The sequence below is a fragment of the Mytilus galloprovincialis genome, chromosome 1, assembly GCF_965363235.1.
Source record: "Mytilus galloprovincialis chromosome 1, xbMytGall1.hap1.1, whole genome shotgun sequence".
In the NCBI taxonomy this organism is placed as follows: Eukaryota; Metazoa; Mollusca; class Bivalvia; order Mytilida; family Mytilidae; genus Mytilus; species Mytilus galloprovincialis.
In genome coordinates this window covers 129333833-129622190 of record NC_134838.1, presented here as the reverse complement: position 1 = coordinate 129622190, position 288358 = coordinate 129333833, and the positions used below count along the sequence as shown (strand labels likewise).

Below are 288358 nucleotides of genomic sequence, written 5' to 3'. Positions count from 1 at the left end.
CGCCTATCACATCTGATCAGTTAGTTGCGTCCGTTGTTATCTATTTTTTAAGTGTTCCAGTCCTTGCTTTGCGCATACAATGTTTAAAATTTTCTTATATTAGCCTTTTGTTGCCTTTGTCTTTTTACCTTTAGTGTTAACAATTTACTTAGTTCAAATCGTCCATTTGGTATTTTTATGGGTTTCCATTTCTTTTAATATCAACAATGCGATGTCAAGGGGTTATACAAGTATCCCTATCAAAATAGCTCCTTTGAAATTAACCTGAGTGATAAAAAAATTAAAAAAACTGAGGTAGCAATACACAATTGATGTTTAGATTACATATAGGTCTCCTTGAATTTTTCAAATATGACATTTATTGTGCATTAATATTGAATTTAGAAAGCCTTCACAGTTGATATTGTGAATACCAAGAATTTTTTTAATTTATATTTTATAAGCCATTTCTTGTTTAACGGTCCGTATTTTCACATCCTGTCTCGCCAATAGATCCAGAAATCATTGAAGTGTTTTCCAATAAAATTACGATTTTCGAAAGTTTCAATTCATCATGACTATTGCTGTCGCGTGTTCATCCTTATATATGATAAGTTGTACGGCTCGTGTCACCCTGCACATAAAAATAACTGCAAAATGATAGTAATGATATACTTTCGTTAATTTGTTTCTTCCGGAATTTTGACCAGCAGATTAAATCTGCATTTTTTCAATGTCCTGGTTTGAAATCGGCGTCTCGGAAAATGGTACAAAAACAACCAATGGCAATTGATTGAGGTTAACTATATAAACTTACTCGCACCGTTTAGCTTCAAAAGGCCTCGACATGACGAAATGTTAGAACATTACCAGAAACAATATCATTGCACTAGACAGCCTTTCCAACAAACGAAAAATTGCATTAGTGATACTCGAGGCTTATCAAAGAAAATTGCCAAAACCTAATACAAACGTAAGGTAATGTTAAACCAAGTAGTACAGAATGAAGTGCCACAATCCCTACAAGAATCAAGTGTTTGCATAAAAAAGCATTTGAGATAATTTTGTTAAATTTGAGATATTATCAAAATGATTTATACTGGAATAAAAACTAATGGTGTGTTTAAATACAAATAGCTTTATTCACTTTTTGCTTTTTCTTTTTTCTGAATTGAACGTAACTTAAAGTCTTGTATGCGTCTGGCGTCTGGCGTACGAAATAAAAAGTCTTGTTTTTTTAGGTTTGATTCATATAAAACAAAAAAGTACAGGCCATCTGCATGCTTAAGAGATATGTGAACTACTAAAAGTATTTAGTGATGTATGCTATAAAAAGTCCTTTGTTTTTCACATTTCAAATTTCCAATTACACTTCGTTTTTAGAGAATTTTTATTCACCAGAAGTGTTTTTCAAAGTGATATTGCATGCATTTGAATTTTAGCTAAGCTTGTCAGAATACTATCAGATAAATACTTCATGTAGACAATTAACAGAACCATTGTATTTTGTTCTTCAATGCATTGCATTAATCTAATTTTAAATCATAATACAATTTCTTGCAGATAATAGTTGAGCTATTATTTTATAAGAAAACATGGCAAAGGTGTTTAGATGTTTATTCAACATTTAAGTAATATATCAAACTATTGTTGTTTCAAATATAAGGCAACACTTATAACAGGGCATATATGTTAGTTCATGCAAAACTACCAACAAACATTTTCTCGAAACAGACTTATATTTGAAAAATTTAGAAGAAACCAATTAAAGATAACGTCATAATTAGATTTCGACCAATCACTTGCTAAGAACAGATACTTCACAAGTGAGGACAAATATTTTTCTCCCACTACTCACGAAATGTGAAAATGGCACAAATATTAGATGAATACTAGTATAAGGTCAGGAATATGAAAGTAGTTATCCATTTGTTTGGTGTGTTTAAGGTTTTGATCTTGCTATTTGGTAAGGAAATTTCCATTCTGAGTTTTTCTCGGATTTTGTTATTTTTGTGATTTTATCTTGCGCTAGCTGGCAAAGTCAAAATAAAGAATTTACCTGCACCATACTGCTTTATGACCATTTCGAAATTTAAAGTTAAAAGCAAGGTCTGTGTTAATCTTTAGCCGTACAATATAAATAGAAATTTAATTCCTTTAATTGTCGACATTGTTTTTTTACTTCGGCAGCGCATTAAAAGTTGTTTTGAACATTTAATTCAGTACATTAAAACCATAAACATATATGTATAGTTTTAACCTCTTTATACGACTAAAACAAAGAAGTTATGTAGTGCTTCAGTTGTTGTTTTATTCATTTATTTATTGTAAAAGATCTTAAGTTATGATAAGATAAAATCTTATTAAATAATGTGTGTTTACATCTTTAATATTATTGGTATTCTAGCTGACGTATGCTATATAAGACACAATTGGACACTAACATTTTGTTTGATTCGAATCAATTCTTGCAACTGTAAAAAAAAATCGTTCGCTAGCTTTTTTTTTTATAGATATTTTGATTTTATTATTTCATGTTGGTGTCAAAGGAAATCAATATTTGGTTATAATTTTACGATTTGGATGTAAGCGTGTTCATAAAACTGAGGTTTGTCGAATAGTATATTAATTTTACCCTATGTGTTTGGTCTTGATTCTATCGTAAAGGAATGAAAATCAAGGAGACAAGAGCTTATATATAATAGGAAAACAAATATACCTCTGAAAATAAAATAAAAAAAAAACCACATTGCTTTTGATGATTTTCTCATTCGAAAGACATATTACCTTATGCTGATTAAGCATGATAGAACTTTCCTTGTCGCTCTTTAAGTGCAATGAATGTGAAACCAAATTCCTAGAAATTCATATTAATGAATTGCATGAATAAGTCATGTTATGAAAACTGGACAAATATTTTAAACACAAATTTGAATTACAAAAGCCCTCAAATTTTGCATTTTTTCACTGTGTAAAGATTGGCAATGAACTCATAGAACTAAAGAATATATATGATGTAGCATTATTGCTTGCTTGCTATATATGAAAATGAAGTTAAAAAAGACAAATATGTAAACCCATTAAAATAAAGCGTGCGCCAAACACAAAATTTATAAAGGAATATATACAATCAAAAGTTTATCTGTTTATTAATATACTTTTAAATATTTAAACATAATTGTTGATTCTGGAAAAAAAAAAAGAACGGTGGATCCTTATGTTCTCAAGCCCTTTTAAGGTTTAATATATAAACCCAACAATTGTAGTCCTATTATGTATGCCACATTTGAAGTATAATATGCCTCCCCTTCCGGAGCATTTTTGACCACTCTCGATATTTAACGGAGCTCGATATGCTAAGTGTTTAGTTTTCTACGTTTTGTTTGGTAGACTGTTGTTTGTCTTTGATCGTTTTCTCTTTTTTTGCCATGGCGTTGTCAGTTGAACATTCCTTTGATAGGATCTGTCCCTCTTACTGTCAGATATTTTGGCAAACTATGTATAATAAGTATTCTCAATAATAGATGCAATCGAAAAGATTATTCAACTGTTAATGGTATGGTTATTGTGCGCTCTTTATTTGAAATCTTTGAAACTTGTGTAAGAAATAAACATGATTCTGCACTTTGTATTATTGGTTAACATAGACTAGGTTATAAAAATTATAACACAAATGCAGCAACTTATTCTTAAGGGCGTAAACGATAGATACATCAACAAATCAGAATGATTCGAATAATAGATTGAATTCCGACAATGTTAAGTTGTATTCTGGTTTTTTTGTTTCAGTTTGCTTGTATGATCGAGAGGAATATCTAAAACTTGAAAATGTGTCCGGTTTTATTCAAATCACAAGCGAGGTCCAACATATTGTAAATATGGTAAATACTTTTTTTTTAGATATTCTTACGGTAGATAAATTAATATTTTTGATCGAATAAGAAAAAAGACTTCACTTGACAATTTTGGAAAGTATTCTGGTTCTTTGGAAACTTAATTTAAGGACTAAATATACTCAATTACAGTAAACATCCTTGCACTATACCATTGTGAAGCATGGGGATTTGGAAATGTTAAATACTTGGAAAATTCATTTGAAATTCTGGAAACTTATTATGTATGTTAAATCGTCGCTCCAAACAAAGCATTTATTAACGTAGTGCTTGAACGATATCTTTCAAAAATTGATTTCAATGTCAGATAAGTATCGAACCTAATTCAAATTCTACAGATCACGGACAGTAAATAGAGTTTTATTATGTATTAAGTAGTATTATACCTAGATCAGGCAAATTTAGTCCGTTCTGTTTGGCTTTATCATATCGAACATATTTAAACAATTGTCGTTTTTCTTTTAATATGATAGTAACTAGGAACACAGTTTGGTACCATTTTCAGATTTACATAGCAGAACCAATTCGTATCTTTATTTCAAATGTTAATATGAACACATAATTATATTTGTTTTAATGAAATATAAAAAAAAGAAGATGTGGTATGATTGCCAATGGGACAACTCTCCATAAGAAATCCGGCTTGTAATGATAGAGCATATAGGTCAATCATGGTATTATTTTGAGGTTACGGATTTTGTTACTTAAATTTTTAAAGGTCAAAACTAAGAAAACCTTTCTAAATTCACAAGGAAGCGGATTAATATAAGCTATATATAGCTTGTTTCCGAATCCTGTTATTATTGTGTATTTTGTATGATTATAAATTTCTATTGATGATGAATGAATATGTTTAAACTAAATTCACAAAAATCATGAATGATAGTGTTGGTTTTGTTAGTTAAGAACTGTGAATCTGAATTTTACTGGTTACATCTGAATGAAGATTGTTATTTATGATTTGTATTGTAAAAAAAAATTCCCTTGCATTATCACGGAAAATCTTTTGTACCTTTGTCCAATCACTTTTATGCTGTTTTCTTTGCATCGTCACCATAACATCGTTTTGTAACTATATCTAATTGTATTCATTATGTTTTGTATAGTCTCTTTGCTATTGTTTCAACAATGGTGTAATCGGATAAAAACGCAATTTATGTATTTAACACTCATCTCGTCGGGATATGTATTGTAAGTTATATGTAATCACGTAAATGTACCTCCAGGTGTGTATCGTTAAAAGTCTGAGATAAACATCTTGCGTGACCTTTTTCTACTGAGGGCTCATACACTCTTCTAGTTCATTTACTGTTCATAAATAATCAAGCGTAAAAATACTGATTATATCATTTGAATTGTAAATATAAAATGATAGAGGAATTTATATCATCGTTACTATTTTGTCATAAACTAACATTAATATGTTATATTTATGTTTACATACACGGCCAAATGGGAAACAATTAGAGTATTATATTGTTTATTTGGTTAGGAAAATGAAAAGGGAATTTTCATTGTTACGTGTCACACATTAATCATCTTTCGGGCATGACATTTATCTAAGATCCACCCCCACCAAAATAAAAATGGATTGAGTGTGAATACTAGACTTAGTGATGAAGAAAATAAAATTGAAATTATAGAACAATCGATTTTACGGGAAGTTGGAGGGTAAATGGAGAACTTGTATGGAATTAAAAGAACAGAACGCTTGATGCTTAAAAAAATAACCAGAATGAAGAATGTCTGTTAATTATTTTATCGACGATTGTTGCACAACATTGATACCAAATTTGAATAATAGATTGTCTGTTTGTTTGTTTTGCTTACACATAGGTTTTGAAATAATGGAATTCCATGCGACTGTCATACAAATGAGATGTTTGGCTAGCTTTAAAATCCACCATTTTCTACACGATGAATATGACATTTGTTTTCCATTCGTTTGATGTGCATGAGCTATTTTTCCATTTGATAAAGGACTTTCTGTTTTGAGTTTACCTCGGAGTTCGGTTAGTTTGCTGATTTACATACAAATAGTAATTACATGGAATATTACGCATACAATCTTGCCAATTTAATATTCTAATGAATAAACGTATATATGCGATAGTTATCGATTTTCATATATATAATTCGTATCTGAGTTGTGGTACTGTTATGTTGTCGAACTATCAGTCAAATACCGTACATTTTCACTTTCTATTTTCCGCAAATCCAATTTTACTTTTACAACCACAGTTGCCGTACTATCTATGATCATTCGGCTACCGTAAATATGCTTTTTTATCTTCTTCTGAAGAAGTTATGTTATAAGGGAAGAAAATATGTCATATGCTTGAACTGTTTTGATGATAATCTCTGCCAAGTTTTAAAGTTTCGTTTTCGTTTGAGTTCATATCTTTTTCAATCTCCTAGTGGTTTTTTTCTCTCGATAAATGGCTTTCCCCTCATTTTGACGCGAACGGCTCATGAAGCCAAAGAAGTTAGTTTTGTGTACATATGATATGTTTTTTAACTGTTTTATATGTTTCTGATTTTCTATTCGATATTTAGGTGAATAATCTGGACTATTATATTGTTATATTTTTTATTTGTACCTCCAACCTAGGATTTTTATATTCATTCCATTCCCCACATGAACAAATATTCGACAATTTTAAATATGCTTTTTAACACTTATGATTTTATAGATGTTCATTTAATGTTTTGCTTCTTTTTTTTTGTTAGCTTTGCTAGAGCGGAAAGTATAAAAACAAGTGACTTTTCATCATTTGATCAGAAAAGATGATACCACAATATTTTCTACTTGTATTTTGGCTTTTATCACTTACAACAATATCAATTGGTCAAAGTAAGTGTTTATCAAACATAACATATTTTTAGACGCCAGTAGGGTATTGATCATCATAAAACATCAGAAACTAATGAAGGCGAGAAAATCAAAGTGACACACAAAAATTGATGGAATTGCATGTACTAAAACACAAACATCTTCTTGTATAAACTAGTTGCGTGCTTCCTGGTATTTATGTTTTCCCAACATGCAAATCTTTGTTGCTGTAGGGCTATGCATATATAGGAAAACAAAAAATAGTGGTCTAAATGTGCCACATTTGATTTCTTTTACCAATTTACTTGTACGGCTTATCAAATCAAGAACATGTAATGTTTTTTTTTTCTAATTCTAGCATTACAAACCATTTCAAATCTGAAATCGTTTATACCTGTACTCGACTGTATTGATTTTTACTCGACCAGTCTGAATTGGTCTGAAATTTACTTTAAAATACTCGACCGTAGTCTGAACGTGTATTCGACCTTTACTCGACCCGTACTTAATCATTTTATACGAGTCTTAACCATGTTCGACCTATTCTAAACCATGTTCGATCTAGTCTGAACCATGTTCGACCTAGTCTGAACCATGTTCGACCTAGTCTGAAACATGTTCGACACAGTCTGAATCATGTTCGTCCTAGTCTGAATCATACTGGATCTGGTCAAGACTATACGCAACCAAGTCTGAACCAGCCTAGACCTATTTTTTGTATCTATATATAAATCATTTCATCAATTTAGGGTCTGTTTTAACAACAGATTTTCCCCCTGGCTAGTTTATAAATGAGTATGTTAAAAAGGCGGAGTTTATAAAACAGCTTGAATAACAAATATTATTCCACACGCATCTTAAACAATTGTTGTTTTTTTTATTTTGCCGAGCACTGAAGTAGCGACCTGTAAAATCAAAATGTTTAAAATCTTCACAATAAGAGTTCTCATAATTTCCAATATGTTTTCATTGGCGCACATTTATCTTTTGCCAAAAAGATGTTTAAAAATCAATCAAAATACAGTCAGTCTTCTTAATTGTCAGGGCATTGCCTCAATATAAGTAAATGTCAATATCCAGATGTCCTTTTCTTCACACAACTTATCATAAACAGAAAACATCAGTTGAAATCGCCTACGTAAAAAAGGCGACCATGCCTGATGATGTCACATAAAAAGTACACAACTTTCTTCAAATCTTTGAAAAAGAAGGATAAAAATCATTAGAGAAACAGATTCCACCACTATAATTCGTGTATTATGATATTTCTCCATTATTGACAGTTAAATTTTAACTATTTCAAAGCTCGGCAAAGCCTCGCGCCTTAAATATTAAATTTTTAATGTTTAGAGTGGAGAAATATCGTAACACACTTGTTGCAGTTGTGGAATCTATATATCCCATATTGAGAAATTTTGTTCTACACATAGTTTTTGAAATTCGTACTTTCATATTTGGAAAATAAAATAAAACTCGTAAATATATACGAATGATCCGAGTTAGAAGTTTACAAAATACAAGACGATTTCAGAAAATCAGAAAAAAATATCCAAGTTAGAAGTTTACAAAATACTAGATGTTCTCTGAAAATCAGAAATGAGGCTAGAAATAGAAAATAACTTTACCAATCCTATTTTTAGGTCCCAAAAAACTTTGTGTTTATCGATAGTCACGATACACAGAACAAGAAGATTTTGATAGATTTTTAAAGATCGCTTTAGAGATTAACAGTTAAAATATTTTAAAATCATAATTAAAACAAAGCATCGAAATATTCGTTTACTTAATCGTCGATGTCTAACAAGAAAAGAAACCGCTTTAGATTATTTTCCTGGTTTCCACAACAGAAATATGATATTTCAATTGCCCACAAGAAACTCATTAGTCAAAACAAATTATTCAACAAATTAAAAACCAATTGATTTCAAAACAATTGAAAGTCTTTCCACCCTAAAAGATTTATTTTGATACAAACATTATAAAAGTTGGTTTAATATGTTATTCCCTAGTCAAATGATAGCTGATTGGACGCTGATTTCAAAAATAAATGATTACTAGATTTTTTTTTCAATAATTGAGATAATTTGATACTTCCGGTTTGAAAAATGACACTCCCAGTATAATTTGATAGTTTTCTTGACACTGATTCCTAAAACGTATGGGTTTATATACTTGTTCATGACACAAATTATATTCTTCTGGTTTGCACAAGGTCACTTCCGGTTGTTCTTTTCCAAGGTCATATGGCTTTCAACCCAATGCAAAAATTCCAATTGCTCTATTATATATACAAATGAAAAAAAGCAAAATTCCTTATCTAGAACGTCAAAGTTATCTATTATCTTGAGCTCTATTTGAAGGTCATAAACCAAGGACCTCAAATCAAAAGACATTTGTTCTTTATCATATATGTTGAATGAGTTATATCATCAATCGTGTAATTTTAAATATAAAAGAGGAGAAAACTCAAATTTAATGTCAGCACACCCTTTTTCAACAAATATGTTTGTGTCATTTCGGAACTAACAATTTAGTAAAAATATATAGTTGGTAAATACGGCTTTTTTAAAGAAGTGAAATAAGCTAAAAACTATATTTAGAATATGACATTTTTTGATGGACCAAGGATCTTAAATAAAACGACCTTAGGTCTCTATCACTTCTGGTTTACCAGTAAGAGATGGATGTCACTTATAGCATGTGCATAAAAGGGCTCAGGTATAGTCTCCGGATAGCTTTCGTCAAAATAAAACGTAACATCCTGAGGATATAATGAGCATTTTGAAAAATAAATTGGTCGATTTCTTTTACGGTTGCGAAGGATATTTCAGAACAAGAAAAATAATGTTCTGAAAGATAACCCTTACACAGACAAGTGTTCTGTTTAACAGGACCAGTTTTAAAAGCATATAGACTGTATGATAGTATATAGAAAAAAACTAAGAGACATCTTGTGAAACAAAAATACAACGCAAGAGAAAAATTTGGCAGAAAAAAAAAATAATAATCCAGATAAAACCAATAGGTCTTCCCACAACAAAAATAAATCATCTTTTTCTAACTAACAAGTTAATCCCTGATGTCATATTAACATCCTGACCTAACACTTAGCTGAAGATGAGATAGAGCAGATTGTGCAGACGAGAAATCATTGTCAATTTAGGAAAAATCTTGGTATCACCCTTTCGGATATGTGTAATATAATTACTTACATAGATATGCTTTTATAAGTGTCCTTTCCATTTGTTTATTACTCGCTTTCGATCATTGGTTTTAATTTCAAAATATAATATGTTGTCTTTTATTGATTAATCTACACGAGAGGATGACATAAACACAATTGTTAAAACATATGATTAAGAGAATGCAATCCTAGTTTTTAAATATAGATTACTTATTAAGGAATAACAGTACTGTAGTTGAAGAGTTGCCACCGTCAATTGTCGATTTGATAATCTCAAATGCAGTTTTACTGGCGAAGCGTACTCATTTTTAATATACTTTATATTATAATATGAGATAGAAAAAGAAGATGAGGTGTTTTAACACTCCAGACATTTCGAGGTTTTAACAGTTTTAATGCACTTTGAAAAATCATCTGATATATATATATTGGTCTTTTTCAATTATATCCACATATTGATATAATGTATTTTTTATAGCTCCTGATATTCCAATAATCACTGGTCCGACGTTTATACTTGATGGTAACTCTGTGACGTTAACATGTACATCAACTGGTGGCAATCCTGCACCCACAGTTTATTGGTACCGTGTTAATAAGTTGTTAGATACTTCATATAACACTACTAATGGAGTTACAACAAACACATATAACTTTGTTGCCAACGGAAGTCATCACATTGCTGTATTTGAATGTCGGGTTAATAGTTCAGAATTAGAGAGCTATCTGAGCGCAACATGGTACTTCCAAGTTTACAGTATGTACCCATATCTTGTAGGGATAACATGTACTTAATTAAAATTTATTAAGCACTTAAAATAGATTCATCAAACATAGATGGTAATAAAACGTACACTGTAATTCTAAGAAAAAATATTTCAATATGAAAGGAGATCAAAGTGAATATATTTATGCACCAGAATAAAGTTCAGCAGAATATTCAAACACACCTTTCTATTATAAAGCATCATATTGTCATACACATACTGTTATTTAAAAAATAGATATGTTAACCTAACAGAAACTATGTTATTTTAACAGAAATTATGTTCCTTCAACAGAAATTGTGTTCTTTCAATAGGAATTATATTATTTCAAAAGAAACTAATAATGTTAGAAACTATGTTATTGTAACAACATATGTGTATGTAAATAATTAGACACAAAGATAAGTGTTTTTTTTTTAAAACTCACTAGAAATTACAAATTTCAAATTGAATATAAAATAATGCGTTTAACTTCTTACAGTCGAACCAAGTCAACCGACGTTGACTGGACCTCAAACTCTTTTAACTGGCAATACCTATCAGTGGACGTGTATAAGCACAGGAGGGAATCCTTCGCCAACAATGACTCTAAGGATCGGTAACATTCAGTTAAGTACTGGCATCACGCAAACATCAGTACTGCAGTCTGATAGTACCCATACTGTTACCGCATCACTGTCATGGAATCCAAGTATAAGTAACAATGGTCAGACACTTTATTGCGATGTTCAACATCCTCAGACACGTGGTAGTAACCTCCAGACAGCCAGTCTTCAGTTAACTGTGAATGGTACGCTTACAAATTACGGCAATAGTAGTATACCACGGTTCAATAATCATAAATCGGTTTAACTGAAATAAATACAGGGTCACACCCCAAAACTGAGGGAAACATATCAACTATAAGGGAAAACAACAGACAAAAAACCCACTGAACTGCTACAAAAACAAACGCAAACATTCATAGAAACGAAATATATTATACAAACTGCCATAATTCTGACTTTGTATATGACATTTTAAGATAAACGGTTGTTTAACCTGGTTGTATTGCTAGCCAAACCTCCCGCTTATATGCCAATGCTATATTTACCGTTCAAATTACAACATTACGTGACAGGAATACAGTACAAATAAATGCAAGAACACTTAATACAGACAAATACATAAATAAATATTACAATATCAAATTTCAACAAATAATCCACAGAATAACAAAGAACACCTAAAATTAATGTATGACAGAAGAATATGATTATGAAATGGGCATCATACGACATATCAACGCCACTAAAAAAGTTACTTCACAGGAAAATTTCTAAAAATAAAATATGATATTTGGATCAGGTTTGTTATGTTGTTATTCGATGTTTATTTTTGAACCAGTACAAGAATATTAATATAGAATTGATTTAGAAATGGTGTCATTATTTTGTTTCTTACCATGTCTTTTTATTTTGCTATCTGATTCAAATAGTGTAAAAACAAATCAATTCTGTGTCAATACTTGCTTTAAACTTAAATCATATACATGGACGTGGTGATCAATTATCTTCAATTAAACACACAAAGAATAATAAATAGAATTAAAACCACAAACAATAAGACACAAAACAATATCTTACTAAAATTACATATGAAAATTCAGAACGAGATAAAGAATGGGGTATGTATAAATACCGAGTCACGTCTAACAACAATGCAAATTCACACTAAGCAAAACAGTCATATTCGGGAATAGGTCATGTTCAATACTCAGGCTATCAAACGACAAATATGTTCAACCACTATATAAGACGTGTCAAAATGTCGTTAGTTAGTTTAGACTCAGATACAACGTATAGATCAACGAATTCTTTATAGCGTCCAAAAAATTTACGGAATGGCATTTTAATCTATACTCCTTTACTACTTACTTATACTTTTCTGTGTAAGACCAATACTCCTGTATATGATATCCGTATAGTGTGCACTTGCACGAGCATAGAGAAGATGAAATTGGCAGGTTTGTCATCTGTGTGAATATTGGCGAAACGATCAAGTTATGAAGCAGTTCTTTTAATATCAGTATAATCCTGAATTTTAAGTTCACTTGAAATATGGGATATAATTACTGGCTGAGTAATGGCAGTTGGGCGATATCTTATGTCCTTATTGATCATAGCACTTACCGATGAGAAGAGTTGAGCAGTTGGGCGATATCTGATGTCCTTATTGATCATTACACTTACCAATTAGAAGGGTTGAGCAGTTGGGTGATATCTTATGTCCTTATCACTAGTTTTTTAGTGATGGCACATCATTACTATATCGGAAAGTAAAATTAAAGAATTTCGATATTTGTAATATTTTTGTTTTATTTACAGATTTTTAAATACAGAATGATAATGAGCACTGTTGTCTTTTAAATAATGACTGTTTAGTTTGATTTTCAGACACACTACCGATGAATACTGACGACCACTGTCGTATTTCATATTTTAAAGGTTACTGTCATTTGCCAACCCTTTATCAGTGAAAGCATTTTTTTATTTCGCATTGTATGATTTTCCTACCCTTTATAAGTCTAACAAAATCAAACGTTAGACTTTATCTCCCAACGGATAGAATGGAAAATAATTGATTAATTCAATATTTATTTTATTTATTTGCAGACCCGTTATCTGTGAATGCGCCTCAGACACAGTATCAACAGAATGTGGGTAACTTAGTTGTAATGAACTGTATAATAACTGGAACAGCCACTTCTATCACGTGGTACTTTAACAACCAAGTCATTAATATTGATTCTTCTTCGAAATATTCCAACGGCAATACCATCAACCCATCATTGACTATATCAAATGTGGCGTTGTCTGATGCGGGATTATATATCTGTCAGGCAACCAATGGATTAACCACAGTCAACTCCTTAACGATCACATTAACAGTTCTAGGTAATTCTTAATATTTATTGCAACAAATTTATTGATATCTTTCAGTTATAAATTTTTAGATATTGTTTCAATACTTTTTTATAAGACGATTAATCGTGTTTATACTTGTTTAGTACGATGGCAATTATTTCATGCAAATGCAGGACGAAAATTATTTACCCTGAATCCGTTGAAGTGGATTGTTTTAAGTTAAGTCTAGTAAGATATGATTTATTTATTTAATTAAAAATTAGTGAGCAACTGGAATTCAGAAGCTGCAAGTATTGTTAGATTCATACTTTCTTTCTTCAAAATTTTGTTACAATTTGAGTGTGCTTGGTATCAATCGGAAAACATACATATAACTTGTAAAGCTGCACTAAAAGAAGTATTGCAATAAGATATTGGCCAACGATCGAATGTCTACTTCTATAGTTGTTTACTGAATATTTGTTTCAAATGCATATTAAAATAAAAAAAAAACATAGCTCATGAAAAGACTACAAATATATATTTTCCTTTTGATTGTACACGTTGGATAGAATATATCAGTTTTGAGCTAGGATTAATATAGAATTTGACGATTGCAGATATACCAAGTGTTAATATACAACAATCGTTATATAATGTCAACTATGGTGGTTCTGTTATGCTAGTTTGTTCAGTCACAGCAAATCCAGTTCATACAACTGTTTACTGGCGAAAAATAAAGAATGGCGTAACCACAGATATAAATGTAGCTAACAGTAACAATAAGTACAGTGGTTCCACAGTCAATAACCCGTCTCTACAGATAAATAACGCTGATCTTAACGATGAGGCAAATTATGCTTGCTTTGCTTCCAATAGTGTTGGTACCGGACAAAGTTCACAAACGTTTCTAGATGTCATCGGAGGTAAATTACATAATTATGCATAAATGAAATAGTATGTGTTTTTGTGGACAGATGGATCATTGTCGCGGTTTAAAAAAAATTGCAACTAAGTTAGAATTCTAACATACAACCCCAGATGTGCAATTACCCATTATACTCGTATCTTTTCAAACCAATTGGAGTATCTTATTATGTTCGACAAATACTTAAATATTTGATCTTATTCATTGTCTTCACACCACAGTCATAGGTTTAGGGAGAAGTTATCGTTCCTGCACATGATAACATCTGTCACATTATCCATGTAAAAGAAATAGAAATATGATTGCTTGTGGTTGTTTTCTGTTATTAAAAAAACGTTTTTTGATTAATACATTACGTCCTGTCTTAGTATTTTATAGCTTACTTTGTGGTTTATTTTGATTGTAGTTTTCACATTGGCAATCATTCTGCGTCACGTTTCATTTATACCAATTATTATTGTAAATCTGTGTAAATGTTAAAGGTTAAACGAAAATTTTAAAGAATTATGTTGACGGTAATACCTATTTTAACTCATTTACAAGGAAATGGATTCATAATGGGAATTTAGATTAAAAAAAAAGAGAGATACCGACTGTAATAGATAATTTTCGGGTGCATGCAAAGTGTCAAATATATACGTATATATCTCATCGTGTTCGACATATGTAAATAAAAATGAAAGTGATATATTTTTTTTCAGGCTTACTAACTGTAACCATTCCACAATCATCCTACATCGTTTTGATTGGTCAACAGGTAACCGTGTCTTGTACTGTTACTGGATCTCCTACTCAGACTAACGTGTTCTGGAGAAAAGTGGTCAATGGTGTTCAAACTAACGTAGATTTAAATGGTAACAGTAGATTTACTGGAGGAACCACCTCAAGTCCATCGTTGACAATATCCAACACTCAGAGATCAGATGAGGGAATATACGTGTGCTATGCTACAAACATTGTTGGTACATCAAACAGTCAGAATACGTTCCTGGACGTTACTGGAGGTATGTAGATTTTAACGTGATGAACACAAAGTAAGATGTGTTATGATTCCCGATGAGATAACTATCTAAAAGAGTTCACCTGGACCCAGTTGTTCAACTCTCGATTAAATTTTAACCAAGGGTTAAAAATCATAACCCTTGGTTATTTTCTGTTGTTTATCCTGTGGTTAAATTAAACCCTCTGTTAAATCCTTGGTTAAAGTATATATATTTAACCCACCTTTAGGGGTTGGGTTAAATATTTAACCAAGGGTTGACATTTTCAAAACAACTTTTTTTCAATATTCTAAATTATTATGTAAGAAAAACGAGAGAATTTCGGGGAGAAAGTAATCTCAACAACTTAATAGACTCTTTCCTATTACCAGTATATACATTCTTTTTGTAACTTTTTTCAGTTTAATCAGTTTATCTTTAACTTCTTTGGGATTTCAGGATTGAATTTTATTTGAGGATTATGTCTATTGTTCAGAATGTATCAAGTGGATAAAATGTTCTATCCGCTGGATAAGTTTAGCCAATACTTTAAGGCTGGTTAAGTTTTTGTCATTGGTTAAACACGGCATTGAGATTGATTTACAATGGGTTTTTTTTTAAATTCATATTTTCAAGTTTCAGATAACTTCATTGTTTATAATCCACCTAAATATATTTCATAAATGGTATTTTTAACACCATGACAATTTGATATCGGTGTAAATTTCACCCCCTCCCCCACCCCCTTGAAAAAATCTTCACTTTACTTCCGAATCGTATATCGGACACAATAAACACTCACTTGTGCCAAGTTGTGGTGTTTTATTTTGGTAAACATGAAGTCAACAACTCATAATACATATAATGATATACATGTCAATTTATAAATCCGTGTCATCTTTATTGACATTGAAGCAGTGTCCGGCTTCCACGGGCACGGACGCTGTTCTTTAATTTGCACATTGAAATTAAGAAAACGATACTTTATAAACATATATAGTGGTAGTGGTTCATAACAATTGCACGCATTTAATATACAGGTACAAGTTATATCTAGAGTTGTACATATTCGTATTATTATGAATCCATAGTTTCAATGTAATTACACGTTGCCATGCGTTCTATCAGGTTCGCGTTAATGTGAGGTATACAAAAGTCTTCAACTATGTACCCAGAACCTGTTTTGATCTAAGGTAAAGATTTAAAACAAATATATAAATCTAATTTCTAAAAAAACTATGATATATCACTTTGTCATTGTTGCTTTTGATTATACTTATAACACTTATTTTTCAATTTAGTACGTATTTTGATACCAAATATGTAGATAGTAGTAGCAGCTCTAATTAATATTAATTCTCTATTGCTTTTGTATATTTCCCCTATTAAAACAGATTTACTGACACCTTTTTTATTAAAACTTATTGCTATAATTGACTTTTACTTGCATAAAAGGGAGCCAATGATTATTTCCCATAATATACGAGTATAAGTGAATATGAAAAATAAGATGAGGTACACAACTCTCCACACGAGACCAAACCACACATAAATTAACAGATTTATGTCACCATACGTTCTTCAAGGATGAGCAAAGTCCATACCAAATAGTCAGCTATAAAAGGGCCCAAAATATCAAATGTAAAATAAGAAAACTAACGGCGTTGTTGACGCCTACGCCCGAAACAGCATACCTATGTCTCACTTTTTGACTCTACCAAGGCGAGACAATAAAAAAATCATGCATCATTGATTCCTGTTGAATACACATGTAATTGCAGTATTTCATGCATATTCAGGACAAAAACAAAATATGCCAAGTCTTCAAGAATTATAAGCACAAAATAAAAACTGGCTCTTTTGAAAGAGGCTGTGTTGAATAAGGCAGGAATCTTGCCTTGCAACAGGCTCACGATCATTCAGACCACAAGGAGACATTTCAATGATTCTTTAAAGTGCAGATATAGTGACATTCGTCTGCATGAGGCATTTATTTGCAGACCCGTTATCTGTGAATGCGCCTCAGACACAGTATCAACAGAATGTGGGTAACTTAGTTGTAATGAACTGTGTAATAACTGGAACAGCCACTTCTATCACGTGGTACTTTAACAACCAAGTCATTAATATTGATTCTTCTTCGAAATATTCCAACGGCAATACCATCAACCCATCATTGACTATATCAAACGTGGCGTTGTCTGATGCGGGATTATATATCTGTCAGGCAACTAATGGATTAACCACAGTCAACTCCCTAACGATCACATTAACAGTTCTAGGTAATTCTTAATATTTATTGCAACAAATTTATTGATATCTTTCAGTTATAAATTTTTAGATATTGTTTCAATACTTTTTTATAAGACGATTAATCGTGTTTATACTTGTTTAGTACGATGGCAATTATTTCATGCAAATGCAGGACTAAAATTATTTACCCTGAATCCGTTGAAGCGGATTGTTTTAAGTTAAGTCTAGTAAGATATGATTTATTTATTTAATTAAAAATTAGTGAGCAACTGGAATTCAGAAGCTGAAAAAGTACTGTTAGATTCATACTTTCTTTCTTCAAAATTTTGTTACAATTTGTGTGTGCTTGGTATCAATCGGAAAACATACATATAACTTGTAAAGCTGCACTAAAAGAAGTATTGCAATAAGATATTGGCCAACGATCGAATGTCTACTTCTATAGTTGTTTACTGAATATTAGTTTCAAATGCATATTAAAATAAAAAAAAAACCTAGCTCATGAAAAGACTACAAATATATATTTTCCTTTTGATTGTACACGTTGGATAGAATATATCAGTTTTGAGCTAGGATTACATAAATATAATTTAATTTTGGATGTAACACGTCTTCTGATTGGCTGCATTATTTTGTTATGAGCCCATAGACATAATTTAGTCATTAGACCGTGACGTCATCAACGTTTTTTCATGGTTTTCTACGGTTTAAAAATGGAATTTAGAATTAAATTATAAGAAATTACTGTAATATTTTTTCTGTCTATTCGAAATAACATGAAAAATGTGGTGCACACTGTTAAATAACCCGCTACGCGCGTTATTCAGTGTGCACCAAATTTTTAATGTTATTTCTTCATAGACAGAAAAAATATTACAGTCATTCCTTAAATAGATTTTGACAATTGCAGATATACCAAGTGTTAATATACAACAATCGTTATATAATGTCAACTATGGTAGTTCTGTTATGCTGGTTTGTTCAGTCACAGCAAATCCAGTTCATACAACTGTTTACTGGCGAAAAATAAAGAATGGCGTAACCACAGATATAAATGTAGTTAACAGTAACAACAAGTACAGTGGTTCCACAGTCAATAACCCGTCTCTACAGATAAATAACGCTGATCTTAACGATGAGGCAAATTATGCTTGCTTTGCTTCCAATAGTGTTGGTACCGGACAAAGTTCACAAACGTTTCTAGATGTCATCGGAGGTAAATGACATAATTATGCATTTATGAAATAGTATATCTCTTTGTGGACAGCTGGATCATTGTCGCGGTTTTAAAAAATTGCAACTAAGTTAGAATTCTAACATACAACCCCAGATGTGCAAATTACCCATAATACTCGTATCTTTAGTATCTTATTATGTTCGACAAATACTTGTGAATATTTGATCTTATTCCGTGTTTTCACACCACAGTCATAGGTTTAGGGAGAAGTTATCTTCCTGCACATGATAACATCTGTCACATTATCCATGTAAAAGAAATAGAAATATGATTGCTTGTGATTGTTTTCTGTTATTAAAATAACTTTTTTTGATTAATACATTACGTCCTGTCTTAGTCTTTTATAACTTACTTTATGGTTTATTTTTATTGTAGTTTTCACATTGGCAATCATTCTGCGTCACGTTTAATTTATACCAATTGTTATTTTAAATCTGTGTAAATGTTAAAGGTTAAACGAAAATTTTTTTAAAGATTTATTTTGACGGTAATACCCATTTTAACTCATTAACAAGGAAATGGATTCATACTGGGAATTTAGATAAAAAAAAAGAGAGATACCGACTGTAATACATAATTTTCGGGTGCATGCAAAGTCTCAAATATATACGTATATATATATATCTCATCGTGTTCGACATATGTAAATAAAAATGAAAGTGATATATTGTTTTCAGGCATACTAACTGTAACCATTCCACAATCATCCTACAGCGTTTTGATTGGTCAACAGGTAACCGTATCTTGTACTGTTACCGGACCTCCTACTCAGACTAACGTGTTCTGGAGAAAAGTGGTCAATGGTGTTCAAACTAACGTAGATATAAATGGTAACAGTAGATTTACTGGAGGAACCACCTCAAGTCCATCGTTGACAATATCCAACACTCAGAGATCAGATGAGGGAATATACGTTTGCTATGCTACAAACATTGTTGGTACATCAAACAGTCAGAATACGTTCCTAGACGTTACTGGAGGTATGTAGATTTTAACGTGATGAACACAAAGTAAGATGTGTTATGATTCCCGACGAGATAACTATCTAAAAGAGTTCACCTGAGTGGAAATCAGCAATTAATCAAAACCCTTTAGTCTTAACATTGGAAATACCTATTCGTATAGGTGACCATAAAAAGCCCCATCATGAAAAATGTCCATCAATTCAACCGAGACGGCGTATTGTATAAAAAAAACCAAACGAGAGCAAATTAACTAGGGACAGGTAATAGCTGTAGTTTATTTTCCGCTTTTTATTTTAATTTTACTTCGATATTTTTATCAATGATATTTAAAACTCTAGATATTTTATATTGATTTTGTAGCTACAATCTACAGGCAGTTTAACCTTTTATTGTTATATAAGAACAAAACTACGGCAGATGATTTTGTTTTGAAAAAAGTAATTTTAGATTTATCAACATTATTATCTAAAATCCTTATTCTTTGTAAGGTGTCACCGCCATGACAATTAGAGGGAGTTTTTCAAACTGAAGTTAAAAACTCAATAAAATGAGGATGAACACTTACCGCAAATAACTAATGATATAACTAGTGTGATCCTCGAAGTGAACGACCAGAGTATCAATTTTAGAACCTATTCCAAATCTAAGAAGTATTGCGTCAACCAATATGTACCTACACAATGTATATACAATGTCTTTTAGTAAATAATGGAATAACCAGTATGTTGCCACCATTCAATTGAGAAAGTCATTAGGGAAGTAAGGTAGTGAGGCAAACATATGTGGTCGAATATTTGATGTTAGTACTGTACTGAACTTCTTTTATCGATTTGAACTGTTGTCACACACTGGTGACATTGCCCATGATTGTTTTCTTTACGTTGCAATTGATTGAACAGATTGCATTGCGATGTTTTAATTTTAATTGTTGCGAAGACACATATAAACATTTTCTTTTGTAGGGGTCCCAATAGTACAAATTAGCTTTCTTAGCTACAAAGTAAATTTTGGTAGTTCGATAACTCTTGGATGTTCAGTCGTTTCAAACCCTGCCCACCTACAAGTTTACTGGAGGAAGACTTTAGGTGGAACAACATCAAATATCGACGTCACCAATAGTGGTGGGAAATATTCTGGTTCCACGCTTTTCATTTCATCTCTAACTATCAACAATGCTGCATTAAGTGATGAAGCAAACTACACGTGTTATGCTACAAACATTGTAGGAACTGGACAGAGTGCAACTACCTCATTAGATGTTGTCGGTGGTAAGTATTACATATTGCTCTTTTGTCTAATCCGCCTTCAACACGAATAAATAAAGGTCACAGTGGTATACCACTATTCGAAATTCATACATCGATTGAGAAAAAAAAATAAAATGAAGGAAACACATCAAATATAAGAAAAGAACTACGACACAACAGAAACAAAACATTAAAATAAAATACACACATAAACAAACTATTTATAACAATGGCAATTTTCCTCACTTGGTACAGGACATTTTAACAAAAAATGGTGGTTTGAACCTGGGGTTTGTGGCATGCAAAACCTCCCGCTTTTATGACAATGTTAAATATAACATTAAAATGACAACATTACATGACAGGACTCCAAAATTAAAACATGGGAGAACATATAAGACAGAGAAATACACTAATAATAGCAAACAAAAGGAACCAGTATAAAATTTTAAACGCCAGACATGCGTTTCGTCCATACAAAACTAACCAATGACGCTCAGATGAAAAAAGTTCGAAAGCCAAAACAAGAGCACTGAGGACCAAACGTTCCAAAAAGTTGTGACCAATACAAACGAGTTGGAGAAAGAACTTATCAAAACCATCAATAAATATCTAACACCCGAAGACATCATTCTCATAGAATTGGTGAACCACGCACCCACGCACAAGGGAAGGCAATGAAAACGGCTGAGTTAACAACATGTTTCAGCCTCCTAGACAAATAATTGTCTAGATGACTATATAAAAATATACATGATAAAACCGAAGTGGTGACTAATTACTACAGAATAAAAATGGATACATGACATAAAACAACCTAAACAAGAACATACAGTACACAGCCGAGTTAGCAGAAGCCATCAACACACAAAGTGACGTCACATCAGAATTTCTAAAAAGCTTTCCCAAAATTAAGATAGAATTAGGATAGAATTCAAGATTAGATTTGTAAGGCTGATATAACATTTATTAGTATCAATGAAAATTATAATCCTATAATGTGACTAAGTGGCTGTTTCGTATAATACTTTAACAAAAGTGTTAAATTTAACTGTCTGTTATAGATTCAAGGTTTGCTGTATTGGCCTCGAGACCCGTAGGACGGAGAGTCTATACAACTGACCGAGAATCTATACTAGTGCCAATTCAGAAACAACTAGTTCATAACCCTTTTATTAAATGATTATCAGAAAATAAAAAAAAAAAACGGAAGTGAACGTCCCGTATTAGATATCGGGTTTTTCCCCCACTTTTTTCTGTATTGGCCCTTTTTTTCCATTTCAAAACTTTAAGACGTTTCAAAACATTGCACGTCATTGAACCATTTCAGTAATTTAGCATGACTTAATGATACTCGTACCCGATATATGTGCATTGCATTGTCAAAATTAGCCCATATGTATGCAGCGGAAGTATTTTACTTTCAAATAAATAACTAAAAGTTTACATTTTAACAATTTTATAAAACTGCTATATGTTGGGGCCAAAAAGGGTTCTTACTGGACCTTCTTCTTTGTATTTGTTTGACTTTATAACATATTTGATAAGATTTGTAAGACTTAAACATGTGTTACTATGTTTTGACAATTAGAGTTTATGAGTACATGTACACATACAATAACTATGTTGCATTTTGCAACTATTCAAATGCCTGGTATTTCTTAATTATAAGAAATTTGATGGAAAAGGTATAATATGCAGATTTCACTACACAAAGGCAGTCATGCACACACTCATTTATAAATATATGGAACTTCTACATATCAGTCAATGATATTTATTGCGAGGACACTGCATCGTTACGAGTATTAATATCAGTACATATTAAATAACTTTTTAAAAATACCTACAATACAAGTGCAGTAAAAAAGACCATTATTGAAAAATGAAAACATTAAATTTAAGTTGATATTGATATTTCGAAAAACAGATGTTTTTATCAACATGATTATATTGATGTAGAATGAATCAAATCAATCTATTCTGATATCAATCTCCAAAACCCCAAAATACTTGTTTTTAAATTAAGAAAATTTAAAAATTACATTATTTAACTTTTTACAAAAGAGACTGCATATAAATGCTTGTAAACAGGATAGTAATGTTTGATATGAACTGGTAAAATTTCTAAAATTTCACAGGTACTATATGTTATGCTTTAACAAGAGTGACTTCGTAGAAATACATTCCCAATAAACAGGAATGACCTATTTGAACTGATGTTATTTATAAATTTGACGACGTTTGAGAAATTAGAATAGATGCTGCGTATTTATACATCCGAAATATATAGCACTGATAGACATGTACTGATACAATTTTTAAAGTTCAAGTTTTGATGATGCGTAATTAAACGTGCGATTCAAACTGGTATAATTCTAGATCTTCAGTAAGAAATTACCACAGAAACGATCGGTGTAGCATTAAAACACAAAGAAAAGCATTGCACGATCTAAACTACACATTTTCATTGGTGATAATGTTTTTAATTTTCTTATCCAAAATCTTTCCCGAGTGATGATGTCCCCCCAAGCCCATTCAGTGTTATGGTCTGTGTTGTTTATAATTAGTCGATTATGTTCTGCCTCAGTGCGGCCAGTGGAACTCAAATACTATTGACTGCAGTTCAGTCAAACTTAGATTTAACCTCAAACTAATTGCAACATAAAATGTTTTAGTTCAAATCTATAGCATTAAGCCCTTAATATATAGGTCTTAAAGGCTTTTGCGGTGCATCGAGAGTTCCTGACTTCCCTTCATGCTTCAATACCAACTTCTTCATAGGGCATGTTAGAATAGCGATAGGTAAATGCCAAGCGAAAAAAGGGTTTCGTCAGGTGGGATAGGGTTCAAGGATTCAGTTTCATGAAGATAGGGTGTGATATATTGCTTGTTTGATGATTTGTATTCTTAAAGTAATTGTAATTAAAAGTCAATAAATTCTGATATTTTTTTCTATTTGTAATATTCCAACTTTATGCATCATATATCATGTAGTGTGTTAAAACGGTAGATAAAAATTGACAAGAATCGGAAACACCTGTCCACCTTAAGCTATAACGTTGTCTAGTCTAATTGGTTGAGTAATCTTGCGTGCCGGACTAAGTGCAAGTTGATTCGGTGCAACGATATCTCAATAGCATGATTTCGAACATCGTACAGGGAAAAACAAAAATAAGTTTCTCCAAATTAATGTTTGCTACCGCAAATATACAGATCTAACATTGTTTGGCTGTTTTTTAGATAATTTATATATATGTGTCTGTAGATTTTAGCGAAAATATTATTTTTATCGTATTGTTTTTTTAATCAGATTTTTGTTCTCTTTCTTCATCGGGTTTTTTCTTGTTTTGTATCAAGATTTTGTATTTTATTTTTAGAGTTTTGGCTTGTTTTGCAATATTAGAGCCTAGATTGGTATTTTTCATATTTTGTTTTAATATGTTTTTTCGTATTGACCTTTTTGTTTTATTGTAGACAAGTTTGTTGTATTTTTTTATTTCAGTATTTCATCTTTGTTTTACCTACCATGCTGAATGTACAGCGCCTGATAGTTTATTTCTTTTTCATATATGGCGCTTTGTTAAAGTTCATTATTATTATTAGGTCTTTCCACTTTTCACGGAAAGACCTTTTGTTTTTCTTCTGATTATTTTTTTTTCTTCTGCCGTCTGAGATGCTTTTTTGTCTTACAACATATCGAATGGATTTTTTGGCCAATGATGTTGTACAGTAATGGGGGTTTCAAAACTCACCCTGTGTGACCAAACACTTATTCTTATAGGAGTTATCTCCCCACGTCCCCTTTTTCTTGTTATCGCTATATTTCTAAAACCGTAAAAGATTTTAGCAAACTGTTTTCACCAAATTGTTCGTCTACTCTTGAGAATGATTTGGTTTATTTGATTTCAGTGATCGGAAGACATCTTATGGGAGTTATTTCCCTTTGAAAATTTAAGATAGGCGATTTGTTGGATCAATTCATATGTTATAAGTCGTAGAGGCCTACAGTCTTTTGATATGAAGTCCTTGGTCCATTTGAAGGAAATTGAGGTCAAGGTCAAAGGTCAAGGTCATGTTATAAATTTTTGATTTTGCTTGTTATCGTTATTCAAAAGAAACTGTTACAGTAAATGATATGATTTGTTTGCCAAATTGCTGTTTACAAAAAGGCGCAACTTCAATCTATTCAGTCGAAGTGTTTTGGTTAACCCTTATAGGAGTTTTCTCCCCTTATGTATTTGAAATCAGTATTTCTCCACAACCATACAAATGATTGACCTGGGGTCTTTTGATTTGAGATCACTGACCTATGACCTTGAAATTGAGGTCAAGGTTAAAGGTCAATTTTACATTCTAGATTTTTTTTACCTTTGCTAAAAATTATTTCAAGTCTTCTGAATATACCTATTTTAGTCTTATTTTTTATATCAATTTGAAGAACCAAATAACATCAACAAGGAGTGACATTTTCTAACATCGTTTTTAACCGGATTTTTGTGACAAAAATGTCGGTTATTGATTTGGGGATGTACGGCGGGCGGCCGGGCGGCCGGGCGGTCGGGCGGTCGGGCGGTCGGGCGGGCGGGCGGGCGGGCGGCAATCAAATGTTGTCCGTGCATTAACTCATGAACCGTTCAACCAAAGCTTTTAAAATTTTAATATGTTATTACTGACAACTATACAAAGGTCAAGTTCAATAATGGCGATTTTGACTTTTACCGTTCAGGAGTTATGGTTCTTGAAAGGCGGCAATCAAATGTTGTCCGTGCATTAACTCATGAACCGTTCAACCAAAGCTTTTAAAATTTTAATATGTTATTACTGACAACTATATGGAGGTCAAGTTAAATAATGGCGATTTTGACTTTTACCGTTCAGGAGTTATGGTTCTTGAAAGATTGAAAAATGGAGTTTTCAGTCGTGTCCGTGCATTTACTCGTGAACTGTTCTACCAAAGTTTCCCAAATTTTAATATGTTGTTACTGATGACAGAATGGAGGTCAAGTTCAATAATGACGATTTTGACTTTTACCGTTCAGGAGTTATGGTTCTTGAAAGATTGAAAAATGGAGTTTCCAGTCGTGTCCGTGCATTTATGCATGAACTGTTCTACCAAAGCTTCCAAAATTTTAATATGCTGTTACTGATGACAAAATGGAGGTCAAGTACAATAATGACGATTTTGACTTTTACCGTTCAGGAGTTATGGTTCTTGAAAGATTGAAAAATGGTGTTTCCCGTCGTGTCCGTGCATTTTCTCATGAACCATTCAACCAAAGCTTTTGAAATTTTAATATGTTGTTACTGATGACAAAATAGAGGTCAAGTTCCATAATGACGATTTTGACTTTTACTGTTCAGGAGTTATGGTTCTTGAAAGATTGTAAAATGGCGTTTGTTGCATTTACTCATGAACCATTCAATCTAAGCTTTTCAAATATTATTATTTCAAAATGTTGATACTGATGACAAAATGGAGGTCAAATTTGATATTGATGATTTTCACTTTCACCATTCATCAGTAATGGTTCTTGTGATATTGCCAGGACACAAATAAATGTAAATAAATCCGGTTTGCTGTCGTTGTGACAGCCTCTTGTCTAAATTTCATTCTTATTATCGAGGTGGAAAGACCTTCAATTGTTCTCTGAAGAATTGGTTTATAATATTGTTCTTACATCTCTTCTGAAAAAAAATCCACATGTTTGTTATCAGTAAAACTCTGAAACTACAAGTCCAATCGACCCCAAACTTTGCAGTCAGCAGGGCATACATGTACTAAAGGTTCATAAAACAACGTGGTGTCGATATCTCTCAAGACTTTTCCTAGAGAAAAAAAATTGCAATGCCGTAAAAATTGCTTGCTAGGTCCATAAATCTCAGTGAAATGCTACAATAAAATGTCCGCTCCTAGATTGAAATACTTATCGGTGTTACAAACTGGTGCTGAAAAATGTACATTATCAGAAAATAATCCTTAAATGTGTTTTAAAGTTACACCGAATCAATTAAATCCAAAACATGCACTGCTGGTGAACTGTGATCAAAATGTCAATTTCCTACAATGACAAAAGAAATTACATTGTGTACATTCCGTCTCTGTACATGTTGTCTGTTCAACGTCCCGACCTAAAGAGAAATAAAAGTTTCCGTTATTATAAACCCAAGTCACGTGGTGTCTCCTCAATCTGGCGCGCGCGCTGGACCTAAAATAAAATAAAAACTTTCCAAACTAAACATGAAACTTCCCCGGAATAATATAGACCCCTTACAGAAACAAACAAACAAACAAACACACAAACACACACACACACACACACACACACACACACACACACACACACACACACACACACACACACACACACACACACACACACAATCATGTTTGAAAGGGGGAAAGACCGTTTACAATTGCTTTTTAAAAGCAATTGATTTATATTTATTATTATTATTATTATTATTATTATTATCTCACCGTTTTGAACGCACGCCAATGAAAATGATATTTTTTTTTAGACTTACTCACTGTTTCCGTTCCACAGTCATCCTACAGTGTTTTGATTGGTCAACAAGTAACCATACTTTGCATTGTTACTGGAACTCCTACTCAGACTAACGTGTTCTGGAGAAAAGTGATCAATGGTGTTCAAACTAGCGTAGATATAAATGGTAACAACAGATATTCTGGAGGTACCACATCAAGTCCATCATTGACCATAACCAACACTCAGAGATCGGATGAGGGAATATACTTGTGTTATGCTACAAACATTGTTGGTACATCAAACGGTCAAAATACTTTCTTAGACGTTACGGGGGGTAAGTACAACCGAGTTGAACATGTTTTTGATAGTCAACTGAAGTTTGATATTTGTTAACTGGTTTATCAACCATTCATTTCTACAGAAATTTATTTCCAGAATCCTTTGAAACACAATATGATGGAATATGAAAAGGCTTGCATGTTATTATAAAATTTATATTTCTGGTTACTTTTGAGAATCCCAACTGGGTAGGGCTTTTCACATTTTACCCCTACCATAAAAATGTATGGTTATTACATACTTTGCCCTTGTATAGAAATTTCTCACATTTCACAAAAGCTTTACCAAAACAAGTACTTAATCCGCACCTTAAACAAAAACTAAGCTTTTCGTGGTTTGGTCTGCTCCTTTTTTACTTTAGGCATATATGAAACTCTTAAATTTAGGACAATCAACATAAAAGCAAACGTCAGTAAAGCAGTGGAGTCATATCTGCGTGTGCAGACAAAATCTAGATACAAATTCATAGGTCTAATGTGTTCAAATGCAACCAAGTCGTTGTTTTCCTGTTCCTTTCCAATTTATGCTTTTTTTTCTAAAGAATATCGGTTTTTTTTATCAGAAAAAAAATATCTATATGACACTGGATTTTGTGCACTAAACTTATAAACGAGGTGTTTTTGTGATATCGAACATAAAAGTAGTCACTAGACTATTGCAATCAACCTTCAATACAGTAAAATATAGTTTTCCTATTGTTAAAAACGGAAGAGTTCCTTCACAAATATTTCTAAAGTTTCTATTTCACATAGCTTCTCTCAAACTGCATGTCTTTTGATGTTGAAAGCATGAAACATAAAATTGAGGATGGAAATGGGGAATGTGCCAAAGAGACAAAAACCCGACCATAGAGCAGACAACAGCAGAAGGTCACCAACAGGTCTTCAATGCAACGAGAAATTCTCGCACCCGAAGGCGTCCTTCAGCTGGTCCCTAAACAAATATATACTGGTTCAGGGATAATGAACCCCATACTAAACTCCAAATTGTACACAAGAAATTAAAGTTAAAATAATACAAGACTAATAAAGGCCAGAGGCTCCTGACTTGGGACAGGCGCAAACATGCGGCGGGGTTAAACATGTTTGTGAGATCTCAACCCTCCCCCTATAACTCTAGCCAATGCAGAAAAGTAAACGCATAACAATACGCACATTAAAATTCAATTCAAGAGAAGTCCGAGTCTAATGTCAGAAGATGTAACCAAAGAAAATATACAAAATGACAATAATACATAAATAACATCAGACTACTAGCAGTTAACTGACATGCCAGCTCCATCAAACAAAAGTTTGCATCTGCCCGTCACAGTTTTCAGGGATGGGATATTATTCGCGTCAATAAATTTCCAAGTTTTGTTAACTTCATTGAAAATCTCCCGGCAATTTGTTTTCTTTTAAATTCAACTACAACTAAAAATGTGCTCACTCATTTATATAACAAATCATATATAGGCATGCATTATTTGTCAATATAGTCAATGCTGTTTGTGAATGGAATGCTTTCATGCGTAAATGGCATGCTGTGAATTATCTTAAAAATCAACATAAGTATGTTAAAGTACACCTGATTATTTACTTCCTTCCAACCTTTGATGAAACGTGTACTATTCACTTCTTACTTCTGCAGCTCAGAAGCCTTACCGTATTCTCTACTTCATGTAAAGCTAAAATGCTTTAATTTGTAAAATGACGGGCTGAAAAAGCCTACAACATCAACCTATGTATGTTAGAGTAGATCAAATTATTAACTTCTTCCCGACCTTTGCCGGAATGTGTAGTTTTCACTTCTTACTTCTGCCGCTTAGACGCCTTACCTCCTTTTCCAATATAGCTGCAATGTTTCAATTTGTAAATGACGTGCGATACGATGCATAGAAAATTAACCCTACAATGTGAGAGTAGATATGATTATTTACTTCCTACAAGACCAAGCCTGGAACCGGTACTGCTACTTTTCATTTCAGCGGTAACACTGCCGAACACTGCATACTTTAACTATAGTTTATAAAATTCAGCTGTCTTTTAGAGAAGTTATATCTTTTCTTTGGCATCAAACAAGAATATCAGATTATTATCACAAATCACGGAGCATTTTTATGCGTAAATAAATTTTCATCTACCCATCTCTACAGTATTATTACAGAATGCTAATCTATTTTAAGAATAATACAATATATTTTATGTTTGTTAATATCAAATATGAAAAGAGAGCAATACCGGATGCATCCTCAGTCAAACGAAGGTAAATAATGCGATATATACTTACATAAATTGTCTAGGCACATTGTAGATATTTTCACGCTTGTTCTTTTCTTTATCACAACAAATCTGCTGAACAAGGTTATAATAAAGAGTTGACACTACACTATATTACTTGCCAATGATGCATTAGAAGTAGGTATTGCATTGAGTAATTGACTTGTATCGTATGTCCTCATGTTTTGTTGGTCACCGACTTATACATTCAAATACTTCATTTAGAAACAGTTTAGAAACAAACAACTTTCCGTTTTTTTTCATGAGAAGGTTGTTTTCTAAATATTACAAAATTTTATTTCTGGATAACTTATTTTCTATATGATACGTGCAGTACAAATATGGGATTAAACAATTGCAGATATACCAACTGTTACAATACAACAGCAGAACTACAACGTCAACTTTGGTAATTCTACTGTTCTGGTTTGTTCCGTCATAGCTAATCCAACTCATACAACCGTTTACTGGCGAAAGATAAAGAATGGCGTTACCACAGATATAAATGTAGCTAACAGTAACAACAAGTATAGTGGTTCCACAGTCAATAACCCGTCTCTACAAATAAATAACGTTGATCTTAATGACGACGGACATTATGTTTGCTTTGCTTCCAATAGTATTGGTACCGGACAGAGTACGTCAGCTTTCCTCGATGTCTTTGGAGGTAAATTACCAATGCATTCATGAAATAGTACATATGTCTTTGTGTTTTAGACCATTTTCAAAAATAAATCATATATTAATTTGGAAATCAATGTACAGTATGAAGATTTTCATTTACCGACAATATTCATACATTTTTAAAATAAGTTTGGTAGTGTATATGTATAAACGGCAAATAATAGAAGAATATAATTGTTTTTACATTTTGAACCACTAGTAACTTTAATTTATATTTTTTTATTTGTCAGATATTCCCGTGGTTACTATACATTCCAACGTTTATTCGGTATTGCTACGCAGTTCAGTCACAATACAATGTACAGTTTCCTCTAACCCATCCCATACCTCTGTCACGTGGCAAAGAACCGTTAACGGTGTACTCACTACAATAACAGTTGATGGATCCAGGATGATTGGTAGCACTGTCGAAACACCATCTCTTACTATCAGTAATGCTGTAGCTGGTGATGAAGGAAATTATATCTGTACTGCAACAAATGTTGTTGGAACCGGAAGCAGTCAACAGACATTACTAGTTGTCACAGGGAGTAAGGACTTATGTGTGTTTTGTTGTGTTGTGTATGCGTTTTTGTATGTATTTGTCATCAATGCAAATATCTGTTCTTGTTTAATCATCTTATATCATTTGTAGTTTTGTTTAATCAGAGAAGATTATTCGAAACTCAATATATTTCTTTTTCAGACATTCCTACAGTTACTGTTGGTCAGAATCAGTACTCTGGTACCTTCGGTCAAACTCTATCAATTGTATGTACAGTACAAGCTAATCCAATAGAAACAAGTGTTTACTGGAGAAAACTGGTAAACGGGCAAATGACAAATATAGATATGAACAATGTGCGGTATACAGGTTCGACTGTAGGTTCACCATCACTAACCATCACTGCCTTGGAGTTGTCTGATGAAGGATACTATCAATGTTATGCTCAGAATAGTGTGGGCACTGGCAGCAGTCAACAGACATTTTTAGATGTGATTGGAAGTAAGTACACACAGTAAGATATTGTTGTGTCATGTTAACTATATATGTATTTCATTTAACACTATCAGTATTATGTAGAGATTCCTAATATGTGAGTGTTATTTCCTGGAGTTTAATTGTATAAGTTAATTCCTATGTATATCTGCTCGTTTTATTTTGAAACGGGTATTTTTATGCCTCAATTACAGCAAAAGTTATCTGAGTTACCATATGGCGTTTAACGAAAGCAAACTATACAATCGATAGTCCAAGCTTTTTAAAAACCTCTTCATTCCTATAAACAAAAAAAACACACACACTATTTGACAAGAGTTGAACGTCTTTGTGTTTACCTAAAAAATATGACAAGACTTACATTACTCTATACTGTGGATTCATTATTATTTGTTGGCTCCCATTTGAAGATCCTTTATCTAAATGAAAGTATACGGGTATATATGTGCATAAAGCTTTTCATATGAATAGTTATATCACTAAAACATAACACTTGAAATTTGGTATATAGTTTCATCGTGATATGCACATTATGAATGGTTAAACAATGTATAATGTATGTATATATATATATATATATATATATATATATATATATATATATATATATATATATATATATATATATACAACTCGTCTAAACATCAACCCAACAATGTTAGATCTGTAAATTTGCTTTCGCAAATTTTTTGTTCTTCCCTCGCCGGGATTCGAACCCATGCTACTGTGATATCGTGACACCAAATCGCCTGCACTGCAGCCGTCCCGCTAGACCACACGACCACCTGGTATATATATGCATCTGAGACAGAATAAAATAAAACACTAGAATACATTTAGATGAATGCATACGGTCACTAACTCGAATCATGTTAAGAAAAAAATATGAACTAATATATCAGGGATACTTAGTGCAATGCTGTACACTAAGTAAATTGTTAACAGCAATAAAGTGCAATAAATAAAGGCAACAGTAGTATACCGCTGTTCAAAACTCATAAATCTATGGACAAAAAACAAATTCGGAGTAACAAACTAAAACTGAGGGAAACGCATTAAATATTAGAGGAGAACAACGACACAACATTAAAATGTAACACACACAGCAACGGACTAAGTATTAGACAACATCCGATGAGAATAACCAATATAAAATCAAACCAAATACATGAATTTGGGATAGAAAAGTACCGTGAAACGTCTTATAGTAATGTGAATTCACACTTAAAAATAGGAGAAAACAAGCGACACAACGGAAACACAACGTAAAAATGTTACACACACAGAAACGAGCTATGATATAACAATGGCCATTTTCCTGACTTGGTACAGGACATTTTTAAAGAAACAAATGTTGGGTTGAACCTAGTTTTGTGGCATGCCAAACCTCGCACTTTGATGGCACCGTTAAATATAACATTAAAATGACAACATAATAATACAGGACTACAATACAAATAAATAGCAGAATGTATTAGGCATAGACACACATGAATAATAGATAACAAAAGGCATCAGGTTTAAAATTCATTACGTCAAAAACGCGCCTCGTCCAAACAAGACTTACCAGTGACGCCCAGATTATAAAAAAAATGAAATAAAAGTAGCTTAAACATATATAAAAAATATATTAAAAAACCCGGAGGAATTAATAAGGCAGGCCAATGGGTGAGATGACAAGGAGCACTTCGTTTATCAGCGATCCTACTTTTCAAAGAAAATATATATATTCAATTTGAAATTATGTTATATTCTCATCAGATATACCTGTTGTTACAACGCCTACAACATCTTATACAATAACTATTGGTGATTCTGTTACGTTAACATGTAACGTGACAGCTAACCCACAACACAGCAGCGTATACTGGCAGTACATATCTAGTGGTTCATCTACAAGTGTGAACATTGGTGGAAGGTTTAGCGGATCATCCATCAGCTCCCCATCCCTGACAATATCAAATGCACAGTTATCAGATCAGGGCACTTATGTTTGCTATGCTACAAACAGCGTTGGAACAGGACAGAGTACTCAAGTTGTAATGGTTGTTACTGGCAGTATGTATAATATTATTCAACATTATCGTTTTTTAATTGCTTACGTCCATAAAAAATGAGTGACATTCACGCCTAAAAATAGTTCGAATGCATCTTTCTAGAAACGTTTTATTTTCTCTCTATATAATGAAAAGGACTTAATGTGTAGTATATAGTAATGCCCGCGTCACACTGTCCCGATTTTTATATACGATGGACACCCGAATGCGAAAATTGTAAGTTCGTACGAAGTTGGTCCCGATCTCGTTAAAATACCAAAAAGTGACCGAAGCAAGTACGATGAATAACGAGGTCTATACGATGGTGCCGAAATTATATACGATAGCAAAAGATGGACATACGAAGGTTAACCGCAGACGGGTATTTAAGCTTCATATCTCAGCCGAAGCCTACACGATGGATCACGAAGGCTACACGATGGATTACGAAGGCTACACGATGGATTACGATGATGGCGCGATGGCCATACGATGTCTAAAAGATACGAACAGAATTTCGACAACATATCGTTTCTGTACAAGTCTGCCATGCAAGGCGGGAAATCGATCTTTTTGTCTAATTCTTAAAAAACTTAGTTTATTATCCCCTCGCCTACTACATGTAAGTTGCGTGTAGATAAAATTGTTATGGACACTCTAACCAAAATGCTCAAAACTTGGTATGGTGTTACTCGTTAAGAATATCTTAAGCATTATTGACTTTAAAGTTCAAAGGTCAAGGTCACAGTGGCAGTTGTAATACAAGGCAATATCACCCTTGTGGACACTCTAAAACCAATATGCTTCAAAAGATTTTAACCACATTTGGTATATTGTTCCTCCTTGTAATAATCTGACATTTTTTACGTTCAAGGCCAAAGGTCAAGGTCATGCAGATGGACTTGTTTTTTCTCCTTGAAATAGCATAATACACAGGAAATTGGTTGCTCATTTTTTTACCTGCTGGTTCTAAAGACAATATTAAAGGTATTTCCAGTTACTGAATGTTTTGGTTGATTTCTAAAAAAATAGTTTATGTATCAAATATGCCGCGATATTCAATTTACCATTTGCTGCATGTGTCATGTACAAATAAAGTGTCCATATTTGTCCCCATTATGTTACATATGAGGGGATGCCACGCTCGGCATTGCCTTGTTTGAACTGTAAAATGTGTGCACTAGTCTGAATAATCACCCATAATTATGCCCATGTTTACTGATCTATCTTAAAGGTAAGGTAATGGGTTCGTTGATCCCTTTTATTCAAAAAGAGCTCTTTCCAGGAGAATATCATAATAATATAGACAAAAGGAAGGATGTGGGGAAAGCAACAAGTAAACATTCGTGTGACAACAACTCAGACGATACATGAAAAATCAGAATAATGAAAAAAAAGTTGGTTTCCCTATATACGTGTACCTGCAGTGTTGGTGTACGAGGCGCGTTTATGATTTTCATTATGTTAATTGATATGAAAAATTGACAAATAATAATATTTTACTTGTAAAAGTAAATCCTGAGCCTGTAATAGCTGCTCTTTTTGTTCCATTTGAATTAATAGAAACAATGCTGTCGCCTTTCTTGTTCTCATAGATTCATATGATATGAGCTCCATGTTTTGTGAACGTCTTTCTTAACTGTCGTATTAGACTGACCAGTTCATATCAGTTCATATCGCGCATGGCACTTTAAATGTATCTTAGCGCGAATATTCACTTACATTTAGCTGGATTTATTGCCGTCGTAGTTCCATCTTGTCGTCTTCGTACTTTTATTCGATGGCAACACGACGGGATTACGAGGTCTTCACGAAGTCGTGTTGCCATCGTAAGACCTTCGGGTATCTTCGTGATTCATTCGTGTAGACATCGTAATGTCAAAACTGCCCGATGGAAACGATGGAAACACGAATGCAATACGATGTGCAAAGATGCATTCCCGGTGACATTACGATGGTGAGGATGGTGATACGAACTCAATACGAACCCTCAACATCGGACGCACCTTCGGGGATTTTTTAACATGTTAAAAAATTTAGAACCCTTCCCGAAGTTGTCCCCGAAGGCTAGAAAAAGTGGCCGATTGTTCTACGATGGTTAAAGATGGCACTACGAATAGCCCGATCTGGATACGATCAGTCCCGATTTTGAAAATTTCCATTATCGTGTTGCCATCGGCGTAAAAATCGGGACAGTGTGACGCGGGCATAACGATTTTTTAAGCGTTAAAAGTTCAAGAGGATCTAATAGACAACAATGTTAGAAAATAATCAAAGTGCGATTTTCATCATTTGAATTATTAACGATAAAGCACAATTTGAAAATCATCGTACGAATTTTGTAGTTTGATAGAGCTTTTATTTGACGACATCTACAGCTTTACGACAGACTATTTCAAGTGGTGCTGCGGACTGAAATTGAATAATTAAAAGTGTTTGATATAATTTATAACAGAGAATGACTGAATTAAAAAAAATAGATCTTATAACTTCTTAAGAATTATCCGAATATGGTTAATGTTACTTGACGAGTATACAGTTTCACAGTATTCCTGTAATCCCTATTTCACAAAAATTAATTATTTTATTATGCGTTATGCATCATATAGAAATAAACAAAATGAAGAAAGATAGATATCTAAAATTGCATTTGCCTCAATATCTTCTACAATGTAGCTTGCATTGTCCTGTAATATATACAAAGAAAAAGTAAAATATCAATATTGGTTATTTCAGATGTTCCTAATGTAAGCTTCACTCAGACATCTTTTACTGGTAACTATGGAGATACAATTACGCTTGGTTGTACTGTTTCTGCTAATCCCGGTGTTACCTCGGTTTATTGGCAGAAAGTTTCAGGAAGTATAACTTCCACTGTAGACATGTCAAACTCCAGATATACTGGATCATCTGTCAGTACACCATCCCTAACCATAACTAACCTCAACAGTAACGATGATGGGAATTATATATGTCTAGCAGCTAATTCTATAGGAACTGGTCAGAGTATACAAGGACCTTTAACGGTTATTGGAAGTGAGTATATATTCAAATAAAAAGTCATCAATTCAGTTCTTGTATTTCAATATGAGCCTTAGAAACTCCAGAGAACGTTACAAAAGTCAAAATAACTTAGATGTTGGCAAGCAAATATGAAACTATACATCCCTCAATGATGGAAAACACCCATAACACTCATATATAAAGGACCTATTCGTGACAAAATATGAAATAGTGTTAAAATAGAGAAACGGGACGAAAGATACAAGAGGGACAGTCAAACTCATTAATTGAAATTAAACTCCTTCCTTGAGCGTCTGGCGCAAATGCAAAATTTCAAATCTGGTATTTATGATGAGTTTATTTGTATTTTGTATTCATGTGATTTTGTTTTATATTTTTTAAATTAATGTTTATTCAGACGTCCCTGTAGTTACACTACGGCAATCAACATATTCAACAAACATTGGAAATACAATTACACTAGCTTGTGTAGTATCTGCAAACCCAGCACACACTGCTGTTTACTGGACACGGCAGAACAACAATGGTAACACAGACACTCTGAACCCTGCTTCTTCCACAAAGTATTCCGGATCAACTATACAGTCACCGTCATTGACTATCAACAACGTAGACACGTCTGATGAAGGCAATTATATATGTCATGCAACTAATGCTGTTGGCATAGGTCAAAGTTCACAGACATTCTTAGATGTTACCGGAAGTAAGTATACATAGGTGTAGGTTGGTCCTCTCCGTAAAACATTCGGTATGCCTTCGGAATATAAAAAATATTGTCAAAAGTTCAATAACGGTCGGGATACAGACTTACACAGGTGTTGGTGTGGCAAAAACATAGACTTATATCAAAGAAGTAAAGCCCAAGTCCATTGTTAAATGAGCAATATGACTTCACACATATAGCATTTGAATGACTTAATCTCTTCTGAATATTTCCATTTTTCTAGACCATAGTTAATAAAACTATGTCGACGCAAAATTAAGGCAATTTTCATGTTCTGGTTCAATCATACCACGTCTATCAGAAGCTTTTCAGTTAGTTCGACAGAGATATGTACAACGTATGACAAGTAGTATGCATGTTAGTAGTATTAGATATAGTAGGGCAACTACATCAAAATAAGCAAATATTGTAGAAACTGTTTAAAATGTGTAAACTCTATGTGTGTTTGTTTTAGATGCACCTACATCCATTGCCATTATTCCCAGTCCAATAACTGTAAATGAAGGCCAGACTGTAACAGCTATATGTACGGCTCAAGGCAGTCCAACGATAACATATACCTGGTTTAAGGACAATACCAATTCACAGTTGTCCACAGGTTCTATTCTTCAGATCACATCCTCGACAAGGACAGATGCTGGAACGTACCTATGTAGGGCTTCCAACGCCTATGGCAATGCTGACGCAGCGGTAACTTTAGATGTTCAGTGTAAGTATCGTCTCATTCGTTTGTTTACTTATCGAAAACAAATATCTAAACAACTGTCATTTTGGTACTTGAACAATTATGTTGTTGATACGAGTATATAATATTAGTAAGTGCTGGTTTGTTAAAATATATTTTCTCTTTGTTAAATGGCATTGTAAACGATTAAACGTTAATCCATTTACGTTTATCCTAATATTAGTTGAATAAGAAAGGTGACAGATACCAGAGGGACAGTCAAATTCAAAAACACTTTGAAATAACTGGCTTATCATTTAAGTTGCTGTAGAGAAATTTATCAAAATTTCAAAATATGGAAACAATATCATATACAAATCCCCGATTAGTCATGTTTTTATTTGATATGCCATGCGGCCGTTTTCTTCATCAAAGAAACTTTAAATTCATCAAAATCAAGACAAAATTAGAATCAAATATTAAGTTAATGAGCACCAAATCAAAAACAAATCTATCTATGTTGTCAAATACGGCTAACGATAAGGAATGAACAAGATAATTCAACATCTAATTAACAGTTACTTCAACGACAATTGAAAAATCTTTCATATTATGTTATAAGCCTGATATTATTTATGAAGTTTGAAGCCACTGCTGGTGGAATATGTTTTCAGGTAGGTATCACCAGTCCAGTAGTCAGCGATTTGCTATTGACATATAATAAAATGACACCAATTCTTACAGGATTTTAACAAGATTCTTTTTATAACTGAATTATTAAACATATTTATCCTCACAACAACCATAGTTGTACTATTTCTCGAATAAACGAAACTAGCCTAGGATTTTTGTCCCGGCTAATAAGGCTGCTAATTATATCATTATTGTTTTACGTCCATTTTTCATTGAGGTTCTGCAAAAGGGATTCACTAATTTAACAACTTCCATACTGTCTCCATTTTTCTGAAGATGACACAGTCAAGTAATAAACAAAAATGATGTACTTGCTTCGGAAGTTACATAAAACACTTGAAAATATACATTTATGCATTCTTTTAAACCATTGTTCCGTAACTAAAATTGCAATTTTAATTCCCGGTACAACACTTTGAAAAATAGTGAAATAGTAACTTTTGGAGTTGCAAAAATTCGATGGAAGTAATTAATAAATTGCAGTCTTATATTGATTTTTTGAATTTGTTCAAAGTTTTGATTGTCTATCATATGTAATACCATTGTGTCTCATTATCTCATTACAAAATACAAAATAACACACGCACCCATATATATCTTTTGCACGAAGCTTAATACTACAATTTATGACATTTCATTTTCTATTGTAAACATCCATTTTTAATGGTGAAGTTCCTTTGTCGCCATTTTTAACTGTTAATATATCTCAACTAGTTTGATTCTCGTTTGAGTATATATGTAACAATGTTTTTTTTATGATTTTTGAAATCAATTTTATCATTGGCACAAGGACATCGTCATTTTTTGCTGCTTGACTACTACAGTACGATACACATTTTTGTTACACACTGCTTAAAACTGGAGGGGTCTTTACTCTCTTGTTTTTTTCCTCTGTTAGAATGATACCTTCATGTCTGAAATTGTATAATTTATCCTACGAATACATCATTGTATTCCTATGATCGTTTTATTTTAAAGTATTCAAGTGTCACGGCAAAATTTAGAAAAGGGAGTAACCTAAACGCAAAATTTGTAATTTTAGGATTGTCTGTAATAAAGCATTTTTGAAGTTTATACACAGTAAAACATAATCGTTTGTATTATCTAAAAAGCCATCAATAGGTGTTACAAGTCGTCCATTCAAATATAGTCTTTGCACATAAGTTACGACATGGCCTGTTATTATATAAACTGAATTCACGGGAAACGGTCTGATACATAATATCTTTGTTTTCCTGATTTTCTTCTCCATTGAACTTGTAACCTCAGGCTAAAATCTGGTAGAACAACAATTAAAACAAAATATATTTGGAGAACATTATGTATTATTAGATATAAGAATATTTGGTATGAGCGACAATGAGACAACCCTCCATCCAAGTCACAATTTGTAAAAGAAAAACTATTATAGGTTAAAGTAATTAGGGCTTCAACACGGAGCCTTGGCTCATACTAAACAGCAAGCTATGAAGGCACCCAACAAAATGCAAACTAGTAAATAAGGTTGTTTGTTTTCTTGTTTGAATTGTTTTAAATTGTCATAAAAGGGCCTTTTATAGCTGACTATACGGTATGGGCTTTGTTCATTGTTGAAGGCCGTACGGTGACCTATAGTTGTTAATTCTGTGTCATTGTGGTCTCTAGTGGACAGTTGTCTCATTGGCAATCATATCACATCTTTTTTTTTAAGAGTAAAGGTATATTTATTTAATTTAGAAATTTGTCCAAAATAACAACAACTTAACTTATTGAAAGTTTATTGATTTGTTCGCATATGTGTTATATGTATTTACAACACATCCGTCTCAAGGATTTGAAGGACAAGCTGTTAATATGTACGTTTGTGTCCCCAGATGTACCAGATGTTACTACCACACAATCGTCTCACGCATTTCAAGAACAGACTGTTACGATACGGTGTTCCTACATTTTTAATATGTACTTTTGTCTCCACAGATGAGCCAGATGTAACTACCAGACAGCCGGTTCAAATAGTTGAAGAACAGACTGTTACAAAAATGTTTGCACCTGTCCTAAGTCAGGAATCTGATGTACAGTAGTTGTCGTTTGTTTATGTAATATATACGTGTTTCTCGTTTCTCGTTTTGTTTATATAGATTAGACCGTTGGTTTTCCCGTTTGAATGGTTTTACACTAGTAATTTTTGGGCCCTTTATAGCTTGTTGTTCGGTGTGAGCCAAGGCTCCGTGTTGAAGGCCGTACTTTAACCTATAATGGTTTACTTTTTAAATTGTTATTTGTATGGAGAGTTGTCTCATTGGCACTCACACCACATCTTCCTATATCTGTTACAATACAATGTTCCTACGTTTTTAAAATGTACATTTGCCTCTACAGATTTGCCAGATGTTACTACTACACAACCGTCTCAAGCATTTCAAGAACAGACTGTTACGATACGGTGTTCCTACGTTTTTAATATGTACGTTTGTCTCCACAGATGTGCCAGTTGTAACTATCACACAGCCGTCTCAAAGGATTGAAGGACAGGCTGTTACAATACAGTGTTCCTACGTTTCGAATCCTGCAGCTACTAATATTATATGGAGTAAAGAAAACCAAGGTATTACAGTTGATGGTGACAAATACGTCGGCGGCAGCTTGTCCAATCCTAGCCTTACAATTACTGATCTGGCTGCTTCTGACGAGGGTTCATACAGATGTTCAGTAGTGAACTCCGTGGGACAAGAATATTCATCATCCGTCACTCTTTCCGTTGATACACCAAGTAAGTCACATGTTGTTTGAATTAGGATAAAATATTACTAGATATTTTAAATTTGTATTAATATGTTTTAAATGTTCTTGGAATAGTCTTAAAAAGTATCGACATGATATTCAATTGTATTAAGTATTCTACCTTTTTTGGGGTACGTTCTCGACTGTCTGAATAGGGATTACATTGTCTCGTCACATTCCCGATATTCCAGTATGTAGGTTTGTCTCAACCCATCCTCAACAGACTTAGATGTGTCTACGTATGTCGAAACGTTCAAAAAGTTGCCCTCAACTTCTCACGATATAATTTTCAAATTTCTGTATCCTTGTATATCTTGTATATATTGTTAAGTTAGTATCAAGTTAATTAATACTTGTTTTGTATGTGTTTGTGTGTGTATGTCTGCTTTTAGTTTTGTTTATTTCTATGATATAAGTTTAACATACACTTTTACTCTTGTAGTTTCGGGACCTGCTGCATCATTGAGTGACTCGTCGACATTGTCTTTTGGAGAAATAGTCGCAATCGTCTTATCCATTCTTATTTTGCTACTGTTATTCATTATTGTATGCTGTTGTTGCAAAGGTTAAGTTTTGTATATGAACAATCACACTTGATTTAAATTAAAACCATACACCATAGAGCGTGCCTGGACGCAGCCATATATACGGAAGTATTTATTTCAGTCTGGACGAAGCATATACTTGTTATTGCTGCTCGTTTGAACTATGAACATGTAACCTAGAACATTGTAAATGAGGACTGATCGGTTTGATTAATTGCTATTTTTTTCTGCTACCTTGTCAAAAATGCAACTCTGCATTCGGAGTCGTACAGAAAAAATTAGATACATAAATAAATAGGATTGTATTTGTTATTACAAAACAATATCACTATAGACCATGTGAGTTAATGATCGGCCAGTTGATTAAAACACAAATCTAACAAATTCAGTATTCATAGATTTCCTTTTTTTTTTTATCTTTTATTTGTTTTTCAATAGTCAGGAGTTAACATACATGTACCCCTTCACTACCACCTGACAAGGGTATCAAGGGGTTACATATTATAGAAAAAAAATCAGTTAACAATTTTTATCATTGACAAATTGATTTTTACAATTATAATATTTAAGGTTACATATAAATTTTATTTGGTAATATTTTCTCGCTCTCTGACTTTCTCTCATACAATACAAATGCTCTTCACACATTTGTTATGCTACAATATGTATCTTGACTTACATTTTAAAAAAATATATTTTAAATCCAAAAACAAAATCCAAAAAAAAATTAAAAGCTCAAGGATAAATTTTTGCTCATAATATATATAAAAATAAAAATAAAATTTCTCATTTATATGTAACAATAATTAGTTAAATATTACATGTAAAGGAGACCAAAATTGTTCACACACTTGGACTCTGTTATTTTTCTCTGCATAGATTTCCTATATTGATAACTATATGGCGCCACTATTTAGAAATCTTTAAACTGCTATATGATTCTTTCACACAATATATGTTGTCATAGACATGTTAAATATTATGATGATGTCTACCTAAATGACACAACAACCCTACTTTAAACAGACACCAGATATCTATAAGTCAAAAAACGACAGCAGTAGACAATAATCTTATAAATACAAGATGTCGAAAACCTGTCAATTATCCCGAGTGTAGATTTTATTGACAATAACAGATAAGTTCTAATCATTATTTGCATTTATTTATTTGTAAATTTAGGTTACTGTGTTCCCTTATGTGGTGGAAAGAAAGTTAAAGTTACTCCACAAGAAGATCATAAGAGAAAGGAGAAACAAATGTACTACAAAGATCCATATGAATCGGTTTTCTATCTTCATAAATTAAAAATACCAAAATTTTACGAGATTCCGTAAGTTAAGTATTATTTTTATCAAAGAATGTAACACATATCAACATTTTCGTTTTTTTATTACTGTTTTTTAACAGCGAAACTGGGAATAGCAAAAAAACTGCAAAAGGAGCAGTAGTTCTCAGAAACGTTAGGACATCTTTCGGCTAGCAACTATGAAAACAAAAACATAGCGTATGATAGAGACTTGCTGATCACAAGGAAACTATAAAACCAAAAGTTCCAAATGGTGAAGTTGAAATCATCCCTTCGTTAATTTTTACGGACACCATCACGAGTTGGTTGACCGTTATGGAATTACCGTTTCACAGATGATATCGGATATGTTCCGTATGTCGTAACTACAATTTCCTTCCCTTTTAATGCGTCTTCTTTGTCTTTGGCATCAACAGTGAATAGGTTTGTGATTATGTTAGTTTATGAAGAACCACTAGCGTTAGCTATAGACGAATGATATTTGATATGCAATTGTATCAGCATACTCATTACCATTGTGAGTATTTGGCCTTGCCTCTCAGTAATGGTCTATTGACTTTGAAACATTTTCTTGGTTGATATGCATTAGTTTGTGATAAGTTTGTTTATGGGCAACAAATAGTGGTATATCAATTATGTTTGGTAAATAGTTGTTTTAAATTAAGGCAATAGTAGTATACCGGTGTTCAAATGTGATAATTTGATTGAGGAAAAACAAATCCGGGTTACAAAACAAAAAAGGGACTTACATTGGCACATATCACCTTGTGTTTTTTTACCCTGTCCGTCCCCTCAGTCACATTGTATTGAATTTAAATTTAAAACTTTTGTTTAGTTCACATGTTTCATTTTGTGATTATGTCAGTGTAATGGAAACAACTATTGCTAGGCCACTGATATTTGGTATGCAGTTTTATAAGTATGGTATATGATTTTGCACTGTATTTTCATGCATTGTCCATCGAATGAATATTTTGCATAACTTACATGCTTAAGTATTGTTATTTTAAATTAATCACTTGCATTTAACTAACAAAATAACAAAAAAGGACATATCTCAGTAATATTAAATTTATTAATTGTACTTTTCCGACGCGCTTTGCTTGATTTGCGCATCCTTTCTTTTCTGATATACAGTATCCATCTTACCTTTACTCGAGGTTGTTACTTGAACTCGAATCTAATATTTCAGATGAGCATAAAAGTCTCAGTAAAAGAGTTGATAAATGTCGGTTTTGTTATATTTCAGGAAAAAATCCGATGACTACGATATTACCAAGTACATTTTCCTTACGCCTGGAGATGATAAACAACTGTAAGTAGGATATTCCATTTCTTTCTTATGAATTTCAGTGTATTTTTACTTTCATTTGTTTATTTGTTGTTGTTTTGTTTGTATATGTATATCATAAAACTTATTTAACTTTCTATTATAAGACTTGTAGTATTATAGTACTCATTGTGTTGTTACAGTTTGACACTAGATCGTGCCAAAGACAACACGTCTGAATCAACTACTGGAACACGTCAACAATACTATCTGCACGATGTTGAGTATACAAATGATAAGGAATTAAAGCCAAAACGACAAAAGGACAGAGGAAGAAAACATTACGAACGTTTTCACGATGAAGAATTGCGTGATAACGAAATATTTGTAGGAGATAGGAGAGAAATTGTGAGAAGTTAGAGAGACCCAGGGACTCGAGATCCAGAGATTCAGTTTGTATTAAAGTCCTCAGTTGATACTGATTGCGAACAATGCAAAATACAAACAGAGACTAGTTGTAATATGTAATATGCCTTATCACCTTTATGCTGGACTTTGTGTCAATATTGAACTTTGGGAGGAGGAATACATTTCTTAAAACTGTAAGAGTCCATTACGGAAGCAGGTGTGAGTGGAAACAAGTGATGGTAGGAAAATGAGTGACTCATCCTTTGATTTTTTATGTATGCCCTCTGGTTAACTGTTGCTACTTCATAACCTTATCAACTCTAAAAAAAGGAAACTGTACTAGTTTAAATAACAGTGTTTTCGGGAGGGATGTACAAGTACGCAGGCAAATTTAATTATGTGACCTTTGTCAAAATTTATAATTATTATTTCAATCATTATCAATAAATATTCATTCAAATTTGAAACATAATACCAGCTTAGATCGGTCAGTGCTGTTTTTTGTAATGCATTTTCAAGCATTTATTATTATTAACATCATAATTATCGTCGGCTTTGAAATTTTAGAGCTGTACACGTTTATTTTCCATATTACTTTTCTATTTGTAGCATTTATTTGCAGTCTCTGTTTTGAAATCTATATAACCTACATCTTTTTTTTAAATGTGCATGCGTTCGGTTTTAATTGTGTTGTGTAAAGAGTAGAAAATCCAAACTTGACAACTTTCAAGATTTAAGCAGAATATGATCTATTTTACATCATTATCATACTGATAAAGGATTTAGGCTATCCGAAATATTTAAATATTGTACATGTTTTTTTTGTTATGTTTTTTTTTTGTGATGTTGTACCTTTTTTGACTTGTTATGTATTATATTTTTTAGTGTACTGTATCATAAATATATGACCCATCGCACGGTACGATTTATCACTGGCTATTATTTAGTCAATTTATATGTAGAGTCTAGGTGGTCGAGTGATCTTACACGTTGGGCACAGTGTAATGCGATTTGGTACCACAATATCTCAGTGGGATGAGTTCGAATCCTGGCCAGTGAAAAACAAAAACTTAACATTGTTTTGCTGTTTTATAGTTGAATTATATGTATATATAGTGTCTAGAATTATATGTATATATAGTGTCTAAGTTGTCAAGTAGTCTAGCGCGTGGGACATAGGGCAAGGCGATTTGGTGCCACGATATCTCTTACGATATCTGCATAGCGAACAAAGAAATTATGTCGTAAAAATTTAAGAGAAGTTATAGTATAAATAAAGGCAACAGTAGTATACCGATGTTCAAAACTCATAAATCGATAGAAAAAAAAACAAATCCGGGTCACAAACCAAACCCAAGGGAAGCGCATTAAGTACAAGAGGAGAATGACGACACAACCTTAAAATGTAACACGCACAGAATAAAAGCAAGTCCTACTGACACAGTTCTTTTGTTTGTTGTTAAAAAACAACCTAAAGAGTTTGGACATATATTCAGTTTCCAACTTTTTAAATGCTGATTTAATCAAGGGTGTGAATGTTCTTATTAACAATTAGGGCAAACTGGTATATAAGGTAAAAAATAAAAACTTTGATCAGAGTCTCGATGAAATTTATCATACTCTTCTAACTTATTTTTGACACTTCGAAAGTAATTTGCTCCCCAATTTTCAAAGGCCTGATTTGAACAATGTTTTACCAGGTTTTGTATTCTACCAAGTGTACTAGTAGGTAGAATATATAGTTTAGTAACGGAACAATAGCAATGAGACGATATAAATCTTTTCGGTAATGAGTTGTTTGCAGCTTCGAAAGCCAGTACATGCTTGTAAAAGGGTACATAAATGTTTATGTTTGTTACCGAAGAGATTCGAGAAACTGGGCTATTATGGTTGTTGTTAGGAGTAAAATGATCTTTGAAATGTTGCATACGCATATCAACTATGTTCATAGGCGAATTAAAAAAAAATAATGATTTCTTGTCAGCTTTTTCGCGTATTAATCATTTAGAGCAGACAGTAGGGAGTGAGTCGGGGATGATGTTATGACATTCCTTCCAATTAATAATTGACGGGGAACTGGGGGCATAAATGTAATCGGAATTACTGCAATTTTAATGAATGTCGGTATTGTCCCTGATACTAATATTTGTAGATTGTTATTATATATGTATTTCTTTGCCAATAAACACATTACAAACCAAAAATATTTGTAGACAGTTCGCTGTAATTAAACACATATTTCCGTGTATATTTGTTTGTAATTGTTACAAATAAGAGGGAGTTCAGTATTATCAAATTAGCCAGAAATTTGTTCTTTTAGATAATGATCATAACAAGAACGACAATATTTACAAAATCAAACCCTTTATTGAAATATTTATTTTAAAATCATGTTGTTTTATGTTCTTCAGTGCAATCAATTTTGGGAAACAGTTTAGAAGAACATTAAGCCATTAAAATTTGCACAATTTATACTTAGAACTGTATTATAGAATTGTGTTGCATTCCTCCAAAAGTTGATGTAATTCATTAACAGGCAAAGAACAGAGCTTGGTTAATTGATAATGCATACCTTTTTTTTTTAATAAAAATTAGGTCCGATATATTTGTATTCTTATGAAATTTTCTTTTATTGCGATTTATTCTACGTCCATGATCCGGGTTCTAACCAACTGTTTTAGAAACTATATCCAAAATGTTAACAGAATCTGTTCTAGATATATTACCAATTCCGATGATTTTGTCATTAAGACAGAGATGATAGACTGTTTTTAATTCTTTAATCCAAATTCATTCAATTATTTTTTTTTTTTGTACAAATTTTGAATGAAATTCCCCAGGCTGCTTATTAACTATTGCTCAAGGTAGGAGTGTTAAATATTCAAAAAAGGATGATTGTGCTTCTTGATTGATGATACTTTTGAATGTATGGGATCTTTTAGAACGACTAAGGTGTTCTTGTGTGCGTTTAGATAAATATCTCCAAGTTTCACCTACGTACTGAAAACCGCATCCCGGTTTTTTTCATGTGATGTGTAGATATATAAAATTGTAGGTTTTTCAAGTGATATCAGTTTCAAAATTTAAAGGAAAATGAGCGCCCTTGTTGTTGGTGGAAAGACGGGGACATGTAAGTCATGATATTGGCATGACACTTATTGATATATGGCTTACCACGATTTTTGTTATCAAAATTGTTAGCGATTGTATTATTTTTTAGATAATCGATTTTGAAGATTGAGACGTGAAGATATCCTTTGGACGAGTTTAGTATTTTAAGTAATTTTAAATTTGGAAGTTAATCTGTAAGTTATGATTTTTCTAAATAGCAGCCCAACAATGTCAGATCTGTCAATTTGCAGAAGCAAATATTTGTTCTTCCTTGACCTTGATTCGAAATCGTGCTACTGATATATTGTGGTGCCAAATCGCCTTGTACTATGCGCGGCGCGCTAGACCACTCGACCAACTAAGCTTGACAACAATAAAGCTTTCGGTGGCCGGGTATTAGCTTTCCTCGTCAGTTTTAGCTAGCTTCGTAACACAGTACACAACATGTAAGGCATGCAAAATGGAATACTAAAGATCGGCTGAATTATCGTAGAAAATCTTACAAATTAATGAAGGATGCATTCAAAGAAATCATTATATTATAAATATAAAAAAGAAGATGTAGTATGATTGCCAATCAGACACCTATCCACAAGAGACCAAAATGACACAGACATTAACAACTATAGGTCACCGTACGGCCTTGAAAAATGAACAAAGCCCATACCGCATAGTCAGCTATAAAAGGCCTCGAAATGAGAAACGAAAACTATTCAAACGGGAAAACTAACGGCCTAATTTATATCCAAAAAAAAAATGAACGAAAACCAAAAATGTAACAAAGGACAACCACTTATTTTCAGGCTCCTGACTTGGGACAGGCACATACATAAATAATGTGGGGGGTTAAACATGTTAGCAGAATCCCCCTAACCTGGGACAGTGGTATAACAGTACAACATACGAACGAACTCTACAATCAGTTGAAAAGGCCTAACACATCAGATGGACAAAAAAAAAACAAGTGTACATGGCCGGGTACTTGTACACCCAGGCAACAAAAAGACACTAGGAACAGGTCTGAGAGTACTCGAAGTTATATGACAGCTATGTCAAAGCCACGTACAACTAATAAAAAAATCATGCATCTAAGACTAAACTATTATAATTACGTCTGAAGCAGTGAAAACTCTACCATGGGTATATATGTATGATCTATCCATTATTCGCTCATTTCATCATGATAGTATTTCTCATATTGTTGTTTACTAGAGCTTTTGTTTTTGGTGTTTTATGAATACAATAATTAGTTGGTTTGTTATCGTCCGCTCTATATCTTTGTTTCTAATGTTAATGTTGTGTTATTACTAAATTCAAAGACCATTGTTTACGCAAATGTTAATATTTATTCATATAAATATCTTTAATTAAAAAAAACATGTCTGTATCTTATTTATTGTATAAATAGAAATAGTATTCCTGAATTATTACTACGGGAGATTGAAGTGTCTGAAATTATATTTTGGGTACAGTATACAACATGTATGTGAGATATTGTCTACTTTTACGTTTTGAATTTTTGCAGTCTAGTTCAGTGCAGTCGTTTTCGCCACGAAAACGAAATCAGATTTGGGAAAAACAATAAAGAGGGAAACAATGGAACAACAGAAACACTGCACTACAACAAAAACAAACACCAAAATACATGAAAACGCACTGTCTGAGAACATGTCATTTTTCTGACTTACTACTGGAAATTGTAAGACAATTGGTAAGTTGCACCTGGTATATGACTAGCCAAACCTCCCGCTTAAATGGCAATGTTTGAAATACCTCTAAGTAGCAACATTACATACAGTGAAATAATATCGATTATCTTCTTTATACGAACTGTTGCTGGTAACATCATAAACTTGTTTGTTTCTTATAATATAATTATATAATTACTTAAATCATTTTATATGTCGATTTGTACGTTATCATTAGAACGGTGTAGTTAAATGTCAAACTGAGTGTACATACTCCTTGTCATTTACTCAACATACTCAAGTGTATATATATTTCCATTCCGAAAATACATTTCGAAGGTTTTTATTGTGTATTTACTTCCTCAGTTGCTGTCGGCGTTGGACTTTCTCTGTAATCTTAATTAACGACCATAGGACACTTAATTTGGTTTGATTGAAAGCGAGTCTTGCCATTGAAGATACACTTCTAAAAAGGAATTTGTAGATAGTTAGTTTATATAAATACATGCTGGTTTAAACATCGGCAATATGTAGTTATGTTTTTTCCAATGCGGATTTTAGTGTATATATTACTTAAGTTTGTAAACATTTTTTTTAACATTGAAACTACATGATTTACTAATTGCTTTCTCTATTTTCGTAAAAGTGAATACAAATCATAACATAGAAGCATAATCAAGTAGAAGAGGAGATTCTGGAGAAAAAATATACACTTTGAAATACAAGGACAATGATAGAACATGTGTTTGTTACTAAATCATTACAATGAATATGTAATCATGATTATCTTTTATCTATTATCTTCAGTTTATTTAAAAATCAAATAAGTGTGTTCAGTTTTTAACATTTTTACGAATGTTGTTGAAATTGAACACGTATTTAAAATTAAAAAAAAAGAATTCTCCGAAGAAAAAACTAGAGGCTCTAAAGAGCCTGTGTCGCTCACCTTGGTCTATGTGAATATTAAACAATGGACACAGATGGATTCATGACAAAATTGTGTTTTGGTGATGGTGATGTGTTTGTAGATCTTACTTTACTAAACATGCTTGCTGCTTACAATTATCTCTATCTTTAACAGTACTTTCTGTGGAAAATGTTATTGAAAATCTTCAAATTTTAAGAAAATTGTTAAAAATTGACTATGAAGGGCAATAACTCCTTAGGAGGTCAATTGACTATTTTGGTCATACTGACTTATTTTTAGTTCTTACTTTGCTGTACCTTATTGCTGTTTACAGTTTATCTCTATCTATAATAATATTCAAGATAATAACAAAAAAAACAGCAAAATTTCCTCAAAATTACCAATTCAGGGGCAGCAACCTTACAACCGATTATCCGATTCAACTGAAAATTCCAGGGCAGATAGATCGTGACCTGATCAACAATTTTACCTTCTGTCAGATTTGCTCTTAATGCTTTGGTTTTTGAGTTATAAGCTAAAAACTGCATTTTACCCCAGTGTTCTATTTTTAGCCGTGGCGGCCATCTTGGTTTGTTGGCCGAGTTACCGGACACATGTTTTTAACTAGATACCCCAATGATGATTATGGCTAAGTTTGGTTAAATTTGGCCCAGTAGTTTCAGAGAAGATTTTTCTAAATGATTATAAAGATTTACGAAAAATGTTTAAAAATTTACCATAAAGGGCAATAACTCCTACAGTGGTCAACTGACCATTTTGGTCATGTTAACTTATTTGTAGATCTTACTTTGCTGAACATTATTGCTGTTTACAGTTTATCTCTATCTATAATAATATTCAAAATAATAACCAAAAACAGCAAAATTTCCTTAAAATTACCATTTCAGGGGCAGCAACCCAACAACGGAATGTCCGATTCATCTGAAAATTTCAGGGCAGATAGATCTTGACCTGATGAACAATTTTACCCCCATGTCAGATTTGCTCTAAATGCTTTTGTTTTTGAGTTATAAGCCAAAAACTGCATTTTACCCCTATGTTCTTTTTTTAGCCATGGCGGCCATCTTGGTTGGTTGGGCGGGGTATCGGACACATTTTTTTAACTAGATACTCCAATGATGATTATGGCAAAGTTTGGTTAACTTTGGCCCAGTAGTTTCAGAGGAGAAGATTTTTCTAAAAGATTACTAAGATTTACGAAAAATGTTAAAAATTGACTATTAAGGGCAATAACTCCTAAAGTGGTCAACTGACCATTTTGGTCATGTTGACTTATTTGTAGATCTTACTTTGCTGAACATTATTGCTGTTTACAGTTTATCTCTTTCTATAATAATATACAAGATAATAACCAAAAATAGCAAAATTTCCTTAAAATTACCATTTCAGGGGCAGCAACCCAACAACGGAATATCCGATTCATCTGAAAATTTCAGGGCAGATAGATCTTGACCTGATGAACAATTTTATCCCGTCAGATTTGCTCTAAATGCTTTGGTTTTTGAGTTATAAGCCAAAAACTGAATTTTACCCCTATGTTCTATTTTTAGCCATGGCGGCCATCTTGGTTAGTTGGCCGGGTCACCGGACACATTTTTAAAACTAGATACCCCAATGATGATTGTGGCCAGGTTTGGTTAAATTTGGCCCAGTAGTTTCAGAGGAGAAGATTTTTGTAAAAGTTAACGCAGGACGACGACGGACGACGACGACGGACGACGGACGCCGGACGCCAAGTGATGAGAAAAGCTCACTTGGCCTTTCGGCTAGGTGAGCTAAAAAGTCGGTCACTGAAAATATGTTATGTCAGAAATATACAAGTATAAACGATAAATTGGAGTCACCGTTGACCATTAAGAATTAGACAACGGTGATACAGTTTTAAATTTTTGTTTGGTTTAAAGTTCTTTGTAAAATCAGAACATGTTGATTTTCCTGCGCTTGTATTTCCTATCATGATTTCCTTGATAGAGAGTTGCTGCTCACAAGCAAGCTATTAAAGCATGAGTTCCAAATGGTGAAGTTGCAAACATCCCTTCGTAAATTTTACGGACGCCATCACCAGTTGGATTACTATTATGGAATAACCGTTTCACAGATGATATCAGATATGTTTCTTACGTCGTAACTTCAATCCCCTTCCTTTTTCATGAATGTGACCTACCAAATCAGAATATTTACCGGATTTGTAATAACATGAGCAACACGATGGGTTCCACAAATGGAGCCGAATCTGCCTACCCTTCAGGAGCACCTGATATAACTCTTTATCTATCACTGTTGGATGTTGTTTCTTGTGTACTATTATTGTTTGTTTGTCTTTTTCTGTTTTAGCCATGCTGTAGTCAGTTTATTTTTTAACTATGATTTTGATTGTCCATCTGGTATCTTTAGCCCCTCTGTTGTAATATCTCCTCTAGAACTACAAATTAAAAAAAAAACAGACACGATTTCCTGTGCTTCATTTTTATACTTTTTCGTATTTGACATATCAGTACCAGAATCTATTACAAACGAACAATTCTACTGTTGCAATTATCACATTCCTCCACCTTAGTGTCAAAATACCAGCATCACCTACATATGAGATATATACATTAATCATGAGCTTGCAGCTGCTACTATATCCAAGTTTATAATATAAAATTTCACATCCAATTCATCAAAAAGCATATTACTTTGACTTATAAACATGTAAAGCAATTCGATCAAAAAAATCAATAATCGATAATACAAACACATCGATCATATAATTGATAAACAAGATTATGGGATCACGGTATATTAAGCCGTAGCATTGTTGTACATCTTATTTAATTTTATTATACTGACATAACAATGAGAAAAAGATACTTTTTTATATGAAACCTTGTTATTATAGATAATAACATTTACAGGGTACCTTGCCGTCAAATCTACAACACTAGGATAATTAGTAATAGCCTTAGTGCAATTTCAACTGTTTAAGTAAAAACCCACCTTTCACTTGTTCTCGTACTATAAACAATAAACAACACGTAAAACGTATTTTGTAAAACATATTCCGTACTCCATGTTCTTCCTACAACAAAATTATTTTAATTTACCTATGCTCATTATTTTCTTTAACGGCATTTCAACCCGCTGCATTTGTTTGCACCTGTCCTAGGTCACGAACCTAATGTTTAGGGGTTATCGTGTGTTCGTGTCGCTCATAAGTGTTTTTTTATATAGATCGTTGGTTTACCTATTTGAAGAACAATTTATTGTTAAACTAAACTATTTTTCTATATCACCCTACAAAAACAAAGGGATAATATAGATCAATCCTTCATGATGACTGAACTACGTTTAAAACACATTTTCCAATCCATAAAAAAGGCACCGAAATAATATGCAGAATCTATTAAGACTTCCTGATTTAAATATATTCATAAACAAATGAGCTAAAGGTTGATTAAAATACAAACTAGTGTTTGAAAAATGTGAATATTGCATCCAATTTGAAATTTGAATGTATTAAACTGGTATAAAGAGTTTATTGTTTAGATTGATGTGATGACATGGACACAGTAATGTTTTATTATGTATAAAATTAAATAATGTGACTTGTAGAAATATCCTGTTTGGCATGTTCAAATCATTATTGTAACAAACAAGGCGAAAGAGACTTGGCACATTCAAACTCGTAAGTTATCCAACAATTTTTTTTCTCTGAAAATACTGTTTTCATATTTTAAATTTAAAGAAACTTTCTAAAAAGGCAATAAAAAGATAGCTAAACTTGAAATAGATACTGCTATTATTATGCAATAATTATATTAAAAAAAATCATTTCATTGCAGAGATAGACAGTAGCGTATTAACATGTCAAAATTTTATTACGACTTTATTATAATCAAATCAACAATGGTTAACTAATTTTCAAGTCTACAAAATAATAAAAAAAAAAAGTTTAAAAAAAATCCATTAATCTCCTGTTAAGCATTCATCAACATCTCAATAGAAAATAAAACGAACAGAAATTTGCCCTTTTTGATATCCTCTTCAATAATGCATTAGGAAAGGGGACAATTTTATTACATAATCTTATTTCTGATCTTGACAATGTGAATAAAATGTCATTGCTTAACATATTTCTAAACAATATGATGTTTTCGAGTTAATGTATAAAAACTCATATGTATGTTATGTATGCATTCCAGCCTTGAAAAAAATAATTACCACAACACAAAGGTGAAATGTGCAGTTTTTTTTTTTTTTGATAAATGTTTTAATTTTTGTCAGATAGCACTCCCCTTCATATATAATCTTCATGATTATTCTAACCATCAATTTATAAAATAGTGTGTCATTATAAATGAGACACAATCAAACAACACATCGGGGCCAAACGAGCATAGAAATTGAGCATATAGGACCAGCGTAAAATGTATTTACTTCATATTTTATATAACAACCTATGTTCCAACAATTTGGAATTGTTAAAATTTTAAAGTGAATCGAAAGAATAAGAGAAAAAAATCAATACTTCAGCATCAAACATTCGTAAATATACAATCTGCAAATTCAATTTCAGCAAAGTAATGCTACGAAGATGAAAAGGACGACTATTAAATTTGGTTATCTTATTAATAAGAAAACTACTTTAGAATACATTCAAAACAATAGATATCAAAGGTATCAGGATTATAATTTAATAATCAGATATAAGAATACATATCGTCGATGGGCTTCTAAAATGTCGTATATGACTTTTTTGGCTAAAAATACTTTTTGACACCAATGGTCTGGGCGAGAGGAAATCTTTGGTATTACAAAATAGCATACAGTTAGACCAATCAAAATGTGTGAAATAAGACATATTACAAAATTGCCAATGTCAGTCGTTTGTAAAGTTTGCTTCCAAAATGTTGTATGAAAACTTGAAAGTCGTTGTAGAATGGCTTTGGGAAAAAAAATTGTACATTTCTTTATTTCTGTGAAAATAATTTAAGTTCTTGGATAATCCAGAAATGTCAATGTTTTTACTTCACTGTAATTTACAAAAATGTTCAAGTTCACATACGACATTTTGGAAGCATGCATTTTGCCAACATTTTCAAAGCCTGTTTGTGAGAATTATTTTTTCTTGAAAAATTTGTAATTTACAACATTTTAGAAGCCCAGCGACGATATATATTAACTCTGAACCAACTTCTTCGTCAGTTTGATATAAACAACGAGCCGTATCAGCATTTTTTTAAATAAACTTTATTGAAGATGATTATACATACTCGTTCATTCTTCTTCTGGAGTCTAAAACAATCAGCCATCAGGTGACCAATCTTCTTACAATAAGCACAAGTCAGTGACTTCTTCTCAAAAGTATCAAATTTTGGACTAGACATATTATAACTGGACTGACTCTTATTCTGTGGAACAGGCTTACTATCAGTATGCTCAGTGCTTTGATTTTTGTAATTTCCACTGGAAGTATTAACATTTTGACCCTTGAAACTTCTTTTATGTGAAAGGGTATAATTATCTGAAATTACAGCTGCATCATGTATTGTCCCAACAGTTTTGTCGTCTAAATGTGTTTTTAAGTCTAAATGAACACATTGTTTGAACTCTTCTAATAACATCAATTGTCTTAGGTTATCAAAATTGTTATCTGTTTTCTTTGAAGTAAGCCATTTATCAAATAGATCTTCTTTTTCTCGAGCAAATTCCAAATAGGTTTGTGAATCAAACTTTTTATAAGATCTAAATTTCTGTCTATATGCTTCTGGTACTAGCTCATAAGCTTTCAAAACTTCCTGTTTCACCGTGTCATAATCGGAACTTTTTTCTGATGGAAGTGCGGAGTATATTTCAGCGGCTTTACCCTCAAAAACACTTTGTAGCATTGTAGTCCAATATGGCTTTGGCCAATTCAAATTATGAGCAATTTTCTCAAACTGTGGAAAATATTTATCGACTGTTTTTTCACAAAATCTGGGAACCAAACGTATATTTTTTGCTGCATCAAAATATTCTGATTTCGACTGGACTTTAGTGTTGCTTTCTTCTTTGACCATTTCAATTTTCAGTTTTTCCATCTCTAGCCTTTCTCTCATTTCAAGTTCTTTTAATTTAAATTCATCTTCTTTTTCTTTTTTCTCTATTTCCAACCTTTCCTTCATTTCCAGTTCTGCTTGTTTAATTTAAATTCATGTTCTTTTAATTTGAGTTCATGTTCTAATTCAAGCTGTTTTAGTTTAAAGGCGTCAACGTTTTCAACCTTAAGATCAAGAGCCTCTTCACCTAAAATTTCTGATTCAACTAATTTGTCTATAACCAAATTTTTTATAACTTGTTTTCTCATAGATACTTTAAAAACTAATTTCAGTTGTTTAGCAAGCAACACTAATTCCTCTTTCTTTAAATTATCAAAACTCTCCAGGTCTGGCGTTTTCAAAAATTTACCAGCATCAAATGCCATTTTGTAGAATTTTGTTGGCTAGTTATAATACAAATACTAAACAAATTATGAATAAAATATTTTTAAGATCCCGGACGAGCCCCCAATTTCTGTTACGGCCAGAAATCGCCTTTAAATTGTAGCCAACAAAAGACACAAATCAATAGTAAAATTTAACAATATTTAATATACAAAAGTTTACAAAAGGTATTACACAAATATTACTGTTAACTTAACTGTCAAAATATGAGTCCAATCTGTTATCTTTATCTGTATCCGGAAATCTTTCGGAATCCAATTTGAATATTACGTTCACTACTAATGTCACAATCCAGTATGATATTGTTTGTAGAATAAAAGTGTCAATCCAAATGCTGTGAATACTAATGTCTATCAATGTCTATGTCCAAGTTTTTATTATGAGAGTTTAACTTTAGTGTCTGTATATATAGTGTTGTCATGGAAAATTCTAGAACACTCTATAATGGAACATTGTGGAAAATCCTGGAAAGTTACAACGGAAGTTTCTGGAATAACGTAGAAGTTTAAATTACGCATCTTTTATAAGGATCATTCTAGAAAGTTCCAATCATTCTGTGATTGTTCCAGTGATTCCTAAACTGGACAGTTATAAGATTATTTGGTAAACAACTATCAGGCCATACAACACAAATTAGGCCAACATAAATAAACATAATAATTACAATATCATAACACTACCATCATGAAATAAATATGTCTGATTTTCTCTTTCTTCTCCAAAACCAGCTTTTACATATATTATACTTTAAATTGAAAATAAAAAAAAACAAAAACAAAAACAAAAGTCTTAACAGGTCAATCTGGTATATCCTTCAAAACTACTGGAAATAAATAACCTGAAAGTGATATAATATGCACGTTGCATCATAAAATAGTTATCAAAGGTACATGGATTATAATTTAGTACGCCAGACGCGCGTTTCTTCTACAGAAGACTCATCAGTGACATTCATATCAAAATAGTTATAAAGCCAAACAAGTACAAAGTTGAAGAGCAGCGAGGATCCAAAATTTCAAACAATTGTGTCAAACACGGCTATGGTAGTCTATGCCTGGGATAAAAAAATCCTTAGTTTTCGAAAATTTCAAAGTTTTGTAAACAGGAAATTTATAAATATGACCACATTATTGATATTCATGTCAACACCGAAGTGTTGACTACTGGGCTGGTGATACCCTCGGGGACGAAACGTCCACTAGCAGTAGCATCGACTCAGTGGTGTAAATAGTTAGCAAAGGTACCAGGATTATAATTCAGTACGCTAGACGTCCGTTTTGTCTACATAAGACTCATCAGTGACGCTAATATCACAATATTTATAAAGCCAAACAAGTACAAATAAAACAACGCAAATGTCGACGGAAATGCGTACATGAAATCTATATATCCTTAGATATACAGACACTGTACACAAACTATTGTTATTGCATTGAAAACGACATTTTGAGAGTAAATTCAGTTTTTATTGTCCGGGCTTTTTCGAGAGCAGTCCGGGCTTTTTCGAGTGTGTCCTTTTTTATCGAGAGATTATACACATTTATTATAGCTAAAAATGTCATGTGTTTACGTTTAAGAACTATAAAATATAGGCTCAAATTAAGTACTTTCAACGCACATGGTGTATCAACACTTGCATTATATCATGAAACAAGTATCGTTCATTTGTATATATTCTTTTTCTCATATCTTATAAATTGCATGTACAGTATATATCCGTGATGTCTACAATCTAATGTGAGTGTTCCGGACCATATAAGTATTTGGACCTCATGGGATAACTATTACTGAACAGCAAAATGTCGACTTGCAAGATAACTTCCCAAAATGTCTTAATGAACTGTTAAACAAGAGTTCAACTGTTTTACTAACTGACAAAAGAATTCGATATGATAAAGAGTCTAATAATTGATACTAGAGACGGACAAAAAACAGAGACATCCAACTTAAGACAATTAATTGAAAGACAATGGGTTTCAACTTGTAACTTGTGCTGTTTTGGGTAGCCTTTGAACTATAAAATTCATTGTGCAATACAGTCAAAATGTGACATTGTCATGAAATTTTAAACACATAATTTGTACATGTATTCTTTCATCCTTAAGAGAAATGTCTTAATCTACACCTTAGCTTTCTATGGTATATGAGTTAACATACTGCAGAGATTTTATCAAATACAGAATGATCTAGTTGGTGTCATAACTATACAACACTTTCATTGCTGGCCGATTTGTAATAGTTTCAAATAATATATGCTGAATATAAAAAAAAGAAGATGTCGTATGATTGCCAATGAGACAACTCTCCACAAGAGACCTAAATGACACAGAAATTAACAACTATGAGTCACCGTGCGGCCTTCCATAATGAGCAAAGTCCATACCGCATAGTCAGCTAAAAAGGCCCCGAAATGACAATACAAACGAGAAAACTAACGGACTTATCTCTGTGCCAACAAATGAACGAATAACAAATATGTAACACACAAACAAACGACAACCACTGAATTACAGGCTCTGGACTTTAGACTGGCACATCTCGGTGAAACGGCCTTATTTAGCGTTATTTGTCGACTTGAAATGTTACTTTATTGTAAAATTTCAAACAAAGATTTCTTGTTTCTAATACATGACCAGTTTATTTTTAATCTCAGTTGCATTCCTTTATTATATTGAACGTTTTACTTATGTAAAAAAAAATAAAGTTACTGAAAAGATATATGTTACTTCAAGACTTGTTTTTAATAAAACTGCATTATATAACATGCACTTAAAATTTTTAAAATGATGTATTTTGATTTTGAACTTATTAAAAGGTGTGTTGCATTTATATTACAATCAATAGAGTTATTCATAGGAATTCATGTTACAACACTATTTATAATTATTATTGGAAACATGATACTCCCCTCACTACGTACGGAAGGAAACCAGTATTAGGTGTGTTGATAAAATTTGTATTGGGCTTACATTATTTATTGTGAACATTTTTTGTTCAATTTTCGACAAAAAAATGTAACAGAAACGTATGCATGGACATATATATCAGTTATATCGTCGTTGCTCATGACAGACTTTATCTTAAAATATTCAAATAAAATAAAAAAATGTTTAAAAAAAATTTGAAAGGATTCAAAATGTGTGTAATTCTGCGATTTTTCTTTATTGTTTCTAATCAGATATTTGTGAGGAATGATAAAATACTTTCAGCTTGTATTAAACACTATTTAAAACTCATCTAAATAAATTGAATTGATACAAATGAAGGATGACAATTGATTTATGTAGAGAAACATAAACTCTATACCGCGTAATTTTTTGATAAACACTTATATTATAGGATTAAACGACTTTTTAAATACCAGAAGTCTTCTCGACCAATCATATCAACCTATTCTCTAATCCTGTACACCAATCAATTTCCGCGAGCAATTAAATTTGCGACTTTCGCGAGAAGAGAAAAAAACGTCGCGAATATGTGTAACTTGGATCTTAGTTACCTTTTTTTTAACAACATCAAGTAAATAAGAAAATCGCAAAATTAAACAGACGCGAAATAAGGTATCCGCAAAAAAAGTTGATTTACAGTATGCAAATCACATAAGAATTATCAACCTTATTTGAAATAATTTAATAGAACAATGTGTTGAAAAATCCGGTTAATTGTATATTTCATCTAATAGACTTGTTTGAAAAAATAGAACGACATTATTGTTACCAAAATCTAGATAACCAAGATTACTGCGTTGCATATTTGGACAATTATTCTAATTGAACCCTTTCCTTTTTCTTCGACGATTCTACTTCCAATTTTTATTAAACAGTATGTATTGATTGAAATGTTAGTATTAGATACAGGATTTTCTTTAAGGTATTGCTTGATGATCTTTAATGTCTTTCATTATGTTTTGTACTTTTTTGTCAAAATCTTTTGACTTCAATATTCATCAAATGAACAACAATGACATATGACATCAGCAGTATATGCGACGAGAGAGCGAAATGATACCAAAGAGGGATATCTTAACTGGAAAAAATACTAACAATGCCATAGCAAAACATCAATAGACAACAAACGGGGGTGTTCTCATGTGCCTCAGAATATAAAGCAGATTTTGCTCACTTACTTACAAACGCAACGCGATTATAAGTATAATTCATAAGGGCACATTCAAGATCATTAGTGTAATGTTTTCTTTCATAACAGCAACCCTCTATCAATGAAATCATTATAGGGAATGCAAGATCTGGAATATTGTAGTAAATGGAATAGATAACTTGTGGTTTGAACCAGGTTTTGTACAATTTTATTGTATATGTGTCTAATAATTATAGATGACAATTTTCAGTGTCATCTAAAATACAAAATACTGCTAGAATAAAATTAAAGTTAAACTAAATGATGATAACACTGGTGTTGGCATCAACAGTTGTAACCATGTACTAAACTAACTACTAGTATTTCTGAATTTTATCATAAAAGTTTAAATCTGTTACTCAAATCAAGTCATTTTCTACCTATACAAATCTTCTTATACTACAAGCATTATACAGTTCTTTTGTTCACATCTTCATCATGTTCATTGAAAACTTTCACGTTTGTTAGTTTGATTATAAAATGGACACATTGCTTAAGGCAGAAAATATGAACAAAACATTAAACAACCTATAACAGTATATTTGCTTTATTTCTATTTCAAACAAAAATTTATTTGTGCCCAAAATTCTGTGTATTGTTCTACTTTGGAATTAGTGAAGTTTTGACCTTTTCGTGGTGTAAAAAGACATATTATGCACGGTTTGACATTTGACATTTTTGAGTATATCTCTTTAATCATTATTACTTTTTAGTACTTCATGTAATTTTTAATCTTCAGACTTTAATAGATAATATTATAAGGAACACGGCGCCGGTCACAATGTGGTCAGAAAAGTTTATACCACTACAGAATAACAAACAATATGATCTACGTATATTGATGCTTCTGTGGTTTACAACAATTTATGTGTGTCAATGTAAGTGTAATTCTAACATAAAATTTAAATATAAAAAAAGAAGATGTGGTATGATTGCCAATAAGACAACTCTCCACAAGAGACCACAATGACTGAAATTAACAACTACATGTCACCGTACGGCCTTAAACAATGAGCAAAGCCCATACCGCATAGTCAACTATAAAAAGCCCCTGAAATGACAATATAAAACAATTCAAACGAGAAAACTAACGGCCTTAATTGTTTTTACTGTGCGCCTCTCTTTGCTGACCTCTTCTTGTTTTCATATGAATCGGAGTTCCTTCAGACACTTGTCAAAAACAAGAAGATCAAAGAAGCCAGGTTATTTAATTTCACTTTCAGATATATTGATGATGTTCTTTCCATTAACAATCCTAACTTTTCTGATTGGGTTCCATTAATATATCCACCAGAACTAGAAATTAAAGAGACAACAGACACGGCTTCATCCGCCTCATTTTTAGACTTATACCTCGAATTTGACATACACAGTCATCTTAGTACCAGAATCTATGACAAACGAGACGATTTTGATTTTGAAATTATCAATTTCCCTCACCTTAGTAGCAACATACCAACTTCACCTGCATATGGAATATACATTTCCCAACTTATTCGGTATTCAAGAGCTTGCAGCTCCTACTCAGACTTTGTAAAACGTCACCAGTGTCTGAGCAGAAAGTTGATGAACCAGGGGTATGTCAAAGAACGTCTCGTCCTTTTTCTAAAAAAGTTCATCGGAAGGTACCCATAACTTGTTGATAAATATTCCGTATCAACTTCACAAATAATACACGATGGTCTTGAAGTATAGATTTTGCGTACTGACGTTGTTTATCATCTTAATTACGTGTTATATTATTCTTTTATTTGTCTTTATTAATATTACTTTTACTGTTGTCGGTTTTGTTTTTTTTTTTTTTTTTTTAGATATCCTTTTGACGTAACTCTGTGCTTATGTATCCCATCATACTTTGAAAAAAAAGACAAAATTATTTTATGATGTGACTCTGTACCTATGTATCTTGTCATACTTTGAATGACAAAATTATTTTATGATGTGACTCTGTACCTATGTATCTTGTCATACTTTGAATGACAAAATTATTTTATTCATTAATATTACTTTTACTGTTAACCAACTTTTTTTGTGATATACATTTTACGTGACTCTGTACTTATGTATCACGTCATACGTTGAACCACACTATTATTTTATTTATTATTATTACTTTAACTGCTAAGTCAGTGTTTGTTATATCTATTTTGCGTGACTGTATTTATGCATCCCGTCATACTTTGAACGACAAAATTATTTCATGTCTACCTGTGCGAATTTCAAACGCGCAATTTTACACCAGTACCCATACCCTCCTTCCTTGATGGGTGCATTTTACATAGCCAAATATAATCGTATAATATAATCAAAATGAGGATGTTAATTTGATGTATGCCTTTTTGTGCTTCTTCGTTACATTTGTTGTTTTTATAGTGATTAAGATGATAACACAATGTTGACTGCTGTACCCCTATTTTTGACATTTTTGCCTGTTGTGTCTGTTTGTTTTGTTCACGCATCGGTGACTATATAATGGAATTTGATGCGACTGTCATACAAGTGAGAAGTTTAGCTAGCTATAAAACCAGGTTCAATCCACCATTTTCTACATTTGAAAATGCCTGTACCAAGTCAGGAATATGACAGTTCTTGTCCATTTGTTTTTGATGCGTTTTGTTATTTGATTTTGCCATGTGATTATGGACTTTCCAAATTGATTTTCCTCTGAGTTCAGTATTTTTGTGATTTTACTTTTTAAATGAACGAAAAACAAATATGTAACACATAAACAAACGACAACCACTGCACTACCGATGCTTAAATCCTATATAACTGAGATATGTAAACGCCATTCGACGTAGTAAAGGGTATGTAACTACTGTGAAATTTAAATTGATTTTTTGGTATTTAAAACTATCGCGTTGCGTTTGGCGTATTAAAATTATAATTCTGGTACCTTTGATAACTATTGTCATAGATTATCATTCAAAGTTGTCCATCGACAATCCAAAAAATACAATCATATTCCTATTCTGTTAAAACATATATTCAAATGAATATGTTTAACGTTTAATTTATTAACTATAGTCTTTCGTGAGCACACTGTTATTTTAAGATATTTAGAGTCATGAATTAGGTTGAAAGAAAGATTCAAAAATGAGCGATGTAGTTTCTTGAGCACCGATGTAATCAATTCATTAATTATCTTGTTTCTTACTTTTTTTACCCAGTAAGCATCTCTAAAAAGCAATTGTTGATTATTACACAATAAATTTTAAAAGAATGTCTTTTGCATCTATATTTCTATTTATACTGTTTAATCATCTAGCAAACATTGGTAAGTATATTTTAATTACTTGTATTAGTTTTGCATTCATATTATGGACCAAAATAGACACGAAAATGGATATCAAGGATTTTAATTAGAAAGTGGAGAAGGGTTGAATGGGCTGAAAAGTGTTAGCAATAAAACTGAGAAAGAAAATGGGGAATGTGTCAAAGCGACAACAACCCGATGTTTATGAATAGCCATAAAAACAAGACAGCAATTAACAGATAGTCAGGATAGACCATGAGAAAATACAATGGATAGCCAGAATACATCAGGGAAAAGGGAAATGGGTATTTGACATAGTTTGAACGAGGGAACGAGAATGCATTGCCATTAAAACGAAAGATACGAGGGAAATGAAAAGCTATGAGAGACTGAGTACAAGGAGGTTGATAGCCAGAGAAGACAAGATGATAGATGGCCGTGATAAATCAGTGACGGGAGTTAAATAATCATAATAGACAAAAAGGTATGGTGATTGATGACCAGGATGGATTATGGACAGGGGCTGGATAGCTAGGATACCATCCAAAGATATGTATGTCTGGGGATAAAGCAGAGACAAGGCTAATATCCAGATAGAACGAAGACAGGGTTACTCAGCAGTCAGAATATAAGACTAATGGGATCAGGCCTGCACAAATTTCATTCACAGACCACCAGGCTATTTCGCTTAAATTAGACATTTATGCAAATAATCGGGGTAAAGGATATTTTAAAATGAATAACAGTATATTGACTGATACTCAGTACAATAAACTAATAAATAAGTTAATTGAAAAGTATGAGCAAAATTTTAATCTTACAAATGTCCTAAATCAGTGGGACCTGCTAAAAACTGACATAAGAGAGTCTACTATCCAATACTGTAAATCAAAAGCCAGAGAAAGGAAAAATAATATTTTAATAATGGAAAACAAACTAAATCTTTTAAATGAAAGATTAGACAAATTACCTGATAGGAAAAATAATGAACTTTTTAATCAAATAAAAAATTTAGAAAAAGATTTAGAAGAGATATACACTTTTAAAGCCAAAGGAGCCCAAGTTAGATCAAGAATAAAATGGGTAGAGGAAGGGGAAAAAAATACTAAGTACTTTTTATCTCTAGAAAAAAATAGACAGGCTAAAAAATCTATTAATAAATTAATGACCAAAACCGGTGAGGTTACTGTTGTTCAAAGTGAAATTTTAGATGTAAGTAAAGAGTATTATAAATCTCTGTACAAAAGTACATGTCCCGAAACTGAAATTTTAAAGACATACATAGAAAATACCCCCATTGATCATTCTTTAACTCCTTGTGAAAGCAAACAAGTGGATGGTAAATTAACTTTAGAAGAGCTAACATCTTCTATTTATAATATGAAACTAAATAAGACTCCAGGCAAAGATGGCTTAACAGTTGAGTTTTATCGACAATTTTGGCCAAATTTAAAACATATTGTATTGAATGTTTCTAATACATGTTATGATAATGAAACTTTATCTGAGACCCAAAAGATTGGGATAATATCATTGATTTTAAAAAAAAATGACCCTTTGTCCTTAGATAATTACCGTCCAATTACTTTATTGAATACTGATGTAAAACTTATTACATATACTTTAGCACAAAGACTAAAAAAAATCTTACCCCTAATTATACATAGAGATCAAAATGGTTATGTTAAAAATCGATATATAGGATTTAACGTACGCCAAATTCAAGATATTATAGATTATGCTGAAAACTTTAATATTGATGGAGCTATACTATTTATTGACTTTTCTAAAGCGTTCGATTCACTCGAATGGGACTTTATGCTGGAATCATTAAAAAAATTTGGATTTAATAAGTCTTTTCAAAAGTGGGTCAAAACACTTTACCATGATATAAAAGGATGTATTTTAAATAACGGGTGGATTTCTGAAACCTTCGGGATTCAACGGGGAATTCGACAAGGATGCCCTTTAAGCGCGTTATTGTTCGTTTTATCAGTTGAAATACTGGCTTGTAGGATAAGGGATAATAATGATCTGAAAGGGATACAAATAAAAATTGATAAAAATACTCACAGCCTAAAAATCTCACAGCTAGCAGATGATACAACTCTCTTTCTAAGATCTAAAAATGAAATAAAAAATGCACTTAATTTAATAGAAACTTTTGGATCTTTTTCAGGGCTTAAACTTAATAGAAATAAAACAGAAGGTATATGGTTAGGTAAACTAAAACACTGCAAAGACAAATTTGAAAGTATCAATTGGAAAGATACGGTGAAAAGTCTTGGCATTTATTTTGGCCTGAACAAAAAAGAATGTGAAACAATAAATATAGAAAGACAGTTTGAAAAATCAGAAAGGATACTAAATGATTGGAAGAAAAGAAAATTGAGTATGATAGGAAAAATAACTATAATTAAAACACTAGTTATTCCCAATATAACATACGTTGCTTCATTGATAAATCTAAGCAGTGAAATTATTAGTCAATTTAAAAAAATCTTATTTAATTTTTTATGGGAGGGTGGTAGCGAGAAAGTTAAACGCTCAGTGTTAAGAAAAGATTATATTGAAGGGGGATTAAAAATGACAGATATTGACGCATACATTGAGGCTATTAAAATAAATTGGGTTAAAAGATTAACTGATGAAACTTGTGCTAACTGGAAAATCATACCTACTTTTTATTTTAGAGAGTTTGGGGAAAATAATTTAATATTTAAAATGAATCTTAATACTCATAAGTCACTAGAAAACCTTAAAAAGTTACCTACATTTTACTTTGAAATTTTGAAATGTTGGATTAAAAATGGAGGTGGAAAGACGAAAGTACCTGATAATTATAGAGATATAAGAAAGCAAGTTATTTGGGGAAACCAATATATAAAAACAGGTGGTAAAAGTTTATATTATAGTAATTGGGTAAAGGAAAACATAATTTTTGTAAATGATGTAATTGATGATAAAGGAGAAATTTCTCATAAAATATTAGATAAACTTAAAAAGAAACAAAATTGGATTTCCGAAATATGTTCCCTTCGGAAAGCTTTACCCCAAAAGTTGGATCCAAAAATTAAAGAGCAATATATCAAAACATACTAAAATCAACATTACACAAGACATTAAAATGTTAAGTAATGGATTGTATTACGATCTAGAAAAAATTAAGTTTAAAGAAATTTATAATATTATTATCAGGTCAAATAAAGAGCTTCCAGTAGGTTTTTGCTCTTGGAAAAACCAACTATCAGGTGAAAATGTTATATATTTCATTAAGAAAAATTTATCTTTCACCTTTCTTTTTTTAAAAGATAATAGATTAAAAATGTTTAGATGGAAATTACTGCATAATATTTTAGCTATTAACCATAATTTGTATCGCTGGAAGGTAGTTAATAGTGAAAACTGTGAACTATGTTCTAAATCTGATAGCTATAATCATTTTTTCTTTGAATGCACATGGGTTAAAAATTATTGGACATTTCTACACAAAATATTTATGTATCTTAATATTGGGCAACATGTTTTTTGTCTACAAAATCTTGTAATAGGGTACAAAATTGAAGATGTGGATTATCATGTACTTAATCATATTATAACAATTGTTTGCTTTGTGATTTATAAATGTTTTTATTTATCCGAAAAGAGAACCAAATATGTGAATATGATGTCAGTCCTAAAAAACGAAATTGATACACAAATTTTATATCATCCGGAAAATTCCTTTTTGAGAAAATTTCAAAGAAAAATTTTAGAAAATTGATTCTTTGGCTGTCATATTTATAGTTGATTGACCTACATTTTTGAGAATCACAAAAATGTCATTGAAATAAAAAGAAGACAAATTTCTAACGAAATTACCTTTTACTTTTTTTGTTTGATTATCATATATAGTATATCATTCAATGTTTAGCGTACTTGAAAGATAAGACACTATCTAAAAACTACCATAATTCAATTATACTGACCTCTTAATCCGATCGAAACCATGCTCTTTCACTTTCGATTAATCCAAAACTAAAAGCTAAACAAAAGACGGTCAAAGTTCCGTTTTTCTTTTCATTGTGAAGTAAAGTACATGTTGTAGACAGCTATTACTCTGTTAATTGTAACTAACACGCAATACTACATGTATGTAAAATTATAAAAAGTTTACCAATAAAATCCCCTGGTTTTATTGGTAATTAACCATACAGGGCAGAACCTTAATGCCATTGTTGTAACATTAAGGAGATTTGTTAACAACTATTATAGTAAAATAAAGTATCTGAAGTTGAAAAAAAAAAAAAAAAAAAAAAGACTAATGGGAGGTCATAGCAATGATATACAATGGGCTAGTTATGGCCCCAATCATTATATCCTTGCTCATTTGCTTTAGTTGCTATGATGAAGTTTTTGTTTATATATATATATATATATATATATATATATATATATATATATATATATATATATATATATATATATATATATATATATATATATATATATGTTGTATTAATGATAAGATTCCTTAAATTTAGCTATTACTGTAGCGTATTCACCTGACGGTATCATGATATAGGTATTTAGTCGGATCTTAACATGTACGTGTGATTTGTTTTTAATCGGTATTGATAAAAGTAAACAAACTGTGTCGAAATGTTTAGTACTTAATTAAATCTGTATGTGGGTAAGATGATGCAAGCATACGATTTTTTTGCGTCTTACACTTTGAGAAGCAAATAATCTTTAACTTCTTAAATCAAATATTGTGTAAAAACGTTAATTATGAGCTATGAAAGTGAACTGGCTAGAGCATTTTTCTGAGTAAGTTTTAAAAAATTTCAAAGAAATGTTTTACATGTGGTTAGCTTACATTAGTCTTCACATACTATAGATTAACAACTTTTGGTTATATTAGTAATTAAGAATCTTCATTGAAGGTGGAGCACGAATGCAAAGTTTAATTAATTATATTTATGTGCCATTTGTATGCAAGAGTGACATTCCTTTGTATTATGATTAGATTCGAAAAAGTCAATGTGGGATTGTCTCCCTTTCACAGGTTCATTATTTATAATTAAGTATAGGTTTCGGATTTAATTTTGAATAATTACAAAATGTATCAATTCAATAGATTTCAGTTTTTGTTATTGGTGTATCAAAGACATTGATGTACGAATATTATTTCATAAATTTGTAACGTTTAAAATGATTACATACCAATATAAAGAACCGTTCATCATTATTGAAAATGACTATAAATGAAGTCGAATTATTTATCTCCCCTTAATGATAGATTGATTGGGAAATTAACCAGAGTTATCTAATATTAATCACAGAGTGACTAGTAAGCAATTTTTAATTGTAGCTTATTTAACTTTAAAACAATTTTTCACGATAAAAAAATGTTACTTTATACAAATATAAGGACTTAGTTAGCTAAATATACAAATTTTATTAGATATTATGAATTTTTATTACAACAGATAAACATGCTACTATTAGTCTTTATCACTTGTGTAATAAAATTAACGGTCCCTATTTTCTTGCACCAGATGCGCATTTCGACAATACATGTCTCTTCAGTGATGCTCGTGGCCTAAATATTTAAAATCCAAAGCTTATATAAAAGATGAAAAGGTCCAAAAAGTATAGCCAAATCCGTGAAAGGAATCAGAGCTTTGCATGAGGGAGATACATTCCTTAATTTATAATAATTTCTAATATGTTGTATCAGGAAATTTTAATAACATAAAAAATCCGTATTTTCATGCCAGTACCGAAATACTGGCTACTGGGCTGGTGATACCCTCAGGGAGTAATAGTCCACCAGCAGAGGCATCAACCCAGTAGTAGTAATAAAATTAACGGTTCCAATTTTCTTGCACCAGATGCGCATTTCATGTGTAATTATCTTTCTGTTCACTAAAATGTATGTGATTTGATATATATACATGCACCAATTTATCATGGCGTCAGGCCTAGACTGCTGTTTTTTTGTTTTGTGCACTAATAAAACAATACCAACATGTTATCATCATATTTTGCACATGGTATACAGTTTATTTCATGCTTTGTGATTAAAAAATGTTGTCTGAGGAATGAAAATGAGTAAATATTGGGTATGCTTCATTCGAATTCGAAAAACACACTATATTTAAACTTAGATGCATTATGTTTTTGTTTGTTGCCATTTTCTGAACTAGCTGTCAGTAGCTGCAAGTACTCTCAGATCTGTACTTAGTATAGTTTTTGTTGTAAGAGATGAGGGATGGATAAATACTCTACCACGTCCGGTCTGTTTTTTCGTTTTATGATTATCTGTCTTGTATCGATCTGGTAAGTGAAGCCTTTTCAACTGATGTATAAAGTTTGCTCATATCACACTGTTTAAAAAAATATTAACCAAAATAATAGAATTAACATGGATAAATGACAACAACAAAAGACCGACATAATATATGAATGCAAATAAATACTCATCTGCATAGAAGTAAATCTAATCATGATCATCGATACACGTAGTCGTATATCATTAATTGTCATATTGATAAAGAAAAACAAGTGAGTACACGTTAATGACAACATGATCAAAGACACAGAACACGTACGCCTTCAACAATGATAAAAATGCATACCGTATATTCGGTTATAAAAGGCCCTGACATAAAACTGAAAAACAAAGCAATCGAGTAAACTAACGGACTTATCTATAACAAATCGATTTGCTAAATGTTCATGTCCAACAGTGGTTGTCGCTGGCCTGTCAAATTAACTTTTTTTTTGGAATTGTTTTGTTTTTATTATGGTCGTTATTTTTCATTAAGCCATCATAAACTTTTTTTTTCATTCACTTTACGTCTTATTCACTGCGGTTGTTCAGTACAGTTCAGAAATGTCGCTTGCAGTGAATTCAAATCTGTTAATCCTATGATCGCACGTTTCAGTAGCTGCTATTTACATGTACAGAACAATAGTATCTCCTAGATAGTCTAAACAATAGTGCATTGACTACAAGCAAAACTGTCTTATCCCATGTTATCAATTAGTCAGTGTGCGTTTTTTTATTGCACTTTCGTGTTTATGTTGTTTCTGTGTTTTTCTCTTATAGTTTATTAATTACCTAATAACAAACAAATTCTGTATTTATTCAATTGTAATTGCTATATTATACATCAAATACCATAGTTACAAACCTGACTTTGAAACTTTGTTTTTCAAAATTTTGAAAATTTACCTGTAACGTCACTTTTTCCGATGACGTCACTAATGAAGCATTACCCAGTCGGGGAAAATGCATGGTTCTTTTGTGTTCTCCTATTTTGATTGATGTTTTCTTTTGTATTCTGCGGTTTATCACCACTTCGTAGATGACATGAACATCAATTGTATGGTAATTTTTATAGATTTACTGTTTACAAAAGTAGGATTTTTCTAAATACTTAGGATTTTCTTGTCCCAGTCATAGATAACATTAGCCGTAAGTACTAAGCCTTTTCTTCCCCAGGTAGTCTAATGGATAATCTTAGCTGTATTTGGCAAAACGTTTTGGAATTTTGGTCCTGAATGCTTTTCAACTTCGTACTTTATTTGGACTTTTTACTTTTTTTGGAATCGATCGTCACTGATGAGTTTTTTGTAGACGAAACTCGCGTCCTGCTTAAATACAAAATTTAACTCCTGGATGTCTTTGATTATGATTAGTCATCAATGTAATTATCTTCGACTTTGTACTTGCTTGGCTTTCCTTGCTATTTTAGTCTGGGTATCGCTGGTGAGTATTTTGTGGACGAAACGCGTGTACGGTGTATTGAATTATAGGCCTGGTACCTTTGATAACTATTAGCATGTCGAAATGTCCTATTGTAAAATTTATTTGTGTATTTCTCTGTCCTGAATGTTCTTGCATTTATTTGAACTGTAATTTAACATTGCCATTAAATCGCGAGGTTTGGGTAGCCGCAAAACCAGGTTCAACCCAAATGTTTTCTTAAAACGTCCTGTACCAAGTTAGAACAATGGCAGTTGTAACCTTATTGTTTGTTTTTTGTGTGTGTTGCTCTGTCATTTTTTTTTTTTTTTGTTGCACTTCAGTTGTTTTCCTCTTATAGTTGCTGTGTTTATCTAATTTCTAGGGTGTAACCCGGATATGTTTTCTCTCAATCGATTTATGACTTTGGAACAGCGGTTTACTACTCCTGCCTTTATTTGACAATAAAGAACTACCATAAATGCAAGATCTACCATTAGAAACCAGTAGAAGTCTGAAATTACTTATATCTGTACTAGACTGTACTGTTTTTTCCTCGACCTGTTTGAATAGGTTTGAAATTTACTTGCTTTTATTTGGCTGCAGTCTGAATCATACTTAACAGTCTAAACTATAAATGGACTTTGACCCGACCAGTTCTTAACCATTTCTTATGTGTCTGAACCATTTTCGAACAAATCTGAACCATGTTCGACCAAGTTTGAACCATACTCGACCTAGTTTGGACCATACTTGACCAAGAATTAACCAACCCAGAACTCATCGCGTTCACATTTCATTAGGTATATCAAAAATCCTAGAACTTTTAATAATTATTCAGATTTCTTAAATGGTAATCATAGTTTCGTTATAAATGTTTCAGATATATTTTACGGTTACTGGAAAAAGTTACAAACTAAGTATAGGCTTATAAGAATCTAGCGTATTAACACAGTACATGATATATATGGAAATAGAATTTTACAGATCAGCTCAATAATCTTTTTGCATATCCTTTTTGTTCTTTTATAGCTTTTTGGTTTGGTTTCCTTTTTTATTATCTTTTCAATGTGTCAGATCTGTCAGGTTTATTCAAAAGGTTAAAGATTTCTTATGCATATTTATCATTACAGTTTCGGGACCTGATGCAGCAGTTGTCGTAGATGACACGTCCGGATTATCATCTGGAGAAATATTCGCAATCATACTAGCAATTCTTTTTGTTCTACTGTCATTTCTCGTTGTATGCTGTTGTTGCAAAGGTTAGTTTTAAAGAATATATTACCTTTGCTGTATTTGGCAAATCTTTCAGGAATTTTTGGTCTTCAATGCTCTTCAACATCGTACTGTTTTCTAAGCCGTTTTAACATTTTTTTATTCGAGCATCATTGTTGAGTCTTTTTGAGAGGAAACGCGCGTTTAGCGTAAATATAAAATATTAATTATGGTATCTATGATGAGTTTATTTATAAATGGACAATAGTACTTTAAACGTTTAATGTTTGATCGCCATATATAAATAGGTATTTACTTAGGTAAGTAGATTGTACAAAGTACTGATTTTTATTACAACTTGTTTTTCCTCTGAACAATTAACATAAAAAATCAAATATTAGGACTGGTGGGTTCATAGTAATACTGCTTTTTTGTACTGTCTTGTAAATATGCTAACTCGACATTCGCAGTCGTACAAAATAGGTTGTATCTACATCGCATTCGAAATCGTACAAAGTATGTTGTATCTACATAGCATTCACAGTCGTGCAAAGTAGGTTGTATCTAGATAGCATTCGAAGTCATTCGCAGTCGTACAAAGTATTTTGCATCTACATAACATTTGCAGTCGTACAAAATAGATTGTATCTACATAGCATTTGCAGTCGTACAAATTATCTACATCACATTCGCAGTCGTACAAAGTATGTTGTATCTACATAGCATTTGCAGTCGTACAAAGTATGTTGTATCTAGATAGCATTCATTCGCAGTCGTACAAAGTAGGTTGTATCTACATAGCATTCGCAGTCGTACAAAGTATGTTGTATCTACATAGCATTTGCAGTCGTACAAAGTATGTTGTATCTAAATAGCATTCGCAGTCGTGCAAAGTAGGTTGTATCTAGATAGCATTCGAAGTTATTCGCAGTCGTACAAAGTATTTTGTATCTAGATAACATTCGCAGTCGTACACAGTAGATTGTATCTACATAGCATTCGCAGTCGTACAAATTTTGTTGTATCTACATAGCATTCGCAGTCGTACAAAGTATGTTGTATCTACATAGCATTCGCTTTCGTACAAAGTGTGTTGTATCTACAAGTTTATGTTATCGTCCTGAACTATGTTACAGTCGACCCGTTGTGTTAAGAATCAGTAAGTTCATAAAACACATGATTTATCAATTCAATACCATTTTGAAATCTTAAAACTTCTGTATTATTTTTTTTATTATTATATCTTTTGTTTTTAATATTAACAATAATAAGAAGCAGGACTTCCGTAAATAAGACAGCTACACAGTAACACAAAAACAACACGATAAAATTTAAAATATGAAAAAAAAACAACAGACAATAATTGTATTTTTGATATTTCAAGATCCTTTTAATCGTTTCGAGTGCAGTTGTTTAACATTTATAATACAAGATAATTATTTACTTGTGACTTATAATAACTTCAGGTTACTGTGCTTCCTTGTGTGTTAGAAAGCAAGAACAGGTTACTCAAAAAGTAGAACATGAGAGAGTTGAAATACCTGTGTACAACAAAGAGACAGTTGAATCAGTTATCCATCTCCATAAATTAGGAATATTAAAATTTTACGAGAATCCGTAAGTCAATTTTAACACATATAAACATATTTTTCGTTTTTTAGCATTGGAGTACTTTCATGTTTATTTTTTGTCACGCCTGCAAAATGTGATGCATGGGGATGTTGTACAGGCAACGACGACAGCGTTAGTTTTAATTTATATGCAATTACAAAAGTCATGACGTTGTTATTGTGTTTGCGTTTAAAGATTTTGAATGTCTCTCTGGCATTTCTTGCCTCTCTTTCTTAAATAAAGTATGTGTTTAAACTTCTGAAAAAAATTAAATAATGGTTTTATTCACCCACCACAGGGGCAATAATGGAACATATAATGTTTATCCTGGACGATATACCTTGTTTAAGTTTGTAATAACTTTTGTAGAGAACCATATGTCAGAAAGACACGAATCGAGAAATATGGTGTCCACAGGTAAATAATGTTTGCTGTTGAAAAAAAGTTGCTGAGCACCTTTTTTTTATATTCAATAAGTAAATTAACTCTTTACATGTTTCTTGATATGAATAAAGGAGTTGAAGATTATATGTCGATTACATGACTGTTCATGTCAACATACATACTCTAAACTTCAAACTCGCACTGCTCAGAACATTCTTTCTAGTTTCGCTAAATGGTGAACAATCCCTTTCGTTAAAAAATCCACTTTGATTGTGAAGACATCGTTTGAAAAAAACAAATACATATCTAAACAATATATTTCATTTGAACGAAATTGTCTATGAAATCATTACAATTCGTAGATTTCTGGAATGTATTGTAACATTATCTTACATTCAGTACAGTCATAATACAATCTGTTTTTTTCAAAAGACATGTATGTCAATGAAAGATGGGCACTTATAGTGAACACACATTTTAAACCATTCACCAAATAGATGAAAAACTTCCTATTTGATATTGTTCAAAGTGTGAAAAAATAGGGAGAAGACCGAATTGTGAAAAATAGAAACTGAACTGAATAAGATATGATAATAATGGCACGAAAGTGATCACATTCAAATATCAAGTCTTTTAACTACTTTTGTCAGGCGCTTAAACTTCTTAAAAATCACATAAAACTGCTGATGTTATTGAAAACGTTTTTGATGTAATCGAGTCACTTGAATTCTAATACTATGTGACAGGATTGACAACATCCTTGTGCATTAGATTCTTTAGATACATTTGCATGTATAAGTTGTTGTATATTATATTGCATAACTTAATACGTAAGATCAAGGAACTTCAAAATAACTACCTTAATTTGCAAGTGGTGCGTTCAGTAGGCATGTTTTCCACTAACTTCAGCAAAAAAGTAAAATAATGAGATACCGAACTCCAAGGAAAATTCAAAACGGACAGTACTTTTTCAAATGGCAAAATCAAAAGCGGAAACACCTCAATCAAATGGGTTAAAATGGTTCTATTCCTAAATTGGTACCGGTATTTTCTTACGTAGAAATTGGTGGATTAAACCTGGTTTTATAGATATCTAAACCATTTACTTGTAGGACAGTTACACATAGTTCTATGATATTACACACAATATGTGTCCATAAGCCATTCCTTCGAATCATGACTTTCAGGAACTTCACAATTTATCCGACTCTAAAACAGTTTCTTTACATTTGTTCAGTAAGCATATTTGATTTAACTCGACCTTCAATAACAATCATTTAGTTACAAACTTTCAGTAAGTCTTTTGCCTAAAGTAGACATTCAGTATAAGCATCCTTGGTTAAACAAATTCATTTATACTGTGCAATATTGTTAGATATTCAGGTGTAGTTAGTGGTATACATATTTTTTCATTAGAACAGGATACAGGTTACATAACTAATTTTAATACCTGGGAGAACAATTCTGATGAAAACATTTCATTATTCATTGTTTTTCAACCCCGATTATGGTATGCGTTGCTATTTGTTTTGCATTGCTTTTTGTTTTAAGAATTGGCAAAAGATTTTGGGGAAAGGGGGATTAAGTAATCGGATTGCGAGATAAGTGCTGCAAAAGAGATAATTCAATATCTTCCAATAAACTATTTTATTTATTTTAATGTTTAATATTTCAGAAGGCAATCTGTTGAATTTGAGATTAACACGTCCCAGGTCGTAAAGCTGGAAGATATCAAACAAATGTAAGTAGGGCGTTTAGGTTTTTTGTTTCTGTTTTCTTGTCTGAACTTGCTGTCACGGGTTTAGATGCACATTTTGTACTCTATAGCATGTGTATATTTTTTTTTATATGAATTGTTTCTAAACAGTCTATTAGCAAAAGTGTAATATTACATAACTCATTTTGTTTTTTCAGCGAGACAACAGAGCTTGCCAGAGACAACACTTATGTAACACCTACTCAAACATGTCAACAATATCTACCTAATATTGAGTACACATACAACGAGGAAGAAGAACAAAGACGACGTAGGCGGAGAAGAAGAAAGAATAATAAACGTGATCAAGATAAACAGATGCATGAACGTATAGTGCATCAGATAGAAACATAATTGTGCAGATACTAGCGCCAGAGAGTCAACTTATATCGACACCTTTAGTGCGCCACATGAAAATGAGCATGATGTAGCGAAGAAGTTGATTACGAACAGGAGCAATTTAACATGTTAGATATTGTTAGTATTGGTACAACTTCCATATATTTAAACATTTTTGTGTTGGTAGTAATAATAACATTCATATCACATTTAAGGTGGTATGGGAGTCTAAAATAAAAATGATAGAATTTGTTCATACTTTGCCAAAACGTTGTATCTATTGATACATGTTGAAAAATATAATAAAAATGATAGGTCACCGCGCATTTTCTCAAGCTACAGGACGGGACAAAATGACACATTTTGTATGGATTATACAGGAAAAAACACCATTTTGTGATTAGAAACTAAACAAAATGATAGAATTGTTAAATACTTCAGGAAAAGATAGCTTTCAGACACTGCTTTGATAATATCAAAAGAAAAGATAGGGTCACCGTACGTTTTTTCCGGCTAAAATACAAAATAGGAAAATTCCATACAGAATCCTTCAGAAAATGCACTTTTTTAGAGTTATCTCCCCTTAAAATGCCAATTTAAAAAAAAAACAACCAAAAATAATTAACATTTCCAAAAATATCAATATTAAGAACTTATATTCTTATAAATTGGTACTTTTAAATGAAAATGTACACTAAACATCTGCATTCCTGCATCAAATTTTGCTAACTTGATTGAAAATCTGGACCTTTGATTCTCTGTTTTTTACCATCCAAGATGGAGGAAGACACCCATACCACCTTAAGATACTAGTACTACACAGAATAAACAGTACGCTGGTTATTACTTTTTGAAGACTAGCGTTATATTCATTAATGATATAAAGTTGAGAATAGCAATGCGGAATGTGTCAAAGCGACAACAACCCGACAATAGAACAGACAACAACCGAAGGCCACCAATATATGGTTGTCAAAACATTTCATGCAGTAAAACATATTTATATCTAAGGTGTTAGAGTAGAACTTTATAGTGTTTAGGTGGTAGGGAAATAAATAATGTGACATTCCATACCAATAAACTTTGTTATGCCTTTCCGTGCATCCGTTCGTCAATTCGTCCTTCCGTCCGTATTATCATTGATTTTGCAATCTTTCTTACCTTTACCGTGTTTGCAACTGATATATATGTTATTTTACCGTTCTAGAGCTAGTATACATAAAAAAAATATAGACATATGCGGTATGATTGTCAATGAAACAACTCTCCACAGATGATCAAACGACACAGAAATTGACAACTATAGGTCACCATCGGCATTCAACAAAGAGAAAACCTTTCACTGCATAGTCAGCTATACTAGGCCACAAAATCACTAAAGAAAAACAATTTAAACTAAAAAAAATAAAGTCCTTTTATATGTACAAAATAATGAACGAAAAACATATTTGTCACACAGCAACAAACGACAACCACTGATTTACAGGCTTATAAATAGGGGAAGCACACACAGAATGTTGCAGGGTTCAAACTTGTTGAAAGAATCCAACCCTCCTATAACATGGTACAGTGTTGTAACAGTACAACATAAGAACAAAATATAAAATTCCGTAAAAAAGGGTGCTAAAAAAAAACAAAACAGAATGGACGCGGTAGGGAACTTATACATTCCCACTACAAAAAGATACTGCCATCTAGTTCAAAGCCCATAGCAACTAATAACTAATAATAAAATCATGCATCTAAGATTAAGATGTCAATCAGAACATATCCAACTTCCAATTGATTTAGAATAAAGACGTCACTAGATTGATTCATCTTTAGGTTGGAAATTGCAAAGCTTATTTCACTTTTGTTTTATTTATTTGTTTTGTTTTGATGAGATTGTTATATTAATATAACATGTGTATTCCTGCAATCAAATTGTGCTTATATTTAAAAAAGATCTTTTTATATTCTGGTAGTTAGCGATCCATCCTTTATTCGATAATGTGCTGAATGTAGTAATATTATTATTATATTGTTAGCTGCTTTAGCTACTTTAGATTTTTTTTTTCGGCATAATGAATATATTTACATATTGTTTTGTTATCTTCCGCTCAATTATATTTCTATCTTTCTAATATTGATGTTGTTTTAACATTTAATCCAAGGTATAGGTATTGTTATTATTTAAAATAGATGTATAACTAAAATAAATTTTGTATTTGTTTGCTTGTTTTCAATGTAATGCACACAATAACTCCAATTCCTCGATTATCACTACGTGAGGTTAAAGTGTTCAAAATAACCTTAGTTTAGCTTGTTTTGGTTAATCTACAGTTTAAAACATATGTTTAGAACTTGACATTTGTACTAACAAATAAACCAACTCGAACCATACTTGACAAATGTCATAATCACAAAAATACAGAACTCCAGGGAATATTCGAAACGGAAATCCCTTGTCAAATGGTAAAATCAAAAGCTCAATTACATCAAACGAATAGAAAACAACGGAGTCGTTAAACCAGACAAAATTTAACTAGACTTTGATTTCGATTTGCACATCTTACTTCAAAAACTGCATAAAATAGAACATTTATTCACGTTAAATATTCTTCTATGTATATAAGTTAATAACAAGACATATAGATATTTATAGATATTACATGGTACTCGTATGTCTCTTAAAAAGTTACTGTTGCCTCCTGGGAAGATTTTTTTCCATTGCTTTGAAACATTATTTTACTTGAAAATTTAAAGTTCAAAGGTAAGGTAGGTCAGTATCAGGTGGTAAGTAGAAATACAATTTAAAGAATAAAAAGCCCTACCTCTCTAGTGGCAGTATAATAATATATGCCACTCTACACCGTGGTTAAAATCTTAATTCATACCACCACGTCTTCCATTAAATAAAATTGAGAATGGAAATGGGGAATGTGTCAAAGAGACAACAACCCGCCCAAATAAAAAACAACAGCAGAGGGTCACCAACAGGTCTTCAATGTAGCGAGAAATTCCCGCACCCGGAGGCGTCCTTCAGCTGGCCCCTAAACAAATATATACTAGTCCAGTGATAATGAACGCCATACTAATTTCCAAATTGTACACAAGAAACTAAAATTAAAATAATACAAGACTAACAAAGGCCAGAGGCTCCTGACTTGGGACAGGCGCAAAAATGCGGCGGGGTTAAACATGTTTGTGAGATCTCAACCCTCCCCCTATACCTCTAACCAATGTAGTAAAGTAAACGCATAACAATACGCACATTAAAATTCAGTTCAAGAGAAATCCGAGTCTGATGTCAGAAGATGTAACCAAAGAAAATAAACAAAATGACAATAATACATAAATAACAACAGACTACTAGCAGTTAACTGACATGCCAGCTCCAGACTTCAACTAAACTGACTGAAAGATTATGATTTCATCATATGAACATCAGGCACAATCCTTCCCGTTAGGGGTTTAGTATCATACCATCATAACATATATGAGAAGAACATAACCCGTGTCATGCCAACAACTGTTTTTAGAATAAATGTGTTTAGTTCCAATGCAAAGACCTTATCAGTGACTCAATATTAACGCCAAAATATGCAATCTTTAATGACTTGACAACAGTATCGTAATTATATCCTTTCTTAATAAGTCTATTCAAAGGTTTTGTAAGTTTCTGAGGTGAATGCTGACACCTTTGTGCTTTATAAAGAATATTACCATAAAAAATTGGATGTGGAATACCTGAACGTATTAGAAGTCTGCATGTTGAGCTATATTTACGAATGATGTCTTTATACCGATGATAAAATTTAGTAAATGTTTTGACTAGTTTGTGATATCGAAAACCCTGGTGTAATAATTTTTCAGTAATACATAAATTTCTCTCGTTAAAATCTAAAACATTGTTACACACACGAGCGAATCGTACAAGTTGAGATATATAAACACCGTATTTATCTGTACAAAAGTTCGAAAGGATAGTAACAAATAAAAAACATTTTGAATTTATACAACATTCAAAATGTCTTTTCTTTGTTTCTATCCTTTCGAACTTTTGTAAACTGCAAGTAACAGTAACATCCTTTTTTCAGATAGGTATCAAAAACATTCTGTTAAATACACATTAGGATTAAACTTTACCATCCACATTTCTCGAATCAAACTTGATGTAAGTTGTATCAACTGACTCAAAAATACTGTTCATACTTGCACCATGTATTAAACCACACGAATGTCTAGTAGATCTTGTTCAGTGAGATTAAACTTGCAAAACTGTATTTTCATTTGCCATTTTGATTTAATTGACTTACCATCTAGAATTGTTTTATGACGTGACTTGTTTATAAGGTTTACAAGTTGTCAAAAAAGATTGTGAAGAGCCACAAAGCTGTCAGCTTTAACACTTCGGGATTATTTTGACAACGTTTTTGTTTTTTGGTTGAAAAAAGTAGATTGTGTCGTGTTGTCAATTTTATTGGATTTGTTACTAACACACAGAAGCTTTGTATACCAAAGTCTTTTATGCCATTTTGGACAAAAAACACTCGTAGAAATGCAAATGCCCATAATTTGTTTTATGATATCGACATTTTTTTTCTCGGGACAGATGATTTGTCATTGTTTTGAATTAACATTTTTATTACACACCATGCCATGTAACAAATGTGAATGACTACTGTATGTCGCATATGCGAAGAACATTTTTATTGTGTAATTGTGGTAGGAAATGTTTACAGCTTCCACTTTGAACAGATAACTTTGTGTTTTGCTGTTCTTCGACACAGAACGAAAACATCTGATTTGTTTATATGACACATCAAACCCCATCTCTGACGCAATGCTGTTATTGAGACTTCCAATTTCCACTTGTGTAATTATTTGCCTTTGGTAGTGTTTGCTCTTCTCAACCACCAATGATCAAATTGGCTCTTAGTGGTGTATAAATGTTATCACCAGTTCAATTGTCAGCATTTCGATGTTGACATGAATATCAATTATATGGTCACTTATATGTACCGTTTGAAAAAATTATTCGAAATACTAAGGATTTTCTGATCCCAGACATAAATTACCTTAGATGTATTTCGCACAACTTTTTAGAATTTCTAGTCCTAAATGCTCTTTGCACTTGTTTTGGCTTTCAAACATTTTTGATCTGAGCGTCACTTATGAGTCTTATGTAGACGAGACGCGCGTCTGGCGAATAAAATTATCATCCTGGTTCTTTTGATAACTAATTATCTTTGGTCGAGGAATGAAGTAGGTGTTCTTTGAATAGGTCTTACGAACATTAATATTAAAGATCAATTATATGCAAGGAATCATCAAACCAAATCGAATAAGATAATTATTTCAACGTATTGTTTCCCTTCATAACGCTCCACACTGACATTTTTAATTTCAAAATTCGGTCCAAAGTAGGTAAACATAATTTCCTTCTTGAATGTTACCAATACATTTATGTAATTGATTGAATAAGATAAGATTTGTGAAGATTTACTATGAACCCCAATTTTGTGAAAACGTTATTTTTTTCTGAAATAATCATTTTCTCAAGTGCATTACTAACAACCATTCGTCCATATAAACATTTTGTAAACTTCTTAGGCGTATTCGTTTGATTTTTATATTAGCTGCTACTACATATATCGTTTTTATAAACACTCGAGATACATTGGATGGACCGAAACACATCTTTGTCTTACGAAGTATCATCTGATTTACGGGCTGTAACTTTAATGGATTTCGCAGAATAATAGGACTGCTATAGAAAAAGATTATTTATATGTTCTTTTATTTTCATTATATTGAAAAAAAGATTAAGATATTTTATAGACAACACATTCTAACACATTACAATCCTAATGTATCTAATATTTTATCGTTATAGTCCTGGCGGTACATGTTAATTTACTGAAGATAAAAGATTAGAATTACTAATCAGCAATTGCAATAGCCTTTTTATCTATGACATATGTGAATAGAAATTCAAAAAGTGTTTTTTAAACAATTTAAAGAATTGACAATTAACTTAAAAATTCAAAAGTGCTTTTGTTATATTATACGCTGTACTTATTTGCTGATTTTGTATAATTCAATACAATTGTAGGAAATATAGGGAGAATATAATAGCATAACATATTTACCTGTTTTTTTGTAATACCGGTATAAGATTTTCGCAGGTTCAAGGTGATTTTAGTTACTTTAATTTTGTTATTTTGACTTTTTATACTTCCATTGGAGGCGCAATTTTTCTTTTTTAAAATCAACCAAAAATGCCTTATTACTGTTGTAGAATGTATTGTTTTAAATGCTTAATCTTTGATTAATCCATTACTTTACTTATGCTGAACGTTATTTGTGTATTATTGGATTATGTTAACTTTTATATCAGTCAATTGTTCTCACACCTTGTTGTCAATATAATGATATGTTATGCGACTGTCATACAAGTGAGAAGTTTAGCTAGCATTAAAACAGAGTATAATCTACCACTATCTACATAAGAAAATACCTGTACCAAGTCAAAAATATGACAGTCGGTTTCCATTTTCGTGTGATGTATTTAAGCGTTTGCTTTTGCCATTTAAAAAGGATCTTTCCGATTTGAAATTTCGTTGGAGTTTGGTGTTTTTCTTTGTTACTTTTTCACGATGTGATGAACTTGGTTTTATTTAATATCCTTTAAATACATTGAAACCTTTTAACAACCCTCAACTATTTTTCTCCCGAAAGTGTATTACAATGATGGTGTAGGGACTCTTTTAATTGGAACAGGAAAAACAAATCGACACTTGGATTTTGGAATGAATTAAATTTAGTTGTTCATGTCAATGGACATTTGATGACTATTTTAAGTTCACTAAGCTTTGACGATACGATTGTTAATACAGACTGATGTAGACAGAAATGTCTGTAGAACTCTTAACATGCATGTTAAATGTTGATAATTTCTGGCTATTTTGTACCCACATATGTATTTAACTAGTCTACTTTAGCTTATTGAATATATATGTCATTTGGAACTTGAACTTTTTTCCACTGAACTTTTTTTATTTTAAAAAGATTATCCAAACACGTTTAATCAAGAAGTAAAATTACAACTACGATAGAACTGTAAGACACTCTTATAAAGTGGTGTTTATTAAGGGACTTTCCTTTTTAAATTTTCCTCAGTGTTGATTCACTTGATGTGACAAAAACTGTCGTAAAAATAAATTTAAAGAGTGTTATCTATTGTCTATTCTGTGTGTGATTGAAAGCTTTATGTGCTTCCCTTCGAACACTTGATAATATGCACGTTTACATCTTTAAGCACAACGTTGACATTTATAAGACATTTTTGTGAGATTTTACAACTACCACATTTTTTAAATGTGTTTTTTACAAAATTAAGTGCAAGGTTTTAATACAAATACTATATATGTCAGCACATCAACATAGTAAGCCAATCAGTTGTACAAATTGAATTTGCAGTATCCAGGAATTTTTAATATTTTTGACAGAAACATAGCTAAACACATAAAAACTATAAATCTTCTAATCCTCAGTATCGACTATACAACTTTCAAAAAAGTGGTAGTGGTAATTTAATTAAATGTCTGAAGTTGATTTTGTATTTCAGTCAAAGGGAATGTGTTAATGGCCGTACCCTTGTTCTTCGTTATATTTGAACCTAAAATTATCAATGACTTGTTGGTAAAATGATACGCTTTTGAAAATAAACAGATATCGGTTTGCTAGTAAAACGTAAAAAACTGTAAATCGTAGCCACATATGGTCTTCACCAATTATCAACGATCTATAGGATATTGAAAATCCTTCCAAATTTTTATACTGAACTTGATCTTTGAGCCTTCGCCTGATTATGGGATAATTTGAGAAACCATAATACTAAGAGAAGCCTTGAATATTGAAAAATGGTTTGGTGATTTCCTACTTTTGCGACCTAAACGATTTTACTTACACGCAAGGAGCAAAATCCTCGTTAACAGTGTGCAAAACAACAAGCTAAGCTTTAACTCTTAACAAAAGTTCTTGACCTGTGGAATTTGTTGATGACATTAGGATCAATTACCTTGACAATAGTCAGATGATCATTCATATGTGGAGCAGGATCTGCTTACCCTTCAAGAGCACCTGAGATCACCTAAGTTTTTGGCAGGATTCGTGTTGCTTAGTCTCTAGTTTTCTGCGTTAACTGTTCTTCTTGTATCTTTGCAACTCTGTGTCAAATTCAATGTCTCAAATTGTATTGTGCTGACCATATTTTAAGAGTTTTCAATGCATTCTACATCGATTAAAACAAACATTTTACACTAAAAAATGGAGAAACTTCTCAATTATTTACGAAAGATTAACATTTTCATTCATTTATTTTTTTCTGAATTCAAAAAGATCTTTAATAATATAAAGAACCCTTTTATTTTTCTGTTTCCATTGACTGTTTACATCTTAATTTAAATTATGTCTCCATGCAACAGTATCGACAATTGGACATTTAAATTTTGTTTGATCAGGAGCAAGTCTTGCCATTGATAATAAACCTCTACCAATCTATCCGTCGATATATATTTTGTATTATCCAACCATTGAAGGGAAGGTCGACGGAATCTAGTTTTTTTCAATGCTGCTGAGGTTTGTAAAATAGTGATATCATATTTTCCCAATGCAACTTTTTATTGCAAGTACTATAATTAATATCTTGATTTCAGATTATATCGTAAATATTTAACAAAATAATTTACGATGTATAAATGAATGTACGGTCGTTTCTATGGGTTATTGACAGGAAGATGAATACTGTTGAGAAAAATTTTGAAATCAGAAATATCTTTTCAGAAACATTTTTTCTATTGGTTACTCTCTCTTTCACCAAGTATCAGACTGTAATAAAAACATGGCGGATATTACAATGTTATCATATTTATCACAACAGATTCCTGGTAAACTATCTTATCTTATTGCGAAGTTTAAACTGTTTTGAGAATTTAAGCATAAAGAACTTACTTGAATTGATTTGATTTTTTTTTTTCGAATTAAAGAAGATCTCCTGTGCAAAATGTGCTTTGGTAGAATCATAGTTTTCATGAAATTTGAAACCTTGATATTGGGCGTTTGGTAAAAGGCAGCTTTACTGGGTAAAATCACGGATGATTTTATTTGCAAGACGTAACATATATTCTTAAAACAGCATTTTAAAGGAAGAAATACTAATTTTTCTTAAATTCGATCACTGAAAAAACTAATACAATAACTTGTATTTATCAATAATATTTATATGATAACTTGTTTTGATAGCAAACCATCATTATGTGTAGACGTTTTGGCATATAATTACGGTATTAAACGTCAAATCACTTATATTTTGTAGCTTGACACAAACTTTAAATGCTAGGGTTTAATCGGATAATAACAGTTGCTTAATCTGCAATTAACTAGCCCGTCTAAAGACATTTTATTACTTGTTTTTTTAATTTTAATTTTATGCTTCTTTCATTTATTGTTTTATTACTTTCTTCACATTGTCCATCTAACAACCTTTGTGATTTTTCGTAATTGTTTTAATCATGTTTTTCGATATCTATATATCTTTTTTCAACAAAAGTGCAATCCGATTAAATGCAATTTAGATAATTAACACACATAAAGATTTTCCCCAAAATGGTTTTCCAACAAAAAGAGTTATGTGTTAGTATACTCAAAATAAGCAATAGAGTTGCAAAATGGCATATAAAACATATAACGTAATAGTTAGATAAGATATTTTTGGACTTGATTTGGAATTTCTACAGTTAAATGACCCATGCAATAATAATTGAGAAGAACCATTCAAAAGCTGAATTTACATTATTTATATAACTGGTATAACGACTAAGATAATTTAAATGGTTGATATGACATAGAAAGCAACAATGACCTTGTATTGTAAATATAATAGACGTGTAGGAATATTCTTTACACGAACAAATTATAATTGTAACTGTTGTTTTCATTGTGGTGAAGTTACGCAACTCGACCTCAATTCAAACATGGTTTTCTAAAAATATGATTTTCCAAATAAAATTTATTTTGAAAAACGTGTTGCAATTGTAAACTTAGTACGCTTGATTAATTTTCTGCTATCATAATTAATCAATACAAATTGCTTATTTCCTTTGCAAGTAAGATAAGTAACGCGGGAAACATGAATCTACTAAACAGAAAGAAGTGGTAGTTATTTTTATAAAACTCTAAAGGCGCAAATTAAGCTTAGAATAATTGCGATGTACAACGGCTAGACATAATCACAGGAAAAAGAATCGCTACAAAAAAGAGTCGGATGGAACGGATCAATATCACTGCCAAACGCTGCACATTTGTTGTATTAAAACGTAATGACCGTAATTCAAAGTTTGAGAAAATCTTTCCTCAAAGAATTAACTGCTTTAGTTGATGATGATCATATAGACTTGTCCGCACCTCCTATACGTGTACAAACAAAAATATGAGAAACTTGAGAATGGAAATGGGGAATGTGTCAAAGCGACAACAACCCGACCATAGAACAAACAACACCAGAAGGTCTTCCATGCATAGTACATATCAAAAAGTAACTCATCAAAAAATATATAGAGCTCGAAAATAACATTTTGTTGGGATTTTATAATGGTATCTTATTTTAAAAAAAGGACACCAAAAAATAAAGTATAGAAAATTTATGAATTAAAAATAAATAAAAAAAATGTTACCATTCATGAAGACAATGATGTGGTAATCATTCTAGTTTCTCACTTGTATGACAGTTGCATGATAATGTATGTCATACAAAGAATAACAAAAGAGGAAATGAATAAGTGCGTCTAAAATCAGTTTTTACCGAATACAATATTCTAGGAAAATTGAAGAAACGTTGCTCTCTGTATTTTTGAAACCGTTTTATGAAAACAGGTATCGATATAACTACAACATAGTCGTCTTTTGGTAAATCTGTCGATATATTAACCATGAGTTTTCTTAATAAAAAAAACCCATCAACTATCGGTAGAACATTCTCCGATTTAAGCAAATCAACGACGGATCCTGCATTTCGTTCATACATTTATAATGGACGTCGTTATTATTAAAATAATAATCTACTACAATGTATTTTTTGTTAGATTTATTTTCATGTTTTCTTGAATTTGTAAGGAAATAAATGTGCAGTCGTTTGTGATTGATGTTTACACAGCTTAGACTGTTGTATTCTTATACTTGTCATAGAAACATATCACTGTTTGAAATGCTCACCGAATATTGTCAATATAACAGAACAATAAAATACTGTCATACATGTGGGAGATTTTTCAAGTTATAGAACCAAGTTTAAATCACAATTTTTCTGACAATGCAAGTAGAGCCATTTGTATATTTAAAAGAAAAAATAAGTTTGATTTTAATTTACTGATAACGAAATCAGTATTATAATTGTATATTATATGTGAATCTTTTGTGTCTATTGTACTATTGTGTCACAATCTTTGACAACAGTCATATCATATCAAATGCAATTTGAAAAAAAAGTTGTACACATTTTAGATTTTGAATAGATTGGTTTCGAAGAATAAATAATGGATAACAAAATAAAAAATGTTAAGTATTGTTTTCGAACACACACAGCGATTTCTTTTTAGCTTTTTGCTTTCGATTCGTTTTCATCAGTAGTTTTTTACCCTTTGAAAATAATTCAAAAGAAAATCCAATAGACATAGTCATATTACGTATTCAACTGGTATACAGATACCATTTGTTTAAAGTTTGGTAATAAAAGGAAATTAAAATTGACTTTTTCAATAGACATATTAAACTTTTTTATTACCTAGTTGATACAATATTCAAAGGATAGCATTTTCTATCATAACTTTCTTTATAGAGGGTAACTGTTGACATGAAAGCTATACAACCGAGAGTTCCAAATAGTAAAGTTAAAATCATCCTTTCGTATATATTTGAGACCCAACACGAGTTGCTTGATTATAATGGAATATCCGTTTTACAGATGATCGCGGACTCGTTCCAAATGTCGTAATTACAATCCCGTTGTATACATGCACACCTCCCAACGCTTTGATAGGGGCATTTGATCATAAACTACGAAACTGTCTCAATAACATGTGTTTGTCATCTTTGACTTCATGCGCATATCAACAACCAACTTAGCTCTAATATATATAATTTGCATAGCTTATGACACCATATTTTTTTTAAGTGTCACACTAGTCACAAGGTCATATTTTCTCTGTTCGTAAATGATGTCTTTACACTAAATACATGAAATGTTTTATATGTACTGGATATTTATAAAGTGATGTTTTTATTAGTTGTTACTGGCTTTGCACTAGCCGCATCCTCATGTTCACAGTCAATCATTGGTGGTCGTCCATTCGATACGTTTGTCGTTTAAAAAATGTTGTCAAATACACAATCTTTTTTAAATCAATTTTAACAATATTTCAAAGCAGCTTTAGTAAAAATCAGCCTATTGTCATAAAGTCACTTGTCAACTTTAATTTGTTAAAAATCATGACTTTGTCGTTTAATTCGAATATAATAAAATGCATATTAAATTACTTACTTTAACATTTTAGAATAAAATTGAATATAGCTTTTTTAGGTCGATTAAAAGTTGTCGATTTGAGTTCATCATGCCTGAACGACCAGATTGATTCAGCAGTTCGATGCATCTGGAGTAGTCCACAGAAAAATAAAAGTAAAGCAAGTGATAAATTCACAACTAAACCATGAATTTAAAATATTAATGATTTCCGTAAATGAACTTATTTGACTAGAAAGTTGTGTCTGCTTTCGCTTACAAATGGATTTCATAAAATGATTGTGATCGTAACAGCAGGATATATTTGAAACTGAACTTATTATACATTGTCGTTAAAAATTCAGCAAGAATTAAATCACGAAAAAAACAGACGCATCTTTTAAAGCGGTGTTTTACAAGCATATTGAGGTGCTATGCTGTGTGATTCGAAATGTAATAAATAAAGAATTTGACCATCCGTTATTTAACCTTATATCCAACTTTGCAGTATGAGCCATTTGCAAATCATTTGTGCATTTTGTGTTATGGTAATTTTTTTGTATTCTTGTCTTTCATTTTAACCATGGTGCTTTTTGTCTATATGCCTTTTTGTGTTTCCTTGTTACATAGTTATAAAGATTATAACACAATGTTGACTGATGTACCAATTTTTGACATTTTTACGTATTATATCTGTTTTTGTGTTCACACATCGATGTCAATATAAATGAATTTTATGTAACTGTCTTATAATTGAGAGGTTAAGCTAGTTATAAAACCAGGTTCAATTTACCATTTTTTCCATAGAATACCTGTACCAAGTCACGAAATGCACGTCTGGCCCAAATACAAAATTTCAATCTTGCTATCTATGATGAGTTTATTTTTGTACATAACTAACAGAATTGTTTCTTGCCAAAATGAAGTGTCCAATTTGAAAAAAAATCATTTGTATACACAGAAAATGCACAACATTTTTCTGCGCCTATCGATAACTTTTGAAACTTTTGCGTTTATAAAATATAGTGTAACAGATACTCAGCCTGACTGACAAAGTGAACACTATATGTCTCATGCAGCCTTCGTGCATTGTTATTTAAATTTGGGTTACTGGAATTGCAAAATGTCCGATTTTTGTCAGTCATAAGAAGGGGGAGATTTCTATTAATCAACGTCCAAGAGTCTACCGTGCTGTTGGATGGAAGCATGAATGACATATTACTTGAACACTTAACCCATCACACAAACAAAACTATTATGCATATAATTGTTTTTGATTTTAAACAAAGAGGAAAAGAAATAGCGCTGACAGCATTTTTTTTATAAATCAATACATCTAAAAATAAATTTGAATATGATAAGAATAGTTTCTATTTATATTCAGTGTTCCATGCAATGTTTACAATATAATTTAAATTGTGTCTCCATGCAACATTATCAATAATTGGACCTTTAAATTTCGTTTGATTGGATGCAAGTCTTGACATTGGAAATACACCTCAACTAATTGATCTGTTGATGTGTAGTTTGTATGATTCCATATTGGTTTAGAAAGGGCGTTGGATTTTAGTGTCCATAAACTGAGGTTTGTAGTATAGTATTATAACATCTTCTTTAGATGTTTGTTCTAATTACTATATTGATTTCAGATACATTGTGAATGACAGGACAACACAATTCAATTACGACCTATAGAAACATATATGATCGGATGAAAGAGTAATGCACAGGAAATCAAATACTGTAGAGTAACAAAAAGTAGAAAATCAGAAACTCATCATAAAAAAACAAACATTTTGCCCTTGTCCTCTCACCCTTTCAAAACCTATGGAACTGTATCGACAGCATTTTAGACCAGCTCTATTACTATCTGCTTTGGTAGACCAGCTCTATTACTATCTGCTTTGGTAGAATCATTGCTTTCATATTGTCGTAATCCTGCTCTCCTTTTTATGTGTAGCAATAATTTTAATACTGGGTTTCTAAGTGAAAATAAGGATTAATTGTATTTGCAAGACATGAAATAAACTATTGAAACTGCATTTAAAATACGAAATATTGATTTTTTTGTTTCAGCCAATTACTAAATATGATTAACATAATATACTGCATTTCTTAATTATACTTCTTCGAGACCATGTGTTGATAGTAAACCACTGTAAAACATTGACGTTTAGAGATCTTATTACTTTATTAAAAACGCGACAAAACAGAAATTTATGCCGATTGGTAGAAACTAAAATGGTACGATATGTTCACAGGGTAGAAAATTATGAATCTGACAATTATTGGGCAGCTTCTTATGTATTTGTTTTTTACTGGGCACGACTTAATGTATTTGTTCTTTACTGGGCACAACTTAATGTATTTGTTCTTTACTAAGCACAACTTAATAAATTTGTTCTTTACTGGGTAAATTTTTATGTATTTGTTCTTTACTGAGCACATCTAAATACATTTGTGCTTTACTGGTCATATCAAAATATATCTATTCCTATCTGTTGTCATCTTACTTTATTTGTTCTTTAAATTGTATACTTTCTTTATTTATTTCTCTTCTGATTACTTTCTTTGCATTTTGCACATTGTACCTTTTCGTATAATGCGAGTTTTGTGGGTGTTTTATAATAACAACAAGTCTTTGTCACCTTTTTTTGTAATATAATTAAATTATTTGTAAACAACGGTTATATTTAAATCCAGTAACATGTAATTGAGAAAATCAACAGACATAGTCACTACCTAACATAATAAAAGCAGTTGCGAATAACTTTTCTAAATTATGTAATGTAGTTTTAAAATCGCTGACGTTTCAAATTTGAATATCCTTGGACTGGATGTTGCATTACTAAAGTTATATTTTACACCAATTATTAATTCAGACTTATATACAAAAGCTGTATTGCTATTATATAATTATGAACTTATCTGTTATAAATATGCAAATTAATTAAATAGCTTGGATGATACCGATAGCCACAACGACCTTGTATAAGGACATTTAATAACAGAGTCGTATATGAATATTCTTTTCACATGAACACGCTACAATTGTACCTGGCATTTAAATTGTCGTTAAGTTATGTTAACCTAAATTTCAACACGTTTTTTTTTTGGAAAATGTGGCATTCTACATAACTTTTACAAAGTTTTAGAACGTGCGTTTCCCATTTTGTATAAAAAGTTGTGTCTAATGATATAACAGATCTCCCCATTAAGCAGGTAGAATAGCAGTGTAAAGTGTAAAACAATAATATTGAAGACAGAGGTTAACAAACCATATATTGTGTCGAAAACATATTTAAATAATTTTAGATTGGTGATATCCCTCAACCAATTCACGTTGTAGATTTGTGTTGCTCAGCTGAGAGCATAGGCGAACCGCTTTGGTCAAATCAATATATAGTCTCTAGATTTTGATAGAATTGCACGTATTTTTAACGCATTCAAAACACATTGAAACAAATAATCAATTGGACTTTGTACGATTATTTTTTTATTTCAAAGAGATTTTACATTTCAAAATGACAACTCGCTAATAGCGGTAGACCCATTTGACATTTTTACCTATTAATTCTGTTTGTTTTGCTCACACATTGTTGTCAATATTATGAAATCTTTTGCGACTGTCATACAAGTGAGAGGTTTAGTTAGGCATAACACCAGGTTTTACTTTTTACTTTTTATAGTACTCTGTGATTTCGAATGTGTTACACACAATGTAATAGACTATTCAGTGGTTGCCGTCTGTTTGCGTGGTTCATAAGTGTTTCTCGTTTTTTGTTTTTATATAGTTAAGACCGTTGCTTTTTCTGTTTGAATGGTTTTACACTAATACTTGTGGGACCCTTTATAGCTTGCTATTCGGTGTGAGCCAAAGCTCTGTGTTGAAGGCCGTATATTGACCTATAATGGTTGGCTTTTATAAATTGCTACTTGGATGGACAGTTGTTTCATTAGCACTTATTTCACATCTTCCTATTTCTTTATTCTCCTAGTGAAATTATAACTATTTGCATTGACTTTGATGAAACAAAAGCATTCAATTTAAGTTTTCTATTAAAACATCATAAGAATCAACAAAGTATCTTCTGAGAAAAAAAAATAATGATCTTATTATATTTTTGTGAAAACGTGAGCTTCAGATGATCATAGTCACCTTACCTCCTGTTAGTGCTAGTTTGCTTGATAATATGAATAAAGGACACACAACATAATCATAAATTTTAAGCTAGAACGAAATCTTTCAAACATATATGTAGTTTTTATAGAGATGACATATTTGTCTTGACATCGTTGGAGCACTGAAACTAAATTTTATTTTGTTATGCAGACATTACTGTTGCAACAAGCTCAGGCAAAGCCTTCACTCTATATGTGTCTGTATACACGACACACATTTTGTCATTTTAAACGATATGTCATATCGTACTTAGTTAAAACAAACCTGGCTAAAATCAACAGTAAACACTTTATTTCAGCACAAGTTAATGCAAATCAGAATTATTAAAAACATATATAAATAACTTTTACTAAATTCCTGAATTATAGAATTAATAAACATGCTACACAGATCTTATACAACTGCGTGCATTTGTCGAAATAATACTTTTCCTTGCCATATAAAAATCGCCATGATGTTGTTTAATTCCTTTTCATTTTATTCCTAGGATTTCAATTTCAAACCCTTTTTAGATTCAATTAATGATTTTAATATCGGGACCAAGCCATTGAAGGTTAAACTACGAGACATTCCTTATTGTTCATGATTTCTCTAATCAAATAGCGTCCATATCAAAATTGTACCCATGTTCACTTCGCAATGCTTGAGTTGATTCATTTAATGTTTTTATTTTCGAAATTTTGGAGTTTTGTCTTCTTTTCAAACGATTTAAATGTTCAACTTTTCAATAATTTACTATAGCAATTGATGCGTTGTATATATTTCTTCAACCATAAATGATTTCTCGATTGATTTCTATTTTCTATCAATAATATTGTGTCGTCTGCAAATACATTTGTTTTGTTTTTTTCTGTGTAAGGACAATACAGGGGATTTCCTTGTACTTTTTGATTAGTTTTATTTGTGGCTGCAATCAGGTTCGCATATAAAATGTAAATAATAGAATATACCAAAAACTAAAATCACAAAAATACTGAACTCAACACAAAATCAAACTTCAAAACACATCAAAAATGAATGGACAACAACTGTCATATTCCTGACTTGGAAAATGGAATTTCAAATGTAGAAAATGGTGGATTAAACCTGGTTTTAAAGCGCTTAACCTCTCACTTTAATGACAGTCTCATCAAATTCCGTTATATTTACAATGATAAACAGCTCTGGTGGATGCATTTCGAAGTACACACATAACTTGTTTTACAGTCATAAGTAAGTAAAAAAAAAAAAAATCAGGCAAAAATTCTCGAAATTGATTTTTTTAAATATGCAGCTTTCCATTCCTATTCAATATAATTGAAAGATTTCCCTGTAGTCAATTTATTTTACCTATTCATATATACAAAAGTATTTTGAAGCACTCTTCAAGCATGGGAAGAATAAAAAATATTGTAGCCCATAACGAACACTGTCATTTTGGTGTCATACCACATCTTCTTTTTATACCTATTGGGTTTTTTTCTATAACTGTTGGTAGAACAATTTTAAAACGTTCAGCGAGATTTTTTTTTATTTTACAATTTACTTTTAATACTGTTATTATTTCATTTTTCAGTATAACCCCTCTCCTCACTATTATGATAGGCTTTTTGTCTGCGATTTCAAAAGCGTTATATAAATATATTTTATATTTACTGAATCTCAATTGTTACAAATACCAGTATCTCAAATCAGTATTTAATAGTTTTATAAATTACATCTTTAGAAATTTTACTATACATAAACGTTTTTCGCTTCAGAGAGAACTTTATTTACATTTTGTATTAAAATTCTCCGAGCTCTTTGGTTCAAACCACCTGAAGTAAACAGTTTCCCGAACTATTTTTTTATTATTATTATCTTATCTATTTTCTATTTTTTTACATGTGTCATTCAGACTTTATCTTTGACTTAAGTTTTTCGTTATCTCTTGTTTGTTCTATTAAAGAAAACAGTCATAAATGTTTCCCCTTTTTATGTCAATTCATTTCTTCTTAAAGCGTGCAGTTTATGCTTTTCATTTCGTAATATGTATAACATGTATAACTATCAATGTAAGAGTGTGTTTCAATAGCATTTAATTAATGATATTTTTTTGCGTTTCGTTTTCTTTTTAAGTAGACTTCTGTTTGATATTCCCACTTTGACCCTCGTTTCTATTTAATCAAAGATTTTTTAAAGGTTCATAGTAATGCCTATTTATAGTAGTTTATGTGATGACAGAGAAATCCTTATTATCTCAAAAATCAATTCATCTTATGTTTCCAAGAATTCGAGATAGTTTAAAATTCAGTGTCATTTACCAATAACCCCCGTATTGGTTTTATAATAACCCGAACCTCTTTTTTGTTTGTTAGTGTTCACAGGTTGGACACACTTGTGATCATTGAACGGAAAATAAACAAGTTTTGTATAACCTTATCTACAATCTGTATTTCACGAGTGAGTATATAATCTATTATCGAGAAATATTTAACTCCTGAGAATGAGTTCCACTGTAGTTTGGAGAACTGAGTCGTCATTTGGTTGTTATTTTGATCGATAAATGTTTTAGTTCATAATTACTTCTTTCTAATTTATTGTTCAGAAAATCGTTAAAATCCTCTATACCCCTTGCCATAAAGTTCAGTATGTTTTATATACTGGTTTTTTTTCGTTGTTGTAATAAAATAGCTTCCCTTTTAGATGAGGGAGTACAGTTAATCCAGTAAATTGAACCTTCTTATTCATTTATATTCATTTTCTACCAAATTTGTGCAATGAGTTTTTTGCAAACATATAAAATCAAAATTACTTTTCAGGCAACATTCAAAATGTATTTCATTTTGACTTATCTTCCATATCATTAAATTTAATGTAACTGAACGAATGAAACTAATTTATAAAATTTATTTAAATATTAATATATATAAAATATTACAGCCATGTATCACCATCACTGCTGGTGATTCGATGGATAAATCTGTTGTAGAGTTGTCACTGGCTCAGACGTACTTATAAATATCATTATTTTCTGTGACTGTATCTTACATAAATAGGATGCTCGAAGGATCCTTTACTATAGATAATTTAGCTGATCTGTAAAAATAACATCTCCATGCCTTATATATCATGTACTGTAGTACGACGCTAGATTAAAACTGACGTGGAAAGTTAACACCCGGCCACCGAAAGCTTCATTTTTATGAAGCCCCGGTGGTAGTGTGGTCTAGCGGGACGGCTACAGTGCAGGCAATTTGGTGTCACGATATCTCAGTAGCATGGGTTCGAATCCCGGCGAGGGAAGAACAAACAAATTGCGAAAGCAAATTTACAAATCTACCATTGTTGGGTTGATGTTTAGACGAGTTGTCAAATGCATAATATAATGATTTTTATATAACATACTATAATTTAAAAGATTTTCAAAAGAAGAGTAAAAGATTATTTTAAATAGACCAAATAATTGCTACCTCATTTTATCTATTCGTTAACACATACAAATATTTGTATAAATGATATAATATAGTTCAACGATTTTCCTAATTATTTACACATTTAGCAGTTAAACGAACATAAAACACATCCACTGTGCTGCGCATGTACAAACTTGTAATTATCAATATAACTGTCAGCCAATAATGAAATTCAAACAAATATTTCAATATAGTTTTCTGAAAATGAAGTTCTCGGTAAAATTTTAAAGGAAAAGAAACGTACTTGAAATGCAATTCTAACAAATGACCTTGCGAGACCCTTATAAGAGGTCAAGGTCATTAAACACCACCTAGTAGTAGTATAATTATTTGCTACCTACATGTTATGTTTTTCTATCATAAATGAATTAAAAAAACACATTATTCAAAATCTTAAACAGAAAGTACATAAATAAGTGGTAAAATCTGAAGATCAAACACATCAAACGAATGTATATGTTTTCGATCTTCATCGATGCAACAACATTACAATAATAACCATACAATGAAGGATAAAGTGACAATACCATGGTAAATACACGGAAAAGACCAAATGACAAACAACAATTTACCTAAAAGAAAATTAACTAAAAACAGAGAATCACGAACTTCCTTTAAAAAGTGAGGTTGATTTCAGGTGCTCCTTAATTGTAAGGAGATCCTTTTCTTCACTTGGCATCCGTGTGATTGTTAAGGTAGATACATTCGGGGACATGGACAAAATTTTCAACTTCTTATCAACATTTATAACACAAGATTTAATAAATGTTACGGACGTCATCACCAGTTTGTTGACCGTTATGGAATAACCGTTTCACAGATAATATCGGATATGTTTCTTACGTCTTTACTAAGATCCCCTTCCCTTTTCATGAATGAGACCTACTGAATTAGACTATTTACTGGGTTTGTAATGACACGATCAACACGACGAGTGCCACATGTGGAGCAGGATCTGCTACCCTTCCAGAGCACCTGAGATCAACCCTACTTTTTGGTGGGGTTCGTGTTGCTCAGTCTTTAGCTTTTAATGTTGTTTCTTAAGTACTATTGTTTGTCTGTTTGTCGTTTCATTTGTAGCCAGGGTGTTGTCAGTTTATATTTAATTTGTGAGTTTGATTGGTCCTATGATATCTTTCGCCCCTCTTTCAATACTCACGGTCTGTATTGACATGTTTTACTTATTTGCACATACAATAAATCAAAGAAGTATTGCGATAAGAATGGATAATACTTACGATGCCTGTGTTGTAAAACATAATATCCCCCTTGTAACTGAAATTTTGAGGAAACAATCAGTTATTTCAATCATGTAAGTTAAGCGATTCGTAGTTTATAACAACCTGACAATTGTTTTATCATTTTCTTTAAATTTAATTCTTATTATGCGGATGTAAAATTGAGAAAGGAATTGTTTTATCATTTTCTTTCCATTTAATTCTTATTATGCGGATGTAAAATTGAGAAAGGAAATGGGGAATGTGTCAAAGCGACAACAACCCGACCATAGAGCAGACAACAGCCGAAGGCCACCAATTGGTCTTCTATGTAGCGAGAATTCCCGCACCCGTAGGTGTCCTTCAGCTGCCCTCTAAAATATGTATACTAGTACAGTGATAATGGACGTCATACTTAACTCCGAATTATACACAAGAAACTAAAATTAAAAATTATACAAGACGAACAAAGGCCAGAGGCTCCTGACTTGGGACAGGCGCAAAATTGCGGCGGGGTTAAACATGTTTATGTTAGTGTTTTTATTCTTTTCTTTCCATTGAATTTTTTTATTATGCGGATGTGAGTGTTTTTATCTTTAGTGAAGTAAGATAAATGTTTTACACAATATAGACACCCTGCTTGCTCAATGACTAAAATCATCATCATGTAGTAGGCAATTAATGCATTTTGAGCTGAGGATAACTGGGTCACATGTAGAATGAAAATAATTTGGTAAATCATTTAAATGTAGATCAAATAAAACTCTGTACTTGAAGATTTCTTGTTTTTTATACATTGACTTAAGTATACTATAAAATTTTAAACCGACACCAGATTTTGTAAGCTTATACGTTTAAAATATACAAAATATGCATATGATTTTAATTTACTTTTAAAATTAATTTTGGTTTAAAGTATTTATTACAAACATATGATCAGATCCACGACATCCACGATTAAAACGGTTCTTTACAAATAAAGGCAACAGTAGTATACCGCTGTTCGAAATTCATCAATCGATTAAGAAAAAAACAAATCCGGGTTACAAACTAAAACTGTGGGAAACACATCAAATATAAGAGGAGAACAACGATACAATAGAAACACTAAAGTGCAACAAAAACCACACGACAATGCAACACACAGAAATGAGCTAACAATAGCAATTTCCCTGACTTGGTACATCACATTTTACGAAACAATGGTAGGTTAAACCTTTTTTTGTGGCTAGCCAAACCTCAAACAGGCTTTCGCCTATCAAAATATGTTGTCAGTCTATTATGTATTCTATTAAAAAATGTATCAGTAGTATCACTTGTGGTTATAATTCTATAGTCTGAAGGATATCCTATCCACCCCCTTTTCATGTATAGTAAATAAACTCATCATGGATACCAGGATTGGCACTTTGTATTTGCGCCAGACGTGCGTTTCGTCTACAAAAGACTCATCAGTGACGCTCGAATCCAAAAATCAACCTGACCACATATTATAATAGATTTCTGTGCGAAAAAAAAGTGGGTTTAAAAATTATTTGCTATCTCCAATCATTGTTTATCATTGATGATCAAATGAATTATTTCAATGATAAATATATAGAGGGCCAGATATTATTGTAATTACTATAAATTAAGCTTGTTTTGTCACCGAAAAACACATTTCTTCTATTTATTAAAACACATCCTAATATACTACTTTCCGTAACGTTAAATTTTCAAACATTGCTTGTATACGATTATCTTAGTTAAAAGGGTAACGTAATGTACATTATTGCCAAAGTAAAATAATCACCTTTGTTACCCTAGATATACAACTATTGTTTTACATGATGTTCGAAACCTTAAGTACATTGTCCAAAGATTTGTCTGTCAATACGATTTCTTGTTCTAATAGATAAGTGATTGTTTGAAGGGAGTGAGTTTTTCTATTATTCGATTTTTATTTTATAGTTACTTTTGTAATATTTTTCTCTTTTTTCTTTGCAGCCTCCAATATAGGACATTTTTCAAAAAGGGTGATTGTCACAATTTGATAAAAAAAAATAGAGAATGACATGTTTCGGGATCAGTCAACAATATGTTCTACGTGCGTTGGTGCTGTTGTCCCTCACAACATTATCTTTTTGTCAATGTAAGTTTTATTCTTAATCTTGTTAATATAAATATGCTTCTTATTCTGTCTATCCACTAACCATTAAATTCCTTTAAATCATATAATGATAGTTAAAGACAAGGAGGATACATAACGCTGACTTTAAAGACAAGGAGGATACATAACGCTGACTTTAAAGACAAGCAGGATACATAAAGCTGACTTTACACATATTTTTCCTTGATATTTATAACGATCTATATGATTAACATTTGATTTTACATGTACGATGATAAATAGTAGTTACTTTATGAAATAAAAAAATAATGAATATTTAATATTTTAAAACAAACCTCAATTTTCTTCGTTTTTATTTCTACGTAGCTCGATCTTACCAACATTAATTGAGACAAAACAGGATTATTTCGTTTTCAATTCTATATCTCAGCAAACATTGGTTTATATTCTTACTTTTACATTTGTAATCATTTGAAATTTACGTTGCTGAGAGGGTAGTAGAGCAGATCTTGAATGGTTGAAATTGATTTATAACACTAAAAGTATGTTAAAAATGAAGAATATACGTAAACTTGCCAATAACATGGCTGTTGCTATCTTACAGTCCATTTTTATGTATGTTGAAATTTGTTTTTGTTTTCGCTCAGTGTTTTCTTTGTAACGGTGTTTTCCAGTAATAGTTGATGTGTTACCCTGGTTTTGGCTTGTTTTCCCGATTTGTTTTTGTCTAATCGAATTATTGAAGATCGGTAAATTACTTTTTATTGTTTTATGCTGCTGTACTTTGATAGTAGACACATATTTCTGTTTTGTATATTTTGTAGCTGCCGGTTATACAGTAATCACTGGCCCGACATTTAAAGTTGAGGGCGATTCTGTATCATTGACATGCAATTCAACTTATGGTACCCCAGTAGATTGGTTCCTAAACAACACATCGCTAGATGATTCATGGACCACAGCAAATGGAGTAACAACAAACATCTACACCTTTCTGGCTGACAAAACTCACCACCTGGCAATATTTGAATGTAGAGTTGATAATGTTCTGAGTGCAACATGGTACTTCCAAGTCTACAGTGTGTACATTACCAATTTCTTAGCATTTACTTGACCACAATTAATTAAATTCTTACAAAAGGTTCATATACTCAAGATGGTTGTAAAGGTGTAAAAAGGTGTTACAAGATGTTTTATGATAACATATCCCAGTGATGTTAAACGATAAGATAATTTTTATTTACCAAAACGAAGTACAACGAAATAATATGAAAAAATATTGTCTAATTTGGACTCGGTTTATCATGACCGGTTGATTTGATTTAATTTTTATTTTATAAACGTGTGGTTCCTTTGATATCAGGTCAAAATTTAGTTATAACCTTATTTTATTTTGCTTTCCTGTTAAATTCCTAACGTGCCGTCATGAAAAAAGGCGACCATGCCTGATGACGTCACATAGACAGAACACATCTATGTGCTGCTATTTCGAAATGAAGCAAGAATTGTCTGCAAATCATATAAAAATCAAATAAACAGATTCCGCTACCAAATCTTTTGTAATACGATATTTATCCACTGTCGACAATAACATTTTGAATATTTAAAACGCTCTGCAAACCTTGAAAAATTAACTCTGTCGATGAAGTGGTGGAATCTATATTTACCATGCAAACATAATGCGGTATAAACAGTACCTTTGCTATTGTGTTATTACAACGGAAACAATTGCTCTTATTAATCTGATTGTAATGGTTTGGGTTTACTTATGTTTCTATTTCTGGGTATATTAGATCTTCAATATTTATAATTGAGTTTTAAATAGTTTTGTATTGAACTCATCGAACAGAGATCGGTTTTGGTAACGTACAATGTGTTAATGAAATGTACATTGTTAATGGTATTATTATATAGACACTCTGGTTCATGATTTTTTATATCTGATTAAGAAAGATAACACTATATTATCTTAAATTAATAAACGACATTCTTAGGAGTGAACGTATGTCGGAATATGTAAAACATTATAATTATTCAAGAATTAAGAAAACATAGTCGGAGTTCTGTTTAAACCTCTGATTTATGCTGTTCAATGTGTTGCTATCAGTGTCTGAGTAGGAAGTTGATCAATCAGGGGTATGTCAAAGAACGTCTCGTCCTTTTTCTAAAAAAGTTCATCAGAAGGTACCAAGACCTTGTTGATAAATATTCCGTATCAACTTCACAAATAATACATGATGGTCTTGGTGTATAGATTCTGCGTACTGATGTTGATTATCATCTTAACAACGTGTTTTATTGTTCTTTTATTTGTGTTTGTTCTATTATTTATATTACTTTAATTGTTGGATTGTTTTATGTGATATCCATTTAACGTGGCTCGGTACTTATACATCCCGTCAATGTTTTTGTATTGTCTTTCATTTTTTGCTGGTGTGTTTTATATATGCGACTTTTTGTATTTGGTCCGAGAACACAATTAATTCGTAGTGCATTTCTTTTAGAACATAAATGAAAATTAAAAAATTCCCACCTGCGCTTTCTCAATGAAATTTTTACAGTGTGTTGTACTACTTTTGGGACAAATTATATCAAAATTATAGAAAACTTCATCGCCTCTAACTCAAAATATGGACAATTTTGTGTTTAGGGTGTCTTGAAATCTTTTGACAGCTTCCGAAGTGCTAATTTTTAACCTTTTTCAGCTGGACCAAATCACTACTTTTCTGTAAAATTCTGGACCCAAATTTTTTTACAGTGTAATTTCACCCCCTTACTTACAATTTGAGGCATTAAACATGGAGAAATAAATTTGGAAGAGGTATAAAAATTATTGGCAAGTAACCCACTGTTAACACTAGGGACTATATTCGTGAACAACGAAAATCAAGGGACGACAATTGTGGTCTCGGACCTAATTTGTTTGGTTCTTATAACGTGACTCTGTACTTTAAAAGATCCCGTCAGTATGATATTGTTCTATTTTATGTCATTATGATATATTTCTATTATGAATTACAAAATACGTTGAACCACAAACGTCAAAATCATTCAATCGCGTAGTGGAATTAACTATTTGTGGATTCTTATAAACTATAAATTGGACTATTTTAAATCTCGGTCTATTTCTGAATTTTTTTCTTACATACTTTTGATTTTTTAACCCTGTATGCTAACATTGCTAAGTGAAATTTTTAAATTGTTTGTATGTTCATTGAACGACAAATATATGTAACGTTTAAAATTTTCTGACGTCAGACACGCAAATCAATGAATGTGTTTGTAGATAGATGTTTTTGTGTTCTGTTAAATTGTTCCTTTTAAAATTGTTAACGATGATGACTTCTGTACCCATTTTTTGACTATTTTATTTATTGTGTCTGTTAAGTTAACGCATCATTGTAAATATAGCGGAATTTGATGAAACTGTCATCAAAGTGAGAGGGTTAGCGCTATAAAACAAGGTTTTATCCACCATTTTTTACATTTGAAAATGCCTGTACCAAGTCAGGAATATAACAGTTCTTGTCCATTCGTTTTTGATGCGTTTTGTTATTTGATTTTGCCATGTGATTATGGACTTTCCGAATTGATTTTCCTCTAAGTTCAGTATTTTTGTGATTTTACTTTTTGTTTCTTTAAATGAGTCCATAACATTTCATATGTGCTGCTTATCGTGCAGGTTTATTGGATACTTTGTCGTAAAAACATGTTTGTCCTATATAGTCAATATACAGTTTATTGTTTCACAAATTCAGATAAAATTTCGCCATACATTGTAATGCGGTGACTGAAGGCAGATTTTTTTTAAATTAATCTCCCCACCACACACACACCTATATATTATATCATTGGAAAGAGGAAATCTTGTACTATAACAATATGCCTGTCGTCAGATCTTGATATGGTCCCATTTTTTTCAAATTGAGGTCAAAGGTCATATGTACAAATCTTTGAAAATTGTGGAGTGTTTCGATTTTGACTATTTTTTCTGTTTCTAAACTCTACCTTTATACAAACGATACTGTTTTGGATTTAGTAATGTTTGTTTTATACAAAAACCTTAATCATTAAGATTTTGGTATCAAAACAATTCCTTAAACGACCTTTTAAAATCAAAACTTCAAAAATCAAGTTTTCAACCCATAAAATGTTTACAGCACCATAACCTTATAAATAATTTCAATTTCAGGTAAAAATCAAGTGTAATGAAAGACAATACTTTAAAATTATTTTTTAAACTATCATATTGGGTGAGGTATCATACCAAGTCAAAAGGACACTACAGTCAAATATGACCTCAAATTGAATTTGCGGATACTTCTCGTTTTGTTATAGACTACTTACTTTTCGGGTTTTTTTTTGCAAATATTGCTGTTTCCATAGTATTAATTGTTGTTGTGTTTTTTCTCTTGATCATGTCTATTTTGAAACTATACTCACCCCTTTATACACTTGCAACGTACCACAAACTTCAAAGTATTCAATATAAAAAATGAAGATGTGATATCACTGCAAATTACACCGGTCTCCAAATGAGACCAACTGACACATAAATCAACAATAATACGTCCCGTACAGGCTTCAACAATGAATAAAATCCATACTGTACATTCTCCAATTCCCGAAATGAACAATGTAAAACAAACGAAAAATCTAACGGCCTAACTAATGTACAAAATACATAAGAAATAAACAAATATAGTATATAGAAACAAAGGCAACCACTGCATTACAGTCTCATGACATGAGACAGACACAAATAGAATGTGGCGGGTTTTCACTTTTTAAAGGCGCGCCAACCCTCCCCTTACCTGGGACAGTGTGTATCAGTGCAACAAGCTATATGTAAAATCAAGCGTTATCTTAATTTTTATAAACCGTCTCACAAGACATATTTTAAAATGTCGTCTACACATTTCACTCATTGACACAGATCTGTTCATAAAAGGTTCTGCTCAAAGCAAACGCGTTCTTTTGAGCACACCGATTTTCCTTTACAGTACAGACAAGGAAGTCCGAAGACACTTGTCCCTCAAAAAATACTGGCTAAAACCATCCATATCAATCCATCCAATATTTAACGGAAGTCTAATAGGATATCTTATATTTTAGTAGATGGTTTAGAAAGTTGTGTGGGTGTGTTGGAAACAAAATACTTCCTCTTTTATCTATCCAATCACGTTATAATAAACATTTGTTTTTGATATGTTTAATTTAATATAGACTTGGACCAGAATTCCATCATAGAAAATATTGTTGTTGAATTTGAGTGCACAGCTAAATCTAAGCTAGTTGGCGTATGTCGATTGATGCAGTGCGTGTAATGTGATTTTATCCATAATTGAAAAAAATATGTGCTATCTTGAAATACTAACTCGAAATAGCAAATGTTAATGTAAAATGAAACCTTTTACGTATTCCTTACAGCCAACCCAAATCCGCCATCGTTGACTGGACCTTCAATTGTTATAATTGGCACTACCTACTACTGGACATGTATCAGCACAGGAGGGATCCCATCACCATCAATGACCATGTGGATTGGTGATAGTCAGTTCAATTATAATATCTCTTCAATCAATACAGATATCACATCACAACTACAGACGTCAGATGAAACGTATACTGTTAATTTTACACTGACGTGGGCTCCAAGTATCATTCACAATGGTCAGACACTTGATTGTCATGTTCAACATCCAGAGACAAGTGGTAATAGCCGCCAAACCGACAGTCTTCTGTTAACAGTTAATGGTATGCTTATCTATATTCAAACACATACGATACAGTCACAAGGGAGATAATCATTTTAATAATGTAAGCATTATGTATCGCGACGACAAATAATGACATATTAATAAAAAAATGCATTTTAACTACCGATTTAAATTAGAAGCTTGCAAACTAGTACAATAACCCCTCTTTTAAAAACGGAATTTGATTTTTCCAATAGTGTGCAATAAACGGCTTTTAGTGCAGGTTTTTGTTCGACTGAATTATATAAAGGAAAAAGAGATTTCAAAATGTATGATTGACAATACAAACACTAATCATCACATTTCAATGACGGGGATGTAAGCAACTTTTTATGCACGGTGATAATTGTCCGAATGTTTTGTTTTATTTCCGGACTCTTTGTCAGTGAATACAAGAGAGACTTTCTGATTTTTTTTTAATCAATATAGAAATTGAATTTTTTTTCATAAAGTATTTCCTTACAGAAATCATTGTTCCACACATATGTACACTCGCTACATTCTGTTGATATGTTTTTTCCATTCTACAAGGTCTTGTTTTCTTACTTTAAATTACATCTTTACACTAATTCATTGGACATTTATTGTGCATTGATTGATAAAATAGTCTTAAATACATGATGCTCTAATTGGTTGTAATTGGTTATGAAATAATGTTCAACTACACGTACCCTCACACCTAAACTTTGTGTCTTTTGTGTTTTCATCGTTGTTCTTTTTTTTTGGGGGGGGGGTTGTTGATCTGTTGAACGTAGCCCTTTTGAAATGAGTCATGTAGTGTGAACGTATTTTGTAATGGTACACGACTGTTCCTAATTAGAAATCAAAATTGTTTAAACACAACAATTTCTGTATGTGCCTGTCACAAGTCAAAATTTTAAAATTTATTAATTGTTGTTTGTTGCTATAAATGATATATATTTGTTGTTTATGTATTGTACAGTCCCTTAGTTTTCTGTTTTGAATTTTCCTCCAATTATCATATCGGAACCTGTTCTGGCTTATGTGCATTATTGGTTTTGTTCATTGCTGAATGCCCTATTATCAGTAATATTTTTTTGACTTCTACTTCGTTTGGTTGCTTGTGTAGAGTTGTGTTATTGCATATTATCTTCTTCCTTTTTTATTATACGAGAAGAATATATTTATAAGAAAGAGAGGCGAAAGTTATATCAAAACTCATCCTTATGAATATGAAATACCATTAGACATTTATTTCTTCAAGCAGACATCACCAAAGTAATGTTGATATAACAGAAATAATGTCATCATACAGTTAATGCTACTAAACAGACACTATGTAAATAACTTTACAGATATTGTCCTGTATCAAGTCAGGAATATGGCGGTTGTTGTAACACAACTCCGTTCTTTTGTATGATCGTGTTTGCTTTTGTTGTAGTTAAGTGTGTCTATTGAACCATATTTTTTTCTTTTATAGTGGATGTGTTTCCCTTTATATGTTCCTCCCTTCTTTCATTTTTTTATCTATTTTTTTTTTTGTTTTTTTTTTTGGCTTAATCGATTATGACTATATAATGAACAGCGGTATACTACTGTTGCATTTAATTATTGACAACTTGCTGTAGTAACTTTTATAAATTGTCAGAACATAAGGAATTATCTCAGTTCTGTATTGCTCTGATTTCTTGTAATGATTTGGTTTCACCTACCCTTTTTCGCTTGTGGGTTTATCAGCTCTACAACGTTTATATTTTGTTTAGATTTTAAATAGTTCTGCGTTGAGTACAAGATACATTGGAATGTATACATGATTATACAGAAAACATGTATATTAATCTATTTCACGAGATATGTACCACGGCTTAAGATAATTAAAAATATATGTCATTCGACTTTTATGAACAAACTATCGTGATTTCATATCTGAATACGATTAAAAGAGGGGCAAAAGATACCAGATAGACATTTAAACTCACAAATCTAACATAGAATGACAACGATTAAACGATTGTACACGAAACTACAACATAGAATAACAAAACACAAGCAACACATTCACCAACAAAAACTAGGGGCATATAGTACAAGTATCCAAGCATATAAAAAAAAACTCCTTACGTAATTTTTTTTGGGGAGATGGGCAACGGATTATGCATGTTGTTATTAAAATAGCGTTTTATTTCTCGATTTTGTAACTTTTCAGTCTGTCTTATTATAACAAAGGTGTGTTGGTTAATATTTCTTATATTAAACGTGGTTTATAGATTCAATAGTCGATTGTTGGTTTTTTTTTATATAAACTCGGATAAAAATCCCGTCAGACATTATGCTTGTGTTGAAATCATAATAAACTGTTCTACTTTTATAATTAGATATTGATTATGACTCAAATCAATTAAATCAAAATTTCTTATCGAATTTCATTGCAAAGCTGAACAGTTAGTTATTTCAAGATATGTTATATATAAAAATTGCAAATGCCAATGCAATGGTGCTTTTTACTTTTATCTTACAGCTGAACCGAATCACCCTACGTTGACTGGATCTCAAATTCTAATATTTGGTACTACCTACCACTGGACATGTATAAGTACGGGAGGGATCCCATCACCCATAATGACCATTTGGGTTGGTGATAGTCAAATAAATACTGGAATCACACAATCATCAATAAAGCAGTTAGATGGAACTTATACTGTTACCGCTACATTGTCATTGGCACCAAGTATCATAGACAATGGTCAGACACTGTTGTGTCATGTTCAACATCCAGCGACACGTGTTAATAAGACAGTCAGTCTTCAGTTAACAGTTAATGGTATGTTTATATAAATTATAATCACATACACATGCTAAAGTGTATCTACACAACTTAATTTTCGAATTTCAGAAATTTGGACATTCAATAGTGTTCTTGGCTTCACAACATTCTACATAATATATATACTCCTATATCATAATACATTAATTAGATACAATGCGATTATAACATAATAACTGTAGCATATAGCAAGAAATTAAGAAAGACAATTAAGAATGTAACTGGTTTATTGTTAAATTATTTGAATATATAGCATATAATTTGGTTTATAATTGTTTCGACAGCTGCATTTTATTGCTCGTTTGAGAAGTTCTTCTCTTAATGATCCATAACGACTTTCGGGTGATTGTTTTTGTTTCTGTGTCTCGTCGAGAATTTTATAGCTTAGCAGTCAGATAGCGGTCAGACCATAGGCGTTAAAATAATCATTATTGAAATTATTTTGATAGATAACGCTGTCTTCTTCTTTTGATCAGTTTCGTTAGCAGTTCTTGTCTTACCAAAAATAATATTCTGGAATTAATACAACACTTTTAATATATATGCAAAGTTTAGTTTTTAACTTTTGAATGTTTTTTACGGATTACTTAACATTATGGCTTCTCGGAGAAAAAGGAAATCTACAAGTCGGTTTTCTCCGGATTCAATTGAAATCAGCAGACAAGAAAGTGACTGTTCGTCTTGGACAGTTAAGAAGTTCAAGGAAGAACTGACAAATATTGGAATAAACATTACTTCAAAATTAAGTAAAACAGTGTTACAACAAATTTATTTTGATAATCTCAAATCAGTTTCCGAACCTGAACAATTGTCAAATGAAGACCAGGAAGTCTCGCCAACTTTACCTAATGTGACCAGTAATTCGTCTAATGAGCTTCCACTTTTGATCGGAAATTTAACCGAAGTTGTTATAGGATTAAGGGATTCAATGAATTCTAACACCAATAGGAATAATTCTAATACTTCTTTATCAGCGGATTTTTCCGGGAATATACAAGATACAAGACGAAATAGATTTCAACAAGTACACACAGCAGATGAGCATGTGTTTTCTTTATACAAATGGTACGGTGTTTCTCCTAGTGAAAGCGATTGCGGGATAAATCCCACCCTTAACACATCTACAGCTACTATTAACGGAGTGCCGTCATCATCTGTTCCTTTTTTGGATATAATTTCACCAGCGCTTAAAAAGCAAATTATTGAAGGTAGGGACGTTAATTTAGCCGGATTACTTATGAAAGATTACGAATCCGTTCAGGCAGCTAGTACTTTACTTACTAGCAGTGGTCTTGAAATTAATTTGCCAGGAAAAAAGGATATCCGGCTACATAGAACGCTCACTATTAAAGAGTTCGTTTGCGCTTTTGGCAAATATAAACGCGTCATGTGTAGGGTTTTTCCTCAACGCAATGAAGAATTAGATTGTTACTTAGCTAACATTTTACAAATTGAATCTAGCTACGGTGAAAAATTTTACGAATATCATAAGCTTTTCGCTGCCAAAGCTGCAACTGCACTTCGCGATTTCAAAGTTAAATTTGACTGGGGAGTTAAAGACAATGACATTCTTACGCTTTTAGCACCTCATGCAAGGCCAGAAGTTTGTAGACTTTGTTACGCTATTGATCACGGAACAAATTTTTGCCCTCTTTCTTCTCAATCAGTAGAACGTAGTACTTATCCGAGGAATAGACCATCTTCCGATCGCGTCGATAGGAGGGGCAGAACACGAGTTTTGCACGATGGGAAAGAGGTCTGCAATAACTATAACACGGCAAGGGGGTGTGCCAGACCGGGTTGTTCTTTGACTCATATTTGCAGTTCTTGTTTCGCTTTTCATTCCGCCTTTAACTGCAACAAAGATACTCAAAGGAACAAATCTTCTAGAGGGTCGACTACAATCAACGAAAATACAAAATGACTAGTAACAATTCCTGTTATCGAAAATTCACCTATCAATGTTAACTTGTTACGTGATTTATTGCAAACGCATCCAGATATAAATTTTGTTAATTATCTTTGTAGTGGTATTAACGAGGGTTTTGACACTATGATTAAATGTACTGATTTACCGACACTTGAATGTAAGAATAACTTTTCTGCTCGCTCTCAACCTTTATCTTTGCGGGAACTTATTAACAAAGAATGTGAAAAAGGTTTCTTGTCAGGTCCGTATAAAATTCCACCGTTTAACTATTATCGAGTCAGCCCTTTGGGACTTGCTGTCGGAAAGTACTCCGGGAAAAAGCGTCTTATATTGGATTTATCAGCCCCACATGACGATGATGATAATTGTAGTATTAACGACTTGATCAGTAAGGAAGATTGTTCAATGACGTATGTCAGAATAGATGATGCAATCAAAGTTATACGAAAATTAGGTCGTTTTTCATTGTGTTCAAAGTTCGATATAGAGGCCGCTTTCAAACAATTAGGTATAAGAAAGGACCAGTGGCATTTATTTTGCATTAAATGGTGTAAAGAATACTTTTTCTTTAATAGACTAGCGTTTGGTTGTAGAAGCTCGCCAATTATTTTCGATAACTTATCCAGAGCGGTTTGTTGGATTGCTACTAATATCTACAAAATTGAATATATATTTCATCTTTTAGACGATTTCTTGACTATAGATAAACCTGATTCTTGCGCAGAGAGAACTATGGCATTAATGACTACTCTTTTTAAAAGACTTAATATTCCACTGGCTAAACACAAGGTTGTAGGCCCTTGTACAGTTATCGAATATTTGGGTATTATACTTGATACGGAAAAGATGGAGACCCGCTTGCCTTTAGATAAAACAAGTCGCATAAGTGAATTTATCAAGAAGTTTTTAAACAGACAATCTTGTTCTAAACGTGAACTTCTACAATTGTTAGGGCATTTAAATTTTGCTATGCGGGTTATAATTCCGGGTCGTTCTTTTGTCTCATACCTAATATCTTTATCAACAACTGTCAAGGATCTCAAAGACAAAATATATTTGACCGATGAATGTCGTACCGATTTGCGTTTTTGGTACTCGTTTTTGGTAAACTGGAATGGCATTAATATGTTTTATGATTCTGACTATACTAGTGTTAGGGATATCGAACTATATACAGATGCGGCTTCTACCATTGGTTATGGTGGCTATTTCAAGGGAAAATGGTTTTGTTAGGTAAATGAAATAAAAACTTGATAAAAGGCGTGTTATCATGATCCTATAGGTAAAAATGTAATTATAAGTATTGAATGCTTTTTTTTGTAACTTTATAGGGTTGTAAAAGCGTTGACCGTGTGCACTTTTTTAGTATGAAGCGCTTCCGCGCTTCATACAAAATGTACTTCGGTCAACGCTTTTACACCCCAATAAATTTACAAAAAAGAGCATTCAATTCTTAAATAAAAATTCATCACAACAAAAACAAATTTTGAAGAATGTTTGTCTTTCTATTCAGTTCATGGTTAATAGCACAGTTGTAATTGACATCGGCTTTATTTTTTATTTTATTTGCAGAGCCTTTATCCGTGAATGCCACACCGACACAGTATCAACAGAATATTGGTATAACTATTAATTTGAACTGTGTTGTAACTGGAACAGCGACATCTATCACGTGGTACTTGAACAACCAAGTGATTAACATTGCTTCTTCTTCGAAATATTCCAACGGCAATGTCATCAATCCATCATTGACCGTATCAAATATTGCGTTGTCTGATGCAGGATTGTATATCTGTCAGGCAACCAATGGAGTAGAAACAGTCAACTCTAATGCAATCACATTAACAGTTCTAGGTAATTATTATTATTTTTAAATTAACATAGTATATGTAAGGCATAAATTTGTTGTAGAGTTGTCACTGGTTCAGACGCATCTATAAATATGATTACTTTTGTGACTGTACCTTGCATTAATTTGTAGGATTCTTTATAATAGATAATTTAGCTGATCTGTAACAATAACATCTTAAAGCCTCATATATCATATACGGTATTACGACGCTAGATTAAAACTGACGAGAAAAGATAACACCCGGTCACCGAAAGCTTTATTTTAGTGAAACTCAGGTAGTCGAGTGGTCTAGCGCGACGGATACAGTGCAAGCGATTATGTGTCACGATAACTCAGAAGCATGAGTTTGAACCCCGGCGAGGGAAGAACAAACATTTGCGCAAGCAAATTTAAAGATCTAACATTGTTAGGTTGATTTGTAGACGAGTTGTATATACAAATTGTACACAGCAATATATCACCATCACTGTTGACTTGGACTTCTCTTTAACTGAGTTTTACTGTGCATATTGCTGTGTGTTTGTTTTAACTACATTAAATAGATGTATAGTGGAGGGTTGAGATCTCAAAAGTCAGGAGCCTCTGGCCTTTGATAGTCTTGACTGATTGTAATTTTAGTTTCTTGTATATAATTCGGAGTTTAGTATATTTAGTATTTTGTATAGTTTCATCCATTGATAAAAGTCCGCGTCGGTTGCGTATTTGATTCCAAAATATACCTCAGAGGTATTTGTATCGTTCGGCTGCTGTCCTATTGACGTATGTGCAATATTGCAAATTATCTAAACCCAGTGGATCATATTGGATGCTATATCACCTTTTAATTTTTCTGAAAACGTGCTTTGTATATAGAAAGAAGAAGATAAGGTACGAGTGCACAATGAGATCTCTTTCCATCCAAGACGCAATCTACTAAACGAAGTTTGACTTGTGGGTAATTGTGTTTATCACTGTTGTCTTGTTGTATTGCTGTCTGCTGGACGAATACATAAAATCTTCGAGTCATCACTAAACATAGTCATGGCTATATATCGGGTAATTCAAACACTTGTTTCTTCGCATAGCAACAACTCTTCGTTAATCTGAGTATGAACTATAAATGTGGACACAAAAAATGAAAAACTAAGCAAATTTGTTAATCCCGCATTGCACTTAAAAAAGTGTTATATTTCAGTAAATAACACGTGTTCTTGTTTGATTGTAATCACGTAGTAGTCCATCATGCATTGTTACTCATTTAGTGGATTGGTAAAAAAAAACGGTAAAAATAAATTCCATCACACGTAAATAAACCATTACATGTGCGAGAACATAAATATGCTAATCTATGCATTGCCATATAAGGTAGTGTTCCCGACCTGATCGATGTGTATTCACTTTTGAAAAAAAATGATTTATAGTTTCTAATTGTGACCTGTACTGCTCACTTTTACAAATATTTAGGAAGTTTATTCTAAACCTTTATTTCGTTATGATATTATTTGTTTTTCATTTATATTGTATATGTAATATTTATAAAATGACTTCAGTATTAGTATGTTTAAGACATGTGCAAATAGTAATAGATACCCATGACAGACTGCACACAACATACCATGACCTGTAAAAGCATTTCTGCTAAGATGAGCCGTAAAGCATTACATTTTTAGCTCACCTGACCCGAAGGGCCAAGTGAGCTTTTCCCATCCCTTTGCGTCCGGCGTTAAAGCAAATCTGACAGTAGTAAAATTGTTTATCAGGTCAAGATCTATCTACCCTGAAATTTTCAGATGAATCGGACAACACGTTGTTGTGTTGCTGCCCCTAAATTGGTATTTTTTTAGGAATTTTTTTTTTTTTTTTTGTTGTTTTATGCTATTATCTTGAATATTATTATAGATAGAGATAAACTGTAAATAGTAATAATGTTCAGCAAAAAAAGATTTATAAATAAGTCAACATGACCGAAATGGTCAGTTGACCCCTTTAGGAGTAATTGCCCTTTATAGTCAATGTTTAACCATTTTTCGTAAATCTTAGTAATTTTTTACAAAAATCTTCTCCTCTGAAACTACTGAGCCAAATTGATTCAAACTTGGCCACAATCATATTTGGGGTATGTAGTTTTAAAAATGTGTGGCATGACTCTGCAAACAAACCAAGATGGCCTCCATGGCTAAAAATAGAACACAGGGGTAAAATGTAGATTTTGGCTTATAACTCTGAAACCAAAGCATTTAGAGCTGATCTGACAGTGGATAAATTGTTTATCAGGTCAAGATCTATCCGCCATAAAATTTTCAGACAAAACAGACAATCTGTTGTTGTGTTGCTGCCCCAGAATTAGTAATTTCAAGGAAATTTTGCAGTTTTTGGTTATTATCTTGAATATTATTATAGAGATAAACTGTACCCAGCAATAATGTTCAGCAAAGTAAGATCTACAAATAAATCAACATGACCAAAATAGTTAGTTTACTCCTCAAGGAGTTATTGCCCTTTATAGTCATTTTTAAATAATTTTCATAAATTTTTGCAAATTTTTGTAAATTTTTAGAAAATATATTTTCCACTGTAATTACTGGGCCAAGTTCATTATAGATAGAGATAATTTTAGCAAGAAGAATGTCTAGTAAAGTAAGATCTACAAACACATCATGATTAAACAATTTTGTCATGAATTTATCTGTGTCCATTGTTTAATATGCACATAGACCACGGTGAGCGACACAGGCTCTTGAGAGCCTCTAGTTTCTGAAAAATTTGTGATCACTGTGCTTTAAAGAAAAAAGAAAGTATTCGGAGCGTTTTACTGTTCTTTATAGTTTGATAAATTTCAAATATAGTCTGCTTTATTTCAAATTATTTTCACAAATGTACAATAAAATATTATTGAGGTTAATGCATTGTTTAATAAATTCATTTTCAAATTTTGTACAAGCTAAAACCATTTTTAAGCAATATTTTGTATATGTTATAACATGTATTTTTGTATTATATAAGTAACAACATGTACAAAATCGCAATTTGTATACAACATTGTTTGTTTGCAGAAGATGAGGTAAATATCCAAATCATATGTCAATGACATAATAGCAATGCGATCGCAAAAAAACCACATTGAAACATTGAATAATACACACAAAAATACATCATAGAAAGTCTGGGCAACCAAGACATGCAAGAACCTCCCTTCAATATCAATGGTGATCTCATGTACTCCAGAAGGGTTAGCAGGTCTTGTTACCACCCATCATGATGCTCGTGTAAGTACTAAATCCGTCGGAAGGGGACGATAAATGGTTGACCCGTGTTTAGAGAGAGCCATATCTCTTACACGTTAAAGACACCCTTGTAGATTTCGAAAAAGAGCAGGCTAGTGCCGCTACAAAGCAGCACTCACACCCGCAAAGTTGAAAGGGGTTAATATAAGTTGCAAAACTTGTTTCTTAATCCACTATAAATAAATATGTTTAAACTAACTAAAACAGTGTTCAGTCTTAATCGGTGATTTCACATTCCAAGAAAGGATTTGTTGTCGGTAGTATTTATAGCAAATAGTACTTCACATCATCTTTTGAAATAAATCATATCTATAAAAATGAATATTTTTCAGATTTTCTCACTGTTACCATTCCTCAGTCATCCTACAGTGTTTTGATTGGTCAACAGGTAACCATACCTTGCACTGTTACTGGAACTCCTACTCAGACTAGCGTGTTCTGGAGAAAAGCGGTTAATAGTGTTCAAACTAACGTAGATATAAATGGTAACAGTAGATATACTGGAAGTTCTACCTCAAGTCCATCATTGACAATAATCAACACACAGAGTTCAGATGAAGGAACATACGTGTGCTATGCTACTAATAGCGTTGGTACATCTAACAGTCAAAATACATTCTTAGATGTAACTGGAGGTAAGTAACTAAAGGCAACAGAAGTAGATGTGGTATGAGTGCCAATGAGACAACTATCCATCCAAATAAAATAACAACTTATAAAAGTAAACCATTATAGTTTAAAAAGTATAACGCTGTTTAAAAGTCATTAATCGATAGAGAGAAAAACAAATCCGGGTTACAAACTTAAACCGTGGGAAACATATAGGAGGAAAACACCAGATAACATAAACAATGCAGTGCAACAAAAACATACGCCAATGCAACATACATAGAAACGAACTATTTGATAACAACTGTCATATTCCTGACTTGGTACAAGACATTGTAAGAAAATAGTGTTATGACTATCCAATCATCCCACTTTTATGACAATATAAAAAATATCGTAAATATTACACCATTACGTGACAGGAGTACAGTATAAATAAATACAAGGACACTCAAGACAGAGAAATACATAAATAAATTATCTGATACAAAAAAGAAGATGTGGTATGCTTGTCAATGAGACAACTCTCCACAAGAGACAAAAATGACACAGAAATTAACAATTTTGGGTCACCGTACGGCTTTAAACAATCAGAATTGCCAGCACAATATCATAACTAAATACATGAATTTAAAGTTGAACTAATTCTGACACACGTCTATAAGCAATGCTAAAACACACTCAGCAAACAGTTATACGGGAATAGGCCATGCTCGGTACTTAAAAGAATGTAAACCGCAATGGTATGCGATAAAAATGTCGTTAGTTAGTTAGACATAGAAAAGTTGTATAGGTTAACCAACTCGTAATTGTGTAAATTGTGTAAATTATCCGATGACCGCAGATTTGCTCTATGATTTCCAAACTTATTTTCCTCGATGCGTAAATAATGTTTCATTTTGCTTTATTTTATTTTCAAACGAACAATTAACAAGTAGTATAACTTTACTCTTTTTAATTTATATTAGAATTAAACAACGTCAGATGATTCTGTTTTGAATAGAAAGACGACTAAATTTGAAACATACCTTATTATCCTATTTTAATTTAGTTGTCATGTAGAAAACTTTTTTTTTTGCAAGGCGTCCCCATTGTGACAATTGGAGGATCTAACTTCCAAGTTCAAGTTGGCAATTCCATAACAATAGGGTGTACTGTTACCGCCAACCCTGCTGTTACCAGTGTATACTGGACCCGTGATATGAACGGACAAATCAGTAATATAGGACCCTCATCCAATCCTAGTAAATATGGTGGATCTACTACAGTTACACCATCTTTAACTATATACAATGTTGACTTTAGTGATAGGGGAAACTACCAGTGTTTCGCTACCAATTCGGTTGGAACTGGTTCTAGTCAACAGATATCACTTGATGTACAAGGAGGTAAAGCAATTACTTATACATATTTTCACTTGTTCTTTGCAGGTACTTTTACTTCATGTACTTTCAGTCATTTCTCCTTTTTAACTCAAGTTATTAAAGTTTCCTTTCAGCATGGTTTTACTTTTCATATTTATTGCGGTGATTACATGTGTCATTGTAGAAAAACTTTTTAAGTCGATTACATACATTTATTTTGTAGGTGTCCCAACAGTACAGGTTAGTCTCCCAAGCTACCAAGTTAATTTTGGTAGTTCGATAATGCTTGTATGTTTGGTTGTATCCAATCCTGCTCACTTTCAAGTTTACTGGCGGAAGACTGTAGGGGGTACAACATCCAACATTGACGTCATTAATAGTGGCGGGAAATATTCTGGTTCCACGGTTCCAATACCATCCCTGACTATCAACAATGCTGCATCAAGTGATGAAGCCAGCTACACCTGTTATGCCACAAACAGTGTTGGAACTGGACAGAGTACATCCACATCATTAAATGTTATTGGCAGTAAGTATACCTGATTGCTCTTTTTTAATTAGCCTTCAAATCCCAAAAAATATATGAACGTATTTAACTATTCATTTATTTAGTTTTATAGTCTGGTAAGGTTTTCCTACACAATTTTGTTTAAAACTAGTTATCAAATTCATCCTGCTTTCTGATCCAATGATTTAGAATATTGAAAAGGTTTTTTTTTTTATTGGGAAAGATTTTGGAAACATAAATCTTTTTTATGTTTACAGAAGGAACGTTAACTTAACATATGTCATGATACTTCTGGGGAACGCAAACTATATGGGCTATTTGAATTAACACTACCCATATCAATCAAAATCTAATCCATACCTTAATGGCGATACAAACATACCCCTAACTTCTCCATTAATTGAACAGAAGACTTACAAGAAACTAACGAACAGGACGGAACCACCCGTGGGTGACAAATAGAAATTACATATTTTATAAGCGAAAAAATAAATACATTTATTAGATACTATCAAATTGTTCGTAAACCTAAATCTAAATACAGATAAAGAGATATTCGTAGCTAGATATAATGTTTGGGTAAACCACGCTGTCGTTTCCTTTTCGACCCTGCATACTTTAAACAAAGGAAAGCTGGTATATTTGCCCATACTTTAAATTAAGGAAAGCTGGTACATTTGCGAATTTGACTAGAAATTATCCAAGGAAAAAAATTGAAAACAACACGTTTAATCATTTCTTGCGTCCAAAGCGCTTTTCTGGATTTACCTTCATCAGGAACACTCAAAGCCAAACATTTTAAAATCCGAAGATATATAAGTAACGAAAATCGTTGAAGAGCTATATATAGGTTTTAAAAATACCTAAAATAAATAGCCAAATTAAGGAATTTACTATATGTTGTGGGGAAAAGAAGAACACCGTCACATTCGTTTTTGTTTAAGTTGCATTTATCAAAACGTCTCTAAAACTGCATGTCCTCTGATTTCAAAGCATGCACCATGGTTTACATAGAAGAGACCAGAAAGCCCGATGAAAACCACTAACCTCTGGCTTTTTAAAGACGTGTACGCAGACAAAAACAAATATCTAACTAAATAGACCAGTTCATCAATCATGAAAAAAAATTATGAAATGTACTACACTTTTAAAACAAAGTTATAACTATCTTATGTAAAAGAAAAATTCCTATCACAAACAAGAATTTCCAATAAAACCTTGCTGCACAAGTAGAAAGTATCTCTAAATCCGATTTATGGTAGAATAAAGAGTTTATTGGATTTCAGATATACCAACAGTAACTGTATATCAGACGATATATAATGTCAACTATGGTAATTCTGCTGTTCTGGTATGTTCCGTCACAGCAAATCCGGTTCATACAAGCGTTTATTGGCGAAAGATAAAGAATGGCGTTAGCACAGATATAGCTATAACTAGCAGTAACAGCAAGTACAGTGGTTCCACAATTAGTAACCCGTCTCTACAAATAAATAACGCTGATTTAAACGACGAAGCCAATTATGTTTGCTTTGCTTCCAATATTGTTGGCACGGGACAAAGTTCACAGACTTTCTTAGATGTCATTGGGGGTAAATAGCAAACTCATGGTTAATCAAATATAAAATGTGCTTGTGCCTTAGACCATTGTGTCTTATTTTACAATATTGCAATCAAGTTTGTATTCAAGAGTATCATTATTTTCTCAAAATTGTTAATGGTCGACAATATTCATTCTTCGTATACTTTTTTCCAATTCAGTCGTGTTTATAGAATATTTTGAAAAATTACCACCATTTGGTGTCTGGAACAGTTTTTTATAGCACTTCCTTTTTTTTGGCAGATATCCCTGTGGCTACCATATCTTCCAACATATATTCAGTAGTAATCAGCGCTACTGTAACATTGCAATGTACGGTTACCTCTAACCCAGCTCAAACCTCTGTCGCGTGGCAAAGAATCATTAACGGTGTACTCACTACAGTTACAGTAGATGGATCCAGAATAATTGGTAGCTCTGTCAGTACACCATCTCTCACAATCAGTAATGCTGTATCTGGCGACGAAGGAAACTATATATGTACTGCTACCAATATTGTTGGAACCGGAACCAGTCAACAGACATTCTTAGACGTCACAGGAAGTAAGTTTGTTTGTACAACATATTTTTTGAAATCATGTACTTATTGCATATTTCTCTATATTGGTAAATTTCGTATAGTACTCTTTATAATTTGACTTAATGTACAAAAATGAAAGCTTATGTTATACTTTTGAAGTATTCTCAACGATAGTGTGTTTATTGTCACAAAGGCCTATATCATAACACTAAGGATATGTTGTATGATTTCAAATGAGAAAATTATCCACAACAAATTCATGCGAAGTTGATGTAAGCAATCATTGGCAACCATATAGCCTTCAATAATGTAAAAAATACATGCAGTATGTTAGACTTTACAAGTCCCGAACATAAAAAGCATGACACAATTAAATTGAGAAAATAATATGTAAGACATGAACTAACGACAACCACTGTACCACACCCTCTTGGCTTGGGTTAGGGTTAGGGTTAGGGTTAGGGTTAGGGTTAGGGTTAGGGTTAGGGTTATGGTTAGGGTTAGGTTAGGGTTAGGGTTAGGGTTAGGGTCAGGGTTAGGGGTTAGGGGTTAGGGTTAGGGTTAGGGTTAGGGTTAGGGTTAGGGTTAGGGTTAGGGGTTAGGGGTTAGGGTTAGGGTTAGGGTTAGGGTTAGGGTTAGGGTTAGGGTTAGGAGAAGAGGAAAAGAAGAGGGGCAAAAGATACCTGAAGGACATTCAAACACATAGATAGAAAATAAACAGATAACGCAATTGCCAAAAAAAAAAGAAAAAAACAAACAGCCAAATAAAAAGTACACAAGATACAAAATAGAAAACTTAAGACTAAGCAACACGACACTGGGGGGTGATCTCAGGTGCACCGAAAGATTAAGCAGAGCTTGATCCACATGTGGCACCTGTCGTGTTGTAGAACTAAACACGTAAGAGAGTGTTCAACCCTACCCTTACCCGGCAGTTGTTTACAGACATTTTCAACTGATTTATATACTTTATTTTTATTTGTGCTGTTTGGTGCGGGTAGGTGTTGTGCTGCGTTTGTTTGATGTTGTTTTTCGTCAATGCAAATATCTCTTCATTTCTAATTTTTATATCTTTGCTCAACCAGAAGAGATCCAATAAAACAAATTTGTTTGTTCTTTGATTAGATATACCTACAGTTAGTGTTGGTCAGAATCAGTACTCTGGTAGTTTCGGTCAAACTGTAACAATGGTATGTACAGTACAAGCTAATCCTTCAGAAACCAGTGTTTACTGGAGAAAACTGGTAAACGGGCAAATGATAACTATAGATATGAACAATGTGCGGTATACAGGTTCGACTGTAGGTTCGCCATCACTAACCATCACTGCCTTGGAGTTGTCTGATGAAGGATGCTATCAATGTTATGCTCAAAATAGTGTGGGTACTGGACAAAGTCAACAGGCATTTTTAGATGTGATCGGAGGTTAGTTAATGAATAGATAAAATAGTAAAATAACGCTATATGTAGGAAGATTTGAAGTTCTAAATAAACAGATATTTGACAAAAGAAAGAATTTAAATCAGATATGAACACAAAATTATCTCTATATCAGACAAAAATAGATTACCTTAGCTGTATTTGGCAAACATTTTCAAGTATTTTGATCCTGAATGTGCTGTAACTACAATCTTCATTTTACCTGTTTATTTTTTTTTTTTAATCGAGCATCACTAATGAGTTTTTTGTCGACTAAACGCACGTTTTGGGTTCGAGACTTGCAGTGTCTTTAAACTACGTTGTTTAGACAACACGCAATCATACCTAATCATTTTGTAGATATCCCGATTGTTGAAGTTTTGTCTAACACGTATTCAGTGAATTTTGGAGGAACAATTGTCCTTGGATGTCAAGTTACTGCCAATCCTTTAGCCACTGACGTGTATTGGCAAAAACTTGTGAATGGTGTTCTTATAACAGTTGATATGAGTACAAATAACTTTAACAAGTACAGTGGATCTACAGTACAATCTCCATCTTTGGTTATCATCGATGCTACAGAGGCGGATGAAAGAAACTACGTCTGTTCGGCTACAAACGCAGCAGGAACAGGATCAAGTAGTCAGACTTTTCTCAATGTTGTAGGAAGTAAGTAATGCTTTAACCTCAATTTTGCTTGCAGTTTTTGATAATCCAGGAAAGATATAACATATCTTTCTAAAGCGCAAGGCAGTGCTGATCTTGCAGGAAAATTGGAATCTATCAGACACCCACTCCTTGTTTACCGAATGTCGATTTCATTTAACGAGACAAATGAACACATCTTAATCTTAATTTTATGAGTTAATGCAATTATCATACCAATGCGAGGTTCAATTATCTATTAAACAATGTTTAATCCACAATTTTCTACATAAGAAAATAACTTAACCAAGTCAAAATTATGATATATGTTATCCAGGGACTTTTGATACTTTAGTTATTTTACCTTTTTCTTAAACCTTGTTCGTTGAACGGATTCATATTTAGTCATATTTACGTTTGTGTACTTTTGGATAAACGAGACACTTTCATCTTATTTACTGCCATGTTCATCTACCTGCGTTAATATGCTTAGCTTGATAATGCATGCACTATTGTTGAAACAAGGAACGGTTAATGTTATAGCATTGTAGAATTCTAAATAAAACGTTTCTTAAAGTAAATGTATAACTCTCCTTTAAGATTGCATCCTAAAACTAATTTGTTAAATGTAATTTTTGTGTTCGTATCAATGTAAGGCAAGATATTTTCTCATTAGAGACCTAATCATGGAACGGTAGTTTTACAGCCTTTACTAAATATGTACATAATTATATTTTGTAGATATACCAACAGTAAGTATACCCCGGAATGCGTACAGCGTAGATGTTGGAAGTCAAATTACAATTCCCTGTACTGTGTCAGCCAATCCATCAGAGACAAATATCTACTGGACCGTGACAGTTGGAAACAATGCAGAACAGACAGTCGCCATGACAAATACCCAGAAATATCAAGGATCTTCTATAAACTCCCCGTCACTGATCATTCTCAGTACGACTCAGAGTGACTCTGGCGTTTATAGATGTCATGCAACAAACAATGTTGGTACCGGACAGAGTAATCCGACAACACTTAATATTGTGGGAAGTAAGTATATTACGTCCACTTTACCAATTTCCGTCTTTTTATGCTTTAATTGAGTATATACATAGCAATATGCTTTTTATCAATTACATTAAAATTTGCCAATTTCCAGACAATTGTTTTAAAGAAAATACAATGCCTGATTAAATATTTGTTGTGTTTTATGCACAATGTACAATGATTTTGTCTTCTTCAAATGTGTATGTACTAGTATATGTAATATACCTTGTCTTTTAATACAGCTTTACCAATAGTGACTGTTGCACAAACTAATTACCCTGTTAATTATGGACAGTCTATCCAGCTAGTGTGTACTGTTAGTGCCACTCCATCACACACCCAAGTGTACTGGACTAGAGTACAGAACACACAAGCAGTGACCATTACTACATCAAATACAGCCAAATACAGCGGATCTACCGTCAGTAATCCATCTCTTACTATAAATGTCGTGGACCAAAATGATGAAACATTTTATGTTTGTTATGCAACAAATGCGGTTGGAACTGGACAGAGTCAACGAACCTTTGTAGATGTTTCGGGAAGTATGTATTTAGTTTTATATTTAATGTTTAAACATTAATTTAGATTCATTATATAATCGTCTGTTTGCATTCGTAGCTTTATTCGGAACATTTGAAATTAAAACAAGATACCGGTAGGTAGGTCGACATTGACAGTCAAAACCATGACAAAAGATGAAGATGTAATGTTTCTATACAACACATGAGACCATTATGTTTCAACGTAGGCAGAAAATACAAAATACGCCTAGAAAAAGTCATATTTATATGTGTATTTCCCTTTTCAGGTTTACCTGTTGTGACTGTTCAGTCCAATAGCTACAGTGTACTACTTGGACAGACAGCATCTCTTGTATGTACAATATCCGCTAACCCAAGTGCCACAAGTGTACTCTGGTATAAAGTTATCAATGGTGTACAATCTTCCCTCTCTACCACTGCTGGAAAATATAACACACCAACTGTTAACAGTCCTAATCTTATTATCAACACTGCTGCTCAGAGTGATGATGGCTACTATGTCTGCACAGCAACTAACATTGTCGGTACCGGATCTTCATCTCAGACATATTTGACTGTCACAGGAAGTAAGTGTATTCTGGTGTTATGTGAAGGCGTCAGTTAGCGTACCGATCTTTAAACTTCGTTGATCTATTTGGAAAATCAAGGTAACACACAGAATCGGGAAAAGGACACATTAGATAGCAAGATCAGATGACTACACAGGGAAGTTTACTCACATACATTTCACTTGAAATGGAATTCATATGAGTCTCAAGTCATTTGCACGTGATTGTCACATGAAACTAGCTGATACATTAAAATTAAGTTTAAATCAGTTCATGTGATTTTTGAAAAAAAGGGGTTTTTTTGTGAAGTTCGCATAAAATTCACAATTCTCTTAAGAACATTTTAACGTCAGTTTTATTTTTTGAAGTTCGTCTGAGGTGAACTTTAAGTAGATTTATTTACGTGAATAACATGTGAGCAAACAACTTGTGTATACTGGTATATAAAGATCAAAGAGCATGAAAACCTGTCACTTATATTTTGACACATTGACATATTTCATCGATGTTCCAATTATTGTGGTATCTGTAAATGTATATTGTGTCGAAAACAGTGTTTCATTATTATTGCTTTGCTCGATCAGTTTGTATTTAAAGATCACTGTTGATAATTGAAAGCAATCAAATTACGCCATATTGATAATAGTAGGTTTGAACGAATCAAGCTTAAAGTTGTATGCACTATAAACAAACTCGGGGGGTAAGGCGTTTCCATTACGATGCAATTGTTTAAGAAACTTTATCAAAAATGTATAACCTGCTTGTCAGTGGTTATCGTTGTTTGATGTTCTTCATAATTGTTTCGTTTTTTTATATATAGATTAAACAATTGGTTTTCTTGTTTGAATTGGTTTACACTACTCATGTGTGGCATCCTTTAAAGCTTGCTGTTCGGTGAAAGCCAAGTCTTCCTGCTGACGGCAATACTTTGATCTATAATGGTTTACTCAAACAAATTGTGACACTTTGATGGAAAATTGCATCATTGGCACTCATACCACATCTTGAACTTCATATATGCATTGTCGGTGCTTTAGAAATTAAATGTTTTATTGATACACTTTGCAATTCCTTAAGTAGAAATAACTTATTAAAATATTGTTATTGTATGAAGTAATAAAGCATACAAAATATATAATTTACAGAATTGTATAAACTTTATGTGAGAATTGTTGTAAATATAAAATACCTTTTGCAGATTTACCGTCAGTAACTGTAGCTTTATCAAATTACAACATTAACATTGGTGCGACTGTGACACTTGGTTGTACTGTTGTGGCTTCCCCTTCTGCCACTAATGTATACTGGCAACGTATCGTTACCAATCTACAACAGAGTATTGATACCACTTCCTCCAACTCACGATACAGTGGTTCTACTGTCTCTAATCCGTCACTGGTCATTACTAACGCCCAATCATCGGATGAAGGAAACTATATATGTTATGCTACAAACAGCATTGGAACTGGCAACAGTCAACAGACTTATCTAGACGTCATTGGAAGTAAGTTTTTGTACGGACCGAAATTATTTTGTAGTAATAAATCATATTTCATAAATAACTAACTTTTCCTGTAATATTTTCTATATCGACATCTGCAATCACCAGAAAGGATGATCATTGTAAAATACAATTTTTTTATATTTTTATATCAGTTTCAAATCCTTGTCCTCAACTTGAAAATAAGGTTTTGTATCAATTAAGAGGACAAAGGGCTCATCTTTTTTCTGAATTCTGAATGAAAGTCATTAAGGTGTCTGTCAGGGGTATTACACATGTATTCCCATCGTTTCGTTGGAAGATCCTATTTTGACTGTTAGAAATTCTAGAGTCCATCCTATCTTGAGGTAGGTTTAATGGCCTTCAAAATATTTTTCGATCCCTAACATCATTGAAGAGACATAAATTGTCGAAATATGTGTATGATGTAAAAAATGTAGCACCTCATGTTTTGGTTTACCATTTTTGTAGCTAGTTTATTGTTTTCTACTTAGTATTAAATTAATATACAGATTCATTTTGATACACCTTGTGATCAATTTATTTGACATTCGTCAATGGAAGTCAGCAGGGTTTAAGAACATCAGTTGTTCGACCTTTTAGTCACATGCGTTTTGTTAAAATATATTTTGTCACTCTTTTGGTCTTTAGGAAAATGTTGTTTGTGCTGTATTTAGACCCCTCTACAACGAAATTTGTCGGTATTTTACTATCTTATGGGTTTCTCCGCTTTGAATTTACCTTTGATTTTGATATTTTCGTCATTACCTTTTTCTGTGTTTTTGTTAAAATACAGATTGGGGTCAATTTTCAGACAATGGAAAATGCAGCGCAATTATAGGGAACATATGAAAACTGGTTAAATAGTTTACCCAAAATATTTCCTATACTTGCAACACCTATATATATGCAATAAGCCCTCCCCTCTTTTATATATAAGTGAATACCAACAGAATATTCAAATAAATGACTTTTCCAGATATACCTGTTGTGACAGTGCAAGAAAATGTCTACTCTGTCAACATCGGAAGTAGCATCAATCTTGTGTGCAATATACAAGCCAATCCTAGCCATACTTCAGTCACGTGGCGGAAAATTATCAATGGAGTAACAACAACGGTTACAATATCTGGGAGGTTTTCCGGGGCTACAGTCAACAGTCCAACTCTAACAATAACTAATGCAATTCTAGACGATGAAGGCTACTATATATGTTTTGCGATGAATATTGTTGGAACAGGTCAAAGTTCACAAACATTTTTAGATGTCATTGGAAGTAAGTGGCATGTGCCAAGAATTGAAACATAGACAACTGGAATCTATAATAAAAATAATTATAATAATTATTATAATTACTTCAACAAAGTGTAAGCGTATTATCGTAATCATGTGTAATACCTTACTTTAACTCAAATATATTTATATACATGACAGACACATTGATAACACATTTTCTAAGTTGTCTAAGTTAATATTAATCAAGTGATCTGATAATTGAATATTTTAGTAACATAATAACAATTATAACAATGTCATTAATTTTATTCACTTTTGTCTTGTAAAAATGAATGTATGCACTGTAGTTTGAACAACAAAAGGATCAATAAGAAATATACTTAAAATTGAGAATGGAAATGGGGAATAGGTCAAAGAGACAACAACCCGACCATAAGCACACAACAGCCGATCTGAATATTTAACCAACTTAAATTTTCATAAGCCAAATATGCTTGATCAATAGATCAAACAACTGATTACTACTCAACTAAAATCTTCTCATCCTACACTACCTGTAAAATAAAAGTCATGATTATAAATCGATTATTCTGCAGGTATCCCTACTGTTACAATTGGGTCCAACTACTACTCTGTAAACTACGGAAATACAGCAACAATTGTATGCAATGTTGTTGCAACACCAACAGAAACAAGTATATCTTGGCAAAAAATACAAAATGGTATACCGTCAACAGTAGTTATATCAGGGCGATACCAGGGTGGTACTGTGTCTTCGCCAAATTTGATTATCACTGGTGCGGAGAGTACAGATGAGGCATTCTACATATGTTCTGCTTCTAACAGTTTAGGAACAGGACAAAGTTCTCAGACATACCTCGATGTTCAAGGATGTAAGTATCAGAAAGTAGACAATATCCTATATATCAATATGATACATAGCAATATAGGTTGCAATGCAATCTATCATTACACAATGTTCAAAATGAGGGGCGAGTGATACCAGTAGACATTCAAACTCATTAATAAAAAAGGGAAGAAATATACCAGAGGGACAGTCAAACTCGTAAATCGAAAATAAACTCACAACGCCATGCCAAAAAGGAAAAAGACAAACAAACAAACAATAGTACACATGACACAACATAAAAAACACTAAAACCTAGGGGTGCTCTCAGGTTCTCCGGATGGGTAATAAGCTGACAGCGCCATGGCTAAAATAGAAAAAGACAAACAGACAAATAATAGTACACAAGACGCAACATGTAAAGACAACAACATCCATTACTTTACCACAACATGCAGATTAAAACACACAATATGCTGTTTATTCTCAAGCAACTGATGACCTCTCATCATAAAAGACTACGAAAGACTTTGATCAGAGCAAATTTGAAAAACAAGTAAATGTTATTGTTGATCTACAATATCACTATTTACAGCTGTTTCCTACGTATTGATCAAATTTTGTTCACCAAATTTTACCTTTCACAGCTGTTCCTGTCGTAGAGATATTGTCCAACTATTACTCAGTTCAGATTGGTCTTTCTGTCACGCTCCAATGCACTGTGACAGCTAATCCATCACATACAAGCGTGACATGGAAGAAGATAGTTAACGGACAGGAAACTAATATAGGATCAAACAGTAGATTTTCAGGAGGCAGTACCAATACACCGTCTTTGACCATTTCTAACGCTATTGACACAGACGAAGGGTATTACATATGTACCGCAGCAAATGCAGTGGGAACAGGTCAAAGTTCACAGACATATTTAGACATTACAGGAAGTGAGTGTTTCACATTTGCTTCTTCTCCTTTCCTTTGATGTTTTTCTTTTTTTAAATTTACCATAAGATAAATTATTGGGATCAATTTTTTTTTATACACGTATCTATTATCATAGTATAGATTTATTACAGAAGATTACCACGTGTATATGTTAGTTCAATAGTTACGTGATCTTTTTTTTTAGGTTACAATACACCATTAGATTTTATGGGCGCAGCCATTTTATGAGCATAACATGGTATTCAGAATTAAAAGTATGGCTTATCCTGATTGGTCGATATGTGCGCCCGTTATTTTTTATTTTTAGAGACTTCGTGCACTCTGCTTTATACAAAAGGCAAAATAAAAATTATTCCGTAGCCCTAAAGGCACTGAGATGACTTTTCAATGCTACGACAAGACACCTATTTTTAAGGGCAAAATTGATAGGCATGGGAGATAAGTACAAAATACGCTAAGAAAAGCAACGCGAACCTATATTTTTGGGACCAAAAAAATACTGTCCTAATAACTTTTCTTTGATTCTAGCAAGGTTTCGTTAAAAAAATCAACTTTCTAAAGTCTGTATCTCGAAAAAGGCTACCATTGTCGCCTATGGGGAAATTAATTGTTTATTTCAATCTTTATCCCTGTTCAGGTATATTAACAGTCACTGTACCACAGTCATCCTATAGTGTGAATTATGGTCAGTCAGTACAGTTGGTATGTACTGTTTCCGGAACCCCTGCAGTACGAAATGTGTACTGGCAAAAGATCGCAAATAACGTTCAAACAAATATCAACTCGAACACTAACTTGAACAAATATTCTGGATCCATAACAGGAACCCCGTCTCTGACAATTCTCAATGCTGACATTAATGACGTAGGATTGTACACATGTTACGCTACAAACTCTGTCGGAACTGGACAGAGTCAACAAACTCAGCTTTCTGTAGTTGGCAGTAAGTTTTTCCTAACCTTCAAATGATATGCAAATGACGCATTTTTTTTAAATTGTGTTAATAAAAAGTAAAATCACAAAAATACAGAACTCAGAGGAGAATCCAATCGGAAAGTCCATAAGCACATGGCAAAATCAAATGACAAAACACATCAAAAACGAATGGACAAGAACTGTCATATTCCTGACTTGGTACAGGCATTTTCAAATGTAGAAAATGGTGGAATAAACCTTGTTTTAAAGCGCTAAACCTCTCACTTTGATGACAGTCTCATCAAATTCCGTTATTACCTCTAATAAATGTTTTCACCTCTAATCGATTTTTTATCAGTGATGTATAAAGTTTATCATGAAAACATCAGTGGGACTTATTTTCAATTTCTGTACAATGTATAAATAATCTAGTTAATCAACAAGTTGATATATGGTTTTAGATCTACAAAACCATGGTAAAAAAATACAAAAATACAAACAGTATTCTAAAACCCACTATGTAAAAACTCAATACTGTGCAAAAGGGTTCCCACTATATATCAGAGGTGACCTCATGTGCCCCGAAATTGTTTGCCAATCTTGCTCAGATATGGCATCCGGCGAGTTGTTCATGGTGTGTAAACATAGGTATTTCAATCGGAAATTTTGAATGTACATGTTAAATCTTTTGAAGATGTACCCTCAGTAACAGTCGGACAAGGCTATACTGTTGTTCTTGGAAATTCTATCACATTGACATGTACTATACTTGCTACCCCGTCAGCCACCAGTGTTCAATGGAATAGAATAACAAACAATGTACCCATTGCAATAAATGTAGCCAGCAACCCAACTACATACTCAGGTGCATCTGTCAGTACGCCATCTTTGACAATTTCCAACTCTGTTGAGGGCGATGAAGGATACTATACTTGTCAAGCAACAAACTCTGTCGGAACAGGAACTAGTATCCAGACCTTCTTAAACGTTCAAGGCAGTAAGTAACTAAATATTTTCCACTTGTTTTTTACTGTACAAATAATTTTGTATTACTAATTTACAAGTAAAAATATCGATTTTCTAAAAGCAAAAACTTTGATGAGGATGAGGAGGAGGAAGATCAGCAGCTGGAAGAGGAGAAATCGGAGTATTTTCTTATTACTTTTTATATGATAAACACACGCAAACAAAAAATTTATACCGTGAAGTCTCACTTTTGTATCCAAAACTGCACTTGATAAAATATTGTAACCTTTTGAAAAGTCTTATTTATATCATGTGTTTTTGAAAAACATGGTTGTGGTTTCCCTTACCATATGATTAACTATCCCTTTGCATCACTTAATTAAAGAGAATATCAGTCGTGTATCCTCAATTCCTCTTCAACTCCTAACTCATTATTCAAACATCCTCTTGATCTATACCATATTATATTATTGTTCACTTCCTTTTTTGTTAATTAATCCAAGTCATAATTGTTCTGCGTGTTAATGCAGACACGTTGTATTTGGCCTTTTTGGGTGAACCCATTTTGTATTCGACAAATCTCATAAATAAACCATGGCCATTTCTACAATATATTGTTACTTTCTAACAATTTTCTCAATACTCCTCTTATACGAATTTTTGATTATTTGTTCTTGTCAAAATCATTTTTAGTGTCTATTTTATCAAAGAATGGACTTTCTTATTACTTTATTTAGAGGTTACTTATTTTGTATTTCCAACTTGGCCAAATATTAATTAACGCCCTATCCTTACTATCTTAATCATATAATGCTATTTTGCCCCTTTTACTTGGTTTTCATCCGAATCTAAGTTCTATTACAAAGGATTTCCCTTCGCAAATCACGCTCCTTGCGAAGGGCGTGCATATTATTTGTGAACTATGCTTGCAGCATTTTTAGGTGTTTGTTATTTTGTTCGCTGATAATATTATATTTCTTTGATTTCATCAATACATGATGCCCTTTACATTAGAAACACGATACCTCATTGTCATACGCAAAGCATTCTATTTCGAATTTGGTTTCATTATTTTTTTTGACATTTAAATCACGGTATAAAGCGTTCAAATTGACAAAGGAAAACTTTGAAATCTAAAACATAAGTTATTTCTACTAAGTGATTTATTAATTTTTCATTCATTCATCTACTCTTATAGCAATACCAGTGGTTACCATTCCCCAGTCACAGTATAGTGTTACTGTGGGTTCTTCCGTTACCATGGTTTGTACCGTGTCAGCCAACCCTGCTCATACATCAGTTAATTGGCAAAAAGTTGTCAATGGAGTATCGACAAATATCAATCTCTCTCAGACGAATAAATACTCAGGATCTACTACCTCATCACCATCTTTAACTATTATCAATGCTGTCATTGCCGATCAAGGATATTACACATGTAGTGCCCAGAATAGTGTCGGCACAGGTACCAGTTCACAGACATATCTGGGTGTATCGGGAAGTATGTAAAATGTATCATGAATAGACAGGAAAATATTATGTCAATGCTAGAAGAAACTTTTATATCAAAACATTGGTTTAGCATATTTGAAAACAAATGTTTGTTCTTTTAATCCTACTGAAAATAACGTTTGTTCTTTCGATCCTGATAAAATAATCTCATCATAGATATCAAGTATAACATTTCATATTTGCGCCAGACGCGCGTTTTGTAAACAAAAGACTCATCAGTAACGCTTGAATCAAAAAATGTTAAATAGGCCAATTAATGTACGAAGTTGAAGAGTATCAAGGACCAAAAATTCCTAAAACTGTTGTCAAATACAGCTAAGGCAATCTATTCCTGGGGTAGAAAAGCCTTAGTATTTCAGAAATTCAAAGTTTTGTAAACAGTTAATTTATAAATATGACCATATGAATGATAATTTATGTCAACACAGAAGTGCTGACTACTGGGCTGGTGATACCCACGGGTCATAAAAACGTTTGGTAGTGCGATACAATTAACGTTTGTCTCTTCCTCCAGACACAACCAACCGTTTTTACATTCGATTCAAATACAACCAACTACTATTCCAAACTGATACAATCTATTTGGTTCAATTGGTTCTGACATTACTAAGGTTGTTTCGATTCGAACACGATACAACAACCTTTGTTGTCTGTCAGATCTGACCCAACCAATGTTTGGCCTTTTGATTCCGATACAACCAACGTTTGTCTAATAAATTCTGATACAACTAACAATTGTCACTTTTAATCTGTTTTAGGTGTTCCTGTAGTTACAGTACTATCAAACAGTTACTCTATCAATGTCGGTAACGCCATCACACTACAGTGTACTGTAAGTGCTAATCCAACAGCTACGAGTGTCACATGGCAGCGATACATCAATAATGTAGCAACAAATATTGACATGTCTATCGTTCGTTACAGCGGAAGTTCAGTTGGTTCACCATCTTTGATCATAAGTAATACTGTCATATCAGATGAGGGGTTTTATATCTGTACAGCTTCTAACAGTGTTGGATCTGGACAAAGTCAACAAACGTTTTTAGATGTCACTGGAAGTAAGTGAAACAAATTATGAATACGTATTTTGTCTATAGTCTAGAAAAATAATTCGTAATTCTGTTTTGGATCGACGATTCATTTGTCTATAAGGTTTAGCTTACTATAAAACCAGATTAAATCTACCATTGTTTATCTTTAGAAATTCCTGAGGAATATGACAGTTGTTTGTTTGAGATTTTGTGTTTTCAATTTTTTATAGGACTTTAAGCTTTGAATTTCCTTTTGCGTTCGGTATTGTTGTTATTGGACTTTTTAAAAGGTTAAATTATAAAATGCAAATTTATAAAAAGAACATGCATTGTTTTTGTCAGGTATTCCGACAGTCACTGTTCCACAATCTACATACAGAGTCAACAGAGGGTCATCGGTCACTTTACAATGTACATATACATCAAACCCAGTAGCTACTAGTGTTATTTGGGAAAGGACTGTAGCCAATCAGGTCACAATTATATCTACAGCCATCAGTAAATATGATGGTTCCACCACACAGTCAGCATCTTTAATAATAAATACCGCTGACGAATCCGACGAGGCAAATTATGTTTGTAAAGTTACCAACAGTATCGGAACGGGAATCAGCTCTTCTATATTCCTTGATGTTTTGGGCAGTAAGTGTATATTCAATATGAAATAACATCAATAACAGCTCTTCTATGTTCCTTGATGTTTAAGACAGAAAATGTAATATTAAATGACTATATACAATCAAACCTGTCTTCAGAGAAAACTCAAAGGAGAAGGCTAAAGTGGTCTCTTAATACAGGTGGTCATATAAAACAGGTTCCACAATTTCAAAAGAATGAAGCATTTATGTACATTATAACTTTTGAACGTACTTGATTAGGTGTAAGAGTACAATACTTTATTGGTCTCGTATGTATATTCACAATGACTAATTATGAGAACTTTTCATTGTGTAATTAAATCATTTTCCTTGCCTTTTTGTTTTCTTTTAATTTGTTCATACATCAAAAGACAGGGTCTTTGGTATGGCTATTTTTAGTCTAACTCCTGTAAAAAATTGGAATCTTTTGGTTGCAACACAGATTGATCCTGGGTGGTGGCCAAGGTGTTTTTAAAGCTTTTAGGTCAAAAATTGCACAGAATCATATGTTAACAAAATGTCAAAAACGGGCTTACTTTGTAGAATATTATTTATCAGTACTTTTATGAAGAGAACGGATGTATTAAGCATTAAGACTTTTGAAGCAGTCCTATTTACGGACCAAATTGTGACCTTCCTTGTGTTATATGATGAAGTTGATATTTAAGGCCATTTTGTGCCGTAAGTGAACCTTGTCTTTTTCCCAAAGAATGCATGTTATAAATTATGTCAGAACTAAAGCAATGGTTCTTAGCTGATGACATCCTTGTCCTTGAGAACTGATAGTCTACCAGCAGTGGGTTTTTTCAGTTAAAAACTGTCCAATTTAAATATTTGAAGACATGGATGTAGAAATAAACGCGACCTTTTTTTATGTTTTCAGCTGGATTTTCATTCTCATTCTCAGATTCTGATCTGATAGTGTTTCGAACGAATTAGACTCGTAGAATGAGCTTTTTGACTTATTGATCCATCTAAAGTTAACTTTGACCGAGGGAGTCAGATTCTTAGTTTATCGATAAAGGTATAAGATAGAACCTTAATTTGGACTAATCAACATTAAAATTTGTATGCTTTCTTCAGACGTTCCAGTTGTGACAACGCCTACCTCAGCATATACTGTCAATGTTGGTGATTCTGTAACCATGACATGTATCGTAACAGCTAATCCACAACACACCTCCGTTTACTGGCAGTATATATCTGGTGGCTCATCGACCAATATGAACATTGCAGGACGAATTAGTGGGTCATCAGTCAGCTCGCCTTCCCTAACATTATCTAATGCACAGTTATCGGACCAGGGAACATATGTTTGCTATGCTACCAATAATGTAGGAACGGGACAGAGTTCCCAAGTTGTTCTAGCTGTAACTGGCAGTAAGTGTATTTAACATACCATCAATTTCAATTGATTGTAGTCATAAATATATGTTTAAATTACATTTCAAGGAGATGAGATATATTCTACTTGTAGTTTGTTTAGCATTACAGCAAAATCATCTTGTTTTATGTATATTCTATCAGGTGTTCCTAGTGTGAGTCTAACAAGAACATTTTTTACTGGTGAATATGGAGACACAATTACACTTGGTTGTACTGTATCTGCTAATCCCAGTGCTACCTCAGTTTACTGGCAGAAAGTTACGGGTAGTATAACTTCTACTGTAGACATGTCTAGTGCCAGATATACTGGATCATCCGTCAGTACACCATCCCTAACCATAACTAACCTCAATAGTAACGATACTGGGAATTATATATGTCTAGCAGCTAATTCTGTTGGTACTGGTCAGAGTTTACAAGGACAACTAACGGTTATTGGAAGTAGGTTTATATTCGAAAAATTAAAAACATTGTTTTGGTTTTGGTATCAAATACTACCATATTTATCGAACTAAACAATATAATTGAAAATCATATCAGCAAATAAGTATTCTTAAGATAAAGTATTAGTTGTTTCATATGATACGAGGAAAACTTTGTTTTTTTCCAATGTGCTCGACTACATGTATAATGTATTATGCATGAACATTATTAAATACATGTAACAAAAAAGCGAAGTGGTTTGGGTGCCAACATATACAAATATATCAATGTATCAGCAGCTATAGGTCACAGTACGGTCGTTCACAATAATCAGTCGTGATAAAAAGTAAAATCACAAAAATATCGAACCCAGAGGAAAATCAACTCGGAAAGTCCATAATCACATGGCAAAATCAAATAACAAAACGCATCAAAAACGAATGGACAAGAACTGTCATATTCCTGACTTGGTACAGGCATTTTCAAATGTAGTAAATGGTGGATTGAACCTGGTTCTATAGCGCTAACCCTCTCACTTCAATTATAACGTATAGTTTGGTGTGCAAAAAGATCATTATATCAGCAGTTATAGGTCAAGTTACGGTCGGCAAGGATTATACGTGTTTCTCGTTTCTCGTTTTTATATAGATTAGAACGTTGGTTTTCCCGTTTGTATGGTTTTACATGACTAATTTTTGAGGCCCTTTTAGCTAGCTGTTCGGTGTGAGCCAAGGCTCCGTGTTGAAGGCCGTACCTTGACCTATAATGGTTTACTTTTATAAATTGTTATTTGGGTGGAGAGTTGTCTCATTGGCACTCATACCACATCTTCCAATATCTATTTGCTTTATTCTCTGAATCTATTTTATTTTAGACCTCCCTGTAGTAACAGTAGGGCAATCAACTTACACGACAAACATTGGAAATACCATAACACTAGCGTGTGTAGTGTCGGCAAACCCTGCACACACTGCTGTTTACTGGACACAACATAGCAGCAATGGCAACACAGTAACTCTTAACCCTGCTTCCTCTACCAAATATTCCGGATCAACTATACAGTCACCGTCATTGACTATTAATAATGTAGACTTCTCTGATGAAGGCAATTATATATGTCATGCAACTAATGCTGTTGGTACAGGTCAAAGCTCACAGACGTTCTTAGATGTTACCGGAAGTAAGTATATGAAGGTGTAAATCAGCTGGGATATAAAATAATACCATGAAGGTTAAGTCAAATACAGATATAAATGAATAATATAGCTTCACAAACATGATATAGTAATGGTTACTGCCCATGTACTTGCTAATTACGATCTTAGATGTTACCGGAAGTAAGTATACAAATGTACTGATATGGCTGGAACATCAACTAAGATCAAAGAACATAAGCCCAAGTGCACGATTAATTAAATGAGCAATATGACTAATGGATCGAAATGACTACATTTTGTTTTGCGTATTTTGTAAGACTACACAAGGATATTCAGTTGAAATAAAACCAACTATAAGCAACATGAATGCTTCTGTATACAGATTTAATCATAACAGATTAATCATTTTCTTTTGACAATGTAGCATTCATGAGTAAGATGACAACCGCGTAAATATTTTAAGATTATCAATCGGTTGATTTAAATACAATTTTCAGAAAACCTGTTTATTTGATAAGAATGTATAAATATGTAATATGTTCTAATAAATAGATATCCCAACTGTCACGGCGTCAATCATCGGCTCTGTTAAAGTGGCAAATCCTGTGACAATTACATGTACAGTAATAGCAACCCCAGCAGCTACACAGATAGTCTGGCAGATATTTGTAAATAATGCCGCCACAACTATTGACACAAGTAGTATTAGATACAGCGGTGGAACGACATCTATTCCGTCTCTAACTATCAACATTGTCCAGGCAGATGATCAAGGACTGTACTTTTGTCAAGCTTCAAACGTCGTGGGAACAGGAACTAGTAATAATGTCTACCTAACTGTTACTGGAGGTAAATTTTATCATCTTATTTTGATCATTTCAATAGCACTAGTTCTGTAGTTCGAGAAAACACTATCATCTATAATACTAAAATAACGAGATCCAATTTGTCAGCCGTGATGGGGTAAAAGTGACAAATCAAAGAATTCAACTTTATATATAGCTTATATAGGACAATGGTGTAGATTACAAATTACACCACTCCAGACTCTTTTGTTTTCCACATAATTAACATTGCCAATAATTAACAAGTTCCTGGTCGAAGCCGATACCGATACCAATAGTACATTCGCCTGTTACCTATTACCTTATCTGTACGTTCCGCATCTGACAGGAGCACCAAACGGGTCATAATCACAGGGTTGACACTACTTAATTCAAGCATTGTCAAATTGTTCCCTATTGTAGTATTTTAATCAGCAAGACTGTCTAAGATAACAATACGAATACTAAAAATCTGGATTTGAAATAAGGCGCATAGGTACAGTTTTCAACTTGTTAGCGGGCATGACTCAAAGAATTCAACTTTATTTATAACTAATATAGGACAATGCTGTTGATTAAAAAATACTCCATTCCAGGACCTTTTGTTTTCCAAATAATTATTATTACCAATAATTGATAAGTTCCAGGTCTACGGGTTCAAACAGAAAGATTTGAAAGCAGAGAAAACTGTATATCTTATAATCGGCATGAATTTATCAGATGAATATACCAATACTAAAATAAGGCTTACGCATAGTTATATACTTTAATTCAGTCTTGGACCCGCGATATCACGAGTGTGTATAATATAATATTCAGTTTAGGCCATGTGAAAATGACAATAAATAAATTTTATTCCGTACTTGATAAGGCAAACAAATTTCAATATATCAATAATTTGCATGTAGTTGTTCTTCGATAACTGCTTCAAGAAAAATATTTGGTTTTATAATAATTATCGACTCAATAGAGTTTTTAGTGAGTTACTTTTTACAGGTAAATCCACAGTTGGGATGTCGTAACTAGGTAGTGAATCACCTTGTTAACATTCTGAAATGCATACTCTCTATTCTTTATATTCTAACATCCAATCATTCTCTATTCTTTTTATTTCTACTTTTGTCTTTTCTGTATATTTTTATTCTGCACGTTTTGTCCATTATTGATTATTCTCTCTTCTGAAAACCATATTCAAACTCACATAACATAAAAAATAAAGCACCATCTACCTGAGAACTCCATTTTCATGCATTATCAATGATTTTGGAGTACACGTATGACGTCATGTTTAAAAGGAATGAATTCAGATAGTCTAATTTGTGATAAGTTTGGTAATTTTTTTAAAGCTCTTATGAGAATTTTTTTTTTTGTTATGCTTAAGAATAAGAAAACATCTATGTGTGGTTTTTTTTTAATATCAAATTGCAGACAGCGAAATCGACATAGTATTTGCACATAGGTTGCGATACATGTGGATTTAGGTTGAAGGTAAAATGCAACATCTATTATAAAGTAAATTGTGCGCTATTAATTATAAAGAGAAAGAAGCACGTCATATTAACTTTGTAAACTGTATGTTTATTTTTAGATGGAGCTACATCCATTGCTATTAGACCCAGTCCAATAACTGTAAATGAAGGCCAGACTATAACAGCTACATGTACAGCCCAAGGCAGTCCAACGATACAATACACCTGGTTTAAGGGTAATTCCAATACACAGTTGTCCATAGGTTCTGTTCTTCAGATCCCATCCTCGACACGGACTGATGTTGGAACGTACCTATGTAGAGCTTCCAACACCTATGGTAATTCTGACGCAAAAGTTACAGTAGAGGTTCAGTGTAAGTATCCTTTAAGTATGATTCAAGACATAGGCAATTTATGGAATCATGTTTTTCACCAAACGATATCGGCAATTGCACACGCCTTTATGACGGCATTTAATAGATAGAAGGCGCGCCTGTATCCCTGCTCTATTAAAGTTTCAATCTGCAGGGTAGTTTATAAAAATAGTGTTTGCTCAATAAGCACGTAATCTTTATTCCCGTATCACTCAAGAGACGGTCACCAACTTATAAGATTTCAATTTTCCAAACATTTTGTTCAATCTTTTCCCCTGTTCGCACCACAGGTGTTGAAAATGACTATGCATACATGTTAGTCACATGATACATTCAACTAACTACCGTATCCCGGGACTGACCTATACATTTCAATTGTTTCCTGTAATTTGTTAATACTTCAGTTTTATCATGTGCATCTTTTGTATAGTAATTTACTGTTTGCAAAAGTATAAATTATTCTAAATAATAGGGATGTTCTGGTTACTACATGTAACAGAAAACCCTGGCCGTTTTTGGCACAACTTTTTTGATCTTTTGGTCCTCGATGCTATTCGACTTTGTGCTTGTTTCGGCTTTCAAACTGTTGTATCTGGGCGTCACTAGTAGATCTTGTGTGGACAAAATGCACTTCTGGCGTATTAAAATTTTGAACTTGTTGCCTTTTGTTGGCTGTTGTTCGTGTGTTTCTTTGTCAATTGTGTTCTACAATTTATTTATATTGTAGTCATGTGGTGTTGAGTTGTCATTTTAATGTTATATTTCACATGGCTATAAAGAGGAAGGTTTGGCATGCCCCAAAACCAGGTAACCCACCATTTTTCCTTTAAAAATGTCCTGTACCAAGTCAGGAATATGGCCATTGTTGTATTATAGTTCGTTTCTGTGTGTGCTACATTTTAATGTTGCGTCGTTTGTTTTCTCTTGTTTTTTAGTGTAAATTCACATTGCGATAAGACGTGTCACGGTACTTGTCTATCCCAAATTCATGTATTTGGTTTTGATGTTATGTTTGTTATTCTCGTGGGATTTTGTCTGATGCTTAGTCCGTTTCTGTGTGTGTTACATTGTGGTGTTGTGTCGTTGTTCTTCTCTTGTGTTTAATGCGTTTCCCTCGGTTTTGGTTTGTTACCCCGATTTTGTTTTTTTTGTCCATGGATTTATGAGTTTGAACAGCGGTATACTACTGTTGTCTTTTTTATCTATACATTTCCAATTATAAAACGCACATTAGATTAAACATGTAAAGAAGTACTCGTAGATGTGTACTTAGTGAATTATTTGTTGTGTTGATGTATAAATATATTTGTATCCACAGATATACCAGATGTAACTATCACACAGCCGTCTCAAGGCAGTGGCGGACAGGCTATCACAATACAGTGCTCCTACGTTTCTAACCCAGGAGCTACTAATGTTATATGGAGCAAAGGAAACCAAGGCATTACTGTTGATGGTAGCAAATACGTCGGTGGTACCTTGTCCAATCCTAGTCTTACTATCACTAACCTAGCTGCTTCAGATCAAGGTTCATACAGATGTTCTGTAGTGAATTCCGTGGGACAAGGAGATTCATCATCTGTCACTCTTTCGGTTGATACATCAAGTAAGTGACATGCGTCATAATAGTAATTAGTTATAGAATATCTTATGTTTAATTGCCTGTCATCATCTTTATGAGAAAGCTATTCAGACAAACACATTTGTATGGATAGTTTAAATTTGTTTATCGATGGTTGAAGATACTACTGATCATGGACTGTTTTCAACTTAAAGTACCATCGTCCTTGTATATTTTCTTCACCTTAATGTCATGTGATAAGTTTAGAAAACTTTTTTTTATATTTTAAATTTTCATTAAGTTATACGGCTCCTCATGACTGAACACTCCCTCAGATATCAAACATATGGTGGAGGACAATATTGATGAAGGCAAATCTAGCAAGTGTTTCTGGTGCAATTATTTCACAACGTTTTATTTCCATTGTCACACATCATCCTCAAATATGTTTCAACCCGTTTCTTCAAATCAATGCCTTTTGAAACATATTCATAAATGTTTTTACAGCTGCACCATCATACATAAGAATATTACCAGCATGTCTTGTGGTAAATGAAGGTGAAAGTTTCACCCTAACTTGTGAAGCTGATGGTGATCCTGCCCCTACATTCAATTGGTATAAAAATGACAATATGATACATCAAGGTGCTGTTTTATACATATCTAACGCCAACTGGACCATTCACGACGGTTTAACTGTGTGTAAAGCTACCAATTCAAAAGGAAGCAGACAGACATGGGAAGGTGTTCACGTTCAGTGTGAGTTACGTTTTATTTACCTTTAGCTAAATATAAAAAGGCAACAGTAGTTTACCACTGTTCATAAAACATATCGATTGAGAAGGAGAAAACGGGTTACAGACTTAAAACCAAGAGAAATACATCAATTTTAAGAGAAAACACTGAATTGCAACCAAAACAACGGCTAACATACAAAGTGAAGGACTATTTGATATCAACTGCCATCAACCTGATTTGCCAGAGGATATATTAGTCCTGGTATCTATGATGAGTTTATTAAGAAAACAAATGTTTGGTTGATCCTGGTTTTATGTCTATCCAAATCTCCCACTTACATGGCAATATATGAGGAAGGTGAACATAGTCAATTCTTATTTATTTGTGATTAGCAAATTCGATGTTCGAACACTACTATGTTTTGTTTTTACTTAAAATACTAGTATGTTAATCTAACATAATGTGTAATAATTGACAGATAAACCAGTGAGTACTGTAACACAGACAAGGATATCTCATATAGTTGGTAATCCTGTCAGTCTTAGCTGTGACACACGTGCTAACCCATCAGCAACAGCTTGGGAATGGTTTTACAACGGTTATGCTCTATCGTCTACCAGCAAAGTGCTTGTCGTTGATAGGGATTTAGCAAGTGATTCTGGACAATATACCTGCAGAGCTGTGAACGGTGTAGGAACATCATCAGACATGACATTCAACATTGCTGTACTAATAGGGACAGGTAAGATTTCTGTTTACATATGTCTAAAAAAATAGACATAAAAAAACCAGTCAAATCCTTCAAAGATCAAATTTGTCTTAGGGAAACGGAATCTTGTCTAAATATTTTAAATTCATAACCGAATAATTTAATAGAGGTATCATATAAAGCATGTACTGAAGCATTGATGAATGAACTGATGATACCACACAAATTAATTTTCTAGTTTCACATGTTAACAATGTCGTGTATTTTGAAATTTGGTGTTTGTATACTTTATAAACTGTAATCATTTCTTGTCAATGGTAAACTGCTGCTACGTATTTGACACTAATAATACTACTGCTTAATTTCAAAGAAAATGGTCATTAGATCATTAATTGTTTCTCGATAACTTTAAGTTTGTACTTTTGCCTTTATATGTTATAAAGGAATTATGTCATTATACAACAGCTGCATTATTATTATTATCGTGTCATTTTCTTTACAGAAGGGCCAATAGGTAAGAAGTATATTACTGTGACAGTCTCTTTAGAATATTTACAACTTGAAGTAGTAATTGTAATTCATTCCGCACTGTAAACAAATGAAATCAACTGTAATAACAATTATGCACTTTATAATTCCAAATATTATTCGTTCCTTTGAACACATTTATCCCTTATTGAGTAACACAAATTTATTTATATTCCGGTCTATCTTGGATTTGACTCCTTTTATAGTATGATTGTGTTAAGTTTGTACTATCAGGTGCAGATATACAAAGGCATTTTGACTTGTGTGGTGTTGCATATTCAAAGAATGCGCTCACGCTGAGTATTAAACAAGTTTGAAACTAATGTCATAGTATTTCTACTAATTTCATAGCATTTCTAAGAATATTGTTTAATTTCTAATTTACCTTTCGTTTGTTTACCATTAGTAATTTCAAGGATTTCCAGGTTACTGAAATGACGGCATCAATGTTTATAATCTTATTTCTTTGGCGATGTTTGGGGATCAATCAAATAAATAAATTTCTGTTTTTATGTCATAAACCTGTGTCATAGAACGTTTAACGATTTTATGTTACGTCGAATGCAGTATTTATTTTTATTTTTATCCAGAATTACAAGAAACATATCCAATATTCAGACGTTATTACCGTTAATCGTTGGAATTTGAAGAAACCTTAAACATGTTATAAAATAGCATTCAAATAGTAAATTAATGTAGTCATTAGTATATTCTGTTGGAAAATTTTCCCTTCGTGTTGTTGAACGAATCAAATATATGTCCTTAGCATGAACTATCGAGCAGATATGCACGGTTAAATGGCCAATATATTTCTATTGCTAAGTTTTTTTTTCTCTTTAACATATCAGATGCTACGTATGAATAAAAGAAGCATGTTTCCAATGCATATTTATGTTTTTAGTAACTCAGCCTGCAGAACCTGTAACTGGAGCATCAATAATTGACACAGCGGCTTTATCTACTGGAGAAATAGTGGCAATACTCCTAGCCATTCTGTTTGTCCTACTGTTGATAATTGGAATCATTGTATGCTGTTGCTGTCAAGGTTCGTGTTTCTATAATGACCATTTAACTCGATCTTGAGTTGAATACAGTCTCTGGACTATGCATAAATTTTAATATCGTAACTTGTTCATCCTCTTGAATATAAACATGTATTTGTTATACAAATCGGGATAAATATAGATATTATCGTCCTTAAAATGTTAACTTCGCCCCTCTGCGTTCAGAATCTAGAGTTGTAACACAGTACATCAAAAGTAAATCTTACGATCCTTCACGATAGAACATTTAGCTAATCTGCAAACAATTTCATGTTCATAGCCTATTTTATCCCCGATGGTATCACCAGCCAAGTAGTCAGCACTTTGGTGTTGACATGAATAAATATTATATGGTCATTTGTTCTACTGCACTCATTGCACATAAAGATGATCAATCCATCTAAATACAAATAAGACAAAGCTCAATATAAAGGCACAGCTGTCCTAAGATAAATAACAGTATACTTAATGACACAAAATACAAAGAAATAATAATCAATCTAATTGACACCAATAAAGAAGTAATACTCACAAAGAATTATCCTAGAGTCACATTTTCCATACTAAAGGAAGGGAGGTAATCCCTGCATGCTGCAAACAAAAGGCTACTGAAAGTAAAATCGAATTTAAAAAATTAAGAGCAGAAGTTAAAAAAATTAACTAGAAATTGATTATGTAAATCCACACAATTTACATAGATAAAGGAAACTTAAGATGCACAAATAAGTGGTATGAAGAAGCGGAAAATATACAAAATACTTTTTGGGTCTTGAAAAATAATGACAAACAAAGAAAACTATTTCTGCTCTTAAAAATGATCAAAGTAATATAGTTACAGACGCACCAAATATACTATTTATTAGGAGAACTACAAGTAAAATGTGTATAACAGTACTTACCAAACTAGACCCTTCCGAAATAAAAATCATATTAGTGAAACAAAGATAGATCACTCGCTTTCAAGTTATGATTCTGAACTATTAGGCGGCAACCTTACATTCGAAGAGTGTACAAATATGAAACTGAATATATCCTTTGGACTAGATGCTCTAAGTGTAAAATTTTACGTACTTTTCGGTCAATCCTAACAGAATCTGCATTGAAAGTATTTAAAAAATACATGTTATCAAAAAAAGAAGAATTGAAAACTCTCCAAAACATTGGTGCTATTTCCCTTCTGTATAACAAAAATGATTCATTAGCATAATATAACTACAGAACAATCACTTTATGAAATACAGATACTAAAGTTGTATGCCTTTTTCCAAAATTATTCATAGTTATGAAAAATCGGTACATATGTGGTAACATTCGCCAGATTCAAGATATAATTGATTACTCAGAACATTAAATATAGTTTTATTGTTCATAGACTATTCCAAAGCCTTTTTAGGATCGCGCTTTATGTACAAAACCCTTTAAACATTTGGATTACTAAACTCCTTCATAAAATGGGTAAAACTTTATTTAAGAATTGAATGCTTCTTTTTGTAAATTCATTGGGGTGTAAAAGCGTTGACCGAAGTACATTTTGTTCTAAAAATGTACGCACGGTCAACGCTTTTACAACCCTATGAAGTTACAACATTCAATACTTACAATTACATTTTTTAGCCATGATCATGAAAACACGAATTGTACATTATTTTTTGTTTAATTCACCTGTGCACTTTATTGTGGGACCACGTGTTATCATGGATGATAAGTTTTATTGAGTGATGCAATTGCTGAAGGAATAACACGTGATGTGCAATTAGCCAATCAGAATAAAGTATTATAATGAAAAATACATCTAATGTAATTATATTGTGATACTAAATGGCGCCTGTATAATAAGGGCTAGATCTCAGAAACCTAGAGTCCTTATCCAGGGATAAAATCAGGATGTCCGTTATGTACTCTATTTTTCTAATAGCAGTTATAATCTTGAAGAACAAGAAAATATTTTAACTTTATAGGTTTTTAAATTAAACTTGATTATAGTACGCATATTCTAAAAATGTCCAAGCTGGCTGAAGACAATCGTCTTTCTCAATTCTAAATACGAAATTCGCGTAGCATTGAACTTATAGAAATATTTGGAATATTTTCCTGGTTAGAACTTAATAAATCTATAACAGAAGGTATATGGATGGGTAGATATATATATATTCCAAAACAATAGGTGTTTTTTTTCATGTTTTCACACCCTTGTTAATGATTTCAAGTGCAGGTGATGATATTTAAAACATTGAAAAACACTTAATTGTTACTAATTTCAGAAAAGTGTGCATCCTTGTGTGGTGGTAAAAAAGAAAGAATTAGTCCACAAGCACCACCTAAGAGAGTTGAGATACCTGTGTACTATCAAGAACCGGATGAATCTGTTATTTCACTCCGTAAATTAGAAATACCAACATTTAAGAAGGATGTGTGAGTAAACAAATTATGTTTTCATAACAACATGCTACTCAGTTCAACATTGGTATTTTTTAACTAACAGAATACATTGTCTCTTTACTCTTTGAAACAGAACTATGTGTCGTCAAAAAAACAATGACATAAAATAAACTCATCATAGACACCAGGACCAAATTTTATATATACGCCAGACGCGCGTTCCGTCTACAAAAGACTCATCAGTGACGCTCGAATCCAAAAAAGTTATAAAAAAAACAAAAAAAACAAAACAAATAAAGTACGAAGTTGAAGAGCATTGAGATCCAAAATTTCCTGAAAGTGTTGCCAAATACAGCTAAGGTAAAAGAGGGACGAAAGATACCAAAGGGACAGTCAAACTCATAAATCTAAACAAACTGACAACGCCATGGCTAAAAATGAAAAAGACAAACAAACAACAGCACACACGACACAACATAGAAAACTAAAGAATAAACAAGGTAATCTATGCCTGAGGTAGAAAAGCCTTAGTATGTGACGAAGTCATTAATGGATAAATATATTTTATTACGTAATTACAAAGTCAAGAAAGATTCTAAAGTTCAAATGTTCGAATGTTCACAAACTGTCTTTAAAGTTAAATTGTTCGAATGTTCAGTATCTCACACGGGCACGTGATCGTATAGTGGTACAACTGTTCGTTCCTGTTAGAGTATTTCGGATATTAAGCGCATGAGTTCCAGCCTACCCACGATGGGGAGACCTTGGCGGAATCTCCGGTACCAATCTCTTGTACCAAGCTCTCCCCCTTCAAGTCCAAAGCTGGATCTTATATAGTCCAGTTGTCCATAAACATTGGCCCATAGCTAATGGCCGGTTACGTATTCGTCTGGATGTTAAATAATTCTAGTCTATGGTTAATTGTCAAACCCTGAAGGATACATGTTATTTCACAGTAGACATGGTCATTTATTGGCTGCAGGGTATACATGGTATGTCTATAATATTTGAACAGATCGTTATTTAAAAGTGTCCAAAGTGTACATGATTGTTATTGAATTATTTAATTCCTTTTTAATAAATTTCCTAATTAATACTCCTTGATAATTAATGAATGGTACACAATTGTGTAACATAATGCCTCCAATTCTTAGAGAACGAAAGTTCAATAAAATACGGTATTTTTCTTCCTGTAGGTTATTCTAATAGTTTATTATAAGGTTTTCGGTAACCATCACCACATATCTAAGTTTATAAAGTTTTATAAGTCCAATATCATGATATAATTAGTTCATCACATTCTTCTAGTCCAATATCTGGATATATTTACACATAGTTCATTCGAATCATAAGTTCAATATTTCGGTATACATAGTTCATGTTTTATTTTCGTCACCATCATAGTATAAGGTTCATCAACTGCTGGAAAGGGCGCACATCTTTGTACAAGTGTCGTCATCATCATCTCCATTTCGTAGTATTTGACGCATCTAGCTATTTGGTTCGTCCTTATTAAGAGGCTGTTGATATCGGCATTCGGTTAAGGTTTGTCCTTGACCAATGGCGCGGAGGAAGACATCTCTCTGTTATCAGTAGCATCTATTCCTACCAATTGCGAAGACACCATTTGTTTTTACCCAATTGTTCGTGGCATTAGAACCAGAACTCACAACATTCTTTTTGGCTAACCAAGATATATTCTTAATTAATTAACAGTACAAAAATATGGCTATTCCAATGAAGATCGCACCTAAACCCCACTGATAAATTTATCTCAATTTGGACAAACTAAAACTTGTTTACTTCCCCTTGTTTCTTTTTTTTTTATTTATCATCTATTAGATTATTGATAGTTTGTTCATTGCCTTGAGTTCGCAGGATTGTCCAAGCCTAGCAATATTTTGTAAAACAATTTCTATATATAAATCAATACAAGACGTTCTTTTTTTTATATCGAATTATCCATTAAAACAAAAGATAAATAAAATCGGGAATCTGTCGTATACAACTTTTACAAGTTTTTAAAATCCTACATAATAAAAACAAATATATGTTTATTAACACAAGACATAAAAAATAGATTTAAAAATTCACAAATTAAAAAAATATATATAATGTGATCCTTTTCTATAACCCCTACACCTACATAATACCTATAACAAATAATATACACTAAATATTATATGTGTTACTTTGTTCCCAATTGTAATACTTTTACAGTTTTATTTTGTTTGCTTCATTAATTAATCTTAACGTTAAATATAGACCAAAAAATTAACAACATTTAAGATTCCATTAATAAAATTTTAACTACCTCTTGTGCAATTTGTTACTGACTCTATTCCATATTTGACAACAACAACAACTTGTTGCGAAAAAAAAAATGTTGTTCTCTGTAATGTATTACATTTTTCTAAAATAAGTATATAGTTTCCTTTTTCTATTTCCTTTCTTTTTTCATATATCTATTTTTCATTTGTTTTAAAATTTCAAACCTACTGCCTATCCCTTTTATACATTTACATACGACTATGTTGAGATCTGAGTTTAAAAATAGTATATACATTTAAAACTTAACTAACCTCTTAAAACTAAAACAATTAAAACAAAATCTATGACTACTTATGAACAAAACACATCGTTAAGATTCTTTTTTCAACTCCTTAAATAATTGTTTCCTTATTCTAATTTCATGATTATAATCCTCATCATTGTTTACTTTTCAATTTCAATTTTACTTGAATGCTAGTTTTCCTTTTATATCAATTATCTATTTCACTAAAATTTTGTCATTAAGTTCTGAAGTTCATATGTCTCTTATTTTTTCTTTACAAATATCAGTCTACTACAACAATACTAGTAAATCCCTAAGGGCAAACATATCCATGTTTTTCTTTAATGTGCTACTTTATGAAGATACTTCTCTTAATCTATTAACAATATGTAAATATGGCGTAATCTAACACCATAAACAACTTGCACCATTTAATAACTTAACATCACTTATGTTAATCATCCGAAGAAGGGGTTGGAATCTAAAATTATAGACTATTTGTTTTCTCTTAACAAATGTGCATACACACTACCCAACTGCATAAACCCATTAATCATCAAATGGCTAGAATACGCAAACAATGTATCCTCAATGTACCCTTAACTTCATCTACCAAAGGTTCTAAATCAACCTTAATTTACACCGGTGCTCTGCTCATTTTACGTAAAACATATGTTTTCTAGAATAATTGAGTGTATCTTCAAAAAAACAACCCATAATATGACTACAAACCACCATTATAAACGGAACAAAAAATGCTAATGTATCAGACATTTTATCTTTTTACAAATTTACTTTAAATGAAAAACTAGCTTCTCTATAACTTCACAAAAAAAACGGTTTATTTTTTTTAAGAATCATATGTGTAATCTATCCTTTCTCTTAAACAACACGTACCGCATAAAAATTAACACAAAAAAATAACCTTTCATTCTGATAAAAAAAATGTGTATAATATTCATAATTTTTAAATTGACCTATAATACCTTAAAACACCCAATAAAAAGTTTTATTTGAACCACATCTCGTGAACAAACTTCAGATTTTTAGCCTTTAAAAAAAATACGGCCTTTAACTCCCTTTAGAATTAAAACTTTACTGAATATGTGTGCCATCCCTTGAAAAGCCATTTCTACTTTTTGTACTGACATAGAAATATCTTGATTGTTCATTAAGAAAAATGAAAGTAACTGAGTTCTTACCTTTTATATTCCTTCTCGTCATTTTAGACAATCCAAGTCGATCCTGGTCACGGCACCAAATTTTGACTTATGTGACGAAGTCATTAATGGATAAATATATTTTATTACGTAATTACAAAGTCAAGAAAGATTCTAAAGTTCAAATGTTCGAATGTTCACAAACTGTCTTTAAAGTTAAATTGTTCGAATGTTCAGTATCTCACACGGGCACGTGATCGTATAGTGGTACAACTGTTCGTTCCTGTTAGAGTATTTCGGATATTAAGCGCATGAGTTCCAGCCTACCCACGATGGGGAGACCTTGGCGGAATCTCCGGTACCAATCTCTTGTACCAAGCTCTCCCCCTTCAAGTCCAAAGCTGGATCTTATATAGTCCAGTTGTCCATAAACATTGGCCCATAGCTAATGGCCGGTTACGTATTCGTCTGGATGTTAAATAATTCTAGTCTATGGTTAATTGTCAAACCCTGAAGGGTACATGTTATTTCACAGTAGACATGGTCATTTATTGGCTGCAGGGTATACATGGTATGTCTATAATATTTGAACAGATCGTTATTTAAAAGTGTCCAAAGTGTACATGATTGTTATTGAATTATTTAATTCCTTTTTAATAAATTTCCTAATTAATACTCCTTGATAATTAATGAATGGTACACAATTGTGTAACAAGTATTTCAAAAAATTCAAAATTTTGTAAACAGTTAATTTATAAATATAGCAATATCAATGATAATTCATGTTAGCACAAAAAGTGCCGACTACTGGGTTTGTGATACCCTCGGGGAAATAAATCTCCACCGACAGTGGAATCGACCCAGTGGTTGTAAATAAACTCATAAAAAATAATCGTTCAGTAAGCTTTTAAAGCTTTGACAAAAAATGCAAACCAACTGAAACGATAAACCAATTGAACTAATTTATGAGATAGATATAAACGAATCATAAATATCAAAAACTGAAACCATACTTGTGACACGCACACACAGATTTTGGCGGAGCTAAACAGTTTGAGAGCTCAATGCTCGTTAGACAAGATGTAACAGCACAATATAAAAATCTGCTGTACAAATCAGTGAGAAGGGTATGATTGGTCCGGTTGGAACACACAAAACAAATGAACAATCAAAACCACGTGTTTTAATATGTAGTTCTGTTGTTTTTTCTTTTTTTCAGAGAACAACCTGTTGATTATAATGTGTACAGGTAAGTTATATTATAATGTGTACAGGTAAGTTATATTTGCTGATGAAATTGCTTCATAGTCCAAATTAATATTATTTGGCGTTTATTGTGTTTTAATTAATAACTTATTTCGATATCTCCTGTATGTGAAATGAAGTTGTAGATAGTTATCAAAAGTACCAGGATTATAATTTAGTACGCCAGACGCACGTTTATTATCGATAATTTAGTACGCCAGACGCGCGTTTCGTCTACGTGTTTCGTCTACTATGTAGGGTGGACGTCGATCAAACAGCATCCAAACGGCATAAATTGACAACAACATCTAGCGGTAAACACACATTAACAATATCAATCTAGTAATTATAGTAAATTGTTTTAGATTTAATAACTATAGACAATGACCGATTCATTTTTGCATGGAAATACATCTTTGACAGCAAAATCGATGTAATAAACATTTTTTTTTATTATTAAACTGCATTTTAGGTGAAACAATTAAACACAATTATCAATGATTGAAGACGTTTTAAAATAACCTTTAGTCTAGTAATATTGTAACAGGCCCGGTTCTCCATAAACTACGCTGATAGGAAATTATGTTAGCGTCGATATAGTTTCAATGCTCTTCAACTTTGTACTTTATTTGGCCTTAAACATTTTTTTATTTAAGCGTAACTGATGAGTCTTTTGTAGATAAAACGCGCGTCTGGTGCTATAATTAAATTTTAATCTTAGTATCTGTGATGAGTTTATTTACAACCACCATGTCGATGCCACTGCTGATGGAGTTTTTATTCCCCGAGGGTATCACAAACCTAGTAGTCAACACGTCTGTGTTGCCTTGAATTGTCATTGATATGGTCATAGTTATAAAATTTTAATCCTGGTATTTATGATGATTTTATTTTGTATATAACTGGATTTGTGAGACATAAATGGAAAAGACATTATGACTACAGATTACTGAATAGAAATTTTCTTTTTTTATGTTGGATCATGTAAACTTTTAAATATTTTAAAACCATTTACATCATGTTTTTCCGGCATAGAATTACAATCTGTTGACATATAACATATTTAGACGTCATAATCAGATTGAGAAAAGCATGACCTAGTGCAGTGTCAAAATTAAATTATCGGGCAGGATGTAGAATCATACGCGTTCTTTACCAATATGTATTTAAAGTTTTGGGTTGGGTTTTTTTTCTCTTGTCATTATATGTTAATACTGAGAAAGACAATACTTGCATTTATGTTATATTGATAACGTTTACTTAAAGGTTCAACTAGTTTATATGGACCATAATCAATTTTACGTCCTCTATAAACAACTTTACATCAAGCATAATGATATGATATCCCGTTTTTTTTTTATTTCAATTTGTCTAATTAATTGTGTATCCCGTTCTAATTTTGTTTGTATACATACAGTCAAACTTCTTAATCAAATGCTTGTGAAAGAATTGTGAAAAGGTTTACTTTATAACAAAAATACTAATTATGAAACATATAATGTATGCCATTTTTGTTTTTCTTTCAGAGAACAACCAGTTAGAAAAGCGCGGCCCGAAAAACATAATATGTACAGGTTAGTTATAATTTCTAATGAAGCTGGTTTTTTTCTTTAGATTAACTATATGGTAATTTCTTTGCTAAAAGCGAGGGAGTATGTCGTTCTATGTTTCAGTACCTTAATTATAATATTCAGAAAAACTTTGAAAAGGTATGATGTTCCGTTTAATTTTCATGCTATCTTTATAAAACTATATCCTCGTCGTTGTGCGTTTATCAAAGCAGTAAAAACTAAATTTGTAAATTTCTCAAAAAGAAATTTCAATTGTTTTTTAAATTATTTCATATTTTCTTAAAGCGGGACGAAAGAAACCAGAGGGACAGCCAAACACATAGATTGAAATTTAACTGACAACGCCATGGCTAAAAAATTAAAAATAAAAAGACAGACAGACAATTAAAAATTCAGAAGACACAACATAGAAAACTTAAGACTAAGCAACACGAACCCCACCAAAAACTGGGGGTGATCTTATGTGTTCCGGAAGAGTAAGCAGATCCTGCTCCACATGTGGCACCCGTCGTTTTGCTTATGATATTACAAATCCGGTAAATAGTCTAATTCGGTATGTCACATTCGTGTAAAGGGAAGAGTATTATAATAACGACATAAGGATCATATCCGGTATCATCTGTGAAACTGTTATTCCATGTCGTTCAACCAACTCGTGATGGCGTCCGTAAAATTTACGAAGGGATGATTTCAACTTCACCGTTTTGGAACTCTTGGTTTAATAGCTTCGTTGTGAGCAGCAACCCTCTATCAAGGACATAATGACAGGAAATACAAGCCCGGGATTATCGTATCAATTGGGAGATATATACCCCGTAAGCAGGCGCTGCTGGAATTTGACTACATAGAAATGAAAAGTTCACTATTGGGAAGCTAAAATTAATCATCTCTTTTGTCGTAAAGTTTTAATTTCAACCGACCCTCATTGTCAAAGATTCCGGTCTAATCCCTTATTCCGGTAAACATATCAATTCATTGTCATTTTGTCATATTATAGTAGACACCCTGATGATGAAGATGAAGAGTATGTGATTCAAAAGTACCAAAGTTTTCAGCCTGAAGAAACAGAAAAACTGTAAGTAGGACATTCATTTTGTTATCTATAGATTGTTTAAGTTTTTATGGAAAGCATCAGCTGTCATTTATTAGAGATTTACAACTGTTTAATGTAAAGTTAAGACAGCGTTATAATGAATCGAATCATCAAAATGCTAACTTTACTTTGCAATATGTTAATATTGATATGTGTTATGTTGATTTTCAAGTGTGATGGTATACTGACAAGTCGCTATATTGTTATGAAATGCCAAATTCACGCTACGATGAGACTACATTAAGGCAACAGTAGTAAACCGATGTTTGAAATTCATAAATCGATTGAGGGAAAAAACCAAATACGGGTTACAAACTAAAACTGAGGGAAACGCATCAAATATAAGAGGAGAACTACGACACAACAGAAACACCACTTTAAAATGTAACACACAAAAAAAAACGAACTATAATATAACAATGGCCATTTTCCCGATTTGGTACAGGACATTTTAAGCAAATAATGGTGGGTTGAACCTGGTTTTGTGGCATGCCAAACCTCCCGCTTTTATTGCAATGTTAAATATAACATTAAATGACAACATAACATGACAGGACTACAATACAAATAAATAAGAGAACATAAAGCACAGATAAACACACGAATAATAGCTAACAAAAGGTATCAGGTTTAAAATTTAATACGCCAGACGTGACATTATATGGTGGTACCTTGTAACTTGGTAATGCTTAGTCATCTACTTCGATAACTTTGATGACAAATTAAGCTAAAATGTATGTTACTGACTTGGTATATATAAATGTTGAGCTTACATAGTTAGACATTCTTTTTTTTTGATATGACGAGATGTTTATCATACAAAATGTTGATAGTTCATGATGTAACGCTTGGATATCGTATTGGTACATGTACATCACTTTAGTGTAACGAAAAGCTTATAATAAATATGCATACTTTAACTACAAAATGTATGATGTGCCGCTTAGAAAGCACGTTGCTGAATCATTTTAATCTTACGATAAGGTTGTCATACAATGAGTTGCAATTGATTTAAACTACACGAGGCACAGTTCAAAGTAATTGATGTTAAGCTAAAATAGCACGATGGTTTAATTTCATTTTATGTCACAATGGACTATCTTAGCTATTTTTTTTTTTATCTGTAAGTCATGTATTTTTATGAGATCCGACTGTATGGTAAGCCTATCCTGACTTTTTAATAATGTAACATTGTATGCTATCTTTGCTGAACATCATAAATTTCCAACTGTGTGTCATGTAGTTGCAATAGAGCATATTGTAAAGTCAGCCCATAATGACATTATAACAAAAAAAATATTGGGCTTAGCTTAACATTATGGACTTTCAACAGTGAACGTTTAGTTTAAGAAAAGTAACTATAGTGTATGGTAAACCTATTGTAACATCAAAGTGAAAAGGAATCGTGCTAATTTAGCTTAACATCATCTACGTTCCACTGTGACAAATATGCAGTTGAAGCATACGACATCAATTGTAATTCATTGTGTTTGAGTTTTGTAAAACTGCGATATATGACAGCTGTTACTTTCCACATTTCTGTACATGTACAGTCTTATATCAAGGTGATAGTATGACATAACTTACTTCTGTGTTATCTTATTATAGTGATAAACGAAAACGCTCCATAGACAACACATATTCTGACGTAACTTGCACGTATGAAGAGGAAGAACGGCGAAGAAAAAGAAGACGTAGGAGGAAAAGGAAGAACAAACGTCTTCGTGATGAAGGTAATGGAGAAGAAGAAATTGAAAATGGTGATGTTCTACGTTCCAAGTTACGGTCAAGACGTAGCAAACACGGGACCTTGAGGGCGTCACGTGATCATGAGCAAGATGTTATAGTTAGTGAAAATGTTTATTACGAACAGGAGTAGTAGACACATTATATATAATTAGATATTACTTGTATGAGTTATCTTAGTAATTTTGATCCTGATATATATCTCTTATTATATACCTTGTGAATATATTTCGTGAGGCGTGAAACCAGCAGAAATAATGTGAATGATTTTTAATACAACGATATGCATACATATGCATTTTCTCCTTTTTTATGATATGATTATAAAAGAACTACGAATGGTTACAAATGAGAACAAATCAGTTTCTCAGAAGATTTTTATGCCCAACATACGATAGTAGAGGGGCATTATGATTTCTGGTCTGTGTGTCCGTCTGTTCGTTCGTCCGTTTGTGCGTCCCTTCAGTTCGTCTGTTCATTCGTCCCTCTTCAGATTAATGTTTTTGGTCGAGGTAGTTTTTGATGAAGTTGAAGTTCAATCAACTTGAAACTTAGTTCACATGTTCCCTATGATATGATCTTTCACATTTTAATGCCAAATTAGAATATTTACCCCAATTTCACGGTCCACTGATCATAGAAAATGATAAAGCGAGTGGTACATCCGTGAACTTGGGACACATTCTTGTTTACCCAATTTCATGGTCCATTGTACATGGAAAATAATAGTGCGAGTGGGGCATCCGTGTACTTTGGACACATTCTTGTTTTTTCATAAAATTAAAAAGATTGATATCATAGGGTTTGTACTTTATCATATTCTGAGTATTTTCCTGAATACTCAGAAAGTATTCACAGGCCTAGGGATACTTTATTGTAGCTTGGACAGTAGAAATAAAAATGTAACAAACAAAATATGTATTCGTTGTTAAAAGAAATACGCATGTGCCTACAAATAGTTTTAAAAAAAATAATCAAAAAGAAATTTTACTGCAGCCCCCATATTACTTGCTTACGTTTTTTTTTCACACTGCAATGATATATATAAACGTCTAAAATATTTAGCTCCACTTCTATGTTAAGACATTAGGGGAGGGTTGGTATCCCACTAACATGTTGAAATCCGCCACATTATTTATGTATGTACCTGTCCCAAGTCAGGAGCCTGTAATTCAGTGGTTGTCGTTTGTTTATGTGTTACATGCCGTACGGTGACCTATAGTTGTTAATGTCTGTGTCATTTTGGTCTTTTGTGGATAGTTGTCTCATTGGCAATCATACCACATCTTCTTTTTTATATATACACATATAGAGTGAGATTATTTAGACTGGATATGGTAATATATTCTTTGGTAACAGGAAGTGAGGCCAGTGCTGTAAAAATAATATGAAACTAAGGTGTGCGAGTAGAACCTCGGTCAGTGGGTCAATAGAGCCTCAGTTAGAGAGTCTGCAGTAAATCTTAATTTAAGACTTGGAAGTAGAACCTCAGAGAGTGAGTCAGTGCAATAAAACCTATATAAATCAAAGGCATGTGAATAGAACCATAGATGAGTATTACATCTATGGTAGAACTTATGTTAGTGAGTCAGTGTGAGTTAAATTTAGATTATAGAGAAATATGTAAATACGTAATACCGGCGTCACACATCAGCGTATAGCTCCGACGTACGCCAGGCGTGTTAAAAAATCATGTACGCTGCCAATACGCTAGTAATTTTTTATGCATTTAACCTGTCAATCATATCTGTAACGTGTGCACAACGAGCTTTAGGCGGGTATTGTGGGTACGAGAAGCGTTCATAAGCGTTTATCGGGCGTTCAAGAAACGTATGTTGGCGTATGCCTGGCGTTTGTCTAACGTAGAGGAAAAGCACGCTACGAAGGGAAAAGGTTTCTTGGACGTATCTTCCCGGTCGTGTCTTGGACGTTCTTTTATGGAGAGTATGTTACAATCACCCCCGCATACGGTAAACGCGCTTGTAGCGTATGTATTACGTGCGTGTAGCGTACAGGTATACGCTAGACACACGCTTGAGCTGGATGAAAGTTGTTATGCTGCATAAAAAAATCAGTTATAGCGTTCATCAAGCGTATACTTTTATATTTCGACGTACTTCAAACTTGTGCAACGCGCTTAACGATTGCTTAGCGTTCCTCTGGCGTGCAACTAACGTATACCGACTTTGTCAATTTTCTCTCTGCGTTTGGTGCACGCCGGTCTATACGCCAACGTGTGACGCTGGCATAATCAATTTGAAACAGGTGCCTTGTCCTAACAATCATATTTGTATTTAGATGTTTTATTACTCTATTTTGCATGACTTTAACATTTGGATTTATACATTGTATATAATTATATATGTGTGTATGTGTGTGTGTGTGTCCCATACCATATGAGTATTTGAACGAAATTGCATAGGTTGAACCATATGAGTATTATATTACCTCCTATACATTTCAGGCTAGGAATATGATGGGTTATAATCAACCGCGTTGATACCGTGTATATTTTATATGGGGTTAATGTGCTTTGTTAGTTTCTATACACAGTTGGTAGTGGTGTTGCGTCCCTTTCCAAAATAACACGGTGTTGAGGAAAAATCCGGAAATAAGAAAAAAATAAGAAGTTACTTAAAAGGATATAAGATTCTACCTCAGTGAAAAAATGGCAAACAACGATAATTTTCAGAATATTACACTGAAATTGCTAGTGATTGGATAAACAATTAGGCAACAATGCACGAACGTGGTTTGCCAAAATACTCATATGGTATGGAGCATTCTAGTTTATATAATTGTAGTTATATCACTGATCCGTCCATTATTCCCTTGTTTTATAATATTAAGCTCAATACTGTGATAGTAATATAGTGTTAGGCATTATAGATTTATTTTATTCCTATATTTATGTTTATTGTTTATAAATTTAATAATGTATTATCGTAATCTTCTGTCCCATTCTATATGTATGTTTCTGAATACCTCATGGGTATGTGCTATGATTTTGTTTATTGAATTGTATGATCATGTATTAGGTGACTTTTTATATTTATATACACTATCTCTAAATAAATTTGCAATATTTTTTATTTGTTTGGTTGTAATTTATTTAGTGTATACACAAAAATTATAATTACAACTCCACATAAGGATACAGTCTTCAAAATGAAAACTTCTCGCTTTTGGTATAACTTTTTTTGCTTCTGGTAATCTACTTCTTTACTGAGAGCCATGGTGTAGTGGTGAGTGCATCGGACTACTAACTCGAAGGTTCCTGGTTCGATTCCCGTCTGGGATGAAAATTTCAGGTACTGAATTTGCGGCTCTCCCTTGGACACCATTTGCGAGTATGGTTTTGAGGAAACGATGATAGTCCGTCGGAAGGGGACGATAAATGGCTGACCCGTGTTAGGAGAGCCATATCTCTTGCACGTTAAAGACACCCTTGTAGATTTCGAAAAAGAGCAGGCTAATGCCGCTACAAGGCAGCATTCGCACCCGCAAAGTGGAAAGGGATTAATATAAGTTGCAAAACTTGTTTCCAAATTCACTATAAATAAATATGTTTAAAAATTTTAAATTAAAACTACTTCTTTAAATATATGCCTTAGACGTTGTCTACTTTTTTAATGTTCTGCAACTCACAAGCACTTGGTAACGAAATCTCTAAACCAGACACAATAAATGTATTGCCGGACAAACACCGTATTCAAATCTGGACGAACGGACGGACGGACGGAAGAACGTACAGGGGTAAATATGTATGCCCCTCGACGTTTTTTTCCGGGGGGAATCGAATTTGAAATTGCAAAATTGATCTAAAGTTACTAATTTAAACCACTTTCTTTATAGCAAATTAAAACAAGCATATTATTTATGGAACAGCGTATAAAAAAATGCAATTTCATAATTACATCATACAAGAATTTATCTTAACATTTTCTGATTTGAGTTGCAATATTTTATCCCTCCTGTTACCATGTTTAAAAGAAATGTTGAGTTATTTAGAAAAGAACAGTAAATTGCAATAACATCATCATCATCATCTATAAATCAAATAAAATAATCAATATTCCCAGTTTTTTTAAATAAAATGTAGTTCGATTTTTCTTCAAAGTTTGCATGATATTTCAATCTACACATATAGTTTTTCAATATATAGATCGACCTTTGATAAAGCAAACACATCTACTACTGTAACAAATAAACTCCACATTCTTAGCCTGATGTTTACAGAGATAATAAATTTCTATGTAGCACCAAAGAAATTATCTAACGAAAGATGCCAAATATCAATTGTAAGCGGTCAATTTACGATTTGTTTAAAGTGACCATTTAAAGGGAAAAATATCTTTGCAGAAGTTTACATTTTATCATGCAATTGTCATTCTTCAAAATTCTATTATGTAAACCTTGAGGAAACAGTCTATAGTCAATTTAAATACACAGACAACTAGGTTATAATCTAGGTTTAGATTACGATGTCAAAAGCAGTTTAAAGTTATAAGAAAAAAGTTTGTAAGTTTCTAATTCAACCATGCAAAATCACTTTCGTCATAATTATTAAAGTTAGTTTCATAAATTCCTATTTTGACCATTTTACTTACTTCTAATCCAACCTTTAAAAAAGACCATTCTAAAGATAGCCGTTGGTAAAGAAATCGTACAGATTTATCATTATCAAAGTTTGTGTATATTTCGACGTTGAACCTATTATATAAACGAGTACATATGTTCTTTCTGCATAATCATAAAACGGGTTTTTACACTTTGTCTATCTTTTTTAATTCACACTTTGTGTTGTTAAAGGAATAAACGAACCGTTTTATATATGTCTTCAGCGAAGGAAAACCATCATGTTTACCTTGAAAGAATTTAATTTTATCTATATCTTATGGAATGGCCTGCATTGAAGTCATGTTTGAAACTGTAAATAAGTGAACCGATATACACTTAAAAACAAATGTTTCGCTCATTTATTTAACAACACAATAGTCACAAAATAAACATAACAAATACTATTTACATGTTCTATTATTTCCTGTAAAAGACATTTCTGAAATATTAAAAATATGTTATGATGTAAAACGTGTGGCGAGGTTGAGCACTCACAATAATGTTTTATCCCGCCAAATTCTGTATTTATACAGACATAAGAAGATGTTTTTCTACATTGGCTAGAGGTATAGGGGGAGGGTTGAGATCTCATAAACATGTTTAACCCCGCCGCATTTTTGCGCCTGTCCCAAGTCAGGAGCCTCTTGCCTTTGTTAGTCTTGTATTTTTTTAATTTTAGTTTCTTGTGTACAATTCGGAAATTAGTATGGCGTTCATTATCACTGAACTAGTATATATTTGTTTAGGGGCCAGCTGAAGGACGCCTCCAGGTGCGGGAATGTCTCTTTAATTGAAGACCTGTTAGTGACCTTCTGCTGTTGTTTTTTTCTATGGTCGGGTTGTTGTCTCTTTTGACACATTCCCCATTTCCATTTTCAATTTTATGTTGTCTGGGTGCCAATGAGACAACTCTCTATCCAAGTCACAATTTATAAAAGTATGCCTGTTTTGGATCTTGTTGCTATATATGTGTAATCTGGAGACTACATTATTGTTTCCAACAGAACTATTTGTCTGTCCCAAGTAACAACCTTTGTTATATTCGAGAATTGACTTTAGGTTGCAGATCTTTGAATATTACTATTAGTATTATTACTGTTAAAAAGCTATGGTTCTGTATAGGTTTCGCTCACGGGGTAAACATAGAAATTTTATGAAACATACCAGATGTGTTGCCTTGTTGAGGTTATAACACTTCTAGGCAATGTATTTATGTAACCAAACAGTTGTTTTCACTCAATACTGCTGTCGGTGAAGGTAATTTTTAAAACAATACTGCTAATAGTGCATTGGAGAAAATAGTTAACCTTCTGTTATACAGTATCAACTGATTACGTTTTGCTTCGAAACATAGATTTATTATGTTACAAAAACACAATACATATACTGACGTACTTTTAAAACGCAACAGTCGTTGGGTTGACGTCTCATTGACGTAGATCCACATCTCCTGGTATATATGAATATGAAACAAAGCAATATGGTATAAAAAGGCATATAGTTATCGAATTTAAGTAAACTGGATAAAACACGGCTCAATCTATTTACAAAATATAGAATAATCCTTACAATTTACAATCGTGTTCGTAAGTTCACAAGATCAAGGTTTTCTTAATTACTTGTTTTTTTAAAAGAAGGACGAAAGATACCAGAAAGACAGTCAAACTCATAAATCGAAAATAAACTGACAACGCCATGGCTAAAAATGAAAAAGACAAATGACAAACAATAGTCCACATGACATAACATAGAAAACTAAAGATTAAGCAACACGAACCCCACCAAAAACTGAGGATGATCTCAGGTGCTCCGGAAGGGTAAGCATATCCTGCTTCACATGTGGCACCCGTCGTGTTGCTGATGTGATAACAAATCTGGTAAATAGTCTAATTAGGTAGGTCACCCTCATGAAAGGGAAGGGAATTGTCGATGGGATAGATGCGTTCAACATAGTCACCAAATTTTGAATTATTTAGTGAAAGAACATCATCTATATAGCGGAAAGTAGAGTTAAAGGATATTGCTTACTTCTTATCTTTTTTCCTAAGAAGTTCCTGTATGAAGTCAGCCACATAATAATGAAGAAACAAGTCGGCAAGAAGAGGGGCACAATTTGTTCCCATTGGAATGCCGACAGTCTGTTGAAAACACGTCCTCCGAACGTAACAAATATGCTGTCAATCAAGAAATTAAGCATCTTGATAATGTCAGTTTCAGAGAATTTGTTGTTTGAATCAGAGTGATCCTTTTACAAAGTAGGATTTATCCCTCCCTAAGACGAGATACTTGTATCTTCGTTGGCCATTCTTTTTTATGAAACAAAGCAATACCAACTCTTTCAATTTGTCTTTGTTTTTTTAAGATATCCCAGATACCGTAACGTCCGGGGATTTTTTAACATAAATACAAAAATTATTGCGTTCTTAGTTGGAGGTTGAAAGTGTACCAGTATATGTATTTCAGCCATTTGCTGAGGATAATATTTTATCAGAAATTTAATACATGATCATCAAAAGCAAATATTTTACATGTTACTGTCATGAGAATATATTTCTGATTAATTTAATGAGACATTATAGCTCATGTGTGTATTATACGTCGTTGTGAAGAAATTAGAAATTAAAACACAAATTAGTTCTAACAATATCTGCACTGATTCAATGTTGTTTATACATGTGTCGATAATCGGTGTTAAGTAAAATTAAAAATACGCTAGTTACCCTTCTAGAGCATCTAGTCACCTTTCGGTAAATATAAATGTTTATTTTGTACGAGGATTATTTTCATTTTTATTTTAGATTATATTCTTAACATATTTTGTACTGTCCTTTTCTTTTTGTCTTCTATACGTATTCAGTGGTTGTTTGTTTATGTGTTACATATTTGTTTTTCGTTCATTTTTTGTACATAAATAGGCCGTTAGTTTTCTCGTTTTACATTGTTATTTCGGGGCATTTTATAGCTGACTATGCGGTATGGGCTTTGTTCATTGTTGACGGCCGTACGGTGACCTATAGTTGGTAATTTCTGTGTCATTTTGGTCTTTTGTGTTGTCTCTTTGGCAATCATACCACACCTTCTTTTTTATATCTATTGTACAAATTTTTTTTTGTCTCTGATATAGTCATCTTAAAAGGGTTCCTTGATAGAATCTTAATTGTCAAAATGACTGGTTTTGTGCTTATTTTCACTTCAAATACCATAGATGAATATAATAGGACAGCAAGAAACAACCAATACAATGCATATGCAATGCATGTGCAATGTATTTAATAAATTTGGCCAAGCAATTCTACAGGAAAGCTCCAAGTGATTGTACAGGAAGGCTCCGAGTGATATTACAGTAAACTTGCAAACGATTGTACAGTCAATAAAAATATCCGACATGGAGAAAATGAATATATTTGGATTTCTACTGGGACAATGGCTTTGAAACTTTCAGACAGGTAAGACTATATATCAGAAAAGGTACATGTGAAAATTCAGGTAGTAAACATTGATTTTTCGATGTTTATTTGACATTTTTGATCGCTCTTGTGTGACAATTTTGATCGTTTTCCACGGAGCTCCACCATTCTAAGGAAAACGTTTGGATGCATATATTTTCTTATTATTTTATTGGTTCATATTTACATAAAGAATGTTTTAGCTATCAAAACTTGAAACAGAAACGTTTTATAGTAGCATAAGAGTTCATCAAAGTTTCCATCAAGCAACTTGTTATTTTGCAAATGTCGGAGACCGCTTGACAGTCTCCCGAATGACCAAATTATTAGAAAACCGTACAGTTCCGTTCCCACACTGTGGGTTTGTTGATGGTGGTTTAGTTTGATGGAATATCATTTGTGATGATTTTTTAGAACTTTGAACTTTTTTCAAATGTTTTTGTTCAATTGTAGCATATATGTCATATATAAGAATCAAATCGTTCGGTCTCGTGTCAGACCAAACTACGGCATAATCAGAAACATAACCGGGGATAGCGTTATATATAGGCTATGGATGTCAGGAAAATAGCAAGTACCTAAGGATCTTGTATGATGTTTTCGACTGATATCACCTTATTTGGGAGTGATGATTTCACTATGATATACACATGCTCGCGCTATAAATTGTATACCAACTGATACAACTGGCGTTATTACAAAACTCGATATGACAATATATATACCCGATAAATCCATTTGAATGTTGACAGACTGAATGAACATATGTGGTATGATTGCCAATGAGACAACTCTTCACAATAGACCAAATTGGACACAGAAATTAACAAACATACATGTAGGTCACCGTACGGCCTCCAACAATGTGCGAAGTTCGGCACATATGTGTCAGCGCCTTTTTGGCATATGTGTTTCAGCAAATGCAAGATGTTTTTGCTTTTCTATCGGACAAAAACACGTTTAGAACAGATCGGAAGCCTAAATAAATAGAATTAAATTACCGTTAGCACGCAGCATTAAGGAGTAAAGACTGGTCAACTCGGAGTAGGAATACTGTGTCTGGTTAGAAATGGTGACATATGTCTTCGTACATAGCACATTAAAAATCCGGCTCAGAGTATCTGACTAAAGTCAGGGTTACAATTCATATCATGTTGTCGTTCATCTAACTTGCCGCTGGACGTTAAACAGCTGTCTTTAAAGCATTAGAATCTTGACAATGCCTTATGAAACACGTATATTTTCCATTGAGATCTATTATAATAGTAATTTTCTCAAAACCATGCCACTTTTGAAAATGTACCCAATAGAATTTCGTAATGAAATATTTATAATATTAGTTCTGATCATTAGTGTACTCTAAGTCTTCACAACATTGTAGGGTGTTTCTGAACAAGTAAACAAGTAAAAATTATCTATTAAAAAGAAATTGAATGTTATTCCTCACAAACACCACAATTCCAGGTACTAATAGATCCAAATTGGTTCAGGATGTCCGTCGACGTCAAATTAACCAAAATAACGTGGAATCAAATTTGCGATGTTGCCCCTAAATTGCCAACAACACCGACGTACAGCCCTGGATGACATTTAGATTTTATGTATTGCTATGCATGCTACGTAAAATCAAAGCACCAAAGGCGCTGTAGGCAGTTAAGTAAAAAAAAAGCAGAGGCAAACTTGGCAGAAGTTTATATAATAAGACAAATATTGTTGCTTCAATTTGTTTGTTAAAGATTTTTTCAAATTTACTTTAGTACGAGCTTGTAAAAGTATGAATAGACTTACTTCGCTGGAAAGAAATCTGAGTTTGTGTTCAACAGTACACTAAGTTATCAAACAGGAGTGGTTAGGGTGACCCTAAGGACTCTCCCTATATTTCATTTGATCAGTTCTCATACATGAATATATATGGGTTTAATTTAAAGGTGGGATGACTGCAGGGACTCTCCCTATATTTCATTTTATTTAGAGGTGGGGATCCCAACTGTTTCCAAGTTCTTAAACAGGAGGGGTATGGTGACCACAGGGACTTCCGCTATATTTCATTTGATTTGTTATATAGTCCCATACATGAGTATATATTTGTTAAGGGGTGAGGATCTCGAATTTTTCCAAGTTCTCAAACAGGAGGGTGTACAGTGACCATAGGGACCCCTTATAATTTACTTGATTTGTAATATTATCCCATACATAAATATATATGGTTTAAGATTGTGGATTTCGACCATTATAAATTCCCAAACAGGAAGGGGTAGAGTGGCAACACGAACTCCATCTATATTTCATATGATTTGTTTTATTGTCCCATACATGAATATATATGGTTTAGGGGTGGGGATCTTGACCGTTACCAAGTTCTCAAACAGGAGGGATGGGTGACCCCCAGGGAACCCCCTATATTTCATTTGAATAGTTATATTGTCCCATACATGAATAAATATGGTTTAGGGTTGAGTATCTCGACCGTTTCCAAGTTCTCAAATAGGAGGGGTGGGGTGATCCCCAGGGACTCCCTCTACATATTTCATTTGATTTGTTATATTGTCCCATACATAAATATATATGGTTTAGGGGTGGGGATCTCGACCGATTCCAAGTTCTCAAACAGGAGGATGAACAGTGACCCTAGGGACCCCCACATTATTCTTTAGATTTGTAATATTGTCCCATACAAGAATATATATGGTTTAAGATTGGTGATCTAAACTGTTTCCAAATTCTCTAACCGGAAGGGGAGAGTGGCCCCACGAACTCCACCTATATTTCATATGATTTGTTATATTGTCCCATATATAAATATATATGGTTTAGGGGTGGGGATCTCGACCGTTTCCAAGTTCTCAAATAGGAGGGGTGGGGTGATCCCCAGGGACTCCCTCTACATATTTCATTTGATTTGTTATATTGTCCCATACATAAATATATATGGTTTAGGGGTGGGGATCTCGACCGTTTCCAAGTTCCCAAATAGGAGGGGACGAGGGGTGGGGTGATCCCCAGGGACTCCCTCTACATATTTCAATTGATTTGTTATATTGTCCACTACATGAAAATATATGGTTTAGGGATAGGGATCTCGACCGTTACCAAGTTATCAAACAGGAGGGATGGGGTGATCCCCAGGGACTCCCCCAATATTTGATTTGATTAATTATATGTTGTCCCATACATGAATAAATATGGTATAGGGGTGGGGATCTCGACTGTTTCCAAGTTCTAAAACATGAGGGGGTGGGGTGACCCTGGGGACTTCCCCTATATTTCATTTGATTATTTATTTAGTCTCATACATGAATGTATATGGTCGAGGGGTGGGGCTCTCATCCGTTTCAAAGTTATCAAACAGGAGGAGGTAGAGTGGCCCAATGGACTCCACCTATATATAATAAGATTTGTTTACATTCAGGTATCATATATATAGTTGCACCATGTGTGCCTGTCCCAAGTCAGGAGCCTGTAATTCAGTGGTTGTCGTTTGTTTATGTGTAACATATTTGTTTCATAGTTATTTTTTTTTTATATAAATAAGGCTATTAGTTTTCTCGTTTGAATTGTTTCACATTGTCTTTATATCGGGGCCTTTTATAGCTGGACCATGTGGTAATGGTATGGGCTTTGCTCATTGTTGAAGGCAGTACGATGACCTATAGTTGTTAATGTCTGTGTCATTTTGGTCTCTTGTGGACAGTTGTCTCATTCTGATTGGCAATCATACCACATCTTTTTTTATATAAGAAACTTCCAGCTATTTTAACTGGCCCTGGCCCATCAAAATTGAGAAGAAAAAAATACCCCTTGAAATTGCAGTAATATGTTTAACTTTAAAAGCATCTAACATGCATTACCAACATTTATCACTAATAAAGAAAATTTATACTGTTACCAGGAACATATATATTGTTAGATAAACTTACTGTTCCCAGCTGTCACATTGTATTGGATTTTGACATTAAAATTTGTGTACAAAATGTTTTCTGCTTTTTCTTTCTTTTACATATATCTTTTGGTTTTCAATTCTAGTGTTTATATTTATTTACCATGCATAGATGTATTTTGTTACTTGTCTGGAGCCATTTTATTTTCACTGTTGTTTTGACAGATGGAGTGAGATACGAGTTTACTCGGATTTACACATTATTTGTCGGCGATTTTCTGTATAAATCTAGCGGTTGAACAAATTGAACATCGCTGTCATGGATAGTAATGATGAAAATAAGTTTGAGATCGTTTATTAGAAAACTTTGGTAAAAATGTTTGGAAAGTTATTTTTTTATTTTCTTTCAAGGTCCGTCGGGAATGTTGGGCGTAGCTAGTAACCAAGTAGAAAGTCCGACTGCAAAAATGGAAGGTCGCAAACCTCGGACCACCGCTAATTTGAACCCCTGCGTCTTAATTGAAAAGATACGAAATTTCGTATTCTAATTCAAAATTGCCGCCAACAGCGTGATCAGTCGAACTTATTTTAATAGAACACTGACGTAGTTGACTACGTATTGATGACAAACAATATTCCTACGACTTTTGCAATTTGGGAAATCTAAACTACTTGTCTTTAGAGATTTTCGGCGATTAAATATTTCATACATTTGTTCTTTGACATCTTAGCCAAAAGCTCAGGGAATAATAAAATACATAAGGATTCTTAATGTGCTCTACTTCCTATGTGCAACTTCAAAACTTAAGGGAAAATCGACGATCATTTAAGGTTTTTTTGGTCATATTTTTTGTAATCCAGAAGGAAAAGTATGAAAAAAATGTCCAATAAGTTATAAATAACATAATATCCAGCTAGATAATAACAATGGCACGTATTTCAGCATTTATTGGGTAGCACACAAATCCAGGGTGCTCGCATAAGGCAGCTTTACTGCCTAAAAATCAAATCTTTTTAGTATGTCTTCCAGACTTTTATAAAAAAATAAGTTACTTAATTCTAAGTCAATATTCATACAAATCAAATCATAAACCGCGGTGTCTGAAAACAATACCAACCATTTTTATTTTAAATATTTTCACAGACATCATTTTTAAAAATGTATGCACATCTACATATCAAAACAAATTTACAAACTGTGTTCCACTCCTGCTCATACTTAAGGAATTTTGCGTTCGCAAAAATAATATTTATAAAGCACAATGTACACGTCTGCATAATCACAAGATGCACGTCTATATTATGAAGCACACAAATAATATACATAAAGCACACTTTGCAATTCTACATAATAAGCAAAAGATGCACGTCTACATATGAGGCCGCCAATATACACGTTTACATCTAGAGAACGATCTGCACGTCTTCATGTGAAAAACTTAATGTAAATATACATATGAAGCACAACATGTACGTCTACATAACACAAGATGCATATCTACATATAATTGAAGCACAATATACACGTATACACAAGAATAAAATTAGGCACGTCTACATATAAAGCGCAACAGGCACCTATACATTTGAAGCCAATACACAGCTATATATGAAGCTCAATATATACAGGTCTAAATTGAAAAACAACGTTCAAACCTATGATTGCGTGTGCATGTTAAACAAATTTCGTTGTTGAGGGGTTAAAATATCTATTCGTCTACAGTCTATATATGAAACACAATATGCACGTCTAAAGACAAGGCACAACACTATTCGTACTGTTCCGGTCAACTCAGACTTTTGGAGAATTCTCATTTACTAAAATATATCTCAAAGAGGAAATTCAAAACTGATGTGTACATCTTCATGTCAAGCCCAGCCCGCTTTTTGATGTTTAACGTTTTCAGCAAATGTTGAGAAACAAACGAAATAGGAGCCATTCGCCATCAAGACAGTGCTCTAAAAACTTTTAAAAGCAACATTTTTCAATTGAATTTTCAAAACGATATATATAAAAAAAATGTATTTCAATCATACGGACGGGACATTATATACGATGATGTGTGATTGTTCAAAATACGTTCATAAATTGTATAAATAACTAATAATTTCTTCATTCAATTCTTTTTTATGTATGTAAAAGGGTCAATAATTGTGATGAAATGAAAATGTATTTAACAATTTGCATTGTGTGTTTACATAGTATAAATAAATACTTTAATTTTAGTGGGTGATTGGCCTTGTGTTCACGCTATAGTAACGACGGTTGAGCATTTAAATTTCGTTTGATTGGAAGCAAGTCTTTGAAAATACCGTCACGGCCAATGGATGTAATTTTTTTTATCCCAGATATGCAGTATTTGTGATTATATAATGTGAAACATCGTCAAAATTTACTTATTTATTTTCGATACGGATTTAAGTGTCTATTAAACTAAGGTTTGTAAAACAGGTTTTCTAATATTTGCACTATATGTTTGGTCTAATTACTGTATCGATTGCAGAATCTTATGAAAGTGTAACATAATATCTTTTTTACATACAGAAGATGATATTATTGTTAGCAGAGGTCGTGGACAGGAATTTAAATACTGTAGGGGAATATTAAGAAAATAAAAAATACAACTAAAAAAATGTTTCAGTATTGCTATTGGATACTTTCTCATTCAAAAAGCTATCGGACCGTAACGAAAGCATGGCGGACATTTTATATCGCTAGATTTCTACAATAAGATTCTAAGAAACATGTGTCTTTGCATTGTACGAATACAATTGATATGGTCTCGTTTCGAAAACGACGTGCATACTTACGCATCAGCACTGATTTAATATTAAAACGACCTTTCTGGGAAAAAAGCTTCTGATATCATATGCTTTAATAATAGTGCCTTAGAAATTTTCCCTAGACAGCTTAGAATTGGATTTTTTTCTAATTACTTTGATATTCGACCATTTGTTTTATCTTCTTTCTCTTTTGGCATACAATATTCCAACGTAATCTTAATGTGACTTTAGATTCTTAAAATCACTACTCACTGGACCTATCTACTTGAAAATAAATATCACTGTTTGAACAACAGCAAAATCTATAAAATACTAATTTTCATGAAAAGTATTGCTATTCAAATTCATATCATTGTGGTATTCCGATTCAGGGTTGATTTTTATGTATATATGTATTCCCCCCCCCCTTTTTTTTTCTCTCACGTAGCTGGGTATGTGAAAATTATGAAACAATAAGTACATTGCAAAATATTATTTTTAATGCAACTTAAATCTTTTGAGCTTTTTATTTTAATCAAAAAGATATTTTTTTATATGATAATAATTGTGTGTAACCATGCTTTTAATAATAAGTAGGGTTTTAAACACACACAACCTACATGTCCCAAGACTGGTTTTTGGAATTACTACAGTTTTGTGTACCCACACAAAATAATTGAATAGAAAATTTAAAAGCCTTATTTATATTATGTATTAAAGTGGTACAAAAATGTAAAGTGTTTAAATGGTTGGGATGACACCGAAAACAACAATGACCCTTTTTCCATAGAACATTTAATAGAATTAACTTATACTATTCTGGACATGTTCAAACTTATACATACATGTACATGTATCATTGTCATTATAATCGGCAAATAATTTGTAACAGTGTTGTATGAAAAAATAAATATTACATACATTTTATGTAAATACTTTTAAATGAAGAGACATCAACTTAAAATGTAATAAAAAGCTAGTCACACTTGACAAATGTTCTGCTATCTATTCTATGATATTTACAAAATATTGCTGACACTGTATTTATATTTTAACATCTGTTATTTTGACAGTAACTTAGAAATATTTGCAAACTATCTTAAATTAAACAGAAACAGTGAAACAAAATTAATATAAAAAGATAAAACTCGTTGCATTTATGAACAATTCCTTCTGTTTTGTTGGGGAAGTTGACATGATCCTTTTATTCTGATGTCTGTTTCTCGTGATAAAATCATAATGATTTGGATTGTACCAAAACATTACATAATCTCTTGTTGGGTTCCTGTAGCAATAATTATCCAAATTCTACACTGAAAAATAGAAAAGAGTTATATAAATAATCAATTAAAATTCATAATGTTGTGGTTTTTCTTTATTTGTTTTGTAACATCGGTCTTATTCTTAACTTTTGTGATTTGACAATAACCATCGATTAGATTGTCATGGCAGGTTTTTACATGCTACAGTTACACATACAACTAATTAGTACAAATTCAAATTACCAATCAAAATTTACAGGTAGATTTAATTATAGTGAAGTCGTTTTCATAAATTTACCCCTTGATTAAGAATGTCATTAGGGGGTCATTTTATTGTCTATTAGTGAAACGTATCCTTCACCATTATATAATCTCTAACAGGTGCGTGGACACTCAGTTTATAGAAGTACATGTGACAAGCAGAGTACAAATAGAGATTTTAGGTATTGTCCATTGGAAGATTTGTATTTATGTCTAACGCTAAGTATAGTATTGATTTTGATGACACAATGGTGTTAATTGTAAAATACTACAAGTAACAGTGGTCAGATATTTGTTTAATCAATTGCCATAGCAACACGACATTATTACTCGGAAATAGAAATCACTAAAGGTAAGTGTACACATTTCATATAAATAAGTGCTTTTTTAATGTATCTAAACACGTGTATTTGAAAAGATACATCAATGAACTCAATAGTGTTTTTCGCTTCCTTTCTCATTGTTTTCAGATTTCTATATCATTGCTTTTACACCGTATTTCGATAATCAGTAGTGCATCATGAAAATCCACATTAACGAAGCTGATGCCTTTTTTTAAGATTCAGTAAGGAATATTATTATCTTACATATTTTGTACATACACAAGACCATTAGTTTCCTGGTTTTGAATTGTTTGATATTTGTCGTTTCGGGTCTTATACCTGACTAGATGCGGTATGAGTTTTGCTTATTGTTTAAGGCCGTTCAGTGACCTATAGTTGCTAACTTGTGTGTCATTTGGTCTGGTGATGTTGCTGTCTGAATGGTTTTCATACTAGATCCTTTTATTTAAATATGAACACAAATATAAGAATAAAAAGAAGTGGTAAGCTTGCTGATCAGACAAATGTCCACCTGATTATATTAAGTGCTGCTCTCTTAACTCAATTTAGCCTTACAAGCATATTTTCTGGCGGGAGAGAATACTCACTTTCTTTCTTTTTTATGTCAATAACTGTTGCATTGAATTAAATACAGACACAATTTTTCTTTTTTAAAGTTTTTTTTAAAGTTTTTAAAGTTCCCTTTAAAGGGATTAAAGTTTAATTGACGTATACCTTATTATCTCTTTTTATTTCTTCTTATCAATTAACGTTTCAATGTTTTAAAAGGCTGCTCATTTTGTGAAAAATATAAGTTTTTAACTGCTGAGGTAATTGTGTTGTAACTACGCCTTTCATATGATCGTTTCGTAGTTGGGTTTTAACGTCCAGTGGCAAATATTCCATAACTTAGCATGCAATGTATTTAATCAAATCTCATGTGCTATTCAACGAACATAACAAAAAAACTTAAACACAATAAATAAGATTACATTAGCGGTGCAAAGTATGTCAAAGAAATTTTATTGAAATATATGCAATTACAAAGTGATCAAAGAAAACTAATTACATAAGTGAAAGTCACACACCGTGGGTGAAATATAAGCCATGGTATATTAAACTGTAACCGTTAAGTTTTCAAGGACAGTATTGAATCATATTGACTTTCCAGTTGAATAAGTTCAATATTTATTCTATTAGCAATACAGCCATTCAATTATTGGGGGCATACTGTTGAACACATTGACCAACTCATTTATATACATAGTTACGGGGGAAATATTATTTTAAATGTTAAAGGTATGTGTTAAAGACTTTACTCACACTGGCGATCAATTGAATTTATATTCTTCTATTAAATACAATTGGAGAAGGTAGAGAAGTCGGTATATTATTAAGGGGTATAAGTTAAAAAAAGAACACCATTAAACAAAATGAAAATTATATGAAATAGTAACCGAATTAAGTCTACTAAACTTGTATGAATAATTGTAACTAATTAAAGATTATTTCACCGAATTCTTATAATTCTGGAGACTTAAAAAAGTATAAATATCGAGGGTCAATTAAATCTTCTCGTTTACACAATGCAAATAGTTTTTTTTTCCAATTTATTACATAAGCGACGGATTAGTTTTGTATTAACGGATTAATAAAATAAGTAAGATTATATGAACTGTGACATTTTTGTATCTACACCTACACACACTTTAAACAAACATTCCAACATAAATACAGTCAAATGTATTACAATATATAAGGCTAAATATGAACAAATAAAATGCTGGGTAAAAAATGATATTGTAGACAATTAATTAACCACACAAACACACATAAAAACTAAAGTTATACTGTCACGACAAGCTATATAAAAGAGTAAATTAAACACAGACAAATGGCTGACATCACCCCCTCCCCCTAAAACAATAGCGAGGAGTACCAGAATTGGCACAGCAACTTTAAGTACTTAGTCCTTCCACCACCCATTTCGTATGACGACAAGCTAAATAGCATAATTTTAATATTTTTAAATAAAAAAACATATACGAAATGTTTACCTTAAAAAAAAATAATGTCATGTTATTTTTCTCTTTCAGCATTCAACAGAGGACATTAAAAGGAACAAGGTGCTCGTCACCATTAAGTCAGCAAAATGATACGTCTGAAGACCAGTAATCGATGTGTTCTACATATATTGGTGCTTTTGTCCCTAACAACTATATCTTTCGCTCAATGTAAGTTTTCATCAAAAATAAAAAGCCAGGAAATAGAAAACATCTGTATCTGTCTACCAACCGAAATTCTTATAAGAATATATATATATATATAATCATCAAGTCGGACTTTACATGTGAAACATTCCTTTTTCCCTATTTTAGTGATATACAGTCTTAATGATTTAAACATCATCTACAGAGTATACAATATTATATTATAATCAGAGCGCTTATTGAAAAAAAAATAATTAGCAAATAACGATGCTTTTTAATGAGTACAATTGTGCTTCAGATTCGAACATTTTTTTTTTTTCATTTTCTCTTTCTTTTTCTACATCTGTGTATTTTTATGTGCGCCATGTTATATATATAAATAACGATAACCCGGCTTTATAAGAATTTTATTACAACTCTGTGTTTCTATTTATGCTGTTTATTTATCTAGCAAACAATGGTAACTATATTTTCACTTGCTTGTATTGTGTTTGCATATACACCAAGAGCCAGGATAGATCGTTAACCGGTCACAGGGGTATATCCATCCCCGGTCTATTCTATATATATATATATCCTCTGATAGGCATGATAAACCAGATATAGGAAACTTTATAGCCAAGATATGCAAAGGGACAGGGGATAGCCAGGATAAACCTGGGACAGGGGAGTTTATAGCCAATATATGCAAAGGGACGGGGGGGATAGCCAGGATATACCTTGTACAGGGGAGTTTAAAGCCAAGATATGCAAAGGGACAGGGGGATAGCCAGGATATACCGTGTACAGGGGAGTTTAAAGCCAAGATGTGCAAAGGGACAGGGGGATAGCCAGGATATACCTTGTACAGGGGAGTTTAAAGCCAAGATATGCAAAGGGACAGGGGGATAGCCAGGATATACCTTGTACATTGTACAGGGGGGGTTTATTGCCAAGATATGCAAAGGGACAGGGGGATTTATAGCCAAGATAGGCAAAGGGACAGGGGGTGGATAGCTAGGCTTTACCGTGGACAGGGGAATTTAAACAATAGATAGGCAAAGGGACAGAGGATATGAATAGCCAGGATATATCATGACAGGGGAATTTATAGCCGAAATAGGTAAAGGGACAGGGGAATGGGCAGCCTGGATATATACATGGACAGTGGAATTTATTACCAAAATCGGTAAAGGCACAGGGGAATTAACACCCATAATATGCCGTGGAAAGTGCAACATATAGCCAAGATAGGTAAAGGGAAATGGATATCGAGGATATACCGTGGACAGGAAAATTTTTAGCCAAGATAGAGAGGGGATCATAGGGAATAGATAGACAGAACTAACCAGTCACATGGGGGTTTATAATTAGAACATATAAGAGGCTACCGATGGTTTGCCTGTATTGTGCTATCCTGACTCTCCTTTGCTTTAGCTGCTTCTTTAACGTTTTTGCTATAAGCATATACATAGATATTGTACTAATAAATATATTATTGATTATGTCGTGTGTTAGTGAGTTATTGTGCAACATTTGTCAATTGACATCAAACCAAGAATTGAAACTGTTCTTAAATCCTTTAATATACTTGTTTTTTTTTTATTTCATGTGTTAGAACACAGCTTATCTTATTGCTCTCTTTTTCGGATCATTCTATCTTTATATGTATCAGCTGTAAGGCCACATGGGCTATGAATTGAAAATACAATATCGGGTTTAATGTTTGTTTAATGGTCACTACTTTGCACGTGAATTTGTATGTTTTAAAAAACATTTCACATAGAATCAAGCTGTGTTTTTTGTTGTTGTTGTTGTTGGGTTTTTTTGGGTTTTTTTTTGGGGGGGGGGACACAAACCAAACACAAAAGTGATAGCATGATTGTTTGAATATTTCATTTAAACGAAACCAATTAAATGATTGGATTTGGTTTGATGCTTATGACTTTACATTTCCGCCACAATTACATAACAAAACCAAATGATAAAAAAGATAAAAATCTCTGAATATTCATAATTATATTCAAGCAATAATTGAATATTTGAAATATACTTTCATGATATTTGGAGTCATCTCATGGGCAATCATACCATATTCCCATTTTTATATTCAATTCAAGTTAATGATCTTATTTTGAATTCAGATGAAATAGATGAACTTACTACAGCTTTCAAGGATTACATAGTTTTGCTACAACTTATATTTAAATACGTTGAAAAGAGAAACAAAGTACATTTACTCAAGAGTGTTTTCGAATTTTGGAGACTGAAATTGGGGAAAATATGAAATTTGAGAATTCCCCCTCGTATCATTAAATAACATATTTATGTATTGTATATTTTGTAGCTCCTGGGAATCCTGTTATTACTGGCCCGACGTTTATAGTGGAGGGTAATTCAGTAGCGTTGACGTGTACATCGTCCGGGGGTAATCCCGTACCTACAGTATATTGGTACCGAAATGGCCAACTGGTAGATGATACCCAGACCACCACCAATGGTGTCACATCAAACACATATAACTTTGTCGCAGATAAAACTCACAATCTGGCTGTGTTTGAATGTCAAGTTGATAATAATGTATTACAGAACAAACTGAGTACAACATGGTTCTTCCAAGTCTACAGTATGTATTACTTTCTTCAATTGTGTACGAGATTTGTTTATAATATAATTAAACAAATGCATATTTGTACATGGTCTTTTCCATTTTGGTCTGTTTTAATCCCATAATTGACTTTTATTCAATCTATTTATTGTGTAGTTCCAATAAACGATTAACCCAATATCAACCAAAGCACGTGACATCAGACAGTTTTTTGCTTTCACTAAAATATCACACTGAACATTAAACCATATATCTAAAGAAATTGAACAAAAATATTAAAATGAAGCCAAAGATATATACGACAAAATTATAAAAACAAACATTCTTTTAAGCCTTTCTTGGAACTCTGTCTCAACAAGCAGTGCTGAAACTGTTCACCTGTGTTTATTATCACAAAGCGTTTTTAAGAAAATATTCGGTAGACATATTTACGAACTTGGTGCAGTTACTTTTGTGTGCATATCCATAATATAAAAATGACGATTTGTGATCATTTGAAATACTTCCTAAATATTGCAAATACCAATATAAAATGATGCCATTAATCCATTTGTTTACAGCCGAACCAAATCAACCTACATTGACTGGCTCTCAAAGTCTATCTCCTGGTTCTACCTACGTATGGACGTGCATCAGCACGGGAGGAAACCCCGCCCCAACACTGACCATGAGGATAGGTAGCAGTCAGTTTAATACTGGTATCACACAATCATCCGTACTGCAGTCAGATAACACATATACTGTTACCTCCTCACTGTCGTGGGCACCAAGTGTCAGTAACAATGGTCAGACACTTTTCTGTGATGTACAACATTCAGAGACACGTGGTAATAACCTCCAGACAGTCAGTCTTCAGTTAACAGTTACTGGTATGCTTGTTTACATAATTGTATTGTTAGATATCGTGCAAACAACTGTGTTATGTATGAACCTGTTTATTCGCTATTATTATTTAGTAAAAACTCTTCAGTATATTTTTTTTCATAGCATAGAGCTTATTCAAAACTGAAAACAGTATTACCTTAGATGTATTTTGCAAGAACTTCTTAATGTTACTTTTAATGTTCTATTAATGAATTTTGAATAGAAATGTGTATTACGCATTTATTTGCACAAAAGAAAAAGTCAAATAATGTTTTCCAAAATGTATACAAGCACTGGGTGATAAAATGGTTAATTGATATATATTGTGTTCACTCGATACGATATAGCTTTAAAAGATGATATGGGGGAACAATAACACATTCTACGTTGGAAATGCTAGACCCTTAATCGGTAAATGCTCAAGAACACTGTTGTAATGTCTTTTTAAAATTTTCAGCTCCTTTATCAGTGAGTGCTCCTCAGACACAGTATCAGCAGAATGTTGGCACCCTTGTTGTAATGAACTGTGTAATTACTGGAACAGCGACATCTATCACGTGGTACTTTAACAACCAATTGATTAACATTGCTTCTTCTTCGAAATATTCCAACGGCAATACCATCAACCCATCATTGACTGTATCAAACGTGGCTTTGTCTGATGCGGGACAATATTACTGTCAGGCAACAAATGGATTAATCACAGCTAACTCCAATACCATAACATTAACAGTTCTAGGTAATTCTTTATTTCTAACTTAGTAATGTATGTCTAATTTATCTCTCAATTACGAAATTGCAGGAATCAATGTAAAAATATTTTCTCATGAATTGCTATACTGAAAATTAGACACACACACACATGCATATAAAAAAATTATATTATGTAAATATTATATTACAAGAAACTAATATTTTTTCCTATTGTGATCTCCAAAAGTTCGTTAATACTACTAGTGATAAAAAGAAATGAACCTTATTTTTTTTTATTTCCTCCCTTTATTATTAATATTGTATATTATATATTAATAAAAAATAATTCAATTTCAATATTTAAAAAAAAACCTGCCTGAATATTTGCTTTTCTTTCCTTTATTTTATTGATTGCGTAAACCCTCAGGGGTTTACGCAGTATATATTGGACGATATATGTAGTTTTTCGGAACACCGGATGTTATTCGGAATACATCTGTCCGTTCTATTGCCACCTTTCATATACATGCGCAATAGCTTATCAATTGACCTGTTGAATAAGCATTAGCATCATGAGTTGCTATAGAGATGCAAAATTTATCATGACACAAGCTATGTTAATGAGCATTTGAATACTTCCTTGCATGCAATTGCAAGCTGCTAATATTTACCATACATATATCCGTAATAATTATTTTAATTAGAGTCAAACGTTGAAACCTGGTTACCAGCTGTGTTAATTCATGAGATAAGATTTCATGTAAACAAGCAATGACATAACAAATTAAATGTGCCGCTTTAATAACGATTGATAACCTTAAAATTAATCATGCATACAATTTTAGCAGACTTAACAGGATCGACGTTAAGATATCAAATGTTTTTTTATAGACACCGAGTGATGATAGATGTAGACAGAGATAACCAATAATAATTTCTATCATATATGGTCAGGGAACAGATTATCTAACTATATGTTCCTATTGTAATTTTAAAGGCTCTTCAAAATGTTCGTAAAAATAAAAATAAATAATTATTATTTCTTGAAGACGATCAGATGATGAATTTTCGGTTTTAATATATATTAAGTACGACAATGTCAAATAGTGCAAGGGGATTTTGAGCCATCTCACTGATCAGTGTAGGCTACACAGTACCCCCAAATGAACAGTATAAAACTATCCAGCAAGAGAGAAAAAGATGGGTCAATATAGAAAAATTAACAAGGCAACTTCAGTTCAATTTCAATATATACATGTATTATTATATAGATTATTCTAATGAATAAGTCAAATGTCAGAGGGAATATCTTTTTAAATATGGCAGGAAAAACAATTAGACAACTCTCCATGAAGTGTTAGACACAGTGTAGTCAAAGTTAGCAGTTACATGTATACTATACATGTCACTGCTAACTTCAAACCAGAAACAAAAAGCAAATATGAACTGCACCAAAAAAAGGCAACCACCAAACAACATGCTTCTTACTTGGAACATTCAGAAAATATCTTCAAAGCGAGTTAAAATTTTTAATAAGTTTTTGTTTTTAACAAAAGCGTTTTGCCATCTAAAACTTTTAAGAGCAGAAAGCACACAACTTAAAATTGCCAATGCTTACTACCCTAAGCATCACAAAAATCTTGCAGAGCAGGTGTAAAGATATTAATAATGATCAATATCAAGCCATTGTTCAAATAACCATGAACATATCAAATTTTATAATAAAAAAAAAACACCACAGCTATTTACAGGTTCACGTACTGCATTTCTTGAACACAAGTAATCATCAATTAATTACATTTCTTCACATTTGTAATTGAACTTTAGCCTAAAAAATAACTCTTATAAAAAACCAGCACCTTAAAATGGAACATCCAGTGGTTGACTCAGCATATTGTCTTTCGGGAGAGAGAAGACACAAATATATTCCTTGGTCGTGGGCAATGATTCCTTAATGCGGGGATCACACATTGCCGATTATTGCTCCCGTTTGAGATCAGACAGCAATAAGACACGAAAAGTGAAAAAGTCGGATTACTATCCTCAATTATCTGGAATGTCCTATCATTGTCTGAACGCAGTCGTTTAAATTCGTAACAGATAGGCTACGGGTCGGGAATGGTCTTGATAGTTCGGCGAAGCACCCCGACATTTAGGTGCGTCCCGTAACATTCGGGGAAACTCAGCCGACTTTGTCTAGCCGGATGACAAGCGTGACTATGTCGTGGCAGATTCTGCTGTATCGGATAAAAATTCTAACATTGTTCTGTGTTTTCTGGACGGTGTCCTGTGGAACGGGAATGATCTGGAGAAATTTTTCATTGATGTTTTTCTGCCGATTGAGTCCAGATTGCATCCAGATCTAGTCGATTTCAAACCGTATTTGCCGAAATCGTTCCGGAACAGTTCTGTTATTAATACGAAATTCGCCAATGATACCCACCTCAGAGTCCCGACAATTACAGAATACAATACGACTGAGACCAGACAAAGACGTTTGCAATGAGATAGAGAGGATCGTGATAGAATTCCGTTCCGACAGTACCTGATCATCCCGAGTATGTCGACAGTTTTCGAACGGATAACTTCTGTCAGCGTCGGTTCACTGTCTGGTCACTGTCTGATCTCTGTCGGATTACATTCGGTAGAATCGGGATGCAGTTGTGACCAATTCGGTCGAATTTTACTTTGCGAAAGATACAAATCGGATTAAAAACGGATTGAGAACGGGATTATCGTGAAAAAATTCTCTTGGAAACGGTTGAATATCGACGCTTCCTGAACAATATCTGATTGTTGTCGTGATTAATTAATTAAAGTTTGAATTTCCTTCCACGATTCACAGGATCTTGATCAGACTTTTGACAAATTTTAATTGGGAATGGTCCTGTCAAGGACGGCAGTAAAAATCGTGAATGTGTGATCACAGATTTAGCGAAAATATATCAACCCACATTGAATTGTAATTTCATTAAGTAAACAATCAATGTCAGTTTTTAATTCTTATACCACAATACTTATATAAAACAATACATCTTAAGTAAACAATTATCTAATATTTAATACCAAACAAGCATTTGGGTTTACGATTGCATTTCTTTTTTTAAAGAAAGCAACTTGTATTGTATGTTATCTATTTATTACAGGGTCCATACCAGTAGTAACAGTTTCTCAGCCCACCTACTCGGGAACCACAGGACAGTCGGTTACTTTACAATGTACAGTTTCTTCGCCAAATGACGCTCTCCAGTCTGTATCGTGGACTTTTAATAATGGTGCATCAACCATTATAATTGCAGCATTTAGCAATACAGCAAAATATAGCGGAACAACAACTACCACGCCGTCTCTAACCATATTTAATCTGGCATCTACAGATGCCGGAACCTATATATGCTCAGCTACCAACACTATTGGAACCGGAAGTAGTAGTGCAACCTCACTCAGCGTCACAGGAAGTAAGTTATAACGAGGCTATAGAGGGGAAGAGCTATATTTTCTTGGTAATTAATTGCACAAAAACTGAAAAATCTTTGATATTTAGGGTTTTTAATAAGTATTTATTTTTTGAAAAGACAAAAATACTATGTGTGACTTTAAAGTGAAATATGTCCGAAGAACATTAATATTTCACTTAAAAGGTTTTAAAAGTAAACGATTCACATCAACAAAAGAAGGCATACCGACTATTTATAACTATTTATTTTTTATTCGTAATCTCTGAAAAAGATATATACCTCACAGTATTGGAAGTATATTAATAATACTGATATTTTTCAGACTTACTTTCTGTAACTATTCCACAATCATCCTACAGCGTTTTGACTGGTCAACAGGTAACCATACCTTGCACTGTTACCGGAACTCCTATCCAGACTAACGTGTTCTGGAGAAAAGTGGTCAATGGTGTTCAAACTAACGTAGATATAAATGGTAACAGTAGATATTCTGGAGGTACCACCTCAAGTCCATCATTGACAATAATCAACACACAGAGTTCAGACGAAGGAACATACGTGTGCTATGCTTCAAACAATATTGGGACATCAAACAGTCAAAATACGTTCCTAGACATTACTGGAGGTATGTACAACTATAAGTTACTGTATGTTTATTATACATGCATTAATCATAGATTTAATCATATATCTTAAAATTTCGTTTTTCCTTGATTTATAAATGTTTTACTAGTAGTTGATTTATCCATTAACAATTTTGAATGAGTTTATCAATTTCAAAATGATTTTTAAAAAAACAACGTCAAATGACTGTTAAGAATAGAAAGATTGAATATGTTAATCTATTTAGCATTTCTTATTTAAGATCCATGATTCCTTATAGTAAGTTATTCACAACCATTCTCATATTTAACAGGTGTCCCAACTGTGACAATTGGAGGATCTAACTTCCAAGTTCAAGTGGGTAATTCCATAACAATAGGATGTACTGTTACCGCCAACCCTGCTGTTACTAGTGTGTATTGGACCCGTGATATTAATGGCCAGAGTACCATTATAGGACCCTCATCCAATCCTAGTAAATATGGTGGATCTACCACTGTAACACCATCTCTAACTATACTCAATGCTGACATTAGTGACGCAGGAAACTACCAGTGTTTCGCCATCAATAATATAGGAACTGGTTCAAGTCAACAGGCATTACTTGATGTACAAGGATGTAAGATAATTATATATTTTCACCATGTGTTTTGCAATCTGTTTCTACTTTTAATCTGGAGTCATAATGTGATCATATTGTTTTCTTTTTCTTTGTAAGAACTTGTACTTTGAGTCATTTTTTCTTTTAAACTGAAGTCAATATGATAATGATAATGATATACCTTTTGGACCTTTTGGATAATAGCTCTTCATCTTTTATATAAGCTTTGGATTTCAAATATTTTGGCCACGAGCATCACCAAAGAGACATGTATTGTCGAAATGCGCATCTGGTGCAAGAAAATTGGTACCGTTAATTTTATAATTTACAGAGTAACCTATATAAAAATATTAATTTCTCAAAGCCGCTGTTCATGGTACAACATAATTAGAACAAATCAAAGAGAAAAACAAAAAAATAAACATACATTGATAATGATATTATTAAACATTAATGATTTCTTCATGTTGATTTTGAAAGTGTGATTTTGTATATTTACTTGTATTTGTTTGTAAATGGAAATCATGGTTATGATTTACATCGTTGTACTCATTTCTTTTTTAGCGGTCCCTACAGTACGGGTAAGCTTTCCAAGCTACCAAGTTAATATTGCTGGTTCGCTCACACTTGGTTGTTCGGTTGTTTCGAATCCTTCTCACTTCCAAGTTTACTGGAGGAAGAATGCCGGTGGAATAACAACAGATATTGACGTTACCAATAGTGGCGGGAAATATTCTGGTTCCACGGTTTCTACTCCATCCCTGACTATCAACAATGCTGCATCAAGTGATGAAGCTAGCTACACCTGTTATGCCACAAACAGTGTGGGAACAGGACAGAGTACATCAACATCATTAACTGTTGTCGGCAGTAAGTATAGCAGATTGCCTTTTTTAATAACTCAGTTTTTTAAATGAATGTAGATTTTCTTCTGTCTGTAGTGTGGGTTTTTTTTGCAAAATTTTATATTGTTTTAAACTAAAAAAAAAGAGCTTTTGGTAAGAAATGATTCTTGGTGGATAGTCAACTTGAATTCGATATTAGTTCGATTATTAATCATTCTTTTTATCAGGTGTGTATTCTTGGGTACAATCAAAGATGAAAACGTGCAAAGCATTCATATACACCTTTTGAAACCAACTATTATATTTGTATTCTAGTTCTTGTATTTAAACCATATAAACAACGGAAATTACAATATGTTTTTTTATGATAAAGTTGTTTTTTCTTTCTTATAATCCGTATCTAATTTAAGAAATTTATTTTTCTTTGGTCAATGTTGCCTCATTGCATTGCTATTTATATGTATAGGAATCCACGTTAACATTTTTAAGTACATTTTCTGGATTATTTTTTTTTAATTACTAATCTAAACACTCACGTTGAATTATATTTCTGTTAACATTTAAATCCAGATTAAAATTAACGTTTCTCATGAAAGTTAATCTAGAATAAATATCAGTGGGATATCAACACAATGCATTTGAATGAAAACTAATTCAATAAAGGTAATTAAAACTAAAATAGACATTCATTTTTGAATGATTCTTTTTACTAGAATATTACATTTCACACCTTTTATAACAAAGTGTTCACACAAAGGTTGCGTTTTCCAGTATGTCATAGCAAAAATTGCCTTACCTAGCTATATAAAACTTTGTTTATTGTTGATCCATTGTAGGAAAGATATGAAAAAACCAACCTTAAGACTAGTAATAAATACTTTGACTAATTGTAGATACACCAACTGTTACTATACAACAACAGAACTACAACGTCAACTTTGGTAATTCTGCTGTTCTGGTATGTTCAGTCACAGCAAATCCAACTCATACAAACGTTTTCTGGCGAAAGATAAAGAATGGCGTAACCACAGATATAAATGTAGCTAACAGTAACAACAAGTACAGTGGTTCCACAGTCAATAACCCGTCTCTACAAATAAATAACGCTGATCTTAACGATGAGGCCAATTATGCTTGCTTTGCCTCCAATAGTGTTGGTACCGGACAAAGTACACAGACATTCCTAGATGTTACTGGAGGTAAATTACTAATGCATTAATGAAAAAGTATATTTCTATTTGTTTTTGATCAATGTTTCAGTTTTGTAAATACATTTTGTATTACAAATGAGTCTGAACTGTTCTCAACACAAAGTCCTCAATATCTTTATTATTGACGACTATGTCCAAACTCATTATATCAATATCAGTATTTTATCATTCTATTCCACAAATATTTTAAGAAATCAATAGTTTTTGCAGTGTGAATAATTTTCTAAAGAGATATTCTATGTTTTTACTCAACAGATATTCCCGTGGTTACTATATCTTCCAACAGCTATTCGGTATCGCTTAGCGGTACAGTTACATTGCAATGTACGGTATCCGCGAACCCAACTCAAACATCAGTCACGTGGCAAAGAATCGTTAACGGTGTACTCACTACAGTTACAGTAGATGGATCCAGAATGATTGGTAGCACTGTCAGTACACCATCTCTCACCATCAGTAATGCTGTATCTGGTGACGAAGGAAATTATATCTGTACTGCATCTAATAGTGTCGGTATTGGAACCAGTCAGCAGACATTCTTAGACGTCCAAGGAAGTAAGTTTTAGAATCATTTTCATACATGTAACTGCGTGGACTACCGCAATACTAATAAGCATGTTGGTTATAATACTGATCATTTACCTTCAACGTGTTTGTCATCGGCTATCGATTATTAGTTATCGAAGATACCAGGACTTTATGCGCGTTTCGTCTACATTAGACTCCTCAGTGACGCTCAGATCAAAATAGTTGTGAAGACTAAACAAGTACAAAGTTTTTTGAAGAGCATTGAGGACCACAAAATCCAAAAATTTGTGTCAAATACGGCTAAGGCAATCTATTCCTGGGATAAGAAAATCCTTAGTGGTTCGGAAAATTCAAAGTCTTGTCAACAGGAAATTTATAAAAATGACCATTTTATAATTGCTATTCATGTCAACACCGAAGTGCTGATAACTGGGCTGGTGATCGGTTATTTTACCGCTCAAATGTTAATCACACAAGTCAAATTGTTGTTTGAATGAAGAGCACAAATTAAATAGCTGCTACTTTGATAGTTATTTTCTGGTGCCACTAAGTTTTGTTTTGGTTGCTGTAGTTCAATTTTGTTATGTTTTGAATTTGTTTTTGTTTTGTATAGGGGTTTTTAATGGCAAATTGCTAATATTGCTTTTCTTTCAAAAAACATTTGATAACTTGATCTTTATTTAACTAAAATCAAAATGTATGCCTTTTTTAGATTTACCTACAGTTACTGTTGGTCAGAATCAGTACTCTGGTAGCTTCGGACAAACTGTAACAATGGTATGTACAGTACAAGCTAATCCTTCAGAAACCAGTGTTTACTGGAGAAAACTGGTAAACGGACAAATGACAAGTATAGATATGAATAATGTGCGGTATACAGGCTCGACTGTAGGTTCGCCATCACTAACCATCACTGCCTTGGAGTTGTCTGATGAAGGATACTATCAATGTTATGCTCAGAATAGTGTGGGTACTGGTAGTAGTCAACAAACATTTTTAGATGTGATTGGAAGTAAGTTATCGTATACAATATTATTGAATTTATGTTGACATTGATAAAGATAATTGTTTTGAAGGACTTCAAGCTTCAAATGGCTTCATATCAATTCACACAAGACCAGCGTTAGTTTAAACATATTTATTAATGGTGGATTGGGGAACAACTTATTAAAACTTATATCAATCCCTTTCCACTTTGTGGGTGCGAAAGCTACTTTGTAGCGGCCTTAGCCTACTCTTTTCCGAAACTGCTTCTGTGTTTTTAGCTGATATGTAAAGCTTTCAACGGTTCCATGTAAAACAAATATAAGACATGCATTATATTGCGTCATGTTCATTTTATCAATATTGAAAGTTTGTATATATGTAACCAGTATATGAATTAACTCAACAGGCAAATATTTGACAACATTTATCTAAAAGATAAACGAACACACAAGGAGACAGAACTAATATATAATAGTCACAATGATTCAAGATTTTTTTTGTTAAAATTGTCGCCGTAAATCGACTATAATTTAAACTTACTTATTTTCAGATGTCCCATCTGTGCAAGTTTTGTCTAACACATACTCTGTGAATCTTGGAGGCACAGTAGTCCTTGGTTGTCAAGTTATTGCCAATCCATCGGCCACTAACGTTTATTGGCAAAAACTTGTGAATGGTGTTCTAACAACTGTTGATATGAGTACAAATAACTTTAACAAGTACAGTGGATCTACAGTACAATCTCCATCTCTAACTATCATTAGTACCACGGAGGCGGATCAAGGAAACTACGTCTGTTCTGCTACAAACTCAGCCGGAACAGCCTCCAGTAGTCAGACATTTTTGGATGTTGTAGGCAGTAAGTGATGTTAACTATATATTTTCAAACTAAAAGAATTGTAATTAATTTGCATTAATATTAAACTATTGTTCAAATACTCAGTGATATTCATTCATTATCGTTTTAAAGCCTAAAAATACCTGTTAAACAAAAAAAGCAAAAACAGAATACAGCACATGACCGATCACCTATGATTTTGACTTTTTGTTCACATGACATATGCAGCTGATGGGCTTATCAATTACTTGATTAACGAGATGAGACCGTTCTTACAGAAAGCAATGTTAGTGCGATGAGGAGATAACTGTGTTGTATTTTAAGCTCCGATTGTATCAATTGGTGATTTGATGGTCGCAAACTAAGTTAACTGGTGACACCTAAGTGGAGTCAGCAAACCGGTATTTGCGACCATCAAATCACCAATCGATGCCGTCAGAGCTTACAATACGATACAGTTATCTCATAATTGCATGGAGCATGTTAACATTACTTTGTGTAAGAACGGCCTCCATTCGTTTTGTGAATTGATGCCATGAAAGTTTGTGACGTTATACAATCAAAATAAAGGTTATAATCTATGTTGCATTCGAATAGCCTATAGTACGTACATGATTATATTTTGTAGATCTACCCACAGTAAGCATACCCCAGAGTGCGTACAGTGTAAATGTTGGTAGTCAAATTACCATTCCTTGTACCGTGTCAGCTAATCCCACAGAAACCAATATCTACTGGACCGTGGCAGTCGGTAACAACGCCGAACAGACCATCTCCATGACGAATACCCAGAAGTATCAAGGATCTTCTGTAAACTCCCCATCATTGATCATCCTCAGCACGACTCAGAGTGACTCTGGGGTTTATAGATGTCATGCAACAAATAATGTTGGTACTGGACAGAGTAATCCGACCACACTTAATGTTGTGGGAAGTAAGTACAGACTATTTTAAGTAAACGGTAAAATAGGAATGTTCTGCTGTTAAAATCAGATCTTATCAAATATGGCATGAGTTATACATATTCTTAGTTACATTATATTCTTCGAATGATTGACAAAATATTTCTTACGAATATTTGTTCATCTTGTAAACTATGTTTAATATTAATACTCCACACTCACTTTTTAAATATGTAATTTTTTAAAGTGATTTTTTTATTTTCTTTGCTATAGATATACCAGTTGTGACTGTTGCACAAACTAATTATCCTGTGAATTTTGGACAGTCTGTCCAGCTAGTATGTACTGTTAGTGCAACTCCAACCCAAACACAGGTGTACTGGACTAGAGTCCAGAACGGACAGGCAGTTACCATTTCTACAGCTAACACAGCCAAATATAGCGGATCTACCGTCAGTAACCCATCTCTTACAATCAGTAATGTGGATCAAAATGATGAAACATTTTATGTTTGTTATGCAACAAATTCAGTGGGAACAGGACAGAGTCAACAGACCTATGTAGATGTTTCTGGAAGTACGTATAAATCATGTTTACTTTACTCTTTGAGCTTATGCTTTGTGGTAATGCATTTGATTAGGAACTTTTGGTTTTGAATTTTCATCGGAGTTGGATATTTGTGTTATTTTACTTTTTTAGAAACATAGGATTTGCTTTTGGTTTATGTAAAGTACACTGTATTGGTATTTATCTCTTAATACAAATAGAATATCCCATTGTATTTTGTATTGTTGTTATGCGATCTGAAATTTTAAATACATTTTGAAATGATGGCTCTTTAACCACATTTTTATTTTGCAGATTTACCTGTAGTGACAGTTCAGTCCAATAGTTACAGTGTACTTCTTGGACAGACAGCAACACTTGTCTGCACAATATCCGCTAACCCAAGTGCCACAAGTGTACGGTGGTATAAAGTTATCAATGGAGTACAATCTTCCCTTTCTACTAATGCTGGGAAATATAACACACCAACTGTTAACAGTCCTAATCTAATTGTCAACACTGCTGCTCAGAGTGACGAGGGCTACTATGTCTGTACAGCAACTAACATTGTCGGAACTGGAACTTCATCTCAGACATATTTGACTGTTACAGGAAGTAAGTGTTTTCTGGTTAAAAAAATTATCAAATGTCAGATTTGAAAGCATCAATGTTTCAGTTATCTTGACACTAGGATTGTGAGTTTTTATTTCGATTTTAAAATTTAAAAGAAGTTAATACAGAAAATTTATATAAGTTATAAAAAAAGAAGATGTGGTATGGTTGCCAATGAGGCAACTGTCCACAAGAGACCAAAATGACACAGACATTAACAACTATAGGTCACCGTACGGCCTTCAACAATAAGCAAAGTCCATACCGCATAGTCAGCTATAAAAGGCCCCGATAAGACAATGTAAAACAATTCAAACGAGAAAACTAACGGCCTTAGGGACGACATCAAAAGATCGATGTAGGAGAAACAAATATGTAACACATAAACAAACGACAACCACTGAATTACAGGCTCCTGACTTGGGACAGGCACATACTTAAAAAATGTGGCGGGGTTAAACATGTTAGCGGGATCCCAACCCTCTCCTAACCTGGGACAGTGGTATAACAGTACAACATAAGTTCTTCGTTTTTTCGAGTTATAAATGAAGTATTCTACCAAATACTTTGCTTTTGCTTTAATTGAAAAAAAAAGAGTATAAATGTATAAAGCAACAAATAATATGATTTAAAATAGCTTTTTTCTGAGAAATCCTTTCAGTAAAATATTACTTTTTTCAGATTTGCCGTCAGTAACTGTAGCTTTATCAAATTACAACACTAACATTGGTGCGACTGTGACTCTTGGTTGTACTGTAGTGGCTTCCCCTGCTGCCACCACTGTATACTGGCAACGTATAGTTAACAATCAACAACAAAGTATTGATACCACCTCCTCCAACTCACGATACAGTGGTTCCACTGTCTCCAATCCGTCACTGGTCATTACTAACGCTCAATCATCGGACGAAGGAAACTATATATGTTATGCTACAAATAACATTGGAACTGGCAACAGTCAGCAGACTTTTCTGGACGTCATTGGAAGTAAGTTTTTTTTGGAATGATAACTATATAGCAGTAATAAGTCATATTTCCATTTCATAACCACGGTTTCTTTCTTGATATCATTGTAAAATGTAACTAATTTGATTTATTAAGGACCAGTCACGTGCAAACAATTATTAATTAAAACTAAAATATTTAAATGAATGACTTTTCCAGACATACCCGTTGTGACAGTACAAGAAAATGTCTACTCTGTCAACATCGGAAGTAGCATCAATCTGGTGTGCAATGTACAAGCCAATCCTAGCCATACTTCAGTCACGTGGCGGAAAATTATAAATGGAGTAACAACAGCAGTTACAATATCTGGGAGGTTTTCCGGTGCTGCAGTCAACAGTCCAACTCTTACAATATCGAATGCAATACTTAATGATGAAGGCTACTATATATGTTTTGCGACAAATAGTGTTGGCACAGGTCAAAGTTCACAAACATTTTTAGATGTCATTGGAAGTAAGTAGACTGTACTAGAAAATAAATAAAGAAATGAAAATAAGACAGTTTACCTTTTATATTGTACATACGTTTAAATAATTATTGTACATTCAAACATAGCATATGTAATTCACCATACATGCATATTTTGACACCAATTACCAAGAAAATGATGCTACTTTTAGTAATCCGATCAATTTGATTTCAAAATCAAGAGAGATATTTAAAAATAAAGAAAAACAAGTGTCTGTAGAATTAACCTTATCTTATTGAGATTTTAATTATTTGTATAATAACATCACAATGTTTTTCAAAAGAAGTCCCACATTGATTATTTAATAAATTCCTTGTTTTATCAAAATAAAATCTTTTGTCCAAAGCGTTGATGAACAATGAAACGTTCGACCAACTTACAATTACTCAAATCAGTTATAAAATGTATGCTGCAAGTGCTTTTGAATTAAATGAACTAAATATTAAACAATCATTCTATAGGTGTCCCTGCAGTGACTATTGGTTCTAACTACTACTCCGTTAACTACGGAAATACAGCAACAATTGTATGCAATGTTGTTGCAACACCAACAGAAACAAGTATATCGTGGCAAAAAATACAAAATGGTATACCATCAACAGTGGTTATATCAGGGCGATACCAGGGTGGTACTGTGTCCTCCCCTAATTTGGTTATCACTGGTACCGGAATTACGGACGAGGCATTCTACATATGTTCTGCATCTAACAGTGTAGGAACTGGACAAAGTTCTCAGACATACCTCGATGTACAAGGAAGTAAGTACTACATAATAGAAAATACCCCTGATATCAATATGAGGTGTGAATATATAAATACCCCTGACATCAGTACATAAATACCCTTGATATCAATCAATATGATGTGTGACTATATAGATACCTCTGATATCAATATGATGAATGACTATATTAATAAGTATTGCACTTTAATTAAACGCCTAATGCAGATATAAATACAAAATAACCATTCTTTCCTTCTATTAAATTGATAGGTGTTCAATGTGAAAGATAGTTCCTGACAAAATTTATTAGCCAACAATAATTTGTAAAACTCTAAATGTTATTGTTGATCTACAATCTTTCTCTTACAGCTGTACGTATAGATCGAATGTCTTATACACAATTCTACTTTTTACAGCTGTTCCTAGTGTACAGATATTATCCAACTATTACTCAGTTCAGATTGGTCTTTCTGTCACGCTCCAGTGCACTGTGACAGCTAATCCATCTCATACAAGCGTGACATGGAAGAAGATAGTTAACGGACAGGAAAGTAATATAGGATCAAACAATAGATATTCAGGAGGCAGTACCAATACACCTTCTTTGACAATTTCTAACGCTGTTGACACAGACGAAGGGTATTATATATGTACCGCATCAAATGCAGTGGGCACAGGTCAAAGTTCACAGACATATTTAGACGTTTCCGGAAGTAAGTGTGTTCATCTGTTGTTTTTTTTTTTTGGTATCTAATATATTTTTATGTTCTTCTATTTGGTCAAATAGTGCCTCTCTACAAGTATCAGTAATTATGTTCTACGTTTAATTTAAAATGTTATTGTTTGTTCATTTGTAGTGTTATATTAGATCCAATCTAATTATGCTTTATTCCTGTTCAGGTATATTAACAGTCACTGTACCACAGTCATCCTATAGTGTGAATTATGGACAGTCAGTACAGTTGGTATGTACTGTAACCGGAACTCCTGCAGTACAAAATGTGTACTGGCAAAAGATCACAAATGGCGCACAGACAAATATCAACACTAACACTAACTCGAACAAATATTCTGGATCTTCAACAGGAACTCCGTCTCTGACAATTCTAAATGCTGACAGTAATGACGTAGGATCGTACACATGTTACGCTACAAACTCTGTGGGAACTGGACAGAGTCAACAAACTCAGCTTTCTGTAGTTGGCAGTAAGTTTATCTACACGATACAATGATATGCAAAAGAAATACTAAAAATTTGTTGACTTCTTTTAAACTTTGTATTTATTATAAACTAAAACAGTTGTATCTATCTACATCAGTTGAAGTGTTGGTCTTTTAATGATACAATGTGAACAATGTTGGTTACACAATACCTCAAGCGCTCATTTTTGTATGCTATTCCATTTGTTTCGTGTTTATTCCTTCATAATGTGTAATCTTTTTCAGATGCACCTTCAGTGACTGTCGGACAAGGATACACTATTGCTCTTGGAAATTCTATAACTTTGACATGTACTGTATTTGCCACCCCGTCAGCCACAAGTGTTCAATGGAATAGAATTACAAACAATGTACCAATTGCAATAAACGTAGCCAGTAACCCAAATAAATATTCAGGTGCGACTGTCAGTACGCCATCTTTGACAATTTCCAACTCTGTTGAGGGCGATGAAGGGTACTATACTTGTCAAGCAACAAATTCTGTCGGAACCGGAACTAGTACCCAGACCTTCTTAAACGTTCAAGGAAGTAAGTAACTAAATATTTTCTCATTCTATGTTAATCTACAAATGATCTTTTTCGAAAAACGGTCTGTTCACCACAACTGATTTGGAAATATGCGTGCCCCTGCGCAAGCTCTCTCGAAATTCAACTGAAAGTGCTCAAAAAAGTTTATATCAAACGTTTCTATTAGAAATGTCTTAGACAATACCGATAAAAACCGTCAATCAAATATGTGTTACGGTAGTTAAGTCACTTGGAAAAGGATATTTATGTAAACAGTTGAAATAACAAAACAAAAATCAACTCGTAACATCAGAAAGCTGTTGTTTTATCATTTTTGGATTACTCACGTTGAAATCCAGATGAAACATTCTCAATTAGATTCGTACGACTATTTATCTATTATTTTTCTGTTTACTTTTAAAGCAATACCAGTGGTTACCATTGCCCAAGCACAGTATAGTGTTACTGTGGGTTCTTCCGTTACCATGGTTTGTACCGTGTCAGCCAACCCTGCTCATACATCAGTTAATTGGCAAAAAGTTGTAAATGGAGTATCAACAAATATCAATCTCTTCCAGTCCAATAAATACTCAGGATCTACTACCTCATCACCATCTTTGACTGTTCTCAATGTTGTCCTGTCTGATGAAGGATATTACACATGTAGTGCCCAGAATAGTGTCGGAACAGGTACCAGTTCACAGACATTCCTGGATGTTTCGGGAAGTAAGTAAATTTATCCGTAATGGAGATGAAAATCTCAAAATCTAAAGTTTCTTTGATTTAAAACTTTAGTTGAGTTTATCTAAACGCATCTATTTTCATATTGTATTTATACATGTAATTTACTGATTAATACATACCGATCACAAATTTAGACATGCGTAGGCGATTTATTATTTACAAGCATCTTATAAAAACCTGTCTACTAATTTGACATTTTGAAAAGTTCCAATTAAGAGAAGGGTACAAATAACCAGATTAAAAATTTATGTCAGCAGTTTCCCGTTTAATCCTGATATATCTTACGTTTGTTCATTCGATCGTTGAATACATCATGTCTGTCCCTTTGAATTTATTTTAGGTGTTCCCGTAGTAACAGTACTATCAACCAGTTACTCTATCAACGTCGGTAATTCAATAACATTACAGTGTACTGTAAGTGCCACTCCATCAGCGACAAGTGTCACATGGCAGCGATTCACCAATAATGTAGCAACAAATATTGACATGTCCAGTGGTCGTTACAGCGGAAGTTCAGTTGGCTCACCGTCATTGGTCATAAGTAATACTGTCATATCAGATGAGGGGTTCTATATATGTAAAGCTACTAATAGCGTTGGATCTGGACAAAGTCAACAAACGTTTTTAGATGTTATTGGAAGTAAGTGAAAGTATAGAATAAATATGTCTTATGTCTATAGTTCAGGATTAAAAATTTTGTTTCGAAAGTTCATTTAATCATGAAATGTTTACAATGTTATCGCGTTTGTTTTCTAAATATATTAAACGAAAATACATTGATTTCTTTAAGGTATTCCGACTGTCACTGTTCCACAATCTACATACACAGTCAATAGAGGATCATCAGTTACACTGCAGTGTACATATACCTCAAACCCAGCACCTACTAGTGTTTTTTGGGAAAGGACTGTAGCCAATCAGGTCACAATTATATCTACAGCTATCAGTAAATATGATGGTTCCACCACCCAGTCACCATCTTTGATAATAAATACCGCTGACGAATCCGACGAGGCCAATTATGTTTGTAAAGTAACCAACAGTGTCGGTACTGGAATCAGCTCTTCTACATTCCTTGATGTTTTAGGCAGTAAGTATGTTCTTGACATAACATCAAACTCACTATACATATATTATTCACATTTTACAAGTTATAAGGTATAAACATATGTTATCACAAATTACATTTTTTCATTTTACTGGAATATGTTTTATGTTATACATTCTGTCTAAGAAGATAAATATTTGGACCTTGAAATTCAACGATAAAAAATATATTCCTCACCAGATTACATGTGTGTAGCTAAAAAACTAACAAATTGTTTTCAGATTTAGCAACGCTTTCTGTTGTTTTCATTTGAAGTTATGTCAAATTTATCTTTTGTCAACAATACTCGAGGAACCTTTGATAACTATTCCAAACAGTTGGAGTTTTATTTAAGATTTGCAAACTTGACATTAAGAAGAAATTTGACCAAGAAGGACTAAAATGAATTGCCAAATCCATCTAATGTTAAGTTTGCCTACTGGAGTTTAAACTTTCTTTTTTTAATTAATTCATTGAGCTTCGTAAATCTTGAAGTATAAATCCAATTGATTATCATTAAAATCATGTTGTATTTTATTAGATATACCAGTTGTGACAGCGCCTACGTCAGCATATACTGTAAATGTTGGTGATTCTGTTACCATGACATGTACCGTAACAGCTAATCCACAACACACCACCGTTTACTGGCAGTATATATCTGGTGGCTCATCTACAAATGTTAACATGGGAGGAAGATTTAGTGGATCATCAGTCAGCTCACCCTCCCTAACATTATCCAATGCACAGTTATCAGACCAAGGAACATATGTTTGCTATGCTACTAATAGTGTAGGAACAGGACAGAGTACCCAGGTTGTATTGGCTGTTACCGGAAGTAAGTACTAATATAATGATTGTTTTCACAATTTACCATCTAATTTGACTCCGTGATAACGTCGTGAATATATGTTAGACTCACTCCACAAGTAACCTGTTTACCAAAAAGACTCCACATTATTTATGTATGTGCCTGTCCCAAGTCAGGAGCCTGTAATTCAGTGGTTGTCGTTTGTTTATGTGTTACATATTTGTTTTTTGTTCATTTATTTTTACATAAATAAGGCCGTTAGTTTTCTCGTTTGAATTGTTTTACATTGTCTTATCGGGGCCTATTATAGCTCACTATGCGGTATGGGCTTTTCGCATTGTTGAAGGCCGTACGGTGACCCATAGTTGTTAATGTCTGTGTTATTTTGGTCTTTTGTGGATAGTTGTCTCATTGGCAATCATACCACATCTTCTTTTTATATTGTTTACCTACTGGTATAATAAAACATCGGAACCTTATCTTTCGTTGGTGTTTTTCCTAGCATTGGAAATCATCTACTACAAATGGCGCCCACGTATTAATACTAGTATACAGACGAGATGAAAAAAAAATATTGTTCTAAAGGCTCCATAACGAAATCATGAATTATTACACGATGGACTGAAACTCTGTTCACAAAAACTCTGCCTTAGTAACTCTATTAAATTTGTATTTAAACCTTTATTACATTAACAGGATGGAATTTATGCATGTATCAACCATTTTCTTTTAGGTGTTCCTAGTGTAAGTCTTACTCAGGCATCTTTTACTGGAAACTATGGAGACACAATTACACTTGGTTGTACTGTATCTGCTAATCCCGGTGTGACCTCTGTTTACTGGCAGAAAGTTTCGGGAAGTGTAACTTCAACTGTAGACATGTCTAACTCCAGATATACTGGATCATCTGTCAGTACACCATCCCTAACCATAACTAACCTCAATAGTAACGATGGTGGGAATTATATATGTCTAGCTGCTAATTCTGTCGGAACTGGTCAGAGTGTACAAGGACCTTTAACAGTTGTTGGAAGTGAGTATTGTACTTTTATATATAGCTGTTATAGTCTGCTATTGTTGCTAATAAGCATTGATGTGGAGTTAAAATTAAAATTTTGAAAATATAAAAAACCATCTCAAAATATTGGTTTTAAAAAAGTAAATTGATTTGTCAATGTATCTCGTAAAACGTTTTCTAATATAATTCTAAATTGATGGAGCGCGTATATGTTTTCTAACATGTTCTCTATTTTTTCCCAATCTTTTTTAGACGTTCCTGTAGTTACAGTAAGTCAACCAACTTACTCCACAAATATTGGGAATACCATTGTATTGGCTTGTGTAGTGTCTGCCAACCCTGCACACACTGCTGTTTATTGGACACGACAGATCAACAATGGCAACACAGAAACTCTGAATCCTGCTTCCTCTACAAAATATTCCGGATCAACAACACAGTCACCGTCATTGACTATCAACAACGTAGACACGTCTGATGAAGGCAATTATATATGTCATGCAACTAATGCTGTTGGCACAGGTCAAAGCTCCCAGACGTTCTTAGATATTGTCGGAAGTAAGTAAATGAAGATGTTAATGCCGCTGAAATATAAAATAATACCGTGAGGTAAAGTCTAAAGCAGATACAAATGAACAATATAACTTCACAAACATGACATAATAGTGGCTTCTATCCATGTACTTCTTGCTAAATATTTTTTCAAAAAATCGACTTTTTTAGTCAGTTTTAATTAATAACAACTCATAGCAATACAACAAACATACCACGTCTTTTTTTTCATTACAATAAAAGATTAATCACCACAATATTTAATTTGCACTTGTTTTAGTTTGATAAGACTTTCGATCTGACTGCATAATTTAGATATGATGTTTGTGTAATTAGAGAGTTTAATAATGTTATCTTTTCTTATACATAGATATCCCATCTGTCACAGCGTCAATCGTCTCCTCTGTGAAGGTGGGAAATTCTGTGACAATAACCTGTACAGTAACAGCAACACCAGCAGCTACCCAGATAGTCTGGCAGAGACTTGTAAATAGTGTGACTACAACTATGGATTTAAGTAGTAACCGATACAGCGGAGGAACGATATTTAACCCGTCGCTCACTATTAACACTGTACAAGAAGGCGACCAAGGACAGTATGTTTGTCAAGCTACAAACAGCGTGGGAACAGGAACTAGTAATAATGTGTATCTAACTGTGACCGGAGGTAAATATTATAGTCATTTATCCTTCTAAAAGAACGTTTCTGTATTCAGAAAAAACAACATTTATCTGTACGTAAAACATGTCAGGAAAGAGACTCTGAGCAAAATAGATGGCGATAGTGTGTTTATAAACGAATTTCCAGTATGCATAGTTATTTATTCTCAACTTCTTGCTGATAACAGTCTAAAATGAGTAAAATGTCTGTTTTAATTTTAGATGCACCTACATCCATTGCTATTAGTCCCAGTCCAATAACTGTAAATGAAGGCCAGACTATAACAGCTACATGTACAGCCCTAGGAAGTCCAACGATAACATACACCTGGTTTAAGGGCAATTCCAATACGCAGTTGTCCACAGGTTCTGTTCTTCAGATCACATCCTCAACACGAACAGATGCCGGAACGTACCAATGTAGAGCTTCCAACACCTATGGTAATGCTGACGCAACTGTTGCAGTAGAGGTTCAATGTAAGTATCTTCATTAGGAATTATCAACAATGAAATCTTATTTGTATTTTTTATTACTTATTATTGACAATAAAACCCTACTTGATAATGTTTGATCATCATTGTTTTTTTTTATCAATTCTGTAAGTTGTCGACATGATGGATAGTCTTTCATTTGCATGCAAAACTCAGAAAATAAAATTAAGTAGAATTTAGGCCGACATCTTCAGTCTAGTGAAGCTTTATGGAATTACTTATCATTTGATCAGCCTTCTTTTAATAAAAAGACCTTTTATAAATTGTGACTTGGAAGGAGAGTTGTCTCATTGGCATTCATACCAATTCTATCCTAAATCTAACAAAAAGTGTATGTTTATTTCCACAGATGTGCCCGATGTTACTATCTCACAACCGTCCCAAGGCAGTGGTGGACAGGCTATAACAATACAATGCTCCTACGTTTCAAACCCAGGAGCTACTAATGTTATATGGAGCAAAGGAAATCAAGGCATCACAGTTGATGGTAGCAAATACGTCGGTGGTACCTTGTCTAATCCTAGCCTTACTATCACTAACCTGGCTGCTTCTGATCAAGGATCATACAGATGTTCAGTAGTAAACACCGTGGGACAAGGAGATTCATCATCTGTCACTCTTTCGGTTGATACATCAAGTAAGTCATATTCGTCATTATTAAAACTGTTTGATTGTAGACATCCTGCTGACTTGAATGTTTGTTTTCTTCAGATTTGAATATTGATTGACAAAATATTAGATAATTGTTTGTCATGTACAATTGTCTATTTATTAAATGAGTCATCGTTGATGAAGTCCGTATTCCAGTTTGATAATTGTAATAGAAATATTATTCTGATCTACTTCTAAAGTTTGGGATAGTTCACTATATCTTGTAGCAATAGATAGCTGGTTTTATATGATTTGTTTGAAAGCTTCTGATAAAGGTAGATCCATAATAGCGAATATTAATAAGATGTTTTCCCTTCTCGTTTAATGTGTCGATGTATAAAAGGTTAACTATGCACTCCTTATAGCAAACATTTTAATTGATGATACAAAGTATCAATGACTGTAACAGTTTTAACCAAAGGTTTATACTGTAGCTTCAAACTTTTTCCATCGTAATTCGGTATTGTTATTTTACTTTTTTTTCAAAGTACAATCTTGAAACTTCGGAACTGTTTAACGATTTTATATTATAATGTTTCAGCTGCGCCATCATACATAAGAATAACACCAGCAGGTGTTGTAGTACAGGAAGGTCAAGGTTTCACCCTGACTTGTGACGCTGATGGTGATCCTGCTCCAATATACAACTGGTATCACAATGACGTTATGATACATGAAGGTGCTGTCCTTACTATATCTAATTCCCTCTGGACTGAACATGATGGTTTACATCTATGTAAAGCTACCAACACTAAGGGAAGCAGACAGACATGGGAAGATGTTGATGTTCAGCGTGAGTTATATATTGTTTGTATCTTTGAGAACAAAGTCAACTGATATGTATTACATCAGTTTGAACAATACAGGTTATGTTAACAAATCCAATACGCAAAACTGGATTGTCTTTGTGTAGTTTGAGCTGTCATACAAGTAAGAGGTTTAGCTAGCTATAAATTCAGGCTCATTCCACTCCTTTCTAAATGTACCAAGTCAGGAATATGACAGTTGTTATCCATTCGTTTGATGTGTTACTTTTAATTTTGCTATTTGCGTAGGGACTTTCCTTTTTGAATATTCCTAGGAGTTCAGTATTTTTGTGATTTTACTTTTTGCATACTTCAAAAATTTCTTTCATCTTTTCCAAAAAAATGTTTTGCAAATGCAGTGTCTTAAACAAAACCCATGCTATTCACTTCAAACATATAAATTAACCTAACATTTTTATCATTTGTAGATATACCAGTGAGCACGGTTGCACAGACCAGTATATCGCAAACAGTTGGTAATCCTGTCAGCCTTAGCTGTGACACACGTGCTAACCCATCGGCTACTGCTTGGGAATGGCTTTACAACGGTAATTCCCTATCGTCAACCAACAAGGTACTAGTTGTTAACATGGATACAGAAAGTGATGCCGGGACCTATACCTGTAGAGCTACAAACGCAGTAGGATCATCGGCAGACATTGCATTTAGCATCGGTATAGGAACAGGGATCGGTAAGTGTATGTCTTCATACAGGAATGTGTTTGTACTTAAAGGTATTGATAACGGTTTGTTAAAAAAAAGGCATCGTACAAGTTAATGTTTGTACTGGTCGTTGAATGAACGTTTTTTTCTGACATTACTCATATAGATGGAATTTGTTTTTATATAGTTTGTTATTATTTGTTCCTTATATTATTACGAAAAGCAATTAAGAAGAAGTTTAATTTAGACAATCTCATTGACATTACGATTTGTACCGTTTAAGTCCTACTGAAATGTTATTGCTTCACTAATTGCACATGTTGGTTCTTTTTTCTTGTCATACTTTACTTTTCCTCTTGTGGAAGGGTAGTTAGAACATTCATTAATAATATAACCACTTGTATTATTATTCCGATGTTTACTTTACAGTTGACCCAGCAGGTACGCAGTATTTGATTGTCTCTCTATCTTTGTCTTTTTCATTAACAGCTTCCATGGCTTTGTCAGCATGAGAATCAAATGTTATAATGTGTGATAATTATCATACAATTTCTGATGTGATCGTTCTTTATTAGAATAGTTTTTACTTTCTTTTTTAACTTCTAAATCAGCGTCTAATTGATTATTTCTATTATGAACTCATTTATTGAGTAAATAATCTTTTTCTTCTTGGTGTATTTTGAGTTTGACTCCTATTATTATACCAATGTATTATGTTTAAATAAGTATGTTAGTGTACAGAAATTAATCATTGTATGCTGTTGAAAGATTTAAATGGCAATTATTCCATGATTATCTATATGAAGACATTATTAAACTATATAGAAGTCTTGTGATATTTCTTTTTTTCAACAAACCAGCCAGTTTCTTCCTTTTGATGTTTCAGGAGTTTCAATTTTTTTAATTTTTTTTCATTAAGGGGCCTGTTACGTTTTTAAACTGAACTTTGCTTTGTTCGCTTTTCCTGTACGAGACATGTGATGGTTTTATAAGACATAAAAGGATTATTAAATATCTATCGTTGAGATACTTTCAAAATAATTCTTACCTTTTTTACATTTGTGATATATATTAAAAATTGAGGTTTTCCTGTGTTGTTTTGTAGATCCTGGCCTTGGAGCATCGACAGGTGCATCTTCATCATTATCTACTGGAGAAATAGCCGCCATTATTCTAGCCATTCTATTTGTTTTACTGCTAGTCATCGGAATCATCATATGTTGTTGTTGTCAAGGTACGTGTTTATATAAGACTATAAAACCTCAATTTAACAAGAATGTTTAAACCTCAAGGATGGTATCACGACATCGTAGAATTCTTAATATATATGTCAGACCTGACTGTTTCCTAATACTATTTTGAATGTTATTGAAATGTCAAGTATTCTTCTTGTGATTGATTAATTGATTGATTTTATTATTTGATTGGACAGTTACACATTTTTCGGTTTTGTACATGTCCTAAAATGTCCTTTCTAAAATAATGAAGATGCGGCTCAATTATTTTTGAAGTTAAAACCATCTCATAAACAATCCTTTCAAACAATAGCTATTGCAATTAATATGCACACTCAAAAGAGAGACGAAAGATACAAAGGGACATTTACACTCATGTAAAATACAAACTTTTTGAATAAAATTCAATGAAGTGCAAACCAGTGACAACAAAGTAGGAAAACACATCTTCAGCACAAAATACTCTAACAATAGACAATAATCTACATAAAATGAAAAGCTCACAAAATCTCCTCTTTACAGTAAATGTGGATATATCAAACATCAATTAATTGTTTCAAAATAATATATGTTTTTAGGATACTGTGCTTCCTTGTGTGGTGGTAAAAAAGAAAAGGTAACTCCACAACCTGCACCTAAGATAGTACAAGTACCTGTTTACTATGAAGAACCAGAGGAATCAGTCATATCACTGCGTAAATTGGAAATTCCACGATTTTATGAGGAACCTGTTATTGTTGCATCGTAAGTCAAACATTATGTCTTTAACACAGAATGTAACTCTAATTCGTATCAATATTTTAGTTTTTGTTTAATTTAATAACTCTATGTAATATTGTGTATTAAATTTTATTTTTTTCACCGATATTATGAATTATAATGAGATAGTTATTGAATATTTTAAGCTATGACATGTTTAAATACTTGTTATCTTTTTTTTTCGTAGAGAACCACCAACAACTATGGTTAGGAAGATACGCCATAAGAAACATAGAACATACAGGTAATAACTAAGTTTGTATTTATAGTAAATAACATGCATTGTGTAATTCCTTAGACTTGGGATATAAATTAAGGAGAGGTTGACAAACAGATAAAATAATGATTATCCATGAAGTAAGTAAAACTAAGTCTGCAATCTACAATAAATATGACAATTCAGCCAAAACAATTTCTAAATTGCGTTTTGTCTGTTAATACATGAATACATGCTTAACCTTTTTTGAGTGACATTCAAAGCCGAATTAGCACAATTGACATTGTTCAAACAGCGAAGTTTAATTTCTAATGTGTGGTTTTTTTTTAGACGGCCATCAGACGAATATGAGATTAGCAAGTACCAAGTCCTTAAGCCTGATGAAACTAGAGAACTGTAAGTAGGACTTTCATAATGTATTTCAATCTTCCAATTTTTTTCTTTAAAACGTTTAGACTAAATGGTTGCAGAAACGCTTGCCTGCTTAACTTGTCATATATCTTATATTTTAGCTATGATTTTAAAATGTCAATGATTGTTAGTTTATGTATAAATATATATTAAACGCAAATGTTTTTTGTATTATAAACTTCATTGTTTTTATATCTTTTTTATAGTGAGACAACAGAACGTGCCAGAGAAAACACTTATGTAACATCCACTGGAACACGTCAGCAATACTATCTACCCGATGTTGAATACACATACGATGAGGAAGAAGAACGCAGACGACGAAGACGTAGAAGGAAGAAGAAGAGCAAACGTCATCACGAAGAACATGAAGTTCGCGATAACGAAATTATCGTAGAAGATAGAATAGAGAATGGAGATGTTTTACGTTCATCAGTACGATCAAGACGTAGCGACCATGACAACTTAAGAGCGTCTACAAGGTCACGTGATGCTGATTATGATGTAGTAACCGGTGAAGAATTTTATTACGAGCAGGAGTAATTTGACATATTAGATTTAGGTTATAATAGTGCAACTGGAAAATCTTGTAACAGCTCTTTTATAGTTATCATTACGTTCATAGTTAAAAATATCAACAGTGAAAAAAGGCAACTGCACGCTTTTCTTTAATAGACTAGCATATTATTACATTTGTACTTTAAGACATTTTACGCATTTATGTCAAATGTGCATAGTGATAGACTTTTAGACAGAACATAGTACTATTGGTATTGGTATTAGTAACAAAATGTGGTATTAGTGTCGTAAATCAGGTGTTAATCTAAGGTGTGTGGGTAGAACCTTACATGCTTTAGATTGTAGAGAAATATGTTTGTAATAGAAATAAGGTGCCTTGTTATCATAATCAATTGTTTAATGTCTTTCATACACGAATATCGAGGCAATCTACATGTTTTATAGACAAATTTTTTATCTTATTTTTACAAAATTTTTATATTAATATGATCCTGCATTTTGAATTGTGCTAACTTTCATTTAGATTTCTTTATATATTAAATGGTCTTTTTATGATCCGTCCATTTTTCATTTATTAGCTCATTATTTTGATATTATTTGTCATATTGTTTATTACTATAGGTTTTAGATTTTATTGTTTACGAATTTAATTTTAGATTTTCTTGTTATCTTCCGTCCCATTTTGTATCTTATGTTTCTGAATATTTTGAACATGTTTTTTTGTTGTTGAATTAATTAATTATCTTGTTTTAGGTAAACTTTTATATTTATATGAATTATCTCTAAATAAATATGTAATTTGTTTTTTCTTGAGTTTTAAAAATTGCATACTCAAAAAAAAACTATCTTATGAATTGAACATCAGAAAACTGCTGTTGCCTGATTTCATTGCAAGATCAGTAAAGTGTTTAAAGTAAAAGGTATGATCGTTTTGGTTTGACTTTGGTTTCGTATCTTAATTGAAACTATCATCATAAACGTGACAATATTCAATCATAACTCGACTGGATATACGACGGATTTGCTAAACAATCTTTCGAAAAAATGTTTACATAGTATTATAGGGTTATTGCATGAATATTTGGGAATATTGTCCCTCGAAGAAAATATATTGCACTCGCAAGCTCGTGCAATATAAACTTATACTCGGGACAATATTCACCAATATTCATGCAATAACCCTATAATTCTATGGGAAATATTGTCCCTCGAAGAACATATATTGCACTCGCAAGCTCGTGCAATTTAAACTTCTACTCGGGACAATATTCCCAAATATTCATGCAATAACCCTTTTATTGTATAGCAATATAATATTTGAATGTAAAAATTGGTTTAAACTAAAATTTTGTCGTTGATGACGTCATGAATTATTGAAGATTTATTGCACTACTGCAATATTAGAATTTATTTCATGCTAACTTTTGGTTACTTTCTGTGGGAAATATTATATTGCTATTCCATAATATATTTTATATGATATGGCTTGTGATAGGCTTTTTATCAATATTGCTCCACAAAGAAAATGATTAGCTCTTTTTGATTAAGGACTTTCCGTTTTAAATTTTCCTTTGAGTTCAGTAATTTTGTTATTTTACTTTATGTTTTACATAGCCAAGGACTGGGAGACCGCAAAACTCCACGTTCAGTTTTGCAAATACATACTCGGGGTCTCAACAGTATGCACTTACATAGATAGAAGATATAACAGAAATTTGAAGACATCCTCTTTTTTCAAGACATATCAGAACAAATCTTCATATATTGGAACACACTACAAAAAAAAATTAAATCACCAAAAAAAAATGAAGTCCGTGTGAAATTCTAAACGGAGAGTCTCTAATCAAATGGCAAAATCAAAAGCTCAAACACATAAAACGAATTGATAACTGTCATATTCTTGACTTGGTACAGGCATTTTCTTAAGTATTACATGGTGAATTTAACTTGGTTTTGAAGCTAGCTAAACTTCTTACTTGTATGACAGTCGCAAAAAATTCATTATAATAACCCGATGAGTAAACAGAACAAACAGGCATAATAGGTAAAAATGTCAAAAATAGGGAGAACAGAAGTCAACATGGTGTTATCTTAATCCCTATAAAAACAAACAAATATGTAAACAAACATTTACCAAGGCACACTTACTTCACCATCAATCTTGCTCAACAATGCATACAAGGCATCCATTGTTACATCATACACAAAGGTTTTAATTCCTGGGTACACAATAAAACATTTATCTGAATAATTGTTAAAACTAGAGTTAAAATATGACATAACTTAATGAAGTCGCTTAAAATATGTCTCAGAAACAGCTTCTTTTTGGATCTGGAAGAGAGGAGTATCTTCGTTATTACACGATAAAGGAAAATTTAATTAAAATTATCCTTTATGAGAGAGAACTAGTTATCCTTTACACACTAATGTTTGTCAAAATTTTACAAAATTGAGGTTGAGTAATCATAAATGAAAAATTGAGACTGGTCGTCATTGGTGGAGGTTGAACGCTTGACGTGACTCCCTCTGTTTACACTAGTATCTTGTATGTTGTTTTAAGTGAATTATTCAGATGAGAGTACACCAGTAAATTGTTCAACAAGGGAGAGAAAAGTGGGGTACATAGGATATAAACAGTAAATATTAAGACTTGCATACAAGTGAGAGGTTTGGCTAGCTAATAAGGTTTATTTCAACATTTTCTAAATAAGAAAACGCCTGTACCAAGTGAGGAATTTGACAGTTGTTATTTACTCGTTAGATGTGTTTGAGCTTTTGGTTTTGCCATATGCTTAGAGACTTACGTTTAATTCGGCATTTTTGTTATTTGTCTATATCCCCACACAAAAGACACAAAGATCTGAGTGTATTTGTAGCAAGTAACTGAAAGCTATTTCAATGCAATTAACGACAATAAAGCAATTATGTACCTACGACTAAAATATCAACAAGTACACATCCAGCATCAAATGAATTTAGTTTAAAGCCGTCAGAGAAAACCACAAACGTGTACAATGCCAAAATATATGTATCGACAGACTGTAGAAACGTGAATGCGCATATGTTTCAAACAATAATATTTCGTGTGGTATCAATTAAATAATAAGTCCCTATACAAGTAATAGGGAAATTACAACATTGATTAGCCTTGATGCATACGTATTTATTAAAACGAAATATTTTGATTACTACACCTAAGCTTCGGTAAGCTATGGAATGCTGCACCAACTGTGGAATATGTTTAGAGAAGCTTCATTGGATAAACTATCAATGAAAGGGAAACACAATTCTTAATGTTTTTGAAACATTTTCATATGAAGACTACAATTAATCGAAAGAATCACCTACATAATGTTACATGATATCAAATGAGTTATTAAATACACGTAGATATCAGATCATAGTCCTTATTCAGACATTTATTTCTTTATCATCGTCGATACAGGAGCGACTCCACTTGTCGTCAAAGCCATATGAGATCCGCCCATTAACTGTTTCCTAAGTTTATAGAACTGGTAACCGAGAACAGTATCCAGTGCAGCTACTCCTACCACCGCTATGACCATCAATGCCATCATTGCTGTAACTGATTTATTCTGAAAACATCCATTATCTTCCGAGTAATCTGTAATGGAAATGCCTACAAAAAAGAAGATATGTTATTATTTACCAGGTGTTTATAGATATAGGAAGATGTGGTGTGAGTGCCAATGAGACAACTCTCCATCCAAATAACAATTTATAAGAGTAAACCATTATAGGTCAATGTACGGTCTTCAGCACGGAGCCTTGGCTCACACCGAACAACAAGCTATAAAGGGCCCCAGAATTACCAGTGTATAAACATTCAAACGGGAAAACCAACGGTATAATCTAAATAAAAAACAAGAAACGAGAAACACGTATAAATTACATAAACAAACGACAACTACTGTATTTCAGATACCATAGAGTAAATAACAACATCCTCGTTATACTCAAAGCCGCACTGCTCTCTTTAATGTAGGCTTCAACATTAAAGTGGTAACATAAACACAATTAAGGGACATAAATTTATGATAAATATGGCAGTCAAATATAACGAAATAAAGATCGATCTGCCTTTTGAATTATGATAAAATTGCTTGAACTAAGGGGTAAATGATAATGATCGTTTCTGAATATTGTGCAGAGATTGAATAGAGCCAATAAATAACATGATGTTACATCTAGAATAAACTCGAGCCGAAAGATTAACACTGTGACTGCTCATTCGAGAAAGATTTTAAAAACAGTATCAGTTTCCATTAAAAATGGATGATTGGTTTTATTATATTATAGATCTGTCATCAAATACCAATCTATGTGAATTTTTGTTATGAGTTATAAGATAAATTGTTCGTCCCTCCTTATTTAAATTTTTTTTAAACATCCATGAAAATGGCGATACATATTAACAAACGATGGCTTCTTATATATTTACAATGACGTAAATCTCACCGTTTGCTCGAGTTGTCTGGTATTTACTGGTAGTTCCATCTGAAAACATAAGAACACAATGAATAATCATAATTCATTAAGAAGATATATCTCCCTTTCATAAACACCGTGTACCTTTTTTGTTGATAATCGTGTGAAAACATTTAGATCGCAAATATTATGCTGAAGTAAAAATATAAAAAGGTGAAAATATACCTTTCGTGCGATTGAAAAGCTTTTCTGTATTAATCATATCCGGAAACGGTCAAAATGGAACATTTTAAAGCCAATGTACATTTTTTATCATATTTGTGTATAAATTTTTCAGTACAAAGGAAATTAACACATCAAACGAATGAAAAACAACTATCATATTTCTGACTTCGTAGAGGCATTCCTTATGGAGAAAATAGTGGACAAACAAATGATAACTTAATTCCCCTTAGATGTATTTACAAAGTTTCAATAAAACAATATTCTGTGCAATGTTTCTTTAATTCAACTCATTTAAAAAACCGTAAAATGAAAACATTTGATACACGCGATATCGTGAAAAGAAAATGCGTAGGAATTTTCTAAATATAAAACATAAACTATCAACATACTGTACTTAGCATCAGCAACAAGGCAGGTCGAAATAACTATTACGGCAATCAACACTATATAACGCGACATATTCTTCTCCAAAATGAGTCGATTTAAGAAAAATAGTTAATTTTGAACTTCAAATTTCACCAAAGTTGATAAATTCTAATATAGTTAAATCGTGGAGATAATATTCCCAGGATTAAACGTCATAACAATGACTATGTGAATTAAAGAAAGCATTATTGTATTATAGAATACATGTGTTCTCTTTATGTTTGTGATATGTTATCTCTCTACCCGGTTTTATTAAAATCTATACAACCTTAACATTTTATCTTAATATCATAATGAATTTGTATATTTGATTTTACTAAAGTGTCGTGTTTGTTGTATTCACATTTATTATGTTGACTTCATACTTATCTTAGCAATATAAACCTTTGATCAGACAAAGATATGGACTTGTAAAATAAATTTACCAAATTGATCCGCCGTTGATCCAGGTATTCATAACTTCTTTCTATTGGTCTATCCGTTATCACTGAAATAGCTGTTATTAAGGATGTGTTATTGAAATAGAAAAGATAAAGGGTAAAATGTCCCCTGTTCTTTCTTTATGCAAGACCATTTATAAAGAATCAAAATTGTATGGCGCACGTTTCTAGTACAATGTGGCGTATTACTGAATATGTCATAAAATACTTTCAAAATATGGCTCGTAGTGCATTTGTATTGTTATTTTTCATAAATTTTTAATGATTAAAAAAACGTTTTTCGGAAACAATGATATGTATGAAAATGAAGTTGCGGTAGAAAAGCTGTTGAATTCTTTAACACATATGAATTCATTCATAAAAATAAAAGAATGTTTGGTGAAGAGCAATCAATCAGTAAATCAACAATAAATTTGTCAACTATGCCTTTTGATTAGATAGTTAACTCAATTTTTTAGATTTTCGAATTTATTAGGTTTCAGACACATTTAAATTGTTATTTTGACACTATCTTACCAAGTCAGGAAAATTGCCATTGTTATATTATAGTTCGTTTCTGTGTGTGTTACATTTTAATAATGTGTTTCTGTTGTGTCGTTGATCTATTATATTTGATATGTTTCCCTCAGTTTTAGTTTGTAACACGTATTTGTTTTTTCTCAATTGATTTATGAGTTTCGAACAGCGGTAAACTACTGTTGTCTTTATTTATGCTCATTTTACGGATACTACGTTTCAGTTCGTGCATATGTTCTTCTACATATGAGTACCTTTTCAAAATATTCAATATGTATAATGGTAGTTCATGATATAAGTACGAACAGTTGCCTTTTCTTCTGTTTACACTCCAAAACCCCGTTCACAAGCTATAAAAATGCATATATGCAAAGCGTCCACATTGATGTATTTACATTACTGTACATACTCAATTGGCATAGACAGAAAACAATCATTTTTCTAGGATTGCATTTGATTGACGATTCATGTGTTGTGTTTTAAATGCCCGTTTACGGGACCTTTTATGGTATACTGTTGTCCGACCGTCCGTCGTCAACATGTCAGACAATAACTCAAAACCATTTGAACCAATAGTCCTGAAAATTTGGTGAATTGTTCATATCTTTTTACGTGAGCTCCCTTTCGTTTGTTAAAATTTTAGATTTGAAGGAGGCTCGCGGGTATTAAATTTTCGGAAAAAAATAAACAAATTTTATTTATTACCTTTCGTAGTTGTTACTTTATCATATTGTTGAAAAAATAATTCCAAAAAAGTCAAGTCGTTTTTCCCAAGGTGACTTTTGAAATGTAGATATCACTCAAAAAGCTCCAAATCATCTCCCTTTGGTGCAAAAATTACATTTTTTGGCATTAGAATTGAAATATCTTTTTTAACTCATCGGTGACCTATATTTTTATTGTTGTTTTCGAATAAGCTGTTCATAAAGTAAATAACTGTAAAATTTAAGCGATTTCTATAATTTTGTTCTTTTTTTATTTCGATATTACCTCTATTTCTACTATTAGTTTAACAGAAAAAAAGGACATTATCAAAAATGTATGCTTCTTTCGAAGGCAGATTGTGAGCGTAAATGAACGGTGACCCAATTTTTTTATTTCATTTTTCTATTTAGCATAAGATAAAGTTCATTTATATAATAGTATAGCGAAATCCTATATTAAAGAAAAAATTCCATCCCCTTAAGTTTCCGATTTTATTATTTTTCATTAAAAAGAGGGATTTCCCATGTTTTGGACTATTATAGCTTAAAAACGCTGTGTCAAAAATTTTAGTGAATTGTTTATATCCATCAACATGAGCTCCCTTTTGATTTTATAAATTTTAGAATTTGTTCATTAAAAAAGGGGAATTTTCCAGTTTTCGGATAATATCTGAAAAATGCTTTCATGTTAAAGTTATAATGTATGAATGTCAAATCGAGATATAGCACAGTCCATAAAACACGAAATAAAGTAGTCCGAGAATCAGATTACTCTAACGTCCAACGGCTGTTTTGTCAGACAAGCTTGGACGTCCCACGGTCCCAGCTTGTCTGTCAAAACATCTGCTGGACGGTTATAATTTCCAGTATACCACGGATAAAGATTTAAAATATGTGATGAACGGTTTGAAGGCATCAAATGCAATGTTATAAATGTAACTCACTCTGTGGTTCGCCACAAATTCTGTCTAAGATGTCACTGCAATATTCAATTGGAGATACGTGTTAGAAAGGGAATAGTAACAGTAAACGATCATACGATGTTATGGGTTCTTATAAGGTTATAGATGCATACTCCTCCTAAACTGAACACATACAGCAGATTATAAATAATCGAACTAAATAAATTGAGGAACAGCGAAACAGAATAAAACATAAAACCAAAAAGGTGCTTTACTAGACAATTTCGTTCCTTATATAAAGCTGCAAGTTTATTTCCAAGAAAATATTTTTGTCAATTTGGTCGTCAAAAAGGCGATATCAGAATTACTTTGTCGACCAAATAAATTAAATGATAATACAATTTTACAAACCAAGGCTTCATATACCCTACAGTGGTTACCAACAGAAATCAAAGAAAATGTATAAACTATGTAAATAAATGCTTCCAAAGAGCCTTTTTTTGTTTAACTTTCAGCAACAACGCTGTTAAAAATTAAGGCCGGGATTATTTACAACTTTGGGAGCTATATGATCAAACAGGCTTACAGTTTACTATATTTGCTTGCATTCAATACATTTGAACTTTGGTGGAGACAATCATCCCACATCTCCTTGTTTGTATATTAAAACAGACTTGAAGCGTAATATAATGGACTGTAATTAGTTACTATTGGACATTGTTGATTGCTACATGTGATATTTTTTTATGATAGTTTAGATTATAAGTTGGTTTGTTTTTATCATGCGAATCATGTTATGCTTACTATATGTTTGAGTTTTGCTTATTGTAAAAAACCGTACGCTGACCTGTAATTTTTAACCGCCTTGCCCTAGGTCTCTAGTGCAAACACTGCACTCAAAAAACTTATAAATCTAGCTCGCCCAAGGAATATGAACTTGAACGTTCTCAAACCTTTCACCCAAGATTTTGAAACAGCAAATTTGATGACACAATATCCGTATTAACAGCCAACCTGCTATTAACTGTACAAAAAAATCTGCAACAGATTCGCATCTCCACATACACGCATAATGTCTCTTCAAAGTAAAACTATGCGAAAATATAAATCTTTATATTAAAAAAGAAAGTTTTTAAAACAAAAAGACATAAGTTGGGCAAATAATCATGGGAGTGCATGAGAGAGATAATTTCCTTTTTTTATATAATGTCCGTGCAGTTTTCAAACGTTAATGATACTTATGATATCGGATGACATGTGTTATCTCTCAAACGCTTTAACACAGAAATTGCTGTCTAATATATTAAAACAATTAAAATATATGCTTTGGTTTGAATCTTTTTTTCCGAAAATCAAACCCATTGTATATCTTTAGTTCGTATGTCATATGTCAGGAGCATGTAACTCAGTGGTTGTCGTTTGTTTATGTGTTCCATTTTTGTGTTTCGTTCATTGTATTTTTTTTTTGTACATTAATTAGGTCGTTGTTTTCTTGATTGTATTGTTTTACATTTGTGATTCCATGGCATTTCATAGTTGACTATGCGGTATGGGTATTTTTCATTGTTTAAGGTCACACGGTAACGTATAGCTGTTAATTTCTGTGTCATTTGGTCTCTTGTGAAGAGTTATCTCATTGGCAAACATAGTTTACTTACCACATCTTCTTTTTAATACTTTTTTAATCAAAATAAATTCAACTCAACGAAACCCATATTTAAAAAAATCAATTTTATTGCAATTCATGAGTTTTATTCTACGTTTATTTGTTATTGATCGACTTTATAACATTATGTCATATAATCAAGTTTAAATTAAAAACAAAGTTTAATTATAATATCTGGCATCGTTGTTACGATACATCCTGAATCTATGTCACTCACATCATGGCGTGTACTTTGTTGTCTGGTGTCGCCTTTATACCAAACCTAAAGAAGAAGCGGACGTATTTATTCATTACACATCCGTGATATTCTATTGCAGAACATGTTGTCTAACAGCATTTCCCTAATAAACTAAATATTCTATTGTTAAAATGACGATTGACTACTAGATCATTTGCTGCATATCTAAGTGTAAGCTGGTATGTGTTCGACTGTTTCTGTGACTTTGTTTCGTCTGTTTTAAACCATGTGATAATTTTGGAATAAAAAAGAAGGCAGAATATATATCAAGCTGAGCTTAAAAACTCAATCAGTCGGAAAGAGACCCCAAAAATCATGTAAAACAAATATACGATAAACAGACAAGTAATAGTATACAAAACAATATATAAAAACTAAAGACTGAACAACACAAGTCCCACCCAAAACACTGCGGTGATATCAGGTGCTCCGGAAAGGAAAGTATAATGATATGTATTATGTGACGTGGGTGGTCTGGTCTGGTAATGAGACACTAATCTATAAACAAAGATGGTAACAACACTACAGGTAACTGTACAGCTTTCAACAATAAGTAACAATAAGCAAAAATAGGATGGAAAGCTATACCATATAAAAAAGAAGATGTGGTATGTTTCCCAATGAGACAACTGTCCACAAGAGACCAAAATGACACAGAAATTAACAACTATACGGCACTGTACGGCCTTCAATAATGAGCAAAGCCCATACCACATAGTCAGCTATGAAAGGTCCCGAAATGACAATGTAAAACAATTCAAACGAGAAAACTAACGGCCTTATTTATATAAAAAAATGAACGAAAAACAAAAATGTAACACATAAACAAACGACAACCACTGAGTTACAGGCTCCTGACATATGACATACGAACTAAAGATATACAATGGGTATGATTTTCGGAAAAAAAGATTCAAACCAAAGCATATAACTCAGTATACTGATACCTAAATATTCTCTGCTTCTTTGATCTGAGCTCACGAAACCACACAATTAAGTACTCTCAAAAATGTGTTATTATAACAAACTGTTAAAAACACAGAAAGATACAAGGACTATAAAAATATCAAGAGGAAAAAGATAGACGATTTTATATGTGAACATGTTACGTAACTTTACTCCAGCGAGTATTAAAGTTGTAATAACTCAAAATATCAAGAAAGAAAACATTTGAATTATTGAAGTAGTGTTCGAATCTATCTGATAAATTGTATTAATATTTTAGACAGCCATTTCTGTGTTAAAGCGGTCGAGAGATACCACCACTGAATTGCAGGCTCATGACTTAAGACAGGCACATACATACATAATATGGCGGGGTTAAACATATTAGCGGGATCCCAACCCTCACCCTAACCTGGGTTAGTGGTATAACAGTACAACATTAGAACGAACTATTGAAATCAGTTGAAAACGGCTTGTTTGTTGGATATAAAGTGTAACATATATTTCAGGAGAAAATTCGTGGCTTGATTGGAGAAACTATGATAAATAAGTTTCTAAGTGATGAAAACTCTATTGACACATACTTTTTTACTTCCTACAGCCATAACAATGTGACATGATGAAATGTGCCTAATTCCACACACTTATTTGAATTTAGCGGTACTTACCGTTTACATAACCAATAGAACAATATCAGCATTGGGAACGACCCTAGAATACATACCATTACCAAAAACCATGCACGTGCTAAAATAGATTTCACATACGTGAAGGCTGGTCATCTAACTTTTTTTTTACAAATTTATATATTTCTTATTCTTCAGTTTGCTAGTTACAATTATAGCCAAGTGGAGTATTCCTGCGAAATACTTTCAGAGTACTTGTTCTTGCATGAAATCTTTGACCAGACCGGGAACCACAATATAAAATATATTACAGTGACAAGAGCTAATATTTTCAAGAGTTCATTTCTAACGACAGTGCATGTAGAAATCATGAAATGCACATGCGTGTGAAATCAAACTGTATTTTTTTTTAAGTGAGTGGTGAGCAGAACCTTTCGAAGTATTAAAGTTGAATTTTTTTTTTTTGTTTTTTTATTTTTTGTTAAAAAGTAGGATTTTTCTAATGGGATTAAAACCTGGCTTCACCATTTTTTAATCCAAATAACTAAAGAAACTTAGGTACCAGTATAAGATTTGTATTTGCCAAGAGTTTGTGACAAATTGTCTTTTCTTAAAGGAAATATTTTCATCGTTGTCAAAATCGCCATGTAGTTATAAACAGCACACCTTGGTAGATATAGGCTAATTAACCTACGTTTTTCACAGGTATCCCCTTTGAAGAATGTAGAACATACACAGTAATCATTATGACAGTAACCAAACTTACAACCATTTTTACAATACCCTAGAAAAAAAACAAGCATTTATTTCAATATTTAATGTCAAACGAATTCAGGAGGTAATTTCTTTTTCTTAACCGTGTGATGAATTCTAAGAATTAAGACATCATTGCTAATTTTCTTTTTATTTAACAAACAAACAAACAAACAAAATTCAAGTTCCTTTCAGAGAAAAATCAACTGGGCTTAAAAGTTTAGATATCCAATCGTAGTACTAATTTATCTTATGACATAGAAAAACCTGTCCTTTCGTATCAAGTCTTAACTTAAGTAGCTTTATGCATACGGGCTCTGATTCTTAAATCTATCCTGTCTTGTACAGAGTAGTTGTTATTAAATTGTCCCTAGTGCATCCGATTAAAATTTTAAAGTATTTAACACTTTTGAATGTATTTTTGTGCATGAACTCCGTAAGGCAGTTTTTTACCTATAGCTCCGGGGCTCGTCTGTTTCGGTACTTATACACCCTAGGTTTTTGAATGTTTCGCTTTGAACATTCCCGACTGAAGGTAAAATCAGACAAACGTTTCGGATGTATAAAATCTGTAAGGTGAAATTTTCAATTTTGAATGGCTTTTTTTGTAAGGAAAAAGTATGAATACCGGAAATTAACAAAGGCGAAACAATGGAACGAATGGAAAACTACTTATTTCTCTGACTCGACAAACGCACTATTTGGAGAAAATTTAGGGTTTAACCTTGATTAACAGTGGTTTATATATTTAAAAAAAGAGAAGAAGATGTGGTATGACTGCCAATGAGACAACACTCCACAAGAGACCAAAATGACACAGAAATTTACAACTATTGGTCACCGTACGACCTTTAACTATTAGCAAAGCCCATACAGCATAGTCAGCTATAAAAGACCTCGACATGACAATGTAAAACAATTCAAACGAGAAAAACTAACGGCCTTATTTATGCACAAAAAATTAAAGAAAAACAAATATGTAACACATAAAGAAACTACAACCACTGAATTACAAGCTCCTGACTTGGGACAAGCACATACATACATAATGTGGCGGGGTTAAACATGTTAGCGGGATCCCAACCCTCCCCCTAACCTGGGACACAGTAGTATAACAGTACAACATAAGAACGAACTATAAAAATCAGTTGAAAAAGGCTTAACTCATCAGATGGACAAAAAGTGGACGTGACTCATACTTTTTGTCCCCATCATTCTCAAGTCTGCTCACCTTACCAAAACCCTTCTATAAAGGATAAAGGTTATCAAACACATTTCAAGTAGTAGTAGATTACCGTGATTAAAATTATTCCAGAAATGGAAGGTGAATAAATTATTTGATGTTAATTGGAGACAGTACTCTAAGATGTGTTGGAAAAGGAGACACACTCTGATCTGTTACTGAGTAGGAGACAGTACTCTTAAATATTTTCGAGTAGAGATACTATTATCTTCAGAGTATAGCATTGGATACAATATGATGAATTTTAGCCATACGATTACCATTTATTGTCTTGTTTACTGATTTTGCACTCGTATACCCTTCACCTTGAGGATCTGGAATTTGAAAAGTAGTTTTATTGAATAACATGTGTTAAATACATCACTGCTTTCAAAGATGAAAATAACCGTGTGTCGATTAAACGTCATTAAATTTGTTCATATATATAAAATGTTCTACTAAGTTGTTTCAGCTTTCCTATGTAACAAAATTCCAGCAGCGCCTGGATATGGAGCATATATCTGCAAGGTAAAACAATATTCAAGAGATAACATTACATAGTATGATTCCTTGATAGTGGATTGCTGTTTACAAGGGGGCTAATGACCCAAGAGTTCCAGCTGATAAAGTTGAAATTAACCCTTCAAAACCTTTATAGACGCCATCACATGTTGGTTGATATCTTTGGAATATCTATTGACGACGGATATGTTCCAAGTGTCGTAAACGGAACGCGTCCACCTTTTCTTGGTGTGGATTACTTTTACATTTTCTTTTCAATACGTTTTTCCAGACATAAAATGCTTTTACTAATTTTTCTTTGAAATTACTTTTATTTTCCAGACTTTTAAATGCTTTTACTTCCTTTTTCTTTGAAAAAAAATTATTTCTAGAAATTCCACAGTATTGAAAAAAAACACTTAATTTGAATATTTAATGCATGTTTTCAAACAAACAAATTCCATTTTTTACATATAAAAATACTTGTTATTTAATTTTCACATTTAAATTTACCTTTGATCCAATTATAAACTAATGAATAAAACAACATATCTTGCAATTACAATGTATTGTTCTTCCACTAATCCTTCATGTAGGAATAGCCAGAATAGTGAAATACAAAATGTAGGAATAGCCAGAAGACACCGGTCTGCATATCCTGCCAGGGAACTTAAGAACAGAACACTCTCGGTTTTTGTGGGGATTCAAGATGCTTAGATATTCGTTCTTGTGTTTTGAATACTGTTATTTGTCTTTTAGATGTTTTTCTTTGTTGCCCTTTCCATAGGTAGATTTTTTCGACCTATGAGTTTAATATTCTTCTGGTATCTTTTGTCTAATTTGTAATAATCGATACACATTCTACATTAATTTATTTACAACTGCAATAGTACATTTTGCAACTCGTTATTATTATAACTAAGTATGTAATAAAACATAGAATGGCTGTTATGCTATTATGGTTTCTTACAAGTAACTGGATACGTGAGTGAAGTCTTCTTGACCATTATGGTAAACGGCAAAGAAGGAGAAGTATTTTCTGTAGCATTAATATTTCTTTGTACACCTGAAAGGAAACAAGATTATCTGTACTATGGAAATAAATAAGAATAACTCAACTTTTCTCTTCAACATTTTCAAAAGGATATAACCAGACAATAGGATAAGCACATCAACTCTTTCATCAAGACTAAGCTATAATCTTGAGATGAGAAAATCGTGTAAAAGGTGAACGAAAACAAAACTTGGGGGCTGAAATAAATAACATCTATTAATTTAATCTGACTAAACATGCATTATCCCACCATTTTCTAGATGGGAAAATGCCTGTATCAAGTCAGAAATATGACATTTGTTGTCCGTTCGTTTGATGTGTTTGAGCTTTTGATTTTGCTATTTGATAAGACGCTTGCCGTTTTGAATTTTTTCTCGGAGTTCAGTATTTTTTTTATTTTACTTTTTTTCATCCCCGACGAAACATCCTCGGAGGTTTTCTTTTCTTTTACATACTTTCTGAATTTTTGGTTTAAAGTCGAACTTTTTCATACTCAGGACATGAAGGGGCTATAATTATGTCCGATGATTTAAGGTTAAAGTTTCCTCATTGGTAATTATACAAACTCATATTATTGTAATATTAGCAAGCATTGAATACAATATTTGTATTACCGTTTTGACAACATTTTCCTGTAAATCCGCTTGGACAGTGGCAACTATTATGTGTGAATACACCATTGAGGCATGATTCGCCACATACCATTTTGTCCAAATACTCATCTGCAGTGTAATTGCAAAACGCCGCACAATCGGAAAACGACATAAAATCCAAAGAACAGCAGATCTTTTTAAATCTGGTGATAACACCACCACCACATGATGCCGAACATGTTGACCAAGCTGTCCATTGGTATAAATGGCACTGATAAATACCCGGTGAACATTGGAATATTGCGGCCTTACAAACAACAAACATTGAAAGTATTACTATAGTCAAAAACATCCTTCTTTTCTTCAATTGTAGAAGCGAGTTTAAGACGTAGAAGAGAGATATTTATAAACTGATATATACATGAGAACAAAAGTTGTTTATCGCTTTATTGGTGAAACACCTTTAATTTGTTATTGGGTGGGATAAAGTTAGATTTAGAAGCTTTCATTTAGGTAACGGTATTAACTTCTAAATAGTTATGTTTGAAAGATACTCTGGGTTAGGAATACTTTATTGTTGAGTAAACCAATAAAATGATCGCAAAGGCTGTGGACTAAATGATAAGACAGCAGTATGCACGTATATATGACAAAATCTTATTTAACTCAGCCACATTTTGTATTTGACCGCCACAAGTCATGACACTGTATTTCAGTTGTTTTCGTTTGTTGCTGTATATGATATTTGTTTTTCGGTTATTGTATTGTTTTATCAGAATTCCTGTTTGAATTGTTTTTCACCCTTATTGATAAGATGTAACAATATGAGTGCCAAGGAGACAACTCTACGTCCAATGTATACAAAATTAACAATTATAGGTCGAAGTACGGCTCTCGATACCGGGTCTTGGTTCAAACCGAACAACAAGCTATACGGGGTCCCAGGGGAAGCGACTCCTAATATGCATTTGTCGCCAGCCAGGCAAATCCAGATTCAGTCAAAATGTGAAATCGAGAATAGGTCAAATTGCAGATCAGACAACCTCATTTATATCTACTAATTTAAGACCTAGAAAAGATATCGCTAGTGAGTTATGAGATCGATATATCGTATCGGTCAACACATTTATCTTACCGTAAAACATTCTTACTCATATATCTATATGTGCAGTTTCGTGTAAGATGTCTGTTAACAAAGTCCGTATTGTATCGTAAAAAACGAGCAAAACGTAACAGAGAAATGCGAACGTCATATGACAAAACTTAGGGTACGTTACTGCTGAGAAATGTAAAGTTGACATTTGGAAAGTTGAAATGATTATTCTATAGTTTGAAATTGGTCAACTGTGTCACTATCGAGAAAAGATCAAGATATGAACAAAACCTTACATATCAGTAGTTATTAGATTCAAAGAATTTCTAAAACGGTCGTCGTCCGTAATCTTTTAAAAAGAGCAGGACTTTTTTCAATCTTTCATTTATTCAAGTACCTAACTATATCACGTTTTCATTCAATAATATAAATGAAGCAACGGATATGAAAGGTATATTCAAACTCATAAGTTAAAAACAAACTAGCAATATTAATGCCATGGCAAAACAATAAAAATAAAAGCATAAGACGCAAAGCAGTAAACAAAACGCAACATATAAAATTAATTACTAGGCAACACGAAGTTACCAGTAATAAAATGTTCTTGTGCAATGCTTTGTTCATATAATTTAATACCTTTATGACAGGTATGTTTAACCATATTGGGATTCTAGAACTTATGGATAATTTTAAATCTCGATCTTTTTCTGAAATTAGTTCTTTCAAAACATTTGATTTTTCAACCTTATATACCACCATTCCCCATGTGAAATTGATAAATCGTCTATAAGAATAATCTACAATCCCTTTCAACATTAAAATGGTAGCATACGCTACAAGTGATCAGTATGCTGACGTTTCTAACTGACAAAATTTTTATTGAATTTGGAAGTCGATGTTTTCAACAAACTGTCGGTCTTCCTATGGGAACGAACTGTGCGCTTCTCCTTGCCCACCTCTTCTTTTTTCATACTATTCGAAGCTCCTTCAGACACTTGTTAAAACAAAAAGATTCAAAAGGCCAGATCTTTTAATTTCACGTTCAGATTTATAAATTATGTTCTTTCCATTAACAATCAAAACTTGTCTATGTGGATTCCATTCTTATATTCTCCAGAACTAGAAATTAAAGAAACAACTGACTCATATTTAGACTTTTACCTATACATTTGTACCTCAAATTTGAAATCACAGTACCAGAATCTATGACAAACGGGACGATTTTAATTTTAAAGATATGAATTTCCCCCGCCTTAGTAGCAATATACCAACTTCATCTGCATATGGGATACATTTCCCAACTTATTCAGTATTCAAGAGCATTCAGCAACTAAAAAAAACTATAAAATGTTACGAATGTCTGAGTAGAAAGTTAATGAACCAGAGGTAGGTCTAAGATTGTCTCGTGCTGTTTCTAAATAAGTTCATCGGAGGGTACCAAGACCTTGTTGATAAATATTCTGTATCAACATTACAAATTATACATGATGGTCTTGGAGTATAGGTTTTGGTTACTGTTGTTTTTTATCATCTTAGTAACGTGTTGTTGTTGTATTATTCTGTATGACTATGTTCTTACACACCTCGTCATTTTTCGATAAATATGCCATTGCTTTGCGATAATTCGTAAAACGGACATCGAGTAGAGAAGCCAAAGATTTCACGCCTATTTGAGGACATAAAATTAGCTGTCAATTTGGAATGTTATTTTATTGTGACGTCATATTTTGACGTCGATTTGAGGAACGGACTTCAATTAGAGATCAGACGTCGATCTTAAGGTGCATTTACACGATACGATTTTCCGTTCGATTTTCCAATCTTCCTTATTGTTTTGTAATTCTTGAACAGGCAAATTCATCCAATGCCCCTCCTCCTGACTTTGGAAGTGCTAAGGGATGTATTGCATTTACTAGCACTTGTCGCCCTATTAACGCCATGTAAGTCCGCTAGTTCTTATCATTTATAGGAACCACATCCCCTTTACGTAACTTGGTCTAACCATAGTCCCCCAGCCAAGTACACGATAATATAGCAGTAGTAAGTTATGCCAGGATTTACCTATTATTCACGATCATTAATTACGACGGCTTTGTGAAACGGCTGTAAAACCTAAGATTTATTAACGATCTAATGACACGTAGACTTTGTAAAACGGTGGCCAGGTTTATGAACAAAAGATGACTATGTTTCCTTTATGAATTAAACACGTTTAGAATGATGCGAAAATCGAAATATTGTCGATTAAATTTATAAGCTTGATTTTTTCAATCGACTGATAAATTTAGTCGATTTGGCGTTCACACGATCCGATTCCAGTCAAAACGTCGAATGGAAATAGCGTACGTTTCGATTTCAAAACGACGTTTCGACTTGACATTCGACTTCAGATTTTGGTGTTCACACGATGCGATTTTAGTAGAAAGCAGGTGCACAGGTAAAAATCGAATGGAAAATTGTATCGTGTGAATGCACCTTTAGTCCAATATATATATATATATATATATATTGGTCCCACCGTTTTTAATAAAATTGTGAAAGTACTTTTAATATTTGACTTTTAACTTTTTTTCAGTGTTATTGAGATAAAGGTAAATAAAAAAAGTGATTTGGATTCGCAAAACTCATAAAAGTGTTATTTTCATCACACAATATATTCTTAAGTAGGAAATTGTTTATTTTCGATAATATTTCTATCCAGATTAAATCTGGAAAATATCCCCATACGTAAATTTGATCTTTGTGGAATGTATTTGAATTGTTTACGGAACTAAGTAAAATATTTGACAGATTTACAGCCGGATGGTGGTATCAATGCTTATTGGCATGACAAATGTTATTGTTTAGCAACTAAAAAGTAATTTCAAAGATAAAAACAGAAAATTCTGAATTAATATTAAAGAAAATCCCTTAAAGTTACCGAATTTGCGTTAACATCTATTATATTCATTTTTCGAATTACATTACAAAATATTAGTATATATCATAAGTTAAATATGGCTTACAGATTACAATACATATGACATGTTATTAGAATAAAGGGGGTGGGGTTAAATACTTCTTTTGTATTGGCTAGACACTCTATCATTTTATATAATGAAAGATGGGCGGGAAAGAGTCTACATTAAACAGAAAAACTTGTAGGGGACACATATAAAAACAGTCTAACAATTGTTTTTTGTTCCGTGTGGAAGGCTTTAATGTGAATTTGAGATGGCTCTTCCTAGCTTTTAGTATGCCTTTTGCTGCACGTGTACCCTTGAACACGAAGAATTCCCAATATATCCTTTGTTTTTTTAATGAAACAAATATGATGTGCCTTAAAACTTTTGTTTAGATAACTTCAACCTTGCCATTAATAATATGTTGTTCAATAGATAAACGAAACTTCTAACATGGAACGCAATCTAGTGTAATAAACTAAAAGATATAAACTATTTCTTTTGTTTTGGTATTGTTTTCTTTTCAATCGCCATTGTTTTCATTGTGCTCGTTCTGACTCAAATATTGACCTTTGATTCCTTTTCCCTTTATGTTTCGCCGCTATAAGGCTTGTTTGGTTAATGTAACATAATGCAATCCCAAATCAATTAAGATTCCTGTAATTCATTTTTTCCAGTAGACAACAAAATTGAAATTGAAACTAATGATTTATTTTACTATTATAACTACAATATTCTTTATATCGGTCTATTTCAATTATTGAATGCTGTTGTCTGTCTGTTCAGGCTCAGTTTTTCTTCCATATCTACAAATACAACACGAAATATTTGGTAATCAATTCAGAAGCATATACAAATAAACGTATTTGCACATTTGGTATTGAGCTGCATTTCGCCTCCGAATGACCTTAGATCGCCTCCGAATAACCTTCTGACGTCAAGCAACATTCTTTTTTTAATTATGACGTCAATTATTTTGAATTGTTATGTCAAAGTTAACGGGAACCTGTGTGATTTTACGTAATGGCGGACAATTTGCATACAAGTGTAAACACGTCTATTTAAATCGAGTCTAGAAACTGGAAATTAAATCTTTATGCACCCTTTTCTTTGTTTGATACAATTTATGAATGAGTGTTATATCCATGCAAACGTGTGTAATAGGTGCGTTCAGCATCCATTTGATTTTAAGAAACATCCTAACTACTTTCATAAACCTCCAGTAATATGAACAAAATAAAGCCAGAAAATGGTATATTCATTTGAACGTTGCTCTGCACTTATACATTCCGTCATTATGTTATTGTGCTATGGTAATTGTTTGTATTGTCTTTGGTTAATGCTAATATGCTGTGTCTAAATGCCTTTTTTTGTTTTTCATTGTTGACATATTTGTTTTATAGTGATTAAGATTATAACACAATGTTGACTGCTGTACCCCTATTGTTTTCATTTTTACCAATCATGCCTGCCTGTTTTGTTCAACATAATGGAATTTAATGTAACTACCATACAGGCGAAGCGTTTAGCTAGCTTTAAAACCAGATTTATTCATCCAATTTCTGCATAGGAAAATTCTTATACCAAGTCAAGACATTTGTTATCCATTCGTTTGATGTGTTTTAGCTTTGGACTTTCCGTATTTTTCTTATATTACATTTTAGATGCACCTAATTCATTTTGATATAGGCTTAATTATTGGTTTGATATCCTTGATTGGCTTTTAAAACTTAAATTCCACCCGATGAACTTTGCAAAAATACATAATATTCAATTTTAACTTTGGATTTGTTTCATGCATCCGCTAAATCATTATACTATAAAATTATTGATGGTTAACTTACCCACAACAAAAACGGCAAACACAACAAGTTATCATCATCAACAAAATAGTCCCCAGGACAGATGTTGCTACTAGAAACCAGGGTTTAGCTACAAAAGAATGAATACTGCATAAAAAATATATATTTTACACATCATTGCAGGTAAGTTATAACGAGATTATCTGTAATGTGCAAAACATAACATTAACTTCGAGTAATGATGTAGTACTGAAAAGCTATACTATTGCTAACATGTTACTCGATACGGATAGTTCTTTTTAACGTGTCATACATGATTGTTAACTAAAGTTTAAATAGTTCTTATTTAGCGAAGCCATGTATGTATTGGTACCTTTGGGTGGGGGGGGGGGAGATTTTTAACACTGACATTCTTAAATATTAAAAGTAGTATACTAGTATGTTAATGTCAACATTTACCGTATCTCGTGTTCTTTAACTACACTTTCAAATTTGATGATGATAGTTTTTTTCACCAACAATCAACATTTAAGCGTGTGTTTCCATCTTAAATACCAAAGTAAATATAAAATCAAGATTTTTACCGATCTGCTCCATAAATGGACATTTTCCTTGATACTTACACAGAAAAACTTTTTTTTCATGCAAAAGTGTTTTATCGAAATTCGTATCTCAATCTTTTATTTAAAAGATTTTAAAAAGTGAATTACAAAAATACCGAACTTTCATGAAAAGTCTAAACGGCAAAATCAAAAGCCCAATCACCACAAACAAATGAAAAACAAATGTCATATTCCTGATTTGGTACAGACATTTTCTGATGCAGAAAATGGCGGATTACACCTTTTTTTAGCCAGAAAACATTCCTCAGCCGCAATGCGAATCCTCATTCAACTAAAATATCACAAAATTTAATAGTTCAAAAATAGTGAATTCATAGATCATTCGATTATTCTAGTAGAAGGATAACTTAAGCAAACTCGATTTCACTCGTTCTTTCTCGTAACTCTATGATGAGTATTTATAAACTCAAGTATTTCCTTTGTGCACCATCACGTGCTTTTTTCTAAATAGTCGAGATGTAAAACATGATAACATTAATCATTCGAGCGTCACTGATGAGTCTTATATAGACGAAACGCGCGTCTGGCGTAAATATAAAATATTGATCCTGGTATCTATGATGAGTTTATTTGTTGATATCAGGTATATGCCTTCCACAATGCGTCTATATAGCATTACATACTTAGTTATCCAGCAAACTGAAAATTTTATTTTAATACTTACGTTTTTGGCAAGAATCTCCCTTGAAAAATGCCATACATGAACATTTACCATTTTTACATTCCCCAAATTTACAACCTTGTTCACATGCATCTAAAAGTAAAGACAATTTCTGGTTTATAAATTATAAGTAAAAAAAACATTAATTTTACAGAAAATGTCTTATTGATAGATGTCATACCAGCACAAACATGCTGACTTCAAAATATATCTTACTATTAGCTACCACGGAGATCAAATAAATATTTGAAGACCGTACCTTGACCTATAATGGTCTACTTTTTATAAATTGTGACTTGGATGGAGAGTTGTCTCATTGGCACTCATACCACAAATATTCTTATATCTAATACTGTTAAGACTAACTAATGCAGGCCAGCCGTAGTCACTAATGGTCTCCTGACTACATCATTGAATATCTGTATTAAATAAACTACTTTGCTATGTAAATTAACATTAAGTCTCTTTCTTTAGGTAAGAATTGTCAGTGAGATTGAAGAATTATAGACTTTCGTGTCTTGACTTATAATGGTTTATTTTTATGAATTATGACTTGGATGAAGAGTTGTCTCATTGGCATTCATACCACATCTTCATATATTTATAATCATTTAAAGGTTCCATTTTGACTTACATGAAATGCATATTTCGACTAAATAATGGGATGATCAAGACAAACATATTCATTAAAATAAATCTAAATTGATAAAATTTTAAAGCTGCTATAACCGATTTAATGACCAAATGTATGGTCAAACCATAACTAGGAGTCAGAACCGGCGATTTCACTTGAGATTTTATTTAATTTAATGATATTTGTTTTTCCAAACAATTGTTGAAATACAGAACCTCATTCGACTAAAAATGAGTATATATTGGGACATTATTTTTAATTTTAACGGTGATAAGTCTTCCGAATTAGTAGTAAAAGAATATCCCCATGTATTTTACAGTTTATTACTATTTGTGAAGATCTTTCTTGTTATCTGCGCTTAAAACTTTGAGATGAAAGTGATTTTTTCACATGGTCAATACCATACCAACGACATAAGTTAAAAGATAGAATTAAGATTTATACCAACATAATTTACTTTTATTAATGGAGAATTAAATAGACAGCAATTTAGTGTTATTGCATATAATTTCTATACTTTTTTAAGCTTTACTTCAAGAACTTTGCATGTCAGCTTATAGTATGTCTAGATACAACTTCATTTTGCAAATTTATATTCACAGATCAATTCATTTGATATGAATATCATGTTACTTATATATAGGTCTTTTGAAAGTGGAAGTAATCTGATTTGTAAATGCAATCATTATCTACCAATTTACTTACCAGATTCACAACATTTCCCTGTAAATTGTTTTGGACACTGACACTTGTTCTGTCTAAACACACCATTCACGCACGTTTGTCCACATACTTTATCTTCAATGTAATCTTTTGTTGTAATATTACAGTCTGTCGCACATTTGCCAATGGAAGTATAAGTTGTATCACAGCACAATGGTTTAAATCTTCTAGAAGTACCACCACCACATGATGAGGTACAGTTTGACCATTGTAACCACGAGCTCAAATAGCACTGTTTTTGTCCGTTGGCGCATGTATATACAGCATTGCCAATAACAAATGTAGAACTCAAAACTACCAATATAATGAGATTGTACTGATTATAAAATGTTTTCAGTTTCATGTTTGATTGCCAACCGTATTGAAAATATGCCACAGAAATCTTTACTTCAGGTATATAGTTAAGAGTACAACGAATGGTAGTGATATGCAGTGTGAATGTTCTTCTTTTATAACTTTTGTATGAATGCCATAAAATACATTTCAATTGGATATATTTGATCGTATTAATAATTGGAACATATGGTATTATTTACTGTATTGAAAACCAGTGATTGTGTATAAGCATTAAAATCTTCTGTAACTATATATTTTATCTAAACTGTCTAAAATGTATAATCCCTCTGAGTGCAAAACCTCTGACAATAATCAACTCATATTATAGAGATAAAACGTAAATCCATTCTCATGTTTACCGATTTTTGTTATTTAATCCGCAGATAGAGCAGTATAGTGGACAAAGTTATACACGGTATTTTATCATTTACGGTATATTACGAATATAATTTTCAATGTTCTTGCATTTGTATGTACTGTATTCCTGTCACGTAGTGTTATTATTTTAGCAGTATTTATTTTAACATTAACTTATAAAATGGACGTTTGGCTAGCCATTAAACCAGGTTAAACTCATCATTTTTTTCTCTAAATGTTCTGTACCAAACATAGTTTGAGATATAATGGAAATAATAATGCAAATCCCGAAACCTGCATGAAATTTGGTATAAAGGTACACTGAATGATCGTTCAAAACAATCAGCTGCTGACCATAAAAAAATTAACTTTTTTCAACAGGAATTTGGCTGTTGTTATCAAATAGTCTGTTTCTATGTATGTTTGCGGTTTTTTTTTATGTAGTTTGGTGTTTTTGTTGTTTGGTTTTTTTTTAATTTTTATAATTGAATCGGGTTTTTTTATTTTAGTTTGTAACCTGGACTTTATTTCTTCTTTTAATTAACTTATGACAATAAGGTAAACTACTGTTGCATTGATTCATTCACTAATAGTTTTACCAAGTAACGACACAAATACACAACATGGTCTTGTGAAAGATAGTTTCTGGGTATAAACGTTGCATGTCATTTGATTTAGGACTTTCACTTTTAATTTTCCTCGGAGTTCAGTTTTTAGTTATTTAACATAGTGGTGACCTGTAGATTTTAATTTCTATTTCATGTAGGTCTCTTGTGAAGAGTTGTTTGATTGGCAATCATATCAAATGTGTTTTATAATTATTATTATCAAGACAGGTTTAAGGAGGATACAATACATTAAGACGACAAATCAATTTTACAATCAAAATCTGATGGAATATAAAATAAGTGAGACTGGGGACAATAACAAGGTAAGCGACTTCCAATATGCATATATCGCCCACTTTGCAAATTCAGATCCAGTCAAAATGTCAGAATCGAGAAAAGATTAAATTAAATATCAGACAATTAAAATTGTATCTAACAGCCTTAGATCAATAAAATGCGCTATTGGTGAGTTGAGACATCAACACATCGTATCAGTCATCCTACTGTTCAACGAAGTCCGTATTGTGTAAACATGCATGAAAGTTATATACTAACTGGAATATTTCAACACACAGTGACATACCTGAGGTGTATATCAAAGTTTGAAGTCGACCATCTGTGTCAATACCGAGGTAAGGATCAGTCATCATCTAGATGTGACAAAGGTTGTCTGAAACGGTCAAGAAAATCACAATTGCGTTCGTTTGTCTTAGATGAAAACACATATTCAACTTGCAATATTTAGGATGCCACACCTGTAACTGCTGTTGAAGGAAATATGCACAACCTTTTGATTTGTTCTTCTGTGGTCCCCTACCTATGGCAAGCCGTTCTCGTCAAAACTATGTTTAAACCATTTTTCGAAAAATTTACACACTGAGAATTACAACAAAGCACACTGAGATTTAAAAACTTCAAAACGCACATTGAGAATTGAGAATTACACACTGAGAATTGAGAATTACACACTGAGAATTGAAAATTACACACTGAGAATTAAAAATTACGCACTGAGATTTCATAAAGACGCACTGAGATTACAAAAATGAAAAACGCACACTGAGAATTGAAAATTACACACTGAGAATTGAAAATTACACACTGAGATTTCAAAAAGACACACTGAGAATAAATAAACTGAAAACACACAATGAGAATTTGAAATTACACACTGAGAATTTAAAATTACACACTGAGAATTTAAAATTGCACACTGAGATTTGTGCGCACTTTTTATGCGCACATATTTAATTAGCATACTTAATCTGAATCTATTACAAGCTTAAAACAACAAGGGGACAAAACTCGTTAGTCCTTCGATTTGGTTCCAAATTATCAATAAAAAAACCACTTTAGAAATACAAGAACAAGAAAAATACCCACTTACTCTTATTACAAAATATAACCAAATGGTGAAAAACTTAAAATTATAAGAAAACATTGGAACAATCTGCAAAAGAATGCAGTGAAATTTTTACTCAAGTGTCTATTATAGCATATAAACCTAACAAAAATATAAAAGATTAACTAGCGAAATCAGGGAAACAGTTGGAAGACTTTGAAAAGGGACACATGTTTAATTACTGGTAGTAATGATCTGAATTATAGGCAACAAACTTATGAATATGAGCGATGTTAAGTCTTGAAATTTACTACGAATGTTGGTTGAAGGAATCGCGTTTCATTATAATGATAAGAGTTCTTGAGATCAAGATATAAATCTGTTGAATTATTCATCTCATGAATATTCATTAGTAATTTGCATATTAATCTCAGTGCGTATTTTTGAAATCTCAGTGTGTAATTAACAATTCTCAGTGTGTGTTTTTCAATTTATTTCATCTCAGTGTGTCTTTTTAAAATCTCAGTGTGTAATTTTGAATTTTCAGTGTGTGTTTTTTATTTTTTTAAATCTCAGTGTGTAATTTCGATTTCTCAGTGTGTTATTTTAGGTTTTTAATTCTCAGTGTGTTTTTTTTCGAAAAAAGGGTTTAAACATAGTTTTGACGAGAACGGCTTGCCATACCTACCACCTTTCTTTAGACTTGGTCAAATGTGGTGGATAAATGACTCATTGACAAATATTCTAAAGTTCATTAATATTTTTCCTTTAGTTTTCGGTCGATGGCTGACAATTATATCACGTGTTCTTGTTTTATAGGTTTTTTTTAAATCTACAGTGTGAATATAGGATATACTTCAATTGCTTACCCATTAGAAAGAAATACACATGAACAAATAAGAAGATTTGGTATATTTTCGAATGAGACAACCATCTACTAGAGACTAAAAGACGGATATGTAAGTAATTGTAAGTCATCGTACGTCCGTCAACACCGAGCAAAACCCATACCATGAGTTAAAGGATTGCTGATTTGTGAGAATTAATTTCTAAGTCAGGAATATGACAGTTGTTATTCATTCATTTGAATGTGTTTGGGTGTTTGATTTTGCCATTTGAATAGGGACTCCACGTTTTGAATTTTCCTCGAAGTTTTAACTCATTTTCTGTATGATGGAATTTGTCTAAAAAGTGCAGTTTTTTTTAAATATGAAAAAAAGGAAATATGGTATGATTGACAATGAAAGAACTCTTCACAAAATACCAAATGACACAGGAATTGACAGGGTTTGGCCACCATACGGCCGTCAACAATGAACAAAGCCCATATCGCATATTAAGCAATAAAAAGCATCCAAATCAACATTTAAAACAATTAATTTGAACAAGAAAAATTACGACCTCCCAATACTCCCATAAACCTTGGACAGTGGTTTAACAGTTCAAAATAAGAACGAGAACGAACTACAAATTTAAAAAAAACATTTGAAAAATGCTCAACTCATCAGAAGGATACAAATAGTCCGTTTCTATGTATGTTCGCGTTTGTTTTTGTTGGGGTTCAGTATTTCTATTAATCTGTTGTTTTGCATTTAAAGTTGATTTTTTCCCTCGGTTTTAGTTTGTTGCCCGAATAACGACCTTCAAACCCCCCCCCTCCCCCCTCCCATATACCTTGGACAGTGGTGTAACAGTTTGATATGAGAACGAACTACAAAACATATTTGAAAAAGGCTCAACTCATCAGAAGGATACAAATAGTCCGTTTCTATGTATGTTGGCGTTTGTGTTTGTTGGGGTTCAGTGTTTCTATTGTTCTGTTGTTTCCTCTTATAGTTGATTAGTTCCCTCGGTTTAAGCTTGAAACCCGGCTTTGCTTTCGAATAATCGATTAATGACTATTAAACAGCGGTATAATACTGTTGCCATTTTTTAAAAACCTAAGTAAATGATCTAGCAGATGTATAGAAGGATGATGGTATCAATTCCTGTTCAAATACAAAATATCGTTTATCAGCTAGGAAGCAATTTCACAGATAAAAACAGAAAATTAATATAAATTTCATTCCAATGTTTAGATAAACTTAATGTTACCGACGTTGTAATAACATTTATCATATTCGTTCTTCAAATTACAGAACAAAATATAAACATGTATCATGATAAAGTTCATGTATTGGTCAGAGATAATATTGCATATCAAATATTTCGGATGGGGCTTAATACTATTGTTCTATTGGCTAAAAGTTCTATTATTGTTACAAATAGAAATAAGATTGGGAATTAAAGGAAACTAATCGAATATACCCGTCGTATGCATAGATTATGTATGAGAAGCAGGCACATAATAAAACTTTTGAGGGGGAAAAAGAATCAATAGATAAAAGTAACTCCTAATGTGAACACAATATAGTGCATCAACAAGTAAATATAAATTCATATAAAATTGAGAATGGAAATGGGGAATGTGTCAAAGAGACAACAACCCGACCATAGAAAAGACAATATGTTGGTTTTGTTTTTTGTTTTAGTTTTCTGTTTTTGTTTTCTGTTTAGTTGCCGAATTTCGTGTGTTGTGATTATGTTCTTCGTCGACTATTGACCTTTTGGATTATAGCTCTTCATCTTTTATATAAGCTTTGGATTTCAAATATTTTGGCCACGAGCATCACTGAAGAGACATGTATTGTCGAAATGCGCATCTGGTGCAAGAAAATTGGTACCGTTAATTGTATTGACTGTTGACTCCTGTTCCCATTATCTCCTTTGTCAGTAGACAACACAACTTTATTTGAAATCAATGATTTATTTAGCTATTATTTCTATACTTCTTAATATTGTCTATATTTATTTTTTACTCGTGTTTCTGTCTTCTTAGGCTCAACTTTTTTACCATATCTACAAATATCAGATAAATATATTAAAAGTGTTTAACTTCACATGAAACTTGAAATCTTTATAGGCCTTTTTAAGCTCACCTGGTTCAAAGGGCCAAGTGAGCTTTTCTCATCACTTTGCGTCCGTCGTCCGTCGTCGTCTGTTAACTCTTACAAAAATCTTCTCTTCATAAACAACTGGGCCAAATTTAACCAAACTTCGCTACAATCATCATTAGGGTATCTAGTTTTAAAATTGTTTCCGGTGACCCGGCCAACTAACCAAGATGGCCGCCATGGCTAAAAATATAACATAGGGGTAAAAGGCAATTTTTGGCTTATATCTCAAAAACCAAAGCATTTAGAGCAAACCTGACATGGGTATAATTGTTTATCAGGTCAAGATCTATCTACACTGAAATTTTCAGATGAATCGGACAACCCTTTGTGAGGTTACTGCCCCTGAATTGGTAATTTTAAGGAGATTTTTGCCGTTTTTGGTGATTATCTTGAATATTATTATAAATTGAGATAAACTGTAAACAGCAATAATGTTCAGCAAAGTAAGATTTACAAATAAGTCAACATGACCAAAATGGTCAATCCGGCTAACCAACCAAGATGACTGCCATGGCTAAAAATAGAACATAGGAGTTAAATGCAGTTTTTGGCTTATATCTCAAAAACCAAAGCATTTTGAGCAAATCTGACATTGAGGTAATTATGTTTATAAGGTCAAGATCTATCTACCTTGAAATGTTCAGACAAATCGGACAACTAGCTGTTAGGGTGCTGCCCTGAATTGGTAACTTTAAGGAAATTTTGCCGTTTTTGGTTATTATCTTGAATATTATTATAGATAGGGATAACCTGTAAACAGTAATAATGTACACCAAAGTAAGACCTAAAAATAAGTCAACAAGACCAAAATGGTCAATTGACCCTCTAAGGAGTTATTGCCCTTTATAGTCAATTTTTAACAATTTTCATACAATTTTTAAATTTTTACTTACTTTTTCCACTGTAACTACTTGGCCAAGTTTATTATTGATAGAGATAATTGTAAGCAGCACATCACCATCACCAAAACATAATTTTGTCATGAATCCATCTGTGTCCTTTGTTTAATATTCACATAGACCAAGGTGAGCGACACGGGCTCTTTAGAGCCTCTAGTTGGCTGTTGTATTTGAATTAACAAAACGTAATATCCTTCGAGCAAAGTTGGTTCAGGCTGATACATTTTTAGATTCATTGGGTTAAAAGAAACATCTGTTGTATTTTAACGAGTTTTTGTTGTCCATATTTATTTGTATATAAGTCTTGTGCGTTTTCATGCTTCCTCTAATCAAGTATACTATCAAACAAGTAATAGCTTTTCTAAAAAGCTTGCCGTATTTTAGCTGATTATATTAAGATCAGTGGTTTGTGAGTAGTTTATTTTTATTGGAATATTGCACTTCAAGCAATATGAAAACATAGCGCTTTTTTTCTACTAATTTGTCATTTTTGTTGTATTATTGGTGGACCCGTGTTATAATGGAAGGAGACTTAATAAAATACTCTCTGGTAATGTCAGTATCAGCCTGATCAGTTGATTGGATGTGATAAGAAAAATGGGGCAGTTTGCAATTGTCATGTGCAGGTTCACCACATGTGGATCTTCTTTGATCCCCTCTCATTTATAAAATTGTGCATGATATTTATCACAGAAACGCACCAGTATTTTGGTGAATGAAACACTTGTCATATTAAATTAAAATCAGAGGTGGAGTTAGAGGGTTTTTCGGGGGGGGGGGGGCCTGGGCCACCCCTTTTTTAGGAAAATTTTTGTTGTTTTTATAGGGAATCACTGAAGCATGACTGGAGTTGGCCCCTTCTTAGGCAGTCAGTGGGCTCCCGCTTATGAAAATTTCTGGATCCACCACTGAAAGTTTGAGTAAAGTTAGATAAGGATTTATGACAAATTATGTTGAAATTTGCACAGATAATGAATGAAAAATCTAGTAAATTAAAAAATAGGCACTATTATTAAAAGCTTTCCTTGCTTATTCACAAGTACATATCATATCCTCCATGCTATTCCGATCTGAGTTTTTATTCATACATGTACATACATGTAGTCTGGTGCTGTTCCAAGTAGTCTTCTTTTTTCTATGTCTTGAGAAGTATTTGTTTTACCTGTTCAGTCACTGTAAAGTGTTACAATTCATATTTAAACGCAACACATAAATAGTGACCAAAAAGGTATGGCTATCACATGAGAGAAGCTAGAAAAAAGTCAAATGTATACATTTTAAACATTTTTGTGGGACCATGAAATTGTGGTATATAGATAGATATGCATAGATAGACCATAGAACAAATAAGCAAACAAATTCAAAGGAGATGTACATGTAAGATGAGTTATGAAAAAAAGAGCCATGGCCAGGGGCCACAAACTTGACAGCATTTGGTGTTGAACAGGTAAAATGTTTGCAGTGACAATAAATATAGCCTTTGTTAGAGGTGACCCAGGTCGCCTTTCTCTAAATCAGCTATATTAAACATATTTCTGGGCCGGGTTGAAAAATAAATGAAAATGACTTTAAAAAAAGCTAATAGAAATACACCAAATTTGGGAGACATCTATTTAAATGTTTGAAATAATAAGAAAGTTGACAAGAACTAAGCTTTTTCAGATAATATACAGACTATTGCAGTCAGCCTATAATAGACTTTTTGCATTTGCCTCCTGAAATGTTTGCTTATACACTGTGCTTTCCTATAATGATTTAAAATCAGTGTGATAGTTTTCATGAAGAACACTGAGCGTACAGGACCAGACTCAAGCTGGCAGCCACTTTTATCGGCCAATCAAGATAGCAGCCACTTTTTTTAAGCAGCCAATTTTGACGATATGTCTAAAAACCAAAAAACTACGTGAGGCTCAAACGTTCCAAAAATCGCTAAATCTTAGTTAAATGCAATTTTACAGCGGAAATCGACAATTTCACGGTTTCTGCTAATTTCTAAAGCATTTCATTCCGTTTTCAATATGTATGTAAGCGGTCTGTCCTTTATTTGACATTCGATAATTGATATTCAATATCCAACCGACTGCTAGCCGTCGGTTCAATATTTAAATCTAGTTGAAAATCACTATAAAGCCTGAGGGAAAAGATACCATTCTATGACCCCTTCAAGCTGTCATAAATTTTCGTTGTCCTCGAATATAAACCCTGATACAAGTTGTATATTTGTCTTTATGTTATATAGATTTTTATCAATAAAACATTACAGAGGATTCACCAAAGATGTAATTTAATATATAAAATATGAAACAAAATCCAATTACTCCAAAAACATATAGAAATATACATAGAAATACTTATGGAAAGCCAAAAAAGAAACGAAATTAATAGTGAACACCTACCAGAGACTGCTTAAATGACGGTGACTACCCTAAGACGACTTTGGACCTCTGTGGTGGCCAGACGGGCCCGGATCCCAGAAAAATATTTAAGTGGGGAATAGCTTGGGTCATTACTTTTAAAATGAGCTAGGTCCGGTTTGGAACTTTGCCGTTGGTATATGCCGAAAAGTACCGAATGTATGCATATGGTTAATACGGAAAATTACGTTAAGGGGCACCTTTGAACCTCTGTGGTGGCCAGACGGGCCCGGATCCCAGAAAAATATTTAAGTGGGGAATATATAGCTTGGGTCAATACCTTTAAAATGAGCTAGGTCCGGTTCGGAACTTTGCCGTAGGGATATGTCGAGGAGTACCGAATGTGTGGTTGATATGGAAATTACGTTAAGGGGCACCTTTGAACCTCTGTGGTGGCCAGACGGGCCCGGATCCCAGAAAAATATTTAAGTGGGGAATAGCTTGGGTCAATATCTTTAAAATGAGCTAGGTCCGGTTCGGAACTTTGCCGTAGGGATCTGTCGAGGAGTACCGAATGTGTGGTTGATATGGAAAATACGTAAATGGGCAACTTTGAACCTCTGTGGTGGCCAGACGGATCCCAGAAAATATTTAAGTTGGTAATAGCTTGGGTCAATACCTTTAAAATGAGATAGGTCTGGTTCGAAACTTTGCCGTAGAGATAAGCCTAGGATTTCCAAAAGCATTTGTAGTTAATATGAAAAGTACGTTAAGGCACATCTTTGAATCCCTATAATGGCCAAGATCTTTCATTAGTACAACACCTCCAAATATAGATAAATAAAGATGGCTTCTTATAATGCTAGTAAAAAAGAACACGAATATAAAGTGTATGGAACTTGTTTGGTAACCTTCTTTCATTGAAACAGGTTAAATTTAAAGTAGGGGACGGACACAGTTTTAAACTTTAAAGAAAAGAATGTTTAAAAAGGTGGACCGAGAAAAGTCTTAACTGGTGTCCCAAGTGTTAAACACTTAAGCCCAAAGGTATCGCATCAAGGATTTTACTGACGAAAAGGTACAAAGTTCTTTTTATGAACCTTAACTTAAAAGACGGTTCAGGATTTGAACCGCATCGGAAAGGTCTTGCGAAAACAAAACAGGTGTGGGTGAAAGAGGTCTTTGTTCCATGAAAAGGGTAACCTAAGTCCTTAAACTCTTGATTCAAACAATAAGATTTTCAGTACCAACCTTTTAGCAAGTATAGGCTTTGACAATTTGCCCAAGATTATAAAGGATACTTTCGTTATGCGAGTATTAATGTGGTGAAGGATTAAACATCTGGACTACGTCTTTACCAAATAATAAACCACTAACGGATTTTAATCTCCCACCAGCATGTTTCGATAGAATACACATCCTCAGACTCTCTAGATTTTCCTTGTTTTGGTCTTAAGCTTCTATTGACAACTAAAGTTTCAAGAGTTCATCAAAGTTTTATGTGTCGAGTTTTTAATCTGATTTACCTCGAGTTCTTGGTGCAGAGTGGTCTTAAACTCATCTACCTTTTTCTCGAGTTCTTTAATGACTGTATCATATCCTTTCTCTAGTCGTTTTATATCTCTCTTAATCTGGTTACACGTGGATTGTAATTTTAACTCTAACGGTTTCGTATAGTGTGTCAATTGACGCATGACTCGTCGTTTTGTTGCAGCATCCGTATTATTATTCTAAGATTTAATGTTAGTGATAGGATTGTTGTTCATTTTTAATTCTTCAAGCAATTGATTCCTATTTATTTCTCAATTTCCATAAAGTCCAAATTTGTCTGTCTTGGAAACGCAACTTCATCAAGGTTTTCCTTCAGACAACAATTGTGACAAATACAAACAAAAGTGTCCACAGACCAGTTCATCGGTGAAGTAGTAGATCTTAAGTTTCAAGTAATTTACCATTACGTAAGGGGGAATTAAAGTCCGTAAGAATCAAAAAACGCTTTGCTTGTTGTACTCTTAATCTAACACGTCCAATGGGTTCCAGGCATCATAATGGAAGGGTTAAAAGGTCATCAAACACGTCTTGCAATCGTTAAATGTAATGTTCTGTCAATTGACTTGTTTCTTCGTTCCTTTAGCTTTCCTGGTGTGTTGACCATCACCCATTCGATATTAACACATCTTGTAAGAATCCATACAAAGTTAGCCATCATTTGACCACCACATGCATACCAATCATTTTTTTTTTACGTTGGTCGGAATTCGAAAACGGGTTGTCCATACAATAGTTTGATGTGTCAATCTTGTTTTGAATGTGAGATATGTCTTTGTAAAAGTTGTCGGTTTAAATTTAATAGGCTTAACTATCAGTGTCGGTAAACAATTGTCGAACTTTGTTCCCGTTGGTTTACGCACAAAGTCCAAATGAATGTCGTTCATTTAAAATCTTTGAAATGTCTAAGATAATTGCTCCTTAGTACACAGGATTGTTAAACTTTAGTTTGGTTTTCTTTATGTTTACTACTACCATGGACTCGTTATACACCACGAATTGGTCACAGTTTGGTGTAGCTATTAGTTTCAACGGTTGCTTATCAGTAGTCATTAATATTATATTCACCCGTTAACGTGTGTTTTTCATGGTATTTTCAAACATTGAGTTGTTCATCAGTTTAAAGGAATACTTTTCAGATACGATGCTGGCTATGATTCTAAGGTTAGTGTTCAGGTCAATGAAAATTTTAAGCCAAATTGATTGTTAAAGTTTTGACACACGATGCACTTTGGTTAATACCAACCATTGGAAACAACACTGTTTCAAATTTCTTAAAAAATAAATAGTAAACACTTGAGTACATTAACATAGTCAGCCACAATAATGTGTTTATTATTAAGTCGGTCAGCAGATAGTAGTTGTGTTTTCGTCATGTCGTAATGACCCTTCATGAAATCGTAAGATAAACATTTTATTTTTAATCATTTATCATAAATTCATTATTCTACCTAAATCACGACTTTCATACCTTAAATTGGTTCAACTTTAAATTCTAAGCTAAATATATAAGGTGTCGGACGAATTAAACATAAACTTACACGAATCAATGAAAAGCATTTCTTACCGGTAATTGACAGTCTAAGTTACATTTTTTTTATGTGCTGCACCACGATACTTACCTGTCGAACGCTCGTGATCACGCACTTTGTCTTCACCTAATTCATCATCGCACATGTGACAATCTTAACTCGCTGTAAAACATTGGGATCTTCTTCAGTCATCACCACGTCTTTTATCAATGTAGATGTCTGCAATCGCCTTCATTATCTCTTCCATACAAGCCACAATTCTCTGAACAATGTCTTCCAGTGAGTACACTTTTGTTTCTTTATATTCCCTTCTAGCATACTGGACACGGTAGTAAAACCAGAAGGTGTATTTTGTTAGTTAACATCCGTGTAAGCTTTTAGTTTGTCAGGTTGGCAAGTGTCTATCTGTTCTGAGCTACATTGAATGTCAGCATAAATAACATAAGAAAATCGCATTTTACGTTGGTACTATGTTGTAAGATATTGTAATGGTATCTTCTTCTGGAATTTCGATTTTCACTCCATTCATCTTATCACAATACATTAAATGTTCGTCTAAAAAGTCCTCACTTTAACAATGATTGAAACATCTTCGACAAAAACACTTTACCATTGTGGGATGACACTTGGGGACTTAACAAATGTGATAATAGTTATCAAAGTACCAGGATTATAATACTGGGCTGGTAATACCCTCGGGGACGAAACGTCCACCAGCAGTGGCATCGACCCAGTGGTGTATATAGTTATCAAAGTACCAGGATTATAATTTTGTACGCCAGATGAGCGTTTCGTCTACTTAAGACTCATCAGTGACGCTCATATCAAAATATTTATAAAGCCAAACAAGTACAAAGTTGAAGAGCATTTAGGATCCAAAATTCCAAAAAATTGTGCCAAATACGGCTAAGGTAATCTATTCCTGGGATAAGAAAATCCTTAGTTTTTCGAAAAATGCAGTTTTGTAAACGGGAAATTTATAAAAATGACCACAATATTGATATTCATGTCAACACCGAAGTGTTGACTACTGGGCTTGTAATACCCTCGGGGACGAAACGTCCACCAGCAGTGGCATCGACCCAGTGGTGTAAATAGTTTTCAAAGTACCAGGATTATAGTTTTGTACGCCAGACGCGCGTTTCGTCTACATAAGACTCATCAGTGACGCTCATATCAAAATATTTATAAAGCCAAACAGGTACAAAGTTGAAGAGCATTTAGGATCCAAAATTCCAAAAAGTTGTGCCAAACACGGCTAAGGTTATCTATTCCTGGGATAAGAAAATCCTTAGTTTTTCGAAAAATTCAGTTTTGTAAACGGGAAATTTATAAAAATGACCACAATATTGATATTCATGTCAACACCGAAGTGTTGACTACTGGGCTGGTAATACCCTCGGGGACGAAACGTCCACCAGCAGTGGCATTGACCCAGTGGTGTAAATAGTTATCAAAGTACCAGGATTATAATTTTGTACGCCAGACGCGCGTTTCGTCTACATAAGACTCATCAGTGACGCTCATATCAAAATATTTATGAAGCCAAACAAGTACAAACTTTTTATCCAACAGTAATGATATTTAGTAGCATTGGTTAAATACAACGTGTTTGTGTGAGTTCTATTTTTTCTGATGTTTTTTGAATTTTTAACGGGTACTTTTTTGTATTTTTTGTATTGAATCACTCGTAAAATGTACTTTTCTGATCCACCTACTCATGATGTGATTGTGAGAATACAGCTCACGTTAATAATGGCCTTCTTCTGTGCTAGTTTTACTGAAAGGCGTAGGTAAGACTCAAACTTCAGGGATACAATTTATTCATATAAAGGTGTACTTCTACAATATGACTAACGTTCACTCACTTCCATCACGCATGCAAGTTGCTATGCTTTCTTTTGCCTTTTCTATCATTACTGTTAGTTCAGTGTCTTAGTTGGTTGATTCAGTAATACTAACTTGCCATGCTTGAGTTGACCTTAAAAGTGGAATCACTGTCACCTGTTGCAAGGTTTTGTTTTACCAACTGTACTAGAAGCACCTACGATGCCTACTTTAAGTTGTCTTCAGAAATTTTACGAATCAAATGTATGTAAAGCACTTCGACTTGCCTTAAAAATGAATTAACAAATGGTTCAATAAACACTGTAGTTCTTTTCTACCATCTTTCATCTTAATAACAGGTTTCTTAGCTATGTCTTGTTGTAGTCCTTTTTCCTTTATCTTGATCTATATATAAGGTATACCACGTTTCTTTGCTTTTAGTATTAATTAATTTTTAGTGAACACTTCTGTATGGGGTAACACTTGATGCGTTTTGTCTTCAATAAGCTTTACCAACACGTCTTTTGGGGTTTATACTATATCTTTTTAACCCCAAATCCTTTGCCATTCGATGTAATTAGTTTACCGTTATTTGTAAATGACCCGTTGGTATTGTCTTTATAAACCTAGCGCAACCTCTTTATTATGTATAGCATGTATATTAACTGACAATCTAGGCGTACCCGGTATGTTTTTGTTTGTTAATGCCATTGTTTATTTAATACTTACACACATATGTCTTTTATGATTATTTTTTTTTCAATTTTACACCCCTAACCATCACTTGTAATTTTTTTAATCTAATGTTTACTAGATGTGAAAAGAAAAATAAGGACACGTACTACTACGCGGTTTTCTGTCTAATAAGGGTATAGGCAGTCGTACTTCTGATGAACGGTCCTTCCAACGTTCTTGTTTCGTAATACAACCCACTACAAGCCCACACCTTACTTGTTACCCGTTTTATTGACTTCAAGATTATTAGGTAAGTATCACAAACTATTTCATCCCCACTTGTAGTGTCAATAATTTGGTTCACTTCACTTGTTGGCAGGTCCTTCCATTTTTGGTTTTCTTTTATGTCAAAGGTATTCAGATCAATGAAACAATATTGATTATAAGATGCCTGCATAATCCTAATACTTATAAAAATATTCCTATATTCTGGTTTTTTTTTTCATTTTAAAAACACCACCCCGTATACTCCTATTCAAATTCTAACCCTAACACCCCTTACCCTAACACACCTTACTCTAAAACCTTAAACACCTTTATTATCAGTTTTAAATCAGACTACTTTAACTTTTACACCATGATGCTTATTTACCTGTATAATGTTACGTCATAACTTTTACTTACTAATATGACGTCACTTTTTTCACTGTCACCTTCCTACTTTCACGTTCACTGTTAATTACTAAAATTGAAAGTGTTGCAGCACTGGTATGAACTCAGGCTATTCACTACTTTTTTATATAATCCAGAGCCGTCTGCATTACAGTGGTTCCGAAATTCATATAACGTATTTAACTTACAAACCACATATTCGGAACATCTTAGCATATCCTTACGGCAAAGTTCCGATTAAATATTTTTCTGGGATCATGGCAATCCTGACCACAATTGGGGTTAAAAGTTGTGCCTTAACATATTTTCATAATAATCATGTCAGAAAATACACAAATACAAACATTATGCTATGGTAACGTTGTTACCATAACGCTTTAGTGAGTGACGTTATTGTATTATTCATTAGCCATCATGACGATTAAACGTATATAGAACACACAACGCATTTATTGAGATTTTTTAACATTTATGGTGCCGTGACGGACGTTAAAGACAATACGTGTCGGCAACAGAACAGCAGTGTCGAAGCTATGGATCAAATTCGAGGAGCTGAAAGAGAATCCTGAAAACGTCAAAATGGAGGAATTCAAAGCCATAGAGTATGCCGTAACCCAGAAAAAGAAGATTATTCATGATTTAAACGAGAAGATGAAAGAAATCCAACACGAGGATCACATTGAACCAGAAATTACAGACTCGGATGAGTATATGTTTGATTTAGACAGTAAACTAAAGCAAATACGAATACTTAAGCAAATAATCAAATCCCCCAATAATAATTCTAATTTAAAAGAAAGTAAACAATGAACGCTAACACTGATTGCTATATACCTACATCAAACGCTATTTATACAAACACATCAGCCGTTTACATGCTAAACACTAGAAAACGAATTCCATCGGAGGAAAATCCTACCGGAAATCAATCAAGCAACTTTATTGGTCCGATTTTACAATCATACAATACTCAGGAAGATTGTTCGTATATACAACCACCAGCCCAACTACCAAATGTATTTAGTAATGTAAATCATAGATTATTTTAATTAGATTAGCCACACTTTGACGGGTATGTTTTGCAGTTGAGCACATTTTGGGACTTTTACGAATGTACCATACACTAAAATAGTAGCCTTACACCAATACAGAAATTAAGTTATCTGAAAGCCCAGCTTATAAGAACCGCCGCCCAAAGCATAGCAGGATTTGCACTTATGCACAACAATTATGAGACGTTTTGTTTGCTAAGAGAGAGATTTGGAAACTCACACAATTTTTTAATGCTTACATGAAATCACTCATGAGCTTACCCGAACCGACAAATGATGCATTTAGCTTGAGATCTTACGGAGACAAACTTGAATCATATGTGCGAGGATTAGAGTCACTTTGTCAAACACCTGAGATGTATGGTTCGCTTTAGTTTTAGACAAGTTACCGATTGACATGAGAAAATCTATTGCAAGAAAACGCGGGAGATATAACTTGATATTGAAAAATCTACGAATAGCAATAACTAAAGAGATTGAAATACTTAAAGCTGGCAAAGGAGTCATGAATTCAGACATATTGTACGCCACTGCACTTTTTTATGGGTACGCAATCACATTCATACAAAGACACACGTAAGATGGTAAATACACATACATGTATATTTTGTTTAGCTGCGCACTATCCGGCGGAGTGCCCTGAAGTAACAGACGTAAACATAAGAAATCAAATTGTAAAACAGAAACAGTTATGCTTTAACTGTAAAGGGTCACACTAAGTAGCCGCATGCCACTCTACTGAACAATGCAAAAAGTGTAACGGAATACATCATACTAGCATATGTAAAGGAAATTCCAAGTATGACACCGCAGCCTACAATACAATAGTCAGCAATCAAGTTGAACGTAGTTGAAACACCAAACGAGACTACAGTAATGTATCCATCACAACAGAGTCACGACATTCTCCCGAAAAAAAACAACTGCACCAGTTGTAAATAACGACCAAGAACTAGAAAGTAACATCTTATTTGACGAGGGAGCACAGCCTTCTTCAATTTTATAACTCAGAAATTAACTGATAAATTAGAAATAAATCCTACAGAAAAAGTAAGCATTCATCCGTCTGTGATTTGAAATTTATCCCAGAAGGTTTGCAACTTAGACACTGCAACAATACAGTTACAGACCGACACAGGAGAAAAAGTCCATATCGACACACTCATTGTTCCAGAGATTGCCGTTCCGATTTAAAACAAGATTTCACAGACTACAAGGAACTTTCCACATTTAAACTTAAGTACAGAACGTTTCGAAATTGACTTACTCATAGGCACCGACTACTACTGGTAAATTATCGAGGACAGAGTTATAAGAGGAAAAGGACCAATCGTTGTACAGTCAAAGTTCGAATGTGTGTTATCAGGACTAATCAATAGAAACATCAACCATCCGACAACATCTATAGCTCTAGTAAACGTCATTGAAGACAAGAACACAGCGAAAAAGGAAAGTCCACGGCAAAGTTGCTATGGAAACATGACCGTTCAGATGATATACCTTCAGGCACGACCGTTGCCAAAAGAAGACCAGAAGACACATCACAATGGCTCGTACAAAGTAGATCGCACATGAACCCACTTAAGGAAAATTTCAGAGAAAGTAACTTGCTACCTAGACGAACGAACACACCCTCAACTGGTAGAGTCAAGAAGCCAAATAGATACAAGAAAGGAACTTACAACGCATAAAGAAAATTACCGCTGAGTGATGCTACAGTAGGCGGCAGAAGAAAAATCCATGAATGGACTATGAGATAAACTTTAGTTGTGATCAGTTAAGGTTAAGGAACTAGATTATTTCATTTGAGATGGACATAAATTTAAATTTCTTTTATCTATATTGTGAACTTACATTTTCTTACAATTTTTCGTTACATACTTCGGAAAATACGCAAGGTACAAACATTATGCTATGGTAACGTTGTAACTATAACGCTATAGTAAGTGATGTTATTGTATTATTCATTACCTATCACTACATTTAAACGTATATAGAAAACACAACGCATTTATTGAGATTCTTCAACAATCTTACATTCGGAATTCCTAAGAATATCTTTACGGTAATTTTCGAACCTTTCCAAGCTCATTTCAAAGGTATTGACCTAGGCTATTCCTTACTTAAATATTTTTCTAGGATCCGGGCCCGTCTGGCCACCACAGAGGTTCAAAGGTGCCCCTTTACGCAATTTTCCGTATTAACCATATGCATACATTCGGTACTTTTTGGCATATACCAACGGCAAAGTTCCGAACCGGACCTAGCTCATTTCAAAGGTATTGACCCAAGCTATTTCCCACTTAAATATTTTTCTGGGATCCGGGCCCGTCTGGCCTACACAGAGGTTCAAAATTGCCCATTTACGTATTTTCCATATCAACCACGCATTCGGTACTCCTCGACATATCCCTACGGCAAAGTTCCGAACCGGACCTAGCTCATTTCAAAGGTATTGATTCAAGCTTTTTGCCACTTAAATATTTTTTTGGGATCCGGGCCCGTCTGGCCACCACTGAGGTTCAAAGGTGCCCCTTAACGTAATTTTCCGTATTAACCATATGCATACATTCGGTACTTTTCGGCATATACCAACGGCAAACTTCCGAACCAAACCTAGCTCATTTTAAAGGTATTGACCCAAGCTATTCCCCACTTAAATATTTTTCTGGGATCCGGGCCCGTCTGGCCACCACAGAGGTTCAAAGTTGCCCATTTACGTATTTTCCATATCAACCACACATTCGGTACTCCTCGACATATCCCTACGGCAAAGTTCCGAACCGGACCTAGCTCATTTTAAAGATATTGCACCAAGCTATTCCCCACTTAAATATTTTTTTGTGATCCGGGCCCGTCTGGCCACCACAGAGGTTCAAAGGTGCCCCTTAACGTAATTTTCCGTATTAACCATATGCATACATTCGGTACTTTTCGGCATATACCAACGGCAAAGTTCCGAACCGGACCTAGCTCATTTTAAAGGTATTGACCCAAGCTATTCCCCACTTAAATATTTTTTCTGGGATCCGGGCCCGTCTGGCCACCACAGAGGTTCAAAGTTGCCCATTTACGTATTTTCCATATCAACCACACATTCGGTACTCCTCGACATATCCCTACGGCAAAGTTCCGAACCGGACCTAGCTCATTTTAACGGTATTGAACCAAGCTATTCCCCACTTAAATATTTTTCTGGGATCCGGGCCCGTCTGGCCACCACAGAGGTTCAAACATGCCCCTTAACGTAATTTTCCGTATTAACCATATGCATACATTTGGTACTTTTCGGCATATACCAACGGCAAAGCTCCAAACCGGACCTAGCTCATTTTAAAGGTATTGACCCAAGCTATTCCCCACTTAAATATTTTTCTGGTATCCGGGCCCGTCTGGCCACCACAGAGGTTCAAAGTTGCCCATTTACGTATTTTCCATATCAACCACACATTCGGTACTCCTCGACATATCCCTACGGCAAAGTTCCGAACCGGACCTAGCTCATTTTAACGGTATTGAACCAAGCTATTCCCCACTTAAATATTTTTCTGGGATCCGGGCCCGTCTGGCCACCACAGAGGTTCAAAGGTGCCCCTTAACGTAATTTTCCGTATTAACCATATGCATACATTCGGTACTTTTCGGCATATACCAACGGCAAAGTTCCAAACCGGACCTAGCTCATTTTAAAGGTATTGACCTAAGCTATTCCCCACTTAAATATTTTTCTGGGATCCGGGCCCGTCTGGCCACCACAGAGGTTCAAAGTTGCCAATTTACGTATTTTCCATATCAACCACACATTCGGTACTCCTCGACATATCCCTACGGCAAAGTTCCGAACCGGACCTATCTCATTTCAAAGGTATTGATTCAAGCTTTTTGTCAGTTAAATATTTTTCTGGGATCCGGGCCCGTCTGGCCACCACAGAGGTTCAAAGTTGCCCATTTACGTATTTTCCATATCAACCACACATTCGGTACTCCTCGACATATCCCTACGGCAAAGTTCCGAACCGGACCTAGCTCATTTCAAAGATATTGACCCAAGCTATTCCCCACTTAAATATTTTTCTGGGATCCGGGCCCGTCTGGCCACCACAGAGGTTCAAAGGTGCCCCTTAACGTAATTTTCCGTATTTACCATATGCATACATTCGGTACTTTTCGGCATATACCAACGGCAAAGTTCCGAACCGGACCTAGCTCATTTTAAAGGTATTGACCCAAGCTATTCCCCACTTAAATATTTTTCTGGGATCCGGGCCCGTCTGGCCACCACAGAGGTCCAAAGTCGTCTTAGGGTAGTCACCGTCATTTAAGCAGTCTCTGGTAGGTGTTCACTATTAATTTCGTTTCTTTTTTGGCTTTCCATAAGTATTTCTATGTATATTTCTATATGTTTTTGGAGTAATTGGATTTTGTTTCATATTTTATATATTAAATTACATCTTTGGTGAATCCTCTGTAATGTTTTATTGATAAAAATCTATATAACATAAAGACAAATATACAACTTGTATCAGGGTTTATATTCGAGGACAACGAAAATTTATGACAGCTTGAAGGGGTCATAGAATGGTATCTTTTCCCTCAGGCTTTATAGTGATTTTCAACTAGATTTAAATATTGAACCGACGGCTAGCAGTCGGTTGGATATTGAATATCAATTATCGAATGTCAAATAAAGGACAGACCGCTTACATACATATTTAAAACGGAATGAAATGCTTTAGAAATTAGCAGAAACCGTGAAATTGTCGATTTCCGCTGTAAAATTGCATTTAACTAAGATTTAGCGATTTTTGGAACGTTTGAGTCTCACGTAGTTTTTTGGTTTTTAGACATATCGTCAAAATTGGCTGCTGGAAAAAAGTGGCTGCTATCTTGATTGGCCGATAAAAGTGGCAGTCAGCTTGAGTCTGGTTAGAGTCTGGTGCGTACAGGTATTATAACAAGATAAATGTGTTACATGTACATGTATCTACCCAAATAAGTAAAATATAAAAATTCTTGACTTCTAAAACCAGTGATTGATCTCCTGATTTATATCTCATCACTCTATGCAGATGCTGTGTGAAAAAAAAATGACTTACCAGTATGCTTCTATCCATTGAGTTGATTTATTATTATTTTGCTTTGGAAACACCTTATTGCTACAATATGTATATGTCTGCCATTACAAACTGTACATGCATGTACATCACATATATTCCATGTAAAATTTTGATGTTTTAATACAAAATATATGATGCCACAATGGAAAAGTAATTGTTGTATGACGTTAATGGTTAAAATGGGACAGATTCTCAGGTCAGCTGGGACAATAAAGGGGGGGGGCTGGGGGAGGGGGCGACTTCTCCAGTCATGCTTCAGTGATTTCCTACATAATCAACCAAATAGTAATGTTCATCACGAAAAAATATACTAAGTGTAAGACCTGATGATGTGAATAAATTGAAATCAGACATATCAAATGAAGTTTTCAGTGCTTTTGATATACATGTATCAATGGGCAATCTGATGAGTTAAGCCTTTTTTGACTGATTTTTATAGTGTGTTCTTATGTTGTACTGTTATACATGTACCACTGTCCAAGGTTAGGGGGAGGATCGGAATCCCGCTAACATGTTTTACCCCGCCACATTATTTATGTATGTTTCTGTCCCAGGTCAGGAGCCTGTAATTCAGTGGTTGTCGTTTGTTTATGTGTTACATATTTGTTTTTCCTTCATTTTTGTATATAAACAAGGCCTTGGTTTTCTGGTTTGAATTGTTATACATGTCATATCAGGGCCTTTTATAGCTGACTGTGTTGTATAGGCTTTGATCATTGTTGAAGGCTGTACGGTGACCTATAGTTGTAAATGTCTGAGTCATTTTGGTCTCTTGTAGACAGTTGTCTCATTGGCAATCATACCACATCTTCTTTTTTATAATGACTGCTGATCACCACTGTGTCCATACTGGGACTATTATGGTCCAACAACCAGTGGCGGATCCAGAAATTTTCATAAGTGCAGGCCCACAAAATTTCCCAGAAAAGGATGGCAAGCCCCCTGGCCCCCTTCTAAATCAGCCTCCTGACAACTCCAAAGAATAGATCATCACGTAAGAGTACATCAAAGATCATCAAACTGTCTACCCCACATGCAAACATCTTTTTGGGAGTTCACTGTGTTGCACGTTTTTTGGGTTCGAAGGATCGTGTAAAATGATTGCCTTGGGGGTCGTTGTCAAATATAGAGCTGTGCATTGTAAAAAGCTAAATTATATAATTTGCAACAACTGACACTATAGTATCCTATAGTGCACTGAAACCCTTGCCAATAACAATACCGTGATGCTTGGTGTAGGCTTCTTTGCACATAAGAAACGATATTGCTCACCTTCTAAATTGTATTCGTCGGGTTTGTTTATTTACACCAGAAATTAATGAAGCGATGAAAGTGCTGGAAACGAAATTACATCTTCGGTAAATTCCGTGATTTTAATATTTTCTGATCAATATGTCCAAGCAATGAAAAATAAATGGTTATTATTTTTATACATAGAGCATACGTTTTGTGTATTAACTATTTAAAATCTAAGCTATATACGAAGAAATCTAACACAACAGTATCTCAATCATTTAACCGTTTTAATACGCTGTTTAAAGTGTAAATTATACACATTACTGTTCTATTTTTAGAGACTAGCAATAATACATAAATGTACAGTTTCTTACCAAAATAGCAACATAATTTCAAGATTAAATCATCACATTGTCACATGATTATATAATATGTACCAAATTGACAGTTTGTGGTGAGTTATCATCATAACTAATCACTATTGCAAATGAACACTTTATCATAATATGTACCTATAACCTAGTATCATGATTTCAATCCGACCCCACTTACGGACGCGTTGAACATATAATGCATGCCACTCATTAATAGCCAATCAGACGTTAAAATGACCTTCATTTCCCCCATAATCATTCCGGAAACAGCCACGAAGCAGCCATTAGATAGTATTGAAAACCAATGAAATAACAGAAATACCGTTATCAGATTTACCCGAACCTGACGTTTAGCCTCTGACTAACCATGGTGATACGGTAATGATTGATGGTTAACATACCCAAAACAAAAAACAGCAAACACAACAAGCTATCATCGTCATCGAGATAGTTCCCACAACAGATGTCGCTACAAGAAATTAGGGTACAGCTAGAAAATAAGTAAATATGACATAAAGTAATATAATGTATACATCATTGCCAGTAAGTGATAAGGAGGTTAAATTTAAAGTGTTAAGCATACCGTTTACTTCAAGTGATGATTAAAAAAAAGTATTGAATACATGATACGTTTGTTAATGTCAGTTGTCTAATTTTAAATTAATATATATTTACCGACACTGCTGTAAATTGCTGCGTCTCTGCAATGTTATATAAAAAAGAAGATGTGGTATTATTGCCAATGAGACAACTATACACAAAAGACCAAAATGACACAGACATTAACAACTATAGGTCACCGTACGGCCTTCAACAATGAGCAAAGCCCATACCGCAAAGTCAGCTATAAAAGGCCCCGATAAGACAATGTAAAACAATTCAAACGAGAAAACTAACGGCCTTATTTATGTAAAAAAAGAACGAAAAACAAATATATGTAACACATAAACAAACGACAACCACTGAATTACAGGTTCCTGACTTGGGACAGGCACATACATAAATAATGTGGCGGGGTTAAACATGTTAGCGGGATCTCGACCCTCCCCTAACCTGGGACAGTGCTATAACAGTACAACATAAGAACGAACTATAAAAATCAATTGAAAATGGCTTAACTCATCAGATGGACAAAAATACAAGTGGACGTGGCCCGGCACTTATACATCCCGACACAAAAAGACACAATGAACAGATCTGAGAGTACTCGCAGTTATCTGACAGCTAGTTCAAAGCCACTAACAACTAATAAAAAAATCATGGAACTAAGACTAAACTATCAATCCGTACACATCCAACATCCCATGGATTTAGTGTAAAGAAGTCATCGATTGCCAGAGAAATACATGACCTTGTGCAATGCCAAGTTACAGGTATCGACAGATTGTAGATCCATGAATATGTATATGCATATAATTACATACTAGTAATATTTAGTTAGCTTTTAATTTACTGATAACACAATCAATATTTATACCAATAAAACAATATTCAATGATCTAATTACAGTGTTGAATAGGTAACCTTTTAGAATAAGTTTCTATATATTCCTTTACTTACGTTTTTTGCAAGCGTTTCCCTTGAAAAAAAGTCATACATGAACGCAATCAGCAGTAGATATCAGGCTTACAATTTAGTAATCTAAACGTTCGGTTGCACAAGAAGCTAAATAGGTTTAAGTCCGAAAGAATATGGAGGTCATGGGTTTGACAAATAGCACAAGCGGATATTTAGTATTGGTTATATTACAAAATAAAATTGAGAATGGAAATTAGGAATGTATCAAAGAGATAACAACCCAACCATAGAGCAGACAACACACTGACTTGGAACAGGCGCAAACATGCGGCGGGGTTTAACATGTTTTGTGAGCCTCCCCCTATACCTCTAGCCAATGTAGAAAAAAAAAATACACAACAATACTCACATTAAAACTCAGTCCGAGAGAAGTCTGAGTCCGATGTCAGAATAGGTAACAAACGAAATTCAACAAAATAACAATAATACATAAATTAAAGAAAAGGATTACTAGAGGTTACTAACATGCTAGCTCCAGAATTCAATTAAACTGTTAGGAAGATTATTTCTTCATATGAATATTAAGCACGATCCCTCCCGTTTGGGGTTTAGTACTACGCCATCAAAAAATATAGGAGAAGAACATAACCCGTGTCATGCCAACAGCTGGTTTTAAAATAAATGTGTTTAATTCCAATGCAAAGATTCTATAAGTGAATCAATAATAAAGCCAAAATATGCAATCTTTTATGACCTGACAACAGTAGCGTAACGTTATCCCTTCTTAATAAGTATGTTTAAAGGTTTTGCTAGCTTTTGAGGGGATTACTGACATTTTTCTGCTTTGTAAAGAATATTACCATAACAGATTGGATGTGAAATACCTGAACGTAAAAGATGTCTGCGTGTTGAGTTATATTTACGAATGAATTCCCTGTACCTATGATGAAATTTAGTAAATGTTATGACTAGTTTGTGATATCGAAAACCCTGGTGTAATAATTTTCAGTAATACATAAATTTCTCTCGCTAAAATCTAAAACATAGATTGAAACTAGACGTAGAAACTCAAGTTATATATAAGTTGATCTCGAATACGTATTTATTGTGTTATTCAGAGATTGTATACACACTTTGTTCTGACATAGTTTTATCGTATCGAGACACTCGGTCTACCTCATTTTGGAGCACATACGATTTCCCATGTTTCAGCTTGTTACCTTGGTGTGTGTTTTCATAAACTAAATGCGATATTATGATATTGGTAAACCGTTGTTGCCTTATTTTGTTCATATTTTTCTAAATGTTCCTTTGAATTTTTTGTGTTATCCTTTACCATCTGAAGATTTACTTTTGTAGGATAGATTGAGAATGCAATGACGTCATAAATGATAGATATTCCCGTGCTTGCATTTCCTGTCATGATTTTCTTGATAGAGGGTTACTGCTCACAAGGAAGCTATTAAACCAAGAGTTCCAAATGGTGAAGTTGAAATCATCCCTTCGTAAATTTTACGGACGCCATCACGAGTTGGTTGACCGTTATGGAATAACCGTTTCACAAATGATATCGGATATGTTCCTTACGTCGTAACTACAATCCCCTTCCCTTTCATGAATGTGACCTACCGAATTAGACTATTTACCGGATTTGTAATCACATAAGCAACACGACGGGTGCCACATGTGGAACAGGATCTGCTTACCCTTCCGGAGCACCTGAGATCACCCCTAGGTTTTGGTGGGGTTCGTGTTGTTTATTCTTTAGTTTTCTATGTTGTGTCATGTGTACTATTGTTTTTTTTTGTTTGTCTTTTTCATTTTTAGCCATGGCGTTGTCAGTTTGTTTTAGATTTATGAGTTTGACTGTCCCTTTTGGTATCTTTCGTCCATCTTTTATAGCCACTAATTGTCCACTCGAATTCTAAAATATTTTTTTTAAATATTACGAAGGTATCAAATAACATCATTAATAAGTTTATTATAACATTACATGTGTGTTTCATAACAATATGTCATTTTGAATGGCTAACACCATTCTGGTGTCATTTTGAAATTATTCTGTATCTTTAAACAATGAACAGATATATACTTTTCTATCTAAAAAGAAAAGTGTATCACTTACTTGAATGAATGAATGAATACTTTATCGCAAAAAGCATATATATGCTATAGCAACGAAAATAAAATTGAAAATGGAAATGGGGAATGTGTCAAAGAGACAACAACCCGACCAAATAAAAAACAACAGCAGAGGGTCACCAACAGGTCTTCAATGTAGCGAGAAATTCCCGCACCCGGAGGCGTCCTTCAGCTGGCCCCTGAACAAATATATACTAGTCCAGTGATAATGAACGCCATACTAATTTCCAAATTGTACACAAGTAACTAAAATTAAAATAATACAAGACTAACAAAGGCCAGAGGCTCCTGACTTGGGACAGGCGCAAAAATGCGGCGGGGTTAAACATGTTAGTGAGATCTCAACCCTCCCCCTATACCTCTAACCAATGTAGAAAAGTAAACGCATAACAATACGCACATTAAAATTCAGTTCAAGAGAAGTCCGAGTCTGATGTCAGAAGATGTAACCAAAGAAAATAAACAAAATGACAATAATACATAAATAACAACAGACTACTAGCAGTTAACTGACATGCCAGCTCCAGACTTCAATTAAACTGACTGAATGATTATGATTTCACAACATGACAAATGATAAACAGCAGAGATCAATACATATAAATCATTACAAGAAAGCAAATAACATTAAGTAATAATATGTGATCTGATTGACCACGCAGATTTAATGTAGTTACACAATCTTTTAATATGTAAAACAGACTTTAATTTAAATAGATACTGTAATTTAGTAAGGTTTGGCCAAGAACAATAGAATTTTGGCAAATATATAAGCCTAATTGATCTCTAGGCAGGGCATACTAATAAAAAGTGGTATTCGTTTTCAACACACTGCATATTACAACATTTACATAAACGTAATTCTCTAGCCATGCCAGTATATCTTCCTGTTTCAATGTTCAGTTTAAATGTACCACTTCGCAATTTAGTTAAAAAGTGTGAATTATAACAAAAATCTAAATAATGTTCAAACCTAAATTCTAACTTTATATCCTTATAAACACTAAGTTTTTCGCTCTTTTCTACATTTGATAACCAGCTTTGTATATACTGATCTTTAATTCTATTCTTAATTACATCAAAAAATCCAATAGTATGTTTCAGAAAACGAAATCTGTAACAAACATAAACTTTTAGCCACCGCTTTACAAGCAGAGCCAAATACAATGAAAGTCCCAACTATGTATTGGCTTCCGAAGCTACACAAAACCCCTTACAAATATAGATTTATTTCGTCTTCAAGCCATTGTTCAACTACTAAATTGTCTATTCTTCTTACCAGCACACTTGGTACAATTAAAAACCTGATAATAAATTGTTCAAATAAGGCCTTCGAAAATAGTGGAATAAATTACTTTTGGAGTGTCAAGAACTCGTTGGAAGTACTTGATAAATTGCATGCTTATATTGGTGATTTTGAATCTGTTCAAAGTTTTGATTTTTCTACCCTGTACACCACATTGCCTCACATTCTCATTAAGAAAAAATTCACACACCTAATTAAATGGGCATTCAAAAATTCAGAATGTGAATATATATGTTCAAACTCTTTTAGGTCATTTTTTAGTAGCAATAAACAAAAAAACTATGTTAATTGGACATGCTTTGATACTATATATGCCCTTGAATTTTTACTAGATAACATTTTTGTTCGCTTTGGAGATTCCGTATATCGTCAGATTATCGGAATTCCAATGGGGACTAATTGCGCACCACTTATTGCGGACCTGTTTTTGTATTGTTATGAGTTACAATTTATGACAAAAATAAGCAAAGACCCATCGAAACAACATCTGATAAACAAATTTAATAATACTTTTAGATATTTGGATGATATTTTGGCTCTCAATAATGACGACTTCAGTATGTATATTAATGAAATTTATCCTGTTGAACTTACTTTAAATAAAGCTAATACTAACAATGACCACTGCCTTTTTCTCGATCTTGATATCTATATCACTAATGGAAAGCTGAATACTAAAATTTATGATAAAAGGGATGATTTTTCATTTCCTATCGTTAATTATCCGTTTTTAGATGGTGACGTTCCCTTGTCACCATCTTACGGTGTTTATATATCTCAACTTGTACGATTCGCTCGTGTATGTAACAATGTTTTCGATTTTAACGAGAGAAATTTATGTATTACTGAAAAATTATAACACCAGGGTTTTCGATATCACAAACTAGTCAAAACATTTACTAAATTTTATCATCGGTATAAAGACATCATTCGTAAATATAGCTCAACATGCAGACTTCTAATACGTTCAGGTATTTCACATCCAATTTTTTATGGTAATATTCTTTATAAAGCACAAAGGTGTCAGTATTCACCTCAGAAACTTACAACACCTTTGAATAGACTTATTAAGAAGGGATATAATTACGATACTGTTGTCAAGTCATTAAAGATTGCATATTTTGGCGTTAATATTGAGTCACTGATAAGGTCTTTGCATCGGAACTAAACACATTTATTCTAAAAACAGTTGTTGGCATGACACGGGTTATGTTCTTCTCATATATGTTATGATGGTATGATACTAAACCCCTAACGGGAAGGATTGTGCCTGATGTTCATATGATGAAATCATAATCTTTCAGTCAGTTTAATTGAAGTCTGGAGCTGGCATGTCAGTTAACTGCTAGTAGTCTGTTGTTATTTATGTATTATTGTCGTTTTGTTTATTTTCTTTGGTTACATCTTCTGACATCAGACTCGGATTTCTCTTGAACTGAATTTAAATGTGCGTATTGTTATGCGTTTACTTTACTACATTGGTTAGAGGTATAGGGGGAGGGTTGAGATCTCACAAACATGTGTAACCCCGCCGCATTTTTGCGCCTGTCACAAGTCAGGAGCATCTGGCCTTTGTTAGTCTTGTATTATTTTAATTTTAGTTTCTTGTGTACAATTTGGAAATTAGTATGGCGTTCAATATCACTGGACTAGTATATATTTGTTTAGGGGCCAGCTGAAGGACGCCTCCGGGTGCAGGAATTTCTCGCTACATTGAAGACCTGTTGGTGACCTTCTGCTGTTGTTTTTTATTTGGTCGGGTTGTTGTCTCTTTGACACATTCCCCATTTCCATTCTCAATTTTATTTCTGATTGTTGATACCATATATAATTGAGACCACTATCAAATAGTAAGTCACGTACATTAGAAGCCCAGTTTTTTTTGCCATTATTGGCATCATCAAGTAACAATTTATAAATATCATAAACAATAGGTGTTTTGTCAGTTAACATATTCAACCAATATTTCAAAATTCTAAATTTTCTCATAATATACATAGGAAAATGGCCCAATTCTCCATATAAAAAACAATTTGGGACAGATTTGCCAACTTTTAAAATATATCGACAGAAACGATTGTGAATAATCTCAACATCTTTACCTCGATTGAAACCCCATATTTCCGAAGCATAATTAAGAACAGATGCCACCATACTGTCAAATAGATCAAGTTGTTACTTCGATAAGATTTTATATGATATTATGTTCATTTATAAAGTAATGATAGAAAATAGAAATGTATTAAATGACTATGTATAAAATAAGATAAGTTTTACTGTATATTCTCCCTGGATATCAGTTATCATTGTATGTAACAGGGATACTTGATAGAATGCTGTACATTTAGTAATTTGTTAAAACAGCAAAGAGTGCAATAAAGAATTTATGAATGTTAAAAAAAAGAAAAAAAAAGTTGTTTCTTCTTTGACAAGTACAAATCTTTCACTGAGTTTAGCAATGACGATAAAGCTCGTGATCCCTGTTGGGACACACGTTTCTGAGTCTGTACGAATTTTCCATTAAAATAAAACATCATGCCAAGATATATAGAGGAATTTACTATTTCTAGCTCTTTATTGTCGTAGAAGAATCTGGCACTTACTGGTTGCCATCCATTTCTAAATACTATAACTTTTGTTTTTTTCAGTATTAACTTCAATGTTCCACTTATGACAGTATTTCAATAATTTATCTAAAAGTTCTTGCAATAATTCTGGTGATTTTCCAAACAAAACAGTGTCATCCGCAAAAAGAATAAGATATATAAGAATATTATTCACAGTAACTGCATCATCCCGCATATCAATATGAATGTCCTTAATCAAGTCATTGATGAAGAATAAAAACAAAAGAGGCGACAACGGCTGCCCTTGTTTTACGCCCATTAAATTGTCGAACGAATCGGATAAAATATTCCCGTCCTGGTCTTTTCCTAATCTTCCGTTCGCCGCCGTTAGACCTGTATTGAAGCACAACTGTAACAGCTTTCGACCGTACGCATTGGTTGTACTATCTAGCGAATGGCGTTTCGGAATTATGGGGTTTTCAATGTGTTCGAAACTAGAAACATATCTATCTAAATTATCATTTTCTAAAATGTCATCAATTATACCTATGCGGCTATTTAAGTCACCACAAACAAAAACTGAACTATTGAGATTGTACTCTAAAATAACATTTTTAATAATCTCATGAAAATCAATATCATTAATTACATAAAAATTTGACCTCTCATGAGGTATATAAGAGAAACATACAATAATATCATACAGTATATTGAAAAAATCATGTTTGAACTTTATAACAACAATTCCACAACTCAATTCTTTTTCTATTGAAATACCATCTATCAAATAACTTCTACAAAAAATAGCTAAACCTCCCTCATTCCTTGTTCCAATGTTATTATCTCTATTTAGACTCAATAATTTAACGAAGCCATCGATTTCTATATAATTGTCATCTTTCAACCAAGTTTCACATAAAAACAAAATGTCATATTTGTTCACTAGGTTTAAAAAAGTGTTATCTTCAAAAACCGAATTCAGTCCATGAATATTCCATGAAAGACATTTTAAGTTCTTAAATTTTTCCCTGCTTTTTTCTTATAGTGTATACTCTTTGCCCCCGACATAGATCTGATCTCTAACAAAATACGCTTTGATGTTTTTCTGTCTCAGCTCTTTCAGAAGTTTTTCTCAACGACGGTTTTGTATTTCAACAGGAAGTTGTTCAGAAATTCCAAAGTTTGTGTCTTTTAGTTGTTTGGCATTCTTTTTAACTAGATCACGCATATACGTTGTCTGAAATTTAACGAGAATTGGTCTAACTTTTTCACTCTTTTTCCCTATACGATATGCTTCGGTTAATCTTAAGTTCGTTTCGGGTTAAGCGATTTTCAAAAATTCTGCGCAAAATCGTAAAGCAACATCTGAGCAATTTTCACCATCAACTTCATGAATGTTATAAAATATCAGATTGTTTCTCATCGAATTCAAATGCACGTCAACTAGTTTCTCTTTTAATTGTTCATCGACAGTACCGCTGATTTTTTTTTCGATAGAATCCATACTGACTTTGTTCAAATTTAGTTGTTTTGTCAGTTTATCAACTTCACGTTTAAATTCAGAAAGAGATTTTTTCTGGGAATCGAATTCATCACTTATCAACTGTGTGCTTTTTTCAACTTGAACGAGTTTACCATCAAACCTCTCAGTACACTGTTCTAGTTTATTAACTTTTGTATTCAATTTAGTAACAACAGAGTCAATTTGTTCAATTTTATTCAATTTATTCTCGAATTTGTCCATTCTTTTGAATATTTCATCTACCCAAGGTGGTCTTTGTTGATAGTTAGGCTGTGAAAATGGAGATATCTGTTGCATAGGCATATTCATAGGCATAGACGTAGACATATAAGGTGCCATCATTCCAGTTCAGTCGAACAAATCTGCTGATTTGGCATCGGAAACATGTTGCTGGGACTAGGGCAATACAAGTTATCTTGTGAAAATGATTGTTGATTCATATTGTTTACAAAATTGTCGTTTAAACATACATTATCTTGATGAGTAGTGTTTTCGGGTTTGTTTACATTTGTAATGTCACCTGAGGTTTCACCTTTACCAATATTTTTGTTCTTCTTTTTTGTCTTTTTCTTTGAAGGTTTCTTTACTTCGAGATCATTGGAAGCACTATAGTCACTTGTGTTACTTGTGTTCGTCCTTTTAACGCCTCTTCTAGGCATTTTACTTACAAAATTTCATATTTTCATCGGACGATAAAATACCCAGCCATTCACCATAAGTCACATGACTACTTGTTGTGGTGTCAGTTTTACTTGATGATGCTGTAAACCCATTTGTTGAAACAGGAATTGTCGCTATTTCTAGAACAATGTAGAAAAAAACATGGCGTAAATAATCTTATAAATATTAAATGCGAACATGGTATTTCACTTCATGTTAGAAAAAATATAATACTACAAAAATCCGAGAAATATCAAAATAACTACTATGAAAAACATATATTATCAGTATTTATGTTATTTATATCTGTTTAAAAAGAAGGCATTATCTTTCTCGTTTTAATTGGATTACATTGCCTACATGTGACTATACGGTATGAGTTTTGACGTATACGCCATTTGATTTGTGGTAGAGAGTTGTCTTTTTATCGAGCCTTCGACTTTAGTCAAAAAAGCGAGACATAGCGATCCAACATTCCGTCAGCGTCGTCCACAAATATTCACTCTGTGGTTAAAGTTTTTGAAATTTTAATAACTTTCTTCAAATCTCCTGGATTTCTACTAAACTTGGACAGAAGCTTGTTACGTTCATTAGATAGTATCCAGGAGTAAATTTTGTAAAAATAAAATTCCATTTTTTGCAAATTTAAATTATAAATGGACTTAGTTTTTCTGCCAGGAGACATTACATTCTCTCTGTGGTTAAAGTTTTTAAAATCTTAATAACTTTCTTAAACTATCCTGGAATTGTACGAAACTTGGCTAGAAGCTTGTTCTATCAGAAGATAGTATCCAGAAGTAAATTTTGTAAAAATAAAATTCCATTTTTTCCGTATTTTACTTATAAATGGACTGAGTTTTTTCTTCTAGTTAACATTACATACAGTCTGCAGTTATATTTTTTAAAACATTTTAAAGATTTTGAAACTAGCCTGGATTTTTACCAAACATGGACAGAATTTTCTGACAATCAAAAGATAGTATTAAGAGGAATAATTTTATTGATTTTTTTCCATCATTTTTGTTGAGTGTGTGATTAACCGCAAAAGTAGGCTTGACACTTGGTTCCGCGGAACCCTTACCCATTTCTTTCAATTATACCACATATTTTTATTTAATATAAAGACGCAATGAAATCTTAATATAAAAATTCTATTCACTTGAAGCATTCTTATTTTCAATTCCCAGTCAATGAATATTAAATTACCTACCAGTTTCACAGCAGTTTCCAGTAAATCCTTGTGGACACTGGCACTTGTTCTGTTTAAAAACACCATTTACGCACGATATTCCACAAACTCTACTTTCGAAGTAATCTTTTGTTGTAATGTTACAATCTTTCGCACATTTTTTAAATGATGAATAAGTTTTATTACAGCACAGTAGCTTATATCTCATAGAAATACCACCACCACAGGGTGAGGTACAGTTGGACCATTGTCCCCACTGGCTCAATTGACACTGCGTCCTTCCGTTACCACATGAAAAAACTGCATTACAAATTATAAATGTAGAACTTAAAACTGCCACTTAACTATTATTCTAAAATCTTTTTCACAATACATGTACTAGAATACATCTCTAAGTTGACTGTTTGTCTATTTCTCATGTATGCATTAAGTTAAATTATGTCCCATTACATAATCAATTTGCCTTTATTGTGTTTTTCACTGTCAGAAAATTTTAACAATTAATGGTATTTGCATGGAAAATGAATAAACCATTTAATCTTTCTGATAAACCATCATAAAAACATTCTTTGTCAAAAATAATGTCTAGTCAATGTAAAGAAACCCCTATTTCTATCTCTATTTCAGACCAATATGAGAGCTAAATGAATAAGTAAGGACCCCTTAACCACTTACTGGTTCCCCAAAAGCTGCTACTGGTGTCATGTTACATCAGAACTACAAATTAAACATGAAGAAAACTAGTATAGCTGTACTTGTGTTGAAAAAAATAAGAAATTATGCAATTTATTTATTTCGGTGAAAATAGTAGGATGTACATGCAACCGAAGAATGTCGCGTCTCAAATTTCAGTGGTTGCACATGTGTCAGACAATGCGAAAAGTTAAGGCGAGCACTTAAAATAAAAAATGTATTGCAAGTTGCATAAAAATAATGAAGTTCTACTTTCTAGGTAAACTTTTACATTATTACCCACAGATCAGGCACAATTTGCTGAATCAGCAACTTTTACTCTCGGGGGTGGAATTTAAGGCTTGTTTTTATCATAGTTGCTCTTAATCAACTGTTTATTGATAAACTTACAGATTGCATAGGTAAAATAAATTCCTTTATTGATTTAGTGTAAAAATGTATATCCCCCTTAAGGTGGCACGGTAGTATTTCCTGGCCCATAAGGGATAATGATAGCCTTTTTAGAATTTTCACCACTTTCTAACACTGCAAAAAATTCTACATTCACAGTTAACTGAAGTACTTTCATTTTACTATTCAGAAATGAATTTGAATATGTATCATGACCGTTTACTTTTTTTGCTATTTTTAAAAACCTAAGGCCACTAGTACTTTTAGGTCGTTTATGGTGCAGTGAATAAAAAATTAAAAAAAATTCTCAAAAATTCATTTTCATCTGTATGTAAAATTATTTCATATTTTTCTACACCTGAATCATCCCTCAGTTTGGGAAAGTATGTTCAGTTGATACTGTACTTTTTGTCTAATCACACTGTTTAGATACATTAACCTAAGTAGGGTACACAAAAGAGCAACCTAAATTCTGGAATGCAAATACTGCCGTGCCACCTTAACCGAGGAATATGATAGTTGTTTTCTATTCTATGATAGTTGTTTTCTGTTCGTAAGTTGTGAGCTTTTCACTTTACGAAGTTATAATCGTTTTGAATTACCTTGGAGTCTGGTAATATTGATATTTTACTTTTTTCGCCCTTTTTGTAAAGCTGTATAATCTCTTGAACATAAATGTGTTCGATTACAATTTAATTTTGTCGACAGGTTGTTAGTATTTCTGCTGGCACTTACTACATCACTCTAATAGCAGGCTTGCCCCTGTGTTGTATTGAAACACATCATTTATCTTACACTTTTAATGACGTCTTTACACTTAATAAATGTAATGTGTAAAGATGATGATGGAAGTTTTTACGAACTTGACTGGATGTACACCCCTTTTGCGGTTGGTTGTGTACCGATACATATTTTGTCTAGAATTTTTGTTGAGTTGTAACTTGATTGAACTAGTTTTGCACTGATATCTGTGAGTAATTCATGATCGATTTTTTATGTCTTTCAGTCTTTGTTGTTTTTGTGTTCTGTGCAAATCTTTGGGTTTGGTTCTGCTTCAACTGTTTGTCATCGTTTGACCTTATGGTGCGGTGCTAAACTCTAATGTGAGTCCCTGCTTCAGGTTTGTCGCCTATCGTGTTACTCATGCAAGTACAAAACCTGCGATATTTATTCATGTTTTAATCGAAGAAAAGTAATCATGATTGTAGTTACGGATATTGGTTTACATCCGTAACACATATATTCCATAGCCATCAATTACACCCCTAACATGGACGCTTTAACATTCACACGTTGAACCTTTGTTTTATAGATTCCTTGAAAGCAGACACCCTTTATAAACGTTATACGTGTTGTGCTTCCGGGGCAGTTTTGGGACTTTTTTTCACATGGAATGCTCAAAGCTAAACGTTTCAATATTAATTAAAAGCAACATTAGAGAAATGTGAAAAGACATGGTCATGGTATTACAAAATAAAACAGGCATTACACAATTATATAGTACACAAAACAATTCATAACCCTTAATCAAAACCAACAAGAACTTGAACCTACTTAGTAATTTACAAAAAAATAGGTTTGAACTTAATGCTCCAAAAGGCAAGCAGATTCTGTTCTACATCGCATCGCACAGTAGAAAATTGAACAATGTCATAGGAATGTGAAAATGCATTTGATTATTATGATTTTAATAACCCTCTGATGTCTCCTGTTTGTATAAAAACAACAGAAACCTAAAACAATATGCATTTATTAGAATAGCTTCTTGAACACTGTCTATATTAGTTTATTCACCCTGGTTTCTGTCTGGTCCGCTTCAACTTTTTTACCATACCTTCAAAAGTCAGATAAAATATTAGAAAGTGATCTACCACTGATTTAGAAGTCTGTTCTTATTTTGTGTTGTTAAGCAAATTATTAGGTATATGGAAGCACGAAAATATGTTTATCTCTGCTGTAGTCTGTCAATGTTTGTTCAAGACATAAAACAGGAGCCTGTTATTCATTAGTTGTCGTTTGTATGTGGACATTTTTTTTGTTTTTCATTGTTTCTTAAGTTTGTGGGATTGTTTGGGGAAGACAATGTTCATAAATTAACTCGATGTAAGCGACAGTAGTTAACCCAAGTCACACTTTATAAAAGTACAACATTTAAGTTCAAAGTATGTTCTACAACATGGAGCCTTGTCTCACACCGAGCAGCACGCTAAGAGCTCGTTTATTTGTTCAGAGGCCCCTGTTGCTCTTCAATAAAATTTCCCGATAAATATTAATCTGGAACATGTATCTGGATACTTTTGATATAAGCCTAATAACTGGTCTAATAATAATTGATTAACTGCGTAAATGTAACAGTTTGCCTAATGAAATTGTAAAAGCCAGTCGTAAACGGTTTTTTTCTCACTTTGGTTGTTTTTCTTGTATCTGAGTATTAATTCAACGGTATATGTATCCGCTTATCCGTGTTTAATGGCAAACCTACCCGCAACAAAAACGGCCAAAACAGCAAACGGTCATCATGAAAGCAATTGTCCCAAGCACGGCCGCTGCTACTATGAACCACGGTTTAGCTGTAACAAAAAAATAACACTACTTTCGGCTGAACATATTATACTTACCATTGCCAGTTATTATAACAAAAAAACATAGTATCTACGAATTGCAGTAGGCGCTGTATTGTCCGCTTTAAAATGCCACGAGATGACAAATGTAAATCAATTCAAACGAGAAATTTAACGGCCAAAATTAATTATTGATAGGTGTTCTCTTTAATAAAATGTTATTCATATATGTCTCACGTTGGTAAATTGAACAAAGTTGAGGATAATTTATTTCCGTTGTCATGTATTTATCAATTATGACCTTTGGTCGAGGTCTATATGTTATATATGGACCTGTTCAGATTATATCCACCGAGGACGAAGTCCGAGTGTCTCTATAATCTAACAGGTCCATATATAACGTATTGACTGAGTGAGAGTCCTTCATTTATATATTACATATGTAAATAATGTATAAGTAAAATGGAATTCAATGTTCTTCGTGGTTTTTTTTTAAATATTGGTTTGCACGTTTGTTAACATGATATTGACATTATAATAATGAATTAGATTAACTTGTTTTATTGTAAACAAAAACACAGATTTGTTTCTGTTTAAAAAACATAAGAATTCATATGGATCTCATTTCAGTCTACTTGCACATTTTCTTGCACAACTTTACCGTCAATATACGTATGAATAAAAACATAGCGTTAATATACTTAAAAATATAAACAAGGCGTCAGAAACATTAATTTTGAAACGAAACAGTGATATCCAATGAAATAAGAAGAATGATACACCAACCATATGTAATATATACATATGAAAATAAATAAATAAATTTTTCAATTAATTAGGGTTCAGATATTTAATGGTTTCATTTGAAAAATGAAATAAATATTCAAGTACTTACGTTTATTGCAAGTGCTTCCCTTGAACAATGTCATACATGAACATTTACCAGCATTGCAGTCACCAAACTTACAACCTTGTTTACATGATTCTGAAAGTAAGGCAAATCGATGTTACTTTCAGGTGAAATAATATACTTTGGGTTATTTCGGTGGTGTTCGTCTTGGCAACGTTAAAGTTAATATACGCGTTTCCTGACATAATGAGTAGGAAGTCCTACACGAGCAAAACAAAACACACATTTTTGATTTTTTTTTTGTCAGTTTGTCTTCGACTTGCTAGTTTTGAATCCTTGGTAGCTTCCGCTGTCTTTTTTGTGTATTTGATTTGAGACCCACTATTAAAACCTTATTGAGATACAACGTGCGTGGCATACTAATTTGAATAATTGGTATCAATGTTGAGTCTTTTGTCGTTCACACTTTTTTTTTATCAAAGTAAACATATTTTCAGAAAAAAAATTCAAACCAAGGAATTCATATATAACTTACTTGCTGTTATCGTACTGCTGTGGTGTGGCGTGGTAAATCCATTATGTATTTCTTTAAAACATAGAGTAAATCATCGTGTCAGAAAATTAGGAGTTGGTCCTTTCCCATTAAATTTAGATCGACAAGTCCGAAGTTTTTTTATAAAGGACTTATTTTGAAACTTGCTTCACGTAAATCATTGAAACAACAAAGTTAACAAATATACATTGGAAAAAGCATAAGTTTTTGGGTTTTTTTTAATAAGCATTTTTTACGTAAATGTTGACAATCAAGATCCAAATGGGCAAAACAAAATAAAGATTTTGGGAAAATCTTCTTGCTTAAACCAAGCTTAAGACTAGGAAACATTTAATGGCTGGTTCTAGAAATTTAAATTTAATGTCAAATATATTATTTAGAATTAATTAACACAAGGAAAATGTTTCATTCTTTTTTTGTTGTCGACGCGTATGTAACATGTTTAAGGGCTTGAAACCCGTTTCGGTGGGTAATTTCCTATCTATAATTTGTATTATCTATGATTCTGTGTTCTCATATCTATTAAATATGAAGTTTATATACGTGTAAACCTGTTTCTTGACATAATGAGTAAGAAGTCCTACACGGGCGAAAAACACACAACATATTTTTGATTTTTTTTTGTCAGTTTGTCTTCGACTTGCTAGTTTTGAATACCCCCCTTGGTATCTTCCGCTGTCTTTTTTACTAAAATTTAGATTGAACGCCAAATTAAATTTTTAGATGAAACGCGAGTAGCATATCAAATTGAATAATTGATATCAACGATGAGTCTTTTTCCGTACACACATTTTTTGATCAAGTTAAAAATATTTTCAAAAATATTTTTTTTCAAAGCAAGGATTTTTTTTGGTGATATACTAGTGTATAACTTACTTGCTGTAATCGTACTGCTGTGGTGTGGCGTGGTGAATCCATTATGTATCCCAGGTAATGTTGTTATTTCTGTAAAACATAGAATAAATTATATTGTCAGTAAAGAATGAGTCGGTTTTTTCCCATTAAGTTTAGATCGACAAGTCCGAAGTTTTTGTCAATGACTTATTTGGAACTTGCTTCACATAAATCATTACAAACAACAAAGTTAACAAATAAACATTGAAAAAAAACAGAAGCTTTTTTTGTTGTTTTTTTGAAGAAGCATTTGCTACTTAAATGTTGACATCAAGATCCAAATGGGCAAAACAAAATAGAGATTTTGTTAAAATCTTCTTGATTAAACCAAGCTTTAGACAAGGAAACATTTAACGGCTGGTTCTAGAAATTTAAATTTAATGTCAAATATATTATTTAAAATCTAATATCACAAGTAAATTGTTTCATAAAATTTTGTTGTCGACGCGTATGTAAAATGTTTAAGGGCTTGAAACCCGTTTTGGTGGGTAATCGAAAATGATGCCAACAGTGTGTGTGACATAGTGAAAATAAGCTTAAACATAAGATAGACAAATTTCCTATCTAGCATTTGTATCATCTATGATTCCGTTTGCTCATATCTATCAAATATGATATTGAAATTTTCCATATGCATAGGGCAATTTTGGGGCTTTTAAAGTTTATCAAAACAAAATATACCAACATATTTCAAGAAAAAATGGACTGTAAACTATTTTGTTTTCTAAATTTAGGTATTTCATATTTTCATGTCGGGGCCTCTTATCTCATTGCCAATAATACCATATTTCCTTTATATTTTATCAAATTAAAATCAAAATCTTGATCTTTCGGTTCAATTTCATAGATTTTCTTTATTACCTTTATTTTTACAAATATTTTGTAATAACATGCATAAGTAAAATAACAAAAATACCGAAATCCAAGGATAATTTGAATCGAAAAATCCCTTATCAACTGGCTAAATGAAAACCAAAAATACATGAATGCATTTCACGTTATTTTAAGTATTTTTTTGTCGTTTGAAATAATTTCATCTGTTAAGTCAGTAAATGACTTTGACTTTTCTTACCAGATTCACAACATTTTCCAGTAAATCTCTGTGGACACTGACACTTGGTCTGTCTAAACACACCATTCACGCACGTTTGTCCACATACTTTTTCTTCAATGAAATCTTTTGTTGTAATATTACAGTCTGTCGCACATTTTCTAATGGAAGTATAATTTGTATTACAGCACAGTGATTTAAATCTCCTAGAAGTACCACCACCACATGATGAGGTACAGTTTGACCATTGTAACCACGAGCTCAAATGACACTGTTTTTGTCCATTGGTGCATGTGTATACAGCATTGCCGATAACAAAAACACAACTTAAAATTACTAGTAAATATATTTGCATTTTTCTGTTCTGCGCAATACGTATTTTGGGTATGTCTCAACACAGTATGATTTAACATAAGTGGAAAATCAAACTCCTAACCGACAGTTAAAAAGGAAAGGTAAAACTATACAATGTCAAAGATAATAATATGATTGATTATTCTATACATGCATTTAAAAGGGATAAAGCTGAGCATTCATGTTCAATGTTATTAATTTTATTGTGTTCGAAATGACAGATATATTAGAACAAATGATCAACCTTTTGTTTTGATATTAAAAAAACAACACATTTAATGATTTCATGCGTCCAAAACGTGTTTTTATAAATGATGAACTTAGATATTAAAATCCTTTGTAAATATATGTTTTAAACACAGTGTTTGCTAATATTTCACAGTACATGTAACCACAATCTAATGATTAAAGTCATACGGGTATCAAACTAAGAAGGTAGGTAATAAGTATACCAGTATTTGGAGGGATGTTTATTACATATTAAAGACGATTGGTTTGTTTCGTGATGAATGCAGATGTCAGAATTTGAGTTCCTATTGTCACATGGATATCGGATTTGTGTTATTATCATAATAAGGGTTTTTATGTAATCTTAGGCTTATTATATTTATTATTAAATCCTTATATCCATTGGACGTAGCTCCATACTAAAACATCCCGTCATTGTGGTATTGTGCTATGGTAAAATGTTTTGCATTCTTGTCTTTCGTTTTATCTAACGTGCTTTGTCTATATGCCTTTTTCTTACATATTTTTTTGTGTTTATAGTGATTGTGAATATGTACCCCTATTTTTTACATTTTTAACTATAATATTTGTTTGTTTTGTTCAACATTGTTGTCAGTATTATGAAATTTAATGCGACTGTCATACTAATGGGAGGTTAAGCTAGCTAGAAAGACATGTTTTATCTAATATTTTCAACAGAAGAAAAAGCCTGTACCAAGTCCGGAATAGGACAGTTATTATTCATTCGTTACATGGTTTGATCTTGTTTTGCCTTTGATGAGGTCCTTCCGTTTTGAATTTTGAGTTCGGTATTTAGTTATTTTACTTTTTTTTTCTTTGAGAAACATTTAGATGACTAATAGACCTCAGTGTAGAAGGAGAACAATTACATCTATTTCTAACACAAAAGACAAAGTTATACTTATAGTGACAACCGACTTCACTCTGCTCATCAATGTTTTAGGACCTGTGGTGGCCAAAAGAAGAACAAAAGAGGTCGGTTGGTTCACTTTAGTATTTTGCATTTCAGACACGATATTAATGTACTTCAATGACATCTACCGGAACTTAGGATATACAAATTTATCTCTGCCTTGTCAAGTCAAACAGGTTCGTGTGAATTGCAATGCGTACTTTTAATTGGATCTCAACACAAATTCACATTTACATCATCAGTGAATATGGTATACTGTCCTTTGATTTAGAAAGATTATACATTCATTCCAGTTATCAATTTTACAAAGAACGAAACACGTAAGATTTAGACGTGCATTGTTCAGCATAAAGACAGGCTTACTCAAATAAAAGACAAAATTATTAAAACTGTAATATTTGTAATATATGTATGCTCATATATCATCAGTTATTACAATTTTGCTACAAATGAATGGAATTCAAAACTGTTTATTTGCATTTAAGTTTTACATAGTTGTGAACATGTATAAAAAAAGGATAAATGGTAGTATTGCAAATGTGACAACTATCCACCAGAGTTCGAATATGTGCATATTACCAATTACTGTGCACCCATAACAGTTATAAGAGTCCCCGACATGACAAAATCTGAAACAATTCAAACGAAAATCCTACGGCCGGGTTTGTAACATTGATTGACTAAAAACAATTATAACAGACATGAACAAACGACAAAATATCTATTCTTTTTTCTCTTTTGTGTGCTAAACACATACTCTTTTTTCGGTAAATTGGTTGATTGATATAGTATCTTGTTTAACAGTCAACCCCAGTCAACCCGTAGTAATTTTCCTATTGTTAAACATACTTCCCTGCCTAGTATCAAACATCATGATGTGCCCTTATGACTAAAAAACTATTTATTAATAATGCAAATAACCAGCAAATATAAATAAAATAATTAACATGGGAACAGCCCCTTATATTCAAGAAGAGATGAGAGCTGGGTAAGAACTTCATTATCAAAGAATTTCATAATGATTGCTAGTATAGGAATACAATGAATAAGTAAACCCTGTAAAACATTGTTCAATTGAAATTAAAAATACACCAAAAGTTTGTTACATATCCAATCAAATCTCAATAAAATCAAAATTTGTGCTTTGCTTCATTATATATAATAAGCATTTTTTGTCATTCCTGCGACAAAACAAAACGCTACTAGAGCAATGCAAAATATTTGATTTAAATGAGGTTGTTTGTTATCTTGCTTATCTAGAGTATTACAAAATTTATTTGAAAGTCACAGAAACGGACAATTTGATAATAACTGCCATATTCCAACTTGGAACCGGATATTTTAAGAAACAAATTGTGAGTTGAACCTGGTTTAATGGTATGTCAAACCTTCCGCTTTATGACAATGTTATTGAATGTCGCGAAACACCACATGACAGAAATACAGCTCAAACACACGCATGAACATTCACAACAGTAAAACGCACAAACAAATAATATAATATTTGACACAACACGCAAACCGCAGAACAACAACGAACATGATCCACCATCGACAAACACGAACGGGTATCAAAAACAGTGGCGCGCTTACGTTACTAACATGCAATCTCGAAATTTATACAATTATCACAATATTCGTCCAAACAATTGTCATGGTAATGGTTTTATGGAAAGGCAATTTTATAATTATTTGGACTACAAAAACATAACAGATTATTGTACAAAACACCGAGACACGCCGCACTGCAACGCAAATTCACATTCAGTATAAGAGTTATATTCGGGAATGTGACAATGATGGTATTGTTAAGCAATTTTATAATTATTTTGGACAGCAAATGATACGAAATAACACATTCAACCGAAACTATAACAAAAACATCAAAAACAAATACATGAATGTTGGATATACAAAATACCGACATACATCGTAAAGCAATGTAAATTCACTATCGGTATACCCTAAACCAACTTATTTTCGCGGATACTTTATTTCGCGTTTTACCCTTTCTAGATCACTTCGCAGGTATTTAATTTCGCGATTTTCTGATTTACTTGATGAAGTTTAATAAGGAATAATTGAAGTTTTACATATTCGCGACGTTTTTTTTTTTCTACTCGCGAAAGTCGCGAAAATAAATCGCTCGCGAAAATAAGTTGGTTTACAGTACTTGTCATATTCGGGAATAGGTCAGTACATAGCAGACAGACGACATAGATGTTAAACCATAAGTTAAGACGTGGTAAATTGGCATTAGTAAGCTTAGCTTAAAGCCAATAACAATCAAAACCAAGGAGTAAACAAAGACTAAAAAAAACCAAAGGACATTTACATCAACAGTTATGAATAATGAAAAAACACAAACAAATCGTATAGATCAACCAATTCGTGATGGTGTCCATAAAATTTACGGAGTGTCATTTTTAAGCTTTCCTCCTCATAACTCTGTTGGAGCAGTTTCTGTGTAAGGAGCAGCACACTCCAGTACTCTTAGTACATACACATTATAATAGGTATGAAAGGATATTACTGTTGAGTAATGTAAAATAGACAGTTGGCCAGTTGAAATCATCATGCTGTCATAAATTCTTGTTTAAGGTAAATCAGGTGTCTTCCTCCATCTAGGATTTTGGAGAAAAAAAAGATTACAATCGGTTTAAATCTTTAAAAATGCATGTGGAAATTTAGAGAGTTGTATGTAATTTATATCTAAGACTTTTGATATAGAAAGTATGGGTTTTATCACATTTACAGCTGTATTTTACAAAAATCATTATTTTTTTAATTTTGCCATATAAGGATATAAGGATATATAACTCAGATGTAAGGGGACATAACTCTATGAGGAACTTTTATAATGGAATGTGTTGTGAATTTACATACTTTATTATGTAGTAAGAAAACGAGTCCCTTGAACCCAATATTTCTTGTTTCTTATCTGAAAGCATATTATTAGAGATTTATTATCATAGTTTAATTTTTATATGCTGGTTAAGGTTATTTATCTATCCGTTTGTATATTGTAGTTAGTCACCGGTTTTATCATTTTATAAAAATTTACTGTTTGCAAAAGTATAATTTATTCTAAATAATAATGATGTTCTAAACCCTAGCCGTATTGGGCACAACTTTTTGGAACTTTTGATCTTCAATGCTCTTCATTTTTGTACTTGTTTTGGCTTTCGAACTTTTTTCTTCAGAGCGTCACTAGTTAGGTGTGGACGAAACGCGCATCTGGCGTTTTAAATTTGAAAGTTTACACGTGATAAATGACCCAAAAATTGAGAAGTTTAATCATGTATATCTCTTATATAGTCATTTTATAAAATTACTGTTTGCAAAAGTATGAATTATTCTAAATAATAAGGATGTTCTTGTCCCAGGCGGATAACCCTGGTCGTATTGGTCACAACCTTTTGGAACTTTTCGTCCTCAGTGCTCTTCAGCTTTGTGCTTGATTTTGCTTTCAAACTTTTTTTCATCTGAGCGTCACTGGTTAGTCTTGTGTAGACGTAACGCACGTCTGGCGTGTTGATATTTTTTAACCTAGTACCTTTTGTTGGCTAATATTCGTTTATTTCTCTGTCCTATATTTTCTCCCATTTATTTGTATTGTAGTCCTGTCATGTAATGTTGTCATTTTAATGGTATAATTAACATTGCCATTAAAGCGGGAGGTTTGGCATGACACAAAACCAGGTTCAACCCAACATTTTTTTTTTCTTAAAATGTCCTGTACCAAGTCAGGAAAGTGGCCATAGTTATATTATAATTCGTTTCTGTGTGTTACATTTTAATGTTGTGTTTCTGTTATGTCGTAGTTCTCTTATATTTGATGCGTTTCCCTCAGTTATAGTTTGTAACCCAGATTTGATTTTTTTCTCTATCGATTTATGAATTTCGAACAGCGGTATACTACTGTTGCCTTTTTTCATTTTATGGTTACTGCTGGTAGACATTTCGTCCCCCAGGGTATCACCAGCCCAGTAGTCAGCACTGCGATGTTGACATGCATGTGCATAGATAGATGTTTATTGTGTTCTGCTAAATTGTTCCTTTTAAAATTGTTACACGATGATGACTGCTGTACCCATATTTTGACTATTTTATTTATTATGTCTGTATAGTTCACGCATCATTGTAAATATAACGAAATCGATGAGACTGTCATCAAAGTGAGAGGTTAAGCGCTTTAAAACTAGGTTTAATCAACCATTTTCTACATTTGAAAATGCCTGTACCAAGTCAGGAATATGACAGTTCTTGTCAATTCGTTTTTGATGTGTTTTGTCATTTGATTTTGCCATGTGATTATGGTCTTTCCGATTGGATTATCCTCTGAGATCAGTATTTTTGTGATTTTACTTTTTATCAATTACATGGCCATTTCCATTGGTGTCCTGTTTACAAAAGTTCCAAATACTAAGGATTTTCTCATCCCAGGCATAGATAACGTTAGCAGTATTTGGGACAACTTTTAGTAATTTTGGGTCCTGAATGCTCTTCAACTTTGTACTTTTTTGCCATTATGACTATTTTGACCTGAGCGTCACTGATGAATCTCATGTGAAGAAACGCGCGTCTGGCGTATTAATTATAAGCCTGGTACCTTTGATAACTATTTACTGTTACTTTTAATACGAAAATTCAGTATAGAACATATGGTGTTTTGACAAATTTTGCTCTATATTGGAAACAACATTCATTCGAATTTTGAAATATCATTTGTATTGCGAAAGTTTGCAGCAAGAGGTTTTGTTTTGATGTCAAATATGATGATGTATCATATAAGGTTTTTCTAAAGTCAGACTAGTTACACAACTGTCTAATTGTGAAGGGAGAAACGTTATCTTCTAGGTTTCTTTAGATTATTTTATTGTTTTGTTATACCTCAGTTATCATTTTCTATATAAAATAAGTACACAATATTTTCACTATTTTTCAAATTGCAAGGCGTTGAACTGTTGGACCGGTCAATAAATCGTTGAAATTATTTGATTACAAGCGTCATTATATTTCGCGGAGTTTTAAATGAAGCACCGGGATTGGATAATGTTGCGAATAGCGCGGGAGTTAAGACGTCGCGTTTTACCTATTGTATCTAGGGTTTACAAAATTTCGTGAAGTAGCCTTTGAATTCAGAATATATATGAAGTCAACGTGTGACAGTATGGATGCGTTTCGGCCTTTTATATTACGATAGTTGATTTAGCACCGATAATTATCGGTATAATAAAACACTTACTGACTGGATATTCGTGGAAAAATGGATGTTTCCGCTAGGATACAACTATTTCCCGCGGCTACGCCTCAGGGCAGTAGTTGCACCTCGGGCACAATAAACTGACTATCCAACTTATAACCAGTCAATAAGTATACAATATTGCTGTCTCATTTACCCTAACATATTTTTTATTAAAGTTTTTGCTATTCAGCGTAGAAAATATATTACAACTTAAGTTTAGTGTTTAAGTGTAATAATTATACATATAATGTATTTACAACATGCAAATGTTGTGTATGTTTTGTTATTGATATAGAGTGTAAATATGCTTGGTTCTGTGATCCATTCCCAAAATCATACAGAAGACTTGCTATTTTACATAAACCAGTATTATTGAAGAAGAAAAAAAAGACGAAAGATCACACGGAAACATTCTGAAGCAATTAGTGGTATACAACTGCTATCTCATAACACCTCCAAAACAATAGAAGGTATAACTTCAACTTGTTAACTGACTCGGTTTAATAGTTTCATTGAAAGCAGCAACCATTTATCAACAAACTCATGTTAGGAAAATAAAGGAGCATAAAACATTGATAACTATGTAGTTTTCCTCTTACAGGCGCCGCTTGATGTTGCAAGTGGAGAGTTTAAAATGAAAATTAATAACATTTTCAATTTCAAAATTATAAATTTCCCACCCTTCCACCTGCGTTTGGGGTATATACACCTTGGATAGTGTAAACTTCCCAAAAAAAACGTGTATGATGTAATGGTGTATGGTATATGGAGCAATGGTGTGAGGTGTATGGTGTTATGGTGTATGGTGTAAGGGGAATGGTGTAATGGTGTATGAGGAATGGTGTGATTGTGTAACGTACGATCGGGAATGGTGTGACTGAACGGTGTACAACATTTCATTGGTTGAAAACGAAGTTCTTTTTATTTTAATTTTTCGGATTGTAAACATAAACAATAAAAATAATCTGAATATTTGGAATTTAATTGCATTATGGGTAATTTCGGATCGTGTAGATAGAATGGAACAAGGTGTATGGTGTAATGGTGTATGGTGTATGGTGTATGGTGTTAGTTGGAAGTTTACACCATCCAAGGACTGTATAAGTCTCGTACATTTGATAAATATATACATTTCCCAATTTGTTCGGTATCTAGACCTTGCAGCTGCTACTGAGTATGTATAAATGTCACCATAGTATGAGCATTGAGTAGTTTTACCATGGTTTTATAAAATAACGTCTTGTTCTTTTCAAAAAAGTTAATCGGAAGATACTAAGACCTTCTTCATAAATATCAACTTTACAAATGATACACGAATTCGATCATCTTAAGGTAAACTATTTAGGTATAAACCTTGTACCTAAATAATGTGTTGTTGTATTATTTTTATTTTCATTTGTATATTTTTATCCCACCGTTTGTGTTCATGTGGTATGGTCATGTACTATTGACTTTCATTTTTACAAGTGTGTTTTGCTATAGAGAGTCTATATGCAATTTGGGTGTTCTTTGTTGACATACTAGTAGTTGTTTGATTTAGTGTTTGTGATTTTAACACAATGTAAACTGTTGTTCTCCAACATTAAACACAACTTATTGTCAAAATAATTGAATCATATGAGACTGTCACTGAGTTTTAGCTAGTTTTAAAACCAGATTTAAGCACCAATGTTTTACAAAACGAAATGCAGGTATCAAGGCAGGAATATGACAGTTCTTTCCCATTTGTTTGAGCTTTTTATTTTACCATTTGATAAAGGACTTTCTGTTTTGAATTTTCCTTGAATTCGGTATATTTTGTTATTTTCTTTTTGGTGTAATGGACAAATAGAGCTTTTAATCCCCTTTTGACCATAATACTTCTTCTAAACGAGGGGCTAAAAATACCAGAGGACATTCAAACCAAAATTGAAAAATTGAAAATAAACTGACAACGCCATGTCTTAGTGATTAAAAGAGCAACAGACAAACAATAGTCCACAAACACAACATAAAAGACTAATGACTGAGCAACACAAACCTCATCAAAAACTAGAGGCGATATCAGGTGCTCCTGCAGGGTAAGCAGACCCTTCTTCACATGCTGTATATGTCGTGTCGCCCACGTTAGCACAAACCCGGTAATACATGCATCATTTTTAGTTGTTCCGAATCATGAACAACTTAAATTCCTTACTGGAAATTCTAAATCTAAATTGGCTTAATCATATGTTTGAGGAGATCCACGCGTAGCCTCTGGCTGTTGGCAATCCTCTTTAAATAAATAAAGAATTAAATTAAATATGTTTGTCCTGGTACCTTTGATAACTATCTGTCGTGTTTGCAAATGATACAGAAGGCACTTTTTGCTTATTCGTCATTGACTTTTTAAATGTTGATTATAGGGTTTGACTATCTTTGATGAAGGTTATTCGGCGAAACAAATTTACAAGGGTTTCATTTCTAGTACCGAGTAGGTACAACGATTGGTAGAACCAATGTCATCATGGCAGTAGTTGTTGCTTGGGTACTGACATGAATTTATCATCTCTTTTTACAATGTCCGATGAAAAATTGTGAAGATATTTAGAAACTAAGGTTTAAAAAATTGTATATTTTCTTGGCTATCTTGTTGTATCAAGTGTAAGCGTTCTTATTCTTTTCTTCTTTAAAAATGTGTACCTTATGGGTTTAAGCATTCTGAGTCAATTTGCTTGAGTTGTGTTCATTTTTACGGCCAATTTTGGTTCTACAAAGTTTAGGTAAAAATAATAATTTAGAACATGCACCTGAAATTTTTGGATAATGGCAAAATTACAACTTCAAATTTATTGATATAATTCGTTTATTTTTCAGTTTGCCTAAATAAATTATAAATTTAGTCGTTTGATTATTTTTATTAACTTATATGTATCCACTTATTCTTGTTTAATGGCAAACTTACCCGCAACAAAAACGACCAATACAACAAACGGTCATCATGAAAGTAATTGTCCCAAGCACGGCCGCTGCTACTATGAACCACGGTTTAGTTACAAAACTTTGAATTATCGAAAAACTAAGGATTTTCTTATCCCAGACATAGATTACCTTAGCCGTATTTGGCACAACTTTTTGGAATTTTGGATCCTCAATGCTCTTCAACTTTGTACTTGTTTGGCTTTATGAATATTTTGATATGAGCGTCACTGATGAGTCTTATGTAGACAAAACGCGCGTCTGGCGTACTAAACTATAATCCTGGTACCTTTGATAACTATTTACACCACTGGGTCGATGCCACTGCTGGTGGACGTTTCGTCCCCGAGGGTATCACCAGCCCAGTAGTCAACCCTTCGGTGTTGGCATGAATATCAATAATGTGGTCATTTTAATAAATTTCCTGTTACAAAACTTTGAATTATCGAAAAACTAAGGATTTTCTTATCTCAGGCACAGATTACCTTAGCCGTATTTGGCACAACTTTTTGGAATTTTGGATCCTCAATGCTCTTCAACTTTGTACTTGTTTGGCTTTATGAATATTTTGATTTGAGCGTCACTGATGAGTCTTATGTATACGAAACGCGCGTCTGGCGTACTAAATTATAATCCTGGTACCTTTGATAACTATTTAGCTGTAACAAAAAAAATAACACTACTTCCGACTAAACATCTTGTACATACCAATACCAGTCTTTATATAAAACATATTATTTACAAAATTCAGTAGTGCGCTACATTGTCAGCTATAAAAGGCCGCGAAATGACAAATGTAGATCAATTTTAACGAGAAAACTAACGGCCTAACATTAATTATTGATGTAGGTGTACTCTTTGATAAAATGTCATCGAAATATTTCTTACGTTGGTAATGTTAAGGATATTTCATTTCCGTTCTAATATATTTTCAATTAGTTAAGTTTAAGATATTTAATGGTTTCATTTGAACAATGCAATAAATATTCAAGCATATACTTACGTTTATAGCATGTGTTTCCCGTGAACAATGTCATTCATGAACATTTACCAGCTTTGCAGTCACCAAACTCACAATCTTCTATATATACATGATTCTGAAAGTAAAACAAATTGATTTTACTTTCAGGTGCAATGTTGAACGTCGTGTTATTTCAGTGGTGTCCGTCGTAAATATAATCTAACAGGTCCATATATAACGTATTGACTGAGTGAAAGTCCTTAATTTATATATTGCATAATATGTAAATAATGTATTAATAAAATATAATGCAATGTTCTTCTGGGTTTGTTTTAAATATTGTTTTGCACTTTGATTAAAGCCAAGCTTTAGCCTTGGAAGCATTTAGGGGATGGTTCTAGAAACTTAACTTCCATGTCAAATATATTATTTAAAATCAACGACACAAGTAAAATGTTTCATAATATTGTGTTGTCGACGTGTGTACCATATGTTTATTGGCAAAATACATGGTAGGCTATGAAATCATATCCATTAAATATATTAATGAAAAAGGTATATGGCAATTTTTGGGCTTTCAAAATTTCTCAAAACAAAATATGCCTACATAATACAAAAAACAACAACAATCATATATGAAATATCAAGTGAATCATACCAACATAATTTAGTTAATTGACACGAACGTAAACTATTTTGTTATAGAATAGACTGTAGGTTTTTTAAATTTAGTTATTTCATATTTTCATGTCGGAGCATTACATCACATTGGCGATCATACCACACATCCTTATCATTTTATCAAATTAGATCTGTTCAATTGCATAGATTTTCTATATTTCTTTTATTTAAATATTTTGTGATAAGTAAAATAACAAAAATACTGAACTCCAAGGAAAATTAAAAACGAAAATTCCCTTATCAACTGGCAAAATCAAACGATCAAACATATCAAACAAATAGAAAACAACTGTCTTTTTCCCGACTTGGTACAGGAATTTCTTCATGTAGAAATGATCGATTTAAACAATGTGTGAGTAAAAAGAAAACAGACTTTAAGATATGTTATCATGTCAATAAAAACGGTACAACAGTAATTTTGCTATTAGGTTTTATGTCATTTGAAATAAATCTTTTCTGTTAAGTCAGTATATGACTTTGACTTTTCTGACTAGATTCTCAACATTTTTCAGTAAATCTTTGTAGACACTGACACTTGTTCTGTCTAAACACACCATTCACGCACGTTTGTCCACATACTTTATTTTCAACGTAATATTTTGTTGTAATATTACAGTCCGTCGCACATTTTCCAATGGAGGTATAAGTTGTATCACAGCACAGGGATTTAAATCTCCTAGACGTACCACCACCACATGATGAAGTACAGTTTGGCCATTGTAACCACGAGCTCAAATAGCACTGTTTTTGTTCGTTGGTGCATGTGAATACGGCATTGCCGATAACAAAGACAGAACTTAAAATTACTAGTAAATATAATTGCGTTTTCCTATTCTACTTAATACATATGTTTGGATATGCCCAAAAGCTGTATGATTAAATATAAAGGAAAATTAAACTCCAAACCAACAGTTAAAAAGGAGAATTGATACAATGGCAAATGCTATGTAATGATTGACCTTTCTTTAATATAAAAATGATTAAAAAAATATGACATACATTTACAACGTTATTAATTTGATTGTGTTCGAAATAACAGATATGACAACACAAATGATAGACTTTTTGTTTTGAAATATGTAATGAACATTTATGATATTAAAATCCTTTGTAACTACATTTTTAAATACAACACAACAATGTTTGGTAGATTCTGGGTACTTTATAACTAAGAAGAGTTGGGACGATTAAAAGTCATGTCACTTGACTTACATTGTATGCATTTGGAAATTTAAAACAATGAGGTTTCAAATATATAAAGAGTAAAATCACAACAAAATTGAACTCCGAGGAAAATTTAAAAAGTCAAGTCCCTATAATCAAATGGCAAAATCAAAAGCTTCAACACATCAAACGAACAGACAACAACTGTCTTCTTCCTGACTTGGTACAGGCATTTTTTCTTATGTACTGATGAACTATGTCAGGTAGGCATGTACAGCTAACAATTCTTTCATACAACAAATAGAGTTGACCTATTGCTTATAGTTTAGGAAAAAAAACAAAACACAAAAACTTAACACTGAGCAATGAACCGTGAAAATGAGGTCAATATCAAATAAAACCTGCGCGACTGACATATAGATCTTAAGATATTTCCATACACCAAATATAGTTGAACTTTTGCATATAGTATAAGAAAAAAAGACCAAAACTCAAAAACTTAACTTTGACCACTGAATCATAAAAATGAGATCAAGGTCAGATGACACATGCCAGCTAGACATGTACACCTTACAATCATTCCATAGACCAAATATAGTAAACCTATTGCATACAGTATAAGAAAAACAGACCAAAACACAAAACGTTAACTATAACTACCGAACCATGAAAATGAGGTCAAGATCAGATGACACCTGCTAGTTGGATTTGTACACCTTACAGTCCTTTCATACACCTTATATACTAGACATATTGCATATAGTATCTGAGAAATGGACTTGACCACCAAAACCTAACCTTGTTCACTGATCCATAAAATAAGGTCGAGGTCAAGTTAAAACTGTCTGACGGGCATGAGGATCTTGCAAGCTAAGCACATACTAAATATGGTTATCCTATTACTTGTAATAAGAGAGAATTTAACATTCCAAAAACTTTTGTTCAAGTAGTCACTGAACCATGAAAATGAGGTGAATGACATTAGACATGTGACTGACGGAAACGTCGTAACATGAGGCGTCCATGTACAAAGTATGAAGCATCCTGGTCTTCCACCTTCTAAAATATAAAGCTTTTAAAAAGTTAGCTAACGCCGCCGTAGCCGCCGCCGCCGGATCACTATCTCTATGTCGAAAGTTCTGCGACAAAAGTCACATGCTCGACAAAAAAAAACCAAATATATACTCAGTAATCAAACATTCACCATGGAACAATACCACAATGACGGGATGTTTAAATACAGAGCCACGTCATACATGATCTGTAACAAAAAACACTAAAAGGCATATAGACAAAACATATTAGCAAAAATTAAATACGAGAACTCATAATTCATAATAGTACAATGACGGGATGTATAAGTACAGAGTCTTGTCATTGTAACAAAGAAACAATATTGACTACGCATATTAGCAAATATGAAAGACAAGAATAAAAGAATTATCACAGAACAATGACACAATGACAGGATGTATAAATACACAGCCACGTCAAATGGATACTACCAAGAATAGACTCAACAGTAAACGTAATATTATCAAGACAAATAAAATTATATATAACGCGTTATTGAGATGATTAACATCGTCAGTAACAAGAATCTACACTTAAAAACCATCGTGTATTATTTGTGAAGTTGATACGGAATATTTTATATCAACAACGTCTTGGTACCTCTCGAGGCCGATAAAGCATCGAGGCCGATATGGGAGTCTGGGGATGATTTCAGGGCCAATATGGAAAACGGCATGTTATAATCTATACGTATGCATCCTTTATCAAGTGCATAATTTCTCATTTCAAAATATTAAAAAGAAGTGGTTAAAGAATAGTTCAAACATAATGTAACCCTAGCGGATGATGAAGATGTGAAAGAAGGTCACCAAGGCCCCAAGATGGCGATCTAGATTTGGAAGACGTTTTTTACATTAGGCCGATGTTTGCCCATGATTACGTTGTTGACGTAAGGTAGTATTAAATATGCTCATTTCATTAACATCACTGCAGGTTGAACTTTACAATTTAAAATGTATCGATATTGAGAAACAAGTTAAATATTAAAAAATCTATTCGGTACACAATCTTCAGATCGATTTTTACCTCCTTGTTTAAAAAAATATATAATATGTACATTCACCAAATTCTCAATTCTTTCCATTTGAATAAACCGTTACACCTTGCAACATTAAAATACACTGTTAAAATATATCAAATAGTTTTATGAAAAAGCATAAAATTGGAGATGGTCGAATCGGTTTAAATTTAAATGCAACATTTTCTTTATCAACGATTAGTATTCGTCCCCTATTACAGTAGAAAATTCAATAAAAAAAAAAAAAAAAAAAAAATCGGGAAAATTTCCCGAATTTTTTATTGTGCTAATGAACTCAAAATCGTTCAATTATTTTTTTTTGTCGCGTTTTTTAATTTCCGGATCTGCGCAAAACACATAACTCTACTTCCTTCTTCCGGTCTTGTTGTCGTGAGACTTTGATTAGTCTAGTAAAATATAGGAACTCAAGGAACACAATACCAATATTTCATTTTTAATCATTCTTTGTCTTTGGTAATATGAGGCAGGCATAACCTGTGAATGGGGACGAAGTCTGTATGTATTATTTTCTTACCTCAAACATGTTAATAAAGGAAACGGAAATACCGTAACGTTCCCGATTTCGGTTCTGTGGTTAGGGATTTAGCTGTGACGTTGTTTAAATTATGACGTCATATTCAATGTAAACAAAAGAAACGCTTCCATCAGGTAACGTTTTTTTCAAATCACAAATCAAACAATTATTAAAAATGAAATTGTATTGAGTTCCAATCTTATATTTTACTAGACTGATAAATATAATTTTCTTTTCAAAGTCTCTTGCAAACAAGACAGATTTCTGCGCAAATGCGGGGAAAACCGGAACAGGAACTAGATCTGAAAAAAAAGTTAACGATTTTGAGTTCATTAGTAGAATGAAAAATTCGGGAAATTTTCCGGATTTTTTTTTTTTTTTATTATTGATTTTTCTACCGTAATTGGGGACTTCGTCCCCATATGAATAAACGTTACCTGATGCATTGCGTTTCTTTGTTTACATTGAACATGGCGTCATAACTTAAATAACGTCACAAGTAAAATCCCTAACAACAGAACCAAAATCGGAAACGTTACGGTATTTCCGTTTCTTTTTTTTAACAAATATTTAAGTAATACAAAAAAATTAATTTAAAAAAACTTCGTCCCCATTCACAGGTTATGCCTGCCTCATATTATTTAATACTTTGTGTGATTAAACTTTTACTGAAATTTTCGATATTCATAAAAAAATAAAATAAAAAAGCAAACAAAAATGTGTAATTCTAAAGGATACTCAAAAAGGAAAGTTCATCAAACTGACAAAAACCTAACGCAATCAATCAACGGACAAAGTGACAAGTGCCTGTGGAGTGTCTGTACCTACCAGAAGTTGGTACGTTGTTCTTGAATAAACATTTAGATGTTAGACGCGTCTGGCGTATAAAATTATAAGTCTAGTCAATTTGATAACTATTTACACCTCTGGGTCGACGCCACTGCTGGTGGACGTTTCGTCCCAGAGGGTATTGTGACTAAGGAAAAAGCAGCTTTACTTTAGTATTTTGGACTTTAATATAAAATTCTCAATTTTGATATTTTATACTTTAATTCTCTGTATTTTATAATTCACTATATTTTTATAATTTCGTTTCTATTTACATTTCGTATCCAGGACTTAAAATCAACATGCTTTAATATGCATTTAGTTCTGTTTGGACATTGAGTGACATGTTATACTCTGTTAGCAAATTAGTGACATTTTACCTTATTCATATGTATGTACCTAATTGTCATAAACAGATTATCATTTAATATTTATTCTTCAAGTTCTAAAAATAGTTTAATCTTTGTCAGTGAACAATATTACTCAAATTAATTGTTATTTGTTATGTCTATACTTGTCAATTCAATTGTGTATAAATACTTGTTTATAATTTTTATAAGCAATATGTTGGGCTCAGGACTTTACACTGAACACAGTCCATCTGTAATAAAAGTATTAGTATTCCATGCTGAATTATTGGTTTATTCATCGCTAGTTCCAGAGTCTCAAAAGTTAGGTTTCACCAGTATTCAGAGTTCTCATTGCTATTCAGAGCAATCTTTCTATGTGTGATCACACAGTATCAGTAACAAGAGGCCATTCAGTCAGGCTCTTGTTACACACCTCACAAGTCACCCAGTTTTCCCGGTGACAGATCACCAGCCCAATAGTAGTCATTTTTGTAAATTTACTGGTTGCAAAAGTATAAATTATTCGAAATACTAAGCATTTTCTTATCCCAGTCATAGATTACCTTAGTCGTAACTGGCACAACTTCTCAGAATTTTGGGTTCTCAATGCTCTTCAACTTTGTACTTGTTTTGGCTTTCAAACTTGTTTGATCGTCACTGATAAGTTTTATGTAGACGAAACGCGCGTCTGGCGTATAAAATTATAAGACTGGTACATTTGATAAATATTTACACCACTGGGTCGACGCCACTGCTGGTGGACGTTTCGTCCCAGAGGGTATCACCAGCCCAGTAGTGGTCCTTTTTGTAAATTTACTTCTTGCAAAAGTATAAATTTTTTGAAATACTAAGGATGTTCTTATCCCAGTCATAGATTACCTTAGTCGTATTTGGCACAACTTTCCTCAATGCTCTTCAACTTTGTAATTATTTTTGCTTTCTAACTTTATTTGATCTGAACATCACTGATGACTCCTGTACACATAACGCGCGTCAGGCGTATAAAATTATAATTCTGGTATCTTTGGTAACTATTTAGTCCTCGTTTTAGAAGACTAACAATTGCAACTTTGTAGCTCTTAATCAAAAGTTAAAGTAAAAAAGAAAATGGTGGCAATTAAAGGCAACAGTAGTATACATGTACCGCTGTTCGAAATTCATAAATCGATAGAGAAGAAAAACAAATCCGGGTTACAACCTAAAACTGAGGGAAACGTATTAAATATAAGAGAACTACGACACAACAGAAATACATCACCGAAATGTAACGCACACAGAAACAAACTGTAATAATGTAACAATAGCCATTTTCCTGACTTGGTACAGGGCATTTTATGAAAAATGGTGGGTTGACCTAGTTTTGTGGCATGCCAAACCTCCCGCTTTAATGGCAATGTAAATTATAACCGAGCCCACTCTGCTCATTTTCGTTTAAAGGACTGTCAAAGTGGCCAAAAACAGAAATAATGGAGGTCGACGTATTTACTTTAATGATTTCCATTTCAGGCACGAT

At 32.8% G+C, this 288358-nt stretch overlaps 6 protein-coding genes and 3 long non-coding RNA genes across 13 annotated transcripts; 6 read left to right on the top strand and 3 right to left on the bottom strand.

Moving 5' to 3' along the window:
• The first annotated feature begins 6612 nt into the window (after positions 1 to 6612).
• Positions 6613 to 11375, top strand: LOC143059110 (uncharacterized). Its single transcript, XR_012973388.1, has 3 exons — positions 6613 to 6726; positions 10368 to 10646; positions 11138 to 11375. It is a non-coding gene; the product is annotated as an uncharacterized LOC143059110 (long non-coding RNA).
• Positions 11376 to 13315: 1940 nt separating this feature from the next.
• Positions 13316 to 49775, top strand: LOC143059093 (basement membrane-specific heparan sulfate proteoglycan core protein-like). The gene is made up of 19 exons (XM_076232584.1): positions 13316 to 13592; positions 14162 to 14467; positions 15171 to 15473; positions 18613 to 18918; positions 19617 to 19919; positions 20867 to 21172; positions 27674 to 27976; positions 30601 to 30906; positions 31154 to 31453; positions 31609 to 31908; positions 33664 to 33960; positions 36675 to 36974; positions 37360 to 37665; positions 38141 to 38395; positions 41505 to 41792; positions 42246 to 42368; positions 43531 to 43681; positions 44907 to 44972; positions 45131 to 49775. Exons 1-19 carry the CDS (start codon positions 13373 to 13375, stop codon positions 45345 to 45347), a joined length of 4956 nt encoding a protein of 1651 aa, XP_076088699.1. The 5' UTR covers positions 13316 to 13372; the 3' UTR covers positions 45348 to 49775.
• Positions 49776 to 109685: 59910 nt separating this feature from the next.
• LOC143066950 (neural cell adhesion molecule 1-like) lies at positions 109686 to 119111 on the top strand. The gene is made up of 5 exons (XM_076239859.1): positions 109686 to 109982; positions 113488 to 113769; positions 117363 to 117665; positions 118722 to 119017; positions 119070 to 119111. Exons 1-5 carry the CDS (start codon positions 109781 to 109783, stop codon positions 119109 to 119111), a joined length of 1125 nt encoding a protein of 374 aa, XP_076095974.1. The 5' UTR covers positions 109686 to 109780.
• A 4445-nt stretch (positions 119112 to 123556) lies between these two features.
• Positions 123557 to 142670, top strand: LOC143066888 (basement membrane-specific heparan sulfate proteoglycan core protein-like). Its single transcript, XM_076239746.1, has 17 exons — positions 123557 to 123719; positions 124437 to 124742; positions 124982 to 125284; positions 125551 to 125850; positions 127031 to 127336; positions 128313 to 128609; positions 129166 to 129462; positions 130064 to 130360; positions 130999 to 131304; positions 131971 to 132273; positions 133441 to 133743; positions 134513 to 134812; positions 135128 to 135427; positions 136507 to 136803; positions 136951 to 137250; positions 140802 to 140918; positions 142375 to 142670. Exons 1-17 carry the CDS (start codon positions 123557 to 123559, stop codon positions 142668 to 142670), a joined length of 4791 nt encoding a protein of 1596 aa, XP_076095861.1.
• Positions 142671 to 143127: 457 nt separating this feature from the next.
• LOC143059103 (uncharacterized) lies at positions 143128 to 160479 on the top strand. Its single transcript, XM_076232596.1, has 7 exons — positions 143128 to 143376; positions 143834 to 144097; positions 145494 to 145637; positions 147897 to 148047; positions 154500 to 154547; positions 155542 to 155619; positions 157246 to 160479. Exons 1-7 carry the CDS (start codon positions 143250 to 143252, stop codon positions 157514 to 157516), a joined length of 1083 nt encoding a protein of 360 aa, XP_076088711.1. The 5' UTR covers positions 143128 to 143249; the 3' UTR covers positions 157517 to 160479.
• An 11145-nt stretch (positions 160480 to 171624) lies between these two features.
• On the top strand, positions 171625 to 206778 carry LOC143059081 (hemicentin-2-like). 3 transcript variants are annotated; one of them, XM_076232556.1, is made up of 39 exons: positions 171625 to 171765; positions 176032 to 176169; positions 178472 to 178750; positions 179293 to 179601; positions 180054 to 180335; positions 183436 to 183747; positions 184070 to 184372; positions 184664 to 184969; positions 185516 to 185821; positions 186690 to 186995; positions 187263 to 187562; positions 188248 to 188547; positions 189073 to 189381; positions 189989 to 190294; positions 190536 to 190838; positions 191124 to 191423; positions 192102 to 192407; positions 192585 to 192881; positions 193359 to 193655; positions 194038 to 194334; positions 194522 to 194827; positions 195068 to 195370; positions 195773 to 196075; positions 196434 to 196733; positions 196884 to 197183; positions 197722 to 198018; positions 198725 to 199024; positions 199262 to 199567; positions 199932 to 200228; positions 200444 to 200698; positions 201063 to 201350; positions 201906 to 202157; positions 202599 to 202862; positions 203263 to 203274; positions 203939 to 204067; positions 204647 to 204812; positions 205015 to 205071; positions 205375 to 205440; positions 205662 to 206778. In XM_076232556.1, exons 2-39 carry the CDS (start codon positions 176088 to 176090, stop codon positions 205996 to 205998), a joined length of 10038 nt encoding a protein of 3345 aa, XP_076088671.1. In that variant the 5' UTR covers positions 171625 to 171765; positions 176032 to 176087; the 3' UTR covers positions 205999 to 206778. The 3 variants fall into 3 exon arrangements, with proteins under 3 accessions (XP_076088671.1, XP_076088690.1, XP_076088682.1); XM_076232567.1 differs by lacking the exon at positions 171625 to 171765 and adding an exon at positions 173837 to 173964; XM_076232575.1 differs by lacking the exon at positions 203263 to 203274.
• A 2338-nt stretch (positions 206779 to 209116) lies between these two features.
• On the bottom strand, positions 209117 to 211287 carry LOC143059079 (uncharacterized). Its single transcript, XR_012973377.1, has 3 exons — positions 211038 to 211287; positions 210454 to 210492; positions 209117 to 209614 (listed from the first exon to the last, which is right to left on the bottom strand). It is a non-coding gene; the product is annotated as an uncharacterized LOC143059079 (long non-coding RNA).
• A 4188-nt stretch (positions 211288 to 215475) lies between these two features.
• Positions 215476 to 221588, bottom strand: LOC143059073 (uncharacterized). The gene is made up of 6 exons (XR_012973373.1): positions 221256 to 221588; positions 220558 to 220653; positions 219368 to 219421; positions 217806 to 217895; positions 217154 to 217232; positions 215476 to 215564 (listed from the first exon to the last, which is right to left on the bottom strand). It is a non-coding gene; the product is annotated as an uncharacterized LOC143059073 (long non-coding RNA).
• A 44770-nt stretch (positions 221589 to 266358) lies between these two features.
• On the bottom strand, positions 266359 to 270979 carry LOC143057173 (uncharacterized). Of its 3 annotated transcripts, XM_076230458.1 has the most exons (6): positions 270555 to 270973; positions 269465 to 269533; positions 268571 to 268621; positions 268081 to 268170; positions 267107 to 267194; positions 266359 to 266458 (listed from the first exon to the last, which is right to left on the bottom strand). In XM_076230458.1, exons 1-6 carry the CDS (start codon positions 270886 to 270888, stop codon positions 266401 to 266403), a joined length of 690 nt encoding a protein of 229 aa, XP_076086573.1. In that variant the 5' UTR covers positions 270889 to 270973; the 3' UTR covers positions 266359 to 266400. The 3 variants fall into 3 exon arrangements, 2 of the variants coding, with proteins under 2 accessions (XP_076086573.1, XP_076086645.1); XR_012972698.1 differs by lacking the exon at positions 268571 to 268621 and having other exon boundaries at positions 270555 to 270970; XM_076230530.1 differs by lacking the exon at positions 267107 to 267194 and having other exon boundaries at positions 270555 to 270979.
• Between the last annotated feature and the right edge of the window lie 17379 nt (positions 270980 to 288358).

Coding starts and splice junctions, on each gene's coding strand:
- LOC143059093 (XM_076232584.1), top strand. CDS start 13,373: ATGAACTGTATAATAACTGGAACAGCCACTTCTATCACGTGGTACTTT. Junction 19,920..20,866: donor GTTCCTAGACGTTACTGGAG/GTATGTAGATTT, acceptor TTTCTTTTGTAG/GGGTCCCAATAGTACAAATT. Junction 42,369..43,530: donor TGTATGCTGTTGTTGCAAAG/GTTAAGTTTTGT, acceptor TTGTAAATTTAG/GTTACTGTGTTCCCTTATGT.
- LOC143057173 (XM_076230458.1), bottom strand. CDS start 270,888: ATGCAAATATATTTACTAGTAATTTTAAGTTGTGTTTTTGTTATCGGC. Junction 269,534..270,554: donor TGGAAAATGTTGTGAATCTG/GTAAGAAAAGTC, acceptor TATGTTTTACAG/AAATAACAACATTACCTGGG. Junction 268,622..269,464: donor CAGCAGTACGATTACAGCAA/GTAAGTTATACA, acceptor TATGTTTTAAAG/AAATACATAATGGATTTACC.
- LOC143059081 (XM_076232556.1), top strand. CDS start 176,088: ATGATACGTCTGAAGACCAGTAATCGATGTGTTCTACATATATTGGTG. Junction 192,408..192,584: donor TTTTCTGGACGTCATTGGAA/GTAAGTTTTTTT, acceptor TGACTTTTCCAG/ACATACCCGTTGTGACAGTA. Junction 202,158..202,598: donor GGAAGATGTTGATGTTCAGC/GTGAGTTATATA, acceptor TATCATTTGTAG/ATATACCAGTGAGCACGGTT.
- LOC143066950 (XM_076239859.1), top strand. CDS start 109,781: ATGACCATTTGGGTTGGTGATAGTCAAATAAATACTGGAATCACACAA. Junction 109,983..113,487: donor TCTTCAGTTAACAGTTAATG/GTATGTTTATAT, acceptor TTTTATTTGCAG/AGCCTTTATCCGTGAATGCC. Junction 113,770..117,362: donor AATCACATTAACAGTTCTAG/GTAATTATTATT, acceptor AATATTTTTCAG/ATTTTCTCACTGTTACCATT.
- LOC143059103 (XM_076232596.1), top strand. CDS start 143,250: ATGATACATCAAGGTGCTGTTTTATACATATCTAACGCCAACTGGACC. Junction 145,638..147,896: donor TGTATGCTGTTGCTGTCAAG/GTTCGTGTTTCT, acceptor TACTAATTTCAG/AAAAGTGTGCATCCTTGTGT. Junction 155,620..157,245: donor CCTGAAGAAACAGAAAAACT/GTAAGTAGGACA, acceptor ATCTTATTATAG/TGATAAACGAAAACGCTCCA.
- LOC143066888 (XM_076239746.1), top strand. CDS start 123,557: ATGAGTACAAATAACTTTAACAAGTACAGTGGATCTACAGTACAATCT. Junction 123,720..124,436: donor TTTTCTCAATGTTGTAGGAA/GTAAGTAATGCT, acceptor TATATTTTGTAG/ATATACCAACAGTAAGTATA. Junction 124,743..124,981: donor AACACTTAATATTGTGGGAA/GTAAGTATATTA, acceptor CTTTTAATACAG/CTTTACCAATAGTGACTGTT.